Raw genomic sequence first — 288,358 nt, 5'->3', positions numbered from 1 at the left:
CCTTGGATCTGCCCAGTTTTACATCCCAAAGTGAGCTAACACCCGTGGAGATTCTCAGGGCTGCCATGTGTCTGTGCTAACACCAAAAATCTTGTTTTCATGGAAGTGTTTTCAGATCCAGCTCAATATTGAGAGATGCGTGAAAGAGTTCACAAGCTCTCACGCCAAGGTTTCAACCTGGAATAAATTAGGAAGATCCTCAGCAAGGAGGAAGGATTAAAATAAAATGGCAAGTTTCTCTCTCCTCTTCAGTCCAGACACAAGACCATTTACAGTCAAGTGAGAGTTTTGGGATCTGAATTTTATTATATCAAAGGCAGACACAGAAATCTTATTAAGAGGAAAGGAAATGCAGAAGATTTGAGTCAAGGCACTGCAGTAAACAACTGGCACAAATCAGTTCTTAACTGTAAAACTGCCTGCAGCTCTACCCTGGATTAATACCTGCAGCTGAAACACGGCCTTTGATCTTCAAAGCACTGAAGCATTAACTAATTAATTCACCTAAAATGCCCTCTGAAGTCAATATTAGCAAAAAGATACCCTTTATTTAGCCATGGAGGAACTATGACCCAGACTAAGTGATTTGGATAAAATCACTGATGGTTTTAGTGTCGAAGATCTGAGCAGGACTGGGGCACCCCCAGCTCTCACCTCTTCAGACCACGCCTTCCCAAGGCCCCAGAAAACTCAGTCAAGTTCAGAACTTTGTGCTTTGATGACACACTGAAGATACCATCAGTGAACTTTTGATTGCTCAACCCTGACAGGAGACCAAACCCTCCTTAATGTCCCCAAAATGTTCCTGGATGTGCTGCTGCTTCCCCTGCACCTACTGATTAACTGGTACAATTAATTAATGTGTGACCAGAGATATTAAAGCCACTGCACCTTCCCTCCCCTGAGCCTTCATCAATCCCATGGTACTGACAGAAAAAGCAGGAAAAAATACTGAACCTCAAATTGTTGTCTTCCCAGTCTCTCATCCCTCCCCTCCCTCCCCAAAGTGATGCCAAATCAGCAGAATGTGTGTTCACTGCTTTATTAACAGGGGTCAAGTATATGTCAGGTTTTGCCTGCAGGCTGACCTAAGACTTCCAAGTCACTGCTGTTTACAGCTGATTTAATTTGGGAGAGGTGAGGAACCTGTTTGGAATTTTAGTTTCAGTTTCTTAAAAGTGAAAAGCGGTGCTTTAAAAAACGACCCTAAGAAAACCCAAGGGACTCCATTAGAAGTTACTCGTGAATGTTGGCAGCTTGGCAAAGGACAACACTGAATGAAATCAGGGCATGAGGAATCCAATATTAATGCTTTTCCCAGGAAATTGGAAGGAGGCAAATCCTACCTGCTGCGGTGTTCGTAGCTGCCTTTGCACCGGAACTTGTGGGCTGGGAACACGGTGAAAATCCCTTCTTCTGAGCTGAAATACTGCCACTTAATTCCTGGGTTAGACTTCAGGTTATCAGCCAGGACTGCAGGGTGGAAAGGAAAAATGAAGCAGAGTTACAAAGGCAGCCCAGACTCGGAGGTTTTGTTACTCAGGGCTTCTCTCGTGGTGTTTGGAGAACAACCAGGGCCCAGCATGAAACACAAACTGCTCTGCTTAGGATGGGTAAAACTCACTGGTAAAACTTCACTGCTTTGCAAACAGTTCAAGTGTTTTGGAAATTCAACACTGGATTTGACAGATTTTGTTTAATATGTGATGACAGTTCCTGAATCCCTGAAGTACACCCAGGACCCGGGAAGGCAAGGCCAGAACGAGGAAGGAAGAGATTAAGGCAATTATATATAATATGTATACACCCCTACAGCTCCATGGAATAATAAATACATTGTCAACATCCTTTCCACAAAGGAAAAAGCCTTCATGTAAAAAAATCCTGTTCTTTTTGATGGAATAACTCCAAAATATTAAACAGGTTTAGTGCTCACAGCTTCATAACCAGCCCGTGGCCAGAGAAGGGAACAGATCCCATGGACATGAGGAAGGAACAGATCCCACTGGCACTGAGAAGGGAACACATCCCATGGGTACTGGGAAAGGAACAGATCCCACTGGCACTGAGAAGGGAACACATCCCATGGGTACTGGGAAAGGAACAGATCCCACTGGCACTGAGAAGGGAACACATCCTATGGACATTAGGATGGGAACAGATCCCATTGACAATGGGAAAGGAACAGATCTTATGGACATCAGGAAGGAACAGATCCCATGGACATCAGGAAGGAACAGATCCCATGGACATTGGGATTTCTGCCTCGTAGTGCAGTGGGAATGTCCCAGGGACCTTGACTGCTCTCCCTCCAGCCTGGATTGACTAAGGATTGATGTACATCCATGGAATCACCAACTTTGCCACACCACTGATCTCAGGCAGCTCTAAGTCCTTTAGAACAAAAGGAAAATGCTCCCAGGAGAGTGGGAATGGGAAATTATTAGGGAGGCACAGACCTCCCCTCAGCACCACAGCAAGAACAGGATTATTTTCCACTCAGGGCAGAACACCCTCTCTGCTTGCAGCAGACTGAAAATAAAATCTGGATATTTGAAACCTTTAGTTTTTACCTAGCAAATAAAAGTGGATCACACCACTTTTTTTTTTTTTAATGCGTGAAAAAAATAAAATATTTCTTTGCCATTTCTCTTTTCATGTTTTTTGACTGCAGAATTCAAAGAACAGGCAGAGGAGGGCTCTGATTTCCAGTGCTTCACCTTTTGCTCAGCATTTCCCTTCAGCATTCCCTCAGGACTGGCACTGAAAATAGACCAGTTTCATCTCCTGCATCTCCCTCATTATCAAATATGCCAATATTTGGGTTGGAAAGGACTGCAGGGCACATTCAAACCTTAGCCAGACACTCTAGACCCAAATACCCACACTGAGGATAGTGTGAGTTCCACATCCTCCACACTTTAGCACTTACTCAAGTTTCCCAGACTGGCTGTGGCCACAATGTTCTCTCCACATCCAGCTCAGTGTAATTACCTTGCAAAAAACACTGTCCTGGGCTTTCTCCACTCCTCTTTGCCACATTATTTTACACTTCCCACAGTGCCTACAAATCCCACTGGGATCCTGGGCTGGGGCTGTTGAGTTCTGTCCAAAAATGCAGCTTCTCATGAGAACAATTCACTGCCTCCATGGACCAAGGACTACCAGAGAATCCTCATTCCCCCCCAAAATCAAGTTTTTCTCTGAACTGCTGCCTTCTCCCGCAGGCAGAAGGGCCATGAGACCATAAAACATTTAAATCCTTTTTGTGCCCAGTCACCAGGATTTCATTGTTTTTGGGGTGAAGTTGTTTTGTATAAAGAGGCTGAATTTCTGGTCTTGAAGTTTTTGTTTTGAGTTACAGAACTTGAAAATTGTCATTTCAAAGCTGACACGTGAACACTAAGTTAAAGCCTGGATGAAATAAACTGTCCAGTCTCATTTTACCAACAACATTACAATAAAGGAGTTTATAATTTAAAGGCTTTGGCTTTTTTTTTTTTTTAATCCTTGCCATATTAAAGATAAACTTCTCATTCCTGAAGGCCATGAGCTGTATTTATTTCCCCACGAGAGTATGTGGATTTAAAAGTGTTCATTTTCCCCATAAAACAATTGGTTTTGAAACTCAAGCTCTGCTGTTCTTCCTTTTCACACAGTCGTGCTCATGTTTCCTCCAGCGAGTGTTAGTTCAATAATGCCCTCTCCAGGGAACACCAATTTTATCCTAACTCTGTTTTTCCCCCCATTTTTTCTTTTTCCTATGACCACAGCAGACAATCTCCCTGCAGATAAGCCATGGCTGAAAAACCCAGACTTTTTCTCTTTAAACACATTCTTGTTTTCCATCCACTCAAGCTGTAAGAATGCCCTGCAGATATTTCCTCAATTCTTGCTCCTTGCCAGGACACACTGTAGATGATTTTTTTTTACCCTAAACCTCACTTACCCCAAACTTTCCACCCCCTCAGTACCTGCAGTTTATTCCTACCTCCCTCTCCCAGGAAAACCAGCCCCTGGACAGGTTATTCCATCAAAAGACCCCCATGAAAAGCTGATTCCTTAATTCCAGACACAGACTGGGAATAAAAGAGGCCAACTACCCATGAGGAGGCATTGCAAAATCCCATCCCAAAACCTCTGTCCCCTCCACTTCCCCTGCAGCAATATCTGACCCCAAATCCTGCTGCAGACTGGCAAAGTTGGGAAGTGTTAACATGACAGCATTTGAAATGATCATTCTCTCCAATTATAAATATCTCAAAAGGCAAAAAGGACTTTTAGGAAGAAAGCCCTGTGTGATAGAGTTTATAAAACTTCAAAGGGAATTCGAGATGATAACACTTAGCACTTCTAGATACCACTTTACATCTTCAAAGCACAGCCAAATCATTAACTAATTAATCTTCAAAGAACAGCACAAACAGTCAGGGGGAAAAAAAGGAACTACTGAACATAATTGCTCGTTACAAAAGGGTTTTTTACAGCCCTCCTCTTTGGCATTACATTTGCTGCGCTGCAAATCTCATCCCACAAAAACCAGGAAAGTTGAATTTTCAGTTCTCTGCTGACAAGTCCCTCCATTACAAACCCTCATGGTGAAGAAACAGCACAAAGAAATGTGTTTGTTGTACAAGTGAAGACATCCTCTAACTCTCCAGACAGATCTGATGCAGGATTTTCCAAGTCAAACCCAATTCCAGCCCCTGTGCTGTCATCAGGAATAAAAGCTCTGCAGCTCAGCCACAATTAACATTCTGCTGGTGGCATGAGCCAGGACAGAGCCCTGCTCAATCCTTAGGACTCTGAAGGGAAAAGAAGTAAAAAACCCCTTTCGTTTTAAGGAATGGGACCAGATTCCTCCATTAAAAGGATTTGGAAGGGGGGATATTAACTCTTCTTCTCAAATAACTCCCAACCATTTTAACTCAGCCAAAAATCAGTTTAAAATACAGGGATTTAAGGAACATTCCACATTCTGGACTCACTGATCCTTTCTAACTCCAGATATTTTATGATTCTAAGATTTTAAACGATCAACACCTCAAATAAAACTGACAAAAATTATTGGGCAATTTGGTGCCATCTCTGCATATTTTTGGGGAGAAGCACTCTGCCAAAGCTGCCTGACTTGGAACAGACATTTCAGCACTCTGAAGGATGAGAAGGAGAAAGATTTACTGGTTCCCTGTTTATTCAAAAGGCAAAAAAATCTCCAAAGGAATCTGATAACATAATGCACTGGCTCTGGGGAAGATTTAGTAAATAAAGGACTATTCAGAGTGGTGAGGACAGATATCTTAATCTAACTGCCCAAAGCCTGTGTCTCCATCTGGAGAATAAAGACTTTCTCCTTATCTGTTCTGTAGTAATGGCTAAAAGTAATCCAGATGCAAAACTCCAACCAAGATGAAACAAAATATTTTCAAGACATTCAAAAACATTTTAAAAAGCCACCTGATATCAAGAAAAAAACAGTGGCAAAAGTGATATTCTTTTAAAGTTGAGAAGAGACACATCTACTTCTTTCTCCCTCCCCTAAGATTAATGTTTATTTTAACAAAATATCCAATAATACTGAAAAAAAACCCAAAAAAACCCAACGGATTGGAAAGTTTAATGAGCTCCACCACCCTTCTTAGGGTGGAATTTGGGGTTGCTGTCCCAGAGGGCTCTCCCAGGCTTTGTTCCTGTGGCTTTGCCAGAGCCTGCGGTGCAAATTCCGTTCCCTTCCAACACCTCCAACTTCACCACTCCAATCCCACTTCTCACTCTGGGCCAAGATTAACATTTCCAGATCTGAGCTCGAGGTCGAGCAGAGCAGAGCTGAAATTTATGTTTTGCCAGGAGCTTTTTATAGGCAGGATTATTTAAACTGCAGAACTCACATGGGAAAAGGAGGGACACTCATGGGAATTTTGCTTTTTATGTTCAGAATGAAATGAAAAACTCATTCAGGAAGACACAGCAAGAACACCCAGATGCACCCACAGTTTTTAAAGCATAAAAATAAGTGAGGCAGAGGTAGAGGTAAAATCAAAGTGTAACAGATATTCCTCCCCAGTCTGCATGAAGACACTGATGAAAGAAAGGAAATTATGGGATTAGGGGGATTTTTTTTTTATTTGATCGCTGTCTCCTTTCAGAGGTGGTTTTAGTTTAATGTGAGTATTGATCCATTTATTGAGAATTGGCTCCTGTGCACACCAAAGCCTCAGCCCTGAGTCTACCCTCAAAGGTAGGTGGTCCCACAGAAAGTTCTGCTAAGTGTTTCAAGACACAGATACACTAATTAGCACTTTTAAAACCCCATTTAAAAGGTGCCAGCATCTCCCCAGCTGGGGGGATGCCAGGCACTGAGAGCACTCCATCCCTCTAACCAAAACTGCTTCCCACTCCCTTCCCATCCCAAGCCCACTCTTGTCCCAGCCCATGAGTTCCTTTGGGATTTTCTGGCACAGGAGGTCCCAGCCCATGGTGCTGCTGACACCACCAACACAACACCCACACCCCAAAGACTTCCCCATGCCCAGAGCCCCAATGTTCCTGCAGTCCCACACGGCTCTGGCCATGGGCTGTGTCCAGCCCCACACCAGCACTGCCCTGCTGACCCTCCTGAGTGTCCCCAAGAGTCACTAGAAGCCCTGCTGACCCTCCTGAGTGTCCCCAAGAGTCACTAGAAGCCCTGCTGACCCTCCTGGGTGCCCCCAAGGGTCACTGGAAGCCCTGCTGACCCTCCTGGGTGTCCCCAAGGGTCACTGGAAGCTGTGGTGTGCTGGGGTTGGGATTGGTTTGTGTGGCTGAGATGAGGAGCAGGGATGGGAAGGTGGAACTGTCCTCAATCACAGCTCTGGCTGTCTCATCCCTGGAAGTGTCTAAAGCCAGGCTGGACAGGGCTTGCAGCACCCTGCTGATGCCTTAGGTTTTAGTTTTGTATTTCCAGATTCTGCAGTGCACTGCTGTGTGACTCTGAACTCCACACAAAGTGTTCCAAGCTCTCCTCACAGCTCAGTCACACAAACCAATCCTTTCCCAGCCCCACAACCAAGGACACCGCTGCAGCTTCACCCCAAAAAGTGAAAAAAAAACCCAAAGGGAGGAGAGAATCTGGGAGGGTGGGACTGCAGAGCTGGAGCTGGGATTGGACAGTGAACCCAATGTGGAAATGGATCAGAACTGATAAAAGTGTGAGAACTCCTGACCCAGGGTCCACCTTGGGTGTAACCCCAGCCGGGCTCTTGCACTGCCCAAGGTGAATCCTTGGGAGGGTTTTTAACAAATCCCTGCTTTATTCCTTCAACTCAGTCCAGCCTCTGCTCCAGAGAGCCTCTCCAGCACCACTGGGACACTGGGAGGTGTCCCTGCCATGGCAGGGTGGGACTGGGTGGGATTCCAGGTCCTTCCAACCCAACCCCATCTGTGATTGATCTCCCAGACTCTCAAACACCAGGACCAAGGATAATCCTTGGATCTCACCTACACAAAACTTCTCTCTTCACTAGGCTTGCACCCAGGACCAACTTTTGTTTCTCCAATTCATCGTTTCCATCCTGTTTTCCTGCCTCAGTCCACTCTTTCCATCCCCTTTCTCTCTTACAGACATTTCCTCCCTGATCAGAACCTCCCCCCAAGGCTGTTTCTGTACCAGCAGAGGCAGAGGAGAGTCTGCTGTCAATAAATCCCTGTTCTTATTCTCCCTCAATTCCCTCTCCTCCCCTACTGCCCTTTCCTGCCAATGCCATGTTTTGAAGGTTCTCCTTTCATCAGGAATCTTTCAAGCCCTTGAGCCTCACTGCTGAGCCAGGATAGCAGGAATCCTGAACACCCAATTCACTTCACTTCTCTGAGAATTCAAACCAGAAATTTAAATTATGTTTACAAGAAACTGCAATTTATTTGCTTTTCACTACTCAAAAACAAGGAATATTTCTTAAATACTTATTTAACCTCCAACTTCTGCAGTAGAAAAATATTTGTATGTAATTTAATTAAAAACCATGAAGTGATTCATTCTATGCTTTGCATTTACAACAGTGACTCTAAATTTGCCTTCAAAATTATTCTGATTAATTAACAACTGCATGTGATTTTAAAAATTATTTTAATGAGTTGTTTGGTTTTGGTTTTTTTTTTTAATAAAGAGATGAATAAAACAAAGCCCAGCAAATCACAATGAGTGAACAAAGAGTGCCTGGCTTTAGGATGGAAAACACCACACAAATCATGGCATGTCAGGAAATCAGCCTGGCCAGCACCTGCATCCAAGATGTGGGACACAATGGATGGGATGGAAAAGAATCTATGGGGATTGCTCATTTTTATATTTCATTAGGAATCCAGAAAGCTTTGCTTTCTGGAGAAACAGTAAAGGAGTTTATAAAAATGTGGGGTTCTTTCCCCCTGTTTGTTGCAAGATGGTGAGGGTGGAATGGCAGGGCTGTCAATTCATCAGTCAAGTTAATAAAATAAAATCAGTATTTTATTCCAAAAAACCTCTGAAAATGAAAATAAAATAAATCCCAAGTCTGCATTATTCCCCAAAAAGAATGAACAAAGAACACCTCTCCAAAATGAAATCCACAACCAAAGTTCCATTAATGTTGTCTGATTTACAACACTGAGCACCATAAAAAGTTGAAAAGTCAGATGGAACAGTTGGACCAAAGTCTTTCTAAACCCAACTGAAATCCCTGTATTAATCCACACTGATTAGGATGCAAAAACAGAGAAGAAAACCTTGCTGCACCAGAGGCCCAAAAGCTGAATTTTTCAGGGATAAGTGGTGTGTATTTTGGTTCTAAGCGCATTTCTAATTCCTAAAACGTGTCAAGGAAATGCCCTGACAGGACAAAGAAAGGAAATATTTTAAGATGCCCTCATATTTGGTGGTTTTTGCATATCACTGCAAAGGCAGCCTCACATGAGCTGAACTCAGCTAAGAAGATCAGAAAAACTTCCCTGTGTGGCCCCTGCAGCAGCTGACACTGCTGATGGCAAAGCAGACAGGAGAGGAAGGAGAAAACCTTGGGAAAAAGAAATAAAATAAAAAGGGCAGAAACCACAACAAAAATTATCCACGGTAGGCTGGAATAAAATCTTCATGACATTTTTATAAAGTACTTAGACTAAGGGCATTACTTTAGCTATCAGCTTTCAATCATGAAATCTCAAATTAAGAGCAGTGTGACACTTGCAAGGAGAAATAAAAGCTTGTTGCTATGGCAATCAATGCAAATTCTCTGTGCCAAGGAAATGTTCGAGCCTAATGGGAAAAAAACCCTACAACAGAAGGAAAAAATCCCCAAAAGTAGAACTGTGCTGCTCACCAGAATTTAAGTCACGTCCAGGATTGAAGGCTCTGCTGTTGACAGTGGTGGAGAGTCTATCACAGCTGATGGTTCTGGAAACGTTGGTGTTGAAATTCCCATCAAATCTGGAAAGACAACAGGAGGATCAGCAATTAAACATTATTTATTAAACCTACATTTACAGTGGAAACACAGCTTTTTAATGTTTCAGTGTAAATAACTATTTGTAATAACACAGAGCTGAAATTCCCACCTAATATGGAAGGACAACAAGAGGATCAGCAATTAAACATTATTTATTTACACCTACATTTACAATGGAAACACAGCTTTTTAACGTTTCAGTGTAAATAACTATTAAGAAACTGGTGTTGAAATTCCCATCAAATCCAGAAAAAACAAGAAAAAGATGCATGAAAAGATGATTATGGAATCAAAGAAGGGTTGGAAGGGACCTTGAAAGTCGTTTCATCCCAACACCTTCCACCATCCCAGGCTGCTCCCAGCCCCAGTGTCCAGCCTGGCCTTGGACACTTCCAGGGATCCAGGGGCAGCCACAGCTACCAGGGAGGAATTCACAGGGAGGAATTCCTTCCCAATTTCCCACCTAACCCTGCCCCTGTCGTGTCACTGCCCATCCTTGTCCCAGTCCCTTTGATCTCCAGCACCGTCCTCTCCCTCCAGAGGCAGGAAGAGAAAGGGACGGACAGACGGACACCGAGGTGTCCTGTCTGTCCTGGTGGGCAGCCCCAGGCTGCAGGATCAGGCTGGGATGCTCTGACAGACCCAAACCTGGAGCTCTGCACGGGTTCATCCACTCTGCTGGAGCTCTTTGTTGACATTATTGGCAAACTCCTTGCAGAGAACTTCCCAAGCCCTCTCTGTCGAGGAAAAGACATTTCCCGGGAATGCAGCTCTTGGATGAAGGCTGTGGCTTTTCTTATCACCCTTAAAAATGTAACCACTTCAAAAAAATCACAGCTCTTTCCAAGAGAGCGAAACTGTTGTTGATTTTTTGTTGGCTGAAGAATCTCCAGCCTAAGACTGATTGATAACGGATGGGTTCCACCGAAATTGTGTTTGTCTTGGGGCAAACCCAAAAAACTGCACATTAAACATCTCCATCCTAAAGAAATATTTCCGAGCAAGGCTGAAGAACAACCCCACAGTGAAAAAGAATGACTTTTCAGGATGTAAACGAATTGTCCCAGAGCTCCCATCAAAATCTATTAGATGGCAACAGGATGCCTTGTTAGCAACCAACATTATTCATTTATTGCATTAAAATGCCTCAGCACGCTCCAAACATCATCCAAGACCTCAGCTCTTCTCAGGAAGCCACTGTTAGCTACCCACCAGGAAGATGAATTTGTGGATGCCTAAATAATCTGCAGCAGAGCTGAAGAAGGAAACAAAAAAAAAATTCCTGCAGCCCAATCCCGTCCCTCCTTCTTACAGCAAAAAGCAATACAGTTAATGGGGAAAAAATGATAAATAAAAGATGGAGAATTGTTTTAAATCCCTTAAATGAAAGACCAGAGCTGCCAGACTTGAGCAAGGGCTGCCCCAGACTGGGCTAGGTGGGACGTCTGCCTCAAATCTCTTTTCAGGTGCTGTTTGCCTTAAAATTGATTTTTTGCACCTTGCAATGGAGTGGTTTCGGTTCCGTGGCACAAGGGCCTGGAGAAGAGAGCATCACAACTGAAAATCAGGACTGGCAGCACTGTGGAAAATCTACATTGCAATATTTGTCATCGTTTTAACAACACTGAAGAATTTTCCACGTGCTTCTAAGTTTAATTCAATATGCTTTATTTATATATCTAAGCATCTTCCCCATTAAAGCCACAATTAAAACCAAAGCCCCAGCACTGCTAAGTGGCTTTTCCAGCCAATGTTTGTATTCTTAGATGTAAATACTGGTTTTACCTTTCCTACCACATTTATACCTTGCACATTTTCCACTCACAAGTTTCCAACTGTACAGACCTTCCCATCACTCACTTTGGAAGAAGTCACAACACCAAAAATATCTGTATTTTAGTATTTGAAGACAAGAATTGATCAGCGGCTTTTCTCTGCACAGGAGACAATCTTTACCAGTGTCTCCCTAAATTTTTACCAGTGCCTCCCTAAATTCTCACCAGTGTCTCCCTTTTTTACCAGTATCTCCCTTAATTTTTCCCTCTCTTAATTCTTAGCTGTCTCCTTTAATTTTTACCTGTCTCCCTTAATTTTTCTTTAATCTATCTAGTACCTCCTTTAATTTTTCCCAGGATCTCCCTTAATTCTTACCAGTGTCTCCCCAAATTTTTACGAACATCTCCTTTAACTTTTACCAGTGCTTCCCTTAATTTTTACCAGGGTTTTCCTAAATTCTTACCTGTGTCTCCCTGAATTTCTATCAGTGTCTCCATTAACTTTTACCACTATCTCCCTTAATTTTTACCAGTGTCTCCCTAAATTCTTACCTGTGTCTCTTAATTTTTAGAAATTTTTTACCTGTGTGCCTTTATTTTTACTGGTGCCTCCCTTATTTTTTATCAGTGTCTCCCTAAATCTTTACCAGTGTCTCCCTTAATTTTTACCAGTGCCTCCCTAAATTCTTATCTGTCTCTCTTAATTTTTTTTTAATTTTTACCAGTGTGTCCCTTAATTTTTACCACTGTCTCCATTAATTTTTACCAGTGCCTCCCTAAATTCTCACGTGTATCTCTTAAGTTTTTTGAATTTTTACCAGTGCCTCCCTTAATTTTTACCAGTGCCTCCATTAATTTTTACCACTGCCTCCCTTAATTTTTACCACTGTCTCCATTAATTTTTACCAGTGCCTCCCTAAATTCTCACGTGTATCTCTTAAGTTTTTTGAATTTTATACCAGTGCCTCCTTTAATTTTTACCACTGCCTCCATTAATTTTTACCAGTGTCTCCATTAATTTTTACCACTGCCTCCCTAAATTCTCACCTGTATCTCTTAAGTTTTTTGAATTTTATACCAGTGTCTCCATTAATTTTTACCAGTGTCTCCATTAATTGCTACCAGTGACTCCCTAAATTCTTACCTGTATCTCTTAATTTTTTAGAATTTTTACCAGTGCCTCCCTTAATTTTTACCACCATCCCCTTTAACTTTTACCAGTACCTCCCTTGATTTTCACCAGCGTCTCCCACTTTTACCAGGAGCACGTCTACAAGTTGGATAAAAACTTCTCATGAGATTTCACCCAAAACGTTCCAGGTGACAACTCAGAAAACCCCAAAAAACAAAAAACCTACACCAAAATTATTAAGATAGAGTTGTGCCTTTCTTTTTTTTTTTTTTTTTTTTTTTTTTTTTTTTTTTTTAAGGCAAGAAGAGATACTGAGCTGGGATATTGGGATATTCACTTCCAAGACATTTTCCTTCACCACATCCCCCTTCTCCCTTGCCTCCCTCTCTTCCTCCTGGATTCCCTTTAATGAAGAAGGGATGGAAGCTGCATCCCGAGGGAGCGAACACAACCACGACTCCCACTTTGATCTGGTCCCCACGGAGCTCCACGCTCCCTGCCTTCCTCCCCACATCTTCCCCCTGATTGACGTTGGCTCTGATGTGCAAACTGCTTTGAACTTCACACACACGAAATTCCCATCGGGGCCTCGCTCATTTTTATTCTCCTTCAACAGGATTTACGAGCGGGAGATGGGCGAGCGGAGGAGATAAAATGAATTTGCAGGAGCTTTGAATCTGACATCAAAACGGTGCTCCAGTGAGCTCCAATTGGATTTTACTCGGCCTGAATTTACAGTGTAAATCAACTTCTTTTGTGTGTTTGGATTTTAGGGGGGAAAATGAGGGAGCTGTGGATAAAAATGGCACTTGAGCAGCTGCTCAGGGTTTCATATTGTTTTAATGCTCTTTTTTTTTTTTTTCTCCTTTTTCTCTCTGTTCGTACAAATTCAAGCTGACATTAATATGCAAATGAAATTACATAAGTTCACTCAAAATTCAGTGTTTCCTTTGAAATTCCCAGCTAGGCCTTGTTTGTTTGATTGCAAGGCAAGATTTGAACTCGCATTTTACATAAATACTTAAATATAGGGTTCCCACTGCATCTAAACAGAATGCTGGAAAACAATGCTTTTATGAATAAATTCAACAACAACAACAAAAAAAGCTACTGATGGTTCAGTTTCACAATTTCTTCTGGCAAGGCAGCAAAGTTGCTCCCATTATTTCAAGTACTCTTGTAAAATCCAAGTATAGCTGCTCTCAGATGTAAAGAGAATGTACTACTGGAAGGAGGATTCAACCCAGGAAAACAAAGTACTCCCAACATCACTTTTTTGTCATGAGGAGCTTCTATTCCTAACCCACTCTTTTTTTAACATGAAGAATTTGGACACATTAGAAGTAAAAGCAAGAGGCCAGGAGAGAAATTTCCTAAAAATACCTGCTGCACTCTATGGACAAAAGCTGCCAAGGGCAGGACTGTGCAGAGTCCCCACATCTCCTAGAACCCCCTGGGCTTCACTGCAGCCTGAAACTCTGTCAGAACAGCAAATGCATCTTAAATTTAATTTATTTCATTTATTGTGGCCCCCCTACTCCTCCTCTGGAAGTGCAGCTCTTCAGATATTGCAGCAACCCAAGGATCTGAATGGGATTCCCGTTATCTCCCACTTAACTGTTCCAGAGAGGAAAGATAAACACAGAAAGAGCTGTGATAAAATTGAACTGCATTAGCAAATATTTAACCATCTGTTTAAAAAAAAAAAAAAAAAAAAGCAAAAACCAGCCCACTTCTGAAGGCAGTATCACAGTCAGGGAGTAAATGATTTTCAAACAGAGGTTTGTAAACTCCCTTATTCAAACAGCTCCGTTAATGTTTGCAATGCACCACTGCCAAGTAGGGTATTTTACCAACAAATATTTCTCCATTCCAGCTCCTTCCACAAATTTGGATAAATGCATTCCCTAAGCTCTTATCAGCATAGTTAAATAAAGAGCAAAACCAGATTTCCAGCTGCCTTGCAAGGCAGCCAGAGTGGGAGCATTAATGCATGCCAGTCCCCCTGAACAGATGGATTTTGGAGACCTGGGGCAACTTCCCATGAAAAGCCAGCAGTGAAATTCATTTGTGGCCTCCAGGGTGGAAGGGGGATGATTCCAGCAGCACATGGGATCCATGTCCAAGAGAAGCTGCAGTGAGGGGCACCCTTTCCCTGCTCACATCCCAAGGAAATGCATTTCCCTGCCCTCCCACACCCCAGGACATGGAATGCTGAAGCACATCGGAGTGATGGGTCTTAAACTGGGCAGAGAGGAGGATCAAGATTAGTTCAGGGAAGACTTTTTGTCTCCCTTTAAAAGCATCATCTGTTTTTTGTTGGAAAAGCTGCAGGAGCAGCTGCATTTCCTCACAAATGCATCTGAATAATGTTTTTGGTTTTTTTAGTTTTTTTTCTGGAAGGTGGTCCTACTGCAGCCATTGAGAAACCACTGGCCCCTAACACAACCAACTTCTCTGGTAAACTGGTACTACAGAAAGGCACTTCTGAAAGTCTCCCACAAGAGAGCATCAAGCACAACTTCTCCAGAAAAAGGCACTTTGTGCAATGGGCAGAAGACAAATACTGAAACATTGCCCACATATCCAACTCATTCTTAGAGTGGAAAGAGATTGATTTCCTTTCATCTGCCAGTATTCAATATAAACCACCTCTTTATCTGCCTGCTGCCATCCAGGCCAGCAACATCTCTATGGATAAAATTATTTGAGTCATCACTCCCAAGTCAGACCATGCAGACCTGCAAAGGGAGAACCCCCTAATGCTTCCAAACCTGCTTCCCAAAACTTATTTCTTAAATGCCTATTTAGACACTTCTCACAACTGTCACGTATCCCAGAAGTTCCCACTGCAGCTACTCAGGACTTCTGATAACTAAATTCTGTTTATTCTTCCCCTCCCTTCCTGCTGCTCCATCAGCCCATTCCAGATCCAAGATTTCCTCAATAGCTGCTGAGGGCACAAAAACCAGGAGACTCCAACTTGTACCCAAAGGTATTTATCCTCTTGAGGAGAAAGACACTTTAATTAAAACATTGGCTGGAAAATCACCACCCAATTCCATGGTGATAGGGAATGTCTGGAGACAGCATGAAATCCATTCCTCATGGCTTATTCAGCAGCCTGTGTTGGTGAGGAAGCACAAAGGCTCATTTTTCCAGCAGGGATTAGAAAATGCACCTCACTTGACATCCATTTTCCTTATCTCCCATCAGTTTGCTAAGAGCCTGGAGCACTTTATCCATATTAAATCTGCTTGGAGCAGCCTCTTCCCAAGTGCTCCGGGCACTTCCCCAGTGCCTGGGAAAAGGAGCCGGTCCCTGGTCCCCAGGCTCTGACCCCAGGGACACAAACACAGCCTGGAGGGCTGGGCAGGCACCGATTTCCACACCACCCATGTGGGAGCTTGGGAAGTTCTGCTCCCTGCCTGCCCTGCCCCTGTGCCATTCCCAAAGCTGGATGAGGTAGAGCTGAGAATGCCAACAGAGATACCTGGAGAAGGATCAGCAAAACCCAAAGGGGAGCACGAGTCCCTGCCCTGCTCACCCCTCCTCAGCAGTCCCTGCGCAGGGATTTAGGCGTGGGATTATTTCCCTGTGCCCAAGCACGTTTAGAGCCTTTGGTAAAACAGCTGAGTGTAATTTTATCAGGAAATGTTTGTTGAATTAAGGCCTTGCCAAAACCACTCGACAGCCACCAACTGTGCTGCCTCATCCAGTTGGGTTTGCATATTCCAATTTATTTATTTATTTTCACTGCTTTCCAAACCGAGGTAGTTCCATTGCACAGCCCTGCCTTGGAGGGGGCACAAACACACAGCTGCTGGTCTTACACCAGTGAAACCAGAATATTTGGGGTACAAGACAGCAACCAAAAGCACAGCCAGACTGGGAATTTTAATCCAGACTGGAATCACATGGAAACTCACTCATTTGGGCTCTTCTCTGCAAGAGCCAAGACCATGAAATGGCAATAAAATAAATATTGCTTTCCTTGTCGTATCTCACTACTCATTAAACAACCAATTTAAATGCCAGGCTCATTTTCTAACCCAGTCTGTGCTTTGCTAGGTCCTGTTTTCTATCATTTATTTATAGTCTCCAGGTGTGGAAATCTCAGTTTTCCCAAGCAACATGACAAACCAATGCCGGGATTTTCAGGAAAAATACAAGCAAACTCCTGGAAAATTTTGTTAACGGCAACAACAGATACAAACTGAAGTCAGCAATCTATTAAAAAATACATATAATAATAATAATAATTTAAAAATACTTTCCCTACAGAGTAGTTCATCCTTCCCAAGTTAATTTTCCCCAAACCAATCCAAACTTGCAGCATTCCCAACTCAATATCATTAAGCTGGACAATAAGAGGCTGAACACCACGTGATAAACAGCCTTAAACAGTGGGGGGGGAAACTTTAAAATTACCTAGAAAACCACTGAAGATAATGCACTTCTGGCACTGTTCTTGCCCCAAATGTTTGCTCAAATAAAGAGGCCACATGAGGAAACAGCCAGATAAAGAACACACGGAGTTCAGGAGTTGTAACACAAACATTTCACAACCCTCTGGAAGGAAAACCACAGCCATGAGGACTCAGACATGGCCAAGGCATAGTCTAAAGCAAAGGATCTCATGGAAAAAGCAATTTCCACAGACAAATCTGGGTCTGTTTCCAACATGACCTCTTCTGCAGCAGCAGTTAATAAATACTTCAACCAAAAAAAAATATTACTGTTGTTGCTTTAACACCAACATTGAACATTTTGAACACCAAGGATAAGTTATCAACAGTATCACATCAAATTTAACTTATTGCCAAGTGCAGACCCAATTAGTCCACAAATTAAACATGGAAGAATTCAAAATACAATCACAATATCCAGGTGAATCAGCTTCTTTCCTGATATTTTAACCAAAATGGGGAATCTCCCAGAAAGGTGATGCCACAGGGAAGGAAAATGAAAGGAAGAGCAGTAGATGGGAGAGGCAGAAAGGGGAGAAAAACTGCAATGATGGCAGAAGTATTTAGACAAATCAGGCAATTAACAAAGCATTGAGCTAAAACTTGGAAGTTTCAAACAAAATATGTTTTTACATTTTTTTTTGTCATGCAGACAGCACTGGGTCCAGTGGTCAGAGAAGCCTCAACCTGCTCTTGTCAAGGTCCAGAACATCCTGCAGCTGATAAACTGATCTGGGAACCATTTAATTATTGATCCAAGGAACTAAACAATGAGAATCTCAATGTAGAGCCAGAATGAGGAGCTGTGCAAACAGCAAATTCACCCCTCTGCTTTGCTTTAAAGGGTGTTTGTGTTTGAAACCACTCCTGGGAACAATCCTTATGCAAGTTCACCACAGGTAAAGAAATTTCTGAAGGACTTCCAAGGTATTTAATTTTGGAGGACAAAGTGAAAAGGAATTCACTCAAGTTTCCAGACTAAAAGCAGACTTCTCTTTTTAATGAGAAATGAGACCACACTGACAAGGGAGTGATAAATCCCATTTTTCCTTCCCCTCAGCCCTTGCTTGGAAGGTACTCCTGCTGCCTGGTGATTCCTGCATGGATTTTTGGATCAGAGGGCAGAAAGGTTTCCATCCTCAAAGAATTTTCCTGATCCTTCTGTCCATACTGCCAGCAGCCTGGATGTGCCAGCATTTTCCACAGGCACTTTGTCCAGCAGGAACTGCACAGAGACTTCCAAACCTGTGCCCTTGGAGTCACCTGATAACCCAAATTACCTTCCTCCCCCTCAAATGCTTTTAAATCAAACTGAGATATAAACAATAAAAATCAGTCTGTAATCAAGGTTTGCACAAATAGAAAGTTACTCTTGTTCTTTTCAAGCCCACATGGAAGTCAATGTTTAGTATGTTCACCCTTTTAAGAAAACTACTTCTCTTTTATTGGAAAAGTCTGAGCTTCTCTCACATATTTCTACAGTTAGAAAACCCAAAGAAGTCTCTGGAAACATGCAGCACAATAGAAAAAAATCAAGAAATGATAACAGAAATTATTAAAGACAACCAACTGCCTGGATTTACTACTCAAAACTCCTTTGTTTAAAACCAAACCAAACTGAACATGAACAAATCCAGTTTCCAAGCAATGGACTCGATTTCCTTAAACCTCTGCTATCAAACAGCAGCATGTCAACCTGATTAAAGTGGAACACAGTGCTGTTAGCATGTGATGGACTGACCAACTCGTGATTTTGGTTACTTCAAAGGAGACAAAAAGATCCCATGACCAGCTTGAGGAGAGTTATTGAGGGCAAGCAGTGTCTCAGTGCAAAAAGTGTCTTGGATCTAGACAGACTCTTTTTGTATAGAACAACTATGAACAACCTTTCTTCCTTTTATTGCTTCCAGCTGATTCCCAGCTCTTGTTTAAAGCCCATCATGTGGGAGAAATATAAAAGAAGATGAGGACAAGATAAGAGGCACCTTTGGATCTGTGCCTTCTCCGTTTTTTATCCAAAGGAGCAGAAAACTCAGGTTGTTTTGCAAAGAAACCCTCATTTTCTTCCCAGCTTAAATGACAGCATGAGGAATTGCAGAACTTAATTTCTGCACTTCAGGACTTCATGAGAATTTCATACTCACTCCATCATGGAGGGTGGGATGGTGCAGCAGTCCTGGATGGCAGTCAGGGGTGAGGTGAGGTGAGCAGTGTAGGAAGCTTCCACCACCTGCTTGTTCCGATTCACAACGTCCAAGTAACGGTTGAATTTCTCACGGATTTTTTTTGCCAACTGGAAAAAAAAAATACATAAGAAACTTTAAAATCAACCCAGTTTCTCTGTATCATCCCATTCCTTAACAAGCAATTAAAACCCGTGTTAAAGAGAATTGCTTTCTGATTTGCTCATTGTGTTTCTATTTTTTGTGGCTTAAGCAAGAAGTCAAGTAATTAATATTGGCTACAGCAAGGAGAGTGTACAAGAAAATAAAATACATTTACCATCCAGCAATGGGTGCTTCAACAGAGTTTTGCATGTGTGCAAAGTGTGACTTCCATTACACAAACTTCCCTTTCACTAATGGAATGTGACTCTGAGGTGCTTGCTCCAAGGCCTGACACGGATGCCATGGAGAACAAACCAGGCCACAAATCAATTTATTGAAGTTCTATACATGGAACATCTATACACTTCAGGAAAGCCCAAATGATGGTACTAGAGATGCCTTCAGCTACACAGAACTCCTGTTGCTCCAGGAGCAAAGAGCCAGCAGCAAATCTGCTGATGGGAGCAACCTCAGCATCCAAGGAAGCCAAATAACCCCAAATACTGCCAGGAATCTTTCTCTGCTCCTCAGCAGCCTCTTCATCAGGTAGACCTGTGCAGAAGTATTTCACCACTTCTTTCATGGAGATTTGGACAAAATAAGCCATGCCAGATGTTGCTTTTCTGCTTATTCCCTGCTGCTTTCCTGGGAAGCTCCATGGGCTGGATGATTTTCTGTTGGAATCCTGCAAACTGGGAATTTGAGACTTTCTGTGCTAACAGGCACTGACCCCCAAAAGAACACTGAGGCCGTGGAGAAGGCTTCCAAAACTGAATGACAGAACTGGGACCACTGGTGTGTAGTTTGAATAGAATGTGTAATACCACATAGTGAAAAACTTGGAATTTGAGGTTTTAGAATATAGTAATATAAGAGGGCAAGACAAAAGTTTTTGGGCAGAGGTTTCTTTCTCCTTCACTTTCTTCTTCATGGGTCTGGGTGTTATTTTGTAATTGGAGAGAAAAATCTGCATTGAGGGTCACGGGTGATTAGTTATTGGGTTAAAAGTAAAAATAATGTAGGTGTCATTTCTTAATTGGACAGCTTGGCCCTTAAAAGGCCTTGTAGAAAGTAATACACATCACTATTTTTAGATTGATAGCTAGAAGTGCTGTAGAATTCACTGTAATGTAAATAAGAATTAATAAACATCTGAATCCAAACAAGAACTACTGTCTCTCAAGGTTTTAATCCCAACTCTAGCAAAAAAAAAAAAAAACCCACCATAAAAAGCCAACAACAACAACAAAAAACCCCACAATAATTTTCCTCATCCATCTAAAGCTCACTGTCCCTACTCAAAATCCACAGCTTCAACTACAAACAGAAAAACCTCTAATTGATGTTATAATATAGCAACAAGAAAATAATGACAAAAGTCTCACAGTGGTAAAATTCCTCCTGAAGCCCTTTGTTGTCAGAGGTCCCCTCTAAGGAAGGGACTCCTGATAAATCAGGACAAGGTTTAGAGGTTACACTATGATTTTTAAGAGGCAGTTTTGCTCCTTTCACAAAGTGAAAATAAACAGGTTGTGGTCCCTCCAATGCCATTCTCAGACCACCAAAAACAATTAGGAAATAGAAAATTGGGTTCCTCAACCCTTCTTTTTAAGTGCTTCTGAAAAAAAAAAAATTAAAATAGAAGCAAAATTAATTTTTTTTTTTTTTGGCAGCAAACACTTCCAGGCTGGTGTGATGTGAGGGCTGGTGGTGCCTGGGGCACCTCTGCCCTCTCCATGCCAGGCAGATTCCAGGCACTGGGAAGGGCTGAGCCTGCTGGGACACATCCCAGGCTCTTGGAGTGGCTGTGCTGACACACCAGAGCTCGTTTGTGTCCCTTCATTAGGGACTTCACAACCAGCCTGACTAACGACTGCCAGGGAAAAGGGCAAAGGAAAAATCTGTGGCTGCTCCTGGAGCAAATGTGACAGTAAACACAGCTACCAGGAGCCATCAGGTTTTACAAGGAACATTTACTGAGACTTTCTCTCCTGGTCTTTCATCAAAGGGAAGAATTGATGAAATGGATCTGGCTTTTTTTTTTTTTCCCCTCTGCATATTCTGCATCCCTTTCACACCAACCAATTATATATTTAATAATCAGCCAGACGCATCCCAAATGAAAGAACCATCTCTAAGCAATAAACAAGAAGTGTTGAATAATCAGAAATGCTGTTTTGCATTTCTGCAAACTTCTCCAGAGCTAAATCAGCTCCTCAATCCATAGCACTCCTCTGCTGCTCCCTGCACACCCCAAACCCTACAGGGATGATTTAACAGTGCTGCTGCTTTTGTGTGCTGGGAGACAACCCTGGGTTTTCCAGATCCCCTGGACTAACAAATATTTCTCCTAACTCTTACCAACAGGCCATTTTGTCATGATTTACTTGGCTGTGTGGGGAAGGAGGCCTCGCTGATAACTGCACTGCTCTGCCTCCATTATTCCCAGGGAATGCTGCAGCTCTGAGACAGGTCTCCAAGGAGCACAGGTTTGATAGGACCCTGCTCAAATGACTTGCAGAATTACACCTAATTAGTTCTGTGGAATGATTTATTGCCAAGGCACCAGAGGACTGCTAATGGGCTCCTCCATGTTAGACATCCAGCACTATTAAATTGCTCCCAGTTGTTAAGATAATAAGCTGTTGGGGAGATCCTTTTCTGGTTTCCAGTAAACTTTCTTTTTTATCTGGCTGTACCCTTCAAATGTGTTCTTTAGAAGTGGATTCTCCTGGAGGGTCTCGAACAAACACAAGCCAAGTTTCCTACATCAAAGCACTTAGATGTGGTGGGTACAAATTTCTCCTCTCAGTCTGGGCAAACAAAATGCCAAGGTAAACCAGATATTTGAATCTGTGATTTCTCTTGTGGTTTCCCTACCTGAAATCAGGAAAAGGGGAGAGAGCTGAAGTTTGCTGAGCATCATTAGCAGTCACAAAACCATGACAGGGCCCCAGAACAAAAGGCCTCTGGTTTGGAATCAGGGTGGCTCACTGATAAATGAGTGCTGTTCAAGCCGAGGGCTCGCTGTTGATGAGTTTTCACCTTCTAGGTTGAACGATAAAAGCACCCCACAGCCTTTGAATTCCACCCTGCTGTGCCGAGTCTAAAGATCTGATAAATCTGTTTTTCAGGAGATCCTGTACTTCAGAAGCTGACAAAAAGCACATGCTTTGTTCCCAAACTGCGTCTCCCAAGGAAAAAGCTCTGAATGGCTCAAAGTCATCCTGTTATTTTTCTGAAATGGGATCCAGCACCTCGGGTCGGGGCAGGGAGTCAAGTGTGTGTCAGCAAGGAGGGATCTGAAACCTCCCAGAGCTCCAGACACCATTCCCTGCCCACGGCTGCCAGAACTGACTTGGTCTAATCTAAAGAACTCAAGAAATACTGCCCTCTGATAACCAGACAGTGCTCCCAAAGATCCAAGCCACTGCAAAAACAGCAAACTCAATAAAGTCACCAAGGGCAAGACGATCCAAAAGTAATTTTCCACTGAAAATTTCTTCAAATGAATAAACTATGATAAGAAACTGAGGGCAACACACCAATGAAGTACTAGAAACAAATGGTTCTAATTGATCAAATCGAGAAGTATCACCCAGATGAAGCCTAACAAAACAAATTTTCCTTCCATAGTTGGGCTTCACCTCCCTCCCAAACTTTATTCCCTTTGCAGGGTGATGCACTCAGCTGCTGCAGCCTGTCACTGTAAAAGCTGCAGGCTTAAATCACCTTCTCCTCTTTCTAAATAAAAACCTGAAGTTTTTATCCAACACATACCCCTGCTTTTTTTAATCTGCCTGGAGCTGAAGAGCTGCTGGATGCTGATGGATGCCAGACCCACACTGGTTACAAAACCTCCAAAGTAGAGAAAGAGAGATAACAAATAATGAAAGGACAGAACACTGAACTATGAAACCATGCTTACATAATTGCTGAAGCATTTTTAAGGCAAAATGGAAAATTGTGCCCTCGATCAGGCACAGAAAAGAGGCAGGGCAGGGGTGTCTCACACCTGGGTGAGAGGTACCAAGTGTGACAGACATTTCCTGCTCCCACTGAAATGCTCCAATCCACCCATTCTAATGGAGACTGAAAGAAACCTGCATACCTTGAGACTGACATTAAATATTATTACCCTACACAAAGTGCTCTTCGCCTCGGCTCAAAAACAACAGCAAGGGGAAGCCTCTGTGGGCATTTTTCAGATTTCTGTGTTTTCCCCTTAATTTTAATAAACAAAACAGTGAGCAGTGAGTGTTCTCTGTGAACAATGCAGCCATTAGCTCTGCTTTCCCTGGATTTCCTCTGGCAGCTGACAGGCAGCCAAAGCCCTTGGGTTTACAGACAGGTTGGACTGTAACACCTGTTCCTATTACTGCAGCACCCCTGGGTAATGCACTTCAATTGTCACCATCTCCACTGACAACCTTTCATCACAACATCACTGAGCTCCTCTAATTTTCCCAGAGACATTTCCCTCATTTGCATCGTTCCCTCGAGTTTTTGGGGTTTTTTTTTTGTTTTTTTTTAAAGCTTCATCCCCCTCAAAGCTCCACAGCTCTGAAGTCTTCCCTTTGCAGGGAGCTCTGAGGGAAAGCAGAGCTCCAAGGTGAGGTTTTATTTCTGGCTGTGGCTTGAAAGCCAAGGTATTTTTTCATGTTTCCAAGCCTGTATATAAAATATGCATCAGTGGAGTTGACAGGCAGGGATGCCAGGACAGACTCACAGTCAAGGATTTAACACTGTCAAGTTCCTTGGAAATGATTGCTTACACATGGAAGAACTGAGTTATGATTTTGAGGTTTAAATTCCCTCTGTAAACTAGAAAAATCTGGGAAAAATCACCTTTCTCCAACACCCACCAGGCACTCTTCCTGCTGCTCTATCCCAACTGTGCATCCATGGATTCCTAATCTAGCAAACTTTTAATGTTATTTATTTTTCATCTACGTGGCTCTTGAAGAAATCCCTGGTTTTGTATCAACCCTGAAGAGCCAGAGGTCAGCAGGGACAGGGCCCAAGGAAGGATCACAGAATCACCTCCAGCTTCATCCCACACCTGTGTTTTAATGGATTCTAACCACTCATGGAATCCTGGAATGCTTTGGGTTGGGAGGGACCTTAAGGATCATCTTGTTCCACCCCATCACGGGTAGGGACACCTGCTCCAACCTGGCCTTGGACACTTCCAGGGATCCAGAGGCAGCCACAGCTTCTGTGGCCTCCTCACCCTCACGTGGAAGAATTTTTCCCTAAAATCCCATTTAAACCTCCCCTCCTTCAACTTAAATCCATTCTCACTCGTGGAAAATCCCTGTTCCTGCTTCTCTGGATGACACTGAAAACATATTCCATCACTGCAACCAGGATGCAGGAAACCACTTTCCAATGTGCATTTTGTCACGGAAACCAGCACTCAATTGAGGTTTTCTACTGGCCAGTACCTTTGGCAAAGCTTCCCAAGACTTATTCCAAGGAAGATGTTAAACAGGATGCACAGCAAAACCTAGACAGAGGGCCACGATTCCTGAATCATTCTGGAAGTGCATTAAACACACAATAATTGCCTTTTATTGTGAGGCTCACAATTCATTAACGTTTGTGTGAACATGCCACTTTTCACAGCCAGGGAACGTGATGTGCTCGACAGCTAAATGTAATTTTTTCAGCATATTTCAGATCTGTTTCCTCCCCAAAGACCTCTTTGCCCAGCCCAAAACCAACCAAACTAAAAATCCAACTCAACAGCAGCATGGTATGAGCTTTTCAAGCCTTTTCTCCTCAAAGCTGGTAAATCTACTCCTGCTGGAAAGCATTTCACCCTCTCTCCTCCGTGGAGCCCAGGTCCCTTCTCTCCACATCACAGAAAGCAGATGTCTGGCAGGACTCTGAACACACACTGACTTCCCTGAAATCAGCTAATGTAGATTTTCCCCTCATAAAACTCCTCCTCTCCCACTTTATTTACATCACTAACTCACACCACTGCATTCTCACATCATATGACAGTTCTCTGATACTTAAATAACGCACAGGGAAGGAATCCAATTTATTTTTGGCCATTGCCATTCCATTTTTAACCTACTCAAACCAGAAAAAGGTTTTGTCTGTCAGGTACAACAGTAATTCTATAACTACAGACCTTAGAAGTGTAACCAGTTCAATGCTGAGAGGTGAAACTTCTTGTGTGGCACAAAGAAAGCCAAAGGTATTGAACAGTTAGGCCTGAAGGCCAACAGCTGGAATCTTTCACTTTTTCAATAAACTGAGAGTCATTATTTACATGGTTTGGTATAAAAAACCCACCACCCCCACAACAACTCAGTGCTCTGCCAAAAAAAACCAAACAAACAAACACCAAAAAAAAAAGAAAATAAAGAAAAAAAACCCAGCTGACATAAAACTATCATTAATTGCCTTTGGATATCAGTTGCTACAAAAATGTTAATGAATGACCAAAGCAGAAATGAGATTTCTCTGGCAAGGGATTTCATTTGCTCAAGATGCTCCCATTCAATGTCCTACTCTTATAAAATTTGGATTCAGTTGCTGAGGATTCATTAGGGCTAAAAGATCTGGTTATTAATGAACCAGAAGTGCTCAATTATTCTTCCATCCACTTCACTGTAGAGCTTTTAACCACAGTAATTACACTTTACCAGAGCCTTTTTGCTCCCCTGACAGCTCCAAATCCATCAGCCCACCTCCAGTGTTTGGACAGCTCTTTAAATCCACTTGGGATGAACACAGACATCTGCACTGGAAATAAGGATTGTCTTTTCCTCAGTGGAGAATCCATAGTCAGGACTTCAAAGAAGTTTTAATCCAGTTTCTTGGTTTCCCAAAAACACTTTTGCTTTTCAAAAGCCATCGGATAGGTCTGATCCAGCCCACATGGCCCTTCTGTGGTGCACAGACCACCCAGATGGGCATTCCTACAGGGAAGCCAAAGCTTCCAAAAGGCTGGGAAGGGTCTGGAGCCCCAGGAGAGGCTGAGGGAGCTGGGAAGGGGCTGGAGAATTCCTGAGGGAGCTGGGAAGGGGCTGGAGAATTCCTGAGGGAGCTGGGAAAGGGATGGAGAATTCCTGAGGGAGCTGGGAAGGGGCTCAGATGGAGAAAAGGAGGCTCAGGGGGGACCTTGTGGATCTGCACAAGTCCCTGACAGGAGGGGACAGCCGGGGGGATTTGGGATCTGCTCCAGGGAACAGGGACAGGAGCAGAGGGAACGGCCACAAGCTCTACTAGGGGAGGTTTAGATTGGATATTTGGGAAAATTTCTTCCCAGAAAGTGTTGTCCAGCCATGGCACAGCTGTCCAGGAGTCCCCATCCCTGGAAGGATTTAAAATCCCTGCGGATGTGGCACTTGGGGACATGAGGTGGCCTTGGCAGTGCTGGGCTCGACGGTCTTAAAGGTCTTCTCCAACCAACAAAATTCCTTACAACCCCATTTGAACCAGCTCTGCTTTCACTTCTTCCTCAGTAAAAAAAAATAAAGAAGCATGACTTGAAGTGTCAATTTTTTCTGTATTCCATGAGCAGTTTGAACCCACACAAATAAGCCATGCACTGACTTGCTCTGGGAAACCACAATGGGGTTCCTGCAGGGCTGAACAGCAGCTCCCCCTTCCCCAGGGAAAGCCCCACTCTGAGGAGCTTCTGCTCCTCCTGAACATTAAAACTGGTTTGACAAGGGTCTAGGAAGGTCAGGTTACTCCTGAAGGTTGAGCAAGTCCATGCTTAAACTGGGAAGAAAAGCTGGTTGTTTGTTCCATTTCTTCAACCAAAACCCATCATCTTTACCATGAAAACAATTGGTACTTTAATTTCTGAAGGAATAAAACATTTGAAAACTGACCCAAAAATAGTTTTAAAAATATATACATGCACTAAAATGCAAACTGCCCGTGTATTATCTCAATGTTAAAATTGAAGAGTTAAATGCTGAAATGTGTTCCTGTCAAACTCTATAAAATTACAAGCACCCATCAACCACACCTGTGATGCACCAGGCTGTGGCTGCCCCATATTTCCACAAAACACCATTTCCACATCATAATAATATTAATGGGTTTACTTTGAATTTGAAATTGAAAAAGAGACACTTCCAACATGAAAACCTGACAATTAATGGGATCTGTTTCACGAGGGCCCTTTTGTTTCCAAGGGACAGCCCCAAACCAAGCAGATGGAAAAGCTTTTCATGGCAATCACGAAAATCCAAAGCACTGTCAGCACATGCAGCCCATCCCCATTTACATCCTATTCCAAAGGTTACAAAGGGGCCAGAAATCCAGACAGGAAGAATTCCCTGAGCTCACTCTGCCAGCGGAGGTGAGAAGGGGATTTGGACTCACCTGTTGAACTTCGCTTTCTCCATTCGAGATTTTCTCTGTGTACACGAAGGAGTTGAATATCCTCTGCAAGAAAAACCAGAAAGGATGTGTGAGAGGCTTTTTAGTCATAAATGTCACAGGAGAGCAGCTCCCTAAGGTGGATGGGTGAGGAAATGGGGTCAGAGAAGGAGCTGGGGAGTCTCCCAGCGCCAGGCTTCCCAAGGGGAATCCATGTCTCTGTGCGAGGATCTGCATGGAGAGGATGATTTGGAAGGCAAAGACCAAACAGGGTTTTTTCCAAACATCTGTTTATTTACCAAACTGACATAAGGTGCTAAAAAATAGTTCCACATGCAAACCATGACCCTCCTTTTCCTAGACATTTAACCCAATAGAACTCCTTCTCAAAGTACTTGTTTCCAACTAAAACATGAAAGTCTGGGAGCCAAATTTAGACAAATTTAAGATGTGGAAAAGAGAAGAGCGAGACCAAATTTGAACACAACCAGATCAACCTCGTTAATAGCAAAAAAAAAAAAAAAAAAAAAGATAAAAGTGAGAGCTGTGTCCTTCTGTGGGAAGCTCAGTTCCCAGGGGGGACAAGTGACAGCCATGCTGCCATCCCCATTTACAGACACAGAGAGAAAAACACTCAACACCTTGTTATATTCTGCTGCCAGACTGAAAAACAAGACTGGAAAGATTTGGGGTTACACCAACAGCATTCCTAAAAAGTTTGCCTGATCACCTAAGCTTCTCTTCCAAGATTTCTCACTTCCAAGGGCAGCTTTCCCCTTGGGGACAGTGGGGCCAATCCCACTGGAAAATGCAAAAAATCCCTAAAATATTCCTTTGCTCTCTTAACAACAATAAGTGGCATCAATAGCTGTACCAGCAATACATGGAGGTTATTTAGGATGTTAAGACATTTCTCCAGGAGAGCTGGGATTTCACTGAGGGAATGGATCCCACTTCTATCAGTGCTGAGCTGCACGTGTGACACTGCATCTGGCAAAGGACAGGGATTCCTCAACACCCTGGACTGTGCTATCAGCAATAATAACTGCAATTACTAAAAAGCCTAAATTTCATCCAAATTCATCCCTCTGACAGCTCTTGGAGACCACAGCTCCAAGAGTTTTTTTAAATCCAGATTCAGCTGACTCCCTCCCAGCACAGTTAAAGGCAGCTACGGCTGGAAAACCAGCCTGGAAAATCCTTTGGTGTGCTCACCATCATCACTTCCCCGTAGCCCTCTCCCTCCTGAGGACTTGAGGAATTTCAAAAATGCGAACTCTTCATTCTGAAGAAAGATTTGGAAGGGCAGCAATAAATCTCCTTGGCTTACAAGGCTCAGAGAGCCAAGAAGGGGGGTTAGGGGAGGGAAAGAAAAAAGATATCTACTCTTAAAAGCTGCCTGTACATTGAGACTTCCTCCTCATCGAGACCTTTGTTTAAAGTTCTGCTTGGGTACTTTAACTACAAACACGTTGGCTTTTTTTTCCCCTCCCTCATGAGATGAAAAGATAACTTAAACATCAGAAGGAAATACATTAAAGCATGTCATTTTGATGCAAAATGTTTTAAATGAATTGAATTTTTTCTGTTCACGCAGCGTTTGGTGCGCAGACATCAAAAGGAATGTGGAGGAAATCGACTGTCAGCTCCTGAGAATGGAGCTTTCTGTCCCCAACACAAAGGTGCCCCTTCTTCCACCCTTTTCACATGCAGCCCATTTATGAACTTGCAAAATAAAGAGAACATCATCCATAGTTATGTAAGAGTCACAGTGCCAGCAGGAATTTATTTGCCTTGGCTTTTAACCTATTTGTGCTTTATTTTGAATTAACTGTTTTCTTTAAAATGCTCTGGTATATTCTGTTGTTTTAATTAAAAGCACTGGGCATGGCAGAGAGGGGGGAGCAGGAATTTCTCAGTCAAACTAAGCACAAATAATGAGTAAACCAACAGTAAAAATTGAATAAGGATTGAGACTCCAACCCTGAGGCTACACATGAACTGCTCAGCCCCTGCCTGGATCCAGACCCTACTTGGGATATCTGCTCCCTACTCAAGAATTCCTGGGCACTTACACCCCAGCAAATAAATAAATAAAAAACATCTTTAAGCTAATTGCACTGACTTAAAAGCGCCCTAACTTCAAGCAGAAAACCAGAGCTAAGTGGCAACCTCAAATGGAATTGAGGGAACTTAATGGGGGAGAAAATCAGCCCCACACACAAGCTCAGGAAAACAGTCTAAATATTTAGGAGAACTTGCCCTGCAGTTTACACAGCCCATTAGCATCTGCACTTTATTCTTCCCACCCCTCTTGTTTAATTGGCTCTGTAGAGCAGATGGCAGCAGGCTCAGCTCCCTCTCAGAACAATCCCACACGTGCTTAATGAGATGTTTGCCTGGCATTATTTACCATAACCCATCACCACTCGTTCTCCCAGCGTGGGAAGGGTGTGCTGGATCAGCCCCGTGCTCTCCCTTGGGATCAGCCCCCAGCCTTCCCCTGGGATCAGCCCCCAGCCTTTCCCTGGGATCAGCACCCAGCCTTCCCCTGGGATCAGCACCCAGCCTTCCCCTGGGATCAGCACCCAGCCTTCCCCTGGGATCAGCACCCAGCCTTCCCCTGGGATCAGCACCCAGCCTTCCCCTGGGATCAGCACCCAGCCTTCCCCTGGGATCAGCACCCAGCCTTCCCCTGGGATCAGCCCCCAGCCTTCCCCTGGGATCAGCCCCCAGCCTTTCCCTGGGATCAGCACCCAGCCTTCCCCTGGGATCAGCACCCAGCCTTCCCCTGGGATCAGCACCCAGCCTTTCCCTTGGGATCAGCACCCAGCCTTCCCCTGGGATCAGCACCCAGCCTTCCCCTGGGATCAGCACCCAGCCTTCCCCTGGGATCAGCACCCAGCCTTCCACTGGGATCAGCACCCAGCCTTTCCCTTGGGATCAGCACCCAGCCTTCCCCTGGGATCAGCACCCAGCCTTTCCCTGGGATCAGCACCCAGCCTTCCCCTGGGATCAGCACCCAGCCTTTCCCTTGGGATCAGCACCCAGCCTTCCCCTGGGATCAGCACCCAGCCTTTCCCTGGGATCAGCACCCAGCCTTCCCCTGGGATCAGCACCCAGCCTTTCCCTTGGGATCAGCACCCAGCCTTCCCCTGGGATCAGCACCCAGCCTTCCCCTGGGATCAGCACCCAGCCTTCCACTGGGATCAGCACCCAGCCTTTCCCTTGGGATCAGCACCCAGCCTTTCCCTTGGGATCAGCACCCAGCCTTCCCCTGGGATAAGTATCCAACCTTTTCCCTGGATCACCATCCAACTTTTTCCATGTCTCAGCATCCATCCCTTCTCCTGGTTCTGCCTGTTCCCTAGAGCTGCTCCTCCACCAGACATGGAATATCTCCATCCCCACCATCATTCCCAACATCCCAGCACACATATCCTCAAGCCCTCAAATACCACCTTGTTTTGTTTTCCTTCATTTGCCTTAATATGCAGTAATGAAAGGGGAAAAAAACCCTTTATTTTTACATCCAGGTGGTGCCATCCCAGTGCTGTGATTGAAGCAATGTCCACTTTCCAATACTAAAAAAATAATGTTGGAGAGTTTGATTTATCCTGACACTTTCCACAACAGCATGATGACAAGTGGAAACAGCCTGAAGCTGAGACAGGAGACTAAGGTTAGACGCTAGAATTTTTTTCCCACTGTTTTTGGGGTCAGGCATTGGAATAGGCTGCTCAGGGAGGTGGTGGAGCCCCCATCCCTGGAGGTGTTCTGGACCTGGAGCTGGGAGATGTGATTTAATGGTTCCAGTGGGGGTGGGTCAACAGCTGGACTTGATGATGTTAAAGGTCCCTTCCAACCCTGATCATTCTCTAATTCTAACACTCCAAAGCTCATTATAATCTTTCTAAATAATTCTTTTGGAGTTATTCAGACACTGGAGAGCAACAGCACTCGCCTGGTTGTAGCTGCAGCTCTCTGCTCAGGTTCTGTGCCAGGGGCTGAGCACAAAGCCCTGAACCACCCCTGGGGCCTCTGGCAACACCCAAATCCTGGGCACATCATTCCTGCTCCTCACCCTCCTCTGCTCTCCTGCTTGGCTACACAAACACGAGCCTAGGTGAGAGTATCCTGCTATCTGTAGGGATCACCAGCTGCTGATCCATGCCAGCTCCTCGGGAAAGCTGGGAGGGATGCCCTGGATGGAGTCCTGAGGAAGCTGAGGTTTGTTTTCCAAACACACATTCCCCAAGTATCAGACTCTGGCTTTCCTAAGCTCTTCAAGTACCTGGCTGGGCCAAAGCACTTGCAGCTTCCTAGGAAATTCTCCTCCATATATCCTTTAATGACTCCAACTGCCTGGCCTTTAGTGGACAACAGGACAAATATTTGGGAAGAGAGAGAAATCAGGAAGTAATGAGAGGATTCAGGAGCAGGGGGCTGGGACAGGGAAGATTTGGGCCACCAGCATGTGGGGTCTGGCACCTGGCATAGGTGGGCCAGGTGATGGATGGGCCAGCACCCAAACCACATCTCAGGGTAGGATGGAATCAGGTTTCCCACCAAACCAGAGATAAGATCGAGTTTAGCTTTGTGGTGTCCCAAAAAATCCACTAAAGAGACTTTTATTTATCTGCAACTGAAGGCAACTCAGTTTTAAATCTGGAAGAAGACTCTAAACCAAGCACAGCATAAAAAGTAAAACATTAACTGTCTCGTTCCCTCAGTTCCTCAGGATTAAAATGCACTGCAGTGAGAAAAACATTTCCAAAAGTTCCAGTGTGTCTGTCAGCACAGCATCTTAACAAACAGAAAAAGCCACCACCCCCAAATCTCCAAGGTCCCCAACCAAACACAGGCACCAACTGCTCTGCAGAGCACTCAACCATTTGCACATCACTTTATTTGCCACACAAATCCATCTCCCTGACAACAAAAATAACATTTTTTGAGACAAAGAGAATGAGGGAAAACAAACACAGGATTAGCAAAATAGCCACTGAGCTGTAAATATACTGAAGCTGCTTCTCCATCCATACAAGCCATTTAAAAAAGAAAAAAAAAAAAAAAAAAAAACAAAAAACCACCCATCTTTCAGCAGGTTTAGGGCATGGGCTGCTGTTACCTGTCATATTTGGGTAAGGACTCAATGACAAAAATCAATATTACTTAAAAAGTTATACAGAATAATAAAATGTAGGCGTGTAAAACACAGGCAGGATTAGCTCAGCAGGGCTTGTGATACCTTTTAAACTTCAAGCAGCCTCTAACCAGGGTCTGGTTCCGACTTGAAAGGTTAATGTTTTAAAAAGTGGTGAGCAAACAAATATCCAACAAATCCTTTTTCTGGTGGAACTCACCCAGTGAGGTTGTTTTCAGGGAAACCTGTGGCTTCTGCCTGGAGTTTGTTTTTGCAGTGTCTGAAGCCATCTCGTGTTCTGTTTTGTTACCATTTTCTAAAACCAAGGAACATTAAATAGAGACTTCCCAGGAGATCAGGGACATGCTCTGTGCTTTCCTCCAAGAATTTCCAGTTAAGACATGGAAGAAGCTGAAGTGGATTGGAGGAAAACACAAGGAAAGGCAAATCCAGTGGGATGGGAGCCCTGAGGGCAGCAGCTACAGATCTGAAAGGAATATCCCAACACCACCCTCCAAATGCCTTCCTCCTCCTGTGAGTTTGAAAAAACAGCATGTTTTCAGAAGGGATTTAACTAATTAATGCTCTTTCTCATGACGTTATTTGTGGAGCAGCCAGAGACACCTGAATCAAGAGAGAAAAGTGATGCTGAGCCCAGCTCAGTCAGTGCCTTCACAGGCTTGTGGAAGCTGGAATTTTCCCAATTCATTTTTCTAATTAATACCTCTAATTCACTTTTTTAATCAATTGTTTTAATTAATCATAAGCAGTGTGATTTCCACTTTAGCCAGCACGTAGCTACCTTTCTTATTATTGGAGTTTGATTGGGAAAAAAATGAAATTGGAAGTTTTGCTGAACTAACCTTTGTGAGCTTCAATGAAGCTGAAAATTGGACACCTGAAATGCAGATTTTATATCCCTCCAAGGAAAAGTCGCAGAAAGCAGAAGGTAAAGAAGAGCCTAACAAAGACAATATGTACACGCTGGAAACTCCCTGTCTGGGAAAAAAAAAAGATACTAAAAAGACTGAAAAACGTGGATTAATTAGCATGAGAACTGGGAAATCAATAACCAGCAGAGGACAGAATACTAATTAATGAAGAGAAATATGTAAGTGAGAACCAACGAACACTGCAGGCTCGTAACACACCTTTTGGGTGCACACATTCCCCAATATTTAAGGCTTTAAGTGGGAAAACATCATCTCCCTTCCCATTTTACCTTTTCATGAAGATGGCTCACCAAGTCCTTATTTAAGCCTCGAGCTCCCACCTTCCACCAGGTGCCCATCCCATTTCTGCAGCACTGGAATATACTCCAGGCAGCACAGAAGAGCTGGGATTGAAATCTGATCTCAATTTTGATGGCCAAAAGCATCTCAGTTAACATTTATGTATCAGCTGTGGGAGGTTAAAATCCCCTGGGATTATTTCAGAGGGGAGATGGGTAGCAGGCACAATACTGCAAAGGAGCAAAGTAGAGCACAATTCTTATAAATTTGTTTCTTTGGAAAACTCCAGGCATTTGCAAGGCGAGAAAACTCTGCAATATTGAGTAAGTGCCAAAAAATGCAATCAGGAACTAGCAGGTTTTTTTGTCTTCTTTTTCAAGGGACCAGAGAAGAGGGAAGGATAAAGAGAGGGGAAAATACCCCAAGAAAATGAGTTCCACATGTTCAAGAGATTGTTCATTTAGCCAATGTAACTTGACTAAGGTTATTCTCCTGACAATGTGTATGGCAGAAAAAAAAGAAAAGTCATGCTACCCAACCCTTAAAATACAAAGCAGATGGGCTCTTCTCAATGGCCTTGGATTTCTTCTCCCTACACTTATTTCTCTGTCCAGCCTCTAGGATGTAAAACTTTCAATATTTCTATGTTTTTTTTCAGGTTGAGAACATTTTGATTAGTGAACTGTTTTCACCTTACTGCATTTTGTTGGTCATTTTCCTATTAAAATAACCTAAAACTGAGCATTTAAAAGGAGCAAAATTGACCAGAGCCTTCATTCTGTCCGGAGAGCTCTGGGTTTCAGTTTTCTGGTTTGCTTTCAAACTCCTGTCAAAATGACTAAAAATTGGGAAAAATTTAAGCAGCAGCCCAAGACTTGTAAATAGCTGTAATCCTAGACCCAGAAGGGTTTGATACCACTTTAGTGTAATCACTGTGCTTGTCCAATTTGCTCATGAATTCAATGTCTGCAGAAAAAACATGGATCAGTTGATGTAACACTCCAGCCAGGATTGTGCAGTTTTACAGTAAAGACAGGAAAAATCCCAAAGCACAAAGTTATGACACACCAAGAGAGGTGATTGTTCCCTGATCAGTTTTACATAATTAAGGCAGAGGCTGATGGGTTTTGCTTGGAGAAATGCTGCAGCACAGGAACTTTACTAGAATCAGAAAAAAAACCAAAACCCAAGCAGACAACCTTAAATCCAGGGATTTAAAGATCATAAATCACAGCGCTGAACTTCTGTGCCTTAAATGAATGGGCTGATGGCAACCTAATTACAGAAATGTTTGCTTTAAATGTCCAAGAGTATAATTTTTCAGGATCTCTCAGCAGGAACCATCAGCATCCACAGGATAAATATCCCAAAAGTCTTCCCTACAACCTCTCTGGGACGGGAGCTGTCTCCCAGTGCCTGCACTTAGAGAGACTCTCAAGTTTAAAGATTTTACAGAAACTGCAGTCCAGGTGCAGGTGCTCACACCAGAACATCCTCAACTTTTGTCAAGAGATAAAAAATGGATGAGTAGTAACCTGAAAAAGACTGGCAGGACATAATTACCTTCCTGTGAGGCACTGTCTGCAATAAAAACTGCAAGGTTGCTCTCATTTATACTATTAGTTGAATTAATAAGTACAGAAGTTTTAAGGTCACCTGTTTAAATACCTCACCTGCATCATTTTTATATGATGATTTGTATATTATTTATATTTGATATAATCCCCATCCTTCCTCTCCTGAGCAGAAAGGAGGGGGTGCAAATCTGTGCAATTTTAAATTCTTGGGTTGAATCTCTCACTTGAGCTTTAAAAGAACTTTAAAAAGTAACTCAAGAAAATAAACACTTTGCATTAATTATATTAATCACTCCCTGGGTTTCAAGTTATTTTCAAATAACTGTGACATTGCAAAGACACACCAGGAGAGGAGTCATGAGAACTCTCAGGTCTTGTCCCACCTCAGCTGTTCTGCAGCTCCCTGGGGACACAAGGCCAGTCCCAGGGCTGTGACCCCACATTTAATAGGGGGGATCACTCACCACTCAAACACTTCCAGAAGCAGAGCAGAGGCCATTTAAGCTGCACTCATCTGACCTCGGGATTTGAAATCCCCTGGAAGGCTCTGTGGGCTTCAGGAAACACCATTTTGCCACACTCCAGTGCTAATGAAAAGAGAACTACTCATCCACCAGGGCTGGAAATGGGTATTTCCCCCTCTGCTCCCAACACAGGGGTGACATGAACTCAGACATTGAGCACAGTGACAGCTTGGTTTTCCATGAGCTAGAATTCCACCTGCAAGCACTGATGCCTTTTTGGGAGTACCTATAAACAGAGGCCAGACAGAATTAAGAGAATAAAAAGTGGTTCTATTTCTTGAAGGGCCTTCAGGTCCATTTTGGGCAGCCAAAGCCTCCCCCAGGGGCTACACCCAAAATGCACAAAGGGTCACGAGTTTCACACTTGGATAAGTTTGGTCCATTTGCATATTGGGGTTCATCTCCCAGTTACAGCTCCAGGTAATGAAGTCATTTACCCCGAGTTTGCTCCCCCCAGCTCACTTTTATTTAAATTTCTCATGGCCTGAGACAGCGAGGGGTCCTTGATTCCTTTGGAGAGGAATTGTTGTGTCTGACCAAAATGGGAGAGCAGCAGCTGGCACTGGATATGGAGTTTAGAGTTCTACACTGAAGGACTGCAGGATTACAGACGTATGAAAAAGAGAAAAGCAAAAAAAAAACCAAACAAAAAAAAAAGGAAAGGCATCACTACCAACACCCTAAACACACTGACAGCACAGACAAACTGCATCCTGCAGCCCAAAAAAACAAACAACATACAGTGAAAAGCAGCAAATAATTCCTGGGGAAATAAAGCAAAGAAGGTAATCCCTGGAAGAAAGCACTCAAGCACTTTCCCAAGGAGCTGAGCTGTCCCACAGCACCCAGAGGTCCCCACAGTCCCTTGGACTGTTCTTCCCTCGTTTTTTCAGGGAGCTGTGGCCCAGCACAAGAACCAGAACCTTGGGAAGCTCGCTGGCAGCTGCTGCTGAACTTCTGCCTGGTGCTGAACTCGTTATCTCGGGACACAGGAGGAGGCAGAGCAGCCCGCAGAAAACAAATGTAATCTCCTGGAAAGAGCACAGCCATCAGATGTTATCAGTTTGCAAAAAAAAAAAAAAAAAAAAATTAAAGATTGAGACTGGAGGAAGCTCATGAATTGAATTCTTACAGCACTTCAAAGCAATTTGTGCATGAATGCAAGCATTTATTCTTCTAATTAAAAAAGGGGAAAAGCAAGCAAAATAGCAAGACATCATTTACATGGAAGAGGGGGGAGTAAAAAAACCAAAAAACAACCAACAACCAAAACTCAAACAAAACCTCCAGTGTTAATCAAGCACGGAGAGGATTCCAACCCAGAAAAGGGAGAGAAAGTTCCAGATTTAATGAGGGAAGGAGCTGGAGAGGAGCAGAACTCGCCTTGGTGCTTTCTGCAGTGCTCCTGCCAAGCCATCCCACAGGAATTCCTACATCCACCCTTTGGGAGCAAAAAAATCATCAGATGTTGTACAAAGCAGGGATTTTATTTGATTCCTGCCCCCTCATTGTTTTCCAAACCAGCCAAGGGTGGGGACTCCAGGTCTGGGTCCCAGGAGATGGGATGGTCCCAGCACAGCAGGGATGGAGAGGGTTTTTTCAAATAGGATTTATCCTAAATAATGATCCTAGCCTTCTAAAAACGAGCTGTGCTGAAATTATTATAAATATATTTACCTTTCAAACAATAAGTAGCAAGTTACACTCAAGTCCAATTTAAAAATCACAGTGTGCTCTTCTGAGGAGCTGTGATTAACAACCCTGAATGATTTCTGTGTCTGAAACTAACCTCGAATTAGCAGCTGAAATTTTAGTAACTGTCCCCAAAAAAATCTCCCTTAAAGTATTTCACCTGAGCAAACACAACCCCTCAGGTTACTACGCAGGATTTTTTCAGTTTCCTCCCAGGTATCTCCTCCTTAGCCAGGGGAGGAGCTTTTTGCAGTTATTTCAATGTCAGGGATGCTCTTGGCTCCAGATTCCCACAAATTCAAGCCACGCATCCTTGGAGTCACTGCAGGAGGAGAGTTCTGCTGGGTCATCCCAGATTTTCCCACTGCTTATCCTCAAGTTTTTGAGGGAGAAATGCATTACCTGCAGCTTCAGCTCTGCTTGGAAAAACTGCCCATTTAGGGCTTTTTATTAGGGTTACTGATGAAAGACAGAGGAAAGCATGGGAGAGGAATCCCAAAAATCACAATGCAAAAAAGCTGCAGAGCAAAGAGAAAAGAGGAAAAAGAAACCAGCTCTCAGGATGTTTAGGAACAGCCTGGGTTCTTCTGGAAGATTTGTTTTTTCCTCTGTTCTGAGTTGTTTTCATCTCCCCAATGCAAATTTCCAAGTCTAAGAACAGACCAGGCTGAGAACTGCACAATCCCAGCTGCGGAGGATGGAATTAATATCTCAAATTGTTATGAAATTCATGTTCTGCAGCCTAAATCACAGCAGATCTTGCTACAAACCTGTAAGCACAGTCCTGGGACCCTTGCCCATCCACAGAGTCTTGTAATTTCTGGCCAACAGAGCACAACATCACGAGGACAGGGCAGACAACAGAATGTGGGAGCAGATTTCTACCGTATAAAAAGGATTTAAACTGGAGGGAAGCAGCTTTTCAGAAAAAAAAACCCAATCCAGGAAGCTGACAGTGATAGCATTAATTCCTTTCCTGATGTGATGTCATTGCCAGTTGGGTTGTACCTATTAAAAAGATCAAAAAGGCCTCAAGTGCACACACATTGTTAAAATTCAAGCAGTGACAGAGGCAATTATTATTTTTCCCCTCCCTCTATAAATAGTATCACAAGCTGCTTTTTCACAAAACTTTTACAAACTACGAAGTGAATCCACTGCTCCTGGTAAATGAACACAAACCAATTTCTCTTTCCAAACAGGAGAGAATGACTCGACCTCTTTTTTAATCTCCAGTCATGTTTAACTTTGTCTAAATAAAATATTTTGGAGTCTCTGGAGAAAAGGCTGCTCGTTTACCCCAAACAAATTTTTGCTGTGATTTCCTTCTATGAACTCTCTTATTTGAGAAGCACTTGTGCTGATCATGGGTAGTGGCATCTTCATTAAAGATAATCAAGGATCCCTAGGCAGATATTTGCACTTGAAATTAGATGTTTCATAATATTTCAACATTTCCTAACATCCATTCATATTTAATTCCCGAGGATGCTTCAATGCACATAAAATATGGATCAGTCCAAGCAGTTTTCCAATTAGAAATCGTTCGGAGCACGAGGCCAACAGGACTGAGTGGCAAACCTGAAATTGAATTAAGGATTTAAGGCTGGATAGAGACCACCTCCAGCTCAGCAACTAAAGAAATTCCCTTTCTTTTGCCTTTCTGTGCAATTATCTGTGTGTTGCACATCTGTGTGAACACGCAGGAACGACACCATAAATCCACTTTGGGATCAGGATTAGCGAGTTCAGGCTCCAAGGAGAAATAAAGGCATTAACACTGCTTTGAATGGGGAATGGAAGTGGATTAATGCTACTCAGGGAATGAATATTCCTGTTGTCTCACAGTTATTCCTGCATTGGCAGCAGGATTTGACTGTCAGGAAATGGAGGGGGGGGAAAAAAAGACTTAATGGGCTGAAAAATTTTCATTACGCTGATAGCCATAATTTATCTTCACAAATTAATGAATCAGTTTCAACTTTAATAAACCACTGATACCCAGGAATTAACTCAGGTCTCTGCTTCAGCATGGAATCTGTATTTTAATTTCCAGATTCCATGTGTGTTTTCACAGTGCAGTTTTTGCATTGGGAACTGACAGACACTGGAACAGCTCAAAACTCCTTTCTCACCTCCCCAGCTGCACTTTTATTCTGATTTTTCACTCCTAACAAGGACACAAACACAAGGCTACAAACTCAAAAGCAGCAGAAAATATAAAAGCTCAAAACATTCCAAAAAGTGATGCCCCTCCTCAAACAGAGAGGATGAAAATGAAGGAAGGGTGTGAATTTCAGGGGCAGAATGAACTGAAAGACTATCGAATTTCTTATGAAGAAAAAGGAAGTTATGAAAATTCTCAGAGGTAAATCCTTTCTCCAGTGTCTCATAACCCATTAAATCAGGGTTATAAATTAGGGGATGTGCTCCTGTTTCTCACTGCAAAGGAATGGAGAATAAGTGGCAATAGGGAGCAGCTGCCTGTATCTGACTTAAGTGGCAAGAATTTTGGCAAAATTTAAAGTAAGAATGACAATGTGGCCATTGTAACAATATCACTAAATCCCAAGTAACTACCACCACCAATTCCCATTGTCTTTTCCATATTTCCTGGCTCTGCAGTCCAGACTTGGCTCCCTCTCCCAGGTGCTCCCACTCTCATCCACAAAACATTTCTGAGCATTATCTGATGGAAACATAAATTATCCCCACGGAAAAGGTCCCAGGGTTTGGGTTTATTCTGCTCCACATGGACAGAGTTATGAGCAGGTGAGCCCTGCATCAACCTAGAAAATGTGGAATGCCAACCAAATGCTCCCCAAACACCGAATCAGGGATCACTAAATGATAATTACTGGACTTTAGGACAGTTTAGCAGTGCATTCTGACTGATAAATACAGCAATCACTAATTGCTTATGTTAACTGGATATTTTTTTCATGTATCTGTATCCAATTTCCACCATTATTAAGCACAAGCTGCTATTTCTATTAAGGTGATTGGATCCTCTCATTTAAATAATCAAAAAAGAGCAGGAGACTTCCACAATGAAGCTAGAAAATACATCAAGTGTAGAAGAAAATGGGAGAAAGAAGGTTCCTGAATTAATTTTGATGTGTTCCTTGTGGAGACAGGGGACACAATGAGACAAGTGGTTTCTACAGTGTCAATGCCATTTTAAGTTTACAAGCTGCAAAATTTCAGTTTTGTTTTTAGAGTTTTGCCTATCCTAATCAAGCATTAAAACTGCCCTGAAAGACAAAAACCAAAACAAACCCACACAGAACTACACCACCCAACCTGCAAGATTCAACTGCTGACAAAGCCCTAATGAAAACACAGATATTGGTTTTAAAAAAAACCCAAAGCTGCATTAAACACATTAATCAGCTGTTGTTCCACCTGTTCTGAAGATTCATTTTTATATTAATTTTACATCCCTGCATTAAAAAGAAGTAAATTATTTCTTTGAAGCTCATCCAGTTCCAACCCATGCCATGGGACAGCTTCTACTAGCCATTATTCAGGAGATAAAACCGAGATTATTTCACTTAGTTTGAAGCAAGAAGATGAAATATTCTGCATGGAAACTTCAGGAGGAGAAAACAAAGTTTGGAAACAGCACTGATGAGCTGGAAACACTTCCAGGGCTCACAGGGACGAGGGGAGCACACGAGGTCCCCATCTCAGACTGTTCCTACAACTTTCCTGTGCAGGTATTCAAAACTTCCCAGGAAAACCAAGGTAACCCACCCAGAGTGACAAGAAACACGTCAGGAAAAGCTCTGTGACACCCCCAGGTGCTGCAGCAGGAGTAAACATCTCCATCTCACTCAGTTCCATAACTCAACTTCACTGGATTCTGCCAGGATTTCTCCCTCCAGTCAAAATCCTGAGATTCAAACCCTTCATTAAAAAAAAAAAAAAATTACACCAAGATTTGATCCCTGCACGAGCCACCCACTTCAGAGTTGGACTCCATGATCCTTGTGGGTCCCTTCCAACTCACAATAATCTGTGATTTTATTTCCCTTTATTTTAAATATTTATCCCCTTTGCCACAGATTGCTGTACATCACAGAGGTTACATGGATGTTAACAGCCACCCAGAGGAGGCTGCTCAGATTTCAATTTCTCCACCAAAAAGATAAATTTCTACTTTCTTCTCCACAGGGGCATTTTTAGCACACAGTGGTAGAGGAGGAGCCACAGCCATGGAGCTGAAAACAGCTTCCAACCACTCGTTTTTTTTGGGGTAGAAATGTACTGAGCAAAGGAAAAACACAAAACACACACCAAATTGTCATTTTCTTGCCCAGACAGAAACAAAACCCAGCACCACATCTCAGATTTTACAACTCCCTAATTTATTACCACATTTGCTCCAGCAGATTTTTATTTTAAATATGAGTTACGCCCCCAAAAAAGCCACATTTAGGTTTTCAAAGATTCTTAGTTTTCCTTTCAGTGAGGTATTACTGCATTTTCCTTGTCCTTGGAGAGTTTTATCTGGGATTACACACATGTACCAAAACACAGCTGTTCCACTTCTTGGCTCCTTTCTTTTTTTCCCAGAGAAAAATCTGCCTCTATCAGGCACCCAATTAGCTGCTCACTATCAAAAGGCTGCTTGGACCTTTCATCTGCTTGAAAACTGGATTCAAGTGAGAGGGTGTCATGGCAACTGTGGCTGGGGTCATTTCCTACTGCAGTTTTTCAGTCACCAAAAATAAAATAGCAATAACAACAATAGAAGGTTTCTTTGCTGATTAAAAAAAATATATATATTTGTTATCCCAGCTTGCAAAGCAGTAGCTGTGTGAAAAGGAAAATTTTATTATTTTTTATGAGAAATCTTCACTTGACAAAAGTAGAAACTGATTTCAATTCAATGTTCAACACTCTTTTAAAAAAGTGAAGATCATATGCAGGACACAAAACTTGCAGCAAATATGCAGTGAAATTAATGAAGAATTTAAAATAAAAAACTCAGCTCAGTACACCACAGAGTGTTTGTTTCTCTAAATATTTCACTGAGCAAATGGGATAGATAATTATATAGGAGATTCTAACTAATGAGCTAAGGACAGTAATGAAAACTAAAACAAAATAAAAAAAAGGGAAGTTCATGATCCAGGGTGCTTTTTAGCCTTGAGTTATAAATAGAAGTAATTAAAAATAATAAGGAAACCTCAATCCTTTGCCAGATTTTCTTCTGTTTGGATGAAAAAAAGAGGGAGGGAAAAAACACCACAAATTTGCACACATTCCCAGATAATGCATTTTTTAAACACAGAGTTAAGTGGGGGGATAACAGGGAAACACAACTAAATTGAATCACAGATCTCACTTCTGTGAGAGCTTTTCTTTGGTGAGAGGAGACTGAGGAATAGCTGGCACACAGCCACTGATGAGCACACCTAGGAAGGTCCTCACTTGGTTTATACAGAAAATGCCACAAGTTCACTTGGCAAAAAGTGCCAAGTGCTTCGTCTGCAGCTTCTTCAGATGCTGGAGTGCTCCAAGGAGCCTGAGTGCTCCATTTCCTAAAGCTTCTCCCCATTCTTCAGATGAATCCTCCCTCAGCTCAGCGCCATCAGTGCAGGACACCCTGGTTGATCCTGAGACAAGAAGTGATTTCAAGTCCCAGAAGAACAGAGCCCAGCCCTCTGCCTTTCACCCCCTTCTGCTCACCATGGCCACACACATTCCCCTGGCACCATTTTCCAACTGAGTTCCCTTCCAAACCCTCTGAAGGCACCTGGGTGAAGCCCAGCCCTTGGTTTCACCCTCAGCCACCACACAACCACCAGCTCTGCCCTTGGAGAAGCTGCAGATGCTCAGTTCCAGCCAGACAGAACAACTTCAGCTCTCTCTTGACACATCAAAAGCTGCTCCCAGAGGGAAAGGAGGCCTGGCTCCCTTACCTGATCCACACCTGAGTCCTGGGTCAGGGGTCCCAGATTCCTTGCCTCAGTGCCATCCAGTTGCACACCTGTACCCATGAGGTCCCAGACCCGAAGTTACCAGGCTGTAAAATCCTCATGGCCCTGTTGTACAATGTCTTTTCACTGAATATGGAGACTTTCATACGACAGGGACTCAGTGATGATTGTTGGGGAAGATGAAACAGGAAAACCTTATAAATACGATTGCCTGACAAAAGATTTTGAGAATATGGAAACTAAAAGTGAGATTGAAGTGAAAGCAATCTTTGAGATACCAAGCCTTAATTATGGAACAACTGGAAACAGGAGTATGGGCAGCTGAGAGTGATCCCCTCTGGACTGAACAATTCCCTCTGCTTGCAGACAGCTCCAAGGGTCAGAGCAGACCCTGCCAGCTCGGCAGAAGGGTCCACAGAGGAGTTTTTAGGGTTTAAAATGGAACACAGCATGGTAACGCAATGATTCTCATAGGCTGTGTGTAAATGCTGTAGGATTTGTATCTTGTACTAGACTGGTCAGTGAAAATTAGAATATTCAGCAGAGAAGATTTCCTGTATTGTAACGGGAACTTCGCTCTCCTACCCTTCCTTTTATTCTTGCTCTTGCTCTCTCTTGCTCTCACTCTTGCTCTCTGGTGCCTGCTCTGAGCTGTGCCTGGCAGCTCCAAGCAGGGCCCTTGCACTCCCACCCTTTGCCATAAACCACAAATTCCCAGGCCTGGCTCCAGAGATCTCATCTCTGTCCATCCCCACCGTCCAGCCCCTCGACGCTCCTAGAGATGATCTCAACCTCTGGCTCCCCTGCTGCTTGTGAGGGCCCTGCTTTCTGATCCTTTTTATCCAGGTGCTTTGTTTTCACCTTAGACTTCCTAGTTTCCACAGGGGCGACTGCTGCTGGCTGAGAGTGCCCTTGGGGTTCAGCTGGAACCTGGAGAGATGTAACATCTGTGGGTTCCACTGCTGCACCAGCAGGTTCTCCCTCTTTAAGGCAGGGGGAGAGTTTCTCAAGAGTTGGGGAAAGGTACTCCTTCAGCATCTGGCCCATCTCCTTCACTGGAAACCCCACCCACTCTGGATGGTTCCTTTCTGAGGTGAGCTCTGGGGCAGAGTCAGGCTCAGGGGCAGCATCCTTAACCTCTGGGGCAGGGTCAAGCTCTGGGGCAGAATCCCTGTTTCCTGGGGTAGGTATCAGTGTTGTCATCCAAATCAATCTCCCCCTATCTCTGAATGCTACATAGAACAGGCATATCAGCAACACCAGCCACTGGATGTTATCATTAGCATTTAGAGGAGATTTACACCCTTCAGAAAGTGGTGGAGTAGACCCAAAAAACTGGGTAAAGGTTTGGGACAAAAAATTTTCTTCTCCAGCATGGAAAACCGAGGGCAAAAACACCAGGAGGAAATGGAGACAGGCAGCTGGTGCCAAGGCAAGGAGCAGGGTGAGGTTCCCCACAGGCATTGCTGTACCCACACACATCTGGAGCCACCCAAGCAGCCCCAGGATCTCCCTCACCGGGATGTTCTCTCGGGAATACACGAGCAGTGCTTGAACACTGACCTGTGCCACCAGGGACAGCTCAGGTTGGACATCAGCAGGAATTTCTCCATGGAAAGGGTGGTCTAGGCTTGGAATGGCCCAGGGAGGGTTGGGGTCCCCACCCCTGCAGGTGTCACTCAGTGCTCTGGGCTGGGGATCGGGCACAGCCAGGACTTGATGTTCCTGAAGTGCCTTTCCAACCTTAATGATTCTAGGATCTGACCAAACTAGAAACCCTACTCCAATCACATCTATCCAGCTCCTAATTTAACATGTGCATTTCCTTGTCTATGTTCCCCCACCCCCACCATTTGGGGTTTTTTCTTAACAGTCTTCTCTCACTTCATCTTTACTCAGCAATTTCCAAACTGGAAGAGACTTCCCGAAGTTTTTGCAGGAGCTGAAACTCACTCTGCCTGCAACCCCACAAAGCATCACCTGAATTAGCAACAACAAAAAAGAAGACATCTTTATCAGACAACCCAGGATTTTTTTTTTTTTTGGCTGAAATTCCACTCTTTTTGTTAATGGAAAGTTAAATATATAAGTCCACTAAGTTTTTGTTCTCATGAAGATTATTGCCAGGTCAAGCTCAACATATCCATGACCTTGCAGCCTTATTTTTTTGAGGATGAAAGGTAAGGTTTGAAAAAGGTTTTTTAAGAGCCACAAACAGGAAACAAAATGTAGCTGAGAGATTAAACAGAAGATGAAAGACAACATCAAATCTCAGCTTACAAAAATAATACATAATAAAAATATAAATAAATCAAATGCTGTTGTGGTAAGTGGCCATTACAGACAAAGCTGAGAAATAAAGGGATTGAGAAAAGCTGTCCCAGTGTCCCCAGGTGCGGATGCTGCTGCCGCCACAATCCTGGCTGTGATTCCCGGGAAGGCCGAGGTCATTGGGAAAGCAAAGTCCCAGCTGGGGCAGGATGGATGCAGAGTTCAGAGCCCTCCCCCACTCCCACCCTGCTCCCCATTATTCTCCACTCAAGCTGAAAGCCACCAGGGCTTTTCCTCGGCCCCTCTGTGTCAGCCAGACTTGGGAAGCTCGGCAGGAATTGCTGAGGGATCCAGGAAAGCACAAAAGGCTCCTGCTACAAAGAGCCCTTTCATCTGGGCCGTGTGTCCATTAAACACATCCTGCTAACGTGCATGTGCTTTATAAAGTGATTATAAAGTGAAGGCTCAGTCACTAACTCAACGGCACAATAAGATTTTTAAGTCTATCACTGGAAAAGTGGGATTGGAAATGAGGAGCTGGGAATGCTGCACAGCTCCTCTGATAACGCTCAGGGCCCGGTACCCCAGCTGAATGTGGATTTTGTATGTTTTTAGGCTTTCTCATTGCTTTATTTGATGACATTCGGGCACCTCACACAGTTCAGGAAAGCATGGAAAAGAGGATTCAAGCCTTGACACAGTGATCCTGTTCCCAACATGATGCTCTGAGGACACTGGAATCACTGCTCTGGCAGGTTGGAAACAGAAAGTTAATAAATAAAAAAATAATAGAAATAATAGATCAGACCTTGCTGTCACACCATGGATCAGGATGAACCGGTGAGCTGCAACTCCTGCTCCTATCAACACCAAAGCAGTGAACAGCCACTTTATCCATATTTTTGCCTCCCTTTCCTTTTCCCACAGGGGCTCAGCACCTCCTGAGATTTTGAATAAGGTAGATATAGACTCTCACCAGCTCCGTGAGAAAGGAAGCTATCTTCTGTCCACCAAAAGGAAAAAAAATGTTTTTAAAAAAGTAATTAAAAAAAAAACCAAAAAAACTCTTTTTTTCTTTCTACATCATGAAAGCAAAGGCAGAAGTTGAGAATCCTCCCCAGCGTGGGTGTGGCTGTGGGCCAGCTTTGCATTCCAGCCTGTGCAAACCACAGCTTTGCTACAGCAAGGTTTCCATATTTTAAATATATTTTTAGACTTAGGGCCTGATGCTGACACTGGCTCTAACCTCATTTCTGAGCAAGGAACCCAAAAAGGATCCCAAACAGGCTGCAAACCTGTTTTTCCTATTTTTCCTCCTCTTTATCCTGACCTTCCAGGCTCTGTGAAGCAATCCAGACGACACAAACCAAGCAGGTCTGACATTTCCAAGGAGCCATCCCAAAGCAGCTCTGCATTCATTTCATCCCCACTCCACATCTTCCCAAAATAGCTGCTGCACCTTCACTCCTCAAGGAGAAATCCACCATCCCAAGCACTGTAAACCATGGCAATGGATGTCGGGTTTCACTTATTTTGGAGGCCAAGTTTCTATTCTTGGAAAGGTAGGAAAAAGCAGCGTTTCAAAGTCTGAGGTTGCAATTACCAGAACATACTTTTTTAAAAAAAAATTTATTTCTAGACTTTCAGCCAACCACTTGCTGAATAAATACATAAATATGAAGGGGGAGGCAAAATTCTATTTATAAGATGTCACAGTGAATCAATATTTTAAAATTCATGAGATAGAATTTCACACCAAATAAAAATAAACAAATGGTCATTTCTATTAAACAAGTTATCTCCTATCATGGCTATGCTGGGTTTGCTTTAATTTTGGCTTTGCAGCCTGTAGTTTTAATGGAAATATAGCATCATCAGTATGTCAGTATTTAAAATTTCAGAAACCAAACACAACTTTTGGAATAAAATTCCGTGTTCCCAGTGGTGAGCTCAGCACAGCAGAGGTTCCTCTCTGCCAAGAACAGCTGGATCATCAGTGAACTGAATTTAAGAACTTCAAGACTATCAAGCACATCCATCAAAGCAGTTACTGAAATGATCTAGGGATTGTAAAATGTAACAGCAGCAGAATTCAAATGGAAGAGCCAGAATATGATAATTTATATTTATAGTTTCACTTTGGTCAAAAGTAAAAAATTAAAACTAAGATTTCTTGTTTTCCCCAATTGCACTAATGAGTGGTTAATAAGAGACACTTGGCTACTTAGTGTCATTAGGTTTGGATTTGCAACCTCCACTCATCTAAAACTAACAAACTCTCAGAAGTTCACAATTTCCATCCTCCTCCTGCAATGTATGTGAATATTAACTTTCTTCCAGTTTTTTCAACAGAACCTCCTTCAAGGAAGACACAAGAGGCTGTGTAGCCAGGAATAAGATTTTCTAATTTTAATCACACAGCTCAAAGACTGAAATTTACAGTTTAGAACCAGCTGCCTAATGTGACAAACAAGCACCCTCAGTGCTGATTCCTGCCTGCTCCAGAAAGTGCAGCTTTCCATACGAAATCCACCTGAACTCCACCACAACAGACCAAGGCAATAAATCCAACATCACACCTGGCAGTCCTGCAGAGCCACTGGCAAAAAGCATAAAAGACAATTCTGAAATTCATATTCCAGACAATTTCTTGGGCAAAAAAATGTGCTCAAGGGAAGTCAAACTACCTACAGCTGTAGCTTATTTATATTAAATATCCTTTCATTGTTAAAACTGCTAATGTGCATTAACCTCCAATTAAAAACACTTTATTTTTATCCTCCAATGCCTTCCATACCACACAAAAAATCCTGTCTCCAAAATGTTGGTTTGGCACCTCTGGAATACACCTGTCCATGAGGGCTTGACCAGACTTCTGCCAACTGGAAAAAGAGAATCGAGAGGGAAAAAAAAAAAAAGGCTTTTTTTTTTTTTTTTTTTTTTTGCAGGTTCAGCTTCCAGTAACAAAATACAAACTGCAGTTTAGGATCCATGAAGTGGAAGTGACTCTTCCTCCTCATTCCACACTTCTTGCAATGATGGGAGATCCTGCTTCTTTTTTTATTCTCCCAATAGTCTTTATCAAAAGTCAGAAATCTCGCATGATTTCAGTATTGGAGAAAAGAGGAAAACCAATCTGCTAATCCACTGACCATGAAGAAAGCAATAAAAACATCCTGGATGTGACCTCCTCCTGTATCCATCTTCCATCAGCAGCTGCCCCTGTGCTGCAATGGACAGGCAGCTGCTGAAAGCAAAACTTACTTTTTGGAAAATTTACTTTAGCTCCCACAAAATGCACAATTCTGTAGGGTCACCAAGGAGTCCACTGGAGGGTATTCCCAAAAATACTCCTGCCTTCCAGCACATCCAGCACCTCAGCAGCTCCTTCAGCCCAAAAAGCCTCACACCACTCATTTTTCTCTTCCAGTAGAAGTCAGACACAACCAGTCTCTGCTGAAGGTTGGGGATCCCAGTTCCAGGGTTTGGGAAGCATCAGGAGCTGTGATCCCACCTGGCACAGCTCCAGGAATGGTCCCTGGGCAGGAGCAGCTCTGCTGTCACCCCACAGTCTCCAGTTTCTCATCCACGCCACGTGGAGCGGGGAAGGACAAGGAACCATCACGGGCAGGGCGGACCACACAGCTGATCCCTGTGCCCACACAGCTTCTGGGAAAAAGCACTGTGATTTGGAGGAATCCCAGAAAAATCCTCGTGCTAACTCACCATCCACTGCAGTGCCAAAAGCTGCCCTGACACTCCTGCCCCACGCAGTTTGGCGTTCTTTGATTTTCCAACAAATCAGAGGCTCTCCTGGCTCTCCATGTGGCATTCCCAAGGGCTGGGAACCTTTTCCAGCCTTGGCTCAGAGTCTGGTTCTGCTCCAGGCAAACAGGCTCCCACTAAAACTATTTTTGGGAGTCTGCCCCCTTTCCCCCAGTCCATCACCACAAACACCTCCCCAGGTTTTGTTTGATATGAGTCCTGAGGTGAAAGCACGGCCCGAAAGGAAATGTTTCTAATTCCTCCTTTGCTGAAAGGGAGAGAAAAGGGACTGAGCAGGGCCAGGGAGGTCCTGGGAGCACCTGGGCCCTTCGGTGTGGTACCACCACATCATCTCTGAACTTATCTCCACGTGCAGTTTGGTGTGAAATCCCCCAAAACCAGCACAAAAATAACCCTACCGGGGTGAACACGCCAGAAATTCTGCTTAAGGCATTCCAGCTCCTAGAAACTTTTATGGTAACTTCCAGATGTGTCTATTTTAAAGTTGGTTGGTTTTTTTTTGTTTTTTTTTTTGTTTTTTTCCCCTGGCCTCATTCCCACCTGTGACAATCCTAAGTATAGCCAAAAAAATTCCTACAGCATTGTAGGGACATGTGCAAAAGAAGGTCAAAACTGGACAGGAACACTGGCTAGACAGTTCTGCAGACATGCTGAAAGGAAAATCACAAATTTTTAGCCAAAAGGCAGGAGAGGGTTCAAACCACACAGTCCAAGTTGTGCAAATCCATGAGCTCAGAGGCCAACAGCATCACACAAAAATCTGTTTTCATCAGCTGCTCCTGGCTGGGAAGCTGCTAAAGGGAGATGTAATAGTTTGCTTTTACTAATTATTGCAACTGTGCAAATATACTTCTGCAAAATCACTTGGGAGACTCTCCATGGAGGCAGTTGATAAAGCAACTCCATTAACACTTGTCCTGGGATTGGGAATGAGTGTTCCTAATTTGTGGCACCAGGATTGTTTCAAAAGTCAGCTCAGATTTTCACTGCTAAAGCAGACACATAATTTCATCCAGATTTCCAGGGAAGAACAAGCAGAGCACAGGATTCAAGCAATAACTTGGCTTATGTTTTATATCAGAAAAGGAAAATTTCCACAACAGACATTGCATAAGCACTGATTTTTTATACTCCGTTTTCCATGGAAAAGAGAACACAAGGATATCCTTTCAGATTTCATTAACACTGCATGGTATTGAACAACAACAAGCTACAGGAAAATGATGACTGAGGAATGCAGGCTCTCTACATTTTTACACTTTATTCTCCATTAAACCTACAATAAAAAAGAGCTAGTAATCAAAACCCCAGCAAAATTTTGGACATACAAAACAAAGATTGATGCATCAGATAAGTCACTAAAATTGCAATTATTAAGTTATATTATTCACCCATAGGAAAAAAATTAAAAGAAAAAAAAAATTAGCATTTTCCTATTCAACTGCATCACAACAAATCAGTCTTGGGCCATTATCCAACCCTTAGTGAAGTTCCCTGATCCATGAAGCACTGCCATTTCCAGGCTCAGGTAGCCCCAAATCCCAGTTCCATCCATGGAGTGCCCTAACAATGGGAATAAACAAAATTTCCTTAGAGCTGGGCAGCTGCACACAGGAGGGCACTGAACTGACAAAGCTCCAAGCATTTCTCGGCCAATTTCTCCCCAAAAATTGACACACAAACAAACAAAAATCTGTTTATTCTGAATTCTTCGTTCTAATATAAAGACAGACCAGAATAACTGGGAAATACACGCACCAAAAAACTTCTTTTTTTTTTTTCCCCCCCCAAATTCAAACACATCTTGCCTCTTTGAAAGAAGAGAATTTCTTGATTATTTTTGACAACAAAAATAAATTTTCTTTCTCCCCAGTGCCTTGCCAGGCTATGTCAGCAGAGGAGCTTCTCATGCCTCTCAAAAAAAAAAAAACAAAAACAAAAACAAAAAAACAAAACCAAACAACAACTACAATTACCAAAAAAAAAAAATTTAGTGCATTTCCTAGTGTTATCAGCCCTGCCACAGCTGAGATTCCCAATCACCTCCCAGGATATTTGAATTTCTGCTGTCCCAGGGACTGTGGGATCCTTGGGCACAGCTCATTATCTGCCAGCCCACCTTGCTGCTCCACATCCCAACTTTTATCTGCCTGGGCCAGCTGCATTCCGGGTGTTTGAAGTGGAATGTCAGCCTTGGCTGATGCCACACCACTGAGGACGCCCTGACCCTTTGAAGAGAGGACTCAAAGCTTAATTAAAAATTCAGATTTGCTCTGCCCTTCCACCAGGACCTCTCGCTGTCTTTTGGAAATGTTTCATGTTAGCAAAAAAAAAAAAAAAAAAAAAAAAAAAAAAAAAGGAATGTGTGTGGAAAAGGATAAAAAACTTGGGCTGTCAGAGAGCCTCGAATACAGCTGCTGGAGCTGGATAATCATGGAAAACAGATGAGGTTTTGCTCCACTGGTTTCTACTCTGTAATTATTACCACAGCACACACTACTGCCAAAAAATATTAAAATAGCCCAGAAAGCCTTACCTTTTTTTTTTTTTTTTTTTTTTTGTATTTCAGGTTCACAAGCTGAAAGTAAGAAGAAAAAAAAAGGAAGCAGTTTTTTGTGCTGAGGGTGCACATGGTCCAGGTTTCAGAGCTGGAGGACCTGGGCTTTTACACCACTTGCTGTGCAAGTACCTCACACTCACCACAGGTTTATTTATAAAGATCTATCAAAAGAAGTGGAGAAATGTGTGAAACCTCTGATTTCAGAGATGGACAGCCACCATTCTGGCATTTAAACTGGTCTGCAGGACAGCTCAAAATGGGATTTATCTCTTCTAAACAGTAAATCCATCAGCCAGAAGACAATCCCATTAGAAAAAATAAATAATGCTGCATTCTGCCAGTGCTCATTTTCAAAAGGACTGAATAAATGGACAGTTCTGGTGACACCAACTCTTTGCCATCACTCAAAAATCGTCCAAGAATGTGGATTTTTCAGCCCATAAAAACCCCTGGACGTGTCTCCATCTCTTGCGTCGTGCTTGTCTAAGCACAATCTGTTCTTCTTGAAAAACATATGGCCAGACAAGCTATTAGAGAGATAAACAAACAATATGCTCACCAATCAGCCAGAAGCCTGTACAAAGCTGTTATTTTACACATCACTGCATCACCTGATGTATTAATATACTATTGTTTGCACAGTATTAATATCAAAGATAAACCGGGGGGGAAAAAAGTGACCAGCAAGCTGCTTTTTTTTTTTTCCAGATTCAAAATGCCCTTTTTTTTTTTTTTTTTTAATTCTACCCCCAAAATCAGTGACAATGAGAAAGGGCTGTGCTTCCTTCACAGAGCAGGAGCTCAGAATTAAGATGGCAGAGCTGCTTTCACAAATATTTGAGACCCTCTGGGCCTACAACTTTTGTTACTTTCTGGCAGGAAACATCAAGATGCATTTTGAGAGTTACAGAGGCATTTGATGCTTTTCATCTTCAAAGCATTTCTTATTCCTTTCAACTCTGGCTGCAAGTATTCTATCCCTGTACTGGAGATGGAAATGTTACCTTGCCCCACACTATCAAAAAATATTCCTCACCTCACCCAGGGCAGATTTAGAGGCTTAAACCTTGCCAAAAACCAAACCAACCACTCACAAAAGTTCTGGTTTATTCTTTTCCTGCCTTCACCTCCCAACTAAAGAATTCTAGTTGTTTCAACCATCAAGCTACTCTGTAATTTCAGCCAGGCCAGGGAAGCTGGGATCAGAGGAGCCAGGTAGCAGCGATGGTGAAACTCCACCCGCAGATCAGGCCACGCCACAACCACCAATTCAGTTATAATTTTAGTAAAAAAAGGCTCTTAACTTTGAATTAGTGCTGAGTGGCAGCTCTGCCCAGGGGAATATATTACAGGATTGTCACACAAGTACTCACTGACCTAGCTCCAGCCCTTGGCAAGAGATGCCATAGGATATTTAGGATGCAGTTTGCTGAGGAATGACAAGGAATATGGAGCTGGGATTGCACACTGCCTCCCAAGGATGCAGCCTGCTGCCAAAAGGTGTTCCCTGGAATGACAGGGATGCTGTCAATGTGCTCTGCCTGCTGAAAAAACAAGGGAACATTTACAGGTGACTGTGGTACAGCACAACCCACGATCCTTCTCCAGCACCCTCCGTCCCGCAGGAGGGAGAGGGAAGGGAATGGAAGGGACTGTGGTGAGGCTGTTTCTGGTTGATTTGGGAAATCACTCTGGGCAGAAATATAAACAGATCACCTCTGCTGCTCAGGGCAAAAATCCCTGTAAAGATGTGTACGTACACACCACCCACACCTCAGGATGTGAAAGGGAAGACACAGAAACATTAACTGGGGGTTTGGCAGAACTGTCAGACAGAGGGGGAACAACAATTAATCAGAGCAACAGAGAAAATCAGACAACTGATGAACTTTCAATATTGAAGTGCTCCTGGAGAAATAACACAGAGGCAGACACCCAGGAACCCCCACACACTGCAGAGCCCAGCACTTGTTCTCACCGAGGGAATCCTTGCTATGGTACAAATATGTATATTCTGATTGGAAATTTAAATAAGAAACTCTTAAGCTGCTGTCCAACACATTCAACAAATGATGCAACTCACAAGTTGTCACCTACACTACATGATCCTCAGCTGCTCTAGGCAGCACCATTCAAGGAAAACATTTATTAATGAAACCAGAGCACTTGCATGGGCGAGGAGACAAAGCCCTCCCCAAAGGTAAGAGTCAGACACTGCCCTCATGCAAGTCTCTGTAAATAGAAAGCAGTGGTGCAAGTGCCAAAATCAAGGGTCAGGCTGGTGCTGCCATCAAAAACCTCCCTCATCCTCAGTCTGCCTGTAGCTTCAGCCTCTCTTCCAGCTGCACCTCACTCCTCTCAACGACGCCAAATAATGAGATTTTATGAGAAACACTCAGTCCTCACTGCTGCTGGACCATGAAGCACACGTAGAAGAAGGTACCAGAGGAAGGAGACACTGTGCAGAGGAGCAGGAGCTCGTTTACAGCACTGCCAGTGCTCCCACAGAAATCAGATTTATTTCGTATCTCACAGCTTCCCCGTTCATTACTCCCTGCCCCTTCCCACAGGCATTTAAGGCTCACAAATTCCATGCTTCTCTTACCTCTTCCACTTGCTCCTCTGGTGTCTGCTCTGGAGACTCCACCTCATCCTGCCTTCCTGCACTTACTGAGGCTCTGTCTACACTGTCCTCTTTTCCCAGACTCAAAACACACCCAACCAACCTCTCACCTCCACTCTACTGAGGCATTCCCACCTGCTCCCACACTCATTGGATGCTTCCTCCCCACCTCCAGCTCACACCGACCCTTCCTGCAGAGCCCTGTGGTGACACCACCTCCTGCCTGCTCCCAGGATGTGCAGATGTGGGAGCCACAGCTGGCAAGGACCAGAGCGTGGGGAGATCACGCAAGGGAAGCATTAAATCCTGCCGCTTCCTCCTCTCTGGTTTATGAAGCAAAATAAAACCGCAGCTCACTAATGGCTGGGAATCAATCCTTCCTCCTGCCACCACAGCTTCCCCTCACTAGTCCTGATTTGGGGCCTGTCACCCTCTAAACCAGGATGACACCCTTGGATTCATGTCCAGTTAAAGCACAGAAGTGTTCTCACTCCCCTTGCAAAAATCCCACACCTTTCCTTGCTGTCTTTTCTGCAAGCACAACCTGTTTGCATCAGCCCAAGCATCCGCACTGTGCTGGCAGCCCAACCTGGCACCAGGTGCTCACCACCACCCCTGAACAAGCAGAGAAAAGGGGGAATTCTGTGCCAGCTACACCCAGCCCTGCTCGAGCAGGTTTTGGAAATTTCAGCCCTAAAACCAAGTGAGAAGCACGGGCTGCAGTGACACATGTCATAACATTTTCTGTTCTCCTGTAGGAGGTCAGCAAAAAAAGCTTCTAAAATCAGGGGAGGTTTGTTCCCACCGGTTTTTAATCTTAAACAGCTGTAACAATGTTCCAGGGGGAAGCAGAGGACAGGCTGGGCATTAGCGTGATGGGAGTTGAGACAGTCAAAATAGGAAGCATATAAAAATAGAGCTCGGTATGAAAAGGGTTTCAGTTAAACTACCAGTTTCACCACATTAAATTACTTCAGGGCCTTAAAGATCCAACTAATAGTAAACAGAATTTTAACATTATTTGCATCCCCATGCACTGCCATCCAGATTGTTCCCGAGCTCGGATCATTGGTACAATTCTTGGAAAGAAAACCTGGCTCATCCTATGGTTAATTCCTGTGACAACGTATGTTTTTATGAGCTGCTTTCTCAAATACAACACACGTTGAGGTGATCGCATTATAATTTTTTTTAATGCCAGAAACGGATTTAGCAGTGCAATTATACCGGCTTAATTTGCATTAACAGAGACTCCACCAAAGCGAAGGATTACGCTTCTGTCTTTTGAGGGGAAATACATAAATGCGTATGCACGGCAGAAGGAGAAAAAAAAAAAGAGACTTCCTTGAATTCAGTACATCAATAATGTACCTTGTTAAGTGAAGTCATTTAAATCCGCGTCTCCTTAGCATCAAGGACAAGAGACAGCTCAGTGTTTGCCCGGACAAAACCAGCCCTAGGAGGCCGCCGGGCACAATGACGGTCCAGAGGTGAGAGAATGCAGCCAGTTTAGAGAAGATAAAAGGCCATTTGGGTAGAGACCCCCGCTGATCCTATGAAAGTGTCTCCTTTTCAATTTGGGAGGCTTTTAAAACTGCATTTGCTACTGACCATACCTTCCCCCTGAAAGCCGCCGGGGATCCGATTTCACTTTTTCCCCCCCCTCCCGTCGAGGGTCGGCAGCCGCCGGCTGCACCGCAGGTACCAGCGCTCCCTGCAAGTCCCACCAGCCCCTCGCAGAACAGCCCGCAAACAACGCACAACTCCCGGCACGGAGAATAACCTTCCCCCGAGCCCCGCCGCGGATCCAGCACCTGAATAAACTCCTCCTGCGGCACTCCGGGGCTGGGAAGCATCGCTTCCCCCGATCGCCCCGCAGCTCCTGCCCGCGGGATGTTCGGCCGGGACCGGCTCAGCCCCGAGCCCCCAGCCCGGAGCTGCCCCGGGGCACGGCGGGCACAGCCCCGCGCCGGGCTCGGACCTCTCCGCGACCGCGGGAGGTGGTTTTGGCTACTCGTGTTGTGTAAATTATGAACAAAACAAGAAACTGAGCGTGCCCCGCCGCTACGGTCCCGCTCGCCTTCGGACAGGCGGCACTGCGGGGAAAGCGGGGCTGGGGAGAGCCGGGAGAAGCCGGGGCTGAGGGAACGGGTCTGAACGAAGCAGGAGTTGAGGGAGCGGGGCCGGGGGAAGCTGGAGGTGAGGAGAGCCGGGGGATGAGGGGAGGGAAAGTTTGCGAAGAAGAAAAGAACCGAAGGGGAGACAGGGAATAAAGAAAGAAAGGAACGGAGAGAGAATGGGCAAGGCAGGAATCGGGAAGAGCGTGCGGAGGAGGGAGGGATGGAAGGAAGGAGGGAAAAGCAGGCGAGGCGCGGGCCGGGCCGGGCCGTACCTGCATGGTGACGACCCTCAGCTCCTCGGTGGCGAGTTTCCTCATCTGGCTGGCCAGGACTTGCGCCTCGTCCAGGATGGAGAACTCCGCCTCGGCGGCGCCCATCGCGCCCAGCAGCGCCAGGCACAGGAGGCCGAGCGGCCCCCGGCCCCCCCGGGCAGGGGCAGCGGCGGCTCGGGGCCGCAGCCGCCCGCCGCCCCGCGCCATGCTGGGGGAGCGCCGCGGGCACCGCCCGCCGCGGGCACGGCCCGGCCCGCTCAGCGCCGCGGGCCGCCCGCCATAGCAGGGGACGGCGGCGGGCGCTGCCCCGCGCTCACGGCGCTCCGCGGGCCCCGGCGCTGGGGAGAGACGGAGAGACGCAAACTGCGGCGCGGAGGAGGAGCGGGAGCGGCGGGGCCGAGCGGAGGCGCCGCGGGCAGGGGGAGGTGTCTGGGGCCGGGCCGGGCCCCCCGCGCCGGCCCCGCCCCGGAGGCCCCCGGAGCGGGCGGGGGACACGGCCCGGGGCGGCTTGGATGGGCCGGCAGTGTGTTCCGAAGAGTCGGCGCTCTGCCTCCTTTCGTTATTATTTTTTTTTTATTATTCTAAAACTATTGAAAAACTTTTCTTTCTCTCTCCCTTCCCCCCCCTCCCCCCCCCGCCTTAATTTAATTTATTTTATTTTATCCGTGTTCAACGTCTCTGTTCGCAACCCGGAGCACGAAGGCGTCCGTCCCCGGGCACGGCACCGCCCAGCACGGCCTCGTGTCGAGCCTTGAGGAAATGTTTGTAGTGCAAGTGGCCCGGGCAATAAACAAATAAATGAATGGAAGGAACGGCGGCAAAGCCCGGCCCGCTCCACGGCGAGCACAGCTGCGCTCCCTGGAAGAGCAACACGGCAAAGATACCTGGAGAAACACCCGCTTTAGGGCAGGAAATCCAAGGATCTCTGAATGGTTTGGCTTGAAAGTCCTTAAAATCTATCCGGTGCTATGGCAGGGACGCCTTCCACCTTCCTAGGGTGCTCCAAGCCCTGTCCAGCCCGGCCTTGGCCACTTCCAGGGGTCCAAGGGCAGCCACAGCTGCACTGGGAATTCTATTCCAGGGCCTCCTCACCCTCCCAAGGAAGAATTTATTCCTGATTGCTAAACTAAACCTAATCCCCTTCAGTTTAAAGACATTCCCTCTCGTTCTATCACCGTGCCCTTGTAAAAAGCTGTGTTGATGCTGTCATAAATACGAATCATGGCGTTGGCTTTTCTTAAGTATTAGGGTGGATACTACATGTGTGGTGTTGAAATGGTTTTTAAGATACAGTTTTCTTTAGGCGTAACATAGGCTGATAAAGCATCTTAACACCCAATAAAGACACCTGCTACTGATACACCAGCTACCAGCACTGACTGTAGAAACTGAAGACCACAGCCCAAATTTACACTGATTTAAAAAGAAATTAAAACCACAGCCAAGAAACATGCATGCTCTAAAAACACAGACAAGGAGTGGCCACGTAAAACAGTTCTTGGAATATGGAAAATTGTTTGCAGAAGAGTTGGAAAATGCACGATAGGTCTGTGAATCTGCAACAAGCTGATGAATTTAAGGGGTGTCTCCAACACAGCAGGAAACGACATTCCTGCTCTGAATGCCTAGCACCCAGCCATTATAACCTTTTGCTTAATTGTTTGTCTTTTAGTAAACCTTTTAAAATCCACCAGGAAAGCGAACCTCGTTTTTCACAATACCACGTGCACAAGCGCACGACACGCCCCGCATCCGGTAGCAGCATATTGAAATCTTAGAATGACAGAGTAAGTAAATTGGAAAAGACCTCCAAAATCATCAAATCCGACCATTCAGAACCACTGATCCATGTCCCCAGGTGCCACCTCCACATACCTTTTTGAACACTTCCAGTGGTCACCATCACATTCCAATCTTCCTACATTTCCTAATCTTCCTTACACCTTCCCTTCTGACCATCAGGAACCAAGCTACAACACCAGGTTGTGTTAGGAAGACTCAAAACAAGGAATAAATGTTGGGGGTGAAAGCCAAATTTCCAACTATCAACAAGCCCAAGAAGCCAAACACCAGGCCCACACAAAACACACACCCTCCAGATTCACTCATCATTAATTAACCCTTTATAATTGTGCAGGTGTAGATAATGTTTAATAAATCTGACCTGTAGAGGCACAGTTCAATAACCCATGTCCACAGTTACATTTTTAAGAGTCCTACCAGAGCCACCTGTGTCCTGTAGCAATAAATTCCAGGAGTTAGCAATTCATCCAAGCATTCATACAACATATTATTTACTATAATCATATCCTATTTCCTTGAAATGTGGTTTCTATCTGCTTTCATGGTTGAGTTTTTGACTTCTCCCAGCCGCTGGTACCCACAGCAATTCCTCATCCCACTTTGTCAAGGATGGGAGCTGGGTCAGACCAGCAACTTGCTCCTCCCAGCAGCACCTGCTGGCATCTCTGAGGGACATCAGCAAAACTGCCTTTCATTTGATTTTCATAAATGAAATCTCCCTGTGCAAAAGCTGCATCAGCTTATCCTTGGCTTTTGTTAATTTGGTTGATTTATGAGCCTACTATTATTTATATTTATATTTATATTTATATTTATATTTATATTTATATTTATATTTATATTTATATTTATATTTATATTTAGTAACTATTCCTGAGAATACTGGCTTAGCCAAAGCAATCCAAACCCAAAGGATGCCTCTCAAAGCTGCCCTAATTGTTACCTTGTATTTCCATTGCTGAAGTAGCATTTGCTACCTGAAATTCAAGGATTTTTTTTCTTTCCATCATGCCGAAGCTTCTGGACTTATGTTGGAAAATCTTCCCTGGGGACAAGTGAGAGGCAAAATTCAGCCAAATTCACACTTAGTAGTGGTCATTTTCATATTACATTTTACATTATTTTATTAGATTCACCAGTGTAGAACACAAAAGTTTTAAATTATCGTGAGAAGCCGAATGGTTTTTCAATCTTCTGGCTAAACCACACTTTCAAAACTTTTTTATTTTATTTCTAATACAGCTGCATGCTTGACAACTTCATATCTGAACTTTGTTGCATAATTCTTTATAAAATCAAGGTCACAGTCAGTACCCAGTTGCATTTGGAGCTCCAAGCATTTCCAAGTCATCCCACTCCTGCACCCCCGCACAAAGTTAACACTACAAAGGGATTTTTTATTTTTTTTTTAAATAAACCAACCCCAGGAAATGAACGGGGCATTTCTCCTTTGGTTTCTAAAGCCTCGGGATGCTGCTGGAGTTCACTGAACAGGTTTCACATTTTGGTGCACAACCAAAACTCATTGACTGCCGAGCCCTGGGGGCAAACCCGGGCTCCTCCTGGAGTTCCCATGTGCTTCCTTGCCTCCTCTCTGCCTCCCTGCAGGAGCAATCCAGCCTCCAGCATCTTCCAGGATGTGGGAATCAGGAATTCCAACCCAGGGATCCACCGGTGGGGATGTTTCTAAATCAGTTGGGCTCATGCTCAGTCAGCATCAACTGGCAGAATGTTGAGGGAAAGAGAGGAAAAATCTCCCTCCAAAATGCCAAGATGAAAAGAGATAAAGACCCCAAAATTCAGATTCTGTGATGTTTGGATGTGAGTTAAAGCTGCTAATTCAGACAATCTGATCTTTGTCACCTTCTTAAACCTGGCCTTTCAGGGCTGTGGATTAAATCTGTCTCCTCCTATCGTAGAATCAGGGAATTGTTACGGTTGGGAAAACCTCTAAGATCATCAAGTCCAGCACCACCTCCACATTCACCATTAAACCATGTCCTCCAGGGCCACATGCAGATGTTTTTTGGACACTTCCAGAGATGGTGACTCCACCACTGCCCTGGCCAAGCCTTATCCATGAAGAAATTTCTCCTGCTACCTGATCTGACCTCCCCTGCTGCAACCATTTCCTCTCGTCCTGTTATTTTACTTTGGAGTAAACCCTGGAGAAGAGGAGGATCAACCTTGCTTGGCCTGTGGCATCCCAAAATTGGAGTGTGTCCTGCTGCAGGTTGGAGAGGGAAAGGACCCATGGGGTGAAGAGTTGAAGGCTCTGCTCTGCTAAAAGCATCAAAAATGCAGCCACTCAAATCTGCAAAACTGAGGCCATGCCTGAAAAACTTCATTTTTTCTTTTAGGGAGCATGGAAAGAGAGCTGGAGTCAGTGCTGGAGTACGGGAAGAGGAGGAACATCTGTCAGATATAAATCCCAGCCCCATGGTGGGAGTAAACTCGCTCTGACAGCAGATGCCAAGCAGGTCAGTCAGGAAACAGAACAAGTGGGATGGCTCTGGAATAGCTGGAGCACGCAATGGCCCTGGAGAAAACACTATTCCTGTAGGGAATGACTCAACGTGGCTTATTAATGGTGCATCCCCTCTGCAGGGATCAGGCTGTTGCCGATATATCTTCTCCAGTTGCTCTGCAGATAAATATTTCATTTCTATTCTGAAAACCGGGGTGTAAGTGTAAGTACAGATCCACATGGATGCAGAGGTCTCTTCTCTCCCCAGGCTGCTGTGCTTCCTTCACTCCCTGGCACATCCCTGTGCTCTCCCAGCAAACTGGGGGCACCATATGTCGAAAAAAATGTGGTCTGACCATGGGCAAATCCCCTTAAAAGTGGCACTTCTTTTACTGTACTGACCTTCAGGCCTGCAAGCAGCACAATATACACTCCAGAAGGTTATTAGGTAGTTATAACATAATCTGGAATAACAGAAGAGTTTTGAATAACTAAATAGTTGGGGAATAATAAAATAGTTGGGAATAATAATATAGTTTGGAAGCCTCATAGTTGCTGGCCAGTCCTCCTCCCAGTCCGTGGCCTTTCCCTAACTGGTTGTGTGCAAACTGCACATCCAGAAACCCTCGCAGGGATGGAGCAACTCCCAGGCCCTCACCAAGAAAGGAACTGAGGAGCTCTTTGTGGCCCTCATCTCTAACCTTGAAGCAAAGGCCTAATTTAATCCTTTGGTATAAATCCAGAATAAAAATAGAGAAAATAAAAGTTTGCATGAGGCTACTACTTTTCGCTTTGCTGCAATTCTTGCCCTGTATCATCTCCCAGTTCGTGTGCTTTATTTTATTTTTTCATCTGACCCCTTTTCAATTTGCCTTAATTTGATTGTGGCTGTCAGCACGCTGGCCAAGTTTGAGGGCTTCGTTTCCCCATGTTGATTTTCATGTTTAGTTTCCCATCCCTCTCATTATGCCTCTAAATATTTCCTCTGGAAGTTACAGTTTTGTGTTAGTTTTGGCTGCAGTTCTTGCTTCCCCGGTGAGTCTGATCTTTGCTCACTCCTGAGAGTTACAAGTTGTACACTGGATTAAGCCAAGGGTAGCAACTCTAATTCTTGGATTTAGGGGGGAATTTTTCAAGTAGCAATTGATTCATGCATCTGGAAACTGCTCCTCTAAACCTTGTTTTCTTCTATATGGATGCCAAACCATGTTATGCATCAGAAATAACAGTCCCTTTAACGTATTTAATTAATTCCTGACTGGGAAAGCACCTGTATAACTCTTTTTAGATCTGCACCCATTTGCACAAATATCACATGCTAGGACCCAAAAGACTCGAAACTCCAAGTTTTATCTCCTAGAGCAGCATCTGCCCACTTAATCAGTCATCCCCCTGCAGATTACAACCAGCAATGAAAATGGAAAAATCTCCTTGGTCTCCTCCTTCTGCAGCAAGTTTGCCTGTGAGAGCATTCTTTCCACAGCACCATCATCACCAGATAATATATTTAATATATTTAATGAAAGCTATCATGTGTGCGGTGTGGGATTTCAAAGTGAGCATTGTGCCCAGCTGCACAGCTCAGGACTGGGAAAACCTGATGTGAGCAGCAGGGCTGCAGCACAGGATTGCTGCTGTGGGCTCTGATTTTACACTGGATTTTATCCTAAATATCCCAGGGATGATGGAAGGGAGAAAACAAACTCAGAGGCTTCAAACTCTGGGTGTTGCAGGGCTGAAATGTTTAAGCAAGTGTTAAACCAGGGAGAAGCAGAGGCCATGAGGAAGAGGGAGGAAGGTGAAGGGGTTGGGGTGGATGCTGGAAGTTGATGGAAGCCCCCGAGGGTCTTCCAAGGTCCCAGAGAAAGAAAGTGGAAGACAAAACCAGAAACTTTGGAGCTTTCTGGTATTCCAGGAAGGAATTTACAGGTATTTTCTTACCTGTCAGTTATTTGAACACAAGAACATCTTTATCTCCTAGGAAAAAAAAAAATCACTTAGTGTGGTTTAACCACAGTGTTAAAGCAAAAATCTGTGATACAGGAAAAAAAGGATGACAGGATGGCACAATGATACAGTCACATAACAGACACCAAAGCTGCAGCCCAGCAGTTTGGGATTATGATGACCAGAAAAGCAGATGGCATTTTTTAACCTCTTGCCCAGCAGTGCTGGCAATTTCTAAGTCATGACCTTGCTCAAATCCCATAATGAGCTGAGAGCCTGCCTGGCTGTGAGCAGTTCACTGGCACACATCAGTGCTCACCCTGCTCTTGCTGTACCACACCTGAGCTGTGGCTGTGCTTTCCCAGGCTGCAGCAGAGGCTGCTGGAGCCTCTTCCCCAAACTGTGATTGCATCTCATCCCAGCTCTGCGCTGGGGAGCTTCCCTTAACTCAGCACATCTCCATAAAAATACCTGGGATTTACTGCATTGCCCAAAAAATACCTGGGATAATCCCTTTTAGCAGGACAGCCCCCAGTTTATTGGGAATTCTGTTAAGGTTCACCAGGAATGACCCCAAAAAATTGTGAAGGAGAAGGAAACTCTGCTTGAAACAAGCTGAAGGAATTCCTTGAACTGCCCTGGTTCTGTGCTGAATCAAGACCACATGGATTATTAACCATTTTTTCGTGGTTACAGGTGAAAGGACAGGCCCATGCTGTGAAACAGAGGATACAAATTTCCAATTCCCATTTCTTGATCTCTTAACTCTTCCATGGTTTTTCTCATTTGGAGTCATAACGGTTACTTATAAAAAGTACAGACCTAAAAACAGGTACTGGAAAGTGCAAACGTGATTAGGAAGGTGCTGTCAGTGAGATTATTGCTCAAATCAAAACACAGGTTACTTGCACTTTTTAAATTTTAGGATAATTTGAGAAATGTTTCTAAAAATAGCATTAAACGCTTTCCTTTTTTCTTTTCATTTTTAAACTTGTTTTCAATTTCAGTGTCATTTTGTACCCTGCACTGGACCAAGGGTACATTTCCCTCAGCAGCAGATGCTCAGGAACCACATGTGAACTCTGATTACATATGAGCAATAGTTTTCCAGAGACTCATAATTTGGCTAAATTTGGATTTTCACAGGTGTTTCAAAGGACACATTCTTGGCCAGTGTGGCAAAATTTACCAAACTCGGCTTCTCTCTTTTCCCAACAAAACAGCTTTGTGTTTTTTTGTTGTCTATAACCTCGGTTGGAGAAATGGCTGAACCTTTCAGCACAAATATCTTGGAGGCTGAAGTGAAAAACAGCTCGGAGCTTTCCAGCACAAATAGGGGAAAAAGAAACACTACCCAGGCTGCAAACCTGGATCTTATCATTGGGAAATGCAGGCAGCCTTGGGAACAGGCACTGCTACGGGCAAGATTTGTAATAATTCTGATACTCTAATCTCTTTATCTTCCTGCTGCATCTCTGCTTTTATCTTCGTGTTGATGCCGTGGAATTCGTGGCACCTTTTTTTTTTTTCCCTTTGCTTCATGCTGGAAATTGGAATGGCTTCATTTTTATGATTTGGACAAAGCGTGGTGCAACTTCCATGCTGTCCTGTGCTCAGGGCTTGGGATGAGGTGGAATCATCCTTTCCTTGGATGGGGGACCAGGTCCTGCCAGAGGATGGATCACAGAGCAGTGAGAACCTTCTAAGGGCATGGGGGGACCAGGAGTGTCACTGTCATCACAGGACAGGCTGGATGGAGGCATTTGTGGTGACAGGGAGAACGTGAGAGCCACCCATCTCTCTCCTGGCTCCTGGGAAACTGGATCCATCCCAGCTGTCCTGGCATGGGAATTCCTTGAGGTCCCTCATCCCTGTGTCCCTGTTTGCTGAGCAGACACTTGAATCACGATATTGCTGCTATAAATATCCCTGTCACCCAGAGCCTGGCTCGTGGGGACAGGGAATAACTCCTGCTAGACCTCCTGATATGGCTTGAGGAGCCCTTGGGAAGGAGGCTGGCAGATCTTTGTCTCCCAGAGCACGCTCTCTAATTAGGCAGAGGAGGAGGCTGCGTTCCCTGGGAGCCATCCCCACGCACTTGGAATTCAAATCTCCCAGCTCCAGCGCACAAACAAAGCTTGGGAAGAGCTGTCAGAGAGCAGGGAGAGCGTGTGGTCTGACAGGTTCCACCAGCCTGGCCGGCTGAGGGATGAGCCAGGCATGGAGGAGGTTGGTGAGGAGCGTTCCGGGCTGTTCAGCACCTCCTCTGGGTCTCTGTCTCCATCCCCTGCTATTCTGAGAAGTCCTTCCTGAAGTTATGGCAGGGTGCAGCTCCCCTCATCATCTATCGTGTTTTATCTTCTATTTTTTCCGCCAGGGTCAGGATTAAATGTGTGTATTTCTTGTTTGGACTCAGATGTTTATTAATTCTTATCTGTGTTACAGTGAGTTCTACAACTCTTCAAGCTAACAAGCTAAAAATGGAGAAGTATCTCTCCACAAGGCCTTTTAAGGATCAACTATGCAATTAAGAAATGACACCTACATTATTTTTGCTTTTAACCCAATAATTAGTCACCTGTGGTCTGCAAAGTGAACTTTTCTATGCTATCATACAATACTCCCTAGACCCTTCACCTAGAAGGTGAAGAAGGACAAACCTCTGCCCTGAAACCTCCACCTTGCTTTCTCTACATTACTGTATCCTAAAACCTTAAATTCTAAGTTTTTCACCGTGTGATATCACACACTTCTATTCAAACTACACACCCATGATCCCAGTTCTATCATTCAATTTTGGAAGCCTTCCCCATGGCCTTAGGTCAAATGCAGTGTTCCCCTGGGGGTCAGTGCCTGCAAGCACAGAAAGTCTAAAATTCCCAGTGACCAGGGTTCCAACAATCATCTTCCCAGGAGACACCTTTGTCCACAGGCTCCATCCCTCAGCACCCAAATTTCCAAACCTGGACACCGAGCTCTGCTTCCCTCCTCTGCATTTCTTATTCAGTATCACTTCAAATATAAGCCCAAAAATAAAACCAAGGGCCAAAATCCAGGGTTTTTCCTGCTCTGTGCTGACACCACATCCTCCCCATCATCCTCCTCCTCCTCCTCCACTCCAGCACATCTGGAATTCCTTTAGCAGCCAGGCTGCAACAGGATCCACACCAGAGCCTCAGGAACACCTTGAGCTGGTTATGGCCTCTGAAATTAGGCAGCCAAGAAGGGGAATTTTCTTCTACGACATTTTTAAGAATGCCTAATATGCACCTAAATAAATGCTGGAATGACACAATCTGCAGGTAGTTACCTTTTCAATATATCCAGCTCCATGGTTTGGAATTTTGCCACTCATTAGGACCTGGAGAAGTAAAGAAAAGTAAAGAAAATGCTTATTAACCCCCCCAAAAAGGGACTGTTTTGAGTATGTCTGTCTTGCAAGATCTGAGTGTAAATGTGGGATCTTTCTTACTCTGGGGGGTGTTATCAGAGTGAATCAGTGACAGGCTATAAAAAATACCCAAACTTCTTAAAAAATCAATACATTTGTCTTGTCTTTTGTCATTATTTTCAAGACCATGGTGCTCTTTTGTTTTGTGACAGCTTTGGCTGCATTTTTTTGGTATCCCTTTCATTTAAACCCTTTAAAAACTATTCCCTATGATACCATCACTCTGTGTCTATATGTGACACCTATTTTTCTTAGCTGAATTTCTCCCTGCATACTTTTAGTTCCGTGTTATCCCTCTAAATTACCCTGTGACAGCACTGTAAACTCGATGGAATCAGGGCCACTTTTAAGGAAAATGGTAAATTTTACTACCAGTAACAGCAAGATCTGCCAGTGGAAAGGTTGGAATGCACCTGAATCTGTGATTTTTTTTTGTCCTATTAAAAGGTAAATAAGAAAGGTTTTCCACGCTGATGGAAAATATGAGGTAAGAACATGCTCACGTTAGACTTAACATTTTATGACTGATCAAATAAATATCCCTGAACTGGAAAAAAAAAAAAAAAGTCCAGCCATAGGAGAAAGTGATTTATACATCTGTATTCAAACTCTAATTATAATTTCTAAATTGCTTGGCCTAGCTGCTAATTAAGCAGCTCATTTACAGGCTGGTTAAATAACAGCCCAAACATGCCTGTCTGGGATGAACCCAGGGGATCCAGTCACTTCCCTGCTCCTAAAAGATTTCTCTGAAAAAAATCAGCAAATGTCCCTGTTGGTATTGATGACAGATGGCACCTATGGTCACGCCCCCCCCCCCCCCCCCCCAATTATTCCTCATTATTTGGGTGTTGTTTTAAGCACTGCAGCTAATGAGGGAGTAGGGAAAGGAGTAAAGAGAAGCCTCAGTTATTTTATTAAAGCTAGAGTTTAAAGGAAAATACATAGGAATAAACTGAAATTGTGTACAAGCCACAGAGACTTAAATCTCAGACCAGAGACCACAAAATTCTGCAGCTGCTTCTTTTTTTTTTTTTTTTCCCCTAGCACTCCTTGAGATTTGCTGAAGAAATCCTTTGGAAGGCTGAAATGGGTGTTCTGGATTTTAAACAGGAAGCCAAAAGGACAAAAAGTGAAATCTCCTCACCCCCATCACTTCTCTGGAGTTTGGGATGTAAAATCCTGGTTTTATGGCAATCACAAGTGCTGGTGAGAATAAATTTTAGGAACTGGGAAGAAAGAACAGTTCTGTCTCTGAAGTTCAGTGCTGCTCTCTTGAACAACATGGAGCTGCAAATCTGAGATTTCTTTCCTAAATTAAACCTCTGCTCATTCTTTTCACTTGATTATTGGCATCATAATCAGAATGCAATTTGGTAAGTATTTCCAGATTATTTCTGAGCATCATAACACGTATAGTCTAGACTTAATTAAAGAAACGAAGAGAAAAATCCCAGCTGCTTTTCTTTTTCCATCATCAAGATTACAGCATTTATCAGTTTGGCTCTGCCTTCTGATTCTTATCACAGATTTCTGCTCCAACACCTAACAAACAGCTGGCTGTGGTAAAGAAATAGAACTTTTCCCAGTTATTCATCATGGAGGTTGGAAAAGTAAAAACCCTGATGAAAATGCAAAGATCCTCCGTGGCATTAAGGAGAAAACTTGAGCCTTTCTAAGGAATTCTTAGTTAATAAGTGATGGAACTCGCCTGAAAGTTTTCCATGCCTGTTGAAGCAAGAGGAAGTTTAAAGGGAAGTTGCACAAGGATAAGTATGCACTAATGAGGTCAAAATCCACAGGGTATGGGTACCTTTAGCACTCCTGGAAAGGACTCCCTGTGAATATTCACATGTTCTGGGATCCTGGATCCCTCCTGGGATCACAGGGAGGACGTGGAGCTGCTGGAGAGATTCCAGAAGAATCCATGGAGCTGCTGCAGGAGCCAGGCTGGGAGAGCTGGGGGTGCTCACCTGGAGAGGAGAAGGATCCAGGAAGAGCTCAGAGCCCCCAAAGGGGCTCCAGGAGAGCTGGAGAGGGACTGGGGACAGGGATGGAGGGTCAGGACACAGGGAATGGATTCCCAGAGGGCAGGGCTGGGTGGGATATTGGGAATGGCACAGGGTGCCCAGAGAAGCTGCAGCTGCCCCTGGATCCCTGGAGGTGTCCAAGACCAGCTTGGAGCATCCTGGAATAGTGAAAAGTGTCCCTGCCCATGGATTTTTAAAGGTCCTTTCCAAGCCCAAACATCCCACAATTCTACGTGGGCTCAGCGTGTCCTGCAGTCAGGGGAGGATCCCGGTAATCCCAGGTACAACATTCCACATTTCACAGCCCAGGGCTCCATTTGCAGAGCGTGGCCACCACAGGTGTGCAGGGGCCTTGTGGCAACCACAAAATCCAGAATGGCCCTGGGTTTGTCTCAATCCCCACCTGAAAAATCACCTGATTTCACGCTCTGAACAACGAGTTGAATCCGTTCCTGGAGATGATTTTTATCCCAATCAAAACAGAAAATAGAGATTGCTGCCTTTGGGCAGTGTCCATGGTCTGCCTCTGCCTACCAAAAAAAAAAAAAAAAAAAAAAAGCAGCAAATAAATGTTCCTGCAGTGGGAGAACTGGTGGCGACTTGCCCCAAAGCCTCCTGCAAATTGGCTGCAAATGACCCATGAGAGAGATGAGGAACAGAAGTGCTCCTGATCAGTGGAACACCCAACCACACCAGAGTCTGTCTGGACCCATCAGCCCGATTAGAAACAACACGGGATTTAAAAAGAGGGAAAAGCAGAATGCTCTGTTTGCCGTCCTGGGTGGATCCAGCTCCTTGGACCCGAGGATTCTGCTTTTTCTTTGATCATCTTATCACCAGTGGCCCTCTCCAATCTGCCTGCCATGTGCAGCCCTCCCTCCTGCTGGCAGAAACAAGGCAGAGACAAATGGCTTGCGAGGCAAAAAAAAATCCCTTTTTTGCCCAGCAGCAATGCAAAGATCTCCCAGCAGAGCCTTTGGTTGCTTTCCAGTGGGAATGACAAATTAAGATGGGGCACAGAGAGACCTGAGCCCAGCCTCAGATCCATCAGAGCAATGCCACAGGTCACAGCCTGGATTTCAGCTGCCTCTTCTTTGGGCCTGGGTGGATGAAGGCATTCATCCTTTCATTTTTCTTATCTATTATTCAGCAATTAAGCAAATTGAAATTGCATTTCTCTTGTGGGAAGAGTAGCTGGTAAAACAGAACCTCGAGCCAAAGGTGCTCAGGCAGCAAAGTGAAAATATTTTTTCCTTAATTCTCAACAGACCCAATGATCCCAGGCAAAAAAAAAGAAGTTTTGTGTGGGAGAAAAGATTTTAGCTTGTGCAAAGTAAATATATTTTAAATAATTGCATGGAAAAGAATAGTTTAAGTGCTTATCTCTGTCTTAAGTGTTTGCCACACAGATATCAAATTTATTTTATGTTGGTCAGATTATACCAGTGCAAACTCATTCATATTTATATATATCCAAAACAGAGCCAGGGTCTTCCTCCTTGCACATGACTGATCTCAAAAACCCCTCAATCAGATTAACAGCTCCAAGACACCTTTGCACTCACTTTGAAATGATTCTAAATTAGATTAAATTACCCCAGAGTTGTGATTTGCTTCTATCAGCCTTGACTTATGAATCAAATTAGCTTGAATTTAGCAGAATAGTTTCTTTATTAAATTTTTGGTGGATTTATTAGAATATCTGTGGTATAATTTGGCCAGCGTAAAATAAACTTGACATCTCTGTGGCAAATCCTTAAGATAGAGATAAACATTTAAACTGTTCTTTTCATACAATTATTTGAAATATATTTACTTTACACAAGCTAAATTTTTTCTTCCATAGAACAGCATTTTTCACCCTTAAATGAGCAGGTTATCCTTAGTTTTACACCAAAAGATTAAATTATGCAGAGAAAGCCTTGGGAAAAAAATTGAAGAAATGCATAGAAATGCTCAAAAGGGCCTTCAAAAAGGTGGGGTTTATTTAGTCATTAAAGATGAGAAAACACAAACTGGCACAAATACTGAAATAATTTTTTGCTCTGGTGAAGAGACACAGAGGTGCAGCCACGCAATTAAACACTGCCCTGACTTGCTCAGCAGCAACAATTTAGAAATTGAAAATGTGCTTTTTGGCACATGCAGCTGCACAGGAGTCAACCATGCAAACAAATGATTCACTTTAAAGGGATGCTTCCAAAAACACCAAAGGGGGGTGATATTCCCAAATCCAGCCCCTTCTGGGCAGGTTTAGGGAAGGGGAATTTGTCCCTGTGATGTCCAAGGAGATGCTTTATATAATTGGCACGATGGACAACAGGATATCACATCCCTCTGGGGCTACTTCTGGAGCTGGAATAAGAATTTGTAGGAGGAACAGACACAAGAGGGAAAGTGGAAACGTGCCAGGCTGGGTCAAGGAGGATATTGTGTCTGAAGGAGTGAGGAATGTGGTACAATACAGAGCTTGCCAAGAGAGGGAGAAATCGTTTGGATTGAAATAAAAGATTTAAAAAAAAAGACCAAAAGAAAGAAGATAGGAAACTATTGTAGCCCATCTGGAGGAAATCAGAAAGCAGCCAGGAATATTGATGCAGATGGAAAAGGCTCGTGGTGGCAAAGCTCTGCTGCCTGGGTTGTGGGGAGGAGAGCTGGGATGGTGCACGAGGCACAGGGCTCTCCTACCTGCTGGCTTTCACCTACTCCTTGATTTTGGAAGCTTTTTGGAATGGTTGTGACTTGCAGCCAACATTTCTCCTGCCCTCTGCAGCTCTAGAGGCCACCAGCCCAGAGGACACTGAGGTGTCACCCTCCTCCTTGCCCCTGCCCTGAGGTCACCTCAGTAATCCCAATAAAACAACCCTTCTAAATCAAACTTTAAAAACAGAATGGATTCAAATCCTGGTGAATTCCCCAGGATGGTTCATAAGAGGTGGAAAAGGGAAGAGGCAGCCAAGGATGGGGCTGTGGATGGAGCTCATTTAATCCCACTGAAAATACAAGACAGCAAGAGGGACCAGCACTTTTCCAGAGGAACAGGATCCAACAGGATTCCCCTCCCTGTTCCCTCCTGGACATCTGGAGGCAATATGGGAGGGAAGGTCAGTGGCCCCACACAGGGGGGAAAATAATTCATTTAAAAATACATGAGAAAAGTCCCAGCATTTAAAGGGATGTAAGACAGGAGATAATATAATTTCATTGAAACAAAAACGGAGATGAATTCTGCATTTGGAGCTTCAAAGCCTTGGCCCTGCTGTGTTTTGGGGAGAAAAAAAATCCTCCCTGGGGTCACCTCTGTGCTGTGCTCAGGTTGGGCAGGCCTCCAGTGCAGCAGGTGCCAGAGGCTCCCACGTCTTCCTGGCTCCTCTGGTTGTACTGGGATAGACTGGGAAGAGTTCTGGGTCCAGACAGAGCTGTGGGACTGAGCAAGCCAAAGCCACCATCTGGGCAGGAACTGGATGGGGACTTTGCCCAGAGCAGCTGTCCCTGGATCCCTGCAATGTCCAAGGCTGGACACTGGGGCTTGGAGCAGCCTGGGATGGTGGGAGGTGTCCCTGCCATGGAATGGGGTGGAATGGGATGGGATTTAAGGTCCTTTTCAACCCAAACCTCCCCTGGCCCAGCCTGAGGCCGTTCCCTCTGCTCCTGTCCCTGTTCCTGGAGCAGATCCCAAATCCCCCTGGCTGTCCCCTCCTGTCAGGGACTTGTGCAGAGCCACAAGGTCCCCCCTGAGCCTCCTTTTCTCCATCTGAGCCCTTTCCCAGCTCCCTCAGGAATTCTCCATCCCCTTCCCAGCTCCCTCAGGAATTCTCCATCCCCTTCCCAGCTCCCTCAGGGATTCTCCAGCCCCTTCCCAGCTCCCTCAGGGATTCTCCAGCCCCTTCCCAGCTCCCTCAGGGATTCTCCAGCCCCTTCCCAGCTCCCTCAGGAATTCTCCATCCCCTTCCCAGCTCCCTCAGGGATTCTCCATCCCCTTCCCAGCTCCCTCAGGGATTCTCCAGCCCCTTCCCAGCTCCCTCAGGAATTCTCCATCCCCTTCCCAGCTCCCTCAGGGATTCTCCAGCCCCTTCCCAGCTCCCTCAGGAATTCTCCAGCCCCTTCCCAGCTCCTCCTCATCACCTTCATGGCTGTAGGAAAATACATCCTGCAAAGACACTGAAAACAAGAAAAAAAATTTTAAAAAAAGAGCCTGGATCACCCATGGGACATCTGACCTGAGAAGGCAGCACTGCACGAGGTGACAGTGACAATTGCCAACTCTAAATTAATCTGCCCAATAGTCAGACAACTTGGTTCCATTTTCAAATGAAAACAAACGAACAAAAAACCCCCCAAAACAACAACAACAACAAAAACCCAAAACAAAAACAAACAACCAAAAAACCACAACAACAACAACAAAAAAACAACCATAAGCTTTAAATGATGGAAATAATCTGATATAACCATGGGAAGGCAGCAAAGCTACAGATGGTGCTTCCCATCAGGATCAGGTCTATAAAACAGCCCAGAAATTCCCAAAACATCACAGGCAGGTGCTGCAAATGCATTGAAAACACTCAGCACGAGGTAAAAAATAGGGAGAGCATCCAGAAGGAGACAGGATGGGAAGAGGGAAGGGAGAGGGAGCAGGAGGGAAAAGATTTTTGTGTTTGGGATCAAGGCTGGCACAAAAATCTCAGCAATAAAACAAAATCATTCATACACGCAAAGTAAAATTATACACACAAATAAAATCCTACACACACACAAAAAAATCACACAGAAAAAGCTATACATACAAATAAGATCAAATCACAGATACAAATAAAATAAAATCATATAAAAAAATCACCCAGATAAAAATTATACACAGAAATAAAATCAAATTATACAAATGAAAAGGTTATACACAGAAAGAAAATCATGCACACAGAAGAATCACACAGGTAAAAATATACATACAAATAAAATAAAATCATACACAAAAAAATCACACAGGTAAAAATATACATACAAATAAAATAAAACCATACACACACAAAAAAAATATCACACAGGTGAAAAACTATACATGGAAATAAAATCACACAAAAATCATATGCACATAAAGTAAAATCATACAAATTTTTTAAAATCACACTGATAAATTATACACATAAATAAAATAAAATCAGACACACAAAAATAAACACAGATAAAAAAATCTACCCACAAATAAAATAAAATAAAATAAAATAAAGTAAAATAAAACAACGCACACAAATAAAAATATCACCCACCATCCCAAGGCAATGCCAGCGCAGAGCTGAGGTGTGGGGAATTTTGGGAATTTCAATCCAAGCCTGCGTGGGAATGGGAACCACGAGCAGGGCAGAGCAGTGGCTGGGCTGGCTGTGGGTGCAGTTCATGATTATGGGGGAGGAGATGGGATTTGTTTCTGTCTTGTCCTGGCTGTGTTTGGGGTTGTGTGGTTTGGAGCCCCAAACTGCTTGTTTGGGGTTTCGTCAGCTGGGGCAACAGCTGCTGTAAGAAACGCCTCGGCAAAGCAAAGCCAGTCCCTTTCTGAATGCTGAGTATGAACTGATGCCACAAAGCCAGCATCTGCTCCAGGATATTCAGGGTTTTGCTCCTAAAGCCACAAGGAAAGGTTTGGTGGGGGTTTCCCAGCCGGGAATCCACAACGAGGGTCAAAAGTTGAATTTTGAGAGGGGCAATCCCATGCAGCTCTAAAGTCCATCCTTAGGAATTTTTGTTCCTCATCACGTTGGATGTTCCTTCCCTACCTGGTAACCAAACCGTGGCTCCATTCCAGTGCCAGGGAAATTTTCTGCTGCTGCTTTATCCCCTCCTCTCCCTGCCAGCTGTGTTGTCACACGTAATTCCTGAACGCTTTAAAAATATTTTAGATCATCTGAAAAGAGACACTGTGAAAGTGCGGAAATGTTGTTGCTACTTGGCAGAAAGCTTGAAATGTTCCACGAGGAATCATTACCAACAACAAGGAAAAAAAAAAAATCCACCTTTTGAAAATGGAAATATCTCCTGAATTCCCTTGCTGGGGGATGCAAACCATCCCTGGAGAGCTGCCTGGGACACCAAACGGGGCTGGACTTTGCAGCTCTGGCTCGAGCAGCAGTGCCAGAGGTCACAGGGAATATTGGCCTGTTGAGCACTGATAAAACATTGAGGGGCAGCCTCTGCTCCTCCATCTCCCAGCACCAGCAAGGCAAAAACTTCAATGAGAACTCACAAGGTGACAACAACCACCGGGGACGTGCAGAGCTCCAGAGCTGGTTTGGAAAAGGAAAATTTGGAGGCGCACAAACAAAACAAAACAAAAAAAGAAACCCCAAGCCATTAATTTCGATGCAAATCATCCCTTAACTCGATTTGAAAATGATCTGCACCCCCTCTGCTGGGCTGCTCCTGACGTGCAAAACAATTGCCCAAAGTAAAAATTCCAGGAGAGCTCGGCCTGCCAAGCATTTGGAGCAATGTCCCACCTGTGTCAGGAGTTATTGTGCACCCACACCACAGACAACTGGAAAAAGGTTCTGAGAAATAATAACAGATTCTTGAAATAATAACGGATTCCTGAAATAAGATGGATGGGGAAAGCTGGGGAGTGTTGGCTTTGCTGTGTGCAAAAATGGGGAGATTCAAGAGAGCAAAAATCCCCATAGGTTATTCTGCATAAATCCATGTCCGTGAAGATTAAAAGTAGAAGGAATCAGTTTAATTCACGGCAAGAGGGATTTCTGTCAGATACTTTGGAAAAAAAAGGTAATTATGGTCAGGCTGTCAGATACCCCAGAGTCTCCTCCCTAAAAGCCACCAGTGTGGGGTGGAGAACAAAACACAAGGAACATGGAACAAGGACATGGAAAAGAAAGCAGTTCCAGGGCAGTGTTTCCCTAACAAAACCTTCCCATTTCAATTGAAATTCTAAGCCAAATTTTTGATTTTGCTTTTAAGATTAAGAATTAAAAATGGGTAAAAGGTTTTGCTGAATTGCTTGTAGTAGCAATCTAGTGGAAGAATAAAATCTAATTTCCACTGGAAAACATATTTATCAATTGACTTTGCCAAGTGAAGAAAAAAAAAAATTCTGTATACCTCATCCAGTAAATCCCACTTGCTCTCCACATCTCATTTTCCCAAACTGATGTCCCTGGGGCGTCAGTGGCATCACCTGGTGTGACCCACACAGAACCCCCCTGTCCCCACTCCACCCCAGGCCCAGCATTTTCTCTCTGATGCCTTGTTCTTGGCTTTGCTCCAAATTATTCCAGCCACAACATCTTAAAAAGAAACTCCCAACTTGTGTCTTCCCCATATTTTGGATATTCATGCTTTTGTCCCCCCTCTATTTAAATCCAATAACCTTTTGGGATTTTTTTTTTTCCCCCCCAGTCCTCAAACATTAAATTTTCCAGACCATGTGGGTGCCATATCCTGTCCCAAAGATGAGCTGAAAAAGGGAAAAAGGGAAAAGCTGGGATGTGGCTGAGCCTGTCCCAGGACCTCAGAATATGCAGGAAAGGGACATGGAGTTCCTGGAAACAACCTGAGCTTGGCCAGCCAGATCTTCACAAATTCCAGCTCCTATAGAACAGCCCAGGTAGCACACTGGGATGTTTTGGGTCATTTTTTCACCCATTTAAATGATGATTATTTACCAAGTAGATACACAGCAGTCGTAGTCGAGCTGCAGTTGTTGGGATTTTAAACTGTGCTAAGAGAAATCACCCTCTACATCCACAAAGGGTTTGGGGAGCTCTTGGTTGCCCCATTAATGGCACTTATGTGACACTTTAATGACACTTTGAGCTGGCATTTCAACCCAGTCTCTAACACAGATCATAACAGGAATATTTGGGAGCCCACATGGCAGCACAACTCTGAACATTCACAGCCTCCTTCAGCAAATGTCTTTGTTAGAAGGAAGAAGTTGAAGCTCTTTTGTTTGCTGGGCTGAGTGAGGAGCTCTGGTTTGCTGACAGAAGTGCAGCTGAAGTGCTTTTCTGCTCCAGAGGAGTTATGATGTGCAAGAAAACAACAGTGGATGATGAATCACAACTGTCGGGGATGATGACAAAAACAATCGAGCTCACATTTGGGATTGGGTGCATCTGCAAAAAAGCTGCAAGGAGGAAAACACAACGCAGCTCCCTCGGATGTTTGGCTGCACTCAGGGAGTGGGGCTGGGGCAGAGCAGGGACCAGCCAGGCTTCCCTGTGGGGAATGAGGATTTCTCCATGAGATGGGAATGAGGACGGCTCCATGGGATGGGAATGAGGACGGCTCCAGGGATGGGAATGAGGACGGCTCCATGGGATGGGAATGAGGACGGCTCCATGGGATGGGAATGAGGACGGCTCCATGGGATGGGAATGAGGACGGCTCCATGGGATGGGAATGAGGACGGCTCCATGGGATGGGAATGAGGACGGCTCCATGGGATGGGAATGAGGACGGCTCCATGGGATGGGAATGAGGACGGCTCCATGGGATGGGAATGAGGACGGCTCCATGGGATGGGAATGAGGACGGCTCCATGGGATGGGAATGAGGACGGCTCCATGGGATGGGAATGAGGACGGCTCCAGGGATGGGAATGAGGACGGCTCCATGGGATGGGAATGAGGACGGCTCCATGGGATGGGAATGAGGACGGCTCCATGGGATGGGAATGAGGACGGCTCCATGGGATGGGAATGAGGACGGCTCCATGGGATGGGAATGAGGATGGCTCCATGGGATGGGGCTCAGGATCGCTGCAGCGACGGCTGCTCTGGGCACCCTGTGCCAGGGCCTGCCCACCCTCCCAGCCAGGAATTTCTTCCTAGAAATACACACAGACATGCTGGCCTATAATATCCCATAATCCATTAATCTAAACCTGACGTATTACATGAGCAGCTACATGTGCATGCCTGTATAATTCAATTTTCAAAATTTATAAATACAGCCCTTTGTTGTAGCAACTGCTCCTGCACATGTTATGGAAATACATAAATCAACAAATAATAGGATTTGCTCCCATTCCAAGCTTTCCTATTACCCCCTCATGAGGATCTGAGCCCCACGGCAGCTTCCCAAGTGATTTGGGAACCTTTGACCAGCAAGGTTCTACCATAAAACCTCCAAGAACAGCCCAAAATTAAAGAACAATTTCCCCATCCCACCACGGCTCCAACCTGCTCAGAAGATGCCAAGCAGCCCCCTAAACCTCTGGTTATTATTTCTTCCAGATGCTCCCCTTGTGCAGGGGCTGTCTGGATGCCTTTGATCCATTAAAATTCCAGCTCTGGCCAGGGGCTGAGGGCTGGATCTCTCCCTTTGCTGTTCCCTTCCCTGTCAACATCCATTATGGAGAGCCCAGCGCTCTCGTGGCCACAGGCACCACCTCCACCAGCAGCAGGATGGAAGAGCTGATGCACGGGAAGGACAGGAGATGGGGGAGAATGGCAGAACATCTGGGAGAAGTTAAATTTTCATTCATCACGGCTGTGGCCTGCTGAGAACAGCTGGAATCCTGCCTCGTGTTCAGCTCTTCCCTTGCAGGGACAGCCTTCCCAGGCTGCCTTTGGAAATGGCGATGGCAGATGGATGGAGCTGGGATCTGCAGGCTGGAAAAGTCACCAGCGCAGCAGCAGAGTGAAAAGGAGCAGGTTCTGATTAATCCTGATGGATTCCTACTGGATCCAGGCTTTACAAACGAGCCCTCACGTCCCAGGTAATCAATATTGCAGCTCCATCACTCGCCCGGCCCTGGGGAGGTGGGAGAGGAGCTCAGGAATAAAAGGAAGCTGCAAGACTCCTGGGGGTTTTATTCCTCAAACCATCCTCTTCCAGCATTTCTGTGCTTGGAGGGAAAGATCCTCCCAGATTCCTGCAGAAGGAATTGCAAGGTGCACATAAGCAAGAATGGAGATAATTCAGCTCCAGCTCTTTTCCCTGACACATCTGCCTTTGCTAATTCCAGTGCAATCCAATATAAAATATATCCTGCTCCACTACTGGGCTGATGGAATAGCCTGGAGAAAGCTTCAGGAAGCCACAGGTAATTTTTTTCCCAGGTATTCCATTAATCCAAGAGAAAGCAAGGAGATTTCCTGGATTTTAAACAGCTCATGCAGATATTCTCTAAAATCAAGCAGCGTTTCAAAATTAGCAGTGACTCCTGGATTGCAGCTGGCTGTCATCCTCAAAATCTGCTTAAGGGTCTGGGCAGTGTCTTCCTGGGGAGGAATCAAAAGATGACAGGAGAATATTTCTCAACCTAGCTCGATTCTATGGGGATTATAAATAATACAGATATTTTTGGTGTCTTTGGGCTCAGAGAACTCACTGATAAAGCCAAATCACTTCTCTGACTGTGGCCAAGTACATTTTCTCTCTCTGCCTTTTCCTATGGATATTCAGGAATGACCTTTAAGATTTCAGGCTGCATTTCTGTGACCTAGAAAAATCAAGGTGTAGCAGAGACTTGACATATTTGCTCTTTGCAGCAGAACACTCTGGTTGTTTCGAGTCATTCATAAACAGATATTTATGCGGAACTGCTTTTTTTTTTTCCCCAAACTTCACCCCCCCCAAAAAAAAAAAAAATCCCTCAGTCTCTGTGGATGCTTTATTCGACTTCCCAATGATCAGGATGTTATCAGCAGCTGTGGAAGGGGGAAAACTCAACTCCTGTCCATGGATCATCATCACCCCATCAGGATAATCCGCAGGTGCTGGGGGAGAGGGGAGCAGCCTGACCTGCCCTGCTGGAGCTTTGGGTTTCTCCTGCCTGGGAACAAAGGATTTCTTGTTTGGTCAGACCTTCCACTGAACTCTTCCACCCCAAAGCAGCCCTGCTCCTCTCCTTCCCTCTTTAACCCTTTAATCCTCCTTGTGCAGGGACTCAGCCCCACTCTGCAAGAAGGGAGGGATTTGGGTTCTAACAAAACACCCGTGGTGGATTTTTTCCAGACATGGGGAAAAAAAAAAAAAAAAGAAAAAAAAAAAAGAGTCCAAAAAATTCCATTCTGCTTGGAATAAACATCCAGGGTCTTACCTGGAGCCTGCAGGGATATCCCACACGTGTCCCTGTGCAGCCCGGGGTCGCAGCAGATTTGTTTCAGCATCTGCAGAGCTCCCAGGGCTTGGAATTTTCACATCTCCTTGAAGAAATCTTTGCTTTTTGCTTTCTTCCTCCACTCGTGAAAATCAAGATAAATTCACAGACCTCACTGCCAGCCTGTGGGGTTTTTTTCCCCCCTCAGCAAGAACTCAAGCTGTGCGTTTCCAGCTCTGATTTTTCTGACTATTTTCATTCCTACAACCTCCAAAATCAGCTCCTCGCCCTGTCTGGAAGCATTTCAGGTTGGAATTATAATGTTGGGGCAGCTGGTTAATGTCAGGGGCTGCTCCAGGGCACAGTCCCCATTTCAGGCCATCCCACTAAATTAAAGTTTGTGGGATTTTAGTCAGAGCCCAAGCTGAGATCCTTAAGCTTCAGAAAATGAACATGCCACTGTAACCTAAACCAATTCCTAGGGAAATTCCTCTGACAGCAGTGCTGGATACAGAAATCCCAAGGGATTTTGGGGAGGTTGTGCCTTCCCAGAGCTGGGAGACACCCCAGGCAGTTTGTGCTCCTCGTTCAGCCTCACCTGCTCCTAAAAAGCCACAAAATCCCATTGGCAGGGGATTCTGTCAATCTGTCCTGCTGCTATTCCCAGCTTGCAGCACTAAGTGTTTTCCCCTCCTGGGATGCAAGGGGAATATCCAGGAATTGTTGATCTGCTGGAAATGGGAATACAGGATTTTATTTAGGATTTTATTGCCTAAATCAGCTGCATGAAATGCATTATTCCTGGCTGATTAGAGGCACAAGGAGTGAGAAAGGAAATCACACTGCTGACAACAAGGGGTGAGAGCAGGACTTGGGAAGGAGACTCCCAGGGGAAAAGGCTTCATTTTATCCCAGAGTGCAAAGGAGCACATGATAGATTTAGTGGATGATTATTACAAATTAACCAGAAATTGAAAGCCAGACAGTTTCCTGTTCACGGGGCGGAGATGGAATATTAAGCACTTTATGCAATTATGAGGAATTGTTTCCATTTGGCATAAATCATTCTCCAGCCCCCATTATCTGCCTGTAAAAAGCACAAGTGTCTTGGCTTCTCCACATAAATAACTTCCTTGGAAATGATTCTTGAAGGGTCTGTGAGTGATGGGCTAATCCTGTTATGAGATTTTAATGCCAAATTACATATTCAGCCTGGAATGATCTGTTTAAACTCCTTCCCAGACGAGAGGCATAATCAGAGTTTTTCATTTCAGACATTTTTTTCCCTAATATCCCTCACACAGACAACGCCAGCAGGAATCCACGGACAAAGCTCCTGCCCTCAGATATTCCTGATGGAATCTGAATGAGTAACTCGTCCCCAAGTGCACGAGGGGATTCACCAAAGGGTGATTTCTATATTTCTTGGGCAAAGAAAAATCCAAAATATCCTTCATTTCCCAGGCGCACAGATCCGTTCAGGAATAGCAATGGATCAGAGAGGGAAACTTCAAAAATTGATAGTGAAATTTTGAATAGCTGCTCTTGGGTAAAGGCTGAAAACAGTGAGCTAAAACTGCTAACCCTGACTAGATCCAGCTATTATGCCATGACCTAATCTACCTTTATATTAGTTACTATCAAATGATTTTAACTGTTAATATATAAAATCCATTAATATATATATTATATTTATAATATTAAACACATTTGACTATTAATCACAACAAACTTTGACTTGCAAGTAAGAAAACCCCCAGAAGTCAATTTCCTTTACAGAAATCCAGTGTATAATCAGTAATATCTAAGACACAGCTACAAAAGAGCTACTTTACTGCCAGAACTGATAATTTAAAATTCCTTTTATGAACAAATGTAATTTGATATATTAATTTAATTACTTGAAATATTTTTAATTAAATAAATTAAATACCTAAATTTTCTTCTTTTTTTTTGATGAATAACTAAAAATAAAACACAGCCAAATATATAAAGTTGGATGTAGATTTCTCTAAACGTGGCTTTATAATTAGCCTGGTTAAACCCACTCCTAGTGTTAGCTGGGACAAGATGAATGGCATTTTCCCAGCTCCCTGGCTTCCCATGGATTTCTCTGATGCCAATCCAAAGCTGAGCTTCCACAGCAGATTTTAAATCTCCTCACCAGACACAAAATGCTCCCAGATCTGCGAGGGGAGCCCAATAAATCCAGGGGTTCTGAGCAGTGACAGGCGATGGACCATGACAAAGAGTTTCCTTTGGTCCCACCCAGATGGAAACCAGTGGGAATTCTCCTGATTGCTCCCAAATTCCTGGTTCAGGAGGGGGAGTGGCAGCTCTGGCTTTAATCAAGAGACCCGGGCAGACTCCAGCAAAACCGAGGGATATTTATTTAAAGTGCCCCAGGGCAGGTTTAGGTTGGGGACTGGGGAGGAATTCCTGGCTGGGAGGGTGGGGAGGGGCTGGGATGGAATTCCCAGATTTGCTGTGGGTGCCCCTGGATCCCTGGAAGTGCCCAAGGCCAGCCTGGGACAGTGGAAAGTGTCCCTGAGATGGGATGGACCCAAAGGAAGGGACATCATCACCCAAAGCTCAGCTGGAAGAGAATCATTGAATGAGGATTGCAAAGCAAGAGAGGTCAAAATCATTCTCTAGGAGAAAGGTTTGAATTTCACCCAGGAGTTGTCAGCTTGCCCAGGGTGCCCAGAGCAGCTGTGGCTGCCCCTGGAAGTGCCCAAGGCCCGGCTGGATGGGACTTGGAGCAGCCTGGGATGGTGGAAGGTGTCCCTGGGATGGGATTTAAGGTCCCTCCCAGCCCAGTCTGGGATTCTTGTCTCTGATAACGACAATTAAAGCCACGGACAATTAAAGCTGCAGAGCCCTGACAGCACAAACAGCTCAGAGTGAGATGGAATAAATTGGAATAAAATCAGAGCCTCTCCTTCCCCATGGGAACATCCCAGTGCTGCCAGGCTGGGGGTGGGTGCCCCAAAATCCTGGAGTTCAGCTCCCAGGACACCTCCCCTGGCCTGCAGGAGGGGAAGGAACAGACCTGCTCCTCTTCCAGCTGCACATCTGGGCACAATCTGCCTCCCACTTCCATTTTCCTTCATCTCCTGATTGCAGAAAAAAAAGCTCTGTGCTCTGGAGCCCAGGGAGATGTGGAGCTAAACAATCTTTAAGGTCCCTTCCAACTCAGCCCATCTGGGGATTCCATTTTATTCTGCTTATTTTTTTATTCCATTTTATTCTGTTGTCCTTAAGAGCCAGAGGGGAATCTCCCAAAACTGAGACCCAGAGCTGGCACTGCCCCATCTGCTGATGCATTACCACAAATCAGGGTCCAGTTACTGCAACATAAATTCATTTTAAAATCTCTACCATGAGGTAAGATCTGGATTTGACTGTTCAGTATCACCACACAGCAAAAGATTTAAATATTCAATTTCCTCCTCTTCTTCTTTTTTTCTTTTTTTTTTTTTTTTTTTGCCTTACACAGGGAAGGAAAATTACTGGGAAACTCAGCTTTTCTTCTTTAGTAAATTAAGTTGGTGGTAAATCAAAACCAGGTACGCTGAAATAATCGAATCAAACAATTAAGTGTTAGAAGTGAAACAAAATTCTGGAATTAAATGCTGAATAAAATCAACTTGTGCTGAGAGCAGCAGCTGAATAAAAGAGTTTGTAGCAGGTTTGTTTGTCTGGCCACCCAAGACATCACCCTGAGCTCTGCTCCAACTCCAGCACTTCCCTTCCAGCATCCTTTGACTCCACTTCCACTTTAAAATCCGTGGATAAGGCGAGGGATCTTGTGGGAGGTTCCAGGAGTGTTACCAAGCCTCCATCCAGGGCACTCCTTGGGTTTTAGATCGGTTGTGGGATTGTTTTCCTTACACTTCATCCAAGCCAGGCTGTCTCCAAAGCTGGAACAAGGGGAATTAAAACACGGAACCAGTGAGGATGGAGAGGATTTGCTCTGGTGGAGCTGCAGGGTCTGGGCACGATGATTTTATTCCATTTATCTGCAACTCCTCAGGCCTAGAGCAGCAAGCTGGCTGCTCTCACCCCCTTTAATGCAGATTTCCCAGCTCTTTGGGTGAAGCTGAAATGGCATTTTCCAGCAGATAAATTGGTTGTGTTGGAATTTCCCCTCACCTCTCTTTTCACTGCAGGTCAGGATATTGTCTCCTATAACAACGCTGAATTTTTAGATGTTTTTAAACCACTTGTGAGGCAAACCCTGATCCCCTCCTGGGAGCACTCAGCAGCAGCTCCAGAGCTCTTTTTAACCTGCCAGACAAAAACCCCTTGGAGAAAAGGGAAGATCCCAAATCAGTCTCTACTCTTGGTTTACTCCACATCTTATCTGTTGTCTTTTTAGCAGCTGGCAGCTCCCACCCTCCACTTTGTTACCCCAAAAGCAATTCTGTTGCTCTGAGGGGTTCTTTTGTGTTTTACAAGGACAATTTTGGTGCCATCACTGGCACAGCCCGTTCCTGCAGGATTTATGGAATATTTCTATTTTTCCACTCACTGTAAATTAACTCACCTCACTTTGCAGACGATATTTTCCTTAGCAAAGCACCCAGTGCTCTCCTGCCTGTTGCCATCGGAAATTCCAGCTTTCCCTTTCATTTGAGGCTTGCAGGAATTAATAAAGGAATAAATAAAATTAATTAAATTTAATAAATACATTAATAAAGGAATTAATAAATTTAATTAACTTAAAATCAATTTAGAACAGCAGACAAGGCCAAACCATGCTGGATTCAGGGCAAAACTTGCATTTTGCATTTCATTTCACTGATTAATCCGAGGGGCCATTCTGCCAGCCTGGCTCCTCCTGGCACTGGGGGAATCCTTGGGATGAATGGGAATGGCTGTGGAGGGATCTGGGTGTTGTGTTTGTTTTCTTTCTTTCTTTCCTTCCTTCCTTCTTTCTTTCCTTCCTTCCTTCTTTCTTTCCTTCCCTGGCTCCCAGCTGATCAGGCAGGGTGTGGAATGTGCTCCTCAATTTCTCTGCAGTGGATCCAGCAGCTCTGCCCTGTCACTGCCATTGGTCACAGCCCCTCAGAGCTGGATAATTCCTACGGGGCTGGGAACAAAGCTCACATCCCAACAGCCCAGAGGAGCTGTCTGCCAGGCAGGGAGCACTAGGAATGGGGAATTCAGGCTGACCTGAATTTGCAGCCCTTTTTCCCTTTTTTAGCACATCCTTGGGACAGGACACAGCACCCACATGGTCTGGAAAATGTAATATTTGAGGACTTGGGGAAAAAAAGCCCCAAAAGGTAATTGGATTTAAATAGAGGGGGAAGCATGAGTATTTAAAACATGGGGAAGAAACAGGTTGGGAGATTCTTTTTAAGATGCTGTGGCTGGAATGATTTGGAGCAAAGCCAAGAACAAGGCAGCAGTGAGGAAATCAAAATTAGAGTGGTGGTGGTGCCTTTTGGGTGTCTGGGGTGGGGAATAAACCTTTCTGTGCCTGCCCTGAGCTGGGCATGAGCTTTGGCTTGGCCGTGGGTGGGAGGAGAGAGAGGCTCTTGTGCCTCGTTCCAGAGGGCAGGAATGGTGTGAGCACAAATCCCACATCAGGATATCCCCAGTGGGCTTCCCTGGGCAGCCTTGATCCACAGGACAGGACTCGAGGAAAGAACAGTCCAAATGAAAGGTGACCTCAGCACCTTCCCTCTCCGAAAGGTGACCTCAGCACCTTCCCTCTCCAAAAGCTGCCTGGAGAAGCTAGGAATGCCCCTGGACATGTCCAAGGCCATGGTGGATCACCCTGGGATGGTGCAAAGTGTCCCTGCTCAAGGCACCGAATGATTTTTAGGTTTCCTTCCAACCCAAACCATTCCAGGACTCCGTGGTTGGATCCACTCAAACCCTTGGTTGTACTTCCAGGACAGTTTCATTCCTCAATCCTCAACATCAAACACTACACAATTATCCAGCCTCCATCTCCTCTAAACTTTAATACCTCCTCACGTGACCCCTGCAAGCAGGAAAATTGGCATCTGCTCCTTGTGGGAACGTAGCTGGTGATCCATCACATCTATCCCAGGAATGACAAGGGGAAGAGCTCTCCCAAACCACCCCGGGGTAATGACAGACAGCTGTTGTGCTAATGAGAGCCCAAACCATAACTCACTTGATATTCCTGCTGCAATTAATCGTGAGGAATTAGCAGGGCTTTAATGTGGCACTAAGGCACATTTCCTGGCCCATCGATTGTTATTTAACAATTCCTGCAGCGTGGTTTTACCTCACAGCTGCCCTGGCTCTGCAGGCACACGGAAACCAGGGGAGCTGCAGCATCCAGCAGGGGTGGGAGAAGAGCTGGGAAGGCTCCAAAGGGATCTGGGGGACTCCTCTGCCCAGCCTGGGTTGGTTCCTCACCCTGCCCCCAGGTCACTCAGGATTATCCTGACTTCAGGACAAAATATCTCTAAAATATTTGCTGAGTCTCGTTTTTGGTTATCCACTAGAAGAGTGTGGCTGTTCAAATACTGCACCCAAATACATTGAAAATGCAACATTTCTGCACCTAGGGGTGGGTTAAATACGGATAAAAACCTTAAGGAGTTGTACAATTGCTCTGGACTCACCCAGCATGTGCACGCACACACTAAAAAAAAAAAAAAAAAAAAAAAAAAAAAGTATTTTCACAAACAGCAAGCTCTGCAGAAGAAAGTGTTGTGCATCCTGTGCTCAGAGCTTTAACTGGCCAGATTTAAAGGCTCACAGCATCTCCTGCAGAAAGGATGCACCTGAGGAAGGTATTTAGGGTGGGTGGGAGCCCAAAATACTAATTCAGGATGCCATATGGGGTATCAGTAAATTGGTACTGTCGGGAGAACAGGGAATTACTCTCAGGAAAACAAAATACAGCATCAAACTGCTTCTCTGTCATGCCCCAAATTCTGGGGCGTTACAAGATGTCCTGCGGAGCATCCAAGGAGGATTCCTGGTTATCTGGGAGCTGCAGGAGATTCCAAACTGAGAGAGAGAACTGCTCTGCCTTCACACAGTGGTGCTGGCAGAGCCCTCCCAGCCCGGGCTCCACTTCAGGGCAAACCTTCCAACCTTTGGGGTGTTTTATTTTTTATTTAAATTAAAAAAAAAAAAAAAAAAAAGGTGGGGGGTGAAAAAGGAAAAAAAGAAAACCAAACACAAAAGAGCCAGAGAAAGCTCTTTGCCTTGGGCATCAATCTCATTAAGAATTGCTTCACACCTCTTTCTTACGCTCAGAGTCAAATGAAAGATTTGTTTGATTTCCTTGCTCTGCAAACAGCCCTCATAAAACTCCTGCCTTCTCTCACCTCCCTTTCAAGTGCTATCTTTTTGTCCTTTCGTGCTCGGAATTATTAACTTATTTTTACAGTGTGCCCGAGATAAAAGAGCTCTCCCAGCCCTGCTGGAGGTTGTTGCTCTCTGGGTACCTTTGATCACTCTCCTGGTCGGATGTGGAGCCCCCAGGACACCCGCGGTGGGAAAAGGAGCCTGACAGCCACCCCTGGATTTTCAGGCAGCACTTTGAAGTCACCTGAGCTCGTGGCCAGGATCTGGGAGAGGTCATGCTCAGAGCTGGGAAAAGCAGGGCTGTGAGAAGGAATAAATATCTCGTGGGTGAGTTACACAGGCAGAGCAGCACTGTGGTTACTCTGCGGTGGAAGATGCTCCCAGGAGTAACAAACTTCTGTTGTCTTGTTCCTCCATGAAGGAGGTCTTCTCTACATTAACTCCCATGAATTATTTTCAACCTGTCTTTCATAGGAATTGTTGCTGTTTTTTGATTTGGCTTCTTCTCAGGTGACACTATGTGTCACCCGGTGAAAAGAGCAGGAGACTTCTTAGGTGGAGTTTAAGGCAGGGCTTAAACTTTAGATTTTAGGGAAATTTTTGTCATGGAAATGGCTGTTCAGTTCTGGCACAGCTGCCCAGGGCAGGGGTGGAGTCCCCATCCCCGGAGGGGCTTACAAAGCCTGTGGATGTGGCACTTGGGGACATGGGGCAGTGCTGGCCCTGGCCGTGCTGGGGGAACTGATGGTCCTAAAGGTTTAAGGGTGTTTTCCCACCTAAATAATTTCATTACTCTGTCATTCTACAGAATGTTAAAACAGAAATGAACCCTTTTGACAGCTGACAGGGAAAGAAGGAGCTCCTGAGAACAGGGAGCATCCATCATCCATCCATCCATCATCTGTCAACCATCATCCATCCCTCCGTCCATCATCCATCCATCCCTCTGTCCGTCCATCCGTCTGTCTGTCCATCCATCCATCCATCATCCATCCATCTGTCCATCCATCCACCTGTCCATCATTCATCATCCATCCATCTATCCATCATCTGTCAACCATCATCCATCCCTCCGTCCGTCCATCCCTCCGTCCATCATCCATCCCTCCCTCCTGCTGGGAGCAACAGCTTGTCCCAGACAGGACCACAGGGCCATCTAGAGGAGAAGGAAGGAGAAGGAAGGAGAAGGAAGGAGAAGGAAGGAGAAGGAAGGAGAAGGAAGGAGAAGGAAGGAGAAGGAAGGAGAAGGAAGGAGAAGGAAGGAGAAGGAAGGAGAAGGAAGGAGAAGGAAGGAGAAGGAAGGAGAAGGAAGGAGAAGGAAGGAGAAGGAAGGAGAAGGAAGGAGAAGGAAGGAGAAGGAGTTGGACTTCTCTCATCCTTGGGAATGAACCTGCAGCCCCTGGAGAGGTTCCAGCTCTCTCCTGGAATCCCAGTGACTAAAGCAGAGCCAGGTCCAGAGGAAGCTGCAGCTGGGAGGTTTTTCCAGAGGTGCTGTCCCTGAATGCCACCCCGTGGGACACAGGCGTCCCTCCCCAGAGCAGGGACACGGGGGTGGGAGCAGCTGTGACCCGATGGGTTCCCCAGAGCAAAGGGCACAGATAAGAGCTCGCAAAGTGTGGAATTTAAACCTCAGTCCTGTGTCCCACCCCCCTGTGCAGGCAAAAATCCTGGAGCTGGATTTTCCCTGGAAAAAACGCCAGGGGCTGTGCTGGGGATAATTCCCATAGGAAGGATTGAAGGGATCTCACCTGCTCTGGGCTGAGCACAAAGCCATGGATTTTGGTATTCCCGGCTGGGAACTCTTCCTGGAGATCCCCATCCAAAGATTCCTTCCCTCCTGCAGAGCTCAGACCTGCTCACACCTGGCTCCTGCTCTGTTCATTCCTTTTTCCAGGTGTCCAGGCATGGCTCAGGCTGCAGCTCATCCCCTGCTCCTCGCCCAATCCGGCCCAGCAGAGATGAGAAAACACAAAACATAACAATTCCTCGAGTATTCATAAGGCTAATGTGGGAATTTTCTCAGGGGAGTGAAGTTATTGGTAAATTCTGAGGTTCCTGCCTTGCTTCAGAAACAGTGCAACATTTCCACAGGGTGATCCTCATTGGGTTTTTGCCTTCCCACGAGGAGCTCAGGCACGTCCCACTGGTGGCTGGAAACGGGGAAGATCAGCAGTGACTGAAGGAAACCAGGAAAAAGGGGAGAGGATGATCCTAAGCAGAGCCAAACCAACTTTTTAATTTCAAATACAGCCCCAAATCTGTCCCGATCCATGAAACTGCATCTGCTGGGAGCACACAGCTTCACATGGGCTGTAAATAGGGAAGTATTTGTGTAACAAGGGGCAGAATAATTCAGTAAAGCACATTTTTCATCCGTCTGACAGCTCTGCCTCAAATCCGCCCATTAACCTCAACTCTTTTCCCAAATTCCTCTTCGGAGCTGCTTTTTAACCTGTCCCAAACCAAGCTCCTTTCCAGAGCTCTGACACTTCTGTGCTCCACGAGGATGAAACCTCCCTGCCAGCGGTGTCAATATTAACAATTCTGTCAGCAGCACCCCCTTTGCTCTCTCTAGCTGCAGGGCTCTGCTGTGTGAACAGGGCTATAATTTGTTTTTCTCGGGTAATGGAGCCCAGATGCTCCAATCCAAACAAGGCCCAGATCTATTGAGAAAAGGGGGTTATTTTAAAATGGAGTTTCTGACTAATTTGCAGCCAGTTAATGATGTCATGGGCCTTGAATGTCAGAAAATCACAATGCTCCAAACCACTAAACTCTTGCTTTGTGCACTAAAGCCAGGGGAAAGAAAGGGCTTAGGAAATTTGTATTTTTCACATGTGGCTGAAATGCTTCAGGTTATGAAACAACAGCCCAAAGGGTTAGGGAGGTCTAGGTTTAGGTTGGAAGGGACATCAAAGATCATTTAGTTCCAATCTCCTCCTTAAGGCATTGACAAAATCGTTTTCATAGTCTCCTATTCTCTGAGAAAACCAGGATTTTAGGGGAAGGAGGCAGTGGGGGGACAGTGGAACCGAGTGTGGGGTGCTCTCCACGAACAGCTCCCCTCTCCTGGCCTGCCTCCCCCAAATCCTGCTCCTGTTCCAGAGTGTGAAGTGATTTCCTGGGCAGGATTTTTCTACTTTTCAGTCGTTTCAGCCCATTTATTTCAGGAGATCACACAAGTGGCTCCTGGGCTCCTGCAGTTATCCCAGTCCCACCTCAGCTCTGCCACAGACATCCCACATTCCTGATGATTGCTTTAATTTGGCAACAAAAAGGGGAAGGTTTTCCCCTCACTGTGCTGAGGTTCAAGTTCTCCTCCAGGTCTAAGTCTTGAGAGGAAAATCTGCTCCCAATATTCTCTTTTTAAAATATTTTCTCCCCCCTGATTTCGACATTGAATCATCTGAAACAAACCAACACGATGCTGTTTGGGTTTATGTTTTACCCATCAAAGAAGGGTTGGTTTGGGTCAAAGTAAATGCCATCAGGAATACCAGGAGAATTCCCTTCTCAGGAGACAAGGATGAATTTTGGGGAGCCATTAACAGAGCTCCCATGAAGAAATAAATATTTAAAATTAATGTGTAACAGTTGTATTCCAACAGTTTCTCTATGTAGCTTTATATCTGTTATTTCTTCTCCTTTGGATTTAAAAAGTTCAAAAGTAAATTATGAAAGTGTGTAGATCACCTCCTGAATTATATAAAACCCAATTCTTCTTCCATTTAAACCAATTCTATTTACGTAAAGCTTCTATATTTTGAGCTGATCCCAATTTCTTTTGGTTACTAGGAAAAAAATCCAAGTTACCAACCCCAGCCAAACCAAGATGTAGTTCATGGGTTGGAGCAGGCCAATTCTCACTGCAGAAAAGGTAATATATTGTTCACATTTACTCTTCAGAGCAGGTAAAAAAACCAAAAAACAAAACAAAACAAAACAAAAAGAAACCAAAAACAAACAAAAACCCAAACCTGCAGCCAGCAGGAACATCCTGAGGATCTGCACATGGATTTATAACAAAACTGATTTTCCCATTTCCCAGCCCCAGCAGTGCTCTTTTACCTGGAAAACGGGAGCAGCTGTAAAAAAAAAAAAAAAAATAAAGAAACCAAAACTAAAAAACCTCACAGCTTGATGGATAAATTCCATGTATCAGACACTTCTTTCAGGCAATTTTATATAATGCCTCACTCCAGCTGCTGCTGCAAATTCCAGATCCAGCTTGGACAGGGCTTGGAACAGCCTGGGATAGTGGGAAGTGTCCCTGCCCGTGGCACTGGATGGATTTAAGGTCCTCTCAATCCAAACCATTCTGGAATTCCAGAGCCTGCGGGGGTTCCGAGGGTATATTTTATATTCCTGCTTTCCTGGAATTAATTTTTCCAGTGGAGGGAAGCATTTCCTAAAGGTGCCGCTGTTAATCCGATATTTAATTGAGAGATGTTTAATTTCCCAGAGGAGAGCTGGGAATCCTCGGCACGGAGCCTCCTCTCCCTCCCTTCCCTCGGCAGCCACGAGATGGCAAAAGAGCCTCGAACATGCCATAAAAACCCAAATAAAAACCCACGGCAAATCCCCGCTGGCCGCGCTTCCCAAACTTGCCTGGAGCAAGGGAGGTGATGCTGAGAGCGGCTCTGACTTCCCAGAGGGAGAAGGAAAAATCCAGCCTGGCCTTGGGCACTTCCAGGGGCAGCCACAGCTGCTCTGGGCACCCTGGGCAAGCTGACAACTCCTGGGTGAAATTCAAACCTTTCTCCTAGAGAATGATTTTGACCTCTCTTGCTTTGCAATCCTCATTCAATGATTCTCTTCCAGCTGAGCTTTGGGTGATGATGTCCCTTCCTTTGGGTCCATCCCTTTATCCCATCCCTTTATCCCATCCCATCCCTTTATCCCATCCCATCATCCCATCCCATTATCCCATCCCATCCCATTATCCCATCCCATCCCATCCCATCCCACCTGAATCCTGCCCTGGATTTGCTCCATTCCTGTTTTATCTTCTCTGGAAGCAGAAGAGAGGAAGCACAGCCTAAGCTAAAGCAATTCCCAGCTCCATGTGTCCCCACATCCCTCCTGATTTTATCCACACGTTCCCATCCCTCCCCAGGCTCCACCTGATCCTGCTGAGAACTGAGGGATCAACCAACACAAAACCAAACCAAAACAAAACAAAAACAAACAAAAAAAACCCCAAACAAACAAACAAACAAAATGAAATAAAGCAGCCCAGCTTGGGCTGCTGCTGGGAACTTCTCCAGGCTGGAAAACCCTGGGGAAGAGAAAATTCCAGGGAGATCTCAGAGCCCCACCCAGTCTTTGAAAGGAAATTTAAAAAGAGGAGAGATGTTTTTACATAGGCAGAGAGTGACAGGAAAAGAGGAATGGCTTTAAACGGAAAGAGGTGGATTGAGGTGGGATTTTGGGAAGGAATTGTTCCCTTGGAGGGTGGGGAGGGGCTGGGATGGAATTCCCAGAGATCCCTGGAAGTGTCCCAGGAGCAGCCTGGGGTGGTGGAAGGTGTCCCTGCCATGGCAGGGGTGGCACTGGGGGGGATTTAAGGTTCATCTCAACCCAGCCCAGTCTGGGATTTTGGGATTCTCCTTTCTGACAGAATTGTCACTGGATCATCCCATCCCAGCTGGATCAGCTCCCCTGGGAGCTCTGACCACCTTCCTCAATCCCACCTGAGAACGCTTCTGCAACAGCTCAGGATCCAGAACACTTCTTTAGCAGGAGGTTTTTATGGGAAGGAGGAACATTCAAGAATTTCCCTTTGCTGGCCCCCACCACAAACCTGGCAAAATCCCACAGGATTCATTCCCAGAGGGACAACTGGGTCCATCCAGCCTGGAGCTCTGCCCTGTCTCCTCCTCATCACTTCCCATAAAAATCCTGGACTGGGGAGGATGCAGATCAAAGTGAAATCAAAGCATTTTGGGCCAGCTCTATTTTGTAGATAACAAAGCCCTGAAGCACCCCTGGCTGAGTTCTGTGATCCCTGTGATCCCATTGCTGTCCCATCCTTCAGGAAGGCACAAAGAAAGGAAGAACAAACGTGGTCTCCTGAGCTCCCTGATCAACGTTTTGGTCTCTCTGATATCCTTGTCATCCCTACCCTGGAAAATGTCAAAAGCTCTTTGCCAGAGGCCTTTTGCTTTTAGTGAAATTGAAAGCTGTGCCCATGAAAGGAAACAATTCCATCACAGCCTTTCAATTTCCTTCCCTTCCACGCTTGGAATTGGTGATGAAACCTCTGGAAGAGCATTAAAAACACACCAGACCAACCAGGCTTTGAGGAAAAACTGGAGATATTTGGGGTTTGCAAAGGACCTGGTTATCTACCTGAGCAAAAATCCCTCACTGCAACCCTGATTCCACCAGTGGGAATTAGAATTTAACTCCAGCAGGGTGAGGTTTTTATTCTCAATGTCACAGCCACATCCCCTTTTCTGAGTCTGGAAACAGACTGGGTTAGGAATCCACTGCTCTTGGATTCCCAGGGCTGAGAACTCGTCCTTAAGAAAACTGTCAGCAGGCCAAGGACTGCCAAATTCCAGAGGGAGCCAAAGGCAGCTCAATTCCAGGGAGCCAGGACAAGGAATCCGACTCCATTTGCTCATTTGAAAGTTAATTTCAGGAATATTTCGACAGTGATGCCACACACACACAAAAAAAAAAAAAAAAAAAAAAAAGAAATGCACCATAAAAACGACCCGGGGTTTTGTTTTCCTCTGAGAGAATTCCCTCCTTTCCCTGTGCTGTTTATTAACATTACAAATGCCCTTGGAATATGGAGTGCCTGAAATAAATATTGATTAGGGCAAATGAAAATATCACCAGGCCCAATGATGACAAATTTGCTGCTCCTGCCAGGCCAGGAACTTGTTTCATTTAGGAACAAGAGCTGCTGGCAGGGGCTGGGGAGGGAACTGCTTGCCAAAAGTCTCCATAGGAAACAAAATAATTGGGAATATTCACGAGCAGGGAAAAGAAAATCATTGCTCTCTTTGGTCCACAGCTCCTGGAGTTAGGCTGGGTTTTCTGAAATGGTGGCAGTAGGAGCAGAAATTTTGTTGGGATTTGTCCTTTTAAGTGGCTGGTGATGCTTTGGTGAAGAAACAGAATCCTTCCCAATCCCAGGGAATCCTACAATGCAAAACAGGGTTTTTTAAAGGGTTTCTCATCCAGATCCCACTGGCGTGAACTCATCCTGCTCAGTGGAGCTGTGCTGTCTTTCCCTCAGGAGGAATTTCCTCCTTTCCTATCAGAGGATACCACAAAATCCAGGGACTGTTTTCCCCCACTACAAAAATAAAAGTTGCAGGAAACATGAAAGCAATAAATATTCTCCGCAGGCCAAGGCAGCTTTTGGGTAAATTACTGAATTTTCTCAGAAAATCATCAAATCCAGGGTAGGCAGGAACCCCTTCCATGATCCCAGGATGCTCCAAGCCCTGTCCAACCTGGCCTTGGACACTTCCAGGGATCCTGGGGCAGCCCCAGATTTTTTGGGAAAACCTTTGGGCCTCCCCACCCTCCCAACATCACCAGCCTCCAGACATTTTGTGCCACTGGAACCCAAAAACTGGGATCCATCCCTGCTCCCTCCCTCTTCCTGCTGTCACTGCTGAGCAAAGTGAGAGAAGTTCTGTCCTGCTTTCCCTGCAGGACATTTCTGGCAGCTGATCCCTGTAAAATGAAGCTCTGGGATCCCTCAGCTCACAGCCATCCCTTAAAAAACTTGGAGAAGAGGATTCCCAGAAGGGAATCCTAGGGAGGAGCATTCCATGCTGGATCCTTCCTTCAGGGCTGGCCAGGAAGGAATGGACATCTCTGGAGGTGAGGGAATTTTAGGGACCTCCCTCTAGGGAAAAAAAAAGGAATTTTTTCCTCCATTCTTCCATTCCTCAAGAGCACCTGAGCAGGAGGAGACTCTTGGACGAACACAAAGAGAATTCTCTTTGTTTGCAGCACACAAAGTTTTGTTTACTCCGTATTCCCTTGAAATCCAGCTGGTATTTTTGGATTTGTGCTGGCCTGGGACTGGGGGGTGGAGAACCCAGCTGGTGTGTCAGGGAGAAACCAGCACTTCCCAAATTCCCAAATCCCAGTTTTATCTCTGCTCTGCCCTTCAGGACACTGGGGCTGGTTCCCCACTACAACTTTTGCTTTACAAACTCAACTTCTTGTTCATTACAATTCAATGTTCAAATTTACAGGTTCAGCAGGTTTTAGAATATTTTAGGCAGTCTGAATAATTCTTAATACTGATTTATGAATAATGTGTTGATTTTGTTTCTTAAAATACTTTAAATAATTAAAAACTCTTAGTGTTAAGAAATAAAAATAATTAAAAAGAGATGCTGTTACCTTCTGGGTTCCCACTCTTTCAAACACACTGCAAAGTTATTTCCCTAAATAAAGTTATGTAGTTTTATTCCCCCCTTTCTGCTCTGTTCTCTGTATTTTCTGTCAATGTATTTGAAATCATCCCCTAAAGAAACCAGAACACACCAAAGCCCTGATTTCATTATTAATTAATACAATTACACAACTCTAAAGTGCTGCACTGTCTGATTTCTGCCCACAATAATCACAGCAAATTCTTCATTTGGATCTGGCCCTGATCTTCTCACTCCTTTAATTTCCCCTTAATTTTGTTCTAATTCCCAGGAAAGAGCCAGGAATGACACACGACTCCACAATTTGTTTTACTCCTCATTAAAATGAACCTGTTTGGAAAAATCCTGCAGACACGGAGGGGTATCCTCAGGAGGGGAGGGGATCATTTCACGCGGTTGGAATGAGGACAGAAAGAAAAGAAGCTCAGAGAAAAACAATCTGGATTAATTTGCCCTAAAATCGCCCAAACCCAACAAAAGCAGAGGACAGGAAATAACTGAGACCCGCGTGGCAAAATAAAACACTTTATCACCGATCTCAAAACTCATCCCCACACTCCTGATCAAAACTGACAATAGGAGAGGTCAGAAAACTTAAAAGTGAAATTATCAGCTGCCTTAAAGCCCTTTCTGAAGTGCAGGGAGCTGCTGGGGCCTTGCCCCTGGAGCAGCTGACTCCCAGGAGATAATGGGGTGTAAATCCCAAGGATCAAAGGATTCCCTTCCTTGCAGGATCTGGAAATTAGTCCTGGCCACAGCTCCAGCCCAGCCATTCTTGTCATCATCTGCCCTCCTTGGACTGCAGGAGGGAACAGGAATGATTCCTGAACAGCCACAGGTCCTGCTCATCCCAGCTCGGGAATTTGGATTTTAACATCCACAGCCTCTATGGAAAATAAATCTTCCTGTTTCCAGACAAGACACAAACCTCCATCTGTTTCCTCACCTGGTCACAAGTGAAATATTCAGTATTTTTTCTGCTTCTCAGAGCTGCTGAGGGAGTCAATCCATGGCTTCCCAAACTGACCCATGGCATGAGGGGAAAACATCCAGCCCCCGTGGAGCTCTGAGATAAAGCAGCTTTGTCACCAGGCACTAAAGGGACCAGAGCTTGTTTGCCATGTCTATCTTGTATTTTTAAACAACTCTGACTTGCTTTCTCTGGGGGGTTTGCCTGGTTTCCCATATAAATTCCAATTTTTGAATCTCTCCTGGCAGGAACTGTTAACAAGTCTCACTTTACCCAAGACTTTTGGACATTTAATGGCCAGGTTGGAGCAGCAGCTCTGCAGTTCCCTGTTGTATTTCAGCAAATTCCGATGACAAATTCCCTGATAAAATGAACAGAAACATGGAGCAAATTCTACCTGGAAGGTGCCCCATGGTTCTTATCCTGGAGGGAGACACAGCAGCAGCAACCAGGATTTGTTATTCCCAGGATTTGTTATTCCCAGGATTTGTTATTCCTATGGCCCTTTCCTGCTCAGATTCTCCAGGAATTCACAAATTCCTTCGGAGGTTCCAGTCCAGCCTGGAGAAAAGGGGGATCTGGGGGGATCCTTGTGGCTCTGCACAAGTCCCTGACAGGAGGGGACAGCCGGGGGGATTTGGGATCTGCTCCAGGGAACAGGGACAGGAGCAGAGGGAATGGCCTCAGGCTGGGCCAGGGCAGGGACAGGTTGGATATTTGGAGAGATTCCTTCATGGAAAAGGAATTGGGTAGAGTCCCAATCCTTGGAGGGATTTGAAATCCCTGTGGATGTGGCACCTGGGGACATTGGGCAGTGCTGGGGGAACAGCTGGACTCGATGGTCCTGGAGGGCTTTTCCAGCCTCAGGGATTCCCTGGCTCTCTCTGGCCACTGCCAGTTTGCCAAATCTGGCCTCTCCTCCTTGGTGAGGAGCTCCCACCCCGTGTTAACGTGGACCAAAATGTTTGGAATCCCTGCAGGATCAGACCAACACCTGGATATCCCAATGTCTGCATTCCTGTCACCCTCCAGAGGCTGCTTGGAACAGGGACGTTTTCAGGAGCTGCACAAAGTCCCAGGAAATGCCAGCAGGGAATAAACCCCAGTGCCTTCAGCAGCACCAGGGAAAACAGGGGGAGCAAAGCAGGCTCTCCCCAAATCCCTGCCAGCTGCTGCAGCAGCAGAACCTGGGAGAAGCAGGACATGATCCACCCTTGAGCACCAGCCTGGGGTGATCCAGCACTGTCCCAGAGCAGCTTTTGTAGGATCAGAGCTCCCCCAGGGCTGATCCTGCTCTGCTGAGCCATCTGGGACTTCTCAGGGCTGAGAGGAAGCTCGAGACAAGGAAATAAAGACATAAATTATGTCCCTAAGGACTTGCCCACACAGCAGTGCTGGAGTGGAGCAGCATTTCTGCTGCAGTGCTGAGCTCTCAGGAGTTGGGAAGTTGGGAAATGCTGGGTTTGTGGCTCCTTGTGCAATCCCACAGCTTGGCTGCTGAGGAAGGCATTTTCTTAGGACCAGAGATTTTGTCAGCAGAAGATAACTTTGTCGAACACAAGTTAAAATTAACTTTTTTCCAATATCCGATCCATTTGATGCCAACTACATTTGGGGAAAACACCCCTCTTTCAGCTTATGACTTCCTTGACCCTATTTTGAAATAATTATTCAATTTCTGCCACCAATTCCTGCCATACCATAATTTAGTGTCCAGACCATTTTTACTTTTATTTATCCTGCACTCCCAGGTTGGTTTCCCTGTACCTGACCCCTCCAGCTCTGGCACACAGGACACACACACACAGAGTTTTCCAGCTGGGATGAGGGTGGTTCCACATACTCAGGATCCCACGGGGCTTTTCCTGCTCCCACTGGGACCTGCTGCTGCTCTCTGAGCAGCCTGAACTCCTGCTGGGAGCTCCTGGAATGGTTCAGCTCCACAAGCAGCAGGGAAAAGAGGGAATGACCCTTTTCACAGGGCAGGGCAGCATCGCTGTGTGGAGTCACATTAAAAATCCAGTGATCTCATTTCCTTCTCCTCCTTGTCCAGCAATATCCTTAATGCCTTGCCACGGATATTTTCCAAGGCAGAAGAGCTGCCCAAATGTATGGAAAAGCAGACTGAGAGCAGAGGTGGAGCAGCAGAGGTTTAGGTGCCAATTTGTGGGATGGTCATTCCAGCAGGAACCTGGAATTCAGCATTACAGCCATTCCCTGTGTCCTGACCCTCCATCCCTGTCCCCAGTCCCTCTCCAGCTCTCCTGGAGCCCCTTTGGGGGCTCGGAGCTCTCCCTGGATCCTTCTCCTCTCCAGGTGAGCACCCCCAGCTCTCCCAGCCTGGCTCCTGCAGCAGCTCCGTGGATTCCTCTGGAATCTCTCCAGCAGCTCCAGGTCCTCCTGATGCTGTTCCCCAGGGCTGGGGCAGCTCTGCAGGTGAGGCCTCACCTGAGAGGGGCAGAGGAGCTGAATTCCCACTCCCCTGCTGCCCAGACTGGGAGGGTGGCCCAGCAGGTTCTGGATTCCAGCCCAGATGGGACCGGTGGATCTGACCCTTCACCACCCCACGTCCTCCTCCCAGGGCTCCTCTCCCTCTCTCTGTGCTGGATTTGTGAGCAAAGGCAGCTGAGCTCCCATTGAAGGGTATTTTTTTCCATGGATGGGACATTTTGCCCATTCCCCAGGGGATCACCCACCCTCAGCTGTGCTGGGAATCCAAAACCCAGCTTTGGATCCATCCCACGGCTCTGCCTTGCACAGCTGGGGATAGACCCAACACTCATTGGGGGGGATTGGGAATCATCATTATCCCGGCTGCTCCAAAAGGTGATTGGGTTTTTGAGAAACTCAGGAAATACCCAACAAGCCCGTTGGATTTACAGAGATATTCCCCACAGCTCCTGCAGATGCAGATCCTGCTTCCAGCACCACTCGTGGTTTATAAACCCACATGCTCCTTATAAACCTAGCAGGGATTTCTGCTTTTAAATTCTATAGAAATAACCCAAATTCTCCACACAGCTGAAGGTTACAGCGCTGCAGAATCTTCCTTTGTGTCTCATGGTCCAAATTCATTTACCAGGAGCTGCTGTTCCCTCTGCAGGAGCAGATAAACCACAGGGTTTAGGGTAAAACTCAGCAAATTAAGGCCCAGAACCAGCCCAACACCATTCCCAAATGTGTTGCACTATTAAATGGCAAATAAAAGACACCACAGATGCCTCTAATAATTCCAGTTTTGAGTCAATTTTCCCTCCTTTGTCTTTAAGAGCTTTTGATGTGCAGCTCCAATATTGTGTCTCTCTCTGTTTTTAATAATTTTCTATTCCCTCAGCAATATAAACTGTCCTGCAGTGGGCTGAGCTTTAATCTGGGGGAGATCAAACATGCAGGAATATGATGGGCTGGAGAGTGACCTACTCAGGGGCAATATTCTCTCTCCTCCTATAAAAGCTAGTCCACAGCAAGATAAAAATTGCTGCTGGGATTCCACAGACATCACATCTTTGAGAGGCTCCTGGACCATGGAAAGGCAATTTTCCTTTTTTTTCCCATGGATGTTCTGCAGCAGAACCAGCTGCTCCTTCCACCCCCTGACCACAGAACCATGAATTCATAAAGAAACACCAATTAAAATATTGTACCACACAAGAAAGTTGCTGTCACGCTTTTCTGCAAATGAAAATTTGACTCATTTTATGTCTAGTGGTTTTAAAGAAATGTTGTGTTTTTTGTCCAAAAATGTTCTTTAGAGCCACTGTGTTCAAGTGTCCCTTTTTTTTGCTGGCTCAGGGCTCTGCTTTAAAACCTCTGTGCTCACTCCAGAACCACCTGGGAGCTTGGGCTGCACCATCAAATCCCTCCAATCAAAGGGATATTGGGAAGGAATCCCTGTGAGGGTGGGATAGAATTCCCAGAGAAGCTGTTGCTGCCCCTGGATCCCTGGAAGTGTCCAAGCCAGGCTGGAGCAGCCTGGGACAGTGGAAATCGTCCCTGCCCATGGAATGGGATGGGATTTAAGGTGCCTCCCAAGCCCAACCATCTCCTTTGGATACTCAACCCCGTTTGGAAGAGGCAAAGCCAAAGCTCAGACACCCCAAGGAGGATGAATCCTGCCCAAAACCCAAATTCCTCCTGATGAATGTGCAGGAACAACAAGAGCCAATGGATGTGGGAAGTAAACACACATTGCAGAGCCTTGGATCCAGCAGTCTGTGCTCTCCTGGCAGGAAGGTTTGAGCTGTGTGGATGTTCCAGGGCTCTCCTGGTGAATGCAGATCACGGGACAAGGAAATGGAATCGAGGATTTCCAAGCCTTCCTGGAAATCCTTGTTCCTGCAAAGCAAGGCACAGATTCCCTCCTGACCATTCCTGAACAAACATCCTGGCGAGTTTGGAGCTTTCCAGCCCCCATTTCTGCACAGGCAGCTCTGAGCTTTTCTTCTCAATCCAGAGAATGCAGAATTCCAGCCCAGTCACTCCTCTGTGGGGAAAACAAAAAAAATAAAAGGATCCAAATCCCCATTTCGGGCTCTGCCACAGTGGTCTTTAAATCAGCAAATACTTATTCTCTTTTACAACAACACAACCAGCCTGGATGGGATGAGACTGTGCAGGCTGAAGGCTCAGTAAACGCTGCTTATCCAGAGTTTCATTCCCAGTCCTCCAGAGCCTCTCCATCCAGCCAAGACTTGCATTTCCAGCAGCCTTGGCTGTGCTTTCTCCTTGAAGAAGGAAGGGATGATGATTTAGCATCTGGATATTCCCTCTCCCTTTGTCTACCACAAAACCAGCTTTCACCCCATGTCTGCGTTCCCACCTGAGGAGCGGCTCCTTCATTTCTGGCAACTTTTGTTTTCCACATTACCTCACTGGTTTCTTTAGGTTTTCCCCTTTCATCTCTCCCTGAGGAGTTCCTGCCTCTCTGTGTTACCTCCCTTTGCATCAGCTGTGAGCCAGACTGTGATTTCAGCCTCAGAATTCCCAGATTTTCCCTCCTGAGAGGGAGGTCTTCCCAAGGCTTTCCAGGTGTGTTGTTCAGAGCTGGTCCATACCTAAAAACACTTTAACCTCGAGGACCCGGCTTTGAAATAAAGGAAAAACCTCAACCTGAGCCGTGAGTGGTTTGAACATAAAACCACAAAGTGTGTGAGGGATTATTTTATGATCCCACTGCTGCTCCTTAAGGATTAGGTTATTCCTAATTCCTGATTAAAGGATGTTTGGCTGATACCAGCTCAGCTTCCCTGGTAAACTGGGAGCCAGGGGAGGGAGATCCTTCCAGGTCCTTCAGGATGGAGGAAATGCTGATGTGTTTGTGGTAAAACAATGTTTTAATAAACAGCAGCATAAAATAATCAGTGTTTAATATCATCTCTGGCACGTGAAATACAAAAATGCACATATCTCAATTATAAAATAGCCTTTGTTGTTACATTTTTTTTTCCATGCTTGCCTAATTGAAATGCCCGTAATTAACAACTCAATCATCAAGTAATACAGTGATTAAATGCATGCAGTGAAAACAAAGAAAGATATTTGTATAAGGTAGTGGCTGAGTATCACCATAATATATTTCAGGAACATCTACATCAGGGTAAAAATCAGAAGAAACAGCCCAAGATATAAAATGCAGAGATGTATTTTCACTTCTGCTGTACAAAAACATCATCACACTTTTGTGCAAAAAGATAAAAATAAAGTCCTATTATACAACATCGTCAACTGAGCAAAAAGATTGCTTTTGTGGACAATAAAAATATTATTCAGTACAAAAAAAAGAGTCTGTGGAAAATGTACCGTACACAGCACGTGTGTAGCTCATTAAAGTGGTTTCAAATGAAGTTTGAAGATCGGTTCTACCTGAACGGGTTTTTTAATGACACAAATGGTGCATTTCTAAGTGGAAAATCAGCACTAATTCACATTATTAGACACAATTGCTATCGATGGATTTGCTGCCTGGTGGAATGCGAGTCTCCCCTTTTTGCAGGGCTACTGGAGTCAGAGTCACTGAAAGGACACAATAAATATTCCTGGGAAAACTGATTGTCATATATAAAACTGTGGTTTGGCGCTTTTCCATTACACAGTTGCATAGCAACAAAAGGATATAAAATTCCTGCTTGAGCGACTAGATGGTGAAATGTTATCTTTGAAGAAGCTGATTCAGGTTCTGAAATTAAAGCCCTTTAATTTCATTTCCTTTAAGGCAATTCCTTAAGAACTCCAGCTGTCCTTAGCAGCCAGTAGCAGATGAGGTTTGTAGACTGCAAGCTGATAACTCCAGCATTTGTGCTGTCACAAAAATGACATTTTTTGGTCTGAATCTGAGCTCAGATTCCCAGCTAAACCAAAGCCCAAAATCCCACCTGAAGTAATTGATTCAGCTCTCAGATCATACATTTGAAACGCAATCCTCGACTGCAACATTTACAAATATTTTCCCTATTGGCACTGAAATTGCACACCCAGGTCTCCGGATCTTTGCATCTCCTAAAAAAAGAGACAAATATTAAAATATGGTTTTCAGTATTTAACAAAAAAAAAAAAAGAGTTCCTGTGATTTAAACCCTGCCGGAGGTTTAAAAAGCTGTGAAAAAATGTCGGATAAAATGTTCTTATTTAAAAAAAAAAACTCAAATTCCCTCTTCCTCTCTTAGAATTGTCAGTGGCACTTGGAGAAACGTGGCCAAGGCTGAAGATTCCCACCAGGAGGTTCTGTCTGGTTGTGCCTGCCCATCCTGGCGAGCAGTGAAACTTCACAGAAGACACTTTTGCTGCAATGTCTGTCCAACAACAACCAGAAAAGGATCTTTAATAAAATATCTGAATAGAGAAAATAAAGAAAAAAAAAAATCTTTCCTCCCCCTTCCGAGTCCGTGTCTGAAGGGTCCTATTTACAAAGGCCTCGCGTATTTACAACTCCGCCGAAATCACCGAGTCGTTGGGTCCGTGCATGCTGGAGTCCCCCAACAGCGAAGACTGCTTGGAGTCAATTTTGTAGGGTTTTTGAGTTTTATTGCCAAACACCGTCATCCCCATGCCCGCGGGGTGGCTGGGAATGGCCATGTGGGATAGCAAGGGAATGTTGGCTTCCTGGTTGGAGCCCGACGACGGCAGGCTGGTGACGTGGCCCGTGCTGGTGGAGCCGCTGGCGCTGCTGGGGGAGCGGCTCTTGGGAGGGGGACAGTGCTGGATCACCCTGGGGGGACCCTGCGGGGCGTAGTGGGGCGCAGGGAAGGCGGCGTAGCCCGGCGGGATGGGGTACCCGTTGATGGGGATGTAGCGCTGGTTCTGAGCCAGGGGTGGCCCCATGAACCCTGCCAGCTGGCCCTGGGGGATGCCCTGTGCTGGGAACAGGTAGTTGGGGTACCTGGGGTTGCTGAGGTTGCTGACGGGGCTGGCGCTCAGCGAGGTGGTCTGGGTGGTGGCGTTGCCGCCCGAGGGTGTGGTGGAGCTGGTGTGGCTGGACAGGCCCTCCCAGGAGCGCAGGCGAGCGTGGATCTCCTTGAAGCGCGGCCTGCGGGAGGGCAGGTCGTGCCAGCACTCCGTCATCAGGCTGTACATCCTGGGGGGACAGTCCTCTGAGCACGGCAGCAGCTGCCGCTTCCGGATCATCTCGATCACCTCCTGGTTGCTGAATCCGTAGTAGGGCTGGAGGCCGAAGCTGAATATTTCCCACAGAACCACCCCAAAGGACCAGATGTCGGAGTCGGAGGAGAACTTGCCGTACATGATGGCCTCGGGGGGCATCCAGCGGATGGGCAGCAGCGACTTGTTCTGCACCCTGTAATAATCGGCCGAGTAGATCTCCCTGGAGAGCCCCAGGTCGGAGATCTTCACGTGGAGCTGCTCCCCGATCAGGATGTTACGGGCGGCCAGGTCCTTGTGGACGAAGAAGTGTCCGGCCAGGTACTCCATGCCGGCGGCGATCTGCACGGCGATGTGCAGGAAGTCTCCGTGGTCCAGGCTGGACTTGACCGTGCCGTCCTCGTCGCTGCTGCAGCCGACGTCGGAGTGGGGCGAGCGCATGACCAGGAACTCGTGCAGGTCGCCCTGGTTGGTGTACTCGAACAGGAGGCACACGGGCTGCTCCTGGGTCACCACGCCCAGCAGGCACACGATGTTGGGGTGGTGCAGCTCGGCCATCAGCGACGCTTCCTGCTGGAATTCCGCCCACTGCTGCGGGTTGTTGAAGTCTTTGAGGGTCTTGATGGCCACGAGCTGGGCGTGGTCCATGCCCGGCAGGTAGAGGTGGCCCTTGTAGATCTTCCCAAAGGCACACTCCCCCAGCTCCTCCATGAAGCGGACGGCGGAGAGGGGCAGTTCCTTGGCTTTGCTCTGTGGGAGAAACACCAGTGACACATCAGCACTTTGGAAAGGGAAATCTCTTGGTGCCCATCTTGGGATCCCAATCACCTTGGGATGTGTGGGAGCCAAGGAGATGGACACAGCAGCAATGATCCCCCCGGTGCCAGGCACAGCCCCAGGGACAGCAGGATCCAAACGGGATCACCACGCTCCGAAAGGTAACAGAAAGAATTCCTTTCCATCCTCCCCACAAGGTCAGATACAAGTACTGGGTCCAAATATATGCAGGAACCATCAGCATCTCAGCATTTGGCCTTGGGCATTTCTGTACTTCTGACTGAATGTGACTAATTTCAGGAATTGAGGCAATTCCCATGCTCTGAGAGGTCCATGAAGTGTTTTCTGAGCTGGGCCTTGGAGTTTTAGCAGGAAAAAAAATATTTTTGTTTTAAAAACCATGTCCTTGTAGCCAGTTCTCCCTTGATTTTGCTGTTAACCCTTCCAGGTACAGCAGAGTTTGTTTCTGCTGCCACTATTGCTGTTCCACCCTGAAACTCTGACAGTGAGTTTCTCAAAGGAGAAAGGCAAACCTTTTAAACATTTATTGCCCTTTGGTGTGCAGATATTCACTCCTGAGTCATAAAGAGCCTGTATTACCCCCAACTTCCACTTGTGCTTATAACACCCAAACCCACTCGTTTAGGGCCCTCAGTAAATCCACAGGTAGTAATTTAAGGTTAATGAGTTTGGGATCTAGGTTCTGTAAATTAGTGTAAACATTGCCATTTGCATTCCTGAAATCATGCAAGGCCAGCTTTCCAGTGGCAATGTGGGAAACAAACCTGACATTTCAAATAATCCTGGGAAAAAAAGCCATTTTAGCATGAATTAATTCTAATTGTATTGACCACTTATGACTTTTAAACAAACACTGCATTAATAACAACAACAACAACAACAACAACAACAACAACAACAATAATAATAATAATAATAATAATAATAATAATAATAATAATAATAATAACAATACTAGAGCCATTTAAGCAGGCAGCCCAGTAGACTGCACAGTGATGGCAGGAAATTAGCTATATTGTTGAGGAACAGATGGTTTATATTACCAAAATCCTTTAGGCTAAAACTTGTTTAGGTCTGGCATATTGTAAATTATATTTTAGTAATGAAAGTGAAATGACCTCTGTCTGACCTGAGCCTGGGTCTGTCTGTTTGAACCAACAGAGTGGAAAACTGGGGGAAGAAAATGAAGTCATAAAGTTTTGGCAGGAAGGGCTCATTTGGAGTGAAGCAGTTGTAAATCTGCTCAGCTTTTGTTTGACAAGTATTTGTCACACACGGGTGTCCAAAATGTAGGGAAGTGTAAAATACACAGGAGGCAGCAGGTGAGGGGGAAAGGGAGAGGGAAACCCACCCCTCCCACCTCTTCTTCAGCTCCAGGACAAGATGTCCTTAATTTATTATATTTTGGAAGGCAATTAAAACCCTTTAAAACTGGAGGAAATGCTAGCATTCCTATTTATTCAAGCAAACAACTGCCTCAGTGGGACCTTGAAGCTTAAATGTGTTTTCACCCAAAGCTGACATCAATTTTAAAAATAAGATTGCATTTCCTTTCCTTGAAAATACTGTTTGAAAGGCAATCAAAACACTGGAGACAGGGAGAGCTGGCTTTCCCAGTGGGAAAATCCTGAATTAGCATAAATAAAATGAATATATCCTTGCAGCACGTGACTTGTAAATTGAAAGGAAAGAGGATGGTCAATATTTCCAAAAATATTTCCAGGAATTTCTGCTTTCCTGTGCTGTGTGTGCCAGCAGGAAAAGTGGGTATTGCATTCTCAATAAAAAGATGCTGGCATTCCCATTATCTTCAGTTTAGCCAGGACTGAACCCCAAATTCCCAGCAGAACAGGGAGCAAGAAGCAACTCCAAATTTAATAAAATATTCCAGGAGGTTGGATGCAAGATGCAGTTTGGACACTGACTTTATTAAATGATATTTTTTACTGCTACCAACAATTTGACATAAAACTACTCCAAGCTGTACAGGAAAGCTGGAATTGGGAACTTCCAAGGAAAATTAAGATAAAATCACCAGACCAGCGTGTGTGGGATTGAGATACAGGTTTTCACTCTAAAATGCTTCAAAAGAACAAAGCCCACCAAATTCCAAATGAGCAAAGCCCATCAAGTTCTTGAAGAGCCATAAAATATCCTGAGCTGGAAGGGACCCCTGAGGATCAAGAGCCTTGGCATGGTGTGAAACACAAGGGAAAGCTTTTTCCAGGGAATTCCTGTGCCTCTGGATGCACTTCCAGCCCTGCCCTGGGTGACACAGGCACCTCTGCACATCCCACCAGGAAATCAGGGGCACGAGGCTGATCACACTTCAATCGAAATGATTCTTAAAATTCTTCCTGAACGTGGGGCTGTGGTGAAGCCAAACACCAGCAGCAGGAGCTGTGCTGCAGGCAGAGTTTTGGGGTTGTTTTGGTCATTTCTGCTTTTAACTGAGGCAATGGGTAAGCCTGAAAACCCAAGGAACAAATCTTTCCAAAGGTGATTTTAGCTGAGTGGAAGGTGACAGATGAACTGAGCAGAGCCATGAAAAGCTCTCCTGAGGAAATGCTGAATCACATCTTTACCTGCATTACTGTCTCGCTTAAATGAGGTGTTTTAGAGATGCTTCAGGAAGGGCTTTCTTGCTTTATCACACAAAAACTCCAGTACTTTTCCAGGCACACAGGAATTACCCCCTTGCTCCTGTACATGCTTCTGAGAAAACCCTCACAAAAATCACACAAATCACAGGCTGGAAACCACCTGAATATTTCAGTGCTGGGTTGTTTGAAGCATTCCTCTCCCTGCCTGTGGAGACAGAGAGTGTGGAAGCAGAAATCTGGGTTTACCTTTGGTTTGTAGGCGTTGAGCATGGACATCTCCACGTTCTGTCCCCGGACGTGTTTTGGCTGCCTCTGCACTGGAGGGGACGAGGATTTCTGGTTGTTTCGACAGATGCAGATGAAGAAAAAGAGCAAGGCTATGGCCAGGGGGATGGTGACACTTGGCACCAGGATGTACAGGATTTCCATTTTATTCTTTTCCTTGGAATCCTTGTAATCTGGTTCAGAAAGAGGAAAAAAAAAAGAAAAGAAGCCCCGCAAAGGAATGAAGCATCCCACAGAGTCAAACACATCCCTGGGTCAGCTAAAAAGTGTTAAAAAGAATAAAACATCCTTTTTATCTTGCTGAAATCTACCTTGAATGCTGCTTTACTTAATTAATGTTCAAAGAAAAAATTATTTTGTGGAGTAACAATTCTGTGAGGACACACAGGAACTGTCCCTGGCAGGACAAACCTACTGATGGGCAGGAATGCTGTGAGGTGGCCTCAGCTTGGGCTGAAATTAAGTCATGGTCTAACACAGATCCACAGAAAAGGGAATTTCTAAAACACCCTATGGAAAAAGCTTGTGGGAGGTGCCCTTCCCACAACTGGGAGTTGGAACTAAATGATTTTTAAGGTCCCTTCCAAGCCAGACTATTCTGTGATTCTGAGAAAAGCTCTGATGGGAATACAAACTCCTCATTTTGTGTCTTGGTTGGAGACAATTTAAAGGAGGACATTCTGGATTGAGCTGCCTCCCTTTAAAGGTTCAGCCATTCCCTTTCCACCAAAAAGGAATGGATCCAAGCAGATGGAAGTGAAAAAAGAACAGTTCACTACAAGCAGAACCAGGCAAGCAGTGTGAGTGCCAGGAAAGCTGGAGCAGGGAGAGGAGGGAGGAATCCGGAGGAGCTGGGAAGGAGGATGGTGGAACACGGCCCAAAGGCTCCCTTCAATCCCTGCTCCCTCTCAGGGCTCTTCCCGGAGCATTTTGGAAACAGGATCTCCCCTTTGCCACTGCCTGTGCGGGATACCCAGCACTGCATCCCCTGGTGGGCTCCGGCTTCCCGGGAAACGCTGCTGAGGGAAGAGCAGCGGGACAGGGGAGAGGCTTTGGGAGGAGCTCAGGGAGCCCTCACTGGGATGACAAGGACAGATCCTTCATCCCAGTGCCCCGGGGAAAGGGACAGGGACAGATCCTTCATCCCAGTGCCCCGGGGACAGGGATAGGGACAGGGACAGATCCTTCATCCCAGTGCCCCGGGGAAAGGGACAGGGACAGATCCTTCATCCCAGTGCCCTGGGGACGGGGACAGGGATAGGGACAGAGCCTTCATCCCAGTGCCTCGGGGAAAGGGACAGGGATAGGGACAGAGCCTTCATCCCAGTGCCACGGGGACAGGAACAGGGACGGGGACAGATCCTCCATCCCAGTGCCTGGGGGAAAGGGACAGGGACAGATCTTTCATCCCAGTGCCCTGGGGACAAGGACAGATTCCCTCTCGCATTTCCCTGGAGCATTCCCAAGGTTTAGGGTGGAATTACACCCGGATTAACTCACTTACTACAGGGGAACTCAGGGTCCCTGGAGCCCAGGCAGCCCTGGCTGTTTCCAAGGGAATTGGGAATGCCTGAGGCAGCCTTGGGGAGTCTGGGAGAATGTGGAAAGTTTTATTATCCCTGCAGGGTCACTCCAGTTTGTTTGTCTGTGTTTTCCAGGCTGGATTTGTACAAGTGCTTAGCGGCCCACATGGATCTCTTCTATGCACTTCATTAAACATGAACTTGATCTGAAGCTTGGGCTCGACTCAAATTGTGACAGAGGCAAAGTTCAAATGGTTCTGGATGTCACTTTGCATAACCCCTCTCCTCTTCCAGGGTCACGCTGTCCTCTGCTCTCCCCACACTCCTCTCTGGTCATTGCTCTCAGATTAATTTGTGCCATCTGGTTTTCAATTGAGAGGAGAGGTAGCCCGAATATTCCTACAGCCTTTGGGAAATGGAAGAGGACTAAAGCACCATCCCCAGGACATTTCCCCTGTTCCCAGAGAGGCAGGGATTCACACACTGCCCTTCCCAACCTTTTTAGACTTGGCTTTGCTAAGCCTCATGCTCGAATTACCCCGTGTTTCACATCTCCCCACAATCAGGCTGACAAACTTTGATGAAACAAATCTCTCCCAGCTTGTGAGATACAGTTGAAAAAAGGAAAAGAAAGCAGCAGCGCGAGGCAGAGGGAGACCTGGGCACCAGTTCATCACCTGAGCTATTCCAGTCAAAAGCAATTATTATTCTTATTAAGTAGCAGCCCCCCCCCCCCCCAAGTGAAGCCTCATTAGGTTAATGGGTTTCTTGGGAGCCACCCTAATTAAATCCATTACCCATCTAGGCATGTCCTGGTGTGGCAGAATGCACAATACTGATTAAAATGGGCCTGAAATGGCTCTTTCAGCCAGTGCAAAACCAGCAGAATGCGTGTCCCACACGGGTACTCTGGTTTTAGTATGCAAATTATCACTTAACAATTCAATTACTGCTCACCTGATCCAGCTCTGTTTGCATTTAGAATAATAAAGCCACAGAACAACGAGTACCATTTAAGGCAGCAGTGAGAGGTTTTGGCAATTAAAACCTTTGTCAGGAATTCTCTAGCCCGGCCAGCCCACCTCAGTTATTATCAAGCAAAGCTTGAAAAATCAGAGAATTTGGCTCCAAAAGAATCCTGGTATCCCAGATCAAAAGCTGAGCCAGGCCTGGCACCTCAGAGCCCATCTAGAGGGGACTGGCACAAGAATCTCCAGGGTAGTTTTTTGTTGTTTCTGTTGAAATAACAGCAGAAGAGATACAGGACTGGAAAAGTGCAGGGAAAATCACGGAATTGTTGAGGTTGGAAAAACCCTCAGAGATCAGCAAGTCCAACTCTTAAACCAGATCTGCCAACACAGTTCAGGCCTTGCTTTAAAAATAGAGGTGACATTACCAGGTCCTCTTAAATGGAATTGAAGTTTGTATTTACAGAACTGCTCTGGCTGCATTTTGGCTTTGCAAAATTAACAAAAAGGGAGATTCAGCTCTCATTTAATTCTGCTTTTCAGAGACCCGGGGGGAAGTGAATGGAAGACCTGAACAAATGGGTCCTAATTGTTTTATCTGCATGTAGAAATAACAATATTGATAACAGGCCAAGGAAAAAAAATACAGCTATTTGCACGGACATGCCAGAAATGCACCCAGAGATGTTATGAAAATTCAAAGTTTCACACAAAATTTGATGTTGCCTACAAGTTGTCACAGTAACATTTACCTTTCCCCTTGGAAATGAGATACCTTTGATGTTCCTGCTGCATAGCCAGAACCAAATTAATTTTTTTCTGGTTATGGTTATGAACATTCCTGCAGTGAGACATGTTCTGAGTCTGCTCCAAAGTCTTTTTCAATTAATGGAAAGATGGGAATCGTTGCCAAAATGGGATTTAAATTATGTTCTTACTGAAAGGGTAGATCAGGGGGAAGGCAGATAGTCTGGGCTCTATCATGTGCATCTCAAACCCTCTCCCTCTTTTTGGGCCCCTCACAAGAAGAAAGCCATGGAAGGGCTGGAGTGTGTCCAGGGAAAGGAATGGAGCTGGGAAGGGGCTGGAGCAGCTGAGGGAGCTGGGAAAGGGCTGGAGAATCCCTGAGGGGACTGGGAAAGGGATGGAGAATTCCTGAAGGAGCTGGGAAGGGGCTGGAGAATTCCTGAGGGAGCTGGGAAGGGGCTCAGATGGAGAAAAGGAGGCTCAGGGGGGACCTTGTGGCTCTGCACAAGTCCCTGACAGGAGGGGACAGCCGGAGGGATTTGGGATCTGCTCCCGGGAACAGGGACAGGAGCAGAGGGAACAGCCTCAAGTTACACCAGAGGATGTTTAGATTGGACATCAGGGGAAATTTCTCCACTGAAAGGGTTGTCCAGGCCTGGCACAGCAGTGGTGAGGTCTAAAAAGGGACTTAAGGGAATTTAAAGCTGTGTGGATGTGGCACTTGGGGACATGCGGCAGTGGTGGCCTTGGCAGTGCTGGGGATGGTTGGACTGAGTGACCTCAGAGGGCTTTTCCAATCTAAACAATTCCATGTTTCTATTATTTAATTTGGCCTAAGGATTTGTACTGATTGGAACAACAACAACAACCAGGAAAGTCAGGAACACCTGAGCTGGCAGTGCACAGCCATTCCCCAGGAAATGATTTTCATGCCACCACTTTGTCACTGCAGGGGCAGCAAGTGCTCCCTCGGAGCCACCCTTTCCTACATCTCTGTCCTTAGGGACTCACCAAACACACTTTGTGCACCAAACCCTTCCCCTTTTTATCCCCTAAACTCCGACCCAACCCAGGCCAGGCGTTACCACAGGCTGGGACATCGCAGAGCTCCGACTTGAAGTTCTCATCCAAGGTGAAGCACCACGGGGCGTCCTTCTGGTTGCCGGGGTTCCTGCAGTAGGAGTGGCCCCCGTTGAGCTCGGGGTACCTGGCAGCAGTGAAGGTGTGGGTGTGGGGGTACTGCGAGTTCCAGGGCTGGCACTGCCGCCCCGAGCGCGTCACGCTCACCGTGCCCCGGTAATCCACGCCCGTGCTGTTGTAGCACCTGTGGTCTGCAAAGACAACCAAAAGACAAATTCAGTCGTTGATGAAGAGATGGGAGAGATGGAAAGCTCCTCCACGGGCATCTCACCGCTGGGAAATCCATGGGAAAGGGTCCAGCTTTCGCTGCGTGATGGTCCCAGGCTATTCCCAAGCACACTGGAAGCTGGGTTGCAAAAGCACGACCTTTAACTTCTAATTAAACTCTTCATTAACAGCTCGAGGGAAGGTTGAGGTGCCTCAGGGATTCAGGCAACACCTGAGGTGCATGCAGGGATTCACAACCACAGCCTTGGGTTCCTGCAGGGACCCAGCTCTGGTGAAAATATTTTTTATTCTGTTGGTTCTTGAAGAGCAAAACTGAAACCTGAGCTGAAAACCCCATCAGGCTTTGGAGTTGAGTTCATCTTCTCATCATTAAATGGCCAGATGGGATATAATTAATTAACTGTCTATATTTTTTATGCAATTACAGGATCATAGGATCCTTAAGGTTGGAAAAGGCTGCTAAGATCGAGTCCAACCATTCCCCAGCACTGCCAGGGTCACCACTGACCACGTCTCCAAGTTCCACATCCACAGGAATTTTAAATCCCTCCAGGAATGGGGACTCCATCACTGTGCTGGATGCATCTCCAGATGAGCTGTTGGCATCTCCCAGTACGGCCCAGTTTGGGAGCCTGGGCTCCAGTCTGGTGTGGCTGCAAGGCAGAGCCTGCTTTGCACTCACATTCCTGGGGGGATTTAAAGCTTATGCTCCTGTAGTGAAAATAGCTCCTGCCAAGCGTTTTTAGTACAAGCTACACAAAAGAAAGCAAAACTACAGAGGGAAATTGAATTGCAGCCATTATTTTCATAGGAAAGTGGAGAATTTCTGGGAGTCCAGTTTTATGTTTGACTCTTCAGGTGTGGATGGGCTGTGAACAGGCTGCCTGATCAAGGACTGGGCTCAGCCAGAGCCTAAATTTAGGCTGGCTTAGCCCTACAGATGTTCCTGGTGACAAGGATCCCCCACTGCCCCTGTGGTGCTGCCAGAGCAGGCTCAGGTGGGAGGAGGATGAGGGAAGAAGGGAGGAGAAATCCACCCATATTCCTCAGCATCCAAATGTTTACACTCCACAGTTTCCTACCCCATATTACTTAGAAAAGACCTGAAAATATCCTTCAGAATTCCTGGAAAAACACCCCTTCAGAATTCCTGAAAAAAAGAACAGCCCTTCAGAATTCATGAAAAAACCCTTCAGTATTCCTGAAAATAAACCTTCAGAATTCCTTAATAAAACCTTTCAGAATTCCTGAAAAAAAAAACAACTTCCAGAATTCCTGAAAAAGAAAAAAAAAACCCTCAAGAATTCTTGTAAAAATAAAAATATCTTCAGAATTCCTGAAAAAAACCCTTCAGAATTCCTGTAAAAAAAAAAAAAAAAAAAAAAACAAACCAAAAACAACTTTCAGAATTCCTGAATAAAAACCCTTCAGAATTCCTGTAGAAAAGAACAACCCTTCAGAATTCCTGAAAAAACCATTCTAAATTCCTGAAAAAAACCTTAAAAACCCCTTCAGAATTCCTGAAAAACCTCTTCACAACCCCTACCCCTGCTGGAGAAACTGGGGGAATGCTGGAGCTGAAAAATTCACCTGTGAGCACTGGCTCCAAGCTGGGTGCACAAACTTTTCCATCAGTGATGCACAGCATCACCTTTCCCATGGAATATCAAACATTTCCCACTTGTGCAGGACAAGGATTCCTCTGCAGACACCCCCGTGAGACCCACTTGGTGTTCTCTTCCAGATAAGAAAAAACTACTTTATTAGAATAACTAATGCTAGAAAAATGACCTCGCTTATCTTTCTAGAAGATAATTGGTTAGAATTGTTTGTCTGTAACTGGTTATTTTACACACAGAACTTTCATGTAGTTGGATAGTGTTCCAATCCTGTACTCTATTGGTTCACTTTTGATCCATCTGAACCCTATAAAATACCTGTAGTATCCCATATATTTGGGCTGCTGCCCGACATCCCTTGTGATTTAATTCTGTACCCCATGGACCTATTTTCAATCCACCCAAACTTTATAAAATACCTGTAGTATCCCATATATTTGAGCTTCTGCCTGACATCCCTTGTGTTCCAATCCTGTACCCTATTGGTTCACTTTTGATCCATCTGAACCCTATAAAATACTTGTAGTATCCCATATATTTGGGTTGCTGTCTGACATCCCCTGTGATTTAATTCTGTACCCTATGGACCTATTTTCAATCCACCCAAACTTTATAAAATACCTGTAGTATGCCATGTATTTGGGCTGCTACCTGACTTCCCTTGTGATTTAATCCTGTATCCTCTTGACTTATTTTCAATCAACCCAAACCCTATTAAATACCAGTATTATCCCATGTATTTGGGCTGCTGCCTGACATCCCTTGTGTTTCAATCCTGTACCCTATGGACTTATTTTCAATCCACCCAAACTTTATAAAATACCTGTAGTATCCCATATATTTGGGCTGCTGCCTGACATCCCTTGTGATTTAACCCTGTACCCTATTGACTTATTTTCAATCCACCCAAACCCTATAAAATACCTGTAGTATCCCATATATTTGGGTTGCTGCCTGACATCCCTTGTGATTTAATTCTGTACCCCATGGACCTATTTTTGATCCACCCAAACCCTATAAAACACCTGTAGTATCCCATATATTCGTTCTGCTGCCTGAATTCCCTCACGGAACCAATCCTGTGGAAAACGTCGGCGCTGCTCTCGCGGTCTCAGTGGCTGAGGAAGGTCCCAGCGAGCGAAGCTGAAACCCCAGCAGAGCTGCCTGCCCAGAGAGGCAGTGCTCGCGGACCCCGTGGCTGAAACGCGCCCCAAGATTCGCACGCGCTCACTTTTATTTATGGGATCCGCCATGGGAATCCCGATGCGGATGCAGCTGGCAGCCTCGGGGCTGTCGGGCTGGGGCAGGTCCTCGCAGTTGGGGAGCTTCAACCTCATCAGGATCATGGGGTTGGACCTGGCAAAGATGTACTCGGTCTGGCACAGGACGTTCTCCAGGATCTCGCACTCATCCCGGCACAGATCCCGAGGCTTGGGAGCCGAGGAGGCGTCGTCGCAGTAGGGGAAGGCGTAGTGGCACAGGGAGGGGATGGCAAACTGGGAGCATTTATCCGACAGATGGCTGGACGTGCCGATCATGGTGAAGGCAGCTGCAAAACACACACCGGGCTTTCACTTGGGAGTGTTTTCCCTGTGCTGTTGACTTCCCAGTAAAAGCATCGCTTCCCACTGCGGCTGCGCAGGTGATGAGCGGGAATGCGCAGAGCTAATTACGCTGCAAGTTATTAACGATGCTGATTTCACTGACAAGGAAAATACAGCAGGTTTTCATCACGGGATTAATGTTAAACCCAACCCCCAAACATAATTCTTCCTTCAACTATTCCTTTAATTATTCCTTTTATTATTAATTTCATTATTCATTTCATTATTAATTTAATTATTCGTTTCATTATTCATTTCGTTATTCGTCTCATTATTCGTCTCATTATTCATTTCATTACTCGTCTCATTATTCATTTCATTATTCCTTTCAATATTCCTTTCAATATTCCTTTCAATTATTCCTTTCAATTATTCCTCTTTTTCCTCCCAGATAACTTCGAATAATTTATAAATTCATGTAATATTTCGAAGCCCAACAGGTAAACTCCAAATTCCTGCATCGGTTCCTTCGTAGGAGGTGACAATTTTCATATGATCCCAAATAATTTGGCAAACTAAATGCTGGAAGATTATGAACTGGTGGCTTCACATTGCCTTTCTTGAGAAAATGAAGCCTGGGTTTTTTTTGGTTTTTTTTTTGTTTTTTTTTTTTTGCCATGCTGGCAGTGTTTGGAGGCAAAAGGAGAAGAGAAATTTGGGATTTGGAGACAAAGGGAGAAGAGAAATTTGGGATATTCTGACTGCAACAAGAAAAAAAAATCTGAATATAGAGATGATTACCAGGGCTAGAACCAGGCCAGTTTAATTTATATGAAAAATAGGGAATATTATGATATCTATGATATCTGTGAATTTAGCAACCCCATCAGCACATCCCACAAAAATAATGGCAACTGTTTGTCCCCTAAATCCAAAGGAAAACCACTACTTGCTGCACAATTTCTGCAGCTTTTCCCAGCACCTAAATTATTCCAGCCCTTTAAAATCAACAAAAGCTGGTTCCCCTTTGCTTTCAAAACCTGCTGGGGTAACAGCAGCCCCGAGTCTCCCAGAAGCTGTAAACACACAGCCCTTTCTCCTTGAAAAATCTTTTTTTTTAAGGTGTTTTGGGATGAGCTGGAGGAGCAGGGACACCCAGACAAACTCACGGCAAGAGGGAATAAAGACCAAAGCAAAATAACATTGCTGTTTATAAAATTCCAGCAGCTTTTTGGGAGCAGGCAGCTCGTTGGGGAAGCAGCCAAGGAGTTTTTACCCACCTGTAATCTGATTTTCTATTTCCCCCTGCATGTGCAAGGACTCCATGTAGATGGTTCTGTTCCCAATGAAGCGGGCACAGGCAATGCCCCTGTAAGGCTGGCAAAACCCATCCTCCTCATACTCATCCCTGAAATCAGCCAAGAAACATGAAATTGTGACTGCAAAATATTGAAAATTAGGATTACTTCCTTCTGTTCAACAAGATCTTGAATGTTTCTTTGTTTGAATAAACCCCCTTCATCTGCCTGGTAAAAAAAATGAAAAGTGGCGTTTCAGCTTAGCCAAAATACACATTAATGTTGTAAGAAATGAGTGCTTTTAAGGCTCTGCTCAGAAATACACCCAGCCTTGATTAGAAGAGAAATACAAACTGCCTGGAAAAAATAGGATTGATGTTTATTTAAAGCAGCTAACACATAGCTTTCTATTTTTGAACCAAGCTTATGCTTAATATTGATAAACACAGCAGGAAGAGTCATGCAAGCAGAATTTAAAATGTATATAGAAAATCCAACCTCTGCCAGCACCCGTACCCTGGAAATAGGAAATGTTTGCTCAGCCTTCCATGTGTAGCAACATTTAGTGCTAAAACAGAACCAAAACTGAGACAGGAGTTCAACAGACACATTTCTTTCATTAGGTGCTTTCTTTTAGGCAATACAGGAGACTTTTAATCCAGAAATCCAGATGGGAAATTATTTGCCAGTGCTTTTCAAACAAAGCAGAGAAAGGAAATTACCGAAGACCCAGGCAGACATTGGGTATTTTGAATAATCAACACTGAACAGGGGGTTTTAGTGGGGTTTTGAGGAGGGGTTTTAGCGCATGATCCCTGAAATCCCAGCTGTATGAACCAGCCCTCCCAATTCCTTCCTTCGAGGATCCACTCGGAGATATTTTGCGTTGAGATTTTTGGGATGAATTGTCTGGACGGACACCTCGGCTCTGCTTGAGGTCCCACCAAAAGGAATTGCTTCATGAAAATTTGCTGATATTTTCTTTGTTATTCCTGCCCAGCTCCTCTGCGGCTCTCAAATTCGGATAAATGATACTGGAATTTCCCTAGGGATGATGACAGCCGGGTAGGGAATTTTGTGTGCGCAATTCTCCCTCCCGCAGACGCAGAAAACCCAACAGGGCAATCACACTACGCCTTAATAAGAGAGAAAAAAAAAATCGGAGCTTTTTTTTTAATCAACTCTGCCATTAAGTTTAACAAAAGCCACTTTCATCCCCTCCTGAAGACCTTGGCTGTGAGAGCTTGGAAATGCAAATTCCATGGGGTCTCTTTGAAGTCTCCCATTCTTTGTGCTCGCTCCCAGCGCCCTGCCACCGCGGCCAGCGCCGCCTTAATGGGATTAGTGGGAAGAAGCGCTGGGATCGCCTTCCAGGACATCCGAGACATCCCCCGGCACTGCCGGGCTCCCAGAGCAGCGTCCCGGGATTCCCGCAGCGCTCACAGGGAGAAGCCAAACCCCAGGGATTAAGCGCAGCAATTGATGAGTGCGAAGGCGAGGGGGTGGGAAAGAGGGATGGGAGAGATGGAAAGCTCCTCCATGGGCATCTCACCGCTGGGAAATCCATGGGAAAGGGTCCAGCTTTCGCTGCGTGATGATCCCAGGCTATTCCCAAGCACACTGGAAGCTGGGTTGCAAAAGCACGACCTTTAACTGCTAATTAAACTCTTCATTAACAGCTCGAGGGAAGGTTGAGGTGCCTCAGGGATTCAGGCAACACCTGAGGTGCATGCAGGGATTCACAACCACAGCCTTGGGTTCCTGCAGGGACCCAGCTCTGGTGAAAATATTTTTTATTCTGTTGGTTCTTGAAGAGCAAAACTGAAACCTGAGCTGAAAACCCCATCAGGCTTTGGAGTTGAGTTCATCTTCTCATCATTAAATGGCCAGATGGGATATAATTAATTAACTGTCTATATTTTTTATGCAATTACAGGATCATAGGATCCTTAAGGTTGGAAAAGGCTGCTAAGATCGAGTCCAACCATTCCCCAGCACTGCCAGGGTCACCATTGACCACGTCTCCAAGTTCCACATCCACAGGGATTTTAAATCCCTCCAGGAATGGGGACTCCATCACTGTGCCAGCATCTGACCACCCTTTCTGTGAAGCAAACTCCCAAAATACCCAACCTGCCCTCCCCTGGCCCAGCCTGAGGCTGTTCTCTCTCCTCCTGTCCCTGTTTCCTGGGAGCAGATCCCAAATTCCCTCCGGCAGTCCCCTCCTGTCAGGAGTCCCTCCGGAGCCTCCTTTTCTCCAGGCTGAATTTATCATGGAATTTCACTCAAGGACTACACAGAGGCTCCTTTTTGGAGGGATGGAGACGCAGCAAGGATTGGCAGTGAGCAGGAACACCGGCTCACCCGGCTGGAATTCCCTGAGGAGCAGGATTTTGCAGATAATCTCAGGAGGGGGAGATTGGAGTAAAGAGGAAGGGCCAGGATGTCACCAGCTCTGCCCTGGGGCTGCATCCATCGGAATTAACACAGGGAAAACTGCGGATTAGTAGTTCTCGAGGTGCAGGAGCTACTTAGGATTGTTTTGGAAATCAGCTCCATAATGGGGCAGAAAGGTGAAACAAATGAAAGGAACAGGAGCATCAGGGTATACAGAGAGACCCTGAGAGTCCGTGGTCCCCTGGACTCTGCTCTGGGGGTCATGGGGACAAAAAAAAAAAAAAAAAAAAAAGGAGTGTGAGGTTCCTCTATTGAACAGCAGCTCCCAGAGCAGTTTTGGGGAGCAGCCACATCTCTCCCAAACCCTTTCCCATGGAACAGACGCTGCCGAGGTGATGATCGCCCTCTGCTTTCCAGACATTCCATCCAAACTCATCCAAATCCAGAGCCGGAGCCCCACACGAAACCCACAAAAGCGTGAAGGGCTCCTGCAGTTTAAACACATTCCCCACCTCCTGCTGCCCCCTGGCAGCGCTTTGGCTTTAAATACAGATATTTTCAGGTTTGGCTTTAAACACAGCGGTCGGGTTTTGGCTTTCAACACAGCAATCGGTTTTTGGTTTTAAATACACCTATAAGTTTTTTTGGCTTTAAACACAGCTATTATCAGGTTTGGCTTCAAACACACCTATCAGTTTTTTTGGCTTTAAACACAGCAATCGGTTTTTGGTTTTAAACACACCTATAAGTTTCTTGGCTTTAAACACAGCTATTATCAGGTTTGGGGTTTAAGCACACCTAATATCAGGTTTTGGCTTTAAACACATCTCTCGGTTTTTTGGGCTCAAGGCTGAGTCCGCATTCCCTTCCCACAGCCCGTGTTTGGCACCCCTCACCTGCTCTGAGTAAGGAATCACCGTATCCCTGCTCGGATGTGTTTCTGCTCCTTGATCCTAATCCCGCACAAGGAAGGTTCCCTTTGGCTCCAGCACGATGGAAATTAGACTTGATCCAGCAATTAATGTGTTAACATTTACAGACGAGCTTAAGTCCTAACGAGCTGGAAGTCAGTCCAAGCCTGGAGGCGTTTCTGATTGTGGATGGAACTTGAATCCCTTGTGCAAATTCTGGCTCCAGCGGGGAGGACAGCAGCCAGCAGGTGGAAAACAGGGATGGCAGCAAACAGGGACAATTCCAGCCCCACCACAGCACAGGATCTGGGGTCTGGGAAATGCCCCATAGCTGATCCCTGCTCCTTGCACTGCCTGTACCCCACAGATTCCCCCGGTGAGCGTTGGGTGAAGGCTGCACAAAAGTGCTGGGTTTTAATGATCAACAGATGATACAGCACTGTAGGGCTTTAAGATTCTTTCTTTTCAGATTTGGTTTCCATTCTGATCTCTGTTTCACTCTGTCAATACTCCTGGATGTTTATCTTGGAGCTTGCCCATTGCTTTTGGATCCCCCTGTGACAACACCTGTGGCTCGGTGTAAAACCAGCACCAAGGATTCATTTACACCGTGCCCAGGTGTCTCTGAGGATCTGAGTGCTCAAAGCTCACCGAAAACCAAGGAAGAGCTCCGAAGGGTGTCCACAGCCAGCTCCTCTCTAAGATCCCTTCCAGCCCAGCCATTCTCTGATTCCATCTCTTCATCCCAGCTGCTCCTGGAGCGAGGCTCCAGTGAATCCAGAGGCTCCTTCCAGAGCAGCTCCTTCCTGGAACTGGGCAGAATTTCTGTCTCTGCAGCTTTTTGGGCATTCCCACGCAAACCAGGCAGAGCAGAGAAATATTAACAATCAGTTTAAATTATTTATTTTATTGCTTAAGGCTGGAGGGGCTTTGTGGTACCACCTCCTCTGCAAGTGGTTCCTAAACCCAAACTATCTCTGCAAGGTTCTCTGTCAAACCCCACTTCCCAACATCCTGAATTTTATTTGCCAGGCTCTTTCTAAATCACCGGAAATCACCCAAATTTAAACATTTCTAGTAAATGCCAACAACATGTCCAGGAACTCAGTTCAGCAAAAGCTTTGTAATCAGGCTTTAACGTGAGTTCATTTAGAAATATTTCATATATTGATAGAAAACCTGAACCTGTGAGATCATGTTGTATTTATTTTTACAATCCAATATATTAAAAACACATATTCCAGAGATGCTGTAATTGTGTGGTCATTCCTACCACACCCCATGGATCTTTCTTTCTTTCTTTCTCTTTCTTTCTTTCTTTCTTTCTTTCTTTCTTTCTTTCTTTCTTTCTTTCTTTCTTTCTTTCTTTCTTTCTTTCTTTCTTTCTTTCTTTCTTTCTTTCTTTCTCTCTTTCTCTCTCTCTTTCTCTCTCTCTGTCTTTCTTTTCCTTCCCTCCCTCCCTCCTTTTTCTCTTTATCTCTTCCCCCTTTTGCCTTAAGAAGGGTTTAAATGAGTAACCTGCAAGAAAAAATCATAAGTACAGGACTAATTTGGATATCTTGAGCAAAAATGGCCAAGGGAGAGAACAGAACAAGGCAAGACAAAGTCCCAAATGCTTTGAGTGTCCCAAAAGCCAGCATGAATCCAGGTGTAAATGCAGAGAAGGTTGATTTATGAGAATTAACTCATCTGATGAGCAAAATCAAATAAATGCTGTATTATCTCCCAGATCTACCACGTGAGATGGAAAAGTTTTGGCTCTGGGTAAAGACTGCAGACATTTTCTTCACTGACAAAGTGAAAGACATTTTGTCTTGCCATTAATTAGAAGCTGTATCAATAAATTATTTTTATGGTTACGTACACCCAGTGCCCCCTCTCTGCATAAATTATCTGTACATTGTTAAATAAATTATATTTTGTTCCCTCCTCATGTTCCAGCTTCACACAAGATGAAATGAAAGGGTTTTGACTTGGCAGATCTCCCTTAAAGCAAACAGATGAATAAAATTTGCTCATACTTTCCAAAGAGCAAAACCCAGTTGCTTGTGCCTCGTTTGGAGAATGGGAACACCTTGGCTCTGTTTCATGATAATATTTCAGCACTTTTCTGCATTTCACTTTGCAAAAAAGGAGAGAACTGCTCAGACTTCCATGTCACTGTGTGATTTAGGGAAAAGTTCTGGGGAATAAAAGCTGCTGCTATTTGACACCCCTTTAAAGGCACAAGGCAGCCAGGGTTGGAATGGGTCACTGGGAAAGCACAGGCAGAAAGTAAAAAATTCTTTATGCTGTGCCTTGACATCATTACAGAGTCCCATAGCACCTCTGAATAAATAATAATAATAATAATAATAATAATAATAATAATAATAATAATAATGCTAGTACAACCTGGAATAGTGGAAGGTGTCCCTGCTCCTGGCAGGGGTTGGGATAAGATGATCTTTTATGTCCTCCCCAACCCAAAGAATTCTAGGACTCTGTGATTAAAAAATACCAATAATTAAGTAATATCTGCCTAAGGAACAGCTTCAATTAGCTGTCACCTCACTACTGAGACTTCTGGCTGAATGACACGATGCCTCCAATGGATTTATGGATAAATAATCCAAAATTCCTGTGGGTTTGGGATGCTGGTTGAATGGATTTGCAGTGGGATGGCACCAGGGAGCCCAGACCAGCGCTGAGGCCACATTAGGGCCACAAATCAGAGCTAAATATTGATCAGAAATCAATAAATAAGCCCTGAAATTCCTCTTCAGAGATTTTTTTTTTTCCCTCCTAAGCACTTGGAATGTCCCTTTGCTAGCACAAGTCCTGCAGAGCCCAGGGGCATTCCCTCAGGCTCAGCAGCTGCAGCTGCTTAGGGAACAACCTTGGGAGCAGGCTTTGGATCTTTCCTGGCAGATTCCTGACATCGTTATTCAGGATGAACTGCAAAACCATAGGTTCAGAGTTCTGGGAATGGCAGGAAACTCCTGGCACTCGTGTTTTGTTTGACAAAGCTGTTTTAAAGTTACTTTTGGGAGCTCGGCTCATCCAAGTTTCGAAACGCAGAGGGGGAACAAAAAAAAGGTGAAATACTTTTGAAGAGCAGTCACGAGGGATGAGACCACACGTGCTGAAGGTTGCCTGCTCTCTCAGAGGAGAACAGCCCCAGAAAAATCCCTAACCTCCTGGAGCTGCAGGGGTCTCACCCACCCTTACCCACCTCTCCTTGGGCATGGAGCTCCAGGCAGGGAGGTTGGCATGGAAGGATGGGCAGCTCCAGCCCACACATCGGCAGCTGCTCTGCCCTGAGAGATCCCAGAGCCTGTGGCTGATGGTCTGAGGGGACCTGGGAGGCCATGGATGGGGCTGGAGCACATCCCATCCTCATCCATGTCCCACACACTGCTGGGAAGATGGACACTAGGGCAAAGGGAAGAGACTTCCTTTAAGAGCTCGGCCACACCCTTCAGGATTTTGTCCAAATCCCTCCTAGCTGGGAGGGAATATTCAGAATTTAAGGCCCATTTATGCACGTTCTGGTTAGACTTGAGAATGTTGTCCAGCCCTAAATTGTGAAAATTCAGATTCTGTTGTTCTGGAAAGCAACATCCCAACCCTTCCTCGGTGTCAGGACACTGCAAATACAGCTTTGAACTCTTCCAAACTGATAGAAAAACCTGTAATATTGAACCCCACAAAATGACTTTCAGCCCATTTTATCTCTCCCTAACTCTCCCCTGCTTTCCTTTATTTTCTGGAGTCACAGCTTTATTTCTGCTCCTCCCTCCCCTCTCCTTCCTCCTAACATTTAATTTGTCTTCTGTGCCTCAAATAGTTCTTTCTTCTGGTGACCTAATATTTCAACCTTAAGCATGATGAGAAACAGACTTCACAAACCTGACACTTGAATTAAAAGTGAAACACATGCCTCAGCACAAGTTAATTAAAAATAATACCTGTAATGTTAGCTTGTTTAAGCTATTATTTGACCAGCAATTTGCACCCATTAATAAATGGAGTCCACAATTGCTGCAAAAATAACAGCAAGCTCGAAGTCACCAAAATTAACTGGTTTATTTCTCTTTTTACTTCACAGATAAAAAGATCTCCCTCATAGGAGGGGGCAGCCAGGGGGGATCCCAGAGAACAGGATGAGAAGAAACAGCCTCAAGTTGTGCCAGGAAAAGTTTAGGTTGGATATTGGGAAAATTTTTTCATGGAAATGGTGATCAGGCACTGGAAAACTGGGGTGGTGGTGGAGTCCCCATCCCTGCAGGGATTCAAAAATCCCTGTGGATGTGGCACTTGGGGACACGGGGCAGTGGTGGCCTGGGCGGTGCTGGGGGTGCTTGGACTCGATCTTTTCCAAGCTAAACAAACCTATGGATCAGTGAAATTCCAGAAACTTGAAGAAAACGCAGCGGATTTTCCTCAAGAACCTCCCAGGGTAGGAACACTGAGCTCTCCTCAGCAGTTTGGGATTGTTGGGTTTAGGAGCATCACAAACCCGAGCTGGGGGTGAACCCAAACCCATTTGGAGCAGTTGGTCTCACTGAATTACTTGCCCAAGCTTCACAACTGTGAAAACATTGGAAGCTCACAAAAATTGCAGCTCCATCATAAATCCCAGCCCCTGCCACACAAATTCCTCAGCTGGGAATTGCCAGAGCTTTAAAGGGCATCCCCACCGATAGCAAACTGGAAACTGTGGAAAAAGATCCTTGTGGAGATAGGAAACTCCTTCTTAAAACAACAAACACCGGTGAAAATTGGCTCCAGTGGAAATGCAGAGCTGCCCTCGTGGAAATGGGATAAGGCACGGAGAGAGAACCTGTTTGTTTTCCTTAAAAACCTTTCCCCCCTCTCCGGAGGCTGCACAGACCTGAGAGAAGCAGCCACACTCCAGGAACCACCCTGGGACCAAACCATGAGGTAGGGTTGGAATATTCAGCATTTAGGGCCAAATTATTCTCATTTTGGTTAGACTTGAGAAGGATGCCCAGCCCTAAATTCTGAAAATCCCACTTTGAGGAAAGGATTGTGAAAAAATGGCAGTTTTCTACTCAAAAATGGGAAAAATCCCTTCCAAAATTTCAGTTTCTGGGAAGGAAAGAAAAAAAAAAAGTCAAAACAAACCCAGCCAATCACTGCCTCTTTTTCATGTTAGCCCAAAAAAGTGAATATGTTCCAACACCACTTCCATTCTGTTTTCTGGCAGCAGCACTAAAAGAATTATTAAGTATATTCTAAACCCTTTTTTTTGTTTGTTTTTTGTTGTTGGAAACATCTAATTTTTCAAGGCCCACCAGTTTGAAACTCCACAGGTTTAAATTGTTTGTCTGAGCAACTCAAGGAAAAGCCCAGACTGCAGTAAACGTCTAAAACTCTGTCCCTTCACAGCTTTTTTATAGCCAGTAATTGGTACTCAAGGTGAAAAAACCCACTTTTCATCCCTCACAACAAGCACCTTTTAAAATCCATGTGGCTGAAAATATGCAAATTTTTCTGGACCTAGGTTTTAGGATACGGAATTTATTGATATTTCCCAACACATAAAACAATTCCAAATGCTTTATGTAGTTGTATTTTATTATTTCAGTGTGCCAGCAATTGAGAGTACGAACCCCCTCGAGGTTTGCATTAGAAGGAATTATGTTAATGTGCCACTGGGAATGGATCACAGCTTTTTAAGGCATTTTACACATGATTATTGGGGTGCTTTGATGCAAATTAAAGCATGTCTGCCAGACTTCCTACCTGTGCCACCAACATTTCAGCTGCAAATCTGAAATTAATTGGTATTGATAAGCTCAAATGCACGATATGGCTGATATTAATGCATTCTTCCACTAGAAAAATATTATTTAAGATAACAGACTTGTTTCTAGAACCTTGTTTTAAAAAACACTTGAGCAGTTGCACTGGAACAGATTTGAAAGCTGGGTTTTATCTCAGAGTAGGTGAAATTCTCAGATCAATACTCACTCTTATCGTGGCCGTGTAATATAAAGCATGGATTTTGTAGCTGCATCATAAAAAAATTTGAGGATTAAGCCAAACATCATTTAAAAAGCAGGCACACCCCCCCATCTATGCAGCAGAGCCATTTAGAGTTGGAAATCAAAGGAAACTCTGACATTCCTACCCTGCTGCTCCTTTGATCCAGCCAAGGAACTTTATTTTGGCAAGACCACGATTGCCTGTTTTGTCTGCAATGCCAAGCATGGAGTAACAATCCACGTTATTCATGGAAAAAATACCCAGTTGAAGCCCAGGGAGTTCCTCTGGTTTATCCCCACAGGGCTGAGACTGGATCTGAAACATTCACAGCTCCTGATGCCCCAAACTACTCCCAGTGCAAAGCAAAGCTCCCCAGAGCCTTTCCTCACATCTAGCGTTGCTGGAATAATATTTTCTCTCATTATGTCCTGCTCCTTTCCCAGTCTCCAAAAGATGGGAACATTCCTGGAAAGACAAATCCTCATCTGATATTCCTGGGCAACCCATTGTGGAGGAAAAGCTGACGCCACCAAATTTCAAATGAATGCTGAAAAATTACCACGGGGACCAAAAGTCAGACGAGGAGATTTCCAAAAATTATCAGAGCTGCCCACAGTGAAAAAGTGGTTTTATGATGCTTTCAAGTGCAAGATGAAGAGTTTCTGCTGTAATTCATATTTGTTTCTCACAAGAAATGGAAATGGTGAAACTGTCACAGGTAACACAGAGTTAAAGGCATTTATTTATCATTTAAATGCAACAAACCAGTTTCTGTTCCAAAAGTAGCTAAAGGAGACATTAGAGAGGAATTGCTAAAGCCAAGTCTTTTAAACACAGGCAGGTTGAGGCAATTTCCATCCCAGAACTGTAGAAGAAACCTCTCCATGATCTCTGTGGGCTGTTGTGTGCTGCCCACACTCACACGCATCCTGGGAAAACCCAGATCACTGTTGGTCTTACACCACCCAAGCCAAACCAGTGGGATGGCTGGAATGAAGCCCAAAAAAGCCAGGATTTGGGGTGGTGACTGAACAAGGGGCAATTCCCAGGAGCTGATGCAGAAGAGACCTCTCAGAGTCACTTCGGCAGAGTCAAGAGCTGGGCTGTGAAGGGAAGAGTGGTTGCACATTTAGGATCCTAAAGGAGCATCTGACCCCACGCGCGAGCACGTTCAGAAGTTAAAGGCAGATAAAATCAACATGACATGTTTTTTTTCCTCAAAGATGTGCCCCAGTTAATTGAAAATCAGAACTGAGCCATACTCAAAGAGAGAAGCTCCATGGAGGTGGGGACTGCAATGGTCACTTCTCACTTTCAGCCCTCCAAATCTCTAAACCAGCTGGGAGCCCTGAAAGGGGACTGGCTTGCAAAGTGCTCTTTGGGCAGAACTGTGGCAAAAGAACGTGTCCATTCATCTGGAGCAAAACCAGGAAGGAGAGAAAATTTATTTGTTGAAAGTAAATTCGCCGACACAAGAAATTTGGCTGGAGAACTAGGTGAAGGTAACATTTGTGATTCATTTTTTGCTGAGCGCTGCTCTTGGCTGGCTCAGGCACCAATAACAGCATCCAAATAGCAGCTCAGATGATAAGTGCTTTCCTTCCTCACCCAGGTAACCACACATGTTTTCCTGTTAACAAGATCAATAAACTTGACACACTCAGAAATGGATGATTAACTCCTTTTACAGTATTTGAGGTGGCCCGGGGTTATTGCTTTGAACAGCCAGAGCTGGAACGTCAGGAGTGGTTTTAATTATCAGGATAAATAATGTAACACCTTATAATCTTCTCCCTTGCACTGCAGGACTTTGTGATGGAGCTGCACACACTGGGAGTGAGCAGTAACTACACACAGGTTAGTTGAGCAGTGACTTTGTCCTTGTAGGAAAATTCATTCCCAAAGTTTTACACTCTGTTGAAGTCACAAAAGCCCCTTGGGTCACTACAGATTTATTCCCACTTTTAATGTTTTTACCAGGTTGAATAAACACTTGCCCCAAATCCAGCTCTCCTGAAGGCTGCAGAAGCCTGGACTAAAAGCTAAAGTTGAGCTTGGGATGAGTTCAAATTGAAAAAGAATAGGTTTAGATGTGATATTGGGAAGGAATTCTTCCCTGTGAGGATGAGGAGGCCGTGGAACAGGTGCTCAGAGCAGCTGTTCCTGCCCCTGGATCCCTGGAAGTGCCCAAGGCTGGGCTGGAGCACCCTGGGGTAGCGGGAGCTGCCCCTGCCCAGGGAATGAGCTTTAAGATCCCTTCCAACCCAAACCATTCCAGGACTGTGTGAGGGAAGGAAGCTCTGCAGCTGGGACAGACATGTCCAGGGACAAGCCAAGGTCCAGCACCCAGCTCTGGATCCCAGCCTGGGATGTCTCCTCAGGCAAGAAGCAAAGGCTCAGCACCGAGCCCGTCTGAAGAGGGAGGAGAATCCCAAGGCGCCCACGGAAAGAAAGGATTTACAGACAGACAAAAACGACTTTTCATGTGGGCGAAAGAACGCCAAGGACAGGAAACAAATCCATCCCACAGAGCCACAGACGCCGCCTCTCCCCCTGCCAGTGCCCTGTGCTTGCAAGGCTGCAATTATTCTCATTATTCCTACTTTTTGTTCTCCTGAATAATTCCTACCACAAGCAACCGGAGCTTTCGCTACTGCGATGTTTGAAATGTTTCATTCATTTTCCAGCCCACTGGTAGAGAGGTTGGCAGATAAACCAAAAAACCTGCTTGAAGCTGTGCCCAGAGCTGAGCTTTGGATCTGATGAACCTCCAGCAGATCCCTCCTTCCCTCGGTTCCCCATCAACACAAAATAAAAAAAGCAGAAGAGGATTTGTTTAAGGAATATCAGCAACAGCTGGGCACGAAAGTAAAAGAACAAAATGAGACAGAGATTGAGATTTGCCCAACAAGATTTCACTGCTGGCTTGTGTGGGAGATTTTACTGCGACCACAGAAACATTAGAGGCCTTTAAATAGGATTTCCCCTCATAATTATATTCATTATGGCACAGGGGAACCTCGTGTACCTTGGAGGTGACCTCAGATATTATAAGTGGGCTCTGAAATATGTGATGTGAGTAGTTCTTTATCCCACCCTTCCACCCAGCCATTCCCAAAGCCCAGAGAAGTTCTGGAGCAGCATTGGGCCACCAGACTCTGCAGGGTTTGAAATAAAACAAGGACTTTGGAACCCACTTGTTCCACGTGAGAGATGTTTCATTTTCTCTTTCAGAAATTTGTAATTAAATCACAATTTCATTTGTCAGTTTTCTGACTCAGTCACGTTGAACTCAGGACAGCCAGACACCATTTTACACCATGAGCAGCCAGATTATAGAATTATTTCCCTTCCTCCCTCCTCCACCTGCAGCCATTTCCACACTTCCCCAGGAGTGAAACATTGGGCAATAGAGGCAGTGGGGAACCAGAGAAACTCAAGTTATGTGTTCTCCTGCAGCACTGACTCCTTGGAATGGTTCTGAGCCCACCACAGGTTGGTGGGGAGGGAAATCAAGGACCTTAGTTTCAAAGAACTAAACTTTTTGTTGTATTTTATTTTTTAACTGCTTAAGGTAGACCAGTGAACTCCCAAAACTGAATAGAAAGCTCCCAAAGCCTGGGGCTGAGGTGTATTTTCCACTGTAAAGTACAAGCCTTGTCCCCAAAACAACACTTCCCACCTCTATTTTAGCAACTCTGCAATGGAAGACCACTGAAGAAGGAACTGGGTTGGATTTGTACACAAATAAAACAACAGTAATAAAAATAATATAAAATAAAAATAAAAAATTAAAGCAGTAATTTTCCTGTGCCGTCTCAAGCATAACAAAAATCAGGTTTAATCTCACATGAAAATTAGAGACTCTCTAAAACATTGGTTTTGATTTGTCCTCTCTGAGCACACAACACACATTCAGGCCAAGTCCTTCCAAAGCCAGGCTCTGCTGAGCCAGGATTGAAACCTGACCCAGGCCAGGATGGCTGAAATCCATTGTCACTGGAATATTGTCAGATCTTTCCTCACAGCCTTCAGGCTCAAAGAAATCCCTCTAAACCACTTAAAATGTCCTTCTGATTAGAGCTGAACGAGAAAATTTTTTTTATTAAAACTGTCTTAAAGAGCAAACATCGCCTCCTGAAGCACTGGAATGCTTCACAAAAACCCAGTGGTTTGGCCCAAAGTGCTGCTGCAAGATTTTAGCAGCTCCACGAGGGATTTTGGGGTTGGCTTCAAAAGAGCTGTTACCTGGAATGACCACATAAAATATGGGAAAAGCAGATTATGCCTCTGCTGCTCTGAAGCACAGCCAGCATCTCCCTGCTCTCTGCTGGGTGAGGGGCTGTGCAATTTCTATTTTCTGAGACAAATGCCTGATGGCCCCAGGCAATAAAAGCAAAGTTTGGAAGCTCAGAATCTTTAATCAAATCCAATAGTTTTGTTTCGAAGCAGACTTAGCCGCAGCCTTAATGTGGAGTTTAGGAACACAGGTCCCCTGTCCTGGGGGGGATGAACTCCAACCCAAATTCTGCAGGGAGAGCAGTGGGAAAAAGGCCTCTGGGTGACATTAAGGCATTAATGGGAACAATATTTGTCAGGTTTGACTGTTTGGTTTAACTCACAAGACTGGGTTTATTATTAGTCAGACCCACGCCGCCAACTGGGTTTAATGATATTTATTATTTTTTACAACAGTTGAAGAATATCTCTGTGAACGCAACGGAGGAAATGATCAGCAGAAATAATGCAACTTTCTAGCCTTTCCTGATTTATTTTTTGCCTTTTCTGTTGTAAAAAACTCCAAAATTTTCCTCATTTTGCTTCTATTTAAATAAATCAGGAAAACAGGCACAGAGTCTGTAACTCAGGGAAAAATTATGTCATCACAGGATTTCTTTAGTGCTGTGGAAAGACTGATAACTGAGATATTCAATCAGAGAAAGGAAAATTTATCCCATATCTGCACTTCACTTATCAGTCCCCTTGGAATCACAGATTTATAAAGGTTGGGGAAAATCACTGAGTCCAGTGAATAACAAGGACTCTATGAGGGATTTGAGAATTTCCTGGATCTAGGGTTAAAAAAGGCAATAAGGTCTTGCTATATATATAAATATGAATATATATAAAGCCATTGACATATAAATAAAGGCAATAAAGATAGAATGACAGCATAAATGCCTCTTTCAGTGTTATCCTCACTCCCAGCTCCCTCCCGGTCTCCAGGATCTGGCCACAAATCCCACATGCCAGCCCAGGGAATACTGACTGTGCAACGGCTTGGGTGGAAGTCTGATGGAAATATAAGTCCCAAACTCCTGAAATCCTGACTGGAGTGTTCCACTTCCACCCCAAACATTTATTCCCATTTGTAGCTGCTCTGGGTGATCCTGCACGGAAGGAAAACCAAGCCAGCTCTTCAATAGCACATTGTCTTTTCTTTGTGCTCCCGGGGCCCAAGTTGTAATGCACTTCACTCCCTTCTCCCTCCCTCCTTAAAATAATATTGACACCTCTGTAATTAATTTGTTCTCAGATAATTCAGCTCAGTCTCCTCGCTGCCTGGGCCTTTCCCCTGTGCCACGTGTGGCCAGGAGGGTTTTCAGGAGGGGTTTCTGTTTGCACTGCCTGCAGATAAGGGAACACTTCGGCTGAAATCTGCAGGAAAAGTTATCAGACACCCTTTTAAAAGTCAAAAGCACTTTCTAAGGTCAATCTTTCACCCAGCTCCAGGCCCATTTCTTTTCTGTAGGCTCACCACAGCATAACAAAATACAATTTAAGGCACTTCATGGCAGAGTCTGTGGCTGTTTGCAGCTCTGCTCAGATGGGAACTGGCAGGTGATGCAGGGCCAGAGCAGACAGGAACATTTTGGGAAGGAATTCCTGGCTGGAAAGGTGGGCAGGACCTCCCACAGGGTGCCCAGAGAAGCTGAGGCTGCCCCTGCATCCCTGGAAGTGCCCAAGGTCAGGTTGGAGCAGCCTGGGACAGTGAAAGGTGTCCCTGCCATGGCAGGGGTGGCACAGGATGAACTTCAAGGTCCTTTCCACCCCACCCTGTGATTCCACTCTCTTCTCTGTTTCAGGTCACTCCTGCAATAATTTGGGCTGATTCCCCCAGACCAGGTGCCCAGTGGCCCTTCAGCTGCACCAGCTCCAGTCCAGGCCCCTCAAACACACCTTAAATCTTGCTTTGGCTAAGCTTCCCCCAAGTCTGGGAGACGAGGGGAGGTAAAGAGGCAAAGGACCCTGGAATTCCCAGATAAGGTGTATATTTAGCTACTTAAGTACCCTGAGGTCGATAAAACACCCCGGAACAGGCTCTGTAGCCAATTCACTTCATATAAGACACAACTGTGGCTTCCTAAATTCTGCATCACATTCACCCAGACGTTTCCAGCTCTTTTTTGCTCGCTGAGTAAAATCCAAGAAAAAAAACCCAAACCTGTGCACCCTCAGCAGATACCTCATTGTCCCCAGTGCCAGAGCAGGACAATCCAGGGAAAAGGTGAGACAGTGGCACGAGAGATAAGTGTGCAGCAGATCAAAGAGCTGTGGAGAGGACAAGGCCAGCTCTTCCTGGGAACATTCCCATTCCACCCTGGCCTGCTCCCAGCAGATAACCTGCCTGAGCCCCTGGTAACTGAGGGAGGATTACTTTCCCTGGGATGAAGTCATGCAGCAGGACGTAACATGGTTTGTGTCAGCATCAGCCACTCAGTCTCCAACCTTGCACCACGTGGGACTTTTTTTTTTTTCCCCCCAAAAAAATATATTTATATTGGCTTCTGCATGGAATATCCCACTTCAGGGTTGTGTCTCAGGTCCCACAGGCAGTAGGAACGAGCTGTTGCACCAGCACACAGTGGGACTGTAAAAGATCCCACAGCAAAACACCTGGGAATTGTGTCCAGTCCTCGCTCACAATTTCCATCACTGAACAGCAGGAGGGAGTTTCTGTGCCAGACACAAAATGTGGGACAGGCTGGAATTCCAAGATTCCAGGAGTCAAACCTGGCACCCAGAGTGCAGGGACGTCACTCTCAGGATGCTGCTGCAGCAGAGAATTTGTTCTGGCTTCTTGATTGGCATTTTTTTCTTCTCTAAATTTGACCTTCTATGGCCAAAAGAGGAAAGTCTCTGTGTTCCTCTTGGAAATCCACAATCACACACGTAGTTGGCCAAGCCTCACCTGGATGCTGGCCAGTGCTTACACATTTTCTTGTTGCAGGAATCATGCTGGCACACAGAGCCACTGTACAAAAGATCTGTTTTACTAAAAAACCCAGATGTGTTTAGCTGAAAGTGGAAAAAAAAAAAATTAAAAAGAATCTCAATCACTGAAAGGGACGGGAAAATCCTGGGGGGTTTGTGGTTTCACAAGCCTTGCAAGTTATTTCTGGGAATCACAAACCCCATTTCATTTTATGAATCAGATGCTCCTTAAAATTACAGTCCTCTTGTCTCCTCTTTTCCCCTCTCCTCCTTCCCAGTGGTTAAATAAAGAACAAAACAATGCCATATTTAGGATATTTATATATAGAAGAGGCTCCATGAAGAACAAAAGGACTGTTCCAGAGGACTGTTGGCACCAGCATGTACATACTCCACTTGGGAATATATCCCTGCCATACATATCCAGGTTAAACCTCTTCAAAACAAGCTCACAACACAATAAATAATAAATACAGAACATTTTCCTGTACTCCTCCCACTGGAGTCCACTCCAGCAGGGTTTTTCCAGCTCATTTTTACACCAGCCCGTGTAAATTGGCATATTCCTTTTCATTCTCACTACAGCTCTTGTGGAAGTTCTTGTTCCACCACCTCTAATTTCAGTGATTTGTGCCCAGGATTTCTCCTGCAGTGGGTAAAGTCTGGGAAAAGCACAAAGCCAAGGCTCCAGGTAATGGGAACAATGGAGAACGAGACCAAAAGAACAAAAAGAGTGGGCACAGAACCATTTCCCAGGCCAAAGCATCTCTTATTGTTACATTAATTTCTCTCATCTGCAGGAATCTGCCGTGCTCTGACCTCGCTCTGTTCTGGTTCTGATCTCTGCAGTCACACCTGAGCTGAAGACACACATTTCTGTGTCCTCAAGGGACCATGAGGGATAAAAAATGAGTTTCAAAGGGATGTGGAGCGCAGGAACTTCAAAAGCAATGTTAAAAATCTTGGGTTTTGGGGACGTTTTGAGAAGCAATGTGGAAAGTCCTGGTTTAGTGGGAGGTGTCCATGGCAGGGGTTGGAATTAGGTGATCTTTGAGGTCCTTCCCAACCCAAACCCTTCTGGGATTCTGTGCTAAAATTTGTGTGCACGGTACACAGACACAGAGCAATGCACTAATATGTGAGTGAGCCACCAGAATGATCTCCCCAAAATTCTTCAGTCGAGCCAATTTGAATTCAGAAATCCATGGAGATACATCAGCTGAGGGTGGCTTTTTCCAGCCAGAGCTCCCTGACCCCTCTGCCCCTGCCAGGCTGCTGTGGAGGTGCCCTTGACACCATCCATGCTGTGGAAACCATTCCAGAAGCTGGAGAGCCTGGAGCTGCCTCTTGGGGACACATCCAGATGTGAAACATCAGCATTCACACCCTCCCCACATCCCCTGAGCTGCCTGGAGCTGCCCTGCATCTGCAGCACACCCAAAGATAAAATGATTTATTCACAAAGCACGAGTGGGGCTTTTTTATTGTTGTTTTTTGGTTTTTGTTTTTTAACAAAAGAAGATTCTCACGGCTAAGTCAGAACAGCAGAGCAGGATCATGGAAGGTGATTCCAAGGGTTTTACAGCTGGTCCAACAGGGCAGAGTTAAAGGAAGGATGTTCAGGGCTGCCCACCCTTGTGTTCCTGGTGTCCTTAGGGACAGCACTGCTGCCTTTGCTTCAGACTGATTTCCAAATCAGACTTTTGGCTCTGAGACTGCTTAGGGGAAGCAGCAAAAATTTCACACATGAATTATTGTTATCTATCCCTGCCCGTCTCCTTTCACAGAAATCACCATTAAACATTTCCATTCACGCTTGGCCCCTCTGTTTTCCTGCCATCACATCAGGGCACAGCTCTGCACCTATAAATTATGGAAGGAAAAGTGCTGAGTGTGTGGATATTTTTAAAAACACCACCCTCAAATGAAACCTGTAAACGAACAGAACCTTCCACTCACGGGTGACTGATAAAGACAAGGGAAAAGCAGGCCCAGGAATTTGCCATCCGTTTTGTTCTGAATTTTATGACTCAGCTTCCAGACTATTCCCAAGGAAAGTGTTTTCCCCAGAGGGAGGATGATGAGGGAGGTCAACCAGGTGCTTCCTCTCTCACCCTGGAGCTTGAAAACTGGCACTGATGGGCTTGGTTTTCACAGAAAAAATTAAAAAGCAGAAAAATTAATTTCATAGCTACAAATTCATTTTTCGATGTGTACAGGGAGAAGACTGCATGTGAGTGAGTCACACAATCCAATCCCCAGGATATTCTTTCATGGAAGAAACAGCAAACACAAAGTACCAGAATTTGAGGTAATTTCCTCTCCTGCATTTCACAGCATGCGACTGAAGTGTGATTAAATAACTTTTTTGGTCACAAAACTTTTTAAGGCATAACTACAAAATCAACTATTAAAGAGAACATCTCCCTTTCTTTTTACCTTTTCACATCCTCTGTGTGTATTTTAACTGGTATTTTTTTTTTTTTTTTTGAAAGTGGGCAAAACCCCACCAAAATCCTGCCAGAAAGAAAAAATGGGCAAAAAAGGTTCACAAATGTATTTTGTTTCAAAAAGTGAGGCAATCCTGAGTGCCTAGACATGTGAAATTCCAGCCCAGCTCTCTGCTTTCTGTGCTCACACTGTTCTCATGTGTGTTCTGATCTCCAAGGATGTCTTGTTTAATCCCACAAATTTCAGAAACCCCAAACTAGGTGGGAGCAGCACAAAATCCCCATTTTCTCACCTCATTCATTAGGTCTCCAAAATGCTGGCGAGCCCAACAGCCCCCAAATCCCACAGCACCAGGAAACTTTCCACCCCAGAACCCCACAATCACCAAACAGGGCAGAAATGCCAGCAAAGGGCTCCCCTTCCAAAACAAACCCCAGGATTCCACATCAGGCACCTTCACAAGGGAAGATAAAACCACATTTTAGGCTGTTCCATTAGAGGGCATCCTACAACATCCTTTTGTGGTCAGATGCTTCTCCTCTTTTATATCCTCTGCAATAATTCATGGAAGCTCTTCCATAAGGAGCCAGGAACATTCACATTCCCGGGTTTTTGTAACCCTTGTAATTGCATTAATTGCACGAATGGATTAATTTTCTGGTTTAGTTGGTTCTGTGTTTCCCTCCCCTCACCAGGAGAGGTGGATTTTCAGTATTTTTCCACAATGTGAGATGCAAATAACCTGGACCCAGCAGCACAAAACTTGATTCCAAACCTCAGGACAGCTGGAGATCACACTTGAGAGCAATAAGGCACAGCAAAGGTGAGCAGGTTTGATCACGGATTTTGAAATTAGAGACAGAAGTGAATTTTCTCAAAAAGTGCCCAAGACAGAAGCTCCACTGCCAAAATACAACGTGGGAAGTGCTCAGACCCTGCCGCAGGAGCCAAACCTGAGCTCCAGGACACACAAACAACCACTGCTCCCACCCACCTACTCAATCTTTAAATCCTCAGGTTTCAGGCAGTTTATTAATGCAGGTACAGAGAGACAGACACAGTTTACGACCCTTAAAATCAGCAAGAAGCCCCTGGGTAGTAAAATCTGCTTGTAGTGATAAATATTTTCCAGATTGGGCTGTGACATGGATGAAGTACCTGTAGGTGCACTGAAATCACTACACAGACTGAAGGCACCAGAAGATCTAAGGATAATAATATTGGAAATTAAGAAGTCTGGGGTAAGAAATAGGAGTTGACACGATAACATGAAAATACAACTGCGAGACAGATAACTCAGTTATAATAAATTACCATCCTATCTGACTTAAAAAGCAGAATGTAAGAGTGCTCCTGTCACACCAAATGACAAATGAACTTCTGACTGCTGAAATGCAAGATTAATGAACCCACAGAAGAGACATGAAAGGACTTACGAGGATCCTGGGCTTGCTGTTGGCGGGGGACCTGGAAAAGTGACAGAAGAAAAAGAGCAGGATGAGTTACGGCGAGGTAGCAAGCAGGAAGCTTTTGAAAACCTTTTAAAAAGATAAAAGCACCAGTCTGTGGTGTTGGCTGTGGTTTATGGAGTTGAACAGAGGAGTGACAGTCCCTCAGCACCAAAGACAAGTCTGCATTGGCTGCAGAACGTGACACGAGGACAATAAACAGGTGAGCAACTCACCTTCCTCTTGAAACTGCTTTAGCAGAACATCTAATGATTAATTTCTTATCAGAAATCAGAAAACACGGGAGATTCAGGAAAAAAAAGGCAATGAAACTCATCACATCCATCATTCCTTGTGCGTTATTTGTCCGGTTCCAAAGAGGATTAACCAGGACTGTGTGCAAATATCTTCATCTCAGTGAATTATTTCCCCCTGACCGTGGAGGAGGAGAAGACACACAAAACCTGTTTCTTGTTTGGAATCTTCTGAGTGGTAAGATCAGCTTTGAAGGCAGTTATCTCAATATAAACTTGGAAGAATGAGTGCTTATTTTCCCTGACAGGTATATATATGTGTCTCATTTCAGGCCCTCAGCCTGCAGTGCCAGCTGAAATTTCTCACTCACCAGACACAGAGGTCACTCAGAATGAAGGAGTTTTTCTCCTCTGCTCTGAATCTACCCAGATACCACATTAATGGGGGCTCAGCCTGGAGAAAAGGAGGTTCAGGGGGAACTTCTGGGTCTCCACAGCTCCCTGACAGGAGGGGACAGCCGGGGGGATTTGGGATCTGCTCCCAGGGAACAGGGACAGGAGGAGAGGGAACAGCTTCAAGCTGTTCCAGGGGAGGTTTAGATTGGATACTGGGAAAATTTCTCCTCCAAAAGCATTGAAACTGTCTGCCCAAGGCAGTAGTAGAGTCACCATCCCTACAACTGCTCCAAAAACATGGATGTGGCACTTGGGATACGGTTTAATGGTGAACATTGGTGCTGGGTGCTGGTTGGACTTGGTGATCTTAAAGGCCTTTTCCAAGCTGAACATTCCATGATTCTATGAAAACACAGCTGTTCCCACACTCCATGGATCCAGTTGGGAAATCTGGGGGTGGGGTTACAAGGGCAGAGATCCCAGCCCTGCAGGACAGAGAACAGGCTCTGACATCTCTCAGGGGTGTCCCATGGCCCCTCAGCTCCCTGGGACCATTTCTCCAAGCTCCATCCCAAGGAATGTTTCTGCCCTGCCATCCTAACAGCCTCTCTGGGAAGCAGAGTTCCAGCCAGCTCATGGATTCCTGGGCTCTCTGCACAATCTGGGTTCAACAAACAAATTTAACAAATCAGTAACGTTAAACAATAAGTTTAACAAATTTGCCTTTTCCAAGCCGAACAATCCCACCACTCCGCTACATCAGTGCGCTGCTTTCCCCTGAATAAACACTTCCTCCTAAGCAAGAGCTGGAAGAGTTTAAGAGGAGACCACTCACCAAACTTGACAAAGAGCACGCCAGTGGTGGACACGGTCCTCCTGCCATTGGTGGCCACGCACTGGAAGTAGCCGGTGTCGGTGGTGTCCAGGTTGCGGATGCGCAGGCGGGAGCCGTAGGGAGTGGCTCGGAAGGAGATCCTGCGGGGCTCCTGCACCACGGGAGCGTCGTTCTTCAGCCACCTCACTGTGGGAGGGGGGTTCCCAGACACCTTGCAGTGAAGCTCTGCAGTCTGGCCCAGGGTGGTGGTGATGTTGTTCATGGGTTCGTCCAGAGTCAGGAAATAATCTGGGGTTGGAGAGAAAAGGAGGGGAATGAAGGACTCCAGACCAGGGAATGTCATTGTGGAGAAAGCTCCTGCTTGGCTTTGGAAAAGACACAGAGGTTGATATCAGGGTTCCCTCTGCTGTTTCAACATCTCCTATTTGGCTTCATTTTCAGAAAAAAAACCACTGCTGCTCTTTTTTCTTTTCTTTTGCCTAACCAATAAATACAAAAAACATCCCAGCACTCCAGTTGTTCATTTCGATGCTGACCTGCCTCTGCTCGTGCCAGAATCCACCAAATACAGGATGATATGAAAGGAATCATTCAGAAGTGATAATCCTGTTACCCAGAGAAGCTGTGGCTGCCCCTGGATCCCTGGAATGTCCAAGGCCAGGTTGGACACTGGGGCTTGGAGCAGCCTGGGAGGGTGGGAGGTGTCCCTGCCATGGCAGGGGGTGGGATGGGATGAGATTTAAGGTCTCTTCCAACCCAAACCATTCCAGGATTCTGTGATCCTGTCTCCAAACCATATTTAGTGACTCACAGGCAGAACAGATAGTGTGTTATCCATGATTTTGTAAGCACCAGCAGCAGAGATGAGGAATAAGGATCATGTCTGGGAAAGGAGACTTTATTCCCACTCTGTATTTCCGTGGCTAAGAGTACTGAAGATTACTTCCAATCTGAAATAGGGCTCGTGATTGAAAAATCAAATTAAATTAAAATGACGAGGATTCATCTCTCTTAGTCCATTCCTGAGCACTGCCTTCTGTCAAGGACTATTTCACTGGGCATTCTTCAGGAAGAGGCCCATTACCAGTTCACTGTATTCACCATTTCATTAAATCTCTTAAAGGCAGAGAGGGAGATGGATTTGGGATGGGGAATGGAATCCTCAGGCTTTTATCTCCTTGTCAGAGGTTCAAACCAAACAGTGGTTGTTAATGCCCAGAGCCATCATCAGCTGCTGGCTGTCCCAGCAGGGTAGCCAAGGAATGAGAAATCCCAACTGGATCTGGCTCCTGAACTCTCAGAGCCAAACCAGGAGGTCAAGAAAAGCCAGAACCATTCAGTGAATTTGGAATCACAGAATTATTTGGGTTGGAAGGGACCTTGGAGTTCATCCAGTTCCACCCCCTCCCATAGGCAGGGACATCTTCCACTACCCCAGGTTGCTCCAAGCCCAGTCCAACCTGGCCTTGGACACTTCCAGGGATGGGAAATCCCCAAACTGGAGCTGTGCTGCTTGTGCTCCATCACTCTCAAGTCCATCTGCTGTTAACTCCAGCAGAAAACCTTCCTAAAAGTGTGAAAAAACCCTCCAGCATGTTCCAAACCAGCTCAGCCACCCAACCTGCCTAAGTAAGCCACTTCCCTAATTATTCCCTGTAATCTTGGCTTGCCCAGCTCCTCCCTTCATTATGGTTTGTGGAGAGCAGTATCTCTTGCCTTTGTTTTTAATCTGTTTAGCACACCACTTACCCTGTGTTTGCACAGCACTTTGAACAAGGCGTCCCTGTCCTCACCTGGTCCCAGGAGCCATTTGGGACAAACATTTGGCACCGAGGCACTGCCCACAGATAATTTTTTTTCCATGTATTTTTTCAATTCAGTTCTAATGTGCAGGTGTGAAACTGTGCTTCTCTCAGGGAACAAGGGACGGGAGGAGAGGGAACGGCCTCGAGTTGCACCAGGGGAGGTTTAGATTGGCTATCAGGGATAAAAATCTCATTGCAAGAGTTGTAAAGCATTGAAACAGACTGAAACACACAGGGTAGTGGTGGAGTCACCATCCCTGGAAATGTTCCAAAAACATGGATGTGGCACTTGGAGATGTGGTTTAGTGGTGAACGCGGTGCTGGTTGGACTTGGTGATCTTAAAGGCCTTTTCCAAGCTGAACATTCCATGATTCTATGAAAACACAGCTGCTCCCACACTCCATGGATCCAGTTGGGAAATCTGGGGGTGGGGTTACAAGGGCAGAGATCCCAGCCCTGCAGGACAGAGAACAGGCTCTGACATCTCTCAGGGGTGTCCCATGGCTCCTCAGCTCCCTGGGACCATTTCTCCAAGCTCCATCCCAAGGAATGTTTCTGCCCTGCCATCCTAACAGCCTCTCTGGGAAGCAGAGTTCCAGCCAGCTCATGGATTCCTGGGCTCTCTGCACAATCTGGGTTTAATAAAGCCCCACTAATAGCCTGGGACCGGAGAACCGCAGTTAATTACCCAACGTAACATTTCTGTACCGCAGCCATTTATATCATTCCTGATAATGTTCCCGAGGCTGCTTCAGACATCTCCAGCCTAACAGGGACAGAAAGGGCTCTGGGATGGGCTGCCTGACAAACAGCACAGTGAACAGAATGTTTGAAAGGTGCTGAGGAATACAGCAGAGGCAAATAAAGGAGTGAGGATGTAGGGCAGGTTTCCAAAGGCTGGAAGAGGATCCTGAAGTATCAATAGAAATCGTAAGTCAGTGAAAAAGTGTGGCTGCAACTTCTCTGTGACTACCAACTCAAGAGGCCCCAGGAGCTGCTGACTCCTCCACCTTCCTCCATGAGCTACCGCAGAAACACGAAAACAAATTCATCTGCTAAATTCACCCTAGATTAGACCTCAAATCCATAATACTCAAATTTAGCATCTGAATCATAAAGCAGTTCAAGCAGCTCACCTGAGATGAGATTTAAACAGGGCAGGTTTGAAGCCATTGGGAGCTCTGGGAGATGTTTCTCACAGGCAAAACAGTTTTGGAATTGAAAATTAACTCCCCAAAAACCTTGTATTGATCCTGAGGCACACAAAATTATGAGCATCCCTTCCCTGGTGTGCACCAAACTCATCCATTGCTGCCCTTGCCCGGCGTGGAGAGAAGCCCAGTTGTATTTTTATTGTGCCTGTCACCTTCCAAAGCCCATCAAAGGAGAAATTTTTCCCTGTGAGGATGGCCAGGCCCTGGCACAGAAGCTGTGGCTGCCCTGGGTCCCTGAAAGTGTCCAAGGCCAGGCTGGAGCAACCTGGGCTAATGGAATGTGTCCCTTGGCAGGGATGGAATGGGATGAGCTTAGAGGTCCCTTCCAATTCAAAGCATTTCACCATAATTCATCTGACCCTCCCCTGCCATCCAGGAGCTCTCCCGATGGATTTGACTCCCTCTGACCTACAGAACCATTTCATAGAGAAAAGGATGGTTTTTGTGTACTGGGAACGATCCAGTCTGGTGGCACTGGCCTTTGGAAAGTCTGAGTTTAATCCTGGCTCAGAGCAGCTTTGGGTGAATCAGCTCAGTTGTGATTTTTAGAAGAGCCAAAGGGAAGTAGACACCCAAAGCCAATCAAAGCTCACATGGGATTTGTGCAACTAAGGCCTTTTAAAAACAGCCTTAAATCTTTTGGCTCGGTGTCTCCAGCCATAAAGTGAGGATAATAATCCCTCTTACATCATGGGGAGGCTGCTATGTACATTAATGAGATAATGCTCATAAAGCACTTTGAAGGTGAAAAGTGCTATGCTGGGATAAGCACTGTTATTACATTTTAAGTTAAATCTCAGGGTTTCGAGCACAGAACAAAAGCTGGTCCATATTTTAGAGTAGCAGTCTATAAAAACATTTGGGAAACATTTTAATTTACAGAAGTACAGGAGAATAGCCTGAAAGAGTTCTAAATAAAATTTAGCCCACCTATAATTTAATAATAGTCAAACTGATTTTTTTTAATTTGTAAAAACAATTTACTGCTGGGCCTAGACCCCGAATGCCAAGTTTCAGCCCACAGAGAGTTTTTTTTTTAATGGCTGAGTTATAAACCCTTGAAAAATGCTGACAGCCCCTTTACTAGAGCAGCACTAGCGGGTGCCCTATAATGAACTTTTAAATGACTTGAGATAATATCTGGAAAGCCAAGCCTGAAATATATTTCTGGGTTTGAGCCATTGCCAAGGCAAACACAACACATCATAAGTCATCCTCATGATTCTGAGCGCATAAATTGGAGACACTGCATATAAAACCCAAATATTAGGCATCCTTCATGGCCAAATTTTGTGCTGGTTTGATGTTACAGAACAGCAACAGCTGTGCAAGGACGAAATGTAGAGTGTTGCGTGTCTCCGAAAAAGAAAAGTTCTGTATTTCCACAGATCTGCCTTGACATTGTTAAATAGGAGCCTGCCCAGTCCTAATAAATCCTCCACTATTCTACTGCTTTTAAGTGGAACCCAGGTGGCTTTCAAAATAAAAGCTCGTCCTGGCCAGCCAAGGAATGTTAATCTGCTCTGTGAGCACATGGTTACCCTATCTTAAATTACCAAAGAGGCATCTTAAGCAGTAACACCCTCCTGGCCTGCAGGAGGATTTTGGTGGCCACAGTGAGACCTTTTCCCCCCAGCACTGTGTGCGCTGCATGTTTCTGATTTCACAAGGTGTTTAAAGCATGATGGGGATGCAGGATTAGACCCTGGAAGGGTCATTTTATGAGAGGAGTTGTAGTTTCTTTTATCCTCCTCTTTCTGCCCTTCTGATCTTTCACAATATTCAAAGAAAAGCTAAAATTAAAGTCTCTGCTCAAGCCTAAACCAGCTTTAATCCAGGTGCACAGGAGAGCCTGGTGAGCCAAGTTCCTTCCATTACAGATGGGGAACAACACAGGTCTCTGCAAACATCTCCAGACCTTTCCTCAAGCAGCTGTGGGAACACCTTTTCCAGCTGCTGGCCTGGAGAAGCTGTTTAATTCTGGATTTGAAGATTCAAACCTGCACTGCAGCACAGAAAGCAGAACCTGACTGGCTAGAGTAAGGCTCTGGGACACCAATATTCCAGTGCTTATTGCATTTATGGAATCCTGGAATGGTTTGAGCTGGGAGGGACCTCAGTGACCAGCTCATTCCAAACCCTTTCACCAGACCAGGCTGATCAAGCCTCATCCTTGAATTCTGTTTGTGAACTGAAAGGTTTGGCAGCTCCCTGGCTCTTTGTCACTGCACACGCTGAAAAAATGCCCAAAAGTGGCTCAGGGAAAGCTGCATTTTCATTCATTCAGAGCCTTGGATTATCCACGAGTCCAGTGTGGTGCCACTCCTGGACGTGCTCCATACTCGCAAAAATTGGCACCACCAGTGAGCTCAGTGCACTGGAAATATTCCATATGGAACAGTTGTCTTTGGAGAAGGTCAACAACACCAGTCCAGCCAGACTGAAGGTGCTGGAGGGGCTTGCTGGATGCTCCATGAAAAGGAAGGAAGCTGCAGGATTTCTGATGGAAGTGTGGTCATACACATCCCCTGAGAGAAGGATTCACCATGGATCTGCCCAGAACTCACAAAGGAAGACAACTCCCCGTGGGTCTGGTCACCAGACCTTGTTATTAAAAGGGGTAAAAGAAAAACTCCCACTTGGAATTTCATTTATTTTAAATGAATAAACAAGAGGGACGACAGTGGGAGGGAAGAGATGCTGTGCTCAAGTAATGATCTGGCAACTCCTGAAGAATATCAGGATTAAAGAATCCAGATAATCACGTGGAAATATCCAGTGTCTGCAGTTTTGGGACAAAAGGAAACCTTCTACTGCCCAATTTACTTCCAATGGGTTTTCTCAGAGAAGTGCAGGAGTCAATTTGGGATGCACATGGAAGTTCTGTCCTGGACTTGCCCTTCCCAGGCCCTATCCAGAGGGTCCAGTGCCACCCAGGATAACTCACTGACCTCCACCAGATAGGGCACAGCTCGAGGCATGACGGCTTTTCAGATCTCCACTGTCACTGGGACTCTCAGAATTAATTTTTATATTCTGATACTTGGCAGCTTAGAGACAGCATGGGGCTTGTGCAGGGAAACCGGACTTCCAAAAATTTATCTGGAACCTGAATCCCACAGCTTTTGGATGGGAACTGGACAAATGACTGCCCTCCATGAACTCTTGAATGCATTTCAGAGTTGCTTCTGCCCTTCCTTTCATCAGACAGCTCTGAGGTTTAAGGGCAAATGTCTCAGAGGTCACTTTGAGGGGAAATGAAGCTTTGCTTTACTCAGGAACCAGTTTTATAGCCCAAGTAGGAAAGCTCAAAACTTTATCACAAAAAAAAAAAAAAAGTGATTTGGAATAGGTAAACAAATGTCCACATCCAGCTATAAAGCCAACTACTGAAAACCATCAAGGGATTTTGTTGTCACTTCAGAAGCTGCTCTGCAGTAAAGAGCCACAAAGAAAAACTCAAGCATTAAAGGGAGGGTGTATGGAAAGGTATGTGCCTCAAGATTAATGCTGTGGAGTCAAAGAAAAGCTGTTATTTCTGACATTTTGACATAGCATCACTTTAGGATCTGGTTCTTATTAGCCCTTTCTGTGCCTTTTATTTTTTTTTTTCAACCAAAAATGTCAGGAAATTTGGAACAGAAACGTACAATAAAACACGTCCCTTGACCCTCTGATCTATCAATCTTTCAAATAAACAAAGATAGCTGGATGAGCCAGGAAAAGGTTATTATATATAGTTACCTTATGTATAATGGTCAATATTCACTGCACACTCTCAGATTATATAAAGAATTCTATGTAAGTGAAGCTTTTTGTGGAAGGTTTTTACCATGAAAGCCCAAAGTTACTCAGGGTGGTTTCATTTTCAGGCTGCGTTCTGTGACCTTCGAATTTCACACCCTGTATTATTTATAAATGAGACATTCAAGAAACACAAATTCTCAAATAAAAACGTGCACTCTGTCAGTGGAAAAGCAAACAAAAGGAGCTAATGTACTGTGGCTAAAAAAATTTTCAAACAAAGTAGCAGTAATTTACTGCCCTGCTACTAACGGGACCCCACAAATCGAATCAGAACCCTGAGCCCCAACAGAGGAGCTTGATTTACCCCATATCCCCCAGATAATAAAGGAAACTAGAAAGGTAAATTGTGCATGAATGTGAAAGCTGTAATTCTTCCCTTTTCAGCACACGTATCGAATTCGCATCCAGTGATTTCAAAGGAGAATCTGGAATCTCTGAAGGACTGGGGCCAAAGGCAGGAGCCCTCGATCCACCTGGTTTTCCCCACATTTTGTTGTGTTTTTGTTGTTTGGGATGTAGTTTGCCTAAGAGTTAAAATCTCCCTGGGACATCACTGAGTTTTTCCCTCTAAGAACTCCCAGCCAGGTCCTTTCCCTGCCTGGAAGGACATGCCAAGGTGGCAGCTTCAGCCTGGATTTGTCAGTGAGGGCGAGCCAAAGGCTCCATGAGCAGCCTGGCTGCACCCTTGGATGTCCTGCAGACCTTCCACTGTCTGCATTTTCCTCCTGCTGTGCTGGAGCTCTTGTCCAGCCCTTCCAGGGAATGCTCTGCCCGCTCCAGGATCTCCAGGAAGTTCAGAACACGCAGTCCCAAACGCTGCAACTCTCCCATCCTTTGTTTGGACCCTCCACGGTCATTTTGTGCCATGATCCTTGAGTCATTCTGTGGAGGTGATCCTTGAGATGCCTTTGAGTGTAAAGGACAAATGCCAGCTGAATCTTCAGCTGTAAAATCCTGATTCCTGCTGCCAAGCTCTCCAGGGAATGTTTGTTCCAGGGAGCACGTTGGGACTGGGAAGTGCTGTTCCCCACAGAGGCTGTGGGGAGCTCAAAGCCTGCCCTTGGGATCGTGGATGTCTGGAAATGGAAATGGTTCCCAAGCTCCTGGCTTTGGGATCGCGGATGTCTGGAAATGGAAATGGTTCCCAAGCTCCTGGCTTTGGGATCGCGGATGTCTGGAAATGGAAATGGTTCCCAAGCTCCTGGCTTTGGGATCGCAGAGGTCTGGAAATGGAAATGGTTCCCAAGCTCCTGGCTTTGGGATCGCGGATGTCTGGAAATGGAAATGGTTCCCAAGCTCCTGGCTTTGGGATCGCGGATGTCTGGAAATGGAAATGGTTCCCAAGCTCCTGGCTTTGGGATCGCGGATGTCTGGAAATGGAAATGGTTCCCAAGCTCCTGGCTTTGGGATCGTGGATGTCTGGAAATGGAAATGGTTCCCAAGCTCCTGGCTTTGGGATCGTGGAGGGCTGGAAATGGAAATGGTTCCCAAGCTCCAGGGCTTTATACTTGTTTGCCAGAGCTCAAAGGCCATGAAAGGAAAAGGAAAATAGGCAAAAAAACCTCACAGTAATGGTTTTCTTTGGGAGGTGAAGGACCAAGGGATGAGATTCTGGGAGGAGGAGGAACCAGGAAAAGAAATGAGCTGCAGCCCTGCCCAGCTCCCCTCAGGTCAGCTCAGCCCAGCCACAGCCAGGACACATCCCTGTGCCTCTGGAGGAGGCTGCAGTGGGAATGGGGGCACTGGGAGGACCCATTCCAGGGAAGCTGCATCATTCTCTTACCAGCCTTGCAGAATGAACAGCCACTGGAGCTGAATCCTACTCACAGTTTAAATAATATTCCAGAGCTGCCTCTTTCCTAGCAAAGACTCCAATATTACCCTTGCCTAAGGATGGAGAGATCCCAAACAATTCCTCCAGTGTAGCAGATGTAAGGAGGCTCTCATTCCAATTCAGGCCTATTTCTTTGTAAATAAACTGACTTGGGATGGAAGGAAGAAGGAAAAACTTCTTCTTCCCTGATCTGTTTTGTGGGAGAGGAGCAGCTGAATGGAGAGCTCTTCACCTTTCTGGAGGAAGAAAGGAAGGTGGGAAACCAGGAGCTTTCCCAAAGAGCTGGAGCAGGAGCTGGTGTTGTGAGGGGCCAGAAGAGAAGGTGACAGGCAGGGAAGGAGCCATCCACGGAGAATTCCCTGTGCCATGGGGCTGGAGGAGCACACATGGATGAGGCTTTTCCCAGCCCTTGGAGCAATGAACCACGGTCCCCATGGGAGATCTCCCACCTGGGGCTGCTCCACGCTCCCCCAGCCAAAGGGAATCTCAACCAAAAACTTGGGAGTGAAAAGCTTCCCATGCTCCCTCCGTCCCCCTGGAATGAGGCTTTTCCTAACACCAGAGCCCCCTTTTCCCCTCCCAGCTTCACTTATTTCTCCTTACAGAATTAAATTTTTATAGGATCATATTTTCATTTCTCTTTCTCCCTTGTGGCGTTCCCTCTACCAGTAGGGAAAGAGAGAGAAATGCTCATAGCTAAATCTCCCCTGTTTTTTAAAAGTGATTATTTTTTATTTTCTATGCTCAGTTTGTTTGTTTTTTTTAGGGTTTGGTGAGAAACCACCTCCTCCCTCCCATCAATCGTTGCTTTCAACAGCTCTTCACGGGTGGCTGCGTCTCTTTTAAATTCATTTCCTGCTAAAAAGAATAAACAGGCAACTGTTTAATGCTGTCGATTTAGCTTATTTAATATAAATTGAAACCTGAATAGGGCTCAGTTGTAAGATAATCACTGCAGAACTCACCCGGTGAGGGAAAGCACCAGATTAAGTCATTATTTCAAAATGCAGAATATTATTATCAAGATGTTCCTCCTTCCCCAGCTCGGAGCATACACTAGAGGAGGAGATGCTCATTTCCAAAAGGCAGCAGGTAAAGTTGGAGCCACTTCGAGCAGGGCAGGGATTTAATGGGGAAATCTGGTTGGAAACCACTTTCATGTGGTGAACTTAACAGGCTTTAAAATGAGTTTTACTGGGACGCCAGCGTGACCTCCTGGAAGACAAGAGGATGTTGGTTCCTTGAGATGCAAAAGAAATGGGAACCCAGCCTCATCTTCTCCTCTGAGGTTTCCACAGCACACTCAGCGTGTGCTTGGCTGGATCCAAGGTGGAGTTTCCAAGGCTTTGAGGAGAAGCAGCAGCTCCCACATGAAAGCCCCAGCTGGAGCCTGAGACAAGACAAAACCTGCGCGCCTTTGCTGGCAGGAGCCCCGTGAGAAGCCGCCCCTCTGACGAAGCTTTTGGGCACAAACGCCTTTTAATCCCGTATGTAAATCCGTGTTCAGGTGTGGGAGCTGCCAGCGCTGCAAATGTTAATCAGCCCCAGCAAAGGGACCGGTAATCCCCCAGGAATGCGGGATTCAGCCCAAGCGCTACTAATTGCCGCATTCCAGGTGGATTAGAAACAGGGAACTTCATTTTTTTAACCTGTTTTTGACAATATCTCCGGCTCAGGAGCAGGTGCCATGGAGGTAACGTGGGACATGGTTCAATCACAGAGTGGCAGCTCTGCTTGGACTCTCCAAAGTCAAAGTTTTGCTTTCTCCGGCATTTCTGAACTTTTGAGTTGATTTGTGGCTTTTTGAACTTTGGTTTTCTAGGCCACTTAATTATTTCCTACTTTCTGAAAAACCAAAGAAAGTTGCCAAACAAGGAAGAAACATGGAAAGAGAGCAGGTTTAGATGGGAATATCAGGAAGAAATCCTTCCCTGGGAGGGTGGGCAGGCCCTGGCACAGGGTGCCCAGAGAAGCTGAGGCTGCCCCTGGATCCCTGGAATGTCCAAGGCCAGGCTGGACATTGGGGCTGGGAGCAGCCTGGGACAGTGGGAGGTGTCCCTGGGGTGGGACTGGATGGGCTTTAAGGTCTCTCCCAACCCAAACCATTCTGAGATTCCATGATCCTGCCCGGGGGAGGCACCACCTTCACTTCTCCCCAGCTTTGGGATGTTCCCTGAGCCCAGCCCAGCCCTGCCATGAGCACGTGGATAAATCCCTGCAGTGGGATAAGAAACCCATTCTGTCAGCACCTTCCCTCAGCAGTTTGCTGGGATTTGGGAATTTTCTGCTGAATGACCACAAGCTTTTCTCCCTTTGCCACCAGCAAGCACCAGCCCTTTGACTTTCATCTTCTCCACTGTGTCCTGGATCACCAGGAAGTCCTGCTCCTTCCCTGCTGGGAAGGCAGATGTGAAAGAATCAACCCAAACTACCCAGATTTACATATTCTCCTCTTCCTTAAGCACAGAAAACATATTTATGCATAAACATCAAACATTATGAACACATGTTCAAAAAAACATTAACAAAACACAGACGAAAACAGTTGGGGAAAACCATCTGGGGCAGAATTCCTCTTTGGAAAATTTCCATCTCAGCAGTAAAAGGTTGGCTATTGAAAAGTGGTGGACGAATTGCACGGTGAGGGTAGCTAAGAGCATCCTCAAAGATGCACAAGTTTGACTCAGGAGCTGCAGCCACTGCCTTGCAATGAGGGAATCTCAGTAATTTGCTTCAAATTAGCAGTGCTTAATTTACAAAATGAAGGAGAATTATATATCTCTCTTCTTTTTTGTTACAATATATACCCCTTGGAGACCTCCAAATTATACCTAATTACCACCTGCAAATGTATTTTGTATTATTAAAGCCTCAAAATTTCACAATAAAACACATCAGGGCAAACTGAGTGCCGGATGCTTTTGAATTTTGAGTTTAAATCCCAAGATACACCAGGAAAAAACGTGGGACAGAATATCTTGAAATATTTTTGCCATGTGGAACATTTTCCTGGTAGAAGAAATGAGCACAGCAATCTCCAGAAATCAGAGAACCACACAAAACTAAATATCGAAAGATCCCGAGGCAAATGAGGTTTATCTTTAATAGCCCCTTTGTTTGCTGATTAGGTAAAGTCAAGAAAAATGGAGATTTTAAAATCTGATTTCAGGTGGTTTGGGGTTTTTTTTTTTCTGCCTGCTTACCTTTATCTAATTCACTTGAGATGTTCCATGACGATGTGGGCATGAAATCAGCAACAACCGAGGAATTCACTCCTGGAAGGGGAAAAGACAAAAACCACGAGATGCTGTTAATATATGGATTCTATATCATCAGGAATCAAGCTGCTGTCATAAGAATAAAATGATTTGATGCTCTGTGCTGGCAGGCTGAGCCATCTGGGCAGCAGAAGCAGCCAAGGGGGAAAAGGCAGCGGGCCAGGGCTGCAGTTTGTTTTGCAATGCTGTTCCCTGTCAGGCCTCCTGCTAATTAAGCAGCCAATCTTTGGGATGGACTTGACCCACCCTAAAATCTCTCCACGGGTTTTAGAGAGGTAGAATGACTCTGCAGTGGCAGAGCTGAGGGAAACACGGTGCTGAGAGGCTGCTGAAACTGTTATCTATTAATATTTGAATCCAGAAAACCCACGTGCACGAGAAGGGATGTGGTTTATACACTGAAGTTAACAGGGCTTCTTGTATGAAATCTCCTGGAAACAGGGCTGGGAGGAGTGATCTGAACCCCAGCACCAGCTGCTCATTGCTGGGAGAATTCTTTACTCCTCAGGAAAAAGCTGAATGGAGATTTAAGTCTGTACTTATATTTTAAACAGGAAACCACAGGGAGGGTGGTGTTAAGCCAGCATGTCCTCCCTCAGCTCTAGGTCATAGCAGAACATTCCCTGTATCCAAACTTCATCCAGCATCCAGGATTTACTGTAACAGCAGATCCACGTGCAGCCTGTGAGGCTGCTCAGGCATCAGGAAGGCTTTTGGAGTCATCCTCCAGGGATAAATAGACTTTATAGGAGCTTTGGTGAGTGTTGGTGGGAGGGTGGGAAGAAGGGGTGTGCACACACATTCCATGGCATGGGAAAGCACTGCACCTCCTAATTCCCTGTGTCCTCCCAGCCCTGAGAAACCCAACCTGGAGAAGGAGGAGAGAGATGTTGGACGGCACTGACTGTGGGAGAGGGGATGTGAAATAAAACCAAGTGGTGCTCAGGGTGCCAGTCCTGGAAAAATTCACTGAAAATGAACATCCCACAGCCCAATCCTGCACCCTGGCGGTACCACCAGTGCTGGGTGGTCCCAGAGGTGCACAGGGAAGGCAGAGTTGGGATGCTGTGAATTAAAGAACAGGAATGTTCTGAAGTGCATTCGTTTCTCTTTGACACCATCCTTTAGCTTATTCCCTGTTTTCACTCAGAAAACATGGCATGCGAGGATATGCAAAGATGTTCTGCCTTTATTTGACGTGTTGGCAACTCTTCTATTTCATTAAAAAATCACCAGAAATTGTGAACACCCACGAAGTTGGTTACAAACCCATGAAGGTGTCTGGTTCAGACACAGCCAGTGCCCTCTTTATAAATAACTCTTTATAAATAAGGTCTGGCTTAAAAACCCACCTGGCAGCCCTGCTTATCCAGCCCTCTGCCAGGTATTCCCAGGGCAAACGTGGCATTTGAAGGCATCAGAACAGGCATTAGAGCCTGTGCAGATCCCCAGGGCAGAGCCCACAGTTGGGGACAGGCCCTGGGCACAGGGAAGTGGCACAGCCAGAAGTGGCACCCGTTGAGATTTTGGCCCACTGGGTCCATCCCTTCTCATTCTCCGTTTTTAGTTTACAGCTGAGCCTGTCTAACCCACACAACCCCTCTCTAACCCAAAGTTTTGGGACCACGTGGTTTAAACTTGCAGGGTTTAAAGACAGAAAAGCAGGTCCAGTGCCAATATTGCTGTCATGGGGGGTAGGTGACAAATGACCAGTGGCCAAACACTGCCCAGGAGCTGGTGGGTGTTAGGTTGTACCAGAGGTTGGGATGCTTGGTTCCCTACCCCTCCTTACCCCTCCAACTCTCCTACCAAGATATGGGACAATTCCTGTGGTAAAACCCTTCCAAGACTGGGATCTGAGGTGCTCTTGCTCCTGCTGGGATCATCCCTGTGTCCACAGGCACAGCTCAAAGCCACAGACAATGGTTCCCCCAGTCACACTCTCACGTTTGGCATTCCACAGTGGGTTTTCTGCAGCTACTTTGGCTCACTCGGAAATATTTTAGTATGAAGAGGCCACAAAACAACTGTATTGCGCCAACAGGTAACACACATTAACCAAAATTAAATAGAAAGTACTAACAACACTGTGACCACATGCAGCATTTGTTTTTTAAAACTCCAGAACTGACAACACTATGACCACATGCAGTATTCTGTTATTTAAAACTACAGAGTGCTCATATTGATGTTTTCTTAACCAGGCTTTGAAAACATGGCCATGAATCTCAGAGCAGACACCCATCAGCTCATCTACAGGAGAAACCACATTAGAAGACCAAACTTTCCTATTTGTGGAAGTTCTGCAGGCTGGTGACTGGTGATTTTCTAACATTCCTCATTTCAAGTTCCAAAGAAGAGCAAAGCATCACCGTGCCCATAGTAAAAACTTTATTTGATTGAAGGGAGCTCACAGAGCAGCTACATTGTGTAGGAACAAACCACCCCAATGCAGGAAAATAAAACATCCCAGAAAAAAAAAGGTCCAGGTGTCATCTCTGAATTCCATTTCTACCTGAGATGATTCAGGATTGTTGGGCATGAAGGTGAGAGTGGTGCCACCTCCCCTTGGAAAAGCTCTGGAATAATTCCAGGTGAGTTCCCAGCCAGCCCTGGGAAGGGTTGAGTCAGGGATTTGCTCACAGAATTTGGGGCACTGGAACAGACTTGCCCATTTGCTGTCATCTCTTCAAACCAGGGGGGAGAAATTTGTCTAATATTAGAGCAATATTCTGAATTATTAATATTAGATTAGAATCACAGGATTACTGCGGTTGGAAAAGCCCTCCAAGGTCATCGACTCCAAGCTGTGCCCAATCCCCACCTTGTCACCAGCCCTGACATCCTCGTTCCTTGGACACCTCCAGGGATGGGGACTCCAGCCCCTTCCAAGCCCTGACCACCCTTTCCACGAGGAAATTCCTCCTGATGTCCAACCTGACCCTTCCCTGGCACAGCTTCAGGTAATTTCTTCTTGTCCTGGAAATATTGCAGCTGAATTTTGAACGTGGAGTTTAAAACTAATTCTTGCTTCTTAAAATTTCCCTAATGCCCAGCTTTAACTTGAACAATTAATTTGTTTAGAAGAAGAGTCAGCCTGAGAAATGTGACCAGCAGACAGAGCCATTATCCCGTTAAGGTTGTATTTATCCATGGAATCATTCCAGATGAATGATGACTCTTCTTAACACTGGCAAGATAATTATCTGTTCCAACCTATTAAGAAGCTTTGGGTTTAAGTTAACAACAGGCTGTGAAAAGCCAACTAAAGTATATTCAAACACACTTCCCACGGAGATGTTGGCCAAGATCTGATTTTATCACCACATTGCACAAGTGTGGAGTGAATTTCACACGTCAGGCCTTGTAAAGCCTTTGTGATTAAATAAACTTCAGTAAGGTTTACAAAAAAGCTGTACCTGCATTTGTAAGATGAACCAGAGACTGTAAGTCAAAAAAAAGAAGATAACAGAGATGACATCAAGCCCAGAAATAATTGAACATTTTTAATGGGGAATAAAATCTGTTGTACAGAAAAAAGGAGAAGCAAAGTCTAGAAATGAGGATATCCTGCTTGCCAGACTCCAGAGCACGAGGAATGTATGGATGCTAAGTGGAGGAATGGACACATCCAGTGCAGGCATGGCATAGCCTGGGATGGATCATCTTTTGGGGGAGAGATGGAAATCCCACTCTTTTTAAGGTGAAAAGTCGGTCCCATTAAAACACGCAAACAAAAAATTCAAAGCATTTTCTTCATGGGCATCCTTTGTACCACGCACGGGGCTCGTGCTATACCCCGATGCTATACCAAATTTACACAGTTATTTATATAATCAGGAGTAATTTATTTTTTTTTTCTGATAGAAAAATGAATGTGATTGCAATTCAAATCTCACTGCGAGATACCCAAAACAGCAAGAAGAACAAGGAGGTATTTGAGAAAGAGTTAGAAGTCCAAATAATAAGATGAACTATTCAGAATTCATGTTTAACATAAAAAAAAAAAAAATTCCATTTGCAAGCCTGCCTCTGAATCTGAGCAGAAAGCCTTCCCCAAGTGAGCTTTGTTATCCTGTGAAGGAATTTGCCTTAGGAAGTGATAAAAGCCCAATTTCCCGAGACATTAAAAACAAGATTGGGCAAGACAGGACTGCAGACACCAATGGGGAGTTATCCCACGCTGGCAGCAGGGTCAGGGCAGGACAACTTCACAGGGGATTTAGGCACAGTTCTTTTGGGCCAAATCACCCATGGATATTTTATACCTGCAGATCCACTAGAAACATCAACCCCCCCCCATCACCTTAAAAGGGGGAATAAAATCGCCAGCAAACAAACTCCTCAGCTCTCCCACTTGGGTGGAACTTCAGGAAAACAGGAATGGCAGATAAAGTTATACAGACTTGGAGAAAAGCTAATTATCCTAAGTGCTCGGTATTTTTTTTGCTTTTTTGCACATTCCAGACCAACACTTCATCTTTCCCTCTGTCTGGTTCCTACCTGACTGGTCCCTTCCAGGATCTTCCCACACATCTGCCTCCTGGCTGTTTTTCCTCTCAGTCCTATCTCCCTCATCTTCCTTTTCTGCCTTTTGAATTCTCTGTTCCACTGATCCTTTGTGAGTTCCCCACACGTTTCCATCTGATCTCCCCAGATAATTCCATTTTGCAATCAGCCACTTTCCAGCCTCTCCACAGCCCACCCCTGAGCTGCTGAAGGAAATTTGGACAGACTGAAACAGATACAACCCATTATTTACTAATTTTCTTGTCTGTTTGAAAGCTGGCACCATCCTGAAATTTCTATCTTGTATCTCAAATTTTGCTTATACCTTTAATATGTGGAAGGATTTTCAGGACATCAGCACCTCTCTGTCTGCATTAGAATTCTCCTCTTTCCAAAGGAGGTGGGAAATGTGAATACTTTGATCAGTTGAATGAGGGAAAGGTTCAAGAAGATGGGGAATTGTTGAGCATTTCTGTTCTTTCAGTAAGGCAGGTGCCTCTCAAGGAGACTCTGCTGCCTTTAACAGTATGTGATACCACATGTCAGACCCTGTGGATACTAATCCTCATCCCAAGGGACAAATCTTCCATGGATTATGTAAAAAAAACCAGTCCATGCCAAAAACGTACTCCTGCAAGATGCCTCCACTTTCCATGCTCAGGTGAAGCTGCTATTTTGAGTATTTTGGAAGACAAGAGCCTACAGTTATACACAATAAAATCTGCCCCAGACCAGACTTTATAAATCTTTATAAATCACCTCTCCTGGTGAGGAGGGTGAAATGCTGCACGATGGCACTTCCCCAGCCAGTTGTGCTCCACCTGGTTATTCCATGGCTGAAAAAGCAAAGGGAAAGCTGGTTCTGCCAAAACCTTGCCTGGGCAGATCCAGAGGATAAAACTTTACCAGATCACAGAATTTCAGAATCCCAGAGGTTGGAAAAGCCTTGAAGGATCATCCGAGTGCCCAATGCCCACCTTGTCCCCAGCCCAGAGCACCAAGTGCCACCTCCAGGAATTCCTTGGACACCTCCAGGGATGGGCACTCCAAACCTCCCTGGGCAGCCCCTTCCAATCCTGACCACGTTCTCCATGGAGAAATTCTTTCCAATATCTAACCTGACCCTCCCCTGGCACAGCTTGAGACCATTCCCCATCCTGCTCCTGTTCCCCTTCCTGTCAGGGACTTGTGCAGAGCCACAAGGAACCCCCTGAGCCTCCTTTTCTCCATCTGAGCCCCTTCCCAGCTCCCACAGCCACTCCTCACAGGATTTAAATTATTCCTCCAGAGTTCCAAACTGTCATCACCGTGTCCAAAATGCATTTTCTGCTGGCAAAGGACCCTCTGGAGCTCTCCAGGCTGCTCCATGCAGCTGGGGCAGAGATGAAGTTGTGGGGTGCTAAAAACCATCAAATGGTTGTTTTTAATTCAGCTCTTAAAGCGTAAAACTCCTGCACATTTACCTGTTCTCTATCTGCAGTGTTATCATTATTGATAGCCCTGGGCAGGTTAATAATTGGCATTAGATAGGGAAATTTTCAACACCAGTGAACAATTCAGGCTCTCTGGATTTCAAATACACGAGACATTAATTTCCAGCTTCAAAAGGGAGACGTGCAGCGGGATGATTTCATTTAGTGCAGGACTGGAAATTGTTAGGAGCTTCATTTATATCCCATCCCTTCCATCTATCAGAGCACCTCACCACCGCTACTGGCACTTCCATCAGCAGGACCTCTCTGCCCGGGAGTATTTCTAAATCTTCAAGCTCTCCAGATAAAGAGATAAAGGCAAGGATTAACCCATTTAGGATGCACCATCAGGAAGAATCCTAGTGCCTCTATTTATGGTTTCAGGGCAGGGAGAGCTTCATGCACCTGACCCCTCTGCCTTCCCTTTTCCTGCAGATCTGCTCTCTCCCATGAGGATAATGAAGCTTTTGGCCCAGAGGGGAACAGTCACTGGGGATTCCAATAAAACCCACCCCAAAAGTCTACTGGGGACATTAAAACTCCTTCTCAAAAATATGATTCTGAATACTTGCTCTTGAGTCTCAAAGTCATCAGAAAATGATGATTGCTACATCCGAGTCTCTGCAAATTCTTAAAATACATTTAGATGTTTTGGCAGCAGCCTGGTGCCTTCCTCCAGTCAGTATTTTTAGTAACTTGATCTTTGGCTAAGGTCATATCAGTTAAAAATTGTTTTCTTCCACGGGATGGGAGCCATGTCTCAGAAGAAGAGGTTTTTAAGAGGCCCATTTTATATGCTAATACCTTAATCCTAAATTTCTAATTACCGCGCTACAATTCCTTTTGACTGCAGCTATTAATTACAGATTATCATTAATGTTAGATGGATTTAGAAGTCACTGTGGAATCTGGGTGCACTCTACATTTACTCCAAATTGGGTCGTTAACAGTTCCACTTAAGAAGAGCAAAACACTGAGCCCTGGAGCAAGCCACAGCTTTAATGACAGGGAATGAAGAAAAGAAATGGCCACTTGGCCGAGAGCCAGCATTTCACAGCTCACAGTCGAGCCTTTGTGCTTCTGAGCTGGAGAAATGTGGCCACGATGGCTCTTCAAGGCACTTCAAGCAGACCTGGAGCACAAATTCCTGGGATGGCACCGCTCAGGTGGACCAGGAATGATCCTGCACTGCACAAACTCACAGGATCTCCGAGATTTTTTCAGGAATTATTAACTGCTCAGTCTGAAATACGAGGGGTGTGGAAGGAAGATATTGGAGGAGCACGGTGTTTTCCAGCCCATAAAAAAGAAGTTTTAATGGATAAAGATCCTGAGTCTGGTGGATCCTTGGTAGCTGTAACACTGGAAGAAGGCACAGCAGAGCTGCTAGTCAGGCAAATTTACTGCGAATTTGCATAATAAATGCAAAATTCCCATCTCTCCAAACCTACCTGAATTTTTTTTTTTCATGCCCTGAGCTCTTCTGGGTGTCTCAGACTGGCAGAAAGAGAGAAGAGAAAGTGGAAATGGGAAGCACCCAAAGAAAACTTGATGACTGCAAGAGAAGGAAGCAAAAAGCTGACAAAAGCAGGAAGGAACGACTGGATGGGGCCGGTTCAGAAGTGGATGTGACAAGAAACAGAGGAGTCACAAAAACCCATCAGAATATCACACGGGAATGGAGAAGGATGTCCTGGGGCCCCCTTAAGTAAAGATTTTTCAGCGCCAGGAATGGTGAGGAAGAGTCCAGGGAGGGGTGGGAGAAGCACTGGGAGGCAAACCTGTGGCACAGCAACACCTGGGCTGTCCCAGATGAACGCTTCCCTCCCAAAAGTTTTGGAGTCTGAGACGTGCTGAGATCCCTCCAGAGCCTCCCTTGCAGAGCCTACGCATCCCTGTGACTCCAAGCGATTCACGGCCCACATTTACTGATGGAATTTGCTTTCCTGAAGGAATCACTGCCATGCACAAGCACTCTGGGGGCCTGCCCCTCTCCTGGCACAGGTTCACTTTATTTCCCTCCCCACCAGCAGAAAGAGCTCGGCACAGATGTGTTTGGAGATGGAGGATGAAGGGGCTGGACAGGGCTTTGAGCTGCACTACTGGCTTGTCCCTGGCTTCCATCAGTGCCACTGCACTAAATCCGCCCACAAAGGCTCAAAAGAAGGCAAAGGCAGCCAAGCCCAGGGAGGGCAAACAAGAAATCATTTACATCCCCCATAAATCGCGGCACGCCGTAACTCCTCGCACCTCAGCGCTCGGGGGCCACAGCTGACTGCAGAGGATAAGGAGACCAGCAAGCCACAATTAAACCCTTATAACTTGTGAAGAAAACTACAGCAGAAGGCTGCCATGTGCAAATCCAACGCTATTTTTTCGAGCCCGATAATTATTTTTGTTGCGGCGACGAAAAACGGGCCCGTGTCAGCTGATGAATTAATGGGAGGGCCTGAAACAATTACTCCTTAAACACACAGAAGTTTCCCCAGTGTAAACACGCTCCCTTCTCTTGCAGGTCCTCGTGGTACGAGGCAGACATTGCCCCATGACTTATTGGCTGCCCATGACGGAGCAGTAAATGCTGCTTGTTTGATGGCTGCAGCCTCATGCCTCGGATTTTACATGGCTCGATGGTGATTAATGCACAAACTGCCAACTGCAGCCAGAGGCTGAAACACAAGGCCACACTGTGAAACCTATGCTAATAGAGCACAATTTATATAAAAAGGCGGGGGGGGGAATGTAAATATTTAACTGATGCCAGAGCTGGATGCTTTGGCCAAGCTGGGACTGAGCTACATTGATTGTTCAGGAAGAACTTACACCCTGAAATCCACACAGGCCTGATCTCAGACAGACTCGGAAAGATGGATTTAAAACTTCATTTCTTCTGCTAAAAGGGTGTTTTCTTAAATTTGGCTTCAAGTCTAGCAGATGCCACTTGTAAGAGCTGCTCCGTGTATGTGTGGAGAGCTGGGCCCAGCTCAGGTGAAGCAGTGGAAGGCAGGATCTTGATCCTCATTCCCCAGAGACCATCACCAAACCAAGGCCCTCCAGATAATTTGTGTTTATTAGCAGCCTCCAGAGAGGGCAGGGGCTCTGGGAGGTGAAGTCTGAACTCCCTTCTCATGGCTCTGGGTTGGGTTTCAATCACAGCGCAAGCTGTCCTTGTCCTGCCCCTTGTCCTGCCCTCCTGGCACTTCTGATCCAGGCAGCCAACAAAAGCAATTCTGCAGGTAATTAGTCTGCACAAAAGGCTTACATCAATGCTTCAGAGGTTTCTTTTTAATCCCATCACTGATGGAAGGAGTTAATTGATTTAGCCACAGTTACATCTTATTTACTGTAAGGAAGTTTCCTAAATGCACGGTTCAGCAGGATTGTCTGGATTCAGGTACTCACTAACATCAAGAAAAAATTAATTCCACACTTCATCAAATTTATTTTCACTGCTGCTTTTGGGAGGATCTTAAGTTTCATCAGTGACTGAAGCATGGTCTTGCACTGTGATTTCCAAGGATATTCCAGGGAATCCCATCCCATCCCATCCCATCCCATCCCATCCCATCCCATCCCATCCCATCCCATCCCATCCCATCCCATCCCGGGCATGCAAAGTTCAGCACTGCGAGCCCCGTGCTGGCAGCTAACAACCAAACTCAAAAGTTTGACAAAATCAATCTCCTGAATCCTTACATTATGCAGCAATCCTTCTGCCCTTCCCAAAGCTCAGCCAGGGCTGTTTTTGTCGGTGCAAGAGAGCCACTTCTAAAAAACACAATTAAGACGTCGCGAGCCTTCACCTTAATTGCACCCAGCAGCACAAACGTCTGTGGGCTTCGTGACCCCGTAATGGCTTTGCCACAAAAACCCAGCCCACAGTCTCTAAAAGTTAATAGCCTGTACAATGGAAAATCAACAGGAGCGGGGCAGAGTCGGCTTGTTCAGCCCTAACTGCTTTAGCAGCCGCGGAAGCCTCACGGAAGGATAAACCACTGATGATTTTTTTATTAGCTCAACAAACAAGAAGCTCAGCATTTGGTGTAGTGCTACTGCAGAGCCACAGGGATTAGGTTTCAAAGCCGTGGCAACTGCCATGCTTTAAGGAACTCGTTAGGCTGGAAATGGATATAGGCTCCCTCTGGAAGGCAAGGCAATCCAAATAAACACGCTGAGCACGGCAGCACATCCAGATGAACTTCCAGGGGGACCCCTGTTCCTTCCCCAGGAACAAAGCCCACAGCAGTGCCAGGGATTGGGAACTTCCAGGGATCCCCTGTTCTCTCTCCCAGGAGCTCAAAGCCCAGAGCAGTGCCAGGGATTAGGAACTTCCAGGGATCCCCTGTTCCTTCCCCAGGAGCTCAAAGCCCAGAGCAGTGCCAGGGATTAGGAACTTCCAGGGATCCCCTGTTCCTTCCCCAGGAGCTCAAAGCCCAGAGCAGTGCCAGGGATTGGGAATTTCCAGGGATCCCCTGTTCCTTCTCCAGGAACAAAGCCCAGAGCAATGCCAGGGATTAGGAATTTCCAGGGATCCCCTGTTCCTTCCCCAGGAGCTCAAAGCCCAGAGCAGTGCCAGGGATTAATAATTTCCAGGGATCCCCTGTTCCTTCCCCAGGAGCTCAAAGCCCAGAGCAGTGCCAGGGATTTGTGTGGCTGCTCCCAATCCTTGTTCTCCAGGCCAAAGCAGAACAGCAATCTCAGGATCAGCAGGTGATCAGAGCGAGTGGCTGCCAAAATAAACCCAGCCTAGGGATGGTGCTGAGCTCAAATGCTCACACACTCATTTCAGGGCTCTGCTTCACTGCTGCTTCATTCCCATTCTTCAGCTCTGGGAGCATCCAGGAAGATTTTGTAGGGACTGTTTACAGGGCTAGGAAAACACAGCTTCTCCCTGAAGGCTCTGGAGCAAACACGACACCAGGATATGGAGATGGTGTAATGACCCAGAGAATTCTCCCTCATTTTGTAGAATATTTACAGCCTGCTCCCCCAGCTTTTCTCCACTCATCTATAACAAGTTCCCAAACCACTCTTTGTGGTCAAGCCAGATTTTTGTGCTGTTTGGCTTTTCCAGTTTCCTAAAGTTCATTCCCAAGTCCTTTCCTCACACTGCTAGCAGCTTCAGCCTCAGCTTTGCCCCACTCACCATCGTGTGCAAGACCCCACTTTACCAAAACAGAAAACCCTGATAGATGAAGGATGGAGAGAGACGTTTCCCAAGTGCAATTCTGATCTTTTGAGGGAGGATTTTTGGGAGGATTCCTGCCTGAGAGATACAGAGCACTGATTGTGCAAAGTCTAAACACTCCATCAGTGATAGGGGAAAATATGTTGGAAATCTGCATTTTTTATTCTGGCAACTTCCTTATCATGTTCAGTATTCTGGTCAAATATCACCATCTAACACCTGTTTAATTTAAATTAAAGTGCTGAAGTAACCAAACTCCTTCCCCTGTGGCATTAAAAGCCTAAAATCTTTACACTGTTTGACACATGGATGTTTGAGGAATATTTGAATCTAATCCAGATTTTACTGAGATACTTAAAAAATCCAGCATCAGTTAATGATTTTGGATGCTGTTTCAGGTTTGTGCATGTCTTTAATCCTTCTGAAGCACAGAACTGCCAAGTTGTGTATTTTCTCACCCAAATTCCCAAATTAATTAACTCTGACAGGGGGTTTGTGTGCTGCTGTTACCCATAATGTTTGTATAAGGCCAGGGATAGCAGATTGGAGCATTACAGTAATCTTTTTAAAAATTAGCTATTAAAGACTCAGGAGGGGCATAAGAGAAGAGATTTAAACTGAATGAGAGCAGGTTTAAATTAAAAAATAGGGAGAAATTGTTATCTGTGATGGTCGGGGGGTCCTGGCCTGGTTTTCCCAGAGAAGCTGTGGCTGCTCTTGGATCCCTGGAAGAGTCCAAGGGCAGGCTGGAGCACCCTGGCACAGTGGAAGTGGAATAGTGGGATAATGGAAGGTGTCCTGCCCATGACAGAGGGTGGAACAGGATGAACTTTAAGGTCTCTTAACCCAAATCTGTCTGGCATTCTCTGATTTTTTCATGCCCTGCCAAGGGCAGGGACACCTTCCACTCTCCCAGGTTGCTCCAAGCCCGTCCAACTTGGCTTTGGACACTTCCAGGGATGAGGAGCCCACAGTCTGTCAGAAATATTCTCAATTTATGCCAAAGGCAGGGTTAAAAATACCTGCAGTAGGAGCCATATTCACAAAAAGATGTGATTAAAGCAGGAGTGCATTCCACAGGGAGGAATATCCTGGCTAAAGGGGTCAAATTATTCCTGCCACATCCAGGGCCACTGGGATGGTCTAAAGCACGTTCCACCTCCCAGTGTAAATCCCAGTCATGCAGAAGTGTCTTTTTTCACCACATTTCTCAGCAGACTGCCTCTTGTTTGGAATGCCTGGGCTGGGCATGCCCAAGGTGGGAATTCTTGGGAGATGTGGTTCCCTCCAAACCACGGAGCAAATCGTGCCCTGTGATTTTGGTTTCCTTGCATTACTGCCTTGGAGTTTTGGGAGCATTTGATCCCTACCCAAACACACTGCCACAGACACAGTGCACTCAAAGCTCAGCAGAGCCAGGTTTGGGGCTGGGATGCAGAATCTGGGATGCTGTCACATCCCGAATATCTCACCTGGGATCATTCCCAGTGTTCACTGAGAAGCATTTCCTGTGCCCAGATAAAGTGCCTTGTCATTATGTGACTGATGCAGAGAGGGTGCAGATTTTCACTATCACAGCTTTGCTGCTGCTTCTTCAAGCTAAAATTCCTTTTTTAAAAGGAGTTATTGCATCAGCTTTATCCAGTTCTACCTGAGCCCTCCAAACACATTGTCAGCCTGGAGTTTTAGTCATCTGCAGTGTCATATCCAAAGCAATAAATGTAATTGTTATTTATTGTCAGCAATGAGCAGAACCTCTGTGTTCTAGGATGGAATTAATTATTAAACATATTTGGGCAGTTTTATACTAATGCAAAGCTGAGCACAGGGATATAAATGAGGAGTAATTTTTGCAGTGGGATGTGCGAATCCAAGAGACCAATCTGGAAATAAGTGACATGAGCTGACAGAGCTGCTGTCTGTGCCACCAAAACCAATTTCCTGTGACCCCTGGACATTGCCCTTCCCAGTTTTACCTTCCAAGAAAGAACCCAAACTCCTGTGAACATTTTATTGTCTTTAAACAGCCTTTGAGAAATGGAACCAGAGATATCCTGCCGACTTTGTATCAGCCCAAAGTTGAACTCTTACCTCCCAGGAATGGGAGGGGAAGGAAGTGGGGAATGGGATGAGGAACCTGGAAATTTTCCAGCCTCCATCTGCCCCCTGCAAGGCTCTCCCTGAGTATCTGAAGCTCTTCAAGTGTGGCAGAGGAAAAGAAAAGCTCTCTACTCGTCGCATTTCCACGCTGTGGAACGCCAACAGCAGCACCTTAAAGATCCTGCTGGTTCCTCAGAACAAAAAGCTGATTTTTTTTCCTGGCCAACCTCCAGACATGAGCACAGGGGCCAGGACCACCTCACCAGCTCTGGGTGCAGTGCCACCAGCTCTCCCCCTGGAGCTCCTGTCCATGGCCATATGGTGCTTCCCAGTTCTGGGAGGGTTCCCACTGTGGTCCAGGGAGTTCTGACCAACACAGAACACAAACTCAGGAGTGCCCCAAGCTTTCAGATTTGTCTCCCTGAGTGCCATTATCCCTGACTTTGTGCCAGGCCCAGAGAACCTGATCTCAGCTCCAATGGATAAATACTGAATGCAGACACAGGAATCCTGGCAACTTCGGCTTGTATTTATGGAAAGCAGTGCAGGTGGGTTTACATTTCAAATAAATAAATACAAAAATACTTCAGAACCCTTGGAAGTTAGCAGAGAGCAGCGTGGTGGGATTGGCTTCTCATGTACTGGGTTTAGAAGAAAGTCCCAGCGGTCCCAAGTGTCACTGTGATGGGGAAGAGCCAGGCTGGAGAGAGGCCAGGAAATTCCCTGCCCTGAGTGATTAAACTTGGAGCAAAACCAACAGACAGTGAGAGAAAAGAGGAATTTTCCCAGGGACGTGTTTGATTTGATCAAGGATTTCTCCTTAACAATTAACTCTTAACAACAAATTAATATTTGTGTGCCCCTTGCCCTGAGTGCAGCCCCGTGGAAAGGAGTGTCTGGTGGCACTGGGATCAAACAGACATTGAGGAATGTGCTGGAACTGTGACTGTTTCAATTCTCACTTGTGATGCTGCTGCCTTTATTCTGTGAAGAGTCAAACAGAGCTCCAGGGAAAGCAGTGTGGTTTTTCAAGAGGCACTTGAGCTCGCTGCTGCTCCCATTGAAGCCCCCAGAAAAGCTGCCCCTGAATTAGGAAATGCTGAGCACTTCTGAGAGCTGCACAAGTGCAGCAGAAGTGCCTTACAAAGCTATTAGCTCACAACTGCTCTACAAGCTACAAGCAAGCAAAATAAAGGCAGCAAAGAAAAAGCAAAGAAAGGCACAGAAATGTTTGAAAGCCCTTCCAAACCATCACAGGCTGACAGGCTGCAGCCCCTTTCATCTGCTGCAGGCCACTTCAGCAGGCTCCAGGATTTAATTAAATGGAATGTTTATTTACACAGCTCACGAGAGGGGCTCAGCAGCCACCAGAGCCACCTCACTGAGGTTTGTGGACTGAAAGAGTTGGGATTTTGGCAGACTGGGACATAAAACAAGGCCAGGATTGATGGAATTCGGAGTGATCCGGTCTGGTGGCATGGGCAAGAACCATGACTTTGCCTGACTCTAGTTTGGGAATTTTCTGGCACATCAAGAACCACCTACTGTGACCTAAGAGACACAAAAGAACCAGGAGAGCAAAACCCAGCATCACCCACTAACTCTGGGCATGAGCCAGAGGGGCTGATCCCACCCCGGAGGTTGTGGGGGATGGAATGGGATGGAATGGAATGGAATGGGGTGGAATGGAATGGAATGGGGTGGAATGGGATGGAATGGAATGGAATGGAATGGAATGGAATGGAATGGAATGGAATGGAATGGAATGGGGTGGAATGGAATGGAAAGGAATGGGGTGGAATGGAATGGAATGGAATGGAATGGAATGGAATGGGGTGGAATGGAATGGAATGGGGTGGAATGGGATGGAATGGAATGGAATGGAATGGAATGGAATGGAATGGAATGGAATGGAATGGAATGGAATGGGATGGAATGGAGTGGAGTGGAATGGAATGGAATGGAATGGAATGGAATGGAATGGGGTGGAATGGAATGGAATGGAATCCAAGGCCACGGAGTTTGCTGGTGGCACCTTGATAAACTGCAGAGATTGTGAGCTCCTCCAAGCAGCTGAGCCCCACCAAGGTTCCACCTCACACAAACACCCAGCACAAGAATTGCTCAACTGCAGGATTTGCTTTGGCACGGGGCGAGGACAGCGTGGCACCGCTCGTGTGTACTCAGCAATTTTAGAATCCCAGGATTGCTCCTGGAGATCTAATAAGAGCACTCAGCGCAGTTTCTGGCTGGGTACAAAGCAGACAAATGAGGAAAATTAAGACTTTTGTTTTCACTGGGCTGTCAGTTCACATTTAGCAGCGGGGCTCGAGTTCCCTTGCCAAGGGTGCTCTGCTCCATCCTGGTTATTATGTGAAAAATGACACAAGGTGCTGGCATTTCAGCAGCAACTCAGCCCCTAATGACCTTTTATACACAAACATTTGTATTCCTCAAAAGGTGAATGTGGAAGGACAGGAACAAAGGAGCTCTCCCTTCAGACAGCTCAGCCAGACTTGCAGCTGCCAAAGAATTTGAGCAGCAACCCAAATTCATTTATCCATTTAAAGGTTCTTCTTTCATTGCCTCAGATTGAGGGAGCTGTGATTCCAAGGGCTGTTCTTCACTAAACCTGGCTTTAAGGATGGACTCCAAGGGTGCCCATGGTTATACCCAGGGTTTGTCCAAAAAGAGCAGAATTTGTGCTTTATTTCACTGACTCCTTCACCCAGCGCTGAGAGGAGAAAAATCTGCCATTACTGCAGAAATATCTGACATTCTTTGCTGTCCAGAACACTGAAAAGAAGGATGGATTTAAGGAAATAATTTTAAACCCAGGGACCTGCTGTACAAGAACAATTCTTGTTATACAAGAGCAATTATTGGCTATTTCCTCGTGCTCATCCTCCCCCTAAATGAGAAAATTCCTAAAGTAAAAGCAGACACTGGAGCAAAGGCTTTCTGTCTCTTTTTCATGCACTGCTGGAGCAGAGTCAGCTGGTGGCACAGAGAGGGGAGATCTGGAATGAAGAATGCTTGAAGTCTCATGGTGCAGGCTCTGGAAAACCCTACACAGGCTTTTTTTTGTTGAAAAAGGTCAGGGAAAAAAAAAAAGAGAGAGAGAGGGAGGGAGAAAGCTAATCCTTGAAAAATAATCTTCCAAATAAACAGAGCAGCCTATGGAGAAGGGATCAGCACAGAGTTTGGAGGGGACACCAGAGACAGCCTGAGAATGATCCTTTCTTTAACGACACGGGACCTTCCACCTTAACTCCTTAGTAATCACTGACTTTCTGTCTTTGAGAGCAATAAAAATTCAAATACCCCCAGAAATAAAGGCAAATGGTACTTAGGGGAAAACGGAGATGAAACCCACAGCAAAATGGTGATTTTAGCAAAATATCTGTGTCGAGGAGTTGTGACCCTGGTTTTGTGTCAGCAGCTCTCACACAAAGAGAAATTCAACTTAAAATATCCTTCCACTGCCTCACAATGTTCTGATATCTGATTGTACAACCACTCACTAACACCAGCTGTTGGGAATATGAATTTTAAATCCGGGGAAGGCAAACCAGCGTTTCCATCTTGCTTTCCTATTGCATGTTTTTCCGCATTTTGCATCACAATGAGTGATGCAAAAGAATCAGCTTAAAATGGTGATTGCAATGCCAAAAGTGGGGGGGGGTGGGGGAAACCCAATTAAAACAAGTCCAAAATTGGAGTGATAACATCAGATCTAAACAAAAAAACCCCAAACATTTAGTTGAAGATGAGAAGATAAAAAAACAACCAACAACCTGCAAACCAGATTATGCAACTTTTGTGCCAAATGCCTCATTTTGGAATTAAATCAGCACTGACTGCTGGAAACCCTGCATGGTCCAAGCCCCAAGTGAGCTCCAGAGATATCTGGCACCCTGATTTCCCAGCAAGGATGATTTATAACCTCACTTTGTAATTGCCCCCTTGGAGCACGGCCCATTTTGAGCCCCTTCCTAACGAGCTGATTTGGGGCTGGAATTCTCCTAACGCCAGCTGGCAAAAGTTGGGAGTGAAAAATCTTTAAAAGTGTTCAATTTTTAAAAGATTTACTGAGAACATAATAGCAAATATGGTTGGAATCAGGAGCCAAAGGGGTTTTTGGCTTTTTTTTTTTTTTTTTTTCAGCCTGGAGAGAGCAAGTAGTCTGTTGTTCCTTACATCTGGAACAGTAGTAATCTATTCCTTAAGCCTGAGCAATCAAATTACTCTAATTTTCTGTTGTCTTGGCTTGAATAAATATTTTCAAGACAAGTTATGTTAAAAATATGCACACGCTGACTGCACAGTGAAATGTGCTTAACATCTGTGCTGCAGTTTAGTGGGGCAAGATGGAAAGGTATCCCAATGGAAAGGGACTGCAGAAAAATCACTCCCTTTCCACTGGAATTAATAACCTACTAAAGAATAACTCTGGGACAAAATAGGGGAATTTAAATGAATGATAGAGAAATAGATATATAAATAGAATATACAGAGCTAGGGAGAATATGTATATAGGAAAGAAGGGAAATTAGGGGAAAATTAGACTAAAAGGGAGGCTAGAATTCCTGTGGCAGCTGCACAGGAATAAATCTCAAAGGGGTGGTAGGCTGAAAATAAGAATTTTCCATGATTTTGTGGGATCCAGTTCTGGTTGGGCTGACAGGGTAACTGGGGGAAAAAAAAGTGAGAAAAATTTTAGGGGTTTTCTTCCTCTGGAAGCCCCTCACTTGCAGGTCTCACTCCCCATGTGAGGAAGAGATTTGGGTTTTCAGGAAAAAATATTGGAAATTGTGACTTTCTAATTGCACTACCAAGAACTGAAAACTTCTGAGATGTTGAGTGAAAAAAACACGGGGCAATATTTCTAATCCTTACTCAATGATAATTAGTTCTGGCCAATAGCAGCAGGGAACTTTCCCACTTTTCCAGCAGATGGGAAAGCACAGGCTGCAAGGCTCCGACCCCGAGCACCTCCAAGGGCAGGGCACGAGGGGAAAACTGTGTCAGATTTGGGATCAAAGCCCCATGTGCTTCTCATTTTCTCCCCTCTGCATCAGGGATGGGCTGACAGGCATTTCTTTAACTGCAACAGCACTTCCAGTCTGAAACAGGTCACTAAAAGAGAAGTTATTTTTCATTTCCAACGCCCCACTCACATTCCAACAGAAGGAAGAAAATGAAGGCACGTAACTCTTTTTCACTAATGCAGTTTTTCCCTCCCATTACTTTTCCCTGCTTTTTACTAGGACACAGGGAATAGATCTTGGATGTTCTTTTTTCAAAGAATTGTCTTCTGCCATTTTTCATTTGAAGAAGTCAAGACTTGGAATGGTTTTCCCTTAATGGGCAATGCCTGGTGGAGTGGGAAGCTCTGGGTTGGAATGCAGATGTGCACATCTGTAGGTATTTATTCCTGCTGTGAGGGTTTAAAAAAATAGAGTTGCTGGTCTCCCTTCAACTTAATATCTTAAAATTGGTTTAAAATCTTGGCATTTTGAAAGCCTTTGCCCTCTCCTCTCCCATTTAGAAGTTTGAGCTTCCAAGTTCAAATTCACAATTCCAAGCTCCTTCCTACAAACACAGATATGGGCTTGCTGTCAACTTCTGGATCAGCAAAACATCAGGAAACCCAAAATACCCCTGGAGTAGAGACCCTTCTCACTGATGTTTTTGCTGCTGTTCAGATCCACATTCCCGGTGCCTCCAAGCCCGAGCAGAGGGAGGGGAGGGCACGAGGAAAGCCAAGAGCTGCAGAGTTTTCTCTGTGCTTTGAAGAGAGAATTATGTCTGTTGAGATAGAGAGTAATTGATGTCGAAAATGCATCAATAAATTAATATCACAGCAAAGCCAAATCCCAGGATTTATGGGAATGCAATCCAGCCCTTTTAGTAAACAGATCTAAAGTGCAGATGATCGGGGAGGATAAGAAATACAGAAGCTTGGTTTGCTTCCAACTGAGCAGATTAATGTCAATATTTAAGAAAGCCCCAGAGAAAAGGGGGGAAAAAAATCAGCCATCTGAAACAAAATATTGTATTCTGCTGGGGCTGGAGGATTATCAAAAAGCAAAATTTCACCCTGCTGCTCTTGATGTGTTTGAATCCATCAGTGGCATGGGAGTGCCTTTCTTTGGGAAGTGAAATGGAAGTTCCTTTCTTTGGGAACAGTGAAATGGAAGTGGCTTTCTTTGGGAAGTGAAATGGAAGTGCCTTTCTTTGGGAAGAGTGAGATGGAAGTGCCTTTCTTTGGGAAGTGAAAGTGTGAGATGGAAGTGCCTTTCTTTGGGAAGTGAGACTGGAAGTTCTCACCTTTGGCATTTTTGGAGGTTGGAGTAGCCATCCCAGAGATCATTGCCTGAAATGAAGTTGTGCTGAGAGATAAGAGGACAGAGCACTGAAGCCAATTTCATCAGTTTGGGCACAGCTTGGGCGAGTTTCAGGTTTTGATGAAAGCCAAAGTGGGCTCTTTTTTAGAACCAGCTCCCACATCCCAGTTTTTCACTGGCTGTCAGGTGGGTTCCTGCATTTATCCCAAGTTCCTTCAGTCCTTGGTTGCTAAAGATTGTCTTCTACTTTTCAACCTGCAGTATTTTATTTTAATACAGTTTCGTACCCTGTTCCACAATGTGTGTGAAGGATTAAAAAATTATATGTGAACCTACTCAGACAATATTTAAACTTCACTTTAAAACCTCCTCAAATATTGCATTTCTACTTTCTGAAGCCTTTCTGCTCTTTGAAACACACCACAGCTTTGAAAGGACCTGCCTATCATTTTATTTTTCTAATTATATTCTGTTAATATCTTTGTTTAATTGGGGCTGAGCTGAGCTAATTCTCTGTAACTGATCTGGGTATCATTTAACTGCTGTGGGTTTAAATTTCCCCCCTTAAGACAATTCTAAAATTATATTTCTAATCCTCTTATCTCTCCCCCGTATCATCCATCTTGCTTGTAGCTTTTCTGGAGAGAATGATTTAATTATGAATGAATTCTTTCCATTTGGATTTGTTTATTTTTGGAGAGATAAGTTATCATCCTCTCCATGAGAGACAGCAATTAAAATATTTCTAATTATAAATTTGAGAGTGGTGCAATTCCAAAGATTTTGGGGATTGTTTGCTGGGGTGGCAGAAATAGAACTGATGGAATCATATTGGAAAATTGATGAGCTCGTGAATTTGAACATCTTGATGAAGGGACAGGAGCAGAAAAAGTAAGAGAATTGCAGGATTTGTGGAATAAATCCCAGAGGGCTTGTGGAGAATTAGTGAGGATGAGCCAAAGCTATATCATGAGGGGCCCCACATCAAGCTTCTCCCACCTTTTCCCATTTTAAGAGTTGTGATTTTATTTGGAGCCTCTTTTTAGCCCGAGAAAGGTTTCTGCCCAGTGATCCTGGATGGGGCTCCTGCTTTGGCAGCTGGGAGGAAATCCCAGTTTTCCACCTTCACCTGGCATTCACAGGGAACCAACACCCCACCAGCAGCATTTGCGACCAAAAGCTCTGGAGCAGAGTGGGAATCTCATTCCCAGCCCACACCAATGCTTTCCCAGGGAAAACATTTCACTGGATGTGGCTGCTTCCCTGCAGCTTTTAGGAGCTGGTTTTCAACTAAGACACTGCTTTGGCTGGTGCCATCATTCCATTAATTTGATGTCTTGGCTTTTAGCTTTTATAGTTTGCAGATTCTCTGCTGCTTGGTGTGTAACTCTGAAACTTCACATTGGGTGTTGGTGAGTTCTCTTCACAGGGCAATGACAAAACAATTCCTTTCCTAGCCAGAGAATCAAGGACAACCTGCACCCAAAAACCATAAACAACAGCAAAGGGAAGGGGGCAAGGCAGGGGGCTGAGACTTCATAGCCTGGGGCTGTGGTTGGATAATTGACCCCAAGATGTAGATGAACCAAAATTTATAAAAGTGTAAAAACTCCTGACCAGGATCCATCTTGGATTTTATTTGGGTGCAGCCCCAGCCAGGCTCTGGCACTGCCCAAGGTGGATCCTTCCAATAAATTCCTATTTTATTCCTTTTTCTCTGTCTAATCTCTGTTCCAGGTCAGCCTTTCCAGGCAACAAATTCACTGGCCACATTCTGATAATCCCTCCCTTCAAAGCTTGGGAAAGGAGCAGCTGGAGCAAGGGCTATCCAGCAAAAAGGCTTCCAAGTTTCCGAGCTGGCTTCACTTGAAAAGGAGGATAAGCACAGCTTCACTGGCATTTGGGATTTACTGCAACGCCAATTCCGACCATCCTCTGGAAAAATAACTCCAGGATGTTTTGTCTGCTTTTGCTGATATACCTTGAGGAAAGTTTGAGCCTTTTCAAGGTGGTGATATATTAATTACATGGTGAAAACCTTCAGTTATTCGTGGTTTCATTCTCCAAAAATTTAAAAAAGGAAAGAAAAAGGAAAACAGTATTTGTGTTGTTAATGGAAAAGGAATTTAAACAGGAACTTCTAGGACAAACTGTCTGAAGTTCTCCTATAATCAATATTTTTTTACATAAACAAGAACCTAGAAATAACTCATATTTATAAATATGAAGCATTTTGGAAGAGAGGCGTGGACCGTGTGTATCACAGCAGAGAAGACCCATGGATTTTCAAATAACACGATCCATTTACCTAACAAATACACTGTGAGGTGCTCAGAAAACAGATAAATATGGACAGCAATTCACAATAATTCTTCCCTTCAAGCTCAGGAACTTGGGATCATCTGGTATCCTTGGCATTTCAGGGTTTTTGTGGTTCTAGTCCCTTTTTGATACAGACCCTCTTACCGCTGAGTATTTAAGCACAAACTTAAGTCTCAATTCAACTTAACTTTACTAAAGTTACTTAAAATCTCTGCTGGACTGGGCCCTGGAATATGTTCAGGAAAAACAGGTTTGACCCAAGATGGGTTTCTGTTAAAGTTTTACTGGGTGCACAACACATTAAGTGTGTCCCATGTGCGACTCCGCTTAATTACCATTCCTGCTAAGATTCCCTGAAGAGTCCAGCAAGATGGGATTCTTCAAAGGACTGCCTTCAACCTTTGACCCTCCAGAGGATTTCTGAGGAGTTACAAGGATGGATAAGATCAAACCATTCCAAGTTTCTCCTTCCACAGTGAAATGTGTGTCATTGATCCGAGTGTCCCTCAGAGTTTGATGCAGGGAGAAAGAGCATCGAAAGGGACTTTGGTGATATAAAAAAGGGCCATGGGAAGGTCCTTTTTGGTGGGTGCCTCCCAGTGGATGAGGGAAAGGAGAGGTCTGGAAGATCTTCTGCTTCATCTGTGCCTCAGGGAAGTTTTTCCATCCCTGGAAGTGTCCAGGGCCAGGCTGGGTGGGGTTTGGAGCAGCCTGGGATAGTGGAAGGTGTCCCTGCCCATGGCAGGGGTGGAGTGGGATGGTGTTTAAGGTCCCTTCCAACCCAAACCATTCCATGATTCCGTGATCTTGCTCTCAGTGGGATTTCTGTGGCACAGGGAGCACTCCCAGTGGTTGTCAAACCCTTCCCCATGGCCCTTTACCGGCAGTTAGGAACTTTGGACTCCCCATGGCATAGAATCGTCCTGTGCCAAAAAATAAGAACGAGCTTCTTCTGTTCACCTGGAGCTTTGGATTGTCCCATCCAGAGACCTGCTTTCCAAGAAGCAACTTAAATCATGAAGAATCTTCCCTTTTTCCCTTCTGCCAAGAAGTAGCATCAGAAAAAAATCCAAATTCTGGGAATGAAATGCATGGACATGCCCAGCACAGGCTCTCTCCAAGATGTCACATTTTCCTTGTTACAAAATGTGCTGTGTGTTTCTTTACATTTACCATTTACATTTTACATTTTTTACATTTACCCACAGCCCCAGCTGCTCTTTCCCAGGGTATTCACAGAGTGTGGGATGGTTTGAAGCCTTTGCCACCCTTCCTGCTGTGATGTTGGTGGCACCCTGGATCCAGCTGGTCGCTCTCTGCCTCACCGGTGCCCTTCCCTTTGTGTGATCTCTTCTGGAGAGTTTCCAGTGTCCCTTGGGGACTGGTGTGACTTCAGCAGGGCTGGGATATGAATTACATTTTATTAAATGTCACGCTGAAGTGCTCAGGCACTGATGCACAGCCTATTAGTGGCTTTAAGATTTCAGTGTTTTGGTGGGAACGTTTCAAAACTGAAGTATGTTTTCTTTGGCCAAAGCTGCACCATTAGATGCAGTTTCTCCTGACATTTTCAGAATTGTTTTATGGCTGTTTCCATGGAGGTCGAGAAGGAAATGACTGTTCCAGGAATGCTTCGATAGCATCCACAGCAACACGAAAGGCTGAGTTATGGAGCTGTACTCTGGCCAGGCTGATGGTGTGATGATTAACAAGTTGTGCTGCCATCAGGGCCCTGAGCTGGGAATGCTGCAGGGAATACCCTTGCTAAGCCCAGCTCCAGTGATTGATCCAGCATCTTCCACTTCATACATTTCCCTGCATGCCCAATTATCAGATTTTCTTCCTCTCTGTTTCATCAGTCACAGTCATTATTTGCATTGTTTCCCTACCAGCTGCCAGACATCCAGAGATCAAACGATGAAAACCCCCCTCCTTTTTAAATTTTATTTTAAAGAAAGTGACTCCGCTTAAGACTTCCCTAAGAATGGGGATTGTAAATTTATTACCTTCACTTGTTCTGAGGAAGCTGTTAAAGGCATCAGGAAGCAGCCAGATAACCAAGGCCATAAAATACTTTAGAAATTAATGAATGAAAGATGGGCTGAAGCCACAAAGTGTGGGTCTGGTTCTGGTTTTTGAACTTGTGCAGAGTTCACAGATGCTCACAGGCACGGCTTTTATTCCAGGGAGTAAAGCACCAGTGCTCAAGTTTAGAGCAGAATTAAACTTTTCCCAAAGCTCAGAGTTACCCCAAATCCTTGTGTTTTGTTCTGATAGGTGGCTGAAACGATTCAGAAATGCTCTGAGCTGGGAACTGCTACAGCTGCCTTTTGTCAAGCATTTCCCGAGACAAGGCTCGAGAAAATATCCCTGGTGCTGCTGCCACCAGAACTGCCTGCCTGAGGGAGCACGCTGAGGGAGAATGGGATTCATCCCTGCTTAATAGAATCCAGGATCCGAATAAATAAACCACAGGAAGGGGAACAGATGGAGCAGCGGTCAGGCAAAACGATGGACTTCAAAGCAGTGCCCACCCCTTAGTCCTCCTGAGCTGAGCCCTCCAAGAGCACCTTTCCCAAAAACAGGAGAGAATTTGAAGTCTAACCCAAGTTCTGCTGAATTCAGAGAATTCTCTACTGGTTTCACAGAACTGGAGAATCCCAGACTGATTTGGGTTGGGAGAGACCTTAGAAGATCATTCTGTTCCAAACCTGCTGAGGGCAGGGACACCTTCCACTCCCCCAGGATGCTCCAACCTGGCCTTGGACACTTCCAGGGATCCAGGGGCAGCCACAGCTCCTCAGGACAACAGATAAATAGATTCCTTGAAATTGAGATCTGTATTTTTTAAACTGGTGCCTCTATTGGCACCGTTTGTTTAGGCAAGGAGAAATAAAGTCTTTGTGCCTCTCCTTGTCTCATCATTCAGAAAGAGAAATAATCCTGGAGGAAAGGATGGGGGATGAGAGAGCTCAGGGACCCTCACCCAAAGAGCTCACACCCAAATGTGCTCAATCCATCACACCTTCCCCACATTCCCATCTCCTGAAGGTGCATTCTCTCCTAAAAAATGAAAATTTCCTTTTTTTAGAATAAAACACTTTTTTGTTTCTTTTCCACACCATCCCTTAGACACCCACAGCAGCACAAAACTCACTCTTTGTTTTTCTTCTCCAGCTCCTCTGTCTCCAAACTCTGCTGCTAACTGGGAAGTTTCCACTCCAGAGGCTCCCAGTTTCCCTAAGCACAGCCCATGGGACCAGCAGAGACAGCCATGGACCACCCACAGCCCAACAAGGCAACTAAAACAGTTTCTTACATACAAGCAATAATGTTCCAGAACCATTTGATGTATTTTTAGCCTTTTTTAAGGCACTTCAGCAGCTGGGAACAAGGTGGGAAGCCAGAACCGTGAGCCAAGATCCAAAATCCATTGAAGGCATCGGAGCTTTTCCATGGATTAGCTTTGGATCAGGATTGTTCCAGCTCAGAGCTCCTCCACTAAACTGGTTTTGGGATTATGTTCATGGTTTCCTTCACATTTCATACGTGAGCTTTAAAGAATTACACCCAACGAGCATTCTAGGAAATGAAGATTTATCCCCAGAAAAACCTGTGTAATAATAAATCTTATCCTTAAACGTGCAGAGCAGAGGATGGAGATGAGAAGAATTATTTTCACCTTATAGTGCTTTGAGCTATAATTTTATTTATAGCATCTGTTTGAACTGAGATTGTCCCAGAGAGGGAAGAGGACAGCTCAGCTCCTGCTTTAGATAAGGTCAGGCTTTCCAAGCACTGCCTGACACTTTTTAAAATAAAATTAAATACCAGGCTCCAATCTGGCCCTCTAAGAATAATTACAGATATCAAGGACTTGTTATTAAATCACTGAAGTTTGGGATACAAACCTGGGGGAAATACTCTAAAAGTAAAAATCATTCAGATTAAACTAACAATCACATTTTTAATGAAGCTTGCATTGGGCTGCAATATGAGGGGATAGAGTAGGAGGGTGAAAGGGGATATTGGGAAGGAACTGCTCCCTGTCAAGGCAGGGAAGGGGCTGGGCTGGAATTCCCAGAGAAACCGTGGCTTAGAGCAGCCTGGGACAGTGAAAGGTGCTGGGATTGAAACTGGATGGGCTTTAAATCCCCTCCAACCCAAAGCAGGCTGAGATTTTCAGCTCCTAAAGTGCATGATGGGCTTTCTGTAATTACTCAGATTTGCTGAATTGCCTCATTGATGCACGGCATCCCTAGGACTTCCACTCTGACAGTGACTGCTCATTATTCCAGGTTCTTCCCAGATTTGCAGAGTCCCAGCATTAACCCCAGCCACATGCAACACTTGCAGAAAAAGGAGGAACACCATTTTCTTAACGGCCTACAATCACTAAAATTTGTGAGGCAATTCATCCCCACCCTAAAAGAGATTTCCAGGCTGCCCACACCAGCAGCACAATAATTCAAATTTAGGGGGAAAAATTCTCCTGAACTAAGGAGGATGCTTATTTTTCCATCTGAAAAAAACCAAAAAATATATAAAATTGCTGTGAGACTGAACCAAGTGGTCAAATAGTTTAGCCAAAGTTGTTACAAGAAACCACCTCCTTAAGCTACTTCCCTTTTGTGACAGAAGCCATTCTAACACTCCAACAATGAGCTTTTTGGCAGCACACGCTCTGCAAATAACTGTCCATTCTCCTGACAGCCTTCTTCCTGGATTTTTTTCCCTTAAATCCTATGAATGAAGGATTACCAGGATTTATGTAGCTATTTAATACCTCCAGAAAAGAAAAAGCACACAGTACAGGAAGAGAAACAACAGGTATAGAATGGATCTATCATAATTTAATTCAACTTGCCAATAAATTTATCCTGACATTGACTGATAAATATTGGGACTATCTGAACTTGTTTCCTGGATTATGAAAATTATCCTGCAGCCGCTTCCTCTGCCTGCTTCAAAATGCTGGATTTTAGGGAGCATGGATATAGTGCCGAGGGAGTCAAGGCAACAAGAAGGACAAATCAGAACAACTGAGAACAATTCATCCCTTTTGCACTGAGGAATGTTTCGATTTGGGTTTGGAGAAGTCAGGATTAAATACCACTTGTCTCGCTGGATGTTCATACTACTGGATAGTTTTTGAAAATATTTTTGTATAATTTAAAAGGTAATTATTTAAATATTTTGTCGATTCAACCAGTTAAAAGTTAACTCTTCTGATTTCTTGTTAAGTCAACCAGAACTGAAAACTCGGCTGTTTCAGGCTGTGACTGCAGGGTAGGATCCACTTCCCCAAGAAGCGCCCTGAACACTGAAAGTTCCTTTATCACCTGATTTAAATCCCCTTTTAATCCGGACTAACAGGACCCATCCCACTCATCCCTTCTGCTCGCTGCCCTCCAGGAGCACCCCAGGATGTGCAAATCCACCCTACCCACTGCAGCTCTGCCTTATCAAACTGGGGAGGGCGTTCAGCAGCCTCTGTGCTGTGGCAGCAGGAATTCGGGAGCTCTGGAACAGTGGGGTCAGTGTGAGCAGCCCGGGCTCAGCGCCCTCCCCACCCCACTGATAACAAGGATGGTTTTGTCGGGATCCCGGCACGGCAGCGCTGGAAGGAGGATTTCTGGAATAGCTCCGCAGATACCCACGGGCAGCTCTTTCCACGCATGAGGGGAGAGGGATGGGAACACACAAAGTCATTTGTTTGGGAATTTACTGGGGAGATGGTGAAGGCTGAGCCAGCAAAGCCCAGGAAATCTGAGAGGGGAAAGGAGAGAGGAGAGGAGAGGAGAGGAGAGGAGAGGAGAGGAGAGGAGAGGAGAGGAGAGGAGAGGAGAGGAGAGGAGAGGAGAGGAGAGGAGAGGAGAGGAGAGGAGAGGAGAGGAGAGGAGAGGAGAGGAGAGGAGAGGAGAGGAGAGGAGAGGAGAGGAGAGGAGAGGAGAGGAGAGGAGAGGAGAGGAGAGGAGAGGAGAGGAGAGGAGAGGAGAGGAGAGGAGAGGAGAGGACTTGTCTTGGATGCAGCTGAGGAAAGCACACAGAGAGGATGGAGCTGGGCAAAGCCAGGCTGAACAATAAGGTTTTGCCCTACTGCAGCACCCCAGCCCTATTTAACCCCTTCTGGGTTGGCTCTGTACTCTCCAAGGAGCAGAAGGGCTTTCTGAGGAAATTCCTGCCCGCTGATAGAAATGGGTGGATAAAGGAGAGAAATCCTTCATGTGCTGTGACAGAACTGTGACCTCAGCCCTGAAACCACCCCAGAGTCTCCACAGAGGCAAAAAGTGCTTTTTAAATGCTCCATGTGAAAAAGGCTTTCCACTTGAGGCTGCAGTGGATGCCATAAGGAATAAATCCCTAGGAAAGCCAGCTCTTGGCTCACACTGGGTTCCATTTCACATTGCTCACACTGGACAATTCTTGGGAGGGAATTCTGGCCAGAAGGGAAGAGCAGTGTGCTCTGGTGATTCCCTGGCTCCAGCTGAAACCCAGCAAGGGCTGGGCTCCAGAGGAGGCCACCCTGGTGTCCTTCTCACCGATACCTGCTGGTGCCAAGGATTTCCTGGAGAGCAGGAGCACAGCAGGGCATGGAGGGGTTTGGGGCATTTTTTTGTCCCTCCAAACCCCATTAATTCCAGTGTTGCCTGTCAGTCTGTGCAGATCAGGAGGAGCACGAATCTCCACATGACAGCTCTTCTGTTCCTCTATGGATTTTTACAGGTAATAGATGCTTAAACACTCCTGTCTGACAGCAAAAAGATGTCTCTCTGTCCATCTGTGCCTGGAAATGGTAAGAGAGATGTAATGATCAAAGCAGGGGGAAGATGGATGCTGGTTTCATTTCCCTACAATGGACACGCTGTTCCAGAGGGAGCTGGGGGAGGGAAGGAGCCCCTGCCACATTCCCTGAGAGCTGCCCTTGCAGGAGCTGGGCTGGAGGTGCTGGCTTTTGATGTCCCACCAGGGCTTGGAGCAAGGCTTTGATCTGCAGGTCAGGGGCTCTGCAGCCCCTACTCCACATGGGTTTGGATGCTCCACAGTTTGACTCCAAGATTGGCTTTTGCTGCCTAAAGAGCTCATCTGCTTTTGAATGGTTCTTCTGGCTGAAGCCCCTTCACCTTCAGGTGTGGTTTTGAACTTAAATGCGACAAAAATCAACAAATCAGCTGTGCCTGGCACAGGCATTGTGTTGCTTCTTCACTGCGAGGGAGTAAGAGGTTAAATCCCTCTCAGTTTTAACACTGGATTTTAACTGAATCCAACACCCCTTGTTAACATTAGAAAAAGCATCGGGCATGCTGTGCTCTAATAAATTTTTCCTTGGCTCCCTTCTCTTTGAATCTTGGGGAGGGGGAAAGAGAGAGAGAGAGAGAGAGAGAGAGAGACAGAGATTAACTATTTGGGCTGAGTGCTTTTTGAACTGTCAGAAAGCTTCCAAAATGCATGAGCTTGCTGTCCTGACAGTCCCAGTGAGGTCAGACCCTCGGGGTCTCTGAGGCTCACATCAGCCCATCTGCACACCCAAGGATGTCAGAATCTCATTTAACACCTTATAAAAAGCCCCAAAATGGTGACATGGTCAGACCTGGCCAGAAGAATGCTTTTCAGTTTGTTTAATCAACAATTGCTGGTTAACCTGGCAACAAGCATGGAGTGAAATCATGTTGAAACTTCAATGAACCAGTCTGAGTGTCTCACTTTCTCCTCTTCTGTTGGGAAATCAGCAACATTTCCATCTACTCCTGCCTCATCCCTATGCAAAAATGATTCCCTCCTGCACTTTGAGAAGTTTATTTCATGTTGCTGCAGCTAAACCAAGCACAGAGTTCCCACCACCCATTTTTATAGTTAATCCTCGAGGTTACCAAATCCTGTCATGAGGATTTTTCATCCCTGATGCTTGCTCTGTGTTTTCCATTTCTCAGTTTCACTCAGTACTGCCTTGCCCTATGTTAAAACAGCTCCACTCTTCCCTTGTTTTTTCCCCTTTCCTATCCAACACCACCCACTTCAAGGGAATCAGCACTTCCCACAGAGCTGAGCTTGGAGGGGAGAACATAGCATCTGAAATGACACCGTGTGGTAACCATTAGCAGAGGCTGAATCATAATAATTACAAATATATTTTGAGGTAACACAACCCTGTACATCCCTTCCCACTCTCCAAGTCCTTGGAGTGCTGGAAAACTGCATGGCCTTGAGGCTGAGGGACAGGTGTTGATTTGGGGGGTTTATTTTATTAATTTCTTTCATTCAAAGGGGTTTTTCAGAGCTTCCAGACAAATTTGGGACGTCTTTTGAGTGATTTTAAGGAAAAAGAGGAAAAATATGTTTTCTGCAGCAAATCTCGGGGTATTTTACAGACAGAATCGTGGAATATCCTGAGTTGGAAGGGATCCACAAGGATCATCCAGTCCAACTTCCAGGACACCCCAGAATTCCACCCTGTGCATCCCTGGGAGCAGTGTCCAAATGCTCCTGGATCTCTGGCAACCTCGGGGCTGTGCCCATTCCCTGGGGATCTGGGCAGTGCCCAGCACCCTCTGGGGGAAAAAACCTTTCCCAAAATCCAACCTGAAGCTCCCCTGACACAGCTCCAGCCGTTCTTTGGGTTGTTTATTGTTTTTATCTATCACTTTATTTGGAGTTTACATTTATTTATAGTACAGTATCACCCCAAAGCATGACAACATTATGAGAACGTGTGTATTTATAGGTCCTGTCTCACTTTTGAGCATGGCTAAAGGCACTAGTAAGACTACAGTTTAATCTCCTTCCTTCCTTCCTTCCTTCCTTCCTTCCTTCCTTCCTTCCTTCCTTCCTTCCTTCCTTCCTTCCTTCCTTCCTTCCTTCCTTCCTTCCTTCCTTCCTTCCTTCCTTCCTTCCTTCCTTCCTTCCTTCCTTCCTTCCTTCCTTCCTTCCTTCCTTCCTTCCTTCCTTCCTTCCTTCCTTCCTTCCTTCCTTCCTTCCTTCCTTCCTTCCTTCCTTCCTTCCTTCCTTCCTTCCTTCCTTCCTTCCTTCCTTCCTTCCTTCCTTCCTTCCTTCCTTCCTTCCTTCCTTCCTTCCTTCCTTCCTTCCTTCCTTCCTTCCTTCCTTCCTTCCTTCCTTCCTTCCTTCCTTCCTTCCTTCCTTCCTTCCTTCCTTCCTTCCTTCCTTCCTTCCTTCCTTCCTTCCTTCCTTCCTTCCTTCCTTCCTTCCTTCCTTCCTTCCTTCAGAATTTAGCCTGGAAATTTTGGTGCTCTGTGCTGATCCCCTACCTGCTCATCCAATTCCCAAATCGAGGCCTGGCAACTCACCAAAAGACACCAGAACTACAGGACGTTAAAATGTAAATTGTTTCAGGAGGGGGAAAAAATATTTTAAAAGATTGGAATCCAAAAGTCCCCTGCTCAAGTGGCCAGAAGGATTCCTACAGAACTGCCAGGAGAAGAAGAGGTTCCATCACAACCTTCTGTGGAGAGGCAAACACAAAGGATGTGCTGAACCCACGTTGTCCTAAACCTGGAATTCAGAGAGTTAAAAGCCCACTGGGGTGATAGAAACCTTCATCCCTGGCTTCCCAAATCCCGGTGGCCAAGAGCACAAAAAGCTCATTCACCTGCTCATTTCTCAACAGAGTCTAATCAAGAGGGGCTGCAGAGTAGCACAAGCTTGCTGAGAGAATGGCAGGGGGACAGGAGAGGTGGCTCAGTAATAACATTTAATAGCTTTGAAATTTGAGAGTTACCTACAAAATAAAGTCATGCTTGGGAACAATGGTAATCCAGAAGCTCCTCATTGAATGACTGAAGGCATTGTTTAAATCCATGGGACATTTTGCCATAAATAAAAGTGGTGGTGTTCAGTAACGCAGAGGTTTGAAAAGTCTCCTCAGTGAGTGGAATGACATTGTTGAAATATTTATCTTCCGCTGGTTTTTTATATTTTAATTCTAATGCTGTTTAGCTGACAAATGAGTTTTGAGGCTTTTTGAGTACAATAATCTGGTGCATTCACCTCAGAGCTTTCCTTTCACAGTTTCCTGAGCCAGCTGGAGCTCTCCCTTTGCAGGATCTGTGAGGGATGGATGGAAAACAAATGCAGAAACCTCTGGAGTTAACAGCCACCTCAGCCACCCCGTCTTTATCAAGACTGTGCATTTTGGGCCATGCCAAGTGTTAATAAAAACAAACGCACACCTCCAGGCTCTCTTTAAATGCAGAGTTTAAGAGCAAAAGTAAACAGCAGCCACTTATGTTATCTGGGGGTGTCACACAGGCTCTGAAATAACCAGAATGAACCTGGAAGGTCTTAGAAGTAAAACCGCCTAAACCTAATTCAACAACGTGAAATTACTGCTTTAAAAGTCTTTACATCCTCGAGGGTTTCAGCCTCCTGCACGGCAGCATCCCCACGCTGAGGCTCTCAGGGTTCATTTCCCTACAAGTCCTAAAAGCTCCTCCAGCCCTGGATCACGTTACGGGGTTGCGTGGTGGAGTTTGGACCGTGCCAAGAAAATGTCTTCAGCTTTCCTTTTACAAATATGGCAATGATCAACCCCAAGCATGATGGGGAGGCTGATGGTGTTTAAAGCAATTTAACATGTTGCAACAACGTGGTGCTCAAGGCTGCTCCGTGAAGCCATGTCGGGATCCAGCAGCCTGGAAATGCCGGCGTTGTGAGCCTGGCCCACAAACCTGATCCACATCAGCAGCTTCACCTGGTGAGTCACCTCCCCGAGGTAAAGATAATGGATGGAAAGGAAAAACTGAGAGGCTGCTTACAAAACTTGGCTCCAGCAGTGCAATTCAGCACTTGGGGCTTTGCTCCGCAGAGGTGAAAAGCGATGCCCAACCTCAGCTGTGACTCCAGGGCTCCTCCAAATACTTCCATGTTTTCAGAGAGGGCTGCAGGACACCAAGAAGTGACTATTCTGTTGGTCAGCTCTGCCAGAGTGATTTCCTCTTTCCAAACATCTCCCTGCAGAAACCAGGTGGAGTCACAACCAGCACTCCAGAAGATTCCATGAGTTGGGGTTGAGGTTTTGGGTTCAGCTCCCCAAACACTTCCAGTCCTCCTGAGCAGCAGAAGGATGAACATATTCCCAAAAATCACCTTCCCAGGCAGAACCTTGTGTCTACATTAGAGCAGAGATGTGATCAGCTGAGATTCATTTGCATCACAGAATGCTTTGGGCTGGAAGGGAATTTAAAGTTCATCTCCTTCCATGGGCGGGGGCACCTTCCACCATCCCAGGAATCATTTGATTACAATTCACTCCTGCTTTTTTTTTTTTTTTAATATCCAGGACACATTAAAACCACATAAATGTACTTTACAGTAGTGAGCAGTGCAATACAATAGCAAAGATAACAACCTGGGAATAATTTGTAGATCAGAGACCACAAAAGCTCTACAAATAACAGCTGCTCTATTTACATGTCAACAGAGTGGATATTCCCTGATGATCCAGATAAACAACCCCACATCTCTGGGAAACAAACAGGCACGTGAGATGCAAAGCAAACAAAACCACAAAAGACCAAAGGATGCCAAAGGGAGCTCTGAAGGAGTTTCCAGGGCTGCCAGAACAGGTATTCCAGGGGAGCTCCAGGTAAAGATGTAACTGCTCCAAAGCGCTGTGTTTGCAGCCCATGCAAACCCCACTCACACAGAAATGTCCCAAATCACCTGGCGCTTTCAAGGGACAGCAGAGGCCTCTCCCTCATATTCTACAATATTCTAAGAAGAGCATAGCAGTAAATTATTCTCAGTGGGAAAGTAATTTTCCTCATTTCCAGCTATGCTGGTCCACAGAGGACATTTCCCATCACTCAATCCATACTTGTAAAGCTGTGGGTTCCAAACCTTGCTGCTACTTCCTTGGACCCTCTCCATCAAACTTTTATGGGGACAGATGTGAGAGCAACGGGATTCCTGAATTCCTGATTCCTCACAGCCTCCCTCTGTACCACAAGTAGGCTTTGCTGATGAGTTGTTAAAAATTATCCATCTAAAAATCTAAGTAAAGGCTCCTGTCAATCCTGACAGTGATTTCAAGTTCTAGGAGACGAAGCCAGAGAGTTGCACCAGGGACAGCCTTTCCTGTTGGCACGACAGGCTGTGTCCTGAGGAAGCACAAACCACTTGAACACTTTGACTTTGGATTGGAAAACCTATAAAAGCACAACCAGACACACCTAGACAGGGCTGGAAGGGATTTTGCACTGCAGTCTTCAAACCTGTGCTTGGAGCTGTGAATTCTGCTGGTGTGTGGCACAAACTTTACTGAAATCAGTTTAAAAAGAGAGCAGCCCTCTAAGAAGCAACATTTGAATTATGACTATATATATATAGATACATACACATATGTGTATGTATATATATACACACATATATGTATAGATATATTTAAATCATTTAAACTCTGTTTAATGTTTGAAGTAAACAAAAAGAGAGAGGGAAGATGTCACTCCAGCATTACACAGGATGTCTGTGTGAGATCCTCATCACCTTGATGGTTTTGGTGACAAGGTGATATTCAAGCACAGACTAAATGTCACTACAAAAGCCACGAAGATTTGTAGGTAAAGCATCAGAGCTGTCTTTTTTTTTTTTTTTTTCTTCATCTTGATTCTGCAAGCAGATTTTTCTCAAGGAGTTCAGCATCTCTTTGTAGATAGAAAAGGTCCTTTTGAGGGGAGGAAAAACATAAAGGCACAGCCTGAGAGCTATCAAAGTTGAAGTTGAGCTTTGCACTGCGGGGATCTGACCTATTCCCTCAGTTAATTGACTTAATCAATCTCAGTATCTCCCAGCACGGACCCATCAGGGCAGGGCCTTATCTCTGCATCAGGCAAGAAGAAAGGCAGAGGCAGCTAGCAGGAAATACTTTCCCTCCGCCTGATCCATGTGCTGTGCATAGCTGGAATACCAGCACTGATAATAAGTTGGACACTCGTGAGTCCCATGTACACTTAATCACTCATTTCCTTCCCCGACTAAGAATAATGCTGGGATTTACCCCTCCTTCCTCCCAGACACTGGCACACAGCCAGGGAGTGCCACGGCTGGAGGACCCCTGAGGGACTGGGAACATGATGGGAACATTATTGCTCTCTGCACAACCCATGGAGAGACAGCTTCCTCCGGCTGCAGCGGGATTTGGGAGCTGGGCATCCTCTGGGAGCTCTGATGGCCCCAGCGGAGCCAGCCAAGGCTCTGGCTCTGTTCATCTAAGTCCTGCAGGGCCTAATTCTCAGTCCCATCTGAATCCTTGCAGAGATTGTGTAATCAGAGGAAAAGCACATTTTCGCCTCCAGCTTGGCTGGGAAGACTCACCCCTCTTTCACCTGGCAGAGGGAATTTTGCTGGGAACAAGGATGTCACTGTCATGTCTCTGTGGCCAGGCTGGCCCTGGCTCTCCTGCTGTGTTCCACATCTGGCCAGCTGCTGTGCCAGGCAGATGTGAGGTGCTGGAAGGACACACCCAGGTAAATCTAATATCTGCTGGTGATATGATATTAAAGATAATATCATCATTTCTCCACAGCTCCAGAGTGGGGGGTTATCCCTGCCCAGAATCAAGGATTTGCAGTGCTCAGAAGTGTCACAGCTTTGGGGTTTTCCCCCCAAATGTACAAAATGTTGGGGTTTTTTTCCCACCATCATTTGGTGGTTACCCATTTCTCAGATGCAAAGGGACACACAGATGGTTGTCACCTGGAGGACACTTGTCACCTCTCACCCACTTTCTGCTGCCATTTTCTCTCTTTCTGAGCTCAGACACGTGGCTGTGGCAGTTCAAGGCCATAAATCACCATCCCAAACCACTGCTGACCATGGCCCTTCCACAGTGTCCAGGGAGCTAGGTGGGAGGGAAGCACTCCACACCTCTAACAGCAACATTCTGTTTACAAAACTGACACTTTCATGGTCCATCTCAGGGAAAAAAAATCAAACCTAGAGCTGGTTTGTCCTTAGCCTCACCATCCTGAGCCTTCAGGAACATCATGTCCCATTCCATCTTTCCAAGGAGGAGGGGACATCTCTGCTGGTGCAGTTTCCATAACAGGAGAACTCAGTCATTGATCTGAATAAATCAAGAGCACTGAGCACTTCGGGTGTTTTATTGTCTTTATTACTTTGTGCACCTGCACAAGTCCAGCACTGCAGTCCCTCAAGGCCCAATACTCAGATTCATTCACTCTTAACACATCTTAAAAGTTAAAGTAATTATGCTTTTTTTTTTCTTTCTTTTTTTCTTTTCTCAGAAAGATTTGATTTCTAAAAATCCTCAAGACCTGTTCACTGTCATTCCTGTTATTTAGGCAAGGAAAGAGGTACAAATGGAGTGGTCTGTGTTTAAAATAACAGGCTCTTTCCACCTCTGTGTGGAGAAAATATTGCCTTTTTTCTACAACTAGAAAACTACTTATTTATTATATTTATATAATAAACTGTATTTAGCCCTTTTTGTGCCCAAGTTACAAATTCTGGGCTGCTCTCCTGCCTGGGTTGTGCTGGCACCAACTCACAGCAGATGTATTTCCATTTGCTGGCTCTCTGGAAATGGGAATTTGAGTTGTGCCTGGCCATGTGCAAATGAAGTTTACGCCATTTTAAAATTTGTTCTGCTGTTTGCTAATTTACAGTTAGTTTGCAAACACCACGAAGATGTCTGAAATCTTGCTTTTAAATTGCAGAACTGTGAATTCCTGAAGCACAAACGTCACAACAACTGCTCTTTCCCTTGGTTTTCCCAACCTTTTCCGTGGAGTGACAGGAAAAGTTGGCTTTTCCCCCTGGAGGCTTTACACAAGTGTCAGCCCCAGTCAGTGCAGTTTTACAAGACTATAAAGTTAGCAGCCCCTAACACCCAATTAGCAGTTCCCTATATAAAGGAAAACCACTTCCATACCATTGTATTCCCAAGAACCTGAGGCTCACTGCATCTTTTCCTCTCTCCTCAACACCAGATCCAACGCGTTTTCCTTAGAAAAGGGAAGTAAGAAGGATTAACACTCCTAATAACCACTGGTGAGATGAAGCTTCATAAAAGCTCTGCCATATTTTAAAAAATAAATAAATAAAAATGAAAATATATCGACGTCTGCAGCAGGACCAGCTTGGTTTGTTCAGAACACGCAGTTAAAGTATTTGACACTGAACAATTCAGGGCATTTTCAGCTCATCTCCGAAATATTTGCACAGCTTTTTTGTCTTTGCTGCTGTCACTTCGGATCAGAGTCCGTACCTGAGGATCGCTGCTGAAGCTCTGGCCACTGTCTAAACACATTAACAGACAATTCCCAAGCTTGCAGCTTAATGGACGCTACAAAAAAAGGAATGAAGGGTCATTAGCAGGTTTGCAGATGCACCAGAGAGGAGCAGGAAAATCCAGAGCCTTCCCCAGGTCACGCAGTGTTTGCATGAGGAAAGAGAGACGTCCCTGTGGTCAGCATTTCATCCCAAAGCTCATTTTTCCTCAGCAGCTGAACAGGGGGATGGCTGAGCACGGAACTGGGGCCCAGAGGGGCTGGAGCGCCTCCACCTCTGCGCAGGTGAGACCCCTCTGAAGTCAGCCCTGACAGGGGCCAGGGGAGGGCACCTCCCGTGCCTCATTCCCATGGGCATTTTCCCATGATTTCTGCCTTCTCCGCATCATTTTATTACAGAATCACAGAATCAGGAAATTATTGCGGTTGGAAAAGCCCTCCAAAATCATCCAGTCCAAGCTGTGCCTCGTGCCCACCTTGTCCCCAGCCCAGAGCACTCAGTGCCACATCCAGGAATTCCTGGGACACCTCCAGGGACGGGCACTCCAAACCTCCCTGGGCAGCTCCAGTGCCTGACCACCCTTTCCATGGGGAAATTCCTGCTGGTGTCCAACCTGACACAAGCTGGGGCCATGTCCTCTTGTGCTGTCCCCGTTCCCTGTTCCCCCTTGGCTGTGTCCTCCTGTCAGGGAGTTGTGCAGAGCCAGAAGGGCCCCCCTGAGCCTCCTTTTTTCAGGATAAAGATGCACAGCTTAGACAGGCACCGGGTTGCGGTGACAGACAGGTCCCTGAGCAATGTGACACTTTTGTTGTCGCTTTTTAATCCTCCATCATCAGCACCAAGGTTTGTTTTTGGGCCTCAGACCCCGCACAGGATGCCCAGTCCCTGGCGCAGGCACAGCTCACAACCACAGATTTGGGATGTGCGTGAGGAAGTGTTATCCCCATCCCACGGGTCTCTTCCAGGAGAAAAGCTTTTTCAGCCGAAAGGATCTCCAAAGATCCCTTTCAGTGAGCCCTGTTGCTCTGGCAGTGTTTCAGGATATCTGGAATATCAGCTTCCAGAGAGCTCCAGGGCTGACACCCCACACAGCTTTCAACAGCAGCAGCCGGCCAAAACTTTCCAGGGGAAGGGAAAGGGCTCCACGCAGCTCTCCCTGTGCCTTGTGCCTCCCTCGGGCTGCCTGTCACACGGCTCATGTCACCGGGCTGTGACATCACCCGTGCCACAAGATGGATCCCAGCTCTGTTTGCTGTCCCGATTGCTTTTGTGCAGTCGCTGGAAGAGCGGCTCAGCACAAAGCGCTCCCGCAGCCGCATTCCCTGAATCAGCAGCTGCAGGATGTTCCCCTGTCCTGCTCCGTGTGTGCAGGCTGAGACAGCGCAGGCCAGGGGGACAAGGAGGCAAATCCCACCCTGGAAAATCCAGGATAAAGCTGGAGCCTTCCTGGCACCACCTGAGAACCCGTGTGGAAAACAGTCCTAAGGAAAATCACGCTCCGTGTGCACCCAAAAGTGCAATGCCCTGCCTTTCATTTTCCAACAACAAACGAGTAGGAATACAACACATCAAATAAATTATTTCACCCCAAAACAAGGCATAAGTCTGTTGTTTTGACTACGAACCTGTCCTAGTAGTACATTTATTTATTTACAAGTTAAAACCAGCCAGACTGGTTTAAAAAGCCAGACTACAAACCTATAGAATTGAAACAACCTATTTTTTTTTTGTTTTGTTTTCTCATAAAGTCACATTTTGAATTTTTTTCAAGATGGAAACACATTCATTTAAATAGTCCTATTTTATAAAAATAAACTTTGATTATTTATCCATAGGTGTGGGGAGTTATCCTACCCTTTCTTTCCCCTTGGACTGCTCTGTTGTGGTTTTGCCAGGCTCCCTTTTCCCACACATCTTTCAGCACTAAAAGGAGATTCTCAAACAGGAGTGAGCCCAGCCCAGCTGGTCCCTGAGGACGCTCAGATTTTTTGCTGCAGAGGATGATTCCTGGTGCTTTCCCTCTGCACAGACAGAAGGTTCCAGCAGAGAAAATCCCTGGAAATAGGGGAGGCAGGAATGGGAATTGCTACTACCAGGGTGACAGCTCTGCCCCTCCTGCCCAGGAGCTGTGCTGGGAACCCAGTTTGGGAGCACATCCCAATTTCCCAGCAGCCAAACTCCTTCCTGGCTTGGCGAGGACTCTGCAAGCCCCACCCAGCCCTGAAAACGCCTTCCCAAAATTAACGAACTTCTGCTGCTTTTCCTTGGCAAATCCAGCCCCAGCTGCCAAACTCCCAAATTACTGAGTCAGCCACCAGAAGGAAAAGTCGCCTTGGTTTTGTTCTGACCCCACAGATCCAATGGAAAGTCGGATTTGGCCACCTGGGAAGTCTGTGAGAGCTGGAGGAAAGATAAGAAGTCAAGTGGGGAAAATAAAACGAGTTTAATTGGAAGGGAAGTTTGGAAAACGCTGAAGTAAGGATTTATTCCCAGGCAGGATTACATTCCCAGGAAGGCAAGGTAGTTAAATATTTGGGAGAGGTTCCCCACTCTGCACTGCGTGAACTCCACTCCCCTTTCAGGCAGGACAGGAGATCCAGGGGTGGAGTGCCCATCCCTGGAGGTGTCCAAGGAACACCTGGATGTGGCACTCAGTGCTCTGGGCTGGGGACAAGCTGGGGATCAGGCACAGCTTGGACTCGATGATCTTGGAGGGCTTTTCCAACTTTAAATAATTCTGGGATGCTGTGCTCAGATTTCCACAGCCCCACTTGTTGTCTCCAAATAATTCAGGCCTAGAGGTGACCACACGATCGTGGATGTTCTGATGAAAATCAGTTCCTTTGCTGCCTTTTAGCACCCAAAAATTCCCCTGATCTACTGCTCTTGCTCATGGTTTAGGCTTCCAGGATCCTCCATCCTAAACTCTGTTCCACTGAAGCAACATTGTCCTTGGACCTGTGACAAGTTTAGACTGAGGAGAAGAAGGGAAGGGGGGGAAAAAAGTAAAGATATTTTAGTCCCTTCTGAGAGTTATGAGATGAAATTTGTGCCAGCTTCAAGCACAGTCTGTGTGAAGGGTCAGGAAAAGTTCACAGCTTTTTTTTTTTTCATAGATATGAAACAGAATGAGCTTCAAAATTTTGCTATGATTTCTGCTCCAAAAAAAGCTTCTGGGAATATCTGGATCAGCCTGATAAAAAGCTTCAGCACAGTTCCCATGGTTCCTGAGATCCTTTAAGTGCAGAACCTGCAGAGCTTGTTAACAAAACCTCTTTTAAAAGAAGATGGGCACTGTCACAAGTGTGGGCCGGAGAGAAACTCCACAGATTTTTCCTGGGATTGAACACTGGGTTGGAAGAAAATTATTCATAATTTTTAGGATTCTTTGAAATTAGGATTAAACATAAATCTTGAATAAAACTAGACACATCAACCTCCAGAAAATAATGACTGCACATAAAAGCTAAAGAACATTCAAAGGTAGGTCAACAGAAGACATCTGTAAAAAAATACTGCAGTTCACTCTGAATTCTCCAGTTCATTATGAATTAAAAAAAAATAGATATCTTTGGCTATGTGAACAAATATTAAGAAACTGAACAATGAGAAGTAACACAGACCGTGTTTCCATGCCCATTTTAAAGCAATAAAGCTTCTCTTCCTCCAGTATCTGTGGGTGAGATTAACCATGAGCATTATCTGAAACAAAACCAAGCCAAACTCTCAAATTTGGTGTTTCGATGACATCTTGATGACTTGGATATGCAGCCCAAACAGAACAGGTACAGGGATTTTAATTCTGCCTGCAGTTCAGGGTGGTTTTATTAAACCAGGAAGGCAAAAAAACAGCTCAGGGGCCACCACATGAATTTCAAATGCTTTTGTCTTTCACAGAAGTTTAGTCGGGACTGGCAAGAGAAATGACCTTTTTCAAAGGCAACGCTTTTAAAAACTTTTTTCGTTTTGCTTAATAGAAAAGCAAAGCTGGGGAGGAAGGAATTTTTTGGGAGTCTAGACAGGACTCCAAACAAACTTCAAAGAGCAGCCCGGTCCCAGAGCAGCTCATCCAGAGAGCAGATGGGCAGAGAGGGGGGGAAAAGCCCTCCAAGCCCTCTCAGACATCCTGGCTACTGCTCCGAGGAGGTGCAGCCCCGGCACAGAGCAGATAATATCCTGCTACTTAAGGCTTACAAAAATAACCACCCAGAGTTATTAATTCATTCCCAGCTGAAGGCAATGATTCAGAAGAGCCCACAATTCTTGCAATTTGTACTGTTTTCATTAAATAAAGCTAAAAACCTGCAAAAAAAAAATCCTCTTTTGGGGTGGGTTGTCTGTGAAGGGGAGAGACTCCAGGGTTTCCTGGTGCTATCCAGGGGGGACACAAGCCCGAGCAGGATCCAGCCTGGCCCCTCACTCCTGCAGGAGACCCTCCCTCACCAGCTTTGCTCTCTAAACCCACAATTCAAACAAGAGCAGCATTATCACTCCTTTACAACTTGGGAGGGGGAAACTGATTTACAGCCACCCATAAATCTGGGCTGGTGCAAAATAATCAACCCACATCTCTTGGTTTGGTTTGAGCAGGCTTTTTTTTTTTTTTTTTTAACTAAAAACAGATGTTGATTGATGGCACTTTTTTTACAGGTTCATGTTGATCTTAATGAATTGTTTATGTAAAAACAAAAGCTTCATACCATTGTGAATCCTTTTTAGATGGCTTCAGGGAAAGAGTCATTATTTCAGCTGGAATGACCTTTCAATTCAAATTGTTGAATACAACTGAAAACTTAAAACAGTCAGAACCCAGCAAAATGGTTTGGTTTTCTCTAATAAAATACTCTCAGTCAAAACTAATCTTTTTTTCCAGTGTTTTAACAATTATTTTTATATTTTCCATTGGTTCCACGCTCAAAGCTTTACATCTAAAAAAAAAAAAAGCTATGAGGTGCCAGCTCTCAGCTGTGTGCTTTTCTCAAAGAACAGGATGAGGGATCCAAGTTGAGATCCAAACCTCAAACTCCACAAGTGATTTGTTATTGTAGCTGCATTCCAGCACAGCATCCTTCAGCTGAGCCAGCACAGGGAGCAAACAGGGATGGAGGGAGCAGGGAGCAGCCTGGAGAGAGTCATGGGATCACAGAATAGTTTGGAAGGGACCTTAAAGCTCATCCCATTCCACCCCTGCTGTGTTCAGGGACACCTTCTACCATCCCAGGCTGCTGCAAACTCCAAGCCTGGCCTTGGGCACTCCCAGAGACCCAGAGGCAGCCGCAGCTTCTCTGGGAATTCTATTCCAGAGCCTTTTCACCCTCCCAGCCAGGAATCCCTTCCCAATATCCCATCTAAGCCTGTTCTCCTCCATTGCCCCTTGTCCTGGCACAGTCTGCCCACACAGAAATGCTCTGTGCTGGGGCTGACTGGGGACAGAAACTTCAGCACTTGAGGAACACTCGGATTCATCCCTGGGTTTTGTGTGATGGCACCTGAGCCACATCCACCAAACTATCCCTGGAGTTTCCCCTTGTGCTCACTCTGGAGCGTGTCCAGAGAAAGGAACAGATCAGGGGAAGAGTCTGGAGCACCAGGAGAGGCTGAGGGAGCTGGGAAAGGGCTGGAGAATTCCTGAGGGAGCTGGGAAGGGGCTGGAGAATCACTGAGGAAGCTGGGAAAGGTCTGGAGAATTCCTGAGGGAGCTGGGAAGGGGCTGGAGAATCCCTGAGGGAGCTGGGAAGGGGCTCAGATGGAGAAAAGGAGGCTCGGGGGGGACCTTGTGGCTCTGCACAAGTCCCTGACAGGAGGGGACAGCCGGGGGGATTTGGGATCTGCTCCAGGGAACAGGGACAGGAGCAGAGGGAATGGCCTCAGGCTGGGCCAGGGGAGGTTTAGACTGGATATCTGGGAAAAATCTCTCCATGGAAAGGACTGTCCTAGCACAGCTGCACAGGGCAGTGATGGAGTCACATCCCTGGAGGGATTTAAAATCCCTGTGGATGTGGCACTTGGGGCCACAGTTTCATGATGACCGTGGTGGTGCTGCTGGTTGATGGTTGAACTTGATGACCTTAAAGGTCTTTTCCAACCTTAGCAAGCCTGTGATTACATTGATAATTGTTATTATTTTACTCTGTGTTTTCAAAAACAGACTGAGAATAGAGAGCAGGGATTCAAGGACTGCAGAGAGCAGGTGACAACAGTTCCAGGACCAATCCTCACCCCAAACCTCACAGCAGAGGGTGGAGATCCAACAGATCACCTGGAGATGGTCCCCAGGGCAGCTGTGGAAGGGGAGCCTAAATCTGCTCAGATTTATCTAAGTCCTAAATAAATTAAATAAATAAATAAATAAAATAAATCTCAGATTTATTTAAATCCTGGGCATTCCCAACCCCACTGGGATGTGCCCTTGGAGGCTCCTGAGAGCAGCAGGATTTTGGGGGGTTTGTCACAAGGGAAAGGCTGGCTTTAACAACCCAGCAAACTCCTCACTGCTTCCTTTGGTGAGCATGGCATTAATCTGGGATTTCTTTCTATTTAGTCTGGGCAGGAAAATGATAAAAACCAGACCTGGCAACCCCTGATCTAGGACAGGACTTTACCTCCTTGGAAAAGGGGCAGCTGCAGCTCCTGCCGATGTCCTTGTGATGCCACATCCCCTCTTCACCTGCACAGCTCTGGATTTACCTGCACTTTCCAAAGAAACCACAGGGAATTCCAGGCTTTATTTGCCTTTTAAATCAGGGACCGCACAAATCATTTTCTCCTGTGCCATTCAGGATTTTTTTCTGAAGGAATATCCAATATTTCATTCTATTTCGTAAATAACTCAACTCCCAAAGCTCTGCAGTGGCTGAAGACCTGCACACTCATGGTGTTTATTTGCATCACAAATAAAAGCACCTTCTAGTGGTGGAATCCTGTTAAAAATAAACAGTCTGGGAAAACTTGGCGTTTCAAACTGTCTTGTACATTTGGTTCATTATTGTCCTTCCCCAGCTCTTATCCAAACAGTCCTGACAGCTTGTTTATGGAGAGCTCTGCAGAGTTCTGCTTACCCTCAGTGCTGGGGACAGAACCTCAGGGAAGCTCTCACTGTGCCCTGACCTTACAAAGAATACCAAAATTAAAAATAAATAAGTAAAGCAAACTCACCAGAGTAAACTGTTTAATTTGTGGACAACACTGGAAATCATTCTCTGGTGACTCACTGGCAATTAATCAGAATTCAGAATTTCTACCTGAAATGCTACATGTGACATCTTTTAATTTGACATTATAGCACCAAATATATCAGGAAATATAAAATTCACCCTTAAAGTCTTCCGTTTGTGGGATTGTAAGGTAGAACTCATGATTCCTTCTGCTGAAGTCCCATTAAAGCAGGGATATAAATGTTCATGTATTCAGTGAAGCAATGAAGTCCCATGTTTTATGTTCTATATAACAGTCTATATATATTTGTGTAACAACATACACATGTTGTTTTCTAGACAGCTGAACTCTTTTTTTTTCATTAATGTTGATTCTGGGAAACTGTTCAGTCCATTTTTATCCGTGATAGATTAAAAGCACAAGTTGCAGCAGTTCAGCTTTGTTAAGTACTACTCCATTAACATCCTCAATTTTCCCCAGGAAGGCTGGAAGATGAAAGGGAGCTCCATTTCCAGGCCTTTTCCCAAAGGAAATGCTCAGTGCCACGTGGAGCTGTTTCAGGAAAACATGGAATTAAGAGGAGCCCAAAGTCACTTTAGATGTGTCATCAGTCATCCGCAGGAACTGGGATTCACTGACAGCCCTGGCCTAGACTCAACAGCCACTTCCCAACATCCCTTGGCAGCTTCTCCAAGGTGTTATTCCTGAGGGAAAGCTCACCTGGACACTTCCTTTAGCAAGACTTTCAAGCACAGGTGTAAACACAGAGTGAAATCCTCAATAATTCCTCTAGAGCATAGCATAGAAACATGATTATTAAAAATAATAAGTAAACCCATCTTTTTTAAAAGACTATTTAGGGCATTTTTAAGAATTCCACATAAAAATGGAGCCTTTGAAATGAGATCAGAATTTATAGCTAAGCTCCATGATAAGGAGCACACGCCAAGACCTGGAAATTCTGTACTGAATCCACGTTAAATCCAGTGTTAGAGCACTGCTGCAGGACTCCAAGGAACTGCAGCAGCCAGAGGATTCCAGAGCTGAAGCTGTGCCATGAATTCCCCAGGAATGTGCTTTACCTTTGCTTCCTGCCTGCCACCCAGCACTGACCTTGCCTTCATCCCTGTGACAGCAAACCTCTCCCTGCCTGTGAGGATGCGACACAGGGCATCACCTGAAAATCGTGGAATTGCAGAGGTGATGCTGCAGCTGGAATTGATTCTGCAGCCCTGTGAACAAGCAGGGGAGCTATGAAAAAAAAAAAAAAAATCCAGCTCCATTTTCCAGTCTGCAGTGGTTTTGTTGAGCTCTGACAAGCTCAACCTTTCTTATGGCTTTACATTTTAAACCATGATTAAGTGAATGCGATTCCAAACGTGCTCATGGGGAGGAATGCTGGAAAAGAAACAGGTAGAGAAGTGTTTCTGCCTTGTTGGACAAGGATCAGCTGTGCCCTTGGATCCAGGCAAAAAAGCTGCTGAGCTCAGCTGGGCTTCAAAGAAGTTTTGCTGCATCTTCTGCATGGAAAAATTGTGAGAAGGAAAAAACACGGTGAGCTGGCTCTCCAGAGAGAAGAGCCAGGGATTGATTATTCCTTTTGCTGGGCTGTTCCCTCTCAGTGTGAGGCAGACAGGGTCAGGCAGTGACCCCTGACTCCTTGGAGTCAGCTCCTTCCCAAGGCTGCTCCTCAGGGACAGCAGGAACAGCTCGGCAGGAGCTGAGACCTGGAAAATCCCTCCTGGCCCAGCTGGATGAGCAGGGATCTCCTCACAGGTTGTATTTAGCCAGAGGACATTCCAAATTCTGAATTGCAAACCTGGTGTAGGGATTTTTCTAAAGGCAATTAGTTGCAATCTGTCCCACAGATGAGTTTTTTTGGGAGTCTTAACTCCAGCATCTCTCTGGCTGTTGGGACTCACAGGAATCCCAAATCCTGATGAAATGTTTCCTGAAAAGCAGGAATGCCACGTGGCACCACCAAGGAGAAGACAGCAGCTCAGCCTCGTGTTGTTTTCCCTGTCCAAATTATCCAAAGTCCATGCAGTGAGGTAAGTGCCTGGAAAACCTTTCCTGAAAATAACCCAATTTTTTGTGTTGCCCCTGCACAGGTTGGTTCCGCCAGCATTTTCCATTCCCATCTTTCCTTTTTTCTGATCACAAACAACAAATCTGCAAGTCCAGGGTTAACAATTAATCTGGAAGCAGTGGGACTTCTCTTCCAGGATGCATTTGGAAGCACATGACAGATCCTCACCAACTGCTCTGCTAAATTTAGTAGCACCACAACAGTTTATGTTCACCACCCACCTCCATGTCAAGTGTTGTCCCAAACTTGCAGATTTTTCCCATCTTCGTCTGAGATTTTCTTTTCACAATGTGCCAAACAAAGCAATATTTACTCTGTTGCTAACACAGGAAGCATTGTTGTCCAACAAGCCAAAGAAGCTGAGTGCACTTATGTTTTTTGGCTGAAGCACACCAAGTTTAATTGCTGAAATACCCTTAAAATTTGATAAAAAGGAAAAATAACATTCTGTATTGCTAGAGGAATTTCAAAGCATAAAAAAAGGGCTGTAAAATAACATTAGAGGCTCAATTTCAGAAGTGTCTTTCAAAAAATGTAACCCCAAATGTCAACTCTGGTGAGCCCTGCCATTAATCAGCTCATGCCACTGCTTTCCATCAGTTGTAAGATCTAATACTCTGAGTAGGGAGAGAGAGGGCACTTCTCCCTCAGAGGCAGCCAAATCACTGGCTGGAGAAAATCCTGTATTTTCTTCAGACACTAAATAGCTCCTACAATGCTGCAGCTGGCAGAATAGAAAGTAATCAGCAGGATAATTTAAAAAAATAAATAAAATAATTGTAAATAAAAGCTGAAGAGCATCTGTGCCATGAAATGCCACCTCACAGGCACTTTCACTTGTCTTTCACAGCCTGAAATGTGTTTGAGCCCTCCAGCAGAGCCAACTGGGTCCTGATTCTCAGTTATGAGAGGTATGAAATAAATAAATAAAGCCCAGCCTACATCTGGAATAAATATCAATCAACAAGCTTAAAAAAAAAAAAATACCTTATTCAAGAGGCATTTGTATCAGGCTTTTAAATTCTCACTTGGTAAGAGGGGAACACCCAGAGTGAAGCAGTGCAATAAAAATGTCTGGGCCCAGATATGGGATTTAAGGGTTAAGGGTACAACCTGTTGATTGCTTTCCCTCCCCTAGAACAGATGGATTTGCACTTCAGGGCAAACCTGCAGAGGAGCCCTGTGGAATTCTTGGAAAGGTCACTGGAAGGCAGAATGTACCTAAACATGGCCTGCAGACCCTGCTGCTCCAGGGAGCAAAGATTTCCCAGCTCCACAGGCCCTGCTAAAATCACAGCCTGTTCCAGGAATTAAAAGGATTCATCTACCACCAAAGGACTGGGAAATAACTGGTTTACAAGCATGAAAATCAGCCAAATACTCTTATTTATTTTACCATTGGTTTCTAACATCTTTTCATTGAATAATAATGAAGGAAAGGGTGTCTAAAATGTAATCAGAGCAGGAATTATCAATAGGCAAAGACCCAGACTATTCAGTGCTCCAAAGTATTCCTTTCCTCCCAAGTGAGCTCATTCCAAGAACGGAATTCCCATTAATTCTCTCCAAAAATGTATTGGGAAGAACAGGAAGGACCAAGAAAGAATCTCTTAGTGATAAAATATAAAAGTGGAGTTAAAAACTTCCAGAAAAGAAATCTGAATGCAGTTACCAGACAAGTAGGAGAAGGTGGGAACACCCTCCTTTCTCACATCAGTTGCTGGGTGCTTTATAAATTAGAATCTTAGAATTATCCTTTTTCTGCCAGACATTTTTGCCCAAAGTCTGACCCTGAGGATCCCTAGGAAGTGGCAGGACACCAGTTGGTGCAACTGGGAGAGTTGCACCGGCAGCAGCCCACGGGTTGGGCTGGAAACTCATTTCCCAGAGCAAGGAACAGCAGAGGGTTTGGACAAATCCCACCCCAGACCCAGCACCACTGGGGGAACTGGTGCCAAACTGGTTCAGAATTAATGCACCCACAGAACTGGGCCAGAGCACGAAGCATTGATGCTGCGTTTTGCTCCTCGGGTGATATAAAACAAAGCACGTGGGAGCAGAAATTGCAGATGTTCTGCTTCCATACAGATTGAGAAATGCAAAATTCCATTTTTGTAGCTTCAAGTTCACTTATTGCTTTTTTTTTTTTTTTTTACCTTTTATATTATAGCATGACTAAAGCTAAATATCCTAACACACTAAAAGAAGGTGAGTAAAGAAAGACAGACAAAGGAATTTTACCACTGGGATTGAATTGAAGTTTGTTGGCAACACTTTCAAGTGCAGCATGATGGAAAAAATCCCTGGATTTTCCCATCCCTGAGAATCCAGCTTGGATTGAACATCCTGAGTGGGATGGAGCTGCACCTCTGTGCGTCACCACATAAACACAAAGAGTTACCAGGACATGATGTACCAGCAGGGATTACTGGGAATTACTGAAAATTCCTCCCAATTAGGATTTAATTGGTGATCATGCTGATACAGTTGTCTCCAGAATTAAACCTCATGTGTACTAATTAATTAATACCTGAAAGCAGCACTGGTGCCATCCCAATCCCACACTGCTGGATGCTATCCCTGGAAACTGCTTGCAAGGCCCAGGCATGAAAAGATGTCCAGTGCTCTACCAAAATATGGGGATTTTAGAGTAGAAATTATTATGGCTTCTAATTAAAAGGACACCCCTCCTTCTTCCTTGATAAGCAGGAACATGAGCAGTTTCTGTGGTGAATGTTTTGGTGAATTTTAGAGATTTCAAGTGGAAGAAAAAGCCAAACCAAGCAGGTGTGGCAGAAAAGAAACGCCTGTGTAATTATTCCATGGGAGCTCTGACGGGAATGAACCAGCAATGAAAGATAAACTTACAAAACCAGACAGAGAAATACATTTTTCCTAAGCAGTCACCAAAAGGTGTCTTGAAAGTGAATAATATTTACCTTAAAAAAAAAAACAAACAAAAAAAACCCCAACATTTTTATGGAAGTATATGAAAGATAATTTGCATAAGCATGCTGAATTCAGCATTTAAATTCACATCTCACCTTCCTCTGTGCTGGTCTCCACACTGGATGATGTGGTGACAGACGTGGAGGAGTGAAATCAGAGCACTATCTCTTGAAAATTGGCAAAAAAAATTATTTCTCACCAGATGGGACCTGTAAGAACCCTGAAGTATTCCAGCCCTCTCCCACTTGATTGCTTTTCCCCTTGCCCAGTGTGACACAGCTAAAATCCACCAGCTCAGCACTTCCACAGTGATCCTTATCCAGAGGGGTTTTATCTCTACTCTGACATGAAATTAAAAGCTAAGTTAGTAACACCACCTATCAAGATGATATATATATATATATATATTAAAAAAATAGACATGTACTTGAGGTTGTTTAATGTTGGTTCTGGCCAAGCCTTAAAGCAGAACTCACATCTGGAAGTTTTATCTGAGAATTCCTGCCCCGATAACACAAAGCTGTGCCCCACCATTAAAAATCTGAGTTAAACATTCTGAAGATCATCTCCACATTTCACCATTTTCTACATCTTCAAGTAGAAGTTTTGATGTTTTAACCCTTTCCCAAAAGCAAATTATCCTCCTTGATTCCTCTTCGACTGGACTCTTGTCCTTCAGGATCCCATTGGCACAAATCTTTTCCCCAAGAGCGTATAATGCCCAAGATAATGTGGGAAAATTCTGTTTTTCCAGCCCAGTTGTCCCTTTCTCAGGAGGATTGTAGGACTGTGCTTCACTGAGGGAATCAGAGACCCACAGCGTGGTGGGAGTGTGCTCCCAAAAAACAGAGTGTGAAAAGCACACAGCCATCCCACTGTTCATTCCAAACCTCCAAAATTAATCATTTCTAGCATTACTTTATCTCAATCTGTGCTCAAGGAATCTGCTATTTATCATGCTATGATCTCACTGCTGCCAGTTTCATCACAAGAGACTTTAGTGAAGTTTATTTCTCCACAGAAACAGTAATATTTTATAAAAATGAGATATAGGACAGGACAGTAATGAAAATGTTGTCTACAGCAAGAATAGCTGGCAAGTTCTGTTTTTGAGGTCAGCAGTATCACTGTTACACATGAATTTATATCCTTCAGTGATTTGTTGGATTGGAGTGTTTGTCTGCCTCTCCTCTTGGAAGCTGGGCAATCATTACAAACTGGATTTGGAGACAACGTAGTAAGTTTTATGTCATATATTTCTCCAAAGTTAAATCGTCTGATTTTTGTTTTTTCTAGCTGGAAAAACGAGAGAAGTGCAAAGATCTTTGTACTTAACCCTTCACTTTTACTGGGATGTGTAGCCCAGAGCTCACTTAATGCAAAGCCCCTATTTATTATTACCCTGAAATTCAGACATTCCCTAATTGGGGAGGACAAATCCACCAGTGATTAAGAGCAGAGGAGGAAAACGAGGCGTCAGTTTGAGGTTTTTCTCCCTGGATGTGCTCATTTAGTCATCTTTTCCTGCTCCTTATTTTTCATGGCAAGCTCAGAATTTTCACCTGGGGTCCATCAAAGCTGTGCTCAGTTTTGTGTGTACAAAGAGAGAGGGAAGATGATGAGGTTACCCTGCCTCCTGCTCCGGAGGCAGCTTTGGGGTGGTCTGTTTAGATCCAAGAAATTTCTTACAGGAGCGACAGCGGCACCGGGACCGACTCCTCCCGGCGGAGTCGGGATGGAAAAGCTGGAGCAGGGATGGGAATGGATGAATTCCTGCCCAGGGCAAGGCTGAGTTTAGGCAGCACCCCAAGGAAGCTTTCCCAGGCTGTGCTCACGCTGGGGGTAAACACAGGACTGCAGTCTCCACGCTTGTCAATCCAGCGCCTTTAACGAGCGAGGAGCTGGGCTTGTGAAAGGAGGAAAAACGCACATTTCCATCACTCCTTATAAAAGAGCAAGAAAACGTCAAACATGGAGGTAAAAGTCATATTTCACGAGGGCTCAGGCCCAAAGTTGCTCTCCCCCTGCACCTGCAGGGTGAGGAACATGTGCTGGACTGCTCTGTGCTGGCTCAGTGCTCAACATTTGAACTGGACCCGCTCCAGCTTCTGAATAAATATCTCTTTGCAGGGAGAGGGAATTGCATTCCTTACTCCAAACACAGTTTTTCTTCTCTCTGAAATTCTGGAAGAAATGTGTACTTGTGAAACATTAGGAACTGAAATCCTTTCTGCTTTCAGCCTGGGCAAAGAGCCCTCCCTGCTCCTTCGGCACCACGTCCGTGACCCCCGGCCCGGCCACGGGGCTGGCCCAGGTGGGAGGGCTGCACTCAGAACGCTGTTCCTGGGATTTTCTCCCTAAGGAAGGCTGGTTTCCAACAGGGCCACTTCTGGGAATGATATCAGGGGAATTCAGAGGGATACTAAAGCCCTTTTGGGATCAAGACTTATGGATTCCCCCATCCCTGGGAGTGTCCAAGGCGGGGTTGGACGGGGCTTGGAGCAACCTGGGACAGTGGAAGGTGTCCCTGTGGTGGGACTGGATGGGTTTTAAGATCCCTTCCAACCCAAACCATTCCAGAATTCTGTAATTTTACCCCAATATCAGGAACGTTTGGCTTCACACAGCAGCAACAACAGATGCTGGGAAAGGTGCCTGTGGAAAACCAGCTGCTGCTGGAAGTCCCCTCAGATGGTGACCCTGTCACATCAGATGTGCCAATGAACTCTGTGTGTACATGTACAAGTGGTGGTAGAATCGAGACTGGGAATAATAAGAACAACTTTGAATTCCACAAGAACCCTTTACCATCCACACTTTAGTTGTATGGTATAAAGAACCCAAGAATTACCATATTTGAGAACAAAGAGAGCTCTACAAAAGCATAATGAAGGAAGCTGAAGAGAAAAGAAGAAAGGAACAGATGTCAGATTATCCTTAAACAAAGTTACCAGTTTATTTTTCCCACTGATTTGAATACCTAAAATATACATTTTTTTTTGCCAAGGCAAACAGGTGATTAAAATACATTAAAAATCCCAGTGAGCAAAGGGTCACACTCGCATTTGCCTGACATTTGTCAGCCATTCCCCAAGTGTCAGCACACGCAGAGCACAGCAACAATAATATTAATTTTACAAAGGCTGACTGTTTAATTGCAATTAACTGTGGCCTCACAAAAGGCAAGCTGCACTCTGGAGTGCACATAAACCTCATTTATCCTGCAAGGACAGCGAGATGAAGCTGGCATGAAATATTAAGATCACAATTGCTGTTGGCAAACCTTCTGACGGGAAGCTGCTGGCTCGGATGAGCACGGATTACACAAAGGAGGAACGAGGGAAAACACAGCCGCGAATCAGCCCACAAAATGTCCTTTCACTGAGGAGGGAGCGTGGGGAATGGGTGGGCTGCTGGCAGCAGGGATGGACAGGATGCTGCGGATGGCTGGAATGTGCCAGGATAACCTCTGGAGGAGGGAAGGCTGGAGGAAGCCTCAGCGCAGCCTCCTTCATTTGCAGGGCTCTGCTGATGAACTGAACGAGTGCCATCGTCTAGCTAATTAAGGTTCTTGCCCAAACTTCTCCTGCTGGAAAGCTACCCCAGTGCCTCACAGCTCTTCCACTTGGAAAACATCAACTCAAAGCTACCGATGGCCAGTTTAGACAAATTTAATTTTGCATCAGCATTACTGTGTGCTTCGGTTGCGCTCCCTGCCTTCCCGGTGTTCCTGAGGATAAACGCTGTGCTCACAGAGCAGGAACATTCCCTTGGCTTGACTGAACAAGCCCAACCTGCAGCCTCACCAAGGAGCCTGGTCAGATCAGTGGTGGTCTCCAGAATCAGAAACCACAGCTGTGCAGAGAATTCCAGAGGTCTTTCCCCAACCTTTGACTACCCTTGCTCCGCTGTTCTAATATCAGTTCCCTCATACACCCCAGGACATCATTTTCCCGTTCATCTGCCTGCCCACAGGGATGATTCCCTGCTGCTTGGTTGCTACTCTCCCATTTCCCTTCCTTTTTCCATGTTCTCCATGAGTGCCAAAATGCAAAAAGCACAGAGGACAGAATCTTGCCTTACAGAAATCCAGCAAACATTCCTACCTACCTGGGGCAAAAAGCAGGCAAAGGAAAAGGGTTCTTAGGAACTGTCAGGAATAAAAAGCTCCTTTCAGAATGCCAGAACTGAGACAGGACCAATAATTTCCATGAAGAATCATCAACTTCTATGGTGGGCACAAGTGGGAATTAGAGCTTGGTTATGGGGAGAGAAAAATCAGGAAGGGGACTAGAAGAGCACGACAGGAAGAGAGGGATCCCATTGCTAAAGGAGAACCTGTGACATGGGCTGGACAGGGCACAACAGCCACACATGAAGAAGAATAGCCAGGATCATAATGTTGGCACTGGGAAAGGAATTCTGCAGCCTTGGGAAGTCTGTCTATCCCCAAAAAATCCGAGCACATACATTCTGTGTTAGGAGTTTCCCAACTCCTGCACTGGCTGAGGAGCCAGCAAAGTCCCTGGGAAGACGTGAGCATCCCAGTGGTATGAGCAGCTCCAAGAAATATTGCAAGGACGTGTCTGGGTGTTTTGCTAACAGTGCAGCTGTTGTGCAATGTGTTTATCCAACAACTGCAAACAACCAGGGGGTCTTGGAATATGAGTTTACAGAGGTTTGCAAAGGTAGTGGTTTGCCCTGGATCCTTGAGGGTTTTTTTGTTTTGGGGTTGGTTTTGGTTTGCTCTCCCCACTTCAGGTGCAGTCTCTTGATCTAATGACAGGTGGTCACAAGCAGTGCTGCCAACACACCTTCCCAAGTGAGGATGTGTCTTCTCTATCACATTTTAAAGGACTAAATTCCATTACACAGAATTTGATGACATGATTAGGGCCTAATTTCTATTCCTGGTGTGCTGCAGTAAAGTTAATTTCTCTGAAATTTGTCCTGACTCTTGTGGGAAGCAGGTTTTCCCCAGGTTGTAGGTGACTGAATGTATTCTCTGTTGTTGGGAAGATGCATTTAACACCCTCCTGGACATTTCCTATGGAAAACTAACCAGAAGTCCTGAAAAATAAACAGCAACAACAGCACAAAGGAATAAAAAAACCCAGGTGATTGAACTGCTACCACAGCAAGGCTTTAATCAACAGAAATAATTTGTTTGAAAGGGAAAAAAATCCTTGGATTTTAGAAACGCTGACCAGAAATTCTTTCAGAGAGCGAGTTTCCACTGGAGAATGCCAAAGCTGCACAATCCAAACATTACCTGGAGAGGGTTCAGCACCGACACATTTGCTGCACACCGTCCCTGCTGACTCCAATCCCCAGCAGCAGCACTGTGAGGGTCACTGGGATTTGGGGTAACTGGGAACTGGCCCTGCTGTTGTTCAGAGCCTGCAGTTTTCAGATGGCCCCTCCAGAGCTGATTCCAGGGCTGTTGGGGAGCAGGGCTCTGGCTCCCCATCCCGAGCTGCTGCGCAGCCAGAGCCTGCAACCCTGCCTCAGCCAGACACTTTGGAGCCGTGGCTCCTGAGACTCCCGGTTTCCTGGCTTCCCTTCAGCCCACCTGGCAGATTAAAGGGCAGCCCAGAGCTCAGAAGCCTCATTCCCAGGACTGTGAGTGTCGGAGGGAGCCCCAGCTCTGCGCCCCGAGTGAGGGCCCCGTTCCCTTTACAGGGAATTTCACAGCTCTGGCTTCCCCTGCAACCCCCAACAACCCCACAGCTCTGCAAGGCTCCGGGCCTCCCTCAGTGGAAATCGGCACAACTCACACTTTAATCCTTTAAAAACACAAACAAGTTAATCCATGGGGGAGAGCAGTTCCCACTTTTGGGGATTACAGAGATTCCCTGCTTGCCCTTGTGGGGATCTCATGGAGCTGCTCCCAGGATGTGGATACAGCACTGCCTGTGCTGCTGAACCCCTGTCCAAGGGGTGTTGGCACGCTCCAGCAATGCTGTGCTGCCCTGGGAACAACAATTCCCACTGGAGCTCTCAGAAGTGGAAAAAGATCTGGCAGAGAAAATAGCAGACGTAGTTTTGCAGCTAACACAGGTTTGTATGAAACAAAGAATGAAATGAAAAATAGTTTGTCCTTTGAAACAAAACAAAACTTCAAAACAAGAAAGTAGCCCTGAAGTAGCTTTAAAACTTCATCCCACGGAGCTTTCAGATCAGCCCTGAGGTCTCCTCTCCAGATGGATGCTCTGTTAAAGCAGTTTAACTGGAGCCCTACAGCTCCATCAAGAGATCTCACCCTGCTTTGGTTTTAAATTATCAGCCAGAGCCCTGTGCACATCCTTTGAGGCCAATGGATGCAGATGGGCTTTAACAAGATTCCCTTCAAAAGGACAGGATGCATCAACTGTCCCTTGGAATACTACAAGAAAAACACAGGTGTTCCTGTGGCCCCAGGAAGAGGAAATTCCACACTGATTAAAACTTGAACCACACTCTCCAGGACAGACCTGAACCTCCTCCCGCCCTCCTCAGGCCTCCCCTCCCCAGCTCTTCCAGTCTGATGAACAGGAAAATGGGAACACATCATTTGCAGCTCAGCTCAGGATCTGCACGTGTAATTCAATAACCTCTAATGAGAGCCAGGGAGAGCTGGGCAGGAGCAGGGCTGCCCCAGAGGGATGGGCTGAGAGAAGGGCATCTACAAAAATCACAATTCTCCATTTCATTTCAGAAAAGAACACCTTAATTATAACATTAAAACATCACCACGTGTTTAAAACATCACCCAGATGCCCAAGACACTGTTTCTTATCCCTAGAAGCTCTTTCAAAATACCCTTTTCTCTTCCAGTGAGCGAGATTTCATCCTGCTCCCTCTCTTCCTTCCCTTTTCCTACTCAGGCTTCATTTTTTGCAGTGAGGCTGAAACACACCCTTGAGCACTTCAGAGCTCCACACCCTGGCTTATATTAAAAGAGAGAAACAACTTGAAAAATCCCAGCTCACTGTTCCCAAAGGTCTTCTGTCCTGACTGGGAGCTGCTGGGGATTGCTCCAAGCTGGGAGAACCAGGCACTGCCTCTGCCCCCTGGGTTTGGAGCTCTGACCTGCTGGGAAAGCCTTGGAGAGACACGGAGCATCCTCTGGGAGCTGAGTCACATCTGCTTTTCCTGCTGCAGCAACGCCTTTTGGAACAGGAGAAGAAGCTTTGGAACAGGAGGAGAAGCTTTGGAACAGGAGGAGAAGCTTTGAGAAGCTTTGGAGCAGCAGGAGAAGGGGTCATGTGAGGGCTCTGCCTCCTGCATCCTCTCCAGACACTCCCAGATCCCAAATGCACTGTGGTGTACAGGGAAAGCGTTAAATCAAGAATTCTCTTAATGCTTCAATCTCAATGAAACCACAGCAGCTTTTTTTGTTTTTTCCTTCCCCAAAATCAGGCCCACCAATGCTTGCTTTCTTTAGGAGCCAAAGAGCATTCTTGGAGAGCAGCTCAATATCTCCAGAGGTGTAAATCACCACCCTCTATCTTATTAGAAACATTTGAAAGAGGGCAAGTGCTTTCAAAGCAATAAACTTGGGATTCCATACATGTTCCAAAGCTGCAGCAAACACACATTCCTGACTCAAACTGGTTTTAATTTGCAGTCCCTTGAAAGCACAAATGCAAAAGTCTAAATACTGAATCAACTTAACTAACAATAACAAACCATTGAAAGAGTTGTCCGTTTGCAACTTCTTAAAATAAACTGGAGCTAGGAATCACTCAAATGCCAAAGGCAATGCTGTGGGTGGATGTCCAGTGCAAAGGCAGACAGAGCTTCCAGGAAAATGCAATTCCCTGCTCCACTGTGGATTATTTATGGTCACAAGGCTGACAGAGCATTGGAAGCTAAAGCACCAATTCTCCCTGCTAAAAATCCCAGGACACAATGAGAACAGCAGAATGAGAACCACATGAGGGCTGAAGGAAAAATTGCCACATCCTTTGTGAACAAGAGGAGATAAATCCCCACCTGGAAGCAGGGGGTGGGCAGGCACAGCCCAGTTGTGCCTGAGATGAAATTTCTGGGAACTGGCAGGGTGCCCTTTGCTCCCCAGCAAATCTTTAATTACAGATATTGATATTATGTCCAGCCACAGCTCCCTAAGGAAATCACAGCAGCAGCTTTGGAATGAGCAGAGCTTCCAAATACACCTGAAATGCACCAAAATTCCCGTTCCAAGAGTGCACAGGATGAAATGCATTCCCTGCTGCAAACTCTGTGCTTGCAAATACCTCATTAAATCCATTTAATACTTTGGGGAAATCCTCAGGGAACAGGGACTACCGTGGAACATGAGCTTTGGGAACTGGGGAAGTGCAGGTTGAAATCATAACTGCGCAGGAAATGCTTTTCTTCCCGTGTACAATCTGCAAAAATGGAAATACTTCCAAGTGGTTTTCAGTACTTCATGAAAATCTAGAATCAAAATCACAAACTTGAAAGGAAAAATGGCCAAAAAAACACTTTAAAATTTATAATTTCCTACCAAACTTTGTTTTTAATAAAGAAGTAGATGTTTTCCCTGAATGTAATGCTTCAGGCAAGTTTATCTGCCAGGCATGAGGAATTCACAGTATTTTACCAGCTCAGCTTGCTGCTCTGCATTCAGAGAAAGCACCTTTTGTCAGCAAGGGGAAGAGCTGAATAAAGAGCACAGAATAAGTGGCATTTAATCACTGGGGAGCTGCCTTTTCTCCCTGATCCATTGTCAGGAGAAAAAGCTGCATTATGGAAATCTGATTAGGGACAATATGGACTCCAAGTGGAACATGGGACACATCCAAAAGGTTTGCTCCAGGCTACCAAGGGCCCAGGAAATATTATTAACCTTAAGTATTGTCACCTATCAAATGGGTTTTAGCTCAGAGACTGAAAGTGTTCAACCTATGAGCATCCAAAAGTGGATCCTCATCCCTGGAAGTGTCCAAGGCCAGGTTGGACAGGACTTGGAGCAGCCTGGGATAGTGGAAGGTGTCCCTGGGTGGAACTTCCAACCCAAACCACTCTGAGATTCAGCCTCTGTGATTTTATGTTTGTTCATCAGAAATCTTTAAAGACATCGAATAGTTAAGACATGCAAATCACAGGCCTTTAATAATAAACTTTCCAAATATTGCTCATCCATTTAGCTTGGTTTAATACAGGGGGGGGAAATGTAGTGGAAGTATAAATAAGGTGTCAAAATTAATAATGATTTGCAATTATGCCTTGCATCCATACATATGTATATAAAATATATTTTATTAGGTATAATGATCTGCCACTGGCCAGCAAACATCAAGAGGCAAGAACAATAAGAACGGCTTCCAAGCAGGCTTTAAAATTCTGAGTTTCCTAACAAGTTGGAACAAGGATAAAACATGCCATGACCTTACACAGGCACAAGTCCTGTGCCTCTCTGAGTACCCAGGGACTTGGAAAAAGATCCCAAAAATACTGGAAGATGAGGCAATAAATTCTGTCACTGTAAATCTTTATTAAATCCTGATTGCTACCCTTGGAAGCAAAATGAAGTGATTTCCAAGTATTACCTCTGAAATGATGAAAATATGGTGCTTAGATGGAATTAGAGTGAAAAAAAAGAAGCCAAGTGTTTGGGTTTTTTTCCAGAGGAAAAGCAAAATCATGGCACAGGTGTGCCTGGAATAGGAACACCTGAGGCTGTGATGTGTTCGGGTCAGAGGAGGTGACACAGGTCAGATCAGGGCAGAGACCTCCAGGAGAAGTCAGAATGCCCCAGGGAATCCTGGTGGAGATTCCCTGAAGATGACACAGAGCTGGGAGCAGCTGGGGAGGTTCAGGACTCTGTGGAAAAAGCAAATCAACAGCAGAGGGAATGACTTGGGTGGTTCTGCTCGGGAGACAGGGCTCAAGCACTGGTGGCTCTTCCAAAAGCAAGGAGGGAGTTCTGAACTCAGGGAAATGGAACCTTTCATTCACAGAACAAACCCAATGCAAAAAAACAACGAAGCAGAACAAACAAAAACCCACAAAACCTGAGAAAACCTCGGGAAAACCCCTCTGAGGAAGCAGCAGAAAGGAGGAAAACCTCGTCAGGATCTGGACACAAAATGAGTCACAAGGTGAGTGAGGAAGGGGTTGCTCCCTGCCAGGAGCTGCTCCTGCCCTTATTCTGATCCCCCAAAATGATGAGGAATTAATTCCCTTGTACCTCATCCCTCTGGACTGAACTCTAGGCACAGCTGGGATCAAAGGCTCTGTTATCTGCAGCAAAGGAAGTTTCCCTGATGTTTTCCATCTCCACTCTTCAATCAAAATGAGGAAAAGCTTTGTCATAAAATCAAATCCTCCTACAGCACTGTGCCCTTCGAGTTCTTCTTTTGGTGGGTTTCTCACCACCCTACCCTTTACATTTTTCTAGATGATATCCCAGTTTTTGTGGTTTAGCCATGGGATAAGTCTCCCAAACCTATGGATTAACAGAGGGATGAAAGGCACTGGGATACAGGAATAAAAACCTGGTTTTCCCTTTGAAGTGAATGACAAAAGGCTGCCAGCTTGGAAAGAGGAAAATACCTTTCCCTTGTGTGCCAGCACAGCTCCTGTGCCTCCCTTCTCATGGGGAACTTTACAGGCAGAGTTACTTACATACAAATATTATATATTTATACATGAAAAAAAAATAAAATATATGTATATACTATGTGATCCTTGTATAAATGGACATCCAGCCCACACCTGGCCTGTATGACACCCCCACATTGCAGCTCTTTCCTGAGCACCTCAAAAGAAGATTATATTATTATTATTTCCAGGATTAAATAGATTTTAAGGGATTTAAATTTTTTTAAGTTTCAATAGAGGACGTTATCCTGAAACAAGACAACAAACCATGAGAATTTGTCAGGCGTTAATAAGACTTCCCACACTTCCCAACCAACAGCTCAAGCTTTTCTTCTTGATTTTACAATAAAATATTTTTAGAAGAGAAATTTTGAAGGAGAAGCAGGAATGGTGTCTCCATGAAAGCACAGCACAGCAGGGGCACAGGCAGTGAAAGCACAGGACTCCTTTTCCCTGTTTTTGCCCAGAGTGCAGCCACATTTCCACTGGATATTCTCCATTATGCCAGAACCTGCCCCTGTAGGTGACTTTGGCACAGGATTCCAGTCTGGGAATCATCTGGGAACCTTACAGGAGAGAAAGAGAACAGCGTGGCAATCACTTGATAAATTGAGTGCTGCTGATGAAAACCCACTGAAATTCAATGCCAGTCTCATGCTCACACAACAGACTTTGGGTTAAGCTCAGCTTGTAAGGCCACACTTCATTCCTGTGCTGGAATTTGGAGTGTCTACATTTTCAATAGGAAAATAGCAAATTTCTGATGTTTCCTGGAATCTCTGTTTGGCTGAGGCTGGGAGAGCTGGGAATGTTCACCTGGAGAGGAGAAGGATCCAGGGAGAGCTCAGAGCCCCCAAAGGGGCTCCAGGAGAGCTGGAGAGGGACTGGGGACAGGGATGGAGGGACAGGACACAGGGAATGGCTGGAAGCTGAAAGAAGATGGATTCAGATGGGATATTGGGAAGGGATTCCTGGCTGGGAGTGTGGGGAGGGACTGGGATAGAATTCCCAGATAAGCTGAGGCTGCTCCTGGATCCCTGGAAGTGTCCAAAGCCAGGCTGGAGGGGGTTTGGAGAAACCTGGGATAGTGGAAAATGTCCCTGCACATGACAGGGGGTGAGATTGGATGAGCTTTACAGCCCCTTCCAATCCAAACCATTCCATGATTCTGTGATTTCCAGTCATATTGTGGATTTAAAATTTCTAAGTGATCAAAGCTGAGGCCAGAACCAGCAAAGAAAACACATATTTATTTCCAAATGGAAAAAGCATGGAGCAATCCTGGAATACCATTGCCACAAGAAGCAAAATCTGGAAATTTGTTTGAGCACTGGATTAACAGCAGGTCCCTGAGCTCTACTTTAAACCCATTTTGGCTGTGCCTGGGCTGGAGTTTAAAGCCAGGCAGGGCTCCTCATTTCTCCAGGCAGGGTTACAGAGCTCAGCTCTCTCTGGGCACTCAGGTGCATCTTTAGAGCACATTTCCCTCCCGGCCCTGCAGCCACAAACACAGCAATGAATGATTAACTTGTTGAGAAATTCAAACCACCTTTCCCTTAAGCAGGACGGTGCTTTCCGTGCCTGTTTTTTTCATTATTCCTCCAAAAAATGGGAGTAAAAACTAACACAAACCCCACCACTGCCTCAGCACTACACCGAAAACAACAAAAATTGCCAAAATATTCTGCGTGTTGTACAGAAATAGAGGAGCCAGGTGCTGAGTATTGGAGGCCATAAAGATTCACTAATTAACACCTACAGCAAATGTGGCCCTATCAAAGCAAACACTGGCAAAAACAAGAATTACAAGAAGAAAATCAATTTAAATCAATTACCACTGCTCACATACAAAGTGCCCAGTGACTGGGTCACGTTCCTGGAAATCGTGCTGCTCTTCCCAGGGGAAAAATGATTCCCTCCAGCTACCAGCCCAGCAGTCACACACACTGAACTATCACAATTGTTATGTTGCTCATTTATTATAATTTTCAATTAAAGCATTCACATTTTTAGCCTATAGTTTGCAAATGAATCCTTAGAATTTTCAACTTAAAAATTCCTGGGATCAAATTGGAATTTGAATCTTCCCACTGACACTGCTGTCACAGAAGCAGCAAATAAAGGCTTTGACAGAATAAAAGTTTGCCAACAGTGTCATGCACAGATTGAATAATATGGGAATCCCCTCTCAAGCCCAGCAACCTCTCACAGTGACCACATTGGAGCTAAAAAGTACAAAAAAATCCCAAAAAATATTTCCCACTTTTAGGCAGGAGAGAAAAATCTTCTTCCCACCCACCCCAGCAGCACAGTCCAGAGCCCAACATGAGATGGTTAGAGCAAAATGAAAGAGAAATAATAGAAAAAATTAATAAATTATATTAACGTAATCAATAATAAAAATACAAATAAATAATAAAAATAAATACTAATAAATAATATAAATAGACCCAGGAAATGGCTGGAGATGTTCAGTCCAGTGTGAGTGGAGCTGCAAATCCATTACAGTAAAATGCCCCAAAAAATTCTGTATTTAACTAATATATGGCCAAAATATCTCCTGAAAATAAAGCCAGCCCAGGCTGGACTTCAGGAGCTCACCTGCTGTCCAGCCATTTTCCATTAGGAAACAACTAAAATCCAGGATAACCCCAGTGGAAGTTAAATCAGTTTATATTTTCTGGGGTTTTCTTCTGAGCATTCAAGAATCCCCTCTGCACTTTCACCTTGTAGGAAGGAACTACTGAAAAATAAATACTAAATAGAGCTGTTTCAAAGCTTAAAAATGAGAACAAGCTGCTGGTCAGAAAGTAAATAATTTAGAATAGATTCAAACAATTAGGATTAACCAGCTTGGTTTTTATTTTTTTTTTTTTAATTAAAAAAAAAAGACTGTTTGATTATTCTGGGCTGTGTTTTGGAAATCATTTCTACCTTGTTTTTTCTTGGGGAAAACAATTTCATGCTACAAAAAAAGGCATCGAGCGATGAAAAGCATTTGTTGCTTTCTAGTTCTTAAGTAAAACCAGCAATGTTGAGCAGGTCAGATATAATAAATACAGCTATTTCAAGGCGAAAGAAAAATGTTTTCCTGGCCTTACTTTGAGTGACAAGAGAAAATTTTTCCCAGCTTGCAACTCCACTTTATTAAAAGTGCTCAATTTGATTTAATTGGATATATATGGATATGTTATATTGGGCTGCTTTGTTGCATTTTTCAAATTAATCCTCCACCACTGAAGCAACATTTTCAAGTGAGTTGATGTTGTGGACACCTTTAGAAGTTGTGCTCTGTGGCAGCCACAGCCTCATAGGATATATTTTTGAATTTTGGATACTTGGATTACCCCAGCAGGAAGGCGATAGGCCTTGAATGGAGCTTTTTGTTCAGCTCTTTAATCGCTTCCAGCACTTGCCCCAGCCCACAAGATCCACACCAAATTTAGTCAGACATCCAGGCCAGACGTGAAGGATTTCTCTGCAGATCCACTCAATTCCACCAGTTTAACATTTTGGTTTCTTGAGGCTGAGGAGGAGACAAGGAGGCAGCTTAAAAGTTAATAATTACAGCTACAAACCTCCCCAGGTCCTGGGAATTCCCTATTTCAATTAAAAAAAAAAAAATAAGAATCATCCATCCTTAGCTGTTTCCAAGCCTATATCCTGGGGATGAAGGAGATAGATACAGAAATACAGAAATTTCTAAGTCCAGTTTGCCGTGTAATAACCCTGGAGTTCAAATCCTCTGTGTTTCCTCATGAAGACACTAAAACATTTCAGCCAGCTTGAAGCAATTCCTCTCAAAGCAGCTCCTCTCCTCCCCATTTGTCTCAGATTTGTTACCAAGAGTTCCAACTTCACAGAAGAAGCTGGTAGGCAATTTGTACTCTTGCATTAAATTATTGTGGTTTAAACCCACTCGGTTTGATCTTGGCACATTGATCCTCTCCCCCACACAAAAGGAATTATTTCTATGCCCCAAAATAATCGGGGAAGGGCAGAGAGGGTGGTGGAAGATCCCCCAGTGAGAGCCTGGCCTTGCCTCTTCCCTTCTCCAAGCGGCAATCTCCTGATGGGCATTTCCTTCCCCACTCTGCAAAGGGATGGAGATTTTGGAAGCAGAATCCCATCCTGTGGGCTGGGCAGTGCCTCGTGGGAGGATGTGGAGAGGAACAAGGTTTGGGCTGGGGAGCGCCGGGAGCCGCTGAGAACCGCGCCGGATTCCAGCCCCAAACTCCAGCCCCAGATTTGCAGCCCCAAATTCCAGCCCCAAATTTGCAGCTCCAAATTCCAACCCCAAATTCCAGCCCCAGATTTGCAGCCCCAAATTCCAGCTCCACATTCTAGCCCCAGATTTGCAGCCCCAGATTTGCAGCTCCAAATTCCAACCCCAAATTCCAGCCCCAGATTTGCAGCCCTAAATTCCAGCCCCAGATTTGCAGCCCCAAATTCCAGCCCCAGATTTGCAGCTCCAAATTCCAGCCCGAAATTCCAGCCCCACGCTCCTCATTTGGAAGCAATTGCCCTGTGCAATCCATCAGGAGGGGCCACAGAAGATAGCTTTGTGAAGTGGAAAAAAATGAGTTCTTAATTTATATATGACAATTAAACTAAATTGGATTGATTTCTTCCTTTTTTTTTTTTTTTTTTTTTGGGGAAGTCTTTAAAATGAACTGTAAGTCAGAAGATCTGCCAAGGTTCCCTTCCCTAATTAAACACATAACTCAGATTAAAAACCTTTTTATCCAGCTGCTGAGGGCCTGTGGAATTGTGGAGATGTATAGTTTGTGGGAAACATTGTGTTCCTTCTTGGATTCTTCAGCTTTCAGAAAAGACAGCATGTGAAAACTTTCCATAAATACAAACTGGGGTTTCCAATTAAACTACTGTCACTTCTATAGAATAAGCGAGAAGCCAAACGAAAGCTTAGACAAATATTTTTAAAGTTAAAGTAACCAGCTTCAAATTAAATACACGACTTCTCACAGCAGCCATACCTTTAGTAACTCAAGCAACACTTTCTTTAAATAAGTAATAAAATATTCCTGATTTAAACATTGCATTGCCACCAAGAGATTGCAAAACACCAAGAGTGTGGATAAAAAAGATAAAACTGAATTTTAGAAGGAAATTCCTTCTCTAGATCAGAGTTCAGAGCAAGATGTGGACACTTCTTACAAAAAACTCCTTTTTGCCTTCCAATTTAAGAGTTTATTTATCAGTGTTGATCATTAGAGAAGAGACAGGGTGAGAGAGTCTGATCTTGAACTCCCTCCATCCTACTGGAAATGCACAATATGCTATTCTATATTTATATATTTATATGTATACATATACAAATTCTATAGTTGCCCAAGGAACTGAAGTGTTCCCTAGGCAGCATTTCCTGGTTTATTGCTCTTGCATTGGCTTTGCAAGAGCACAGCTCTGCAGGCATTACACGCTCAAAGCTCTCCAGCTTAGAAAAACAGAACAACTGAGAAATATCAAAGGCCTAATCCTGTGGAAACAGCTCTGTCTTTGAAAAATCCAAGTGTTTCCAGCCCTAAAGTAGCCAATTTAGGGCGCATTTGTAAGGCCCCGTGGGGTCAGGCTGACTCCTTTATAACAGCCAGGATCCCCAGCCTGGTGCAGAAAATCCTTCCTACCTGCTTGGTATCATTTTAAATTCATGGATTGGGAAGCCCTGTAGTCCCCCAATGAACCCATTTCCCCTTTTCACCCCAAATCTGCTACAACAGGTTCATTGTATCTCTGTAGGATCCCTTACCTCAAATCCTAAAATGAATAACCTGGCTCCAGCTCCAGGAGCTTAGTGGGAGGGTCCTGTTTCCCAGGTGGGGTGTCCTGGCTGTTATAAATGAGAAACAAAAGTCTCGATATTTAGCAAAATTTAGATTGTTTTATTTGATATAGACGGAGCAAGCAGCGCTGGGGAACGTGAGGGGTCAGCGCCCACTCCACGCTCCACCAAACCTGGTTTGCAGCTCCTCTTTATAGCATGGCTTTCCTTGTAGTCATCAATAATTGGGGTTTTTTTGTTGTCATAATTCTGCCAGGTAAGCAGTCATGGTCAGAAAAACATCCGTGGGACAGCTGTGTGAAATCTCTGGACAGTTTGTCAAGGAGCAATCTGGATGTGGTAGATAAAGAACAGCAGAAGTGGGAAGTTTGGTTTTAGCAGATAGGTTACAATTGATTGCACAAAGGCTGGAAATCTGATTGTGCAAAATCTTTCAGGCCGTGGGAAAACCTCGTTTTGCAAACTGGTATCAAATACAATTTACTTAGAAAACACAATATTCATAACAGGGGGATTTAAACAGAATGATTTAATCATCTATATTTTTCTCTATCTAATGTCCATGCTTCACTTGAGACCTTAGTATTCTGGTTTATACAAACCCCACTACTTTTATGATGAACACGAATCTTTGATCAGTTATCACATGGCCATCCGTGACCTGAGCCAGGCTGGGCAGTGACACTCTGGGGGTGTCCTGGTTCCACACCCGTCCAATCCACAGGGAAGAGCAGGTCTTTAGCAGGGAATTCACCGATGTGGATCCGGGTGTCTGCCATTGTCCCAGATTTACCCAGGGGGGTTTTCACCTTTTTCCAAGCCAGCTCCGGAAAGGACTGAGGCACTAAGGGGAAATGGGCTCCTCACTCCCATTAACACCTCCTGCCTTGGCCGTGGAAGCACCTGGGAATTCACAGAGCCGCAGAACACAGGAGGTGGCTCCAGGGGACATCAGCCTTTGGACACCCGGCCTGTTCCCTGGATCGCAGCTAAGGAATTAAAATGAAATTATGGCTGCTCCGATTTGAGCACGGAATTCCCCAGACTGGCTCCCAGCTCATCTCCCGTGCACCACTCCCTGCACGAGACCTGGGGAGATCCTTCCCATCTTTCCACACTTTACACGACCCGAAGCCTTTATGGGAGCAGGTTCCCTGTGGAATTCTCACAGTCCCAAAGGGATGGAGCAAAGGCTCATGGAAATCCCTGGTGCACGAGCTGCTCTAACCTTTCTGCAAGCCTCAATATTTGTTTTAAAGACATCTCCCGAGGTGAAAAATGGCTCTACTTGATTGTTAAAAGACAATGTCGCAGGCAGTTAATCTCCACCATTTATTTTATATCGCCCAAACCAAAATATTGGTACATCTGGACAAACTCAGTGTAGGAAAAGAGCACATTCCCAAAGCATTCATGAACACGAGCAGCAGATCATAAATTGTAACTATCCAGAACTGACCCCAATTAAGGAATCTGCCCAGGGAGGACGTAGGCAGCCACTCTGGCTGGGTTCATTCATAGAAATTCAAAAGGTTAAATTAAAATTATCATCAGCTTGTTGGATTGGCCTCTCCTGAGTCCCAGAGTTAAGACAGTCTAAGCTACAATAAACCCCCCCAGGGCAGGTCAAATATTTATTCAATTGTTATACCCAAGAGACTCCCACAAACTCGGGAAAAACCATTCAAATGTTTCACTCGGTCTGAGCTCGGGACTGCACATTCCTAAGAGGCTCCTGCTGGGATTCAGTGGCAGGGAAATTCAGGATGAGTCCATCCAGGAGCTCAGCTTGAGTTATTCCAACCACTCTGCTGCTCATGGTGAAAAGGTGAGTTCTGCCAACCCCTCCCAAAGGAAAATTGTGCTACAAGGCCCAGAACTGCCAGCTGTGCACTGGGAGTCATGTAAGATTATTAACTCTTGTTTTAAACCCAGAAATATTTGAAAGACAGAGAAAAAAAATCCCAACAACAAAATGCAAAAATATTTTTCAAAAGAATCCTCCACCACCTCCAATTTTTTCTCTCCTGTACCTTAAAGGAATTCAGCCAAGCTGCTGACTTCGAGATTCCTGGCTCTGAAAGCAGGATCAGGGCAGAAAGTGATCACCCAGTTCAAGACACTGAACATCATCACTATTTCAAAACATCAGCTAGAAAAGAAATTTCTAGGCAGAAACTTCCAGCTGAGCTGAAATGTCTCCTGCATGGCAAAGACAAGCACACAAATAAAGCATAATTTGAGTTTATCCTCTCTACACCTCTAAATTACATTAATGGAAACCATGATCTTGACATTTCCATTGCAGCGCTCTTTTAAAAGGCAACACAAAAGCAGGGATTCATCTAGTTTATTTTTAGGAAAACACTTCTTTGCCTTCAATTATAAGATCTCGCCACTGTCTGACCTCAAAGGAAACCTAAACAATTATTTCTGCACCATTGTGCAAATTATAAAAAAATCCAGTAACATTCCTTCCCATCGTGCCTTATTTTCCAATAAAGAGATACTTTCCTGGCACCAAAAAACCCCTCAATATTTAACATTCCCTTTAAAATATCTCCAGCAAGTCACTCAACCTGAACATAAAAGTTGGGCATTAACTGACTTTACCCATCTTCCTTTCTCTGTAAATAAATGAGAAGAAACAACCTCTGAGTGAGGCAAACCCCGTGCAGCTGAGCATTACAAATTCAGATTTTGTGACTGCTGTGTGTGTTTCACAGCCCTTATCTGTAATTAATATCAGCTCTGGATTGGGTTATGCTTATTGACACAAACAGCCTCCAAGCAAACCAGAGGTTATGGTTAATAATGAAATAGAAGCATCTGAAACAACAAACTGATAGAACAAAAATCGCATCATTATACATTGAAAACACATTTTGAATAAAGTAAGGAAAAATTCTGTATCTGAAAGCATCAAATTAATTTATGCTAAGAAAGAGAGGCACGCCCAAGTCATTCTGTGGATTTCAGCATTCTTAAATTTACTTAATTAAAAAAAAATTAGAAAAAGCACAGGTAGTAGCCCTACTACCATAGGGTAGTGCTACCAAGAGTACTTCAGTACTATTTGTAGCAATATTAGGATAAAAGGTTCAAAACAATGTCATTCCTTTCATTGGAAGCACCATTTTAAAATGCTGTCTTTAAAAACTTTCAGATTATTTTTTTCCCACTGACACATCAGCAAAAGCCACGGTGTGTGACATTTAATATCATTTAATATCAATTATCTACATCTTCATATAGACATGCAGGGAACTACAGTTTTCTATCCCTTAGAAACTCCCAGTTCAAATCTTTTGGAAAAAAGTACTGGGAGAATCCTTGAAGAGGCACATGGCTCGATTTTTATGGAAATCCATTTGAATTCCACATGCTTCCCTGTGCTCCTGGCAGAACAGATCAGCTCAATGAGCTCCTGGGGAATGAATCGAGTTATGAATCAAGTAACAAACAACGACTGTCCCGGTAGCTTCAGAGATCTTATCACTGGAAAATCATGCTTGGAATGTGGCTCATCCCAGTGCAGAGAGCTGGGCAGGGAGCACAGCCCCTCCTGGCTCCCTGCGAGTGTTAGAGCCCAGGCAGAGCTGCACAGGCAAACAGGACTCACTTGGATAAAATCTGATTTATTCTCAGCAGTTGCTGGAGCCACTCGCAGCTTTCAGGCAGCAAATAAAGGAAATCAAATCCAAATTCTGCTGGAGTGAGACTAATGATGATCTATGCCTGACACTGGAAGTGCCAAAACTGGGCTTGCTGGGGAACTGTGCCCTGTGCCTGGAGCCTCCGGTTGCTGCAGCTGCTGCTCACAAAAATTTCTTTTGTTGCCCAAATTCTGTTGTTTGGCCAAGTCCTTGCTCAGCTTCTGCTATGGAGGGAAGAGGCCAATACTCAGCCACCATTCAGGGGCTTCAATTTCTGTTTGCAACAGGCTTTAAAAACTGCAACCTCACCAGGCAAGCCCTGGGATTTATGGCTTTGACACCAGCACTGCAGTCAGGCCATGGCAGAAGAAAAGAGCAGATTCCAGGGCTATGACATTTTGCCCAACCTCCCCGACAGAAGCACAGCAAAGAAAAAAAAAATCAATGCTGATGTTCATGTTCTTGTTGGGTTATCTAGAACATCCACTGCTTTCTTCTGGAAAATAAACAGCAGAGGAAAAAAGCTGTGGTGGGCAGATGTTATGACACAAACTCTGCTGCACAATTCAGAGGATCACTTCAGTGAGCAGGCAGAGAAATGAGTCTGCAGCTGAGTGATTTCCCACTCCAAGCAGAGAAAAGCCACACTTGCCCCACAGACATGGTCTCCAACAGCATATCCAACAAAAAATGTGCAGGACAAACATGGAAAAGAGAACTCTTGTCTTTTTCCTACCTACCTGAATCAAATTACACATGCCTTTCTTGATCAAATTGCAATAATTTTAAAATAAGTAATTTATTCTGAAAGCAGCTCACCCCATGACTCCAAAAACTCAGCACTGAGCAATTCATCCAGCAGATCTTGGGAGAGGAAGTGTGAATTCCCAAGTACCTGGGTACTGTGCTCAGTCAGTGACATCCAGATCTCCCTTCTCAAGGACTTAGAGCTGTGCAGTGTGTGGATACCAGTCCAGATTCCACATGGCTCAAACTGATTTAGAAGGTAAAATGCCATGTAAGTCAGCAGAAAAGAAAAGATTTTCGTATTTGCTCTTTTTAACACCAACTCGAAGGAATTGCAGTTTTTACTTTTTTTAGGGGTTTTTTGTGGTTTTTTGTCGTTGTTGTTGTTGTTGGGTTGTTTGTTTGGTTTTTTTTGTTTGTTTGTTTGTTTGGTTGGTTTTTTTTTGTGGGGAAACAGAACAAAGTGCAGATTTTCTCACAAAAAGACTCAAAAGCTTCCACCATGGGGTCCTTCGGTGAGGTGTCTTATCAGGGAAGAGGCTGAGCTAGAAAGGACCCCTCAGGGTGAGGGTCCAGCTCCTGTCCCTTGCACTGGACACCCCAAGAATCCCACCCTGAGCAGAGAACACACCAAATTACAGCACAGAGGAATCACAACTAGAAATCACAAGAAATTAAAGCATTTCCCAAATTAAACATGCTGTAATTTAAAAAAAAGAAAAAAACGGAAGGAAAGGGCATAACCAGAGAGGTCTGAGCCATTCCACTCTGCAAAGGCCACTGGAATCTGTGCTCCAGTCGCTGGGGTAAATGGGTGAGCTGCTCACTGGGACACCAGTACAACGAGCAGTCACTCGCACAGTGCCACACTCAAGGAAGATGCTTGACTTTTGTTGTTGTGGCTCCTTTGCAACCATAACCCAGAGAGCATTCAAACCTCCAATTCCAACCCTGGCAAACGCGTTTGCTGCTCCCGCATCCTCTGTTCCCCACTCCTCCCCGGGCACAGCGAGGGACAGTGACCTCAGCTCCATCCCCTGGCCATCACCGATCGGCAGCAGCCAGGGGCAGAGCTGCAGCTCCAGCTCCAGCTGCTGTGATTACAAGACAAAAAACCCACCAGCGACAGAAGCACCGCGTTAGAGCCACACTCTGCTCCCTCCCGGAGCAGCCCCAACAATGGTCCCATTGTTCTGCAGCCTCATCTCTGCCCAGGGCCACCCACATCTTCCCCACTGCGGGGAGAAGTCAGAATCTTCCAGCTCAGTGGACAGCCAGGGAGAGGAGAAAGCATCTTTACAAGGCTTGTTCATTTTTCTTGGATAAGAGGAGAGAGAGCTCAGCCTTTGCCTCCAAGCCAAAGCCCTGAAAGGAAGAGAATGAGTTTGAAGTTTTGAGGATGGACAAACCTCCGACACTCAGAAATTCTGTATCACACAAGATTGATTTCTTCCAAGTACAAGAGGCCTCGGGTGAAAACGATCCTTCACAGCCCCGTGGCCAGGAGCCAGCAGGAGGCTGAAACACAAAGGAGGAGATGTCAGGAGCTTTTGATAAATTCAAATCCATTCTGGTGAATGAAAAATTCCTGGGATCTTTCCTTCATGTTAACATGTGCAGTAATATTTCAAATTTATATAAATTACACCCCCCTAAAAAAAGGAAAAAAGTTTAAAAAAAATGAGCCAGTCCTTCCCTCTTTTTTTTTTAAGTTTAAAATGTTCTATTTCTTTTTACCAGGCCTGCTATAGGAAAAGAAAACTAAATGCAACCAGCCCTAAAAAATGCAGGAGAGGAAAACAATAGAAATAATGTATCCTGCCAGATAAAAATCAAAAAAACCTCTGTCAAAAATTCGGGTACACAGCACCAAATATCTGCTGTGAGCAGGGGAGCAGAGCAGATCCTAGGAAGTTTTAAGCCTTTTCAGGATTCACCTACAGACCAAAAGAGGTTGTGGAAATAAGATTTGCCAGATGTCCCAATATAAATCAGGATTTTTAATATTCCTCCTGACGTCCCATTAACCCCAGCAAGATTTCCACACATGCCATGTGGCAAACTTGTCATAAAAACTCAGACACACGTGGGCAGAGGAGGACAAGGGAGAAGCCTGAATTCAGTTTTCCATGCCTGGAAGAGAGGCAGGAGAACAAGGAGACAAGGAAAACCAGGTTGGATGTAAAATAAAGACAGAAGGAGTGAGGTAGCACAGATCCTGCAGGTTGCTCCAGGAGAAAAGCTCAGGACTCAGAGCTTTTCTAGAGTTTTAAAAAAAAAAAAAGTATTTTTTTTATCATGCTCACTTCAAGATAAACTTTCTGCAGCTAAAATCCTAAAATAACTTCTTAGTCCTGTTGAAGTGCATTCAAATACACAAATCAGTGTTCTGATAGTGTCATGTGGAAGGGACACAGGCTTGTCCTGGATGTAAGGTCACTGCTATCCAACAAATTAACTTCTCTTTTCACTAAAACAATATCCCCCACCCTCTAATCAGTAAGCACTCAGCTCTCAGAAGAAAGCTTTTTCTTTTCTGTCTTCTTTTTCTTTTTAAATGAGAATATTTACAACAGCTAATAGGGAAACTTAATCAGCCCTCAGAAGGTATTTAGGCATAAAGAGGTGCACAGAGTCATTGCTCTCTCCTTTCCCCAGCAGAAATGGGATATTTCTGCAGAGCTCAGAGGGATAGAGTTTATCATGTCCACTGAATACCTGTCTCCACTTAACCCTTTGGAGACTTTCAGCTGCTTTTTTTTAGTGGGGTGAGTACATGAACAGGGCTCTAAAATCTTCAGAAACTGTCTTCCCCCTGCCTCTTTTCAACAATATCTTACCAGATAGTCTTTCAGCACAGGGTCTCCATCCTTATGGTTTTCCAAAAGACTCCAACTGTGGGATCACAGAAAGTCAGGACAAGGCAGTTTTGTTCCTGCCAAGTATTTGAGCTCAGATCCTCCCCCGTTCATTGTGTCAATCACTTGTCTGGCCTGGGTCAAGAGTTATTCCCAGATCCAGATGCAATCCAGGTTTTTGCAGTGACTGTCTCCTTGTCCTGCTCCTGAGCCTCCATGCTGCACACACTGCTCTGCATCCAAAATTCTTGCAATATATGAAGTTATGCAAGTGTATTACCAATACTCATACAATTCATCCTCATATCTGTGTGTATGTAAAATGTAACACAGATTTCTTTGGGTACTCTTGTTTTTTTAAAAAAAAAATGTTCAAAAGCTAAGAGTTTACTGAGAAAAAAAAATGGGGGAAGCACCACAAAACACAATGAGCGTGAGACCTCTTCAATATAAAGTCAAATATTTGTGTTTTATTGGGAGGATCGTGTAAAACACTTCAAGTGAACAGCAGCAGCAAGAAGCTGACAGCAAAAATCAGGACCTCTGCCTTTGCTGTTTACACAGAGCACCACAACACCAGAGGTGCTTTAAAGAGAGATAAAAAATGACATTCACCCCAATCAAAACTTTCCTTCTCAAGAAAAGTCGAGATAAGATTATCTCAGCACACGAGTGTAAGTGTGCCCTATTTATTGACACACTTTATTCTGAAACATATTGAATGTTCTTGGTTGCAAGCAGCAAAGCTCCTTTCCCCCGGCCTTGTTTAAATAAAACTGGTATTGTTAGAGATTATTAGGATTTTTAAAGCCTAAATGCGGGAGTGTTGGAATTGGAAGGGTATTTGTCTTTTGGAGTCCAGCTCTACAGAAATCTGGCACTAAAAGTACAATAGAAAACAGAGTTTGGTGGGAAGTTCAGCTGCTTCACTACCCTGCTCTGAATAGAGCAGAAAACTTCTATTAATTCCCTGCTGTTCCAGCCAGGGCAGGTCAATTCCCTCACCACCAGCCTGGAGACTCTTCCAGCAGGGTTGGAATTAACCCTGTTCATGCTGCTCACAAAGTCCCCAACAGCACTGCCAGGAAGCAGTGCAGCTTTCCAAACCTCAATTCCAACCTCTGCAATGTGGACAGGCCAATTCTTCTAAAATCTGGGCCAATCTGCAGCTTCTCAGGCCCTGAAATCCAAAATTATAAGTGCAGTTACAGGGGCAAAGTGTAGGAGTTTTGTCATAAAAACACAACCTGGATTTCCACTCTGCTGGCAGAGTGGGAGCAGCTGAAAACTTGGAAAAATTCACTGCAGAGAAAGGCATGTAAAGCACAAAGTGCTCAAAACAGGGAAAGTTAACCCAAAATACATGAAAAAACTGCTTCAAGCACACCTCATGGAAAATTATTTCATAAACACCAACTCAGGTCTAACAACATTTTTTGCCATGCCAGATTTAAAAGCTGAATCACAAACCTGGCACTCTAACAAAACAGTATTAGGGCAGGTTTCTGCTGAAAGTACTGCAAAAGATAATGTTGCTGTAAATTCTAGTTTTGCAAGTAAAGTCAGATTTATTAAGGAAAAAAAAAAATGCAATAGCTAAGCAAGTGAATGAGGGTTTCCTAGCAAGAGTTTGAAGCCACCCTGGAAGGGAGTGGGGTCGAGCTCCTTGGAACTTGCAGAGTTTGGAGTAAGGGGAGAGCAGGAGGAAGAATTTTCATCAGGAGGCAAAACTATTCCTTCATCCTCCTGCCCTGCATGCAGCACTCCCCAGGCTGGAAAACCTCTGCTCATGGCTGAGTTCAAGGTGTCAGCCTACACAGAGTTATTTCACCTCTCTAGGGATCCATTTCCCAGCTGAGCAATGGGAATAGCACTTTTTGCCTGCCTAAGGAGGAGAACGAGGAAAATGATGTCGAGGATCATAAGGTTTTGGGGTATTTACAAGTGTTGAGAACTGTGAGCACCAGAAAATATGAGAAAATGGTGGTTTAGCCAAAAATCAGTGTGGAAACCACTCCACAGTGCTTTGAAGTTCAGCTCAGCAGCAATATTTAAGGGAGGGATACTAAACTTCATCCCTCCTTGTGGTGTCAAAAATCCAATACCTGCACAGAGAGACCTGCCCCTGAGCAATGCTCCCTTTCTGGGCTGAAACTCTGAACAACCCCTCATTTGGCTCATTTGAGGAAAATTATGGCAGCCCAGTGCTCAGAGATGCAGAGCTTTTGGTTTCCCAAGTGCCAGAACCACACACGGAACCTCAGGAAAATCTGAAATGAGTTTGCTGCACTCAGCTAAAATCCTTTCTCCCTCTCTTTTCTCCTCATTGAAGATGACACTCCAAGCACATGTTTAATACCCAAATGTGTCTTTCCAATGGAAGAAAAAACAAAACAGAAAAACCCCAACACATTTAGAAATGCCTAACTGGCTGTGGGAAAGAATTCATGTTCAGGAGAGGATCCAAAAGGGTGGCCACAAATGTGCCCTGTGGATTTTGGGCAAGGCAGAAAGAAGAAGGGTCCAGGCTGTCTCCTTTTCTGTGCAGCTGCCCCGTGCTGTGCAAGGACTTAAAAATCTCTTCCCATTTACCACAGAAAGAAGTAGAAAAGTGTCAACAGTGCCAAAGCTCAGAGGATGACAAAGAAACAACAAAACCAAAAAAAAAAAAAAAATCAGTTGCTATTTTCCCAAACAATTCTAGGAACACAAATATGGTTTTATAGATTTAAGTAATTTTTTTGTTATATAAGCTCCAACAAAAGCTGATTATTAAGAAGAAAGCTTTAACTATCTAAGGACCAGAATTTTATGCCAAGAAGCCAAGTGGCAGGCAGCTGCCACATGCCAGCAGAAGGAATTCATGGATCCAGGAGGAACTTGCTCCATTGTTTAAGCAACTGATTTTCTAAGATAGGGGCACTGGAAAAGCCAAAGGGCCTGAAACTTCCCTCAGTGTGGTGGCTGCATCCGGGCACAAGCATCCCACCCACCCTTATTCTATTAACTACAGATGGCAGGGAAATGAGGGAGGAAAAATACAATATGCCACAGCTCTTTCCCACAGAGACTGAGCAATATCAGGGGATCACACTGTGTTATTTAAATCTGGGAGACTAAAAATACAGCTCTTTATTGCTCTGGAATGTGAAGCCTAAGAGCAGTTCCACAATTGGAGGTAACAAACCTAAGGATGTCGCACAGTTCCTCCCTGTGCCCTGGATTTGGTGTGCATTATGTTCCTGCAGACCTTTCCTCCTTAGTAAAACAAACAAACAAACAGGCAAGCACATGCTACTAATTTTATTTACATTGCACATTATCGAGCAAATCTATATTTGGGGTTCTTTCCAGACCACCAAGGCTCTCGTTACAGGGACTTTGCACGAAGCAGAAAAAAAAAAATAAAAAAAAAATCTTGTGATTTCAGTATTAATGAAATAGATGTAGGTTCAGAATATGCTTGTGAAAGTCCTAAAGGGAAAGAGACACATTCCCATCTCAAAAGGGGAATGTCTATTATCCATATATTATAAAATACTGAGGTAGCAGATTCAGGTTATTTTATAGTGACAACAAATTTGGTCCTGTCACTCACGCCCTCCTCCAGCAGAGGAAATCTGCACCGACATTTAAACCTGACAGGGATCCCAGAAAGAGCAGAGACATCTTCAGTCAGCAAAGGCTGATCCAGGAGCTCAAAGGCCCCCATTGATTTCCCAAGGGCTGGACCAACCTGTGCATCCAAGCCAGTGCCAGGCAGGACTCGCTGCCAGGAATGCAACCCCCCCTAGCTCTGCCCTGTCCAACTTCAACATCTCCAGCACTGCAGCTCCAATAACCTCCCTTGCACTATTATCCACTCCCAGAGATTTTATTCGTAGGAAACTCTGGAATTTAGCTGAGGTTTCCTCATCTGCATTGAGTCCCTCCTATTCGCTTCAAATAACACCCCTGGCCCTGCTGGTAGCACCAAGATGTGCATAAAACACCATCCACTTCCCTCCAACAGGTTTAATTTCCACAAAATAAAAACGCAGAATTGATTTTGGACTTTTTCCTCCGGGCTGCAGCCCAATTTGTTGGAAACTTTTATAGGATATAAGAGATGTGCTCCCAGGGCAGTGCAGTGACAGCCCCTGACCTTACTGCTCCTGTGTCACTTCACGTTCCTTTCAGGCAGACAGCAGAAATCAGGTGTGGGGGATGCTTTTACAAACAAATATCCATTTATTGCCACCTAAATCCCTTTTCCTTCCTTTGTGACAGAACCACAGAGAAGGGAAAACAGGCAGAGGTTGGATTGCAAGGCAGAGGTTGGAATAGGTGACCCCAAGTTCCCTGGAGCAGCATTACAAGGATTCCACAATTTATAAAATTCAAGCATTCTGCATGCTGGAAAACAGCAGGATTCTGGCACAACTGACTGACACCATTGCACAGGACACAAATCTCCTTACCTAAAGCCTGATTAATAAAAGGCTGAGTTTGATATTTCTAGAACAGAAGCAAACTTCATAAACAGGGTGATGTCAGATGGAGATTACTGGGGCAAAAAAAAAAAAAAACAAAAAACAACTGCTGGGATTTGTAATGGAAGGAAGAAAAGCTAAACACAGCCTCAGGCTCCTGAGATTACAGGTCAGCCTATTTGAATAAAAAATTGAGTATTAAAAAAGGGGTGGGCTGTATTAGTCTCCATGTATTTTGGGGGGAAGGAGGAAGGAGAAAAGGGAAAGCAATACTTGTTATTTGAGCAGGGCATGCCTTTCTTTCCTGGTAATCTCTGCCTTCTCTTTTCAACAGACACATCCTTTGGGGCCTGAATTGTGAGTTAGACACCTGTCCAGAGAGAAACAGGCCTCTGTTTTCTGTAGAACAACAGACTACTTATTTTTCAGTACAGACAACCCCTCCTATCTGGTATTTAACTTAGATCTAAACTAGTCCCAGCAGAGCTACCCCTCTTAATGGCTCACACAACCCTGGAAAATAGATTTTTATTTTTTTTTTTTTCTGCTCTTGGACTGAACTCATCACTGATGCATTAACTCAAAACGACAGTGAACCCAAGTCTATTCAGATTTGTGGGCTGGTGTCGAGTGATGAGGCTTCTTGGCAGACTTGAACTACTTGGGAAGGCAGAAGTGAATCAAAGACTATTACACAGATACAGCAAAAACATTTGAGAGATTCTGACATGCTCAATCCTTCCAGAATGTTTGATGTTCTGCTGTTCTCAAGTGACTCATGTGATTCATAAAGTAGATATATTTGTCATCTCCTTGGACAGAACTAGAAATGTACTTTGCTAGGAGCAAAAACAAATAGGATTTGAGAGAAACACCACAGGTGAATGAATACCACCCACAGCACCAGGGATGTGCACTGCAGGAACTCCCTTTTTTATGGGAATTCCCAGGAGCAAGGACAGAAGGAGGTTGCAGGATCATGGAATACAGTTTAGGTCTGAATCATGCTTGTTGTCTGTGAGAGTTCGTATCAAAAAGCATTTTATACTCCATCAGGTCTGACAGGTGAAAAAACTTCAGTATGATAGCATTATTGCTTTAATTAAGGAGTGTATCTGTAAAGGTCTGAATAAACAAGTGAGGGAAATATTCACAAAGACTAAATGGAAGCTTTGGTTTCTCCAGGATCCCTTTAGAGTCACCAAGATATCCAGGGTAAAGGAGATGGGGCACAGTCCTGTGGCCATGCCGCTCCCAAACCATGTGCTAACAGATGTAAATCTGATTTCTTGTTAAAACACAGCCCTCACAGCCTCCCAAGACTACAAAAGGCTTTATTCTCCTCACCCTGGCAAGTTTCCTCTCTCATATCTAAATTAAGCCTATTCTGCTTTAAATTAAGTCAAATATCTTTTGTCTTAGCAATCACTGCTATTTGGAATAAGCTGTTCTCTTCTTCCTTGTACCAGCCGATGTAGTAACAACTCACAACATATCCTTTTTTTCTCCTTTTTCCTCCTTTTTGGTGATGCAATCAAAGCTCACCCATCCTTATCAGTGAGAGGTTTTCCATTCTTGCAGCTCTCCAGCTGGTCCCTGCCTTTCTCCAGACCCACTTTTCCTGCTGCTGAGGTCTGTCCCTTGCTGAGCAGAGGGACAGAGACTTCTTGTGCCCTGCTGCTTGTGCTGCTGCTGCACAGCCAAACACAACGTTTGCCTTCCCCTCACACTGCAGCTCCGTTGGCTCGGCTCCCTTCCCCTCCCACCACAGCTCCCAAATCCTTCCCAAAGAGCTGCAAGCCCCCCAGCTCCTGTTCTGTCATTTACACAGGTGCCTTCTCCTTCAGGAGTTTAATACGTTGCACTTATTCCATCATCGTATTTCTTCCATTTCTCCAGTTTAGCAAGATCGTTTTGAGCTTGCCTCCCATCCCTCCCTCCAGCACAACTGCTGCTCCCATTCCCAGTTTGCTCCCAGAAGAACCAAACCACCAGGCCCAAGGTTTTCCAGAGATTTAGAGGTTCTCTGTTTTCCCTGCATGGAAGTGACTCCAGTCTTGCCTTTACAGAGTTTCACTCAGCCCCCTGTGCCTGTCCCTGCCACCTCAAGTTGACACCAACTCCAGACACGTCACTGTGTCCCCTCCAGGGCTTGATAAGCTGGCTCTGAGGGGAAAGGAGGTTGGTGTGACAGGATCTGGCCCCCACAAAACCATTTTAGCTCGCTATTTATCTCCTTGTTATCTCCCAGCTGCCCACAAATACTTTATCTGCTGCTAAGCAGATTGATGTTGAAATCCTCACACTCATTTTTTGCTTCCTTCACAATTTTTTAGGCTTCCCCCCATCAGCAGACAGGGTCTCTCACTCCTCAGCCTGACCCAGGCTGAGCAACTTCCTCAGAGGTTGAAGAACTGACAGGAGAAATCCAAAAGCCTCTAATTTTTCCAAGTATTCCCTAACAGTTTTTTCTCAGTCTGGGCTGAGATTGCAGTGCTGATGTCTTTGCATTCCTGGTGTCTGCTGGGTTTTTCAGGGCAGGGTCAAAAGCAGTGCAAAAAAAAAGAGCATGAAGGATTTCAGCCTTCGGTTTCACTCTCCAGAACATTTCCTGTGCGCTGAGTCACAAGTCAGCGTTTTCTCCTGGCTTTCCCTTTTCCTGCTCCCCTCCTTATCACTTGGAGCTTCAATCTCGTTCTGTGCCTCAGCTTTTCTGATTTTGTTACTGTGTTTATCCTAAACTTTTGTACTGAACTCTGGTAATTTCAAATTTAAAATGTATTTAAAATACATTCCTCTCCTATCCAGGGCCTCTCTCTCTCTTTTATTCACACCCAGCACTCCCAAATCAAAAGTATGATAGTGTTCTCCATAAGTAACTACAGGTTCCCTTAAATGCTTTGTCTCTCCAGATTTGCTTCCCATAAGATATGAACCTTAGTCTAACAGTATTTTTATATCATCCCTATTTCCTAAGGAATTTGAACTCCATCATTTAAAATCGTTCATTAAAATACTTCCCAAAGTCACAATAACAAATTCATGAGCACTTTGTCATTTTATAATTGAGAAAAGAGCATTTCAACCCCACATTGGACAATTTTAAGAAATGCCACAAAGTGCATTTGTTTTACGAAATAAAGTTTTGAAATAATTACCACCTCCAAAACCAAACTGATAATGATTTCTTCCCATCAATATCTCACTCCCCTTCCCAAATCCACCAACCTGGGCAGCTGGGAAAGGCAGGAGGCTCCTGCAGGATTGGGAAGGACATGGATAGGAGGCAGTGGTTGAGAAGTTTGGGTTCAGGAATAAGGATTCATATGGCACACCTAGATAGGCCCCACACTACTCTCAAATAAAGAAATAAATAAAAATGCTTTGATCTTGGATTTCTTGGTAAAAGAGACATGTGGAAGAGCAGATCCCCAGCTTTTATTCCCAAACCTGCTATGGGATTTTTTTGGGGGGGATCTCATAAGAGATTTAACCTGTACTCCTCTACAAGCATCTAAAAGGAAAAACAATACATAACCCACAGCAAGCCACAGTGAAAAATTCAAAACTGTTTGTAAACAGTTCTGAGCATCCTTGATCAAAATTACTGTTAAAAAAAAAAATCAGTAACTCCTGGATACTATCACCAGAGAAATAAAAACAGAGTGCACAGTATTTCTTTTCGATGGAACATTGAGAAGATTTGCTTTTTCCTGATGCTTGCCAAGCTGCAATAAGAACCATATTTTCTGCATGAAATTTAACACCCAGAAGAAACTGTAAAGGACCAGAGGGTCTCTCCTGTCCCTCTGCACTTATTGCTGCTGTGAGCTCCATGAGCATATGGAAAGAACACTCTCTGGGTTGCCTGGAGATGATGTAAATACAAATAAGTGCATTCATCTGTTTAAAAATGAATGAAAAGAAAACCTCCAGATCTTATTAAATAAATTATCACAAAAATATGAAAGTACATCTTTGCAGTGCATCAGTCTGGGCACATCATTTTTTACATGTTTTATGTGGTTTGTGTTTATGTGCCTTTAACTTTAGCTGCACTTCATGGTTCTCAGGACTCAAGGGGAAAAACCCAACCTGATATTCTGACACACAAAATTTATTTGGGTACTTCCCATTCTGATTCAACACATATCAATGGCCTTAAGCTACATATTATCAGCCCCCAGAATATCATTCAAGAAACAACACCAAAGGATGACAGGTGGTCAAAACCTGCTTTATATCCTCTTTCTGCTTTCCATCATCCAGCTCTTCCTACTCCTGCTCCCCCTAATCCAGGCAAAGTGAGTCTAATATAGAAATGGTGCACGTTTCTCCACGGGCAGCTCCTCTTCCATCCCTGGATCCCTGAGAAAAAGCAGCTGCTCCAGCCCAGAGCAGGGGAAATCCAAACAGATTACACTCAAGGACTGCTTTATGGGAGATTTAGGAGAGGCCACAATAATCCTAAATCTGATCCCCTGCATGACACGCGCCACAATTCCCTGTATCCAGCAGTTCTGCACATTTCCCACTGTGGCTGTGAGCACATTGTTCCCCAAATCAGCCCTGATTTAAAGGCTCCCAAGTGATGAAGAGCCTCCCACATCATTTGACCATTTATTTTCCACAAATAGCTCCTTTCAAAGTGAAAAACTCGTGGAAGAAAATGAAGTTGGCTCCTTTGAGTTCAAGATGGAGATTTAAGGGTTTGTCCCCGCTGCAAACCGCACTGAAATGGAGAATTCCAGGAGCAGAGCTGGGAAGCAGAAATGGGGCACCAGAAGGTCCACATGGGGAAAGGGCCTCGCCTGAAGCATCATCAAGTACAGAGAGCCTGTGCCAGACACCTGAAATAAATGATGTGTCTTCACAGCAAACCAGCCTGATTCATTTCTGCTGACTTGCGTCGGGGTATTGAAAACAAACTCTGAACAAAAATACGTTTTTTGTTTACGAGACTTTGCTTTCCAAGTGGTTGTCTCTAAAGAGGGCGTTTTCCAGACAGCTCAGGCCTCTGGATGCTGAGGGATCCTTTGGGAATGCACCTGGGTGGCTTCAGGACTTCGAGTCGTGCACTGTCACTATCAGAGACCCAAGCCTTGGCATCCATCCTGCCACAGGGGCTGTGCTGTGGATCCCAAGGAAGATAAGTGCACAGGGAATGGGTTTGTACCCAAAGAGCCAATTCCAGGATTAGCCCTCAGCCTTCATTCTGAGCTGCTTCAGTGGAAATCTACCCAGCAAGATTAAATCTGCAACAAAATGAGGATTAGTCCAGGCCAAGAGCAGGCAAGGAAGGACAAAAGCTGTTCTCATCCCAGAGAACATCCTGTCACCTCCTTTCCCCTGATTTCCCTGCCTGCTTTTATGAAGTTCAATCAAAAACTGCGTTTTGTTATAGCCCAGTCTTAAAAGTTTGGATGAAACCAAAAGAAATCTCCACTGGGCTGCAGCCCGTTCATGATACCGTGCTCTCCCCTGGCTCCCTGCCAGAGAGTGAACAGTGCCAACATTTGCAGACTTCCAACAGGAAATTAAATAACTGCCCTGTTGGAAATATAAACCCATTTACAGTGGTCAGGCTTGCATTTTCCAAAACAACGATACAGTTTGTGCACGTAAAGCTCGAGGAAAATTTGCCAGAAGATTCAGCCAAGAGAATAGGAAACAAAGCCTTATGGAAAGGTGTTTTACACAGGTCTCCAAATTAGAGCTTTGTCAGGTGGATTTCCTGCCCTGAGGCTCCTGTAGGAACAACTCTGGGTCCTTTAGTGAGTGCTGCACACACATCCCCCATAGCTGAAGGTTAACAGAGGCCCTGACTATTCAATAATTTTCTATATTCTTTCATTTACTTCTCAAGAGTTGTTTTAGGGAGCATATATCAAGTGCTTCTGCAGCCTTGGGAGAGCCTGGGCTTTATTTTTAACCTGTTTTGTGACTTTTGGTCAAATCTCTAGATAGGTAGAGGTTGGAAAGTAGCTCCAAGCTTCCCTTACTCCTCACACTCTTAGTCACACAGAATCATGGAATTCTGGAATGCTTTGGGCTGGGAAGGACCTTAAAGCTCATCCTGTTTCAATTCTGACACCTTCCACTGTCCCAGGCTGCTCCCAGCCCCAAAGTCCAGCCTGGCCTTGGACACTTCCAGGGATCCAGGGGCAGTCACAGCTGCTCTGGGCACCCTGTGCCAGGGCCTGTCCACCCTTTCAGCCAAGAATTTATTCCCAATATCCAACCCAAACCTCCTGTCTTTCAATTTGAAGCCATTCCCTTTGTCTTGTCACTAAATGTCCTCATAAAAAGTTTCTCTCCATGTTTCTTGAATAAATATTGAGGGGAGAGGCAAACTCCTGTTTTAGTCACTGGAGTTTCACTGCTGCCATCACCACCACTGAGTTCTACACCGTGGAAGTTCCAGAGAAAGGAGCCTCTTCCTTGCCAGAACTTTGTAGAGCCTGGACTGTGCCATAAATCCTGTCCAGGCCCCACGGGTACAACACACAATAAATATTGTATTCTGGATGCATTACTGATTAGCAAATTTGACTCTCATCTTCACTCTTCTTCATCATCCACCTGTCAAAACCTTTTTCCTCTGCCACCTCCCTTTCATTTCCCTGCTGCTGACACTTAATCAGGAATCACACAATCCAGGAGAGGAAGAAGCAGGCAGGATACTCAATATGTATATTCAATAACAGGAATATTCAACAGGAACATCAGCAGGAGAATTTCCACACTTAAAGGATTAGAAAATCATCCTTCACATTTTTGCCAATACTAAGATAGTGACGACTGCAGTGCTGTTCTCTAATATTATTTCTTTGTTGTTCTTTAATATTATTTCTTTGCATGAGTGCAAACCAGCTACACCTCACCTTTTCATTAATGAAACCTTCCCTACATTCACTGTAAATAGTCTAAAGTTGCAGGTACAGAATGCCCCCCTCCCCCCAAGAGTGCTACCTTGTATTTTTGCACAGTGGGGCCTTTCATTCAAGGATCTGAACTTGTATTACACAGGTGGGTAAACATTATTATCCAGCTTCAGTGGGATTGTTGCAGGTGCATGGTAAACCTGCAGCAGAGTCGTTCCCTGAAGGGCAGATTTCCCTGGAGCCAGCACTCAGCCCTCTGGAGCAAAGACAACTTGCAAAAGAGTTTGTGGGATCAACCCACCAGGAAAGTTCCTCCCACTAATCAAAGTCATATGGAAAGAATTGTTTGGAAAAGTCCCATTTCCTTAAGAAACTCTTCTAAAATCCACTGAAGAGGCACACAAAGAGATGATCTACATTTGTGTTTTCAAGCCTTGCCTCGAGTTTAATGTGTATTTAGGTAAAACTGAGAATATATCAATGCCGACTCTACATCACTGATTTATTGCTCCTTCCCTTCCTGTTCTTCCACCACACAAGCTGGGTTGAGGCCCTTGGAAAACATGACCAGTGACACCACTGCCCTGGCATGCAATGAACGATTTACATCTTTCACATTCCCATTCTGCAGAAGTCATTGGAATCGGGAGCAGGGAAACAAGCAGAGGAAAAAGCAGCAGGTTTGCAAGTGGCAGGGAAAGCAGCAGCAGGGGTAGAGCCCTAAAAAGCCTCTTGGATGTCCCAGGACACCACTAAGCAGCAGTCAGGTCTCACTTTCAAGTCTCACTCCCGTAAATGAAACACAACTCCAAGTCTCACTCACTTAGGCGCTGCTCCAGGAAGGCACTCAGGCGGGATCTAACATTAAACACAAAACTGGGCCCAGTTTAAATCAACTGCACTGTTTACAGTTCCAGTCTATGGGTAAGTGCTCTGCTGGACTGGGGCCTTGAGCAGTGATTGTTATTTAACACTTTCTTTAAGTTATCTTGCCAGTTCCTGGTGCCTCAGCAAACTTCATCTCTTTCCCATCCGCTGCATCCCCTGTTGTTCCTTGAACAAACACAGATGTCCCCAGTTTGAGCACTGAGATTCTGCCACCGCAGCCATCTAGGAACCAGCAGATATTAAATGCAAAGGGCAGCTGCTGCTTTCACAGATTTCCTCAAGACAAGAATCAATTAGCACCACTCACTGGCAACAGAAGAAAAAAGGCAAAGCAGGCAGTGGGGCAGTGATAGGAAAAGGGAAATGAAACCAGCCCCGAGGAGGAGGTAACAGCCCGAGGTGTTTTCCCTCCCCACAGCCACTGCCTGGGGAAGGAGATCAGCAGGAGGAGTTCTCACTTCTTGCTGTGGCTGATAAAACACCGGACCCTGGCACAGCATTTGCCTGCCGGGAAGCACCAGAGCCATCTGCAGCAGTGCTCTTTTCCAGCTTTTCCAGGGGCACTTTGCCCAGAGGTGCCTCCCACCAGTGCCTCCTTGCCAAGGCTCACTGCCACAGCCCGGGGATCCCAAGGACATCCCAGCTGGACGAGGCATCACCACGGCAGAGGGACCGGGAAGCACCAGCAGCTCTTTGGCCTCTTCCCCATCTCTGCCACCACAAAGACACCAGCAGACAACACAGCAATGGTTTCAGTAATCAAAGGGAACAACTTCTTTTAAATCAGAGCTGAAGAAACTTCTCAAACAGACCTTGCGATAGTCAGCAGGGGATCTCTTTGGAAAAACAAGACTCCCAAGGACCGTGAAGAAGAAAAACCACACTGGAGAGCAGAGATTAGAAAAGAGGAAAGAAACAGCACCAGGAGGAAGGAGTATGGTGTGCTCTGGTGCTAACTGCACCTCGTAATTGAGAGAACACAAGCGTGGTTCAGTGAAACAATGTCTCTGCACATCCCTGCTACAACACGCATTTATTAAAGGGATATATTCCTGTTCTTCCAAATGCTGAAGGGTTTCCATTCATCTGGCTGCAGCATGTTACACAACTGCATTACAGCAAGATTATCTCTAGAAGGCCTGGACTGTTATTCATATATTGAAACATAAGTAAGATATTATTGTTTTGAAAGCTGTCAAGACATTTCTCTGTGTGCTGCAACAGAAGTCAGAACCAGACATTATTCAGCCCCTACCCAAGGCTTCCATTGGACACTGGAAAAATCAAAGACCAGAAATCCTTTGGGGTGTTGACATTATTTTCTAAACTAAATCATCACCAGTGTAGTTCCCAAATTTTATTTGAGATATAAAGCTTCTAAGATAAATAAGGTTTCTTAAAGAAAAAACAGATCAATCATTGCAGCTGCCATGGCAAATAATATTGCAGCTTTTTTCATTCATTAATACTCCTACAGGGTCTGGGCACGTGAACATCTGTAATCCTGCTCCCAAGTACCTTCTCCACTGAAAATTAGATTGGTACAGACAGATTTCTTTTTTTTTAATAACCCCAGTCAGTAAAAAATAGAAAATAAGAAGAAAGCATTAAAAACTGCATTGTTATTGGTGTGCCTGCGTTGTATTAGCCCAGACATGTCTGTGCTTGGAAACAAATTGATTGCATCTCTTGGTAAATCAGCCCCTCTGTGGAGAATGCACCAAGCTCTCCCCAGATTAAAGAAGAAGCATCTGTTTATAAACACAAACCAACTGAGGAGCTGGCACTGCTGCAGGACTTCATGGCTTGTGCTGCTCTGCTGCTCATCATGTGCCTGTAAGGGCTGAACTGCAGCACATCTCTAACACATCAGGGGCTTCAGGTAAATCTTTAAGTGCTCCATGTGTTCAAAAAATGCATTTAAACACCACTTTTTAAAAAAATAAAAATGCAAAGTATGCGATGGAGCATTTATCACAGACTCTTTAACTATTTATTACCAGTATCAGGTACAGGATGCATTTATTCTGAATTCACTTGAGTTTAAGGAAGAACAGGTTTGGTCAAAATATCCCCCTGTGGCTTTAAAGATCCAATTAAGCAAAGCACATTCCCAAAACGAAAGGCATGTTAATAGAAAACATCCAAGCAGTTGTTGGCTGGCACAAGAACCCAGTGAAATCCAAACAACCTTGCAGGACCTTGAATTGCCAATAGAAATGATCCATCAGAGCCCCAGGGAATGGGAGTGAAGAGCAGCTGCACCGTGGGATGGAGCCTTCAAACCTCCCAGCATTTCTGAACAAACCTTTCAGCAAAGGCACAGCAAACACCAAAGTTCAGTGCACAAGGTTTTGCCTCCAAAGCTCCAGCAGTTCGGTCCCACAGAGGGCAGGTTTGTCATTAAAACAGAAGAAAATAGCAAAAATTAATAACAAAAACGATAATGTTAGCAATAACAAAAAACAACAGCAAAAACAACAGCAAAAATGACAGCAAAAATTTAACAAAAACAACAACAAAAACAACAACAAAAACAACAACAAAAACAACAACAAATTAACGAAAAAATCCTAAAAAATAACAAAAAAACTCAAGAAAAAACCCTAAAAAACAAAAGAACCGATAAAAAATAACAAAAATAACAACAAAAATAACAACAAAAATAACAACAAAACCAACAAACGATAGCAACGAAAATAATCAAAATAACAGAAAATAACCAAAAAATAACCAAAAAATATCCAAAAATAACCAAAAATTAAAAAAAAAAAAAAAAAGAAAAACAACAACAAAAAAGTAACCCCAAAAATAACAAAACAAATAACAGAAACTAAAAACAAAACAAAACCAAAATCCACCCTGGCAAGCAGGCACTAAAAGTGAATTTCCAAATCTTTAGCACTTGTGGTCTCCAGAGGTGACTCTCGTGCACCTTCGGACATCCCAGTATCCAGAAATGAGATGGAAACCCCAGAAATAACTTGGATTAAAACTGGCCCAGGGCACAAGGTGCTGGTGCTGCCAGACCTTCCCTTGCCAGGTGCACCCCTTTTCCAGCACATTTTCACCTGGGCTGAAATCCAAAATAAACCACCCAAGTCCCAAATCCCAACCATCAAAGATGAATGAGCACAAAGTATCTAAAATGTTTCCTAGTTTGGCTCCAAGTGGGAAATTCTGCAGAACTCCAGAAAGGATCAAGCTCTGGGCAGCAGGAAAGAAACACTTGAAGCCGCCTCCCCTTTCACTTCATCTGAACAAATGTTTGATAGATTCAGGCAAAACGGAAAAATCCTGAGGATTATAAAATCCTTTCTGTAGATACACAAAAAATCACTCATCTCACAACTCTGTGCAGTGGTGAGGGAAGTAACAAAGCCAAAAAAGCCACGTAAGAGACTGGAGCAGGAGTTGCTTCCCAGTCAAAATTTAAACACACGGCATTAAACATTTCCTTTTTTATCTTTATATTCCTCCAACATTTGAAAAGTTCTTGCTCTGAGAACTACTGCTCTCTTTAAACTGCACAAAAAATTATTAAATATAAGTTCCAGGAGCAAATATTGTCTCAAGTTGCAAAAGCTTTCACCAAGTACTGTGAATGTTGTGACGCACAAATGGAATTAAAACTTGGAAATTATTTCAAGTCCCACATTCATTCCAAGGAATATTCCTCACAGAAACAGTGTCTTTTCATTAGGATTTAACTGAATCCTGCATTATTTATTAGTAGGCAAATGAGATGCCTTTTGTGCACATTTTTAGAGGAAAAATTGGGATATTATTGTTCAGGTTGGTAGAGAGCATGAGACCATTGGAACAAAAAGTGCAGCCATTTGCATTTGGCCGCTCGTTGGAACCCCATGAATATTTTTGGATAATATTTTGTTTGGAGAAATCCAATCCCACCCCTGAGCAGCTTTTTCTTCTTTCCTGTCTGCAAAGCCCTGGCTTTGTCCGTGCCGGGGCCAGCCGTGGCAGAGCAGCTCTGGAAGTGACATTCGTCTTTCATCCCTGCAAGCTGAGCCAGCCTCACATCACACACAGATCAAAACCATCCCTTCTCCCATGGCATTTGGTGCAGGAAGCAAAGGGAACACTGGATCCTGCTTCAAGACTAAATCCTGAGTATTCAAGTTTCACACGTTCCCTTTCCTCTGGGAAAGGAGCCCTGGAACAACCCCAGGACAAAATCACACAGGACAAAAACCATCCTGGTTCTACCAGGGTCCATTTGGATAGCAGAGATGTTGGGAAACACTCAGGAGTTATAGCACATGCAGCAAAACAAAACCTTTCTCCTGTTTCTTTAAGCACCACGTGTACTTTGAGTCCTACAAAGTCCATGGGAGGAACTGCACTTCTTTGGTTTTCAGAATAAAACATTCCAGGACACTCCACATTTGTTCGCTGCTAGATGAAGTGTGTCTGGAAACAAAGCAGGAAAGCATTTTCTAGAGAAATAAAAAACAGTCTAAAAACAAGGAAAATATATCTAAATAAATTTTCAGTGTACTTTCTTTGTGTACTGGTAACAAGTACCATCATTAGTAGGACTGAGTTCATTCTTTGCAGCTCTTTTAAGGCCATAATACCCCACACCAGGGGTGGGCACATCGTGACTTTCACGTGGAAACTCTGTCTTCCTTTACACAGGAAATATTTCAGCTGGCTGAAAGCAACTGCCCACTGAAGTTACTAAAAGATTCATTACATGCATCCTCTAAAGAACTCTGGCAGAAAATCTGTCAGGCTCTGCTGCTCGGATTGACCGTCTTAATCAGCACTGCTGAATGACTGAGCCATCACCAGGATCTTTAGGATCTTCTAGGATCTTTAAGACAGCAAAGCAAGGAGAGATCAAAAGCTGTTTCGCTGCTGCACCTCAGTCATCTCCAGTGTAATCCCCAACATCTCTGGTGTCAGTAATTCCCAGTAAGAACAGAGCAACAAACAGCAGGATAATATCAAGCCTTGATACGTGATGAAATGAAAGCTAAATTAACACAATAATCCTTCAAGAACATAAGTGCCTCCTCAAGGAGCCTGACACCAGCTTACACAGGCAAGGACAGAAAAAAGCCCATAAAACTCACTTCAGTGGGATAATGCAACAAAAGCTGAAGAAAGTTGAGCCTCCTATCACCACACATCCATCCCTTGCAACATTTCAAATGATTTTACAGTTCTTCTGTCAGATCTGTACATAGACACCTCTCAGCAAATTACATGGAATATATACACACCTAATCCCTCCCTGCACTGCCGAGACAGAATTCTTCCCCTCGGGCTCTGTCAGTTATTACAATTAGTCCAGGTGAAGTTACCCTTGATAATCTCAGGAGATAATAACTGGCAGGAGGAATAGGATAACAGAACATCCGACAATTACAGGGTTTGGGTAGGGGATTTCTGTAGAGCTGACAACAAAATAAACAACACCTGATGTACAAACCCGTGCAGGAGCCTGAACTCCGATTTTCTCAAAGCAAAGGCAGTGCCAGCGCTGCTGTCCCTGCCGTGACCCTGCTGGATGGGCTGCGATGCCTGAGGCCACAGCTTCACACATTTACTGAGAGAGAAAACTCCAGTTAAGGCTTTGGTGCTGCATTCTGTCAAAACTTTCTGGGAAAGGGAGTTGCTCCCAGAGCTAACCGTGGATTTTTAAAGTTGGATGTACCAGAGGTACTCCACAATAAATATAAGAGGCCAAAAAGATTCACCCAGTGCTTCAGAGCTCCGAGCCCAGAGACTTCAGAATGACCTTGGATGAAAGAACTGAACGCACCCCATAAATGACAACAGAGCAACCTTAAACGTTCAGATTCCCAAAAATCCTTGTAAATGTGTCCTGCTTCCTCCACCAGATATTGTTACCCAACCAAAGTTCTCATGGCAAGGAGAAGCTGTCACTTTGCAGGTGGTCTCTCCTTCTTTATTGAACTAAATCCCTGAAAATTCACTGTACCTGCTATCAACACTGCGACCACCTTTTTCTCTTTCCCCCAGTACCAACTCTCAGGTTTTGAAGTTTTCAAGACACATCAGAGAACTTCCCCAGAACCATCAGGACCTACAGAAATGTTGAAAGCAGAGCCACAAGTGTGATCAGTGCCAAATGCGGCTCCCCAGTGAAACCAGTTCAGGAAGGAAGGAATGGCCCAGTTCACTTCATGCCCAACCTAATCTGTCTCACCCTGAACAGCTCAACCAACAAAAGATTGATATTAATATTGATGATATTGATACTGATATTGGCATTCCCTGGAGGTTTTCAGCCTAAAATGAGAGGGGTTGGTCACACAGCTCCTCATATCAGGACCACATTTACTGCTGGAAAAAGTAGGAGACCACAGGTTTTAAGAGAAAATTGTCTAAGTTCTGAACATCAAATACTCTCAAGTTTGTGGATATTTTACTGCTGCTCTGGGGTCATTACACAGAGTCAGAAATACTCATTAGGATTTAAAAAAAGATCAATCACGAACAGAGAATGCAAGAACATAAATCACGTCCTACAAACAGGCTCTCAAAAGGAAAAGGGCAAATCAGATATCATCTCTTCCTATATAACACAAGAAAATCAGGTCAGTATTTTCTTTTAATCCCTGATGAAATATAATTTTACTAATAAGATTCCCCTAAGTGAGAGGATGCTTTTACAGCTTCTTCCCTTGCCTGGGCCTCTTTTTGCAGAATTTATGTAACAGAGGGAACTGAAAGGAGCAAAAACCCTTTAAGGGTTTTTACCAGGATGTCCTTCCTAAAGTTCTTTGCTGCACTAAGAATGCAGTTTATACACAGGTAAAATGCTACTGTTCTTACTATCCTGAAGAACACTGCTTTTGTTTGGGTTTTTTTGTTGTTTTTTTTTTTTTTTTTTTTTTAAACGCAGAGCAACAAAGCCTGCACAGAAAAGATAATGACAACATCCAGCTTATAGGAATGACCCAAAACTCAGGAGAAAATGGGCCTGGAGCACCAATGGTGCTCCACTGCTGCATCCACTAGAATGCATTCTGTTATCCCACACCAGGTTTCAATTATTCATCTCTTAATCAACTTCAGATTGACTTATTTAAAAGGATGCCATTTTAACAATAAATCTCATGGACAGTGTTAATTAAAAGCTAAATCTTGCCCTGAGCTGGACGCCCAAAGTCTATGAGAATGTTCACAGCCCATTTATTTACTCCAGCATTGTGTCAGTTATTGAATTACAGTAAATTAAAAACACAGTGACAGAGCAATAGCTGAAATAAGTGAGGCTTGTTGCATCTCACTTACAAAGGTTGCCAGACTTGGGCTCTGTCAGGCTGCCAAGAAAAGTGAATGTAAAAGTCAGGGGCCCTCAGTTCAGAAACATTCTCTGGTGAGCATGAAGTGTTTCTGCCTCAGAGATGCCAGCAGGCAGAAGCAAAGGTCCACCATGAGCTCTTCCTTGGCCTCCTGAAAGTATTTAATGATATAAATCCATCTTCCTGACAATCAGCTGGGAATTAAATGACCTCTTGGCACTGTAAGTGAAACTCACTGAAAGCAGAGCTCAACCTGGTGCTCTCCCCACTCAGCACATTCTGGAGAAAAAGAGATGTCTCCATCGTGCTATAGATATTCATTAAATTCACAGAGAGATAATGTGTTTTATAAAGAAAAATCCAAACATATGGAATGAATAATTAACATATACAAAAAAAGAATTTAAAATGAAAACGCACAGAATGCTTGTTACTTACACAGCACATCAAGTACTTCAGAGTAAACAAAACAATTATAAAGACACTTCCTTTCATTTGAAGCCAAGTTAATTTTGGAGAAAAGATGCTCACCCACGATAACTGACCCCTTACAGGAAAAACAGGGAGAGGCAAGAACTGTTGTAAATACAGTGCAGGCTGCACAGGGCTCAGATATGCATTAACTCCACCAGGGTGTCACAGGTGAGATGTGTCACAGGTGAGATATTCCCTGTACAATGAGCAAGATTCCTCTCCATCAGGAGAAAGGTTGACAGAGGTTTTGCAAAGAGGACCTCACTTGAGGAAAACCAGGTCTAATCTTAGTTCTAACACCAATTTTATTTTTTTTTATAGTCTGACAAACCTTCTGTCTTCTAGAGACCTCTGTGTGTTCAGTCACACTTATCTTTGAGGGCAGAATGACTGAAACTGAATTGAGAGAGAGAACAAAGCCCCTCTGCACATTAACTGCTCCACAGGAGTGGATGTCTACATGGCTAGAGCCAAAGGCCCTCACGGATTTTGAAATGAAGACCACCCAGATCCCAGTGCCTCCTTCTCCAGCACAGGTTCTCGCTCTGCAGGAGTAGCCGTGGTGTTCCATATGGACCAGGCACACCATGGACACCCTCAGGCAGCTCACGACATTTATACCATCCTCCCATTTACAGTCCGTCCTTTAAAGCTCATCTGAGCAGCTTCAGGGGGAATTGGGCCACCAGAGCAGCTCTGCAGTGGAGTGCTCAGGCTGTGACTGTGGAAGTGCACGTCCTTCCAGAGCCAGCTCCAGTTCCCAGGGTGGGAAAAGCATCCCCTGCTCCACTCCCAGTCTCTGGAGGGAATGTGCGAGGAGCTGACAAAGCTGCCGAGCGTTTTTCCCTCTCTTATCTCTGATCTCTCCATTTCCCATGGCCTGTTGCTGAGCTCCCAGCTCCACCATTGCAGCTCTTTCCTGGATCTGCCTGGAGCAGATGTTCAGGGCTGTGCTGCAGACAGACAGAGCATCTGGGAACGGGACAGGGGGACGCACCGGGGACAGCCCTGGGAGGGAAGGAGCAGAAGGTCACAGGAAGCCCTTGTGCCATATCAGTTTCAGCATGTGACCTGAGCAGCTTGAAAAAAAAGCTTTTAATAAAACGCAGGCTTCCCCCAGAGGCTGCACGAACTTTTCTCAAGACTCACCCAGTTATGAAACTTTCCCAGTGCATATTGGGACAGTAAAGCCCTAACTTAAAGCTAGTCCCAAATACCTGTGAGTGAGTGAAAGCATGTCTCTGCACAGCCCAGAGCATCAGCAGGGCTTACAGAGATCATGGAACATCTGCACAAAGTTCCCAGCACTTCTGCTCCAGCTCTTGGGGACAGTGGCTGCCAGTACACACCGGGTCTTGCCTTATTTGTTTGGTTTTTTAAATACGCCCAGGAACACTGTCTGCAATGTGACATCACAGAATCAGAGAATCCTGAGCTGGAAGGCACTCCAAAGGATCATCCAGGCCAACTGCTGATCGTGCACAGACACCCCAACCATCCCACCCTGTCCCTGAGAGCATTGTCCAAACCCTCCTGGGGCTCTGGCAGCCTTGGGGCCGTGCCCATTCCCTGAGGAACCTGTGTAGTGCCTAAATACCCTCTGGGGGAAGAACCTTTTTCCTGACATCCAGGGTACACCTCCCCTGACTCAGCCTCAGCCATTTCCCTGGGGCGCTGGTAACAAGAGCAAAGAGATCTGAACAGGGCCCGGGTGGGTTAAGCCAGGCTTGGAGCAGCACCCCCAAATTGGCACATTCCAGCCAACAGGGACACAGCACCGGCCCCCACCAACAGCAGTGATCCAGGACATGGCCTGCAAGACCATCTTCTGCTGTCCTTTATCCCCTCTGATCAACCAGACTCCACACAGCTCTCCAAAGGCGTTTGATGGAACAGGATATCGAGCACAAAATCTCCACAGGCTCGGTGAAGCAGCCTTGGCCTGAGCCTTGTCCTGCTCTCCTTGGCTGTGAATTCCACGTAAAGACTTGCTGAGAAACACCAGAGAAAGAGCAGCTCCGTGCACACAGCCCTGGCCCCACAGCCCATTTCTTTGTCCCTCCGTGGCACTGCTGTACCTCCTGCTCCTGTTGCTGACCACCCCGCACCATTTTTTCAGGAATCCTACCTGACAATCCTCCTCCAAATCTGTGTCCATCCCACCAACACGAACCATGGGATTCTTTCTACAAGCCACCAGGCACTTCCTTTCATCTCCTGCCCTGCAGATTTACTTGGAAACAGTGGCACTCCAGTGTCTCCACTTCAGGAGGAGATCCTGGAAAGCAATCTTCCTCTCGCCAGGATGCTGGCATGGAAGCAGGCTGAGGAGCCTGGGTTACTGCTTTCCTCACTAAAGGGTTCCTTTCTCAAGCTACTTCTTTTCCCCAAGCTGCCTGACTTTGGCAGAGCACCATTTTCAATATTGCATTGCATTAGAGTCCAAATATAGGCAAGTTCTTTTATTTTACATTCTATTCCCTGGGGGACTTCAAAAACCTATACTATTAAATAATAGTAATATTTAGAGCTTTATCATTACATCACACACTAGTGACATATATTTAAGCTGAAATTATTCTGTTTTTCCACCTTGGCAAACTTCACAGCCCCTCCTGGCTAGCCTGTTGTTCCAGCCCAATTAAATGACATTAAACATGTCCAAGCCTCTCACATGCCACACTCCTGGCAAGGACATCAGTGACTCTGCTTGTAAACAGTCAGAAAAAAAAAAAAAAATTGTAACTTCCTCTGCAGCACCTGACCAAATGAAACTTTACGCCAAATGTAGAATTTCAGGAATTTTAAAGCACTTCATCATAAAGGATCTAAAACTGCAATCACCACCGGGACAGAAGCACCCTTCAGCTAACACCAGTATTTTGTTGCTATTTATAAAGAATCATTGACAACTGCTCTCACTTATTCATTTCACTGCTTCTCCATTCATAAATGTACCGATTCATTGACTCTCAATAACTCCTTGATTACAATGAAAAAGAAACACGAAAAGCCCAGCAAAGTCACTTCATTATTCAACCCATAATTTCTTTGAGCTCACCTTTAGGCAGCTAAAGCTTTAGGGAGTTGATTTCAAGACACACCACGGGGTTTGCTAATTTTTCAAAACAGAAACCTGGATCAAAGACAGCATCTTAACAGTAAAATAACTGGATTTGCAAAGTGTTTCGATACGGAGAAGCCTGACAAAATGCAGGCGGGGTGATCACCGGCACACCTCCACCTCCGGCCCGGGTGTGAGACTCTCCAGCTGCGCCACGGAGCAATTTCCCCTGGGAAGCAGCAGCACCATCACCGGGATACCCACGGCAAGGTGAGACAGCAGAAAACACCTCAAGCAGATTCCTAAAAACTCTTTCTCGAGACACAACATTTCACAAAACAGCTGTGTGAACATCGAATTCGCAGTTGAGGATGACTGGGGTTTTTTTTTTTTTTTTTTTTTTTTTTTTTTTTTTCCCCAGGGCCTGGGGAAGGAAAGGTTTACACTTTTTCTTTTGTCTGAGTTAACTCTCTACATGTTTCTGGCTTGCAAGACAATCGCTGCGTGTAAAGCAGCTGCATTTAGTTAGAGATTTTTAAAAGAGTTTTCAGCTCTGAGGTGCTCTTTGGAGTCCCAGCAGACTGCTGGATTTCTACATCTGTTTCCAAAGAGCAGGATCCAGTGTCACACCTCAGGGAAACTTTCCCCCCCCCTCTCTTTGCCTACTTAAATCCATACACAAGCTTTAAAATACTCCCCTGCCTAACTCCCATTTGCAACACTTTAAATCCCTGCGAGGACGCAATTAACACAGCAGTTTCAGGAGAAGTTAATTATAGAAACAAAGAAACGATGTCCCGAAGATAATTTGCTGCTACTTGAAGCCACTTTTGTCAAGAAATACGAGGCTACAACCTCCAACAGTGACATCTACCCTCATCCTCTTAGAGGCTTAAGGCAACAAAAGCATTTTATTTGCTTTTAAATTCATTCCTGGATAGTGGCTGAAGCAGCAGCCTGTGAGCCAGGGATGAAACAATTAACCACAGGGACTAATCAAGAGCTGTGGAACTTCATCTCACAATTTTCAAGGGAATCAGCATCACCCCTACCATCTAAAACACAATCTAGAGATCTGTGGGTTTACCGAGCGCTTTTAAAATGTTTTTCTACTATTCACACTCCTTCCGTCGTGACTCCTCACAGAGTTACATCATCTGGAAGAGCAATAATGTAGCTGAACTGGGAATATTCAGAGACACATATTGTAAAAAAGTATCTAAGCTGGAGAGTTGCTGTTCCCTAAATTGACATTAACTTTGTGCTTTGACTTGGAACACTCGGGCCAGCCCGTGAGAACTCTTGGGGAGAGCACAAGTTAAAGGCAGTGGATGAACAAAGTTTTTGGGGTTGTTTTGCTCCCTACAAGGAAAGGTCTCAGACAAAAAGGCAGCAGCAGGAGACAGTGGTCCACATGCTCTTTCTGAAAATGTCAGGGTTAAAGGGTAGGGACTGAAGATTCTGTCTGGGCTGGGTTTCTGATAGAGCAAATTCTATTTACCAAACCTTAAAGAAATCTGTAAAACTTTTTAGAACAGGCCTTTTCTTTGTTTGGTTTTTAAATTGGTGTTGGATGTTCGGGTTCCTTTATTCTTCCACAAAACCTACTTTGGGGGAAAACCTAGTATGTGGTTGAACATGTGATAGATGTCTATCTATAAAAAAGAAATAAATCACTTGATCTGCCCATGAATCCAGGCTGCAAGCATTTGCCAAAGGTATTATTTAAAATACAGGAAATATTTCACTGGGGAATGAAAGTGTACACAGTGACAGATCACAGTCCAGGCTGGAAGGGAATGGAAGGATCACCTGGTCCAGCCTTTTGTGGCAAAGGGAGCCTGGCTCAGATTATCCAGTCTCATCTTGGAAACCTCCAGCCATAGGGATTCCACCACATCCCTGGGTGATGGAATAATTCCAATGAATTATTGTTCTCACTATAAAAAAACCTTTCTTACATAGAGCTGAAACCCCTCTTGGTGTAATGTGCACTACATGACCTGCACTGTGATGACTACATTAATATAACATATAAATATAATTAATATATAATGTCTAATAATGGTTCTATTAATGTAGTCACATAAAGGTGAATTCATACTCAGGTATTTCAGAATTGCAGAATGCACAGGAAATAACGAAAGGTCAGTTTCAGACACAATGTGATCACTCGTTTTATGTTAATGGGGTTTTATTTCTCCCTTCCAGGCTCTTTGAAACATACAAAAAACCTGTATTGCCCTAAAACTTTGAAATTATCTGAAAACCCGGGGGAAAATAGCCTTTTTTGCCCCTTTTAAAAATACAGCTATTTGTTAAGCATACACAGCATTCCCTGGAGACACTAGAAAACAACTTTTGAAAATTTTCCCATTGAGATGTCATGAAGAATTCCGACCCCAAGCTAGAACTCGTCCAGCCATTGAATCTGTACCACGAGACTCCTGGGACATCGGGAAGTCATTCCAAGAGATCAGATCCACTCCCTCGCACACAGTCCCGGGAACAGCATCCTTAGGGACACGCTGGAACAGCGGCAGAAATCCAGGCACAGGGATATGACAACCGAGTTATTATATCTGTTAGCTAAAAAGCAAACTTTTAAAGGCAGTTATCCCACAGTATTTAAAATACGAGTTAAAATTTGGCTTTTTCATCAGGTTTCTTTAGCCTTCACTTTTTTTCACTTCTTTAAAGATTAAATACAGATTATCATATATATTAAATACGTGTTATCAACCAGCACTCCTCAGAGGTGGGTTGTGATTGAAGTGCCCAGCACAAAACACTTCGGAGCAGCCGGAGCTCACGCACATCCAACTCTCGCTGAAATTCCCATACAGCCATCCAAAAAACACTGCTCACTTTTTACTGACTTGGCCTGGAGGAATCAGCCCTTGCCCAGTTCCAGCTATCCCAAAGCCAAGGTCCCTTTATGCCTGGGCTACGCTATGTTTTACACATAAATCCCTCGCGAAAAAAAAAGAAAAATAAAATGAAATAAAATAAAAAGCCTGGAATCAGAACCCCGACAAAGCAGAGGGATCGCGGGATAGATATCACTCTCTAAAAACAAAACGGCGGCGCTTTCTTTTTGTCGCAAATAAACAAATTGACAAACAAACATTTTTGGGGGATACAAGGGGGGTGAGATGGTAAAAAAACACGCTCTGAGAGTGGGATCCAAGGGACAAGTGCCCAGTGTGACAGCACACCTCGGGCACCATCAGTCACCGCAAGCGGGACCGCCTGCCAGCGCTTACCCCGGGAGCGCTTACCCACCCCAACGCTCGCAAAGAGCTTTTTAAACCAAGCAATTAAACGCAGACCGACCGTAAAACCCCGAGCCGGTTAACGGGAGGAGGCGCGGGGGCTCCCTTGGGTGCCGGCCCGGCTCCTCTCATGCCAGCCGGGACCGCCGTGTCCCCCTTACCTTGCGTGGTGTCCCCGGGCTCGGCTCGGCTCCCGGCGCGCAGCAGCAGCAGCAGCGGGAGCAGCAGCGGGAGGCTCCCGTCCGCTCCGCCCGGCTGCTGCATTCCTGAGCCGGCGCTGCTCCCGCATCCACCGCGGGGCCGCCGCTCCTCCGTCCCGCGCTGTGCCGGCGGGCGGGCGGGGAAGGCGGGGAGGGAGCGGGGCCGGGGCCGGGACCGCCGCCCTCAGCCCCGAGCCCTCAGCCCTGAGCCCGGCCCGCTGCCACCGTGCCCGGCCCCGCAGCGCCCCCGCGCGGCCGCCGCCACCGCGAGGACGCCATTTTGTCCCCGCGCCGAGGAGCCCTCAGCCCTCAGAGCAGCCCGCGGGGGGGCCGGCGGAGCTGTGCGGGCAGCGGCGAAGGGAGATCGCCTGCCCCGAGCTGTGAGGGAAGCGGCGAAGGGAGATCGCCTGCCCCGAGCTGTGCGGGAAGCGGCGAAGGGGATGTCGCTTTCCCTGCCCGAGGAACAGGGATTCCCTGCGGGATTCCCTAGCGAGGGGAACTCTTTCCACAGAATCGCCTGCTGGGATTACTGAGTCCAGCCTCTGAACGGACAGAATCACAGAATTAGTTGGAAGGGAGCGCTGCGAGTGATCTGGTCCAGCCTCCGTTGTCCAACACCCCGGAGCACATGGCATGGGATTGTGTGCGGATGGTTCTGGAATATCTTCAGTGAGGAACACTCCACACTCTTCTCTGGACAATCCGTTCCAGTGCGTGGTCATCTCCACTGGAAAAGTTTCCATCCCTTTCCAAGGGTGTGCCCCACACCCAGTGGCCGCAGTCTGTGGGATTGCTGCACTTGGAGGGACACACTTTTCACAGAATCACAGAAATGTTGAGGTTGGAAAAGAACTCCATGACTATCAAGTCCAACCTGTGATCGATCCTCACCTTGTCAACCTGTCCAGATCCCAAGTATGTTTTTCCCTCTCTCTGGTGATTGGAAACTGAGATTTTGGGCAGGGGGGTTGGAGTTCCCTCCTGCCAATGGTGGATAACATTTTTGCTGGAGTTGGAGGACACTGACAAATTTGGCTGAAGCTCCTAGGAGTGATAACTACTTTCCCTGATCACATTCCTGGGATGCTAAGATTAGGTTTAGGATTTCAAAAGTCAAGAAACTGTTTAATAAAAAACTCATAAGCAGAGTGGAAACAAGGACAAGAATTTCCTCCTCACTTCCTGCTAGATCAGATCCCTTAAGCTTTTCTTCTGCTATATGAATCTTGTATTTCTTGTCAGACACTAATAGAGGTTCAAGAGGAGGAAGAAATGCAGATAAACATCTGGCAGTGTGTTTGGGAAGGAGATTGAGGTCTGGAACCACCTTCTTCTCACACATACAGACATACACTTGTACCTCCTCTCACCATCCAGGAAAAAAAGAGATTACCCACTCCCTCGGGAAGACTGTCCAATAAACAAATATGGGTGAAACGGAGGAGGCGAGCCAAGCTTGATGTGGTTTAGGATCTGGTGTGACACATGGAAGGGACTGTCAGCTGCTGGGACCTGAGTGCTCGAGATTCTGCCACTTTAGGTCCTTGAAGCACCCTCCAGGTGAACAAGGCAAGCCCAGCTCCAGCAAAGATCATCAGGTGAGTTTGTGGTGCTCTGACATCAGGCTGAGAACCAACAACAGCTCAGGGGCCATTCCTCAGGAACCATCCCAGCAACACGGGACATTCTAGGCACTGGGACATGGCACGGTGGCTGCTGGCAGGTCCACAGGGATGGGACAGGGCTGAGGTGAAGGAGGGGATGGGACAGGGCTGAGGTGGAGCAGGGGATGGGACAGGGCTGAGGTGAAGGAGGGGATGGGACAGGGCTGAGGTGAAGGAGGGGATGGGACAGGGCTGAGATGGAGCAGGGGATGGGACAGGGCTGAGATGGAGCAGGGGATGGGACAGGGCTGAGGTGAAGGAGGGGATGGGACAGGGCTGAGGTGGAGCAGGGGATGGGATAGGGCTGAGATGGAGCAGGGGATGGGACAGGGCTGAGGTGGAGCAGGGGATGGGACAGGGCTGAGGTGAAGGAGGGGATGGGACAGGGCTGAGGTGAAGGAGGGGATGGGACAGGGCTGAGGTGGAGCAGGGGATGGGACAGGGCTGAGGTGAAGGAGGGGATGGGACAGGGCTGAGGTGGAGCAGGGGATGGGACAGGGCTGAAGTGAAGGAGGGGATGGGACAGGGCTGAGGTGAAGGAGGGGATGGGACAGGGCTGAGATGGAGCAGGGGATGGGACAGGGCTGAGGTGAAGGAGGGGATGGGACAGGGCTGAGGTGGAGCAGGGAGGTCAATCCGTGCATCAGGAGGGTTCACAGCCCGGCACAGGGATGCTGCAGGGCCACACTCCGAGGAGGCCAGAGCTGAGTTTACAGAGAGCCCCAGGAGATGCGGGGTGGGAGTCATTAAGGGAGCTGGGTGCCCTCAGGGGCATGACACTTCTCCTGGAGACAGGGAATACCGGGAATACCCGAGCTGTGCCAGCGGGAAGGTCAGGCCATGCAGCTGGGATTGCAGCACTGCGCACCAGCCCAGGCTTGCCTGCCCTGACCCTCTGAAGTGACATTTCAGGTTACTTCTGACTGATCTAACAGCGAGCTGCCCGCAAGAAAACACCTCTTGTGTTCCCTTGTGTTCACCCAGGCAATGAACCCTCTGTGAGAGAGATGGGGAGCCATGTTCCCCTGGATCAGCAGCTGGGTCCCATTCCCCACAGCTGCCAGATTGTTGGATCCAGCAAAGGTGAGGGGGAACCTTCTCCAGGGTCTCCACTGAACCACTGCTTTTGGCAGCAGCTGCTGCTGCACCTCTTCAGCTGCACCGCAGAAGTGTTTCCTTCACCTCTCTGAAGAAAGATGTCCACGAGATCCAGATTCCTCTGAGCTGGGCACAGGGATAACCCACTAAAGATACAAAAAAATGTCTGTGGCAGATGCAGAAACTAAATGCAGATTCTCCAAGTTCTCATTTAGCTTCGAAGTTTTAGCTCCATGCGGCGTGAGAGGATAAATCATTTATAATTAAAAAACAAACCACTTATTTTTAGCTGCAAATCTACCAAAGTGCATGCAATTAGCAGATATAAATCACTTCCTGGCTCGCAGGCTGCTCGGCACAGCACATAAATGAAAGTTAAAACATACGTTTGGGGAATACGTGGTACATCTGCTCTCAATCTGCAGCATTTGGAAATCAATACAAATATTCTCCCTGCTTTAACGTGCTGCAGTCTGTCATCCCACAGTGGAAGGGCTAAAAATATGTTAAACAAAGGAACTGGAGTGGACCCAGCCCTAAAGACCCCAGAATGGATAGCATGGAGTACCCACAGCAGTCAGATGGCAAAAAGGATTCCAGGTAGGGATAAGCACTGGCTTGGGAGGACAATTTGGAACTTCTTCTCCGTGGTCTCAGGATGCTTGGGAGATGAAGTGCACACATAAAGCTTCAGAAGGTGACTCTGGGGAGAAGAATCAACCATTTGATACATGGCCACATATTTTAAAACAACAGCAGGCTTGTAGTCAATATCTTTGTGGAATTAGTTCCCGCAGGGAAAATGTATTATCCACAAAACTTTCTTATTCTTTTTTTTCTTTTTTCTTTTCTTTTTTTTTTTTTTTTTAATGAAAAGATAGCAAAGAAGCTGTCTGGCAATGATTTGTAAGTACAATAAACCTCACAAGAGGATGATAAGCAAAGCATTGTAAGAGAATCGTGTCAGAAGTACAACAAAATAAAAGGGAAACATTACACATTTGTAGTTACTGACAGTATGTGTTCTTAAGTATCATGTCACATTAGAAAAGAATCCTTGTTTTCCTTTCCAGCTTTCACTAATATTCCTATTAATCTGTACCAGATTTTTTGATTCCACCATCTGAGGCCATATCAATCATCCTTTGCCCCCTTAAAATTCAACTGGAATTACACCAGCGTGTTCAGGCTTCCAGAGTGGAAGCTGAAAGTGAGGGTAGAACTTCCCTGGATTCCCAGAATCTGTGCATCCATGCAAAGACCAGGTGTAAATCTGATTTCACCATGGATTTTTAAATTACAAGGTGGAAAACAACAATTGCTGTTACATTTAAAGGGGAAAGATTTAGACAAAACTTACACTGAGTTCTTTAGGAAAGGAATTCTGTCTAACTCAGGTGAAAACATTGTCAGCTTTATTTTCCAGTGGAGTTCCAGGAACGAGCACAGCCTAAATAATATTTTTCTTTAAAAGGGATGGGAGATATGAGAATAATTAGTTTTATCCTGGAGGCAATGAGGGGGAGGAGCATTTGTGCCAGTCTTTGCAACAGCTCTGTCTCCTCAGGTGGGATTTTTCCTGTGCTTTGAGAGGAAAGCAAAGGCTCAGCAGCCACAGGGAACATGGCAGAGAGCACTATGGGCTCAGGGGACAGGGATGGCCCTGGGGAATGGCACAGGGAGCATCAGGAGCTGCAGGTCAGCCTTGCTCAGATCATTTTGTTCACTCTCTGGTCTGGGAGCACTTTGAAAATTGGCAGAAAACTATGGAAGAGATGAAAGGAAAAGCCTTGAAACAGACCACGATTCTTTCATGTATGGATTACACTGGAATTTTATATATATATATATATATATATATATATATATATATATATACATACATATATATACATATATTGATATCTCAGGACTCTGTTCTTTACATTCCTGAATTCCATACCTCCATAACATGAAATGGGAAAAGGAGGGTGACAATGGGACACAAACACCAGCAACTAATTAATAAAGTATGCAAATACTGGCACGCTTATTACGCATCAGTTTTGTTGCTGTTATGACTTTATTTTTTGAACTGACACCCCAGCTTTTCATCAGTTTTGACATCTGTTGTGCTGGGCACTTTGGAATTGTTCATTTAAGAAGCAGGCGTGGTGCAGTCAGTGGGAGAAGTGTGTGACAGCAACAATTCCAAACACTCACCCAGGCTGGGCATTCACAGTTCAGGTGTTGAGCTATGGAGTTATCCTTAAAGGAAACTACAATTAGTTTATGTCTTTCTCATTAGCTCTGGAAGGGAGCCTGGAAAAGAAGGACATGGATTTACAGCTCAGTTTGGACATGACCAAGTCATCCTTTTGCAAAACATCTCAGGTAACTTCAGGTGAAATTGCTCCAGAACTTCCAAGTACCTCACAGAGTTTGTTTGCTTCCTCCGGAAGGAATCAACCAATCCAATCCTCAAAAAATCTGATTCAGAGAGAAGGTTATTAGGGCAATAATTTGGAAAACTGAACCCATAAAGGGTGGGTTCCTCATCCGTAAGGATCACAGCACCTTCAGGAGATTTCATCACCTTCCTAAACATTTTCATTTTTGTGGCCAGGCATGTGAGGCAATAAAACACTTCAATCATAAGAGAAGGGAGAACATCACAATTTTTGCAGGAGAAAAAGATTCCAGGGCTCATGGTTTGACGGGTTTAATAAGAAGGCCCCTAGTCAGCCTTTACAATTTATTTACTTGCAAGTCTACACAGGGATTTGGCATCTTAACCAGATTTTTATTCCAACAACATTTCAATTCACCTTTAAGGCTTCCAATTAAGACAGACACTGGAGATCCACAGGTGGAATTTGCATGGAAGTCAGCAGGGGGTTGGCAAAGCCCTGATAGCAGGGTTGAGGTATCAGCTTTATAGACATGTATTGTCCTATCTAACATCTCATATTTTCCACTCACTTTGCATGTAAAACTTTTATTGCTATCAGCAGGAGTTTAGCACAGCACTAACCCAGAGATGTGCCCCAACGTGAGCTCAGGTACCCCATTCGCTTAGAAAAATAGGGCTGCACTAAATCTTTGTGGCAAATGTTTGGTTTAGCTCCCCCATGAAACCTCGTCTGCTGGATTTATATATTTTGGCTCCTTTTATTTAGAGAATCTGGTGGTTGAATTTGCGAAGGGTTTAAGGGGCTGCAATCCCACTGCCAGCAGCAGCAGAGCTGCAGCACAGGGGGGATTTCTCCTTGTGTAAATACAGGGTTTTGGCTGGCAGGATGCTGAGGGCACTGAGCTGCTGGGGTATCCCAGAGGGCTCAGCACCTCCAGGGCCAAATTTCAGCCCCAAGGGTGTCTCGGGTCCTTCTCTATGGCCCTTTGTCCCAGTCACAGTACACAATGCAGCTGCTTATCTCCTTGTGAATCACAAACACTAAAATGTTTATTTTCCTGTGTTATGAAAGCTCGCTTCTATCTGCAACAAAGAATTATGTCAATTATAGGGATGATGAAGACATCATTTTCTCCCTCTAAAGCTCTGTGAAACTTAGCTTTCTCTCACGTGAGTGTGGGGGCTTTAAATAAAGTAGTGTTTCAATAATGGCGTCAATGGGATTTTTTAATTCCTTCCCTCTATTTAGAGTTGATTTTTTTAAAAAATCCATTTAAATTCCAGTGAAAATGGCTCTGATCTGATAAAGGAGATGAAGTCACTGCACAGGCTTACTATTTTATTTCCATAAGGTTTAAAAGTTTTGTTCCCTGCAGTGTTTTGGAGCCCAGGAGTATTCATCTGTTTTGTAAAAGGAAAGTTCTACGGAGCAACATTTGGTCACTGTTGTCTGAATTTCATTATTCTGTTCTCCAGACTAGCAGAGGGGAAAAGTGCAAGTTAGCTGGGTCACAGCCTGAAATGTGAGAGCAGTCAACTTTTTCTGAAGTTTATGGGAATGAAAGGAAATTTAATACTGTTCAAAAGAAAGATTTAAAGTTGCATCATGTGAAAACAATTGGAGAAGTTTAATCCCGAGGTCTTGGGTTATTTGGTAACTTACATGGCCATTTGTCAGCCTGCAAAAGATGAAGTTGGCTTTGCCTCTGTTAACAGTTGGCCTCTGTTTTGGAGTGGTTTTGCAGTGCCAAAGGAACAAACAGGAGTTCGAGTGGGTTTACAGAGCACAGCTCGTTCTATTCTTCTGCAGCCTTTCAGCTCCTGCCACTCTGCTCGGCTCCTGGGGCTGTCCCCCTGCTCGGGGAACACGTGCTGACAAGCCTTTCATGGGAGAGGGGCTGCAGGGCCTGACAGCTTCTCAGACTTCTCAAAAGCTGAATACATATCCATAATTTAACCTTTACCTCTCAGGCCTCATCCATTTCATTGTATGTGGAATAAAAGCCATGGGACCCTGGGATGTAACTGAATACTTCGTGTTTTGTAATGTTTCTACTGTATCATTTATGCTAAAAGATGTTGATTGAAACATTCTTTACATTTAGATCAGTTTCTGTGGAGCAAATTGAAGTGAAAAATCTACAGAGCTTTGAATGCATAAATAATAGAGAACTTTTTTTCCAGAGTGTCCCAAATTCCATCAAATAACTCTTAGCAAAATCTCTTGCTGTTAAGAAAATTCTCAGGAAACGTAGCCTGAGCCTCCCTGTATCATCTCCATCCTTCCTGGATTTGGCATTAGCCCCTTCTGTGTTTGGCCACCACTGTACAGAGACTTCAAATAATGGGAATCATTATTAAAGGGGGGGAAAAAAATGTGTCAAAACAAAGATAGTTTGGCTTTGAAGGACATTTTAAATATTGATTTGAGGGAGTTGAGTCCCACAGGAGTAACTTCTAAGAAGATCTTTGGGGTGTGCACGGGGTCGTGCCATGCAAGTGGACAAGCTGAGGTTTAATCATTTAACTCAGGGTGGAGCTTCTCTCCCTGTATTTCTTAATGCAATTAATTCATTAATTAGTCTCAATGCTGCCCTTTAGCAGCTCTGAAAACAGGCATTGATGTGGTTGCTTTTTCAGTAACTCCTCAGACATCCATGCTGCAGCTTGTGAAGTCTTCTGTTGCCACACAGAACTGCAGAAAAGAAATGAAATCTAGAAAGGAAATGAAGAAGGTGGCAAAGTAGAAAAAGAAAGGAGGCCACAAAGGAGGAAAAGCTGGAAACAAAGGGAATAAGGAGAGAAGAAACTTGTGAATGCAAGATGAAAATCCAGTGTGCGAGCACTGAGCTATGAACCACAGTGCACAATTGTGAGGAATTAGTGCACAGTGACAGGAATCTTTTGTACTTCCCTGGATGTAAAAACCAGTTCCTGGAAAACCCCAGTGGTATTTGCTGTTTACATCAGCCCAGTTACCACGGCAGAAGAAATCAGGAGAAGCTGAGGTGTGTTCTGTACCTCCTTTAACACACAACACACTTCACAGACATACCTGAGAACATTCAGGTACTTGGTGGCTTTTCAATCCCTCTATCTAAAATTGAGAATTGCAGCTCAGCTGCTTTTTGTAAGACGTCTATAACACTCACTTCAAAACAGAACATACAAGAGCTGCTTAAAAATTGCCTTTGATTCCCTTGATAGAGAACTCACCAGTGCAGCCAGGGAGCTGAAACCACAAATGGCTAATTTCACTTTTGCTGCTGTTTTATTTGAATTGATTTATCCCATCTCTTTTTTTTTTAAATTTATTTTTATTTGAGAAAGCAGCAAAATAAAATGTCTTATCTTGCTCATTCTGCCATAAATATTACCAACAGTGAATGTCTGAAATGTTGCTCCAGGAGCTTCCCTGTCCCACCTGCTGCTGGGAGTGAGACACTAATTAACAGCCCTGCACATGTTTTTGCTTGGCAATAAATTAAAAAATAAATTGCTTAATTTTACATTCAATTTCTCTACTCTCCATACAACCTAAATATTCTACTTTCACAATAGCAACAATCCAATGAGGAGGACACTGAAAGCTAAAAACCAGTAAGTGTGGGGGAACCTCTGACCTCTTGAAACTGGACAGAGCTCAGGTACTCCTGAAAAAGGCACTGAACTGGGCCAAATGCATTTTAGCATTCCAATAAAGTCCCATTTAGCTATTAACACCTATACACTAATTAACTTCTTCAGCCTAAGTGCACATTATTGAGGCTGTCACTTTGCTTTGGAAAAGGCTGTGCTTGTTGTAGGTACCTGAAACTAGGCAGCACCATCATTTAAATTCATATATACATATTTTTTCCTCTGTCCTCCAAGTGGTCAAACTCTCAAACAGCTGGAACTCCTTGCAAAGGGAAAAACACCTCTAAACTGCTGCTGAGTCAAATTAAACCCCAGCACTGTTTAAAAATCACATTATTTCCTTTTGTAGGAGCTGAGCAGCTGATTAATGCCCTCATAAAGCATCTTCTTTGAGGCTGACTGTAATTACAGAGTACCATTAACACTTTTATCTTTGGGCTGCCCTGGCACAGGATGGATTTGTAGTGTCTGTCTCTGGTTTCTTACCTGTTGATGCTCTTTGCAGCCAGGTGACCCTGGAGGAGAAGGCAAAGCTGGGTGCTGCCAGGAACAGCCATCCCAGCCCTCCCTGCTGGAGCTGATCACTCCTGAGGGTCTCCCAGTCCCGCCATTGGAGGTTAATGGCATTGTGGAGGGACACACATGACTGGGAATTCTGTGCCAGAAACAACACCAGCATTCGGCTTGTGAACTTCCTCAACTCCTCCGCTTCCCTGCGGCTCCTCCTTCTCCCGGGAGCGCTGGATAAACACGGAGTCAGATGATTCAAAGCTTTGCACACTCACTCGCTCTGACACGGGGCTTGCTTGGCCTTTTATTCCTCCCAAAACTCACCTTTTATTTCCTTCCTTTGTGCTCAGGATGCGAGGAGGGACTGTGGGGAATCCCCAGCATCGGGAACAGCACCAGGCTGGGAGCTGCAGCACATCTGAGTCACCTGGGGCATCCAAACGGGCACCTGGAGGGAGCAGGGCGTGGAAGGTCCTTCCAGGTGGCTTTCACAGAGGAGGGGATGGAGCTGAATTGATGCCAAGTCTTTCTAAGCCATGTCATGATATCAAATAAAGCCATGAAGTGCAGCTGAACTCCTCCAGTGTTCAGCTCATCCCAGCTGCTTCTAGAAAGGTCAAAATTATGGCAAATTTAATGTGCTACAGGTAGGATTTTTCACCAGCCTTTGCCTTGTTGTGGTAAAAGGGACCTTAAAGCTCATCCAGTTCCATGGGCAGGGACACCTGCCACTGTCCCAGCCTGCTCCAAACCCCATCCAGCCTGACCTTGGGCACTGCCAGGGATCCAGGGACAGCCACAGCTTCTCTGGGCACCCTGTACCAGGGCCTTAGCACCCTCACAGGGAGGAATTCCTTCCCAATATCCCATCCATTCCTGCCCTCTGGCAGTGGGAAGCCATTCCCTGTGTCCTGTCATTCCAACCCTTGTCCCTCTCCAACTTTCTTGGAGCCCCCTCAGGGCTCAGAGGCCCTGAGGTCGCCCTGGATCCCTCCCTTTTCCAGGTGAACCCCCCCAGCTCTGTCAGAGCAGAGGGGCTGCAGCATCTGATCCCCATCATCATTCACACCCATCCCAACAGCTGTGGCCTTGGCTGCTCTCACACACTGTCACACGAGGAGCCTGGAAGCATTTCAGACCTGGACTTCACCAGGATTCCTCATCCTAATTAAAACTTAATTTGTTCCCTGCAATCAAGCTGTACGTGTGGAGCTGAGCGTTGAGCCCAGAGGAAAGTGGGAGTTCACAGAGCTGAAGTGCAGGTGGGGTGCTGGGAGCAGCAGGGTCAGCACTGACCTGTGAAGCCATTTCCCAGAATGGGGAATAGGGCTCTTATCCCTGTGGATTCTGGCTCATAACCACAGCCTGTGAAAACAAAGGCAGTAAAACCAAATCCTTCTCTGGTTTGGAACTTTTATCCATTCCACTTTCCATATATTCCACCCCACTGCTCCCACCTCCACCCCAGCACCACACCCTGATCCTGTCCCATTCTTACCACTCCTCCCTGACCTGGTCCTTCACCTGAAGTCTGGCCTCAGCCTGGCCCTGCTTTTTTCTGGTCCAAGCTGAGCATTTCTGGGATCTTCCCAGAGTCTCTCACAGCTGGGGAATGTGAGGGAATACCAAGGGAAGAGACAAGACAAACTCTTCTGGTGATGGTGACAAAGCAGAGACACTGGAATGTGCTGATGGTCTCATATCCCTGGTCAGTGTCTGAAAACTGAGGGAACAAATGGGATTTGATTTAAGAATTGTTTTAGTTCATCTGCTGCCACTTGCTCCACCTGAGCACAGCTTTTTTTTTTTCAGTGGTACCTGGAAATTTTGCCCAAAACTCCATGTGCTGAAGATTTGGGGATTAGATTTTGGATTTTATCATGTGGAATTACCCCATCAATAACAGCACTGTGCAGTGTTTTCCTGAATGCCTTAGGTAGCCTCAAACCTGTGGTTTGTGTCAATATTTCTGCATGGAAGCCCATCCTTAAGGACCAGCTGGGGAGCCTGTGCACTCACCAAGGCTTCACAATGACAGGAATTGTGGCTGAATCCCAGAATTATTGATGAAGTCACAACAGAGTGAGGTGTGGCAAGACCCTGCCTCTGCCCAGGAGGTGGCCCAGAGACTCTTTACCAATGCTGCCATCTAGAGAGAGACACTTTATCTCCAGGGTGGAAAATCCTCCAGAAATCCAGGATTTCAGAGCTTTTGTGCCTCAGGCACAGGGGTTCTACCATCCCCTTTGTGCTAGGAGTCACCCTGGATACTGATTCCTGCCAGCTCAACTCCTGGCCATGGCACCTCTGCATGACCAGCCAGGCTGGGACAAGGAATTCCTGAGCACAGTTTGGGGCTGGACTGAACTCTGGGCTGGGCTGTCCTGCTCTTCCCAGGAAGCTCTTGGGACGTGTTTCCATCACTGTGCAGTTCAAACTGCGCCCAGAAAGGAGATCCTGCCTTACGTAAAGGTTCCAGCGCTACAACTGAGACATCTGGATCTCATTGGGCTCCTCTAGGACAGGAGTGCTGAGCTTTGGCCTGGAGAGAGGCAGAGAAAGAGCAGGAGTCATTTTTCATGCAAGTCTCCATCTGCAGAGGGGCTGAGTCTCTGCAAACCCCTCTGTGGCCAGGGCTTTGCAAAGGCAGCCCATCAAGTGCTGCAGGACTGGCCTTGCTCCCTATGTTCCTGACCTGGAAGGGATCCACCAGGATCCAGCCCAGGGGTAAAAGTGGTTTTCATGAGAAAATCAGGATAACTGAACCTTGGGAGTCTCCCATACCTGGAGCTGCACCAGCTGTCCTGAGCCACAGCCACTTTCCCTGCATGTGCTGTGCAGAGGTGTGCTGGCACTGGGGCAGCTGCCAAGAGCTGCATCCTGCTCAGTGACCCAACAGGTAAATCCAGCCACGCTTCTCCAAGAGGGATCTCTGGCCAGCAGCCACAGAATCACACAATCATCTAGGCCAGAAAAGTCCTCTCAGACCATCGAGTCTGACTGCTCCCCAAGTCCCACCACTAAACCACATCCCCAAGTGCCGCAGCAACGAGGGTTTTCAACCATTCCACTGCCCTGGGCAGCTGTGCCAGGGCTGGACAGCCCTTTTGGGATAAGAAATCTTCCCAAATATCCAATCTAAACCTCCCATGGTGCAACTTCCTCCTGTTGAGTCGCTGCTATCAGAGAGGAGCCCAATCCCCACCTGGTTCCAGCAGCCTGCCAGGGACTTGAAGGAACATTTCCCCGTGGCACAAAGCTCCAAATCCCATAAGCCAGAGAGGCAAGGACTGCACAGGCACAAATTGTCACAGGGAGAACAGTTTGGGCTCAACTTTGCAGCTCCTGTAGGTGTGGTGGAAAGGAGCAGCTGGAGGAACCGAGCTCAGATAAAGCCATGAGAGCACAGGAAACTTTGCCTCTCATTCTGAAGGTGCTGAAAGAAGTTGGAGGCCCAGGAGAGGAAAGCTGTGTGTCACCAGCAAGCTGTTAGCACCAGTCAGCACCAGGATGGGCAGAGAGCAGCTTTTAGCAGAGTTTGACCGAAAAACAGCTCCATTAGGAGGAGCCCAGGATTGACCTGCTTTAACAAGAGGCCAACCATAAACTCCGGGGTCACTTGTTCACACAATGCTTGAAAGGCAAATTAGAGCAGCCAAATTGGTTTTCCCTCACTAATCCCAGCTTCCTGGTTTAGTGCTCTGCAGCCAGCTGTGAGGGAAACCTCTGGAACAATCCTGCCCAGGGAAGCACTGGGCAGGCACCAGACACGGTGTGGAAAACACAGCTCTCCCAGCCTCAGGCACAGGCTCTTCCTGGGTCCTACCTCAGTTTTACACTTGTTTGCATCCGGTTTTTGAGGGTTTTTATCCACCCCACAGCTGAGCTGCCCCCCCAGCAGAACTGTCAGCACAGATGGAACAGCAGAGACCCCTCTCACCTGTGCACAGGTGAGATAAAAAGCCTTTTGTCAGCACATCCAGTCTCCCTTAGAAGTGGTGCTGGCTGGTTGAGATGAGGGTGGGATGTTCCACATTCCTGGATAATAGAGCTGCTCCCTCAGGCCTGTCCAGGGACCCAGCCTAAATTTCTGCCCTGGGCAGAAGGTGAGATGGAACATGGGGATTGCAGGAGTTGGGTGACAAAGGCAAGCAAACCAAGAGGGGACAGGACCTAAACGCATCCCACTACTTCCAGGGAAGGAGAAGGAAGGTGCAAGCTGCACAGCCCTAACATCAAACCAAGCTACAGCTGTCTCCAAAGTGACCCTCTCTGTGCCCTTGGATAAGATATTGCACATTAATGCCTGCAAATCTGATTATTCCAAGGCTCTTACTGTCCACATTCAACCAAACCATTCAAGCTCATCCAAATCAGGATAATGTATTTGTGCTTCTTGCCCAGGAAAGTTTCCAAGATAGTAAAAACAAGCCTGTGAATTATTGAAGAATTTAGTGTCTCTGTTGTTCCTAGAACCTTTTGTTTAAGGAAAAGCCAGGAGTCCACATGCTGCCCCAAAGGTTGTTTAAGGAGCTGGGAACAAAGAGAGGCAGCAAAAGGGACCAAGGGTGCTGAGGGTTGGGGTTTATTGGCTATCCTTAGCAGCAAAACAATGTTCTTAAATACAGGGATAAAATCAATATTCCTCTTTTAGTGACAATTTGACACAGGAAGGGGCTCTGCCTGCCCCCGTGCACACGCCAGCACAGGCTGGCTCTATGTGATGACGGTGGGCCCCGAGCGGCCGGTTCTTTCGTGGAGCTGGGAAAGTTTCAGTGCAATGGAAATGAGAGGTGCCAACATCACCTGCAGGGAGGAAAGAGAGGGCTCAGAACTGCACAGCAGCACATGCAACCTTCCCACACTGCAGCCCTCGACACCCAGGTCAGCCCAGGACACCCAAAGCTCAGCTCTGCTGACCAAAGGCTGCTTTGAGCTCACAACCTGAGCTCTGGGACCAGTGACAGGGATGCAGTGCTCAGAGAAAATCCCAGGCTCCAGTGGTGCTGCTGCCACCCTCCCTGTGCTGTATCCCAAAATTCATGTCAGCACAGGACAGGTAAATCCTAAATTCCTCCCCCTCTCAGAATGGGGGATTTTCAGTCTTTTTGTCGATTATGGCAATTAGGTACAAAGAGCCCACAGAGTGTTTGCTGGGGAATAGAGAATCAGAGAATATCCTGAGTTGGAAGGATCCCCAAGGATCATGGAATCCAACTGCTGGCCCTGCACAGACACCCCAACAATCCCACCCTGTCCCTAGGAGCACTGTCCAAACGCTCCTGGAGCTCTGGCTTGGGGCTGTGCTCATTCCCTGCAGAGCCTGTTCAGTGTCCAGCCATCTTCTGGGTGAAAAACTCTTTCCTGATATCCAGGCTAAACTAAAATACAAGAGGAGGATTCTTTTCCTCCAGTGCCTACAAGAGCTCAGCGGCATCTGCAAATGATGCTGCAGAACATGTACTGAACTCTGTACAGATCAGGGCAGTCTCACCTTAGCTACAGCTACATCCTGTGATCCCATTGATTTTTTTTAAAGCAGGCACAGAAAAACTGTGCTGTGGCTGAGGCAGCTACAAGGGATTTCCAAGAATACTTGCTCCACACTGAACTTTTTTAAAATAATCCTATTCATTCTGGGATGAAAGATACCAAAATTCCTGGCACCTCCACAGAGCTCCAAGCAAAGCAGGGCTGAGAAAGAGCTCAGCTGTGGCAGGCAGCAATCCAGCAGTGAGGTGCAGCGCCCACCTGTGGATCTTGGTTGATCTTCTGAGCATCCTTCTCGTAGCTGTCGATGTAGAGGCGCACGGTGGCCCCGGCGCTGCCGGTGCCGCTCAGCCGGAAGATGATGCGGGAGCCGTCGGAGAAGATGAGCCTCAAGCCCTGCTCGACACGGGAGGGAAGAGCCCCTCAGCTCTGTGCTCGTGGGTAGCCAAGGTGTTTTCTATGAATCCTAGCATGACCTGCACCATCCCACCTCTTCATGGAGCCACAGAAAGCTCCTGTGTTAACCTCTCCTCACTCCTAGAGGGATTAATGTCCTTCCTAACCCACGCTGGAGAACTTGAAACAAGCCAGGGACTGACAGCATTCCCAGCCCACTGCTCCTCATGGAAACAGGACACGGGGAGAGCACTCCCAGTTCTGTGCCCACCTGGTTCCTGGAGACGCTGCCATCCACGGGGTCGTTGTACTCGAAGTTGTCAGCTTTCTCCACCGTGTAGGATTTGTCCCCACTCGACAGCTGCTTCCCCACGAAGGAGCGGTCGAACATCACCGTCTCCAAATCCTTCATCATCTTGTTGGCAGCATCTGCATCCACCTCCTCGTAGTCGTACCTGCAGCCAGCAGCACACACAGGGGGCAGGGAGGGGAGGATGCAGTGAGTTGTGATGGTTTGGGACACCCTTCTTGAGCCCTGGGGGTGTTCTCTGCTCCCATCCTGGAAGGGAGGACAGGCAGAAAAGGCACACAGAACACATGGCCCAGAGAAGCTGTCCCTGCATCTCCTATCCAGGTTGGACAGGGCTTGGAGCAGCCTGGGATAATGGAAGGTGCTCCTGCCCATGGCAGGGGGTGGAACTGGATGGGCTTTAAGGTTCCCCCCAACCCAACCCAGTGTGAGATTTTATGAAAAGAGAGGAGGACCCACGTGCACCACTACTGCCACATCCACACAGATCCTTGAGATACAGCACAGCTTGTCACAGGCATTTGGTGCCAGAAGATGAAAGCACAAAGTGCTGTCTCACACTGAGTATCACAGACTGAGGGCCAGGGCCAAGATCCAACTGACTGCCAAGAATTTCCTGCAGTTCTGCCCACAGCACCCCACCAGCTCCCTCATGGTTACAGTGAACACCCTCAGTGCATCCCCACAGCTAACTGCAGCTGTGATTGCACCAGGAAAACATCCAGTGCCAGCTTTGATGTCCCTGCCTGGGTAGGAGAGGGAGCAGAGAGCAGCTGGAACCCTCTCCAGGATCCCAGATCCATGTTCCTGCTGCCAGCAGGATTTGTGCTGCTCTGTTTGCTGCCTGAGCCACCTAACCCCTGTGCTCAGTGTGTTCTGCACACATAGCTCGAGTGCTAAAAGGCTGCCTTTTTATCCTAGACTTTGGCATTTTCCCCAGGTTTCAGTGCCTCAGATGTATGCTGGCTTTGCAGTGAGTGGAGGGAGGGGGAAAGAAAAAAAAAAAAAAACCAAATCAAAGGAAAGGCAAGTTCTTCCACTTGGCAATTTGAGATGGAATTTTCATGTAGATCTTCCATGCTGAAAGATTTCTGCCTAATGCTTTCACCCTGTTCCCACCTCTGCTTGTGTGCTGGCTGGGTCCCATTCCTTCCCTACTACCTTCTATGTCCACTGCAGCTTAAATTTGAGTATTTGGGGACTGGACAGGAACTCAACCAGGTAAATAACAGCCATGGGGCTGGGCATCCATTTTATGAGATGCTGCTGTCACTGAAGTTATCACAAATTAACTTCTGATGGGGGGTCTCAAGAGTATTGATCTCATGGCAAAAATGAAAAATTTGAAGGAAAAACAAATCTCAATTAAAGGAAAAAAAGGGTGCTTTACATGTATAAAATGTCCAGACTTTAATACCAGATTTATGTCTGGAGTAACAACCCAAAGCTGGACATCACAAAGGGTTATGGTGAATCCCCATTTCATGGCATCCCAAGTGCTCGGGGAGTTTGACATTATTGCAGGACAAACAGCAATGGAATGACAGGAACAGTCCCATAGTGACACAGCAGTGCCATCAGGGCTCTGCTCTGACCCAGGACAGGGAATGGTGATGCCTGGAAAGGCTGACCTGGAACAGAGACTAGACAGAGAAAAAGGAATAAATCAGGAATTTACTGAAATGAAACACCTTGGGCAGTGCCAGAGCCTGGCTGGGGCTGCACCCAAATAAAATGCAAGATGGATCCTGGTCAGGAGTTTTTACACTAAGATTTGGTTCATCTACACTTTGGGGTCAATTATCCAACCACAGCCCCAGGCTATGAAGTCTCAGCCCCCTGCCTTGCCCCCTTCCCTTTGCTGTTGTTTGTGATTTTTGGGTGCAGGTTGTCCTTGATTCTCTGGCTAGGAAAGGAATTGTTTTGTCACTGCCCTGTGAAGAGAACTCACCAACACCCAATGTGAAGTTTCAGAGTTACACACCAAGCAGCAGAGAATCTGCAAACTATAAAAGCTAAAAGCCAAGGCATCAGTGGGAGGTGTCAGGAGCACTTTCCCCACCTGGTGAAGAAGTTCCTGCCATACTTCTGCCAGTGGTCCTTCATGATGTCCTCCACGCTCTGCTTGCGGGCAGCCAGGATGGAGAGCCAGGCCAGCACTGCCCACAGCCCGTCCTTCTCTCGGATGTGGTCAGAGCCTGTGGGAGCCACAGCACAGACAATTCCCACTCCTCTCACACCACAGACCCCACCTCATCTCTCCCCCACCCATTGGCACCTCTCACAAGTGTGAAGCATTTCCAGAGCTCCATCCCTGTTAAAATGGGTCAGGATCTCATCTGCTCCAGCTCAAATAAAATGCTTGGCATCTTTTAACACATACACTCATTGTTCACACATCCTTAACTCTGTTCTCAATGAAGGAATGGGGAATGCACAATAAAAAAGGCATCAAATGAAAAACAAAAGGCAAATGCAAAGGAGCAGCTTGGGAAGGAGAACAACAAGGAGGACATCAACTCCTCAGCAGCTGTTGTGTCCTGTCTGCCAAGGAGCACCCTGGGATCAGCTCCTGGCCCAGCACCAAGGGGAATGTCAGCCCTCCTGGGGAACCGATCCCCAACGACCCCAAAATTACCCCAGAACGGGGAGAGGAGCAGCAGGGCAGGGAGCACCAGCCATGGGGTTGTCAACAGCAGGGCAAGGAGAGGCTCCATCCACCTGGAGACCAGGAGAGCCTCCAGCCTGCTCTCAGTGGGCTTTGGAAAAGCTCCTCTCTTGGCTAAAGGAGGATTCACAAAATCCCAGAATGGCTCAGCTTGGAAGTGACCACAGTGGGGTGTCTGGTTCAACCACCCTGCTCAGGCAGGGGCATTCCTGGGCCCAGGATTGCGTCTGGATTTTTGACTGTCTCCAGTGAGGAAGACTCCACATCTCTCTGGGCAATCTGTCCCACACAGTGAGGAAGTTCTTCCTCATGTTCAGGTGGAATTTCCTGGGCCTCAGTTTGTGCCCATTGCCTCTCGTTGAGGATTCCCCCCAAAGCTGGAACTGCAAGGAGAGCAGGAAGCAGCCAGAGCCAGCCCAGCCTTGCCCTGGTAGCACAGTGGGATCACACAGCAGTGACCCCTTGGGAAACCTGAGAGGTGCTGGACCTTACACAGCCCCCAAATTAAATAGGATCAGATGGTCCAGAACACCCCCAGCCCACACTCGGTGCCTCTGGCACGCCAGTTTGATCCTGTGCCCCACAGATGCAAAGTTTTCTCTTTCCCACCCTGGAAAAGCTCCAAACAGGTATTAAAAAAATCCCAGGAGCACTCCAGAGCTGCCATGCCAGCCTCTGAAGGAGTGCCAGAGTGGAAATCCTCAGGGAAAGGGCTGGGGGCAGGACAGGGGTTACGTGGTGCTTCGTACAAATCCCACTGTTGTGGACGTGACCATAAATTATCCCCACAGTCCCTCAGGGCAGAGGGAGCTGGGCAGAGGTGATGGAGAGGAATGCTAAATAAACACCAGTCCCATGTGATGTATCAACTTATTGCTGGAATAAAATACCCAAGGAAGCAAGCAGGAATTCTGTCATGTCCCATTACTCTAATTGCTGCTGGACTCCAGTCCCACTGCCTCACAGTTTGTTTCCATTTTTACTGGGTCTTTTGGCTGCTCCTTCACCTCCCTTCCCTTCAACACTCCCATTCTGTCCAGCTCCAAACAACTCCTCATTAACTTCCTATCAACCATAACCCTCCTCACCCCTTTTCATTCATTTTTTCCTTCCTAAGTGCATTTGCCACATGGGCAAACCCCTTTGCATTGTAGGGGGCCCTTTCCCAATCTGTTCCCCCAAACTGCTTCAGCTCCCACCACTGGGATGTGCTGCTGCCTGGCCAAAATCCCAAACCTCTCTCTCAGCCCCTGCTGCCACTGGAATCACTTTGGTTTGGGAGGCAGTCCTTTACCTGCTGGGGGATGGAGAGAAACTCAGCTTGTTGCTCATACAGAGGTGGAAATAGTTTTGGGGTGCTGCTCATTTGAGATTATCTCCCATCAACAGCTCCAGGAATTTGGTTTTACTTATCTCCAGTAGTATCAGTATCTCTCATTAGCCAAGGATATAAACTCAGCACATGCTGAAATCACTCAGGTCAAAATTCCAGAATCTTTCTTTACTCATTATTTACTTCAAGATTTCTCTACAGAGATACCAGGTTCTCTGAAATTTACCTTTCCTTCCAACCCCCAGCCAAATCCAAGTTCCACATATCAGAGTAATATCTGACTGCAAAAATATTGCCCCTGGAGACAGCTCAGCCCCACAGCAACCTGCTCTCCCCCAGAGCTGGGATCCCATTTCCTCAGCCACAGGAAAGCTGGGGTAATTCTTTCCTGTCAACCTGTGCATCCCAGCTCCTCAAAGCACTTCACTCCAGGTGTCTGGGGGTTTAAGGCACCCACACACAAGCTAAAAGGTTTTTTTCTGGGGGGGTGGAATGAGAACACACAGAGTTTGAGTGAGAAATTCCCTCAGGACCTTGTGCTTTGCATATCCCACCAGGGATCCTTAGAGGACAGAAAAAACATCTCAAGGAGAATTCAGAACAGATGAAAATCAGCCTGTGTGCAGGAATTAGGGGTTGATTCAGGGCTCTGCCTGCAAGGAAGTCCCATTTCCACAGGCAGGACACAAAACCACAGGGGAGATGCCAGGGAGAACTCAGGGAATGCAGAGACCTCCTGGGAATTCTGATTGTCCTGAGCATCCTGCTCTGACCTGGAGCAAATCCTGCTCCCATCAACTTCCCTGCACACCCCCAGTAAATTCCTTGTGATGTTCACTTTGTTACTCGGTAACTCACCTAGGCTGTTCAAAGGCAAGTGTTAGTTTAAACTTTATAAATCATACCTTGTTTGCAGAACAGGAAAATGAGGGCCCTATTAAGCTCAGAGATTTAATAGTGACCTGAAACCTTCCCTAATAAAACTCCATGCTCCAAACCGTATTTCTTTCCAGAAATGAAAACATTGAGAAGTTTTTCCTGGCCACCAAGGGTTGAAAAATACATTTAGCATTGCATTTAATCCCCACAGACTCAGTGACTGGGCTACAAAAGAGGCCCCCAAACTTCCTGCCTATCTCCACGTGCCTTCCTGGAGAACTGGAGAAGGAGCTCCTACCTCACAAAATCTTTAGCATTGTGTTCATTTCCACACTAATTCCTCCAAGCCTTTTTTATATTTTAATATTTTACAAGTATTTACAGCTGTAGGTGAAAGATAAATCTCAAGCTCTAAAGAATAAACAACTAAGAGGAGGAACAACACCATCATGGGTGATATTGGGAATGCTGACTTACCAGTCCCAAAACTTTCCTCTCCACACAGAGACAGTTTGTTTGCATCCATCAAGTTTCCAAAGAACTTCCAGCCTGTTGGAGTCTCATACAAAGCTATCTTTGTAGCCTGGGCCACCCTGCCAAGGTAAGAAGGCCAAGTCACATCACTGGATTCTCCCAGGGGAAATGGGATCAGCAGCTCTCCTGGGGTGCCACTGAAAGCAGGGAATGGCACTGCTTTGGCACAATCTCTCTATTTCATCCCAGTGTGACAGCTGGGAGATGGGTGGGATGTGCATTTGCAGAACAGATACAAACACACAGCTCTTCAAAGCAATTTTAAGTTGCAGATCCCAAAGCATTTCACCAAGAAAGCATCACTATCAAATTTAAGGAAAACAAGGGTGGGGAGAGCCATTTGTTTGGGTTTATCTGAAGGGCAGAGAAAGAGCCAAGAGCTCAGCCCAGCTCTGCCATTATTAGTGGCTATCTTCTTTTTTTCCTCTGCCTTCACTCAGAGTCAGGATTGAATGCAGCAGAGATGGATTTTCTTGTTCTGACCCACTTGTTTCTTAATTCTCATCTACAGTACAGTGAGTTCTGCAGCACTTCTAGCTAACAAGCTAAAAGTGAAAAGATGTCAGTGTATCCTGCTAGCTACAAGGTCTTTTAAGCTTAACTATCCAATTAAAAGCTAACATCTTTATTATTTATACTTTTGACCCAATGGCCAACCACCTGTGACCCACACTGCAGTACTTTCTATCCAACCAAAAACTACCTGAAATCATGAAGAAGGAACAAGAAGGAAGAAGAAGCCACCACCCAAGTACCTCCATCTTGTCCCACAACTATTCTAAAACCCCAAATTCTAAACCCTTCACTAAGAGAAATTAGACACTTTAACTCCACGCCTGTGATTCCAACTCCATCCCTCAAATTTGGAAGCCTTCTCCAAGGCCTCAAGTCAAAAACAGTGATCTTTTGGGATCAGTGCCTGACAGCACAGAAAATTCCCAACTCCCAGGCTTTAAGATTCCAACATACCACGTCCCCAGGCAGGGCTGAATCCATTAAACCTCACTGCTGCCCTGGCAGTGCCGCGCTGCTCAGCGGACCAAACACGAGACAGAAGGCAGTGAAATCCCAGGGAAGGAAAGGGACATCCCCTGCCCTGGGCAGGCCCGGAGGCCTCCCCAGGCCCAGGGGAGGCCCAGGGGAGGCCCAGTCACCTGTCCAGGGCCCCGCTGGTGGGCATGCTCCGGGCGAAGCCGCGCACCCCGGTCTGCTGGAAGTACGGGATGCTGAGGATGTTGGCGGCGATGACGGCCACCGAGTCGGAGGGGTTCACGAAGAAACCGTGCTTGCCCAAAATCATGTTACGATCCTGGGGGGAGACAGCACAGGCACAGCTCAGCTCCCTGCCCAGCCCATAAACCCAGAGGTTTTCTGAAATGAACACAGAGCTTTGAAAAAGTTGCACGGCTGCGCTTCCATAGTGTTTCTCCTTCCTGATTTTTTTTTTTAAAGTTATTTATGTACAATTTGGGCTTATTGACACAGTGTCCAATTATTTCATTGGTGGCAAACTGCAGCCAGTGGTTCACTTCACTCATGATTACAGACAGAGGGAGAAAAAAGGTGCACCTCAGTCCCCAGAGCTGGTCAGAGGGAAAAAAAGGGAATTCTGAGCAGCTCCTTTACCCCATCTCCATCAAAGGCAGCTCCAAAGTCGTACTCTCCTGTCTTCATGGTCTGCACCAGGTCAGCAGCGTAGGTCAGGTTGGGGTCAGGGTGGTGGCCCCCAAAGTCCTCCAGGGGGGTGCAGTTCACAGCTGAGTTTGCTGGGGCTCCCAGCTCCTCACACAGGATCTTCTTCACATAAGGGCCCACAACTGTCTCAGCAAAACACAGAGGAAGGAGGTGGCTCAGACCTCAGTCAGCTCTGCCCCACCCACCTCAGGCTGCTCTGTTTGGGTCACTTCAGGTGCTTTGTGGTTTAGGAGCTCACATCAAAATCCACCCCCACCCTTGCAAGTGTCCCAAGCCATGCTGGACAGGGCTTGAGGCAAGCTGGGCTAGTGGGAGGTGTCCCTGCCCATGGCAGGGGTGGAACTGGATGAACTTTAAGGTCCCTCCCAACCCAAACCATTTCAGGATTGCAAGAAACATTTCACAGAATCCTAGAAGGGTTTGGGTTGGAAGGGACCTTAAAGATGAGCTCATTCCAACCCCCAAAAGACAACACTTGGCAAAAGAAAATAACACAAGACATAAAATGTTTGCTCCCAAAAAGAAAAATCCAGTATGCTACAAAACAAACCCCAAACTTGCAATATAAATTCCAGAGAAAATCTTCCTGTCTGAAGTAGGTGACAAATCCCCAAGGACACCTGACCCAAGCCCAGCCCTTTTTACCCCCGTGCATGGCATCGATGCGAATCTTGAGCTGGTTCTTCCCTGAGAGCAGCTCCTTCAAGGCATTGAAGTCAAAGATATTCCTCAGCATGTTGGCATAGGCTTCCACAGAGTCCACAATTTCCACTGGAAGAGAGGAGGAGACAGGGAATCAACCCTCACAGCCTGGTTAATTGTGATAACCAAGTCCTGTTGCTGTGCTGAGGGTCCTCAAAGTGAAGGGCCAGGGCTCAGCACAAGCCCCTTGAACATCCCAGAGCATCAAAACAGGGACAGGAACTATGGGGTTAAATTAGGAATTTAATTACAGGCTCTCACTGCTAATCAGGTCACAAGCGGACCAGCAAAATCCTTAAGGGAAACTGCTCCCAGTTAAGGCTACCTGGACTACCTTCAAGAGGGCTCAATCCCACTTCAATTAAATTTAGAAATATGAATATAAAATCAGATCTTTAATTTCCACCAAAGTCAATGGGAAGTGTGAACTTAATAGTTCAAAAAGTTGGACCTTTGTAGCCAAACATAAGAACAAAATCCAGCATAAAAATCCCACTAAAAGAAGTGGGGACTGAGAGAAATGCTGACTTTTATTATCTTTTAATTTATTTCTGTGTTAATTACAAGCACCAGGAGACGATTAAAAAATACTTGCAGTATTTTTAAAAAGTACTTTTAAAATCTCTTTTAATATTTCACTGCTGACTGACAAAAGCTACATGTGAAGTGTAACAGTTTTTCCACTCACAGGGACAATTTTTATAAGTGAAACCATGGGAAAAAAATCAGTTGAAAGATTAGACTCTGTAATTTTTAATTAGAAAATGCACTTTAACTGCATTTTTCTGTTTTCAAGTACATGCTTGCCTTGCAGAAAAAACACCCTTTGATTTTATGGAAGTTTGATGGATCAAGATTTTGCTACTGAAGTAGAAATTTCTGTAGGACAAAAAATCATATAAATCAAAATCAACAAATAAACAAATGCCAGGAGCAATGTGCTCACTGGGATTATACAAGAGGTGAGAAGGAGAGGTCAGGATGGCCACAGAAACACCACAATTCCTCACCTTGCCAAGAGGAAGAACATTTGTTTACCTGTAAATGGCTTAAATTTGTTCTCTAAGTCAAACTGCTGCTTCCCAATGGTGCCCAAATCCACCTGGAGGTCTGGACAGATTGCATATTCCTCAATTTTCTTGCTGATCTGGAAAATTTTATCTGTGATGGCTTCAGGAGCAGGACCTGGAAAATGAAATGGGGAAAGGGAAGATGTTAAAGAATCCAGCTGCAAGAGGAGGGAACTTCAGGAATACAACAAAGACCTGGGCTGGGAATACTGTGCAGGGAGAGGAACAGCAGGGAATGAGGGGAGTAGAGCATCACCTGCTCCATTAGTGAAACCACAGCTCAGGGCACTGATTCCTGAGATATGAACAGGAATTTGGATTCTTGGGTGGACACAAGAAAAAAATAATAATAATAGTGTTGGAACCCTGGTCACTGGGAATTTTAGACTTTCTGTGCTTGCAGGCACTGACTCCCAGGGGAACACTGCATTTGACCTGAGGCCATGGGGAAGGCTTCCAAAATTAAATGATAGAACTGGGATCATGGGTGTGTAGTTTGAATAGAAGTGTGTGATATCACACGGTGAAAAACTTAGAATTTAAGGTTTTAGGATACAGTAATGTAGAGAAAGCAAGGTGGAGGACTTAGGGCTGAGGTTTGTCCTTCTTCATGGGTTTGGGTGCTATTTTTTAATTGGATAGAAAAGTTTACATTGTGGGCCACAGGTGGTTGGTTATTGGGTTAAAAGTAAAAAAAAAAATAGGTGCCATTTCTTAATTGGACAATTTATTCTTAAAAGGCCTTGTAGGGACAGAAATACCATCTCCATTTTTAGCTTGTTAGCTTGAAGAGCTGTGGAACTCACTGTAACACAGATAAGAATTAATAAACATCTGAGTCCAAACAAGAAATACACACATTTAATCCTGACCCTGGCAGAAAAAAAGAAGATAAAGCTCAACAAAAACAGCAATCAAAACAAGTCACAAAAAAAAAAAAAAAAAAAAAAAAAAGAATAGGATATAATAAACAACAAGAGCAAGTGGCTGACCTCCATTGGCAATGTTGAATTTGATGCCGAAGTCCCCGCTGGGCCCGCCGGGGTTGTGGCTGGCAGTGAGGATGATGCCCCCGATGGCTTTGATCTTGCGGATGATGCAGGACACGGCGGGCGTGGACAAGATCCCGTTCTGCCCGATCACCAAGCGCCCGATCTGAGAGGGGAGGAGCAGAGAAAAGCTCGCTCAGGGCAATCCCGAACCCTGCCAGCAGCTAAAGCACCGCTACAGCAGATGTGGAAACGAGCCAAGACAGACTCTCATTTAACAACGTGAAAAGGGTCCTCGTTTCTTCTTCTTTACATCCTGACTCTGGCTACAGCAAGCTCCCGCTGTAGGGTCCAGCTGCAGACTCTGAGCCCAGCTTTCACCCAGCTCAGCTGTGACTGCAGGCTCCAGCTCCATCAGATCCAGACTGACCTCACAGCACATCTTTTACTGCAGAAACTCTCTCTCCTCGTTTCCTTCTTCTTTGTGTCTCTCTGAATTGTTCCTTCTTCCTCTGGGCTCCTCTACCTCCTCAAGGGTCCTCTCTGAGCAGCCAGCCCACCCCTTTTATCACACTTATCTTTATTAGTCACAAGCCATTAAGAGCAAGGCTGTTTCTCTTCTTTGGTAATTAGTAGGACTGTGACTTATCAGGTGTAATCTCTTCCACATCTACAAACACTGCCAAAGCTCTCCACCGTGCATCCAACCCTCTCTGTTGTAGCATTTTCCTCCATGAATGCTGCACATTGATGTACTGAAGGGCTGAGCTCTCCACAGGCATCAAACACCACAAAAAAACCAGCATTCCCTCTGGCTGTGGTCTCAAAATTTGCCTTCAAAACACACAATGGGGCAGAGAGAAGCCAACAGAATGCAAAACTTGAACGTCCTGGGAGCAGCTGCAAATTCTTCCTCGCAGCAAGCGGAACACCTCCTTCCCATCAGTCCAGGGATATCACTGAGATTGGATCCAGAGCAATGTGCTGAGCAATACACCAACCTCAGAATCCAGGCCATAAACCAGGAGGTGGATAATTCCCTGGAAGAACACGCTCCTTCCAGGGCCCCCAAATGAGGTGACAGCATTTAAAAGCACACCAGGCTCCTCTGCAGCAGCTGAGGGGGTCAGACCCAGAACAGACTGGGAAAAGAGGAGGGATTTCATTCAATCACAAGCTGAAGCAGGAATCAAGAGGAGAATTCCCAGGCCATGGTGGGTGCTGAGCCAAGGGCACGGCATGGCTGTGATTCCTGGCCCCTGGCACTGCCAGGTGCTAAGCCCCAGCCTCGCTGCCCATCAGTTATTGCATGGTCCAGCTGTCACAGCCCAGCTGCTGGCAGAGCTGCACCTCCAGCAAATAACAGCAAAATGTGAAAAAGCACTTTACAAACCCAAAGTGAAGCCCTGCCTCCAGCTGCCCACACCAGCTCATATTGGAGCCCTGACTTTGCCCACACACTGATCACTCATTTATTGCACGTCAGGTTTCATTTGAAGCAGCCCAACCTCCACAGGGCTGGTTTTTCCCCAATTTTCAGACACACCTTGTCCTGTGCTTTATTCTGGCCCCCGAACCTTGCTGCTTCAATTTCCCTGAGAATTCACAGGACCTCCAGGAAGCTCGTCTCCAAAACTTCCCCTCCTGCTCCCCAGTTTCCCACTGAGGGTCACGTTCTGCTGCGCCCCTGTGCATCAGTGCCCCAGGAATGCTGCAGAGGAAGGAAAAACAAGGGATTTTCCCTGCCAAAGCAGGCAGCAGCTGCAGGAGAACTGGATGAACACATCAAATACCCTGTCTTTGCCCTCCCTGCACACCTGAACTGCAGCTTTTCCCCACAGCAAGGAAGGAAAGGAAGAAACACTAATCTCCGTGGGAGCTGCTCTGTGATTTGGGTCCTCCTTGGCTTCCAGAGGTTTTCAGTTGCCATTCCCCACCCATCCAATGCTAAATCTTTACGGTAAGCACTGGGGAAGGTTGTTCAGTGTAACAATGTGCTGAACGATTTATACTTAATCCTTTTTGAGTCTGTGGAATTTCTTATGAGAAAAACCTCAGGCTGCAATGTTGGAGAAACACCTTTCATGGAATTCTCAAAACAGACCCACTTTGTGCAGCAAGTTTGGGTTACAGTACTTCAAAACCATCCAGGCAATAGTTCCAACCTGGTTTTGCTGAAAACCTCATTAGGATGCACACAGGGACCTCCTGCAGCCCCTCCTCCCCCCAGGAACGCTGGGAACAGCTTTTCCAGGCCATGGAAGTTGGTGGCTGCAGCTCCATGGTGTCCCCAGCCCACCCTTGCAACCCTTTCTGTGCAGGACATACAGCACAAGCCACCAGGAGCACTACACTGACAGGCACCAGCTAGACTGAGGAGAAAAATCCATGGAAAATACCCAAACCACCCCCTAAATCCCATTTAGGCAGACCTGGCCCCAGTGCTGGAGAGAAAAGCCTGAGCTGGTGAAGAGCCTGATCTCCCCCTCTCCAGCAGATCTCTCTTGGTGTCACGCACTCCAAGCCTGGCTCTGTGCACATTTTCCAGCTCTTCTGCTCGGCCCATGCACTGATTTCAAATACATTCATCTGCAATGCCTGAAGATTCCTCCCCCTCAAGATGGAAAATAGGTCGATTTTAAAAATAAACTAATCAAATTCTCTCCTCCCATTTCCCCATTCACTATTAATTATACTGTCCCAGTCTGGTTTTTTGTCAAATTCCTAAAATCCAGGTCCCTTTGCACAAAGTTTGGGCTGCACTAAGAGATCCAGGACAGACAGTAGAGCCTTTTCTTCTTAAAAAGCAGAATTAACCAAAGACAAAAGCCCCTTGCATGAGCCATGATCTACCACGAACACACAAGCCTCTTGCTCTGCTTCCAAAACACAGAATTCCAGCACAACTGAGCTCCCTATAAAGGCTGTCACTCACTTGCTGACTCTCATATCAATTTTCAAAGGCTCCCTGAGCATTTATCCCACAGCCACAACTTACACCTGGTGAGAAATGCAAAATATGGGTGCTTCTTCTTCTTTGCCACTCTGGTGGCTCTCCCTGTTACTTCATTTCTGAACAGTATCAGGGGGTTTATATTTTCATGGAAAAAATGAAAAATCCACAGGTGCCAGCAGCTTGGGGCATGGCAAAGCACAAAACAAGAACACACAAACCCCAGGCAGAATTTATTTTCCTCTCTCCGTGTGTATTCTCTGCCCAACTGCAACACTTAAGAGTGAAGAAACATTAATTTCTGTCCTCCCCAACTGATCTGCCCTAAAAAACATCACTATTAGCAGTTGAATAAGCCTTTGGGGAAATTAAATTTCACATTTCACAGCCTAATCTCTGATGGATTTCTGCATTTCTCAGCCACACCCCACAGGAATTCATCCCTTTAACATTTACCAACCCCGTTGGCAGCAGTCATTTGGACAATCACTTCCACTGCAGACTTATTGAGGTACCTCCCATCACCTCCAACCACCAGAGAGGCTCCTTGGCGATCTCTTAGGTCTATGGAAAAAAATATACTCTGGATAAAATTCTGCAAATAGTTCAGCTTGGATTCAAAGTAAAAGGTTTTCCTCCGTAAGCCGCTGGTTCCCGGTCTCTGGTCGCTGTAAGGAGCTGTTGGCACCGTCAGCAGAGGCAGGGGAGCGTCCTCCATGTCCCCTTTTCACACAGATGCATTTGAAAAGTCAAATATGCCAAAATCAACCCCCAGCCTTGACACAGCAATGGCCCACCTATGAGACAGGAGTTCAGGGGAGCTGTTGGACACCCAAAAATAGCTCCTTGCACCTTCTGTAACTGAAGCCGTGTCCTCGCGCTTGCGGTGGGGGATCAATGTCAGGGAGAACGCACAATTCCACGCTGCTGTCCCTCACTGCGAGGCTGGCAAAGGATTCCTGTCTTCTCTGTCACCTCCTGATTGCCACAGGCACTGCTCCCAGCCATCCCATGGAGCCCAGCAGGGTCAATCCTGTGTGGATCTCCCTCGGGCAGGGAGGTGGGAGCAGCCCAGCCCTGCTGGGATGTGCTCCGGAGTTTTCCCAGATCTGCAGGGCAGCGCCAGGCCCAGCCTCACTCTGGGGGCAAACTTCCAGCAGGATCCTGCTGGAGATACTTTGCAAAGTCTGGTGAGTTAAAGGTCACTCTTAAAATGGAAGGGAACAGATCCATTACCTCCCGTTTGCTCATGCGTCTCCTGCCCTGACAACCTGATTTCCACAGCTCCCTCACACACACGGAGAACTTCCAGCAGGAACAGCTGGTCAGTCTTTGGCTGGGAATACTCATCAGATCCCCAGCAAGTCTCACCCAGATTAAAACCACAAAAAAACCCCACAAAAACTATCAAATGCTTGGGAAAACTGCATTTAGCAATGCTGTTGATTGTGAGACAGCCTAAATACAAACAGAAGAGACTCAGATATCCAGAAACTGCTGTGAAATCTCATCTTCCCAAGCATGGGGAAGGTAAATGAAGGAAGGGAAATGTGTGGACTCCCCATCCATGGAAGTGCCCAAGGCCAGGTTGAGCAGGGCTTGGAGCAGCCTGGCATAGTGGGAGGTGTCCCTGCCCATGGGACCAGGATGGGCTTTAGAGTCCCTTCCCACCCAAACCATTCCATGATTCTAAAATCAGCCTTTCCTCCAAGCCCCTTTAAAAACACTCAAGAGTCCTCTGCCTGAGCTGCTGGAAACAATTTACAGATATTACTGAAGCAGTTAAAAAACAGGCACTTGAAAATGATTCTGTTTGTCCCACTGTTAAAAGCAGGAAAAAGGAGATGTGTACACACAGCTGAATTGTGACAGCTCTGAAGGTGCTCAGGGACTCTTTCCTGTGGTGCTGATTCTGTCATTGCTCCAATAATTGATGTATTTCCTTCCAAAGGAGATCACAGAACCATAAAGTTTGGAGAAGCCCTCTGGGATAATCTAAACTCCTTACCCTGCCAAGGCCACCACTGACCATCTTCCCAAAATTCTGATTTACCCATCAGCACATTAAAATGGAGTTGGATAATTTGTGTGAACCAACACATCTTTTATCCCAACAGTGAGCCTGGGATATAGAGCAAAACTGGTTTGTGTTTTATCCACCCATACTATTCCAGCATCTCGCAGCTCTCTTTACTCCCATGCAAAAGCCTAGGTTTCCCTCTAGTGGCAGAGAACCCAAAATCCAGCCCCAAAAATTACACCTGGCAGGAAAAGGCCTCTTTCCCTTCTTGCTGCCCTGGGAAATGCCATGGCATTAAGTGACAGGAGGAGGGCACAGGACAGCCACCAGCTCCTGTGACTGTACACGGGATGCACTTGGATTTACTGGCAGGGAACAGCCTATGGAGGATTGGAATTTGTGTGTAATTCAGTGCACGTGGAGTAGACAGAGGAATCAAACTAAATTAAGCAGGGGAGGAGGGTCATTCATGCAATGTTTATATAGATAAAATGAAGCACATTCCATTAAATGAAATATAAAATAATGCACAAAAGGCACAGGGACAGCCACACCAACTCCACTCTGGGTGCTTACCTGCTCCCAGGGTTTTCCTGTAACATCTGCACCATTGTTTGGGACAAACTAAACCACCAGTAAGTAACTGGCCAAGCAGGACTGGTCAGGGGCTGGGGATCACAGTGCCAGATGATTCAGAGGTGCAAAATGTCACCAAAGGTGGGTGCAGAGCACCTCTGCCTTGGGGCAGGGACTGGGGAAAGGTCATTTGATCCGTGCTCTGGGAGCCTTTGCTGAGGTGACTGATCATTAAAGTCACTCAGGCCATCTGCTCCCTCCCCACAACTGCATCAAGGACACCCAGGTCTCCTCCTGGAAGCTGATCTGACTTGTTCTTGGGATCTTTTTCTCCAGGTAAGCCCTACCAGTGCATAATTAGCCTTGTAGCTGTAAGTGCTTCCCTACAATCTACTGGATACCTCCCTTGCTGGCACAGCAAACAAAGGGATCATAATCCTCTTCCTGGCAAGTCCTCGCTAAAAAAATCCTTTGGCATTAGGCTCTGAGTGCCCTTTCTGCTACAGCAAACAGCCCCAATGCTGTGAGCTTTCCCTTGTGGTCCTGCTTCCTGGATGTCTAATTCCTCATGGCAGGTGGAGGCTGGTGAGGGAATGTCCCTCTCTCAACAGGCAGCCTGGCACAGACAGGGATATTTCCTAAGCCAGGTCTCCTTTTACTGCCCTGCACTTCACGCACACAAGAACAGAGTTAAAACTCTTAATTAACTTTTGAATTTAATGATAGAAAGACAGACAAGACTGTTCCGAGAGGGCTTAAATTCATAAAACAGTCCCTCCCTTGGCTTAACTCCGTGGTCCCTACCCATCCCCTCTCCCTGAGAGAGCTGGGCCATCTTTTTTGGGAGATGGAGCCTTCTTCATCTGGAGTCTTCCCCAAGCCTGGGACCAGGGATAGGGTTAGAGCCAGACTCTCCCAGCTCCTCAGTCTGACACAAACCCAGCCTTCCTGTAACTACAATTTTACATTTAGGCATTCAGACAAGAAAAATAATTGTGGGGGGAACCCACCGTAGAAAGGCCAAACTGAACAGTAATTCCCTGTTCCCATCCCCTGCTACACCCTTGGTCAGGTTTCTCCAAGGCCCAGGGTGCCTTCTCCTCTTCTTCTCCTTTCCTTCCCATTCCTCTCCCAGGTCTTTGTCCCCATTCAGAGGGCAGGTAAAGCCAATGTCCCCTCTGTGGGGCTGTATTCAGCTGCAAGCTTCCTTTCCCAGCTTTGAAGGAATTTTTGACAGCAAGCAGCTGGTGACAGGCATCTCCTTCTGCTCCTTTCTTGTGCTCAGTCAAGAAGACACTCAGCCTGAAATCCAGGGCAGCAAATGGAGTAAAACCACTTTACACTTCATCCGTGACTCTCCTTTAAGGCAGAATCCCATTCCCTTAAATCCTGCCTTCAGGAAAGCTCCAGTGATGGTGCTGTCCCTGCACATCGGCCATAAGAGAGTGCCAAGAGCCCTGGAAAACCCCACTAAGCAGCTGCCAAAATCTGGCACTTTCTGCCAAGGATGTCTCTGGTGCAGGCAGCCACTTCTGGCAGTGGCATTAGGTAATGCCAAGGCAAATGGAGGCCAAGAAAAATAAATATAGACTGCAAGTGTGTTATTGGTCATACAAGGAGTGCTGTTCCCACTGCAAAACGCTTTGTTTCTATTAAGAATTAATTAAAAATCTGAGTCTGGAAGTTGCTGTAGATATTCCAGAGGGAAAAAAAAATATTTGGCAGCATCTCAACAGCAGAAGTGCACTCAAATATGAATCACTCCAGAATGAAGAGACTGTTCCTACCACAGCTGAAAAGAAAAGTTGGGTGGCAGAGACAGGGGCTGGCAGGGAATGAATTCCCATCTCCAGGTTTGTCCCACTGGCAGGGGCTGAGCCTTCCTTTCCAGGGAAGCACACAGCAGCCACCAGGATTGTGAAACTTTCTGTTCAACGGCCAGCCCCTCAAAGCATGCCCAAATCTGCATTTTATCTCTGCTCTCCTGTCCCTGCACCAGGGAAAAGGTGAGGGATTCCAGCAGGATTTCCTCAATGCTCCGGGATTTCTGGCCCCAGCCTGCTGAGATAGAGCCCCCGACCCTGAGTGCTCTTGGAAATCTGCACCTGAACCCAAAAAACACCTTTCACTATCCCAGGTGGCTCCAAGCTCTGTCCAGCCTGGTCTTGGACAATTTCAGGTATCCAGGGGCAGCCACAGCTGCCCTGGAAAACCTGTGCCAGGGCCCCAGCACTCTCACAGGAGGAATTTCTTCCCTACAGAATGACCTCAGCCATTCCAGCTGAAATCTCCCACACCCAGACCAGATCCTCTGTGAGGGCTGGTACCCCAGCTCAGGACTGGTGTTCCTGGTGAGGTTTTATTTTCCTGATTTTCACTTACAACAAACTTATTTTAAAATCGAGAACTGCTGTTTCTCTGGGTCATCCTGCCAACTGTGTTTGCCCTCTACACCACATCTGCTGTTTATTTTGTAACTCTGCAACTTGTACTATGTACTATAAGTGTACATGTTACACTTTTATTACTTCAGAATTCTTTGAACTTACTGATATCTAAGCTAACTCCATTTATTTCTAAAAATATGTTTCAGCTCCTCATCTGAAGCATTAATCAATATTCTGGCCAGCTCAGGGTCATGGCAGGATGCATTTCTCAGTCCTGGTGAGCCCAAATTTGGAATAACACATGGATAGCAGCTCTCCAGCCCAGCTCTCTATCCCAAACTTTGCCCTGACAAAGGGAAGGCATTTCTGCCCTGCCAGCCCAGCCCCAGCTGAGGTGTCTGCTCCTGCAGAGTCATTGTCCCAGGAGATTACAGCTAAATCCCTGGTAGGATGAATTTCAACTCTGCCTGCTGGATTTGCAGAGATTAACTGCAAAGCACCTTAGCTCTTGCTCTGAGCTGGAGTTTCATGAGTGCAGAGTTGAAAATTCCAAAGGGGCACTGAAACTGGACAACCTGACCACTTAATCACCTTCCACTGTAAACTGACATAAGCCAATTAACTTTACAGGCAAAAAGAGTCTAAGCTGGTGTAAAAAGAGGCTGTGAGAGCTGCTGCAGCTGCTGTCTTCTAAAAGCCACTTCATCTGCAGCCAGGAAATATCTACAAGTGGTATTTATTTCCTCACTTTAGATATCACATCTCAATTTCCCCTTCTGCCTCTGAGAAAAACAGTAACATAAGTCAGAAATTGGGGTTTTTCCTACAGGCCTGGAGGATCCAGCATCACCACATCTAACCCTGGTATACAGGGGTTGCTTTTTGGAAGAATTTTCTTTAAAAGCACTTTATTTTGATAATTTTAATCCCAGGAGCTTTTACTCAAAGGGAAGATCTCAGTGGGAACTGGTCTGGGAGCTGTGGCAGAACAGCACAAAGAAAAAGGGAGCTACCATAGGAGACCAGTGACAAATAAATGCAACAGGTTTGAACACTTGGTTTCCCTGGGTAACTGAGGGGGGAGAAAAGTTAAAGCAGCCAAACCCAAACATCCTGGGGGAGAGGGCAGCATTTCTAATAAAAACCCTGTTTGTCCTGCAGCTATAAAACAAAAGCAGACACTATTTAACATGCAAGGCACAGCCTGGCACTCAAAACACCTTCCAGCCTGAGGGTGGCAACTTTGCAGCACTTGGAGAAGTGTTCAGTTAGGAAGGAAGCAAGGGCACAGTAAATTTGGAAACAGCAGGAGACAATGTCACTGAATCAGCCTGGTGCTGCTTCTATGACCACACCTGGATTTACAGTTTCTGTCATTTTTTGACATAAAATTATTGCACAGCCACAATTCTGCTGATCAGTGGTGCTCCAACAGGACCTGTGAAGATCTGATTTGTGGAATTAGAGTCAGACTCACCTTGTGGGAATTATATCAAGGAAAGCTGTCACACAGACCAAAACAAAGCTGGTAGGCTACACTGGATGCCAATTGGGAATGGCAAACAATCTTAATTTCAGTTTACTTACAGAAATGCAAACTTTAAAATAAGATAAACACCCCTTTAATCTCATGACTACAAACTGAATAGTTGCTACTTAAAAATAAATATTTAGTTCCATATTAACCATTCCATGAGAAGACAAAATTCAAGCTAATTTTAGCATCCTTTCCTTTTATGTTGCAAAATTAAAGATCATTGGTTGCGGTCCTCAGGTCTGTCCTGTGCCTGGAGAGCACCATTCAGCCAGATCTTGCCACCACATGATTTTAAATCATTCATCAGCCACCTCTTAATCCTCAGGACCAGAAGTGTACTTTTCCAGCAGTTTTCTTAGTATTACTCAGCTTTTCTCAGCATGAGGCCACTGAGTTTTCCCCCCAGACCTGGCTGCTGGAATCAGGAGATGTTTGAGTCCCAGCACTTGGACAAACCCACAACTGCAAGAACAAGTTTCCATGTGCTGGTCCCTGTTCTGCAGGGCACTTTCTTACCATGAATGAAGTTGTCCATCCTTCTCTTTGAAGGGCAGGGAACTTCCAGTCACTTCATATTTACTATGAAGAAAGAGGATTTTAAGACACTTACTTAACTACACTGTGGTAACCACCAGGGAACTGCTATTTGCAATTAAAGAGAAACCCCACAAACCAAGCATCCCTCAAGCACTCCAAAACGAGGCAAACACATCAAAATTTATTTAAAACCAGTACTTTGCATTTGCTAAAGAAACCCTCTGGTTTTAGTCACCTAATTTCTTGGGACCCGAGAGTTTTGTTACTCTTGGGTTTAGCAATGCAGTTCCTGCTCTTATTTAGGCCGGGGCTTCTAAAATGTAGCAAATATCTGTAATCAAGTTTCCAGTGGCTCTGCCCTCTGTAGCTCACCCCGCTGTACCTCTGGTTACTCATCCAGGCTTTACCTGCTGCTCATTTATTAACCCACACATTCTTCCACACATTTCCTTCCTCCACCTCCCGTTTTTCCTGCCTTTCCCGAACATTTTCTGATTTTACAGCCAATTCTGTCCCAGCATTCAGAATCCACGTGGACAAAATGCTCCAAGGCAAATTCCTGCCGGCAAGGGCAGCCCTTGGGACCCGCAGCTGCAGCTCTGGCAACGAGCTCAGCCCTGCACCTACGTGAGTGACTGCACGATCCAGGGGAGGATCCCTGACATTCCCGGCCCTCCACGCTTCCCAAAACACCTCATCAGACCCCAGCATGGGTCTACCCCAGGCCTCCGCTTCTGGGATGGAGCTGAAGTGTAAATGATGGAGAAGTCGGTGCCTGGAATGCTGCCACATCCCATCAGGCCCTAGGTGCACATCCAAAAACCTGCACAAACTCACATTTCATCCCAGGGAACAAGTTTCCCACTCTGCTTATTCACAGTGATCCACAGGGATCCCGTCTGTGTGCGTGCACTCAGGCAGGAATGCTGCATATTCCAACTCCAAACCCCTCCTAGAACAAATAAATAAACCAGTGCCTGCTGCTTTTCCATCAGGGAAGGCTGCTCTATCCATCACTTCCAGAGGTGCGTGCAGCATCCAGGGATGCTGGGCTATGGAATCAGAGTTGAGCAGCTGCCACACATCACATAAGATAAATTGCTACATGGCTTTAATAGAATCCAAACGAGTTCTTTGCTTCTTTATGCCCTAAGAAGGCAGCAATCCTAAATAATTATATTTTTTTCCTAAGAAGTCGGGTATTTACAGGCATTGGGGCACCTGGGAATGTGAAATGGTTAAGCAGCACCATCAGCCCCTCCCTCTCTCCTTCGTGGTCCATGAGGAAAAATGTTTGCTGCTGGTGCTGGTGTCCCAGGAGAAGGGGTTAATTTTCATTTGGAAAAGAGTAAATGTCGGGGAAATCCTCCCTCTGCAAACTTGACTTCAGCTTATCTCTCCCCACCAACACCACATTCCCTGCTGGGGTTCTCCTGGGCCACCGAGTGACAGGAACAGGACGAACCCACGGAGGAATCCCCCAGCAGTGAGATGCATTCCAGCGCTGCGGAAGGGAACGCTGCTCCCTCCCAACACCTCCCCGGCTGCACGCCGCGCCGCTGGTTTGTTTTAGCTGGAAAACCCAACGACAGCCAGAAGGAAGAAGAAGGAATTAGAGCAAAGCCGTGTTTGCTTCCATACCTCCACCCCGGCCAACGTCCACTCGGCTCCCGCAGGCAGGGAGAGGCTGCCGGGGGAGTTTTCCTGCCTGGACCGCGAGCTGTCCCAAGCCAGCTCCGTCAGCTCGCGTGTCACTCACCGCGTTACTTCCACGCCGCGGACACTCCGAGCGCCAGCGATTTCCGCCGGCGCTGCGGGCAGGAGGGCGGGGAGCGCATCCCGGAGCCCCGGAGCGCTCGGTGCTTACCCCGTTGGCGGCGGCGATGCGGACGATGAGCTGGATGGCGTCTCTCATGTAGAAGCGGCCGTCTCCCCCCACCACGAGCGTGGCGTCCTGGCGCTCCGCGGGCGGCACGGTGGCCAGAATGCTCTGGATGAAGTTCTCGGTGTAGTTGGCATTGCTCTGGAACACCGTCACTCGCTTGCGCAGCCCGCTGGTGCCCGGCTTCTGGTCGCCGTAGGGCTTGGTCTGCACGGTCACGATCCGCACCATGGCCGGCGCCGGGAGAGTTCCGGGAGCCGGGGGGGGACCGCGGCCGCCCCGGCCCCGCCGCCGCCACCGCCCCGCGACCGCCCCTTAAAGGCACCGCCCGCGCTCCTCGCCGGGCAGGGACCAGCCCAGAAGGGACAGCATCCGTGTGCTGTCCTGTCCTGCTTCGTCTTCTCCTGTCCTCTCCTCTCCGGTCCAGCCGATGCTGCCCCACCGCAGCCCCGAGCACCTCCGTGTCCTGGTGCGCTGCTCCATCCGAGCCAGGGTCACAGAATCATGGAATGGTTTAGGTTTAGGAAGGAGCTTCAAGATTTTCAAGTTCAACCGCTCCCCTTCACTGCCAAGGCTACCATTTAACCCACGTCCCCAAGT

At 45.4% G+C, this 288,358-nt stretch overlaps 3 protein-coding genes across 4 annotated transcripts in view; all 3 read right to left on the bottom strand.

The window, feature by feature from the left end:
* The window catches only part of CACHD1 (cache domain containing 1), an 88,923-nt gene extending 31,455 nt beyond the window's left edge, over window positions 1-57,468 (bottom strand). Inside the window, exons 1-5 of the mRNA XM_062497363.1 lie at window positions 57,262-57,468; window positions 27,514-27,576; window positions 18,973-19,121; window positions 9,327-9,433; window positions 1,347-1,473 (exon numbers count right to left, since the gene is read on the bottom strand). Of these exons, the coding sequence (XP_062353347.1) occupies window positions 1,347-1,473; window positions 9,327-9,433; window positions 18,973-19,121; window positions 27,514-27,576; window positions 57,262-57,468 (653 nt within the window). The remainder of the gene's footprint in view (window positions 1-1,346; window positions 1,474-9,326; window positions 9,434-18,972; window positions 19,122-27,513; window positions 27,577-57,261) is intronic.
* Window positions 57,469-102,860: 45,392 nt separating this feature from the next.
* On the bottom strand, window positions 102,861-250,561 carry ROR1 (receptor tyrosine kinase like orphan receptor 1). The gene is made up of 9 exons (XM_062497948.1): window positions 250,459-250,561; window positions 150,810-150,881; window positions 138,946-139,233; window positions 137,449-137,479; window positions 117,027-117,154; window positions 115,434-115,751; window positions 112,301-112,546; window positions 107,939-108,150; window positions 102,861-105,041 (listed from the first exon to the last, which is right to left on the bottom strand). The coding sequence occupies exons 1-9, from the start codon at window positions 250,559-250,561 to the stop codon at window positions 103,617-103,619; spliced, it is 2,823 nt and encodes a 940-aa protein (XP_062353932.1). The 3' UTR covers window positions 102,861-103,616.
* A 13,955-nt stretch (window positions 250,562-264,516) lies between these two features.
* On the bottom strand, window positions 264,517-287,989 carry PGM1 (phosphoglucomutase 1). Of its 2 annotated transcripts, none has more exons than XM_062497908.1 (11): window positions 287,744-287,989; window positions 275,870-276,032; window positions 274,846-274,992; window positions 273,751-273,876; window positions 273,037-273,227; window positions 272,565-272,719; window positions 271,354-271,469; window positions 268,059-268,194; window positions 265,958-266,141; window positions 265,552-265,686; window positions 264,517-264,606 (listed from the first exon to the last, which is right to left on the bottom strand). In XM_062497908.1, exons 1-11 carry the CDS (start codon window positions 287,987-287,989, stop codon window positions 264,517-264,519), a joined length of 1,689 nt encoding a protein of 562 aa, XP_062353892.1. The 2 variants fall into 2 exon arrangements, with proteins under 2 accessions (XP_062353892.1, XP_062353893.1); XM_062497909.1 differs by lacking the exon at window positions 287,744-287,989 and adding an exon at window positions 279,280-279,537.
* Window positions 287,990-288,358: the final 369 nt, after the last annotated feature.

Source organism: Cinclus cinclus, chromosome 8 (assembly GCF_963662255.1).
Source record: "Cinclus cinclus chromosome 8, bCinCin1.1, whole genome shotgun sequence".
NCBI lineage: Eukaryota > Metazoa > Chordata > Aves > Passeriformes > Cinclidae > Cinclus > Cinclus cinclus.
This window is presented reverse-complemented; position numbering and strand designations above follow the sequence as displayed.

Excerpts from the sequence above, each read along its gene's own strand:
- ROR1 (XM_062497948.1), bottom strand. The coding sequence starts at position 250,561 with ATGCAGCAGCCGGGCGGAGCGGACGGGAGCCTCCCGCTGCTGCTCCCG. Across the intron at positions 137,480-138,945 it reads CGTGCTCTTTGTCAAGTTTG|GTCCCCCGCCAACAGCAAGC; the intron begins GTGAGTGGTCTC and ends TCACTTTTCCAG. Across the intron at positions 117,155-137,448 it reads ACAGCAAGCCCAGGATCCTC|GGATGAGTATGAGGAGGATG; the intron begins GTAAGTCCTTTC and ends GGCTGATTTCAG.
- PGM1 (XM_062497909.1), bottom strand. The coding sequence starts at position 279,537 with ATGGAGGACGCTCCCCTGCCTCTGCTGACGGTGCCAACAGCTCCTTAC. Across the intron at positions 276,033-279,279 it reads AAATGACTGCTGCCAACGGG|ATCGGGCGCTTGGTGATCGG; the intron begins GTTGGTAAATGT and ends CTCCCCTCTCAG. Across the intron at positions 264,607-265,551 it reads AGATCAACCAAGATCCACAG|GTGATGTTGGCACCTCTCAT; the intron begins GTGGGCGCTGCA and ends TCCTCCCTGCAG.